General features: G+C 38.4%; 1 protein-coding gene across 3 annotated transcripts; it reads right to left on the reverse strand.

Annotated features, from left to right (window-relative positions):
• Positions 1 to 12965: 12965 nt before the first annotated feature.
• EFNA5 (ephrin A5) lies at positions 12966 to 230355 on the reverse strand. Of its 3 annotated transcripts, XM_082075422.1 has the most exons (5): positions 229322 to 230355; positions 52355 to 52647; positions 22367 to 22432; positions 21877 to 21957; positions 12966 to 17168 (listed from the first exon to the last, which is right to left on the reverse strand). In XM_082075422.1, the coding sequence occupies exons 1-5, from the start codon at positions 229444 to 229446 to the stop codon at positions 17047 to 17049; spliced, it is 687 nt and encodes a 228-aa protein (XP_081931548.1). In that variant the 5' UTR covers positions 229447 to 230355; the 3' UTR covers positions 12966 to 17046. The 3 variants fall into 3 exon arrangements, with proteins under 3 accessions (XP_081931548.1, XP_081931550.1, XP_081931549.1); XM_082075424.1 differs by lacking the exon at positions 21877 to 21957 and having other exon boundaries at positions 12966 to 14176; XM_082075423.1 differs by lacking the exon at positions 21877 to 21957.
• Between the last annotated feature and the right edge of the window lie 3765 nt (positions 230356 to 234120).

The following is a 234120-nucleotide window of genomic DNA, read 5'->3' on the forward strand; positions in this document are numbered from 1 at the left end:
GATCTGGACAGACTGGAAAAATGGGCTGATTCCAATGGGATGAAGTTCAATAAGGCCAAGTGCCGGGTGCTGCACTTTGGTCACAACAACCCCCTGCAGCGCTACAGTGGGCGCAGAGTGGCTGGAGAGCAGTCAGACAGAAAGGGACCTGGGGGTACTAATTGACAGGAAGCTCAACATGAGCAATCAGTGTGCCCAGGTGGCCAAAAAAGCCAATGGTATCCTGTCCTGTATCAGAAATAGTGTGGTCAGCAGGACAAGGGAAGTGATCCTTCCCCTGTACTCTGCATTGGTGAGGCCACACCTGGAGTATTGTGTTCAGTTCTGGGCCCCTCAGTTCAGGAAAGACATTGAAGTGCTGGAGCGAGTCCAGAGAAGAGCAACAAGACTGGTGAAGGGACTTGAGCATAAGACCTATGGGGAGAGGCTGAGGAAGCTGGGGTTGTTTAGTCTAGAGAAGAGGAGGCTTAGAGGTGACCTCATCACTCTCTATAACTACCTAAAGGGAAGTTATAGCCAGGTGGGGATTGGTCTCTTCTCCCAGGCAGTTAGCAATAGGACAAGGGGGCATGGGCTTAAACTCTGCCAGGGGAAATTTAGGCTGGATATTAGAAAGAAATTCTTTACAGAGGGAGTGGTCAGGCATTGGAATGGCCTGCCCAGGGAGGTGGTGGACTCGCCGTCCCTGGAGGTTTTTAAACTGAGATTGGACATGGCACTTAGTGCCATGATCTAACAGACGGACTAGAGTTGGACCAAGGGTTGGACTCGATGATCTCTGAGGTCTTTTCCAACCCAGTCGATTCTGTGATTCTGTGATTCTGTGATATGCTATTCTGTTCTTTCCAAGCGTAAGTGCCAGCCATCAAGACGAACTATATCCACTGCTTCACTATCAGCAGAGTCATTGTTATCTGAGATAGAGTGCCCTAAAAATAAAAGCCATTCTGTAAGTGCAGCTTCATCAAGTCAGGTCATGTCAGCCCTGCAGGGTAGGCAGCACTGTACTAATTTTATTATTCTATTTTTAAACATGGCCTCCTTAGATCTTTTAGTGTGCCCTACATAACAATGCAGAATTGACAAATTGTACTAAGGTTCCTACTCCCAACCACCCCCAATTTCTGAACATCCCACACAGTCAGTATGTTTGCTGTCCAAAACAATGACAAAGTGGTCACATTTGGCTTAATGTCACCTGTTATGCATTGCTTGGCTGTTCAGGGGTCATGAGATTGAATCAAAATCAGTATCTGCAAGACTGATCAGAGCTAACAATTTAGTGCACCAGGCACTATATTTCACAGAGGGTTCCATCCCCAAAAGCTGAATGGAATTTTACAAGCCCATGAACACAGTTGCAGTGTCATCCTGAATTACCTCAGATACATTAATGGCTGGAAGCCACCCTATGATGGTCTCTCAGAGATAAAACAAAAATTCTCATATATTTTTGGTACATGTGAGGAATTTAGTTCCCAATAGCTGTCTTCACAAAACACCAGGGTCACTCAAGGTATCCGAGAGTTTCAATGCTAGCCCAAACCACAGAAATAGAGGAAGAATTGACTATATTTTTCAAAGTGAATTGAAGGAACTGCAGTGGCTCACAGATTTACACCAGGCTGTGGTTCTTAGGTTACCTTTCATATATCAATTTTTTACACCAGTTAACACTGGACAGGTAAATACATTGTAGGGCAGCCTTTTAAAACCAATAGTCAAACAAGAAAGTACTTTTCCTTCCCTTACACCTACTCCTTACAGCAATAAAAATAAAAAACTTATTTTAGTCACACTGAAACTTATAAAAATTCCTACCCTACACCTGCAATTTGGGAATTAGCACTTAGCCTGGTGTTGACTAGAAGCCTGAAGCAGTTTCAAACCAAGACATTGCAGTTGATGACATGGTGGTAGTTTTAGAAGATAACAAGAATCCATTCAGTGTTCAGTATGTACACAATAACAAATTACAAAGTCATATGCAAGCGGAAGATAAGGAAGAGGAACTATGATGTTTGGTTTAGCAAGTTCCTTAGATATTCAAATTGTCATTTTTATCATTATCAATTTATTATTCCCAAAGGTCAGATAGGCACATCTTTTAGGAGCTTTAGACTGAATCTGTGGACAGCAAACAGCTCTCAATACTCCGTCACATTATGCTACGAAATAGTGATACACTTCCCTTGCAACGTTGGCTGGTAATATCATCCTGAAAATGTTCCGCACAAGATAATGAGATCATAGTATTTACCAGGTTCTTAGAAAGTTCTGATGTCTGCTGCACTGTATTACATTGGCTAATGCCCAGGTTTCTTCAAAATTGGTAGGGTGCTGCATGGCTTTTTTCTTTCTTCTTTTCTTTTCTTCTTTTCTTTCTTTTCTTTTCTTTTCTTTTCTTTTCTTTTCTTTTCTTTTCTTTTCTTTTCTTTTCTTTTCTTTTCTTTTCTTTTCTTTTCTTTTCTTTTCTTTTCTTTTCTTTTCTTTTCTTTTCTTTTCTTTTCTTTTCTTTTCTTTTCTTTTCTTTTCTTTTCTTTTCTTTTCTTTTCTTTTCTTTTCTTTTCTTTTCTTTTCTTTTCTTTTCTTTTCTTTTCTTTTCTTTTCTTTTCTTTTCTTTTCTTTTCTTTTCTTTTCTTTTCTTTTCTTTTCTTTTCTTTTCTTTTCTTTTCTTTTCTTTTCTTTTCTTTTCTTTTCTTTTCTTTTCTTTTCTTCTTCTCTTCTCTTCTCTTCTCTTCTCTTCTCTTCTCTTCTCTTCTCTTCTCTTCTCTTCTCTTCTCTTCTCTTCTCTTCTCTTCTCTTCTCTTCTCTTCTCTTCTCTTCTCTTCTCTTCTCTTCTCTTCTCTTCTCTTCTCTTCTCTTCTCTTCTCTTCTCTTCTCTTCTCTTCTCTTCTCTTCTCTTCTCCTCTCCTCTCCTCTCCTCTCCTCTCCTCTCCTCTCCTCTCCTCTCCTCTCCTCTCCTCTCCTCTCCTCTCCTCTCCTCTCCTCTCCTCTCCTCTCCTCTCCTCTCCTCTCCTCTCCTCTCCTCTCCTCTCCTCTCCTCTCCTCTCCTCTCCTCTCCTCTCCTCTCCTCTCCTCTCCTCTCCTCTCCTCTCCTCTCTCTTCTTCTCTCATTTTTTTTTTTATAATTTTTTTTTTTATTTATTTTATGCACCTATCTCTTGGTATGTAAGGGTCCAGAGACTGGGGGTTTTTGTTTCTTTGATTTTTGTGTGTCTCAGCCAGGAAGGACTGAACATTGGCCCAATATTTGAACTGCACATTGCACATCTCTCCACACATACCTCATAAGCTAAGAAAATAGTACTGAAACAGAACTTAGAGGTGGTTCTCATCTCATCTGCTTGACTACTTTGACAAAAATGTATATACCTTAGTACATGTAAATGATCATCTAACACAGCAGGATGTGACCTGAAAGCAGCCTTGTTCATATGGTTTAGAAAAGCTTTTCTAATAGAATAAAACTGGCTTATTCCAATAACAGTGGACTGTAAAGAACAAAGATCATGTCATTGTAGAAATACAATGTTGTGAAAAATCACCAAATCTAACTGCGTCCAGAACAGTTTTAAGCACTAGTATGTCTGTGTTAATACAGCATCCTGTCTGACACACTTGGCTCCCAAGACATCACAAAGGTTTTCTCAGGTGATATTTTTGCTACCCTAGCACAGCTATGCTGTTGCCACTATCCCAGTCAGCCAGATAGTGCAGAGGCCAGTGTCATACCGCTCAAATACATCCAAGGAGCCAGCGTTAACTGGTCAGATACAGAAATCCAAACCTGACAAAATATGTATGACCTACCCATTTATCTCAGTTGGTTGTTCTGTCTGTTTTTATTTTGTATTTTCTATCTGTCCCTTGAATGATAAAGGCGACAGTGAACAAAGGAGGATGAGAGACCCAGGTCTATGTTTATCAGAGGCAGTGTGAAAGACATACAGCCTACCAAATGTTTCTCTCCATAGGAGGCAACCCTGATGTGTACTCTTGCCATTGGGCAGATGAACATGCCAGCTTCACACTTGTTTCACTAAAATTTTCTTAACTTCTCAGAAAAATGAAGAAGAGACACACCAAAATCTTCTCAGAAACACTTTCACAACTTCTCTTTTTAATGCATTTTGTAGGTGGGAAGAAGAAGGCTGAAGAACAGCAAGCTATGGAGATGATAATAAATGTCTTTTTTTTTTTAAATCTATATTAAAAGCTGAGCTCATGCAGAACATGTGAAACAGTGGAAGTTCCACACAAATCAAACTGATGAAAAAATATTTTTATCTGTCTCACCAATGTATGCTTATCCTTCATGTCCTGACAGGCTGAGATGCTTTCCCGACACAGTTTTTGGAGTTTGAAGCCTTCACACATGGTCTCTGAAAATTCTCTTCCAGCAATCCCTGTCAAGACGTCTTTGCAGATGTAAGCTTTGAAAGTACTGGTAACAGGTAATTCTACTGGAAAGCAGTGAGAGCTTAAATCCCCCCAAAATACAAGATGTAGTGTAATAATCTTTTCTTCTGTTTGTTCTGTTGTAGTGGTGTGTTAATACAATGATTTTCAGGCCTTGTAGCTTACTATTTCTGCAGGACGTTGGTATTCAGTGCCTTCTTTGTTTCTTAATGAATATGTAAAAAGAAAAGTGTGATGTTGTTTGAACAGATTTCTGGCCAGGCTTAATTTAGAACTGGAATGTGTTCACATAGTTGGCTATTTCAAACTATTAGTCACTCCAAAAGGTTTGCTTTGTTTAGTTAAGAGTCAAAAAACAGAGGCTGAGTGAGGCTAATTCTTGACGGGTGGAATTATCATGTGAAGTAGTGCTCTAAACTTGCAACAATGCAATGTCTCTTGATCTGGCTTGCACTTTTGGAACAAACAGCGCATGACTTAGTTTTCATATGCATCATATACTGCAGCCAAAGGGAAAAATAAAAGGAGACCCCTAGTTTGTTATGACATGGCTATAAATGCAGACAGTGAATTAGAACAGTAAAACATTATGCAATTACAGCTAATTTTAAAACATCCCAATCTGACTGCTTAGAGAGTCAAGAATTATATAGGATTGCTCAAACTATTAGTTCATTTTTTACCCCTTTGAACCATTCCTATTCCTCCAAGTTTTTAGTTTTAAAAGCAAATGCAAAAGGATTTATATTGCCACATAAAAATAGCAGTGGGCAGAACTGTAAAGCACTCAGTTAAAATTTTTTTCTAATTAACTTTTCTGATTTGCTTCAGGTTGGAAGCTAGTCATTGTTTCTCCTTGTGGACACAGAGCTTCTGCTGTCTGCTCCTTTCCATGATGTTAGATAGATTTACAAAGATGACATTTGGCAGAACATTTGAGAGACACTTGTTTTAAGATGATTGTTTCTTGAGTGTGAGGCATCACAAGTGGTTTTAGCCTCCCAGCTGTGTTTCCCAGCGAATGGGGCTGGTAAAAGCTGCATGTGATGTGACAGCACAGAATTAAGTTTAAAACAACACTTAAAGAAAAAGTTTGAAGAACAAAATAAGGTTGCTGTCTGATGGAAATCACACTGGATAAACAAATTTAGCAAGAGGTCAATGAATTCTGGTTAAGAAAACAAACCAAAATAAAACTGGTCTTCGGACTGGAAAGAGACAGTGCCTAGGAACCATTTAAAGAGACTGCACTACTTGTCACTGTCCTTTTCTAGCTCTGTCTGTCCTCTACTTCAGGTAACATATTACAAGGAGAGCATCTTGATTTGGGGAATATCTACTTGCCAGACAAAATGTTCCATCCTTCCCTTCACCCTCACAAAAGCCTGGCCAAGGCAGAATTAATGACTATGTATAAAGAGTTTCAGAGAAACAGGCCTGGGTGAGGGGAGGGTAAAGAACAGAAAAATTGTAGATTAAAAAAACTTCTTGGGAACCAGACAGGGAGCAATGCCAACCTCTGATCTTAAAGCTAAAATATGTTTGTCTTCAGGGGCTTTCCTCTCTCCCTGTTTCTGTGTGGAGGGCCAAATAGCATTCATAGGTGAAAATCTCAGGTTGGGATAAACTGGAAACTCAGCAGCCTCTGGAGTGCCTGTTGCCTCTGCCCTCACCATGTCAGCATGTCCCAAGTAGATCCACAGCCTATTGGAGTTTACACTGCTGGGCAAAATTGAACTCTGTTCCCTCTGCTCAATAGCAAATCTCATCACAGTCTGACAATCTGTTTACAATATTCCTTAGGGTCTGGAGCATTCTTACTCATGAATATGTAGTTTATCATAGTCATGGTCACTTTCCTCTGTTAAAAATAGTATGTCATGTGAGTTTTTTCCAGTGCAAAGGCTTTTCAACCACATATATGTACCCACACCTAGGAGTCTGCCCAAACAAGTTTGTTGCAGTATCTCTCCTGGCTACCTACCCTACAGTACTAGGTAATGAAGGGAATGCTTTCAAATTTATTTACTAAGAAATGACTGTCTACTGGGCTTGGGCAAAATGGAGAGAGTACACTCTCTCACAAGGAAGGACCAATGTATTTCCTTAATTCTATTGTAGTTTCTTACCCATTCTTTCCCCCTGTCCATTCAACAACTGTGTTTCAAGAGATTCAACTTCTGCCCCAAGGTTTTAATTTTAATGCCTAATGGTGTAGTTACCAACTCCCTGAAAATAAATAAGCAAATTACATACAGCACAGTAGTGTGTATATTCGGTAGTAGCTGGACTAGGAGGACTCAGTACAAGATGCTTTTTGTGTGATAATACCGAGTTTTAATTCCATTCTTTCCAGCTTGTCCTACAGACTGCTATTAGATATGCTACTTTCTCTTCTAATTTAATTGGAGATAGACTAGAAATTAAAAGGCAGGGATCACAGCACATCACCAGGTGCCCAATTCATAAAGTTCCTCTCTATTGCTAGATGTCAAACACTTGCATTGTTTCTCACTTGCCCTTTTCAACTAAGAGTGGATACTCTGGGGTTAGATGAGAAATGTTGGTTTCCAGGCTTGGTATCACTCACTCTGTATATGCAATAAGCAGTGTACTGTGTTGATGTAAACAGCTCCCAAATCCAGCATGTTAATATTTATTACATATTTTTTCCAAATGGAAACTGCTTGCCCAGTGAGTCACTGCATGTTTACTCTGTTCTTCAGAAGACTCTTCTTTGGAGTCTCCATGCCCTGCCGCTTTACCACAAGAATGGCTTTATTTTTTCATTACTCTGTAACATGCCCAATTAGGACATTTTTTTGCTTCATTGTGGTGTGTGTGTGTTGTGTTTTTTGTTGGTGTTTTTTGTTGTTGTTGTTTGTTTGCTTGTTTGTTTTCCCTATCAAACTATATTGCAAGACTGCATGTATTTTCTTTTCTCCATTTCTGAAAACATCATCTTTTTCAGTTCCTCAATGCCAGATTAAGTGTCTGGGATACATATTTTGAGGACTTGTCCTGGGTTACATCTGACCCTGCTCCTGCAGATGCAACAGCTGCTTCACATGGCTGAGGTGTGTGTTTTCATTGTAGTGTCTTTCACAGCAACTTCTTCAGACTTGACAATTTGTTGAGGAGAGGAAGAGGGAAATGCAGAGTTCTTGTACTCAGTCTCCTGAAGCACAAGCTGCTAGCAAGCCGCATTACTCTCTAAATAGAAGAGTTTTATTATTCTTCAGTGTATTAAAACACACATTTAAAACAGTTATCTGTTGCCTGAGAGACATGAAACTATGATAGTGGTATGATATTTAGTTTATTCCTTTGTGATTTTCTTGTTTTAATTATGTTTGAAACAAAGTAAACAGCATTCATAGTTGCTTCTGGGACAAGTTTTCACTGGAAGTATGCAAAACAAGCAAACACTTGAACAGTAGCAAGGCACCCAGATAATACTGTCAGGGATGACTTGCTCCATGATACTGGTTGTGTGTCATGTATAAACACACAGAAAAGGATCTATCTGTTTCATAGTAAGATCATTACCCCTTGATGAAAGTTTAAAAAAAAAAGTTAAAACTCTGAGTTTTTCTTCTGATCTCTTTAACAATGATAGATATAACACCAAATAAATTTCCATACAGAGAAGACGGCAAGAAAGTAACATAAGATCTATGTTGATTTATTTTAGGCTGTACTGAAGATCAAAATCTTATTTCCCTGAGTATGCATCCATGCAAATTAAATACATCTTCTATAAGCACTCAACTGTGACTTCTTTCAAGCCACTGTTTTATTTATTTTCTTTTTTAAGAAAAGTAGTTTTACTATAACAAATTCGTATCTTCTGCCTCAAATGCATGTGATATCTGTCTCTGTGACTCACATAGACCTTCAGTGCCTAGCCCTGGGCAGCTTTTCCAATCCAGTTCTTACATGAAGCATCTTTTAGCTCCTACTTTGAGAGCTAGGCTGCTACCAATATCCCAGTTTGAGGCCTGATCTTCATCAGATGTGTAGTGAACTGTGACAGGCAACCTCAGCAACGAGCAGTGGGGCAGAGCCCTGAACATCAGCCTTGAGGGACAGGTTTGTCCAAAGGTCAAAATTCAGGCAAATGGGTTTTGGTATCTCCAACTGGAAAAAAAATACAGAATTGGTAACAGTTGCCCAGCATCCAAACCAATCCCTGAACTGAGCATTTTTGCTGAAAGAGTGGCATCAGAGATGGCAATGAAACAGTCTGACAACACTGTAGGGAGGTGCTGGCTAAGAGTGAAAGGGTGAGCACACATGCCTTTTAAGTGGGTGTTTGTTTGCTTGTTTGACATCCGTTATCTACACGTAGTTTGCCTGACACCTGCTCCCACAGGTCCAGCACATGTAATTAACACGTGCTCTAAAATTCATCAGAGAGTAAAAGGCTCAGTATCCCTCCTGAGCATACCCATATCGTGACCTTACAGCATCTCACTTGGACACTAAAGAGATCAGGCTTTTAGGAGTTGTGACTATAGACAAAGAGGGCTGTGGTCTTTAGGACCTTACAGCTTCCCTGTACCTCACCAAAGATGAAACCCTAAAACAATCTCCCTTCAGTATCAAGCAGCTGGAGGAAGGAGGAGAAGGGATCGCCCTTTCCTACCTTAGTTCAAGAAAACTGTGCTGCTTTGACTTATGGCCCCCTGTACCTTGTAAACACTTGTCAGTCACTTGCTCCCAACCTGACAAAGCAAAGAGGCAGCTTCAGACTCAAATGCAAACACTGCTGGAGAACATCTGAAATAAATATAGTGTTTAAAAGTGGAAGGTCCTTTTTTAGTTAAAAACCTTGAGCTTTCTCAAATGAAGCATGTAAGAGGTGGCTGTGGCACAAAGCATAGATAAAACACCTGCTTTCTGGAAAGCTATCTGGAAGATCTGTGTGTCCCATCAGGTTAATTTTGGTGCTAGAGGAAGGGGAGGGAGGCATGCACTGCCTGCTGCTCTCAATGGAGTCCCCATTGCTGTATTAACCACTTCACAGTTTTGTGCCAATCTCGTTACCTGTTTTTGTTAAAATCTTTGTTATGCATGGATGCAAAAATCTCATCATTAAAACAGCATGAATATTCATACTGTGTGCATTTAATTTAGCCACTTGGCAAAACTTCTCTGGAGTACAAGAGTTTTGAGGAAATCTTGCTAATGAGACCAGAGCACAGGAAGCGTGCACAGTTTTCCTTTCTTTTTACCTGTAAATAAATGCAGAATAACCAATTAAATAAACAACAACAAAAGGGGCTTGTCTTCACTAACAAGGGTTATATGCACACTTGTTTTGGCTTCTGTGTCAAGAAGTATACAAGGTCTTTTGTAATGCAAATATGTGTGAGAACAGGATATTGTAAAACTAATGTGCAAACCTGATAAACATCACTGCATGGGTTCATCCAGCTTTGCCTCACATTTCATGTCTAACCATTAACATCGTGCAAGATCCATGCTCTTGTTTAATTCCTTTCAAGGCAGAGCAGCCATTCTTCTGTTCGCAATCACCCTAAACCAAAATACAGCTGTATTCTGGTCCCTGAAAGTCAATTTATCTGTGCTCTGCACTCCTGATTCAGCTTCAGGATCTTTTTGATGGCAAATATAAAACAGCAACAACAAAAATTTACTCCCAAGGCCAAGTTTAAAAACCATCACTAAAGTATTCACTACAAAGAGTGCTCAGCAATGGAGGGAGACCTCTCACAAAGGCCTGATCCTTCAAAATCCTGAGCTGCCGGCTCCGTGTTGAACAGCTCCAGAGACAGTCTCCAGATTTCAAGTTTTTCCTGTTGTAGAATGGCAAGATGAGGTGTATGTTTTTAAACACTAGTGGGATTTCAAAACTGATGAATGGTAGCTATTTCCTTCCTCAGCTCAAAATCTGCTGTACACTTCCTGCTGCTGCTTACCCCTTTGTGACTGAATGAGCTCTCTCTTCTCCACCCCTTCTGCAATCCATTGTAGCAAACAGTAGTATGGGGATACATACATGCCGTGCTATGTAATGCACAGCATGCCAAGGTTTCCACTGAAGCTTTCACACCAGGTCATGGGCCTAATTCTTCTGATCCTCCTCAGGTAAGGGCAGCTGCTGCAGGAACACAGCTGGTCATTTGCACTATGTAGCACTCCATTTATTCCCAAAACCCAAGTATAAAAGGATCAGAACTTCTGTATCACATCAGGGTTGTGACTTCAGGCCTAAAGATGCTTTGCTTTTGTTGCAGTGTCTAGACTGTTTATGCCTTTGTTTTGCAATAGGTAAAGTGACAGTGAAATTAAACAAAACAAAACAAAACAAAACTTGACCCTTCCTTCTACAAAGGAAAAAATCTTCCATTACTTCAGAATAAAAGGTAGAGAAGCATCTAAAAATCACTCTACGCTGATCATGAATAGAGTGTATGTTTTAATAAAGTCGGAGGCAAAAGAGAAAATTCTTTCCCTCCAGGTAGACATTTAGCTTGCTGTGCTGTTATTTCTTGTATTTGTATTCCTCCTTATACAACTAAATGACCTGAGAACTTGCTTAAAGAACCATCATAGGAAAGAGAAGTGTTCCAAGATGTGCTGGTGGCTGCAAGAGTTGTGTTGTATTTTAAATTCTTCCAAATTAACTATTAACTATGACTGACAGTCTAAGTCAGCTAACAGATTTACCTGCAGGAGGGAGCCACCAAAATACCTTCTTAGCTCTTCAACATTTTTGCAATATCACTTCCATTTTGGTATTTCTTTAAAGGATATTTTTGCATCTAACAAATTCTTTTCTAAAAAAGCTTCTATGCAGTCTAAGAGAAAATTTTAACAAAATTTTAAATTTGTGGTACTTCAGCTTGCTTTTATTTCTTGCAGCAAATCAAAATGCTAGTGAAAGCAAACAGTCATAAACAGCCATCTCATACAAGAGCTGCCTGTACTGCAGCTGTTACAGCAAAGACTAAGTCTTGATCTGGACTCTTATGCATACACCTGTGATACAAATTTAAATCATGTTTTAAACTAAACTTCCTAGAAAGGGCAAATGCTAACAAAGAGTTACCATGAAGGAGGCACTCTTCAATCCTGTGATGTTAATGGCTGAAAAAAAAATTAAATTTCCTAGTTGGCTACCACATATATAACCTATACAAATCAAAGCTTTGTTTTGAATGAATAAACCACTTCAGCATATAACTATATCATAGTGTTATGATGCATGCCTGAATATTCCTAAGAATGCTCTCAGAGGTACTCTGTGAACAGAATTATTCTGCAGAAGGAAAGATGAAGGAGCATAAAGGCCCATTGTGCACACTAATGCAGAAAAATGAAATCAAATACCACTCTCAGCAAAAGCAGAGTGTCTTCTGAGCAAAGGCTATTAAGTGTGTCAGACTGCAGGATATTTTCTGGACATGGCTATTATGTTAAGACATACTGAACATGTGCCACCCTGTCCTGGTTGTAACATCACAGTTCCAAAGGAAAAATGTCTGGTGCATCAATTCTTTGTATCACATACTCACACAAACACTTCTCACCAAGCTGTCACTTCTCATTTGTAAAGAAGGTTAGACTAAGTTATAATTAGGACTTGCTGCCCTGTCAACTAATTAAATGTAATAAAAAGCTTTCAGTGAGTTTAATGCTAACATGGTATAATTACAGCTGAGCTCTGAATGCACAGTGCCTGTATTATAGGTTTTGGTATGTGTCCTCCACCTTTAATGACCTAAATTCTCAGGTTAAACCTATCATATGATTAGTGCATGGGCACTGCCAAAGACAGCCACTTCAGATCTAAACACAAGTTGACTTCAATCCAGTCCTGTGCATTTTTAGAGGCACTACATCAGCTTCTCAGGGCAGGGCTGAAAGGAAGGAGGAAAACAGCCAGCCAGTTGCTTGCTTCCCTTCAGGAGGCACCCTTGCCCAAATACTTCCATCCATGAGGCTTCCACTGCTCTCAGCCCTTCTCCTCCCTTTTGTAAAGAAAAACATGACTGAGACTTCAAAACCAATCCCAGGTCACTGTCAGTCAGAGTAGCACCCTGGGTACAGGGGCACAGTGTGCAGCTGCCCTGTTTGCACACCTCTGGGGCTGGCTCTATTCCTCAAGAAGCAAGAGTTATACTATACAACCACCTGTTAGCCAGGGGAGTAAGGAAAACTGTTTAGTAGGCCCAAAGCAGGTCAAAGGTGATGATGCAAACCATGTAATGCTCCAGCACTTGACTGACATAGTTCCTTAATCTCCTAAGTATTTGGAAGAGCTATGAACACATTAAAACAAGGTGAAAAGTGAAAAGCCAGGCTTTAGACCAACCAGGATGTTGGTAATTACAGCTCTAGTCAGTCAGTCATTGTTCCCACTGCATTCTTCACACTTTCCCATTCACATTCCTCATTGGTTTCTGTTCCACAAAAATATGTAAGGTGGGTACAAAACACCCCCAAGATAAAGACGCAATTCATTGAACAAAAATGAAGTCTAAGAGAACCAATTAAAATGATGAAAATCTTTAATTTTATTTAGGTATAATTGTACAGACACGTGTATATACAAATACAGACCTCATGGGGCAGGGATTTCGTGGGGTTTTTTTTGGACATTTTCTTTTAGGTTCATATAATGTAAGCATTTCAAAAACAGCACTCAATGAATAAGTGCAAAGAAACTGCAAAGCAGGGCAGTACAAGCACAGGACCACACTGAGCTGGACTTTCATACCCAGATGCATACACAATGAGTGTCTTCAATGGGGTGTCAAGAGTAAGCATGGAAAGCGGATTTCGCAGACTCATGGGTAACCTCCGACATGCCAGCATCTATTAAACTGTACAGACAATGGCAGCAAGCCTATTGTAGGGAGATTTGTCTCACATCCGAGAAGCTCGAGGGTGAATACATGGGAAAAACTCAGTGATGCCAGACCAGAAACAGATCTGCCCATTCACAGCTCCAAATTAAAAAGGGAGAGGGGTGAGAGAGGAGGAAGGGCAGGAAGAGGGAAGAGAAGTGTGGAGAGTTGTACATTAAAACTGGAGATTACAAAATCCAAGTGTAATGAAAGGAGGGGAAGAGGTAACACTCTAAGCCTCTGAAAGTGACTGAGCCATTGCTTGCAGAACGCAATGGATCAAGTTCAGTTTTGAGAGTTAGGGGCAGGAATAAACAGGTACAAATACAAACATTTTCCTTCCACAATTATGTAGGAAAGGAAACGATCTACTCATCTGCTCTCAGTACCTTCCAAATTTGTTTCTAGTTCTTTTGGAATCAATACATACATATATCGCACATGACACTGGCAAGATCCTTTCCGGAAAAAAACTATTAATGGAAACAAAACCAGAAGGAAAACAGGAGGAAAACCAAAATGACACAAGGAAAAACAAACAAAATAACAGAAGAATTGTCATATCCCCAAAGCATTTTTAGAAACAAACATGATAAAAAAACTCAAAAAACAAAACTAACACAGAAATCACAGGGCTCCAACATCAGACCTTTAAACACTGAGGACAAAACATTGATCATTAAAAGTCATGTTGTTCCAGGTTTTGACATTGTGAAGTCTTGCAACAGATGAACGATTTTCAAAGACGAGTCCTGTATGATGCAGTGTCATGGCCACTTGTCTCTCAGTTCTCAGCCATGATCACACTTGATGCTTCAAAGCTCTGTCTTGTAATTGACGTGTGACTTTAATATCCTGAAAGTCTATTGTTCTCACTTACAAAAAGACATAAGAATCAAATTAATACTTTATTATCAAACACTATATACAACAGAGGTTGCTAATAATACAGAATTTAAAGAACATAGCTTTAAAGTTTTACTTGTCTTTCTTTTGCCATCCAAGTAAGTATAGTACAAAACAATATTCTAAACTAACACGAAATGTTACCTTGTCTATTAAAGGATACACAGTATCCACTAAACTGACTGATCCCTATTTTCCTTGCTTCACGTTGCAATACCCTCGGCAGACAGGAGTGTAGCTCATGGGGGTGAGCCACCTAAGCTGAGGGAGAATCAGTCCCTCAGACTTGAGCTGGAGCAGACGAAGGGGAAGGGACCAGAAATCTCCTCAATTTGCACCGACAGCTGCATTGAAAGCATCCAGAGATTTGCAATGCAACACAAAGCCCATCAGCGTTTATCCGCTTGGTATGACTGGGATTGCCTGATTCCATAAAGTATCAAGCTGACAGCATCTGGTATGCTCCCAGCCACCCAGGCAGTGCAGGGACCTGCCTTGCAGGTGCCTCACTCGTGTCATTCTTTGTCCACCCAGTAGGGGTCTGTAATAAAATGAAGGGCTGAATTTCACCAGGAGTAACACCAGTGAAAAAAAATTGCTGTGGAAAAACATACATCTTGAACTCTGACATCATTCAGAGACAAAGGATGAAAAATGAAGTCACCATTTCTACCTGAAATTGGCGCTACTGGTATGACTGCTTGCAACCGCTATGAGTCATTTTACTATGGTTACCTATCATGCAATACTAGCTGTAGTCTGGTTAATAATCCATTTGATAAGGTGCATTCTGATTAAGCTCACCTCACCCAAAGCTTTTTAATTCCCACCTACAGGAAGTATTAGTGTGTACCAAGCACATCCACATTAAAGAGAGAAAAGTACCAGATAGCCTGTAATGAGATGACGACTTCTTTTCACCATTTGAACTGTGTATCTTTACTGTGTCCACTTCACACTAGAGGAAATTTCCCACATTCCTCCTATAAGCACAGGCCCTGCATTAATGATCATGTTGTATGATATCAGGCAAGCCCAGATCATAGTATAGCATGCATAAAACCTCCCTTTACATCTTAAATTTATTTCCCCCTTTCGTCCTTTTTCTGAACAGTGGGCTGCTTCAACTTCTGGAAAACTTTTTTTCATTAAAGCAATGCCCACAAAGTGCTGTCCATTAACAGTATTACCCAATTCTGTTGCGGCAGAAGTTTTCTTCAGAATTAATACAGAAAAGCCTTGTTTCATTTAAATGCGCTCTTATATTTTGTTTCACATTTAACATAATTATCACAGTTTTTGTTAGAAAAGCTCTGTTTCAGTCTTTGTCTGGTATTTCCCTGATTATACTTAGTAGGTCAAATCTCATGGTAGCCTAGTCAAAAAATACCCCAAAGCTTGGACTTCCTGGCAAATGACGTTCTAAAGTTCTATGTTAGACAAGGTTCATATTCCTTCAACAGGGTCACTCCTAATTCCATCAAACAAGACAGCCCTATTTCCTAATCGCATCAAGGGTTACCATTTCTCTCACATGTTTAAATAGGACAAGCATATATACTCACTTTCAGCATAAAGTATATCTAAATAATGTATTTTCTATTCTAGTGGATTCTTAAAAAAATAGTTTGTTAAGTCTTTGGGAGCCCATCTAGTTTACCTCTGGCTGATAAACATGTTTCCTCTACTCTACAAACTGTGCTGGAAGGGGAAAAGATAAAAAAATTCAACACTTGAATTTGTGTTCCACACTTCTTTTCTTTCCCCTCACCACACAATGCTACTAGACTGTCCTGGCTTCTTCTACATGTGGTTTATTCCCATGATTGAGGAACTTGCAGGAGAGACAAATCAAGAGCACACTGGAAAACCCATGTTCCTAAAACTTTTCCTCTGGCCACTGATGTAATCTCTTTGCATGTTTTAACACTCAGAGCAGCATCCAAGGCTATCAGCTACTAAGTCAGTGTGGGGGAAGGTCACTTTGTTCTCGAAAGTGCCTCTGCATTTCAAGAAAAAAATTGTAGCACCACGGTGATTTGTTTTAAAATAAAATAATCCGGTGTGCATTATCCCCTTAAAACGAAATAACAGAGGCACTCACTACCCCAGTGAAGTTTCCTAAATTTGACTTCGCCTGCTGTGTGCTAACATTCCTAAATACTAACTTCTTCCTCTCACCAAAGACAGTGTTTCTACTTGTGAGCACAAATTTTACTGTCATAGATGCTTCAAGACAGTCCTGTAAGAAACAATGTCTTTCACTTTCAGAAATCTGTTCATCAGAAACTCCGGGAGGAAATGGTGTTATATCTATTCTTACTATTTCCCCTTCAGTCCTGACATGGTGATACGATGCCTTGCATGATCATCTTACAGTGCTGAATGAAAAGGCATAAATATTGTATTGGAGAGAAAAACTCTCTCAGGCTTTCCTCACTTTATCCTTCACTGACTGCATCTGTCACTATTCTTCCTTGTCCACATATGGATGACACAGTGAGCTAACAGAGGTGACTTCTTAAAGGAGAATGCAGAGGAAAATAAGAATCACTAGTGTCACTGTTACAGTTTGGCATTTTCATTTGGAGTCCTTTTATTTATATGGAGGGGTTTAGAAAGTCAAAGGGTAGGTAGGGATGGGTGCTGAAGCTAATTATCCCCTTCAAATTTTTGCTGAGTTCAGACTCAAAGGGAGAAGAAAAGGGAAAAAGGAAAAAATAACAATTTGACATCTGCAAAAACAATAAAGTCCCTTTCCTGGGATGAGCAGTTAGGTGGATCTTTGATGTTCCAAGACCCTGATATTTTCTGCGACAGGTTGCCGGAGCATACTGTGCTATAATATCAAAAGCATTGCCAGGAGGAACAATAGAGTTGCCAAAAGCCAACTGGGTATCCTTGGTGTCTGTGCAGCATTCTCACCACGGGATGGCTCGGCTGACTCATGTACGGTATCATCTGTTCAAACAGAAAGCATACATTCCAATGAGATTTTGCATCCTTAATAAACTCTCAATGAGCCTACAACTCTAAGTAGATTTCGGTGTCTTTATGAAATAGGGCAATGAACCTTGCACTGTCATTGACTTTCACAAGCGTGTCATACGTAATTATATAACCAACTTGGGCCCAAGTCCTGCATTTCTTACTGGCAAAACTCCCACTGAAGACCAGAGAGCAGAAACTAAGCCTGCTATCAGCAGATTGAGGAATGAAAGATTCTTCCTACAATAAAACCATGTAGTTCTAGCTTTGGATGGCTCATTAGATAGCAATGGTAATAGTGAGGCAGCTAAATAAAAACATTTTATTTTTGAAAGGGCTTGAAGTTGCACATGCTCAGAATTAATTTTGCAGTTAATCCCCTTAGTGAGTTACAGATTTTGACTCCTGAATTTGAAACAACAGCCTGTAAGCCAAATCATATACTCCGCTTCCATACATAAAATTTCCACTGAAGTATACTGCATTTGGGGATATGCAGGGGATTTATGACCTGTCTCCCTTTCCTGAAACAGAATTTTAAATGCTAACATATGACAATCTCTAGTTTTGTGGAATACATACTCAACCTGGAAAACCTCATAGGTAACAGACTACCTTTCATGGCACACAAATTACAGATTTACATATACACTGCTAAAACTAATGAAAAAAAACACTGCTGAGTCGGGAAAACATGCTTATGAATTAGTGGCAGAAGAGAAAACAGTAGAAAACACTGAATTTATGATACCGAATAAAACTCTTGTTAGATTTTGTAAACTAAAGATCAGCCTTAAAGCCACAGCTTGCACCATAAATAAAAAGGGCAGCTAAAGTCAAACTTGACTTCAGTGTTGTTATCGGTGTTACATTTTTCTCTGCAGAGCCTTCCATATCCACAGCTATCCAATTCGGCTACTATAAAAGTAATCTGTCTGATGCTTGCCATAAAAAGGCAAAATTGGGTTTGAATATTCTTAGTAGTAAGTGAATGCTAAAACTTTTTAGAAAGAGTGAAGTGGCCTCAAAATGTATTAGTAACTTCTTTTAGAGTGCCTAAGTCTCCAGGAAAATTAACAGTAACTCACCACTTAGTGTAATAAGCTCCCCCATTTTATAAGAGGTGTCAACATATCTATGATGAATCTGTCTCATAGTTCCCATCTCAACAAATTGCACTGCCAGGATTACACTGGGTGTGTGCTGTGCGATTCCAATTAAAGGCACTAAAGGAAGCAGGAGTCAGGACACTGGGATCACCGTGACATATCGGCATGGAGTCTTTCACGTTACTTAGCTTTAGCTAGAAAGAAGCTCCCTCCCCTTCATATCTTTGACAGCACATAAGCAGGTAGAGCACTTAGCATAATTTAATAGGCTCTTCATCCCCAGTTCAGTTACACAGCAAGATGCACAGTAAACTGGTTTAGCAATCTATCATGTTTTTTTCCAACACTAATTGATGCTAGAGTTGCATAAAGCCTATCAACAGTTTTTCAGTGCTGCTCAAGGTAAAAGTATCAAAAATAAGCACTGATCAACTGTAAATATCTTCACATCTGTATAAAAGGGACATCATCAGATGAAAGTCCCACTGATGTCAGTGGGAAAGATGGACTGGAATGACTTCATTTACAACTTCTCACCATGTATAGCAGGAAGACCCTCCCAGGTCCTAATATTTTTCATCTAGAATTATTCCAAAGGAATATAAGAATTTCAGTGAATGCAGAGTGATGTGCATTACCTTCTACCTCTTGCATCATCAATAGAATTGCAAATAAGCCTGAAATTGCAGTATTTCAAGTTAACAGTTTTGTCTTAATTACATCCATGAGTCAACGTTAAAATACAATAGGGCAGAACTACTGTAGAGCAGTAATAAATCCCCATTCTCTTTGACTATCAGCTACTGCCACAACTGGAACATTTGCTACTGCTAAGAAAACTTGACAAAAAAGCCCCAAACTAAGAAGATTATTTCTCTAACATGAAAAACATGGAGATCTTCTATGATGTCATTTTTATAGTCATTCTTCACAGGAGAATTAATTTTCATGTAACATTAAAGGGTTCCTTTCAAGAAATCATCTGGGTTTTCTGTCAAAGCAGTCCCAAGGACTCTGTACTTATATAATACAGCATACAATTCATCTGCAGTTCTCAAAATCAGTTTACAAATATGATTTTCCTTAGAGGTGCAGTTACGACACTGCACAATCTTTAATGCTTAGGAAAAAGGTTTTGCTATATTTTAAACACTGAAGGCAAGCGATGAAGAGGACATAATTTCTGAGCACAATCTGGAAGGTCACTGCTAAAGACTGAAGAGCAGTACTTAGAAAAAAATTATTTTGTCAGTCATGTGTTTTCCAGATCACATAGCTTTACATCATATGCTTCAGGTATAATTTTTCCAGATATGCACAGCTACAATTCTTGTTTGGGGACTTTTTAATTTTATTAATAATGACGAAGAGAAGGGAGGACAAGAATAGGACCAGTCAGCTTCTTCAATTCTGAAACAAGTGTGATTTCTATAGACCGTTTCCTACAAATTCTTGAACAAAACCAGTGAAATTACAAGGGTTCAAGAATGACACAAATGGTGATTTTTAAAAGAAAGGTGACAGTAAGCAATCTGCTGAACATGACCCTCCTGCCTCCCAGTTCTCCTGTCTACTGCGGAAGAAGACAGTGGCAGGTTACGGGAGAGCATAGAAGCAGCAGATGCACACTAGGGGCAGGTAAATTAGTACATGACACAAATCACATGCAGCAAGCTGTCTAACGGCCTAATGACAGAAAAGTGTGACAGCAGTTGGCAGATCTGGGAATGGCTGGGTGACTGGTGACTGGTCCAAATAATGCAAATATACACAGATGCTGGGAGTGGAAACTTTTTAGTACCAAACATTCTCATTAAAGCTATTATTTCCTCTCAGTAATACATATAGCATTTCCTCTCAGACTGCAGGATGCCCTTTGTACGAATTTGGTTCCCTGTTTTGCATGCTGCTTTCTGATGATATGTTTCTGTGATGATTCTAGTTAGGTACAGCCATTGAATGGGAAGTGAGCAGCATGGCTGAAAAAGAAGTTCTCAGTGAGTTCACTAAAATCAGGCGTTTATTACTCAGATGATCTCTTTTGCAAACCAATAACAGGAGAAATATAAATTAAATAGTTTGTGTTCACCAAACCACAAAACATAAAAAAGTGCAATGAGTTTCTAGATTCATAGGTTTCTAGAGACATGGAAAGATCATCCTAATGCTTTCTGTAGAAGCATACTGTTAATAAATATATAAATATATTTACTGTAAATGCACTCTCCTTGCATCTAGATCTCCTTAGAGAACATCTTTGATTCTCAAGACCAAAATTTTTAGGAGAGTCCTGAAAATCCTCTTAAAGAACAATAATAAAAACTATCATGTATCCACACGTAAATAATTCAAACTGCATAACTTGTGAAAGCCTTATTTATGGTTCTGTAAAAATAGTGACTTTTAGTTAAAGAAACTGCAAATAACACGGAACAAAACATTGTATGTTGCTTCATAGGATAAGGGAAGTCTCTTTCAAATAGCATAACGAAGACAAAAAAAGAGATCTTGGTAATCTGTTGTTCAGGGTATGTACTGAATGATATGTGTGTAATTTTTTTCTGGTATAATTTGTTGATTTAACAGTCTATTTTAATTATTAAGGCTTGAATAGAACAATGTATGAGCAGTGTGTAGGTACGTATAAAAAAAGCAGGTAATACTAGCATTGCAAATACTTTTCCTACATACCCACCTAATCTTAATGTCATGAGCCATCCCACTGAAGTTGGTGGGATTACTCACACACCTAGAACTAAACATGATTCTATCTGTCATAAACGTGAGCTGTACAAACAATACACATGTACTTTCCATATAAAGAAATATCAGTTTGATTGATGGTAGAGGTTAATGCAACTTTGCCGTGGGCAGATAAAGGGCTTATCACAGCAAGCATTATTCTTATTCTCAAGGCAGTGTTTGCGGGGGGGGAAGCTGTCGGGGAACACAGAAAATCCCCACCCGCAACTTAAATCTGCTTCAATAAAAATGGGATAGGAATTCATATACATATGTGTGTGCGTGTATGTTCATCCATAAAAATATTTTGCCTAAACAAATATAAATACAACTGTATATCATTTCAAAGGACTAACTTCTTATTTAAACAATAGGTCTGTCAGTTGCATGCCTGTGTCATGCACTAGCATTAAACAAGCAGTGATTCTGTTTTTCTGGAAGTCTTTTAAAACCGCATAATAAATGAAGTGTGCCCATTTACTTTGGGCCCACTTAGTAAACAGAGTGTCTTGCCAACATGTTGGGTGTTTGGCTTGGTTGGGCAAGTGACTTCAGGATATTGGTGAAAATTTTATACTGGCACACACTGTAATTTATTAAACTATGTCACCCCAAAAAAAAAAAAAAAAAAAGTACTATTGGTAATATTTTTCCTCTCCTGCATTAAACAAGGATACAGAAAATATACCAGAAGAGATATTAGCACTGCTAGGAATGTGTAAAAGCAGAGCAGTTGTACCATGCAAAGCATGCAGAGAGAAAAGGAGAAAAAGTATTGAAACGCCAGAGATAGACGGATTTGTTAAAAGAGATTCTCTAAGCATACTAACCTGCTGGTTCTAATGAATTTTCTACTTTGTCGTTAACATCGAAAACACGATCATGAACACCTATAGTTTTCATACAGCTGTCTATAACAAAAATAGAGATAACAGCCAAATACGTTAGTGAGACACCCTTAAACTCCCCACTTTCCTTTGTTTCTCTCTTTTTTCTCTCTATTTACTATATGTAATTAAGCATATTCATATTTTAAAGCCTGTGGCACTTGTCCAAATGACAGTCCATTTTGTACAACAAATGTTGTCCATTTGTACAACAGTTTAAGAAACAAGTTAGCAACTGCCATGTAATTAGAACAAAGCTTTATGAAAAATGATAAGAAAATATGATGAAAATCATAACACAAATGTTGCTGTACAACAGTTGCAAAAGATTTAACAGTAAAAAAATATATATATATTTATGGCTGTTTACTAGACCACACATTAAAGCATGCGCTACAAAGCCACCCTCAAAAGCTTGATCTGAAGAACTTACTTGCTGGTCGCACAAAGACCTTGAGCTTTAGACAGGATCTCCTTCCATTATCTGAGATTGCAGAAGCTATAAATGGAGAAGAAAGACAAGTGTAAGAGAATGAAAATGCAAATCATCTTTTGTGCTTAAATAAAATATCATGTATCTTCCCTTCATCTGAAGGGCTGGACATGTTTCAGCCTCTGCATGTAAGGACTTCAAGTGCACAAAGGACCTTGACTACACAAAAGCATGGAAAGAACTGTGGATTTTATTCTGATCTTTTTTTTTATTACTTTACATGAAAGAAATGAAACACATGGTATGTTCAATGTTTCACTGTCGTCTTCCACCTTTCCACACCTTTTTCCTCAAGAGATTGTTGCATATGACTTCTGCTGTAATGCAGGTGTCTATCCTGAAAAACTACACTTCAGAATAACTAGTGAAAAGCTAGTCTTGAAACACTAGTTCATAGAATTCAGCAACTGAAAAAGGAATGAAAAAAACAAAACAACACTGAAGGTGACAATGCCAAAAATAGGACTATGTATCTACTCCCACAAAATCAGAAATACATACCATTAAATTCTACCGCAAAAGCACCCTCCATATGCTCCAATACATCTGCTTTTATTGAAAAAATACTTATCTTGCTTCAGTCAAATAATGATTTCCCTGTGTTATAAAACTAACAAACAAAAAACAGTTTATCCCATTCATGATTTCCCATTCAAAATATTACATTTTAAGCGTACTTACATATTAGCAAAAAAGAATAAGTAGAAACATCTAGAACTAATGCAAATGATCATACATATAAGACCATTGTCAGCACCTACTTATTTCCCAGGAACAAGTAGTGTTGTGAAAACTTCCTCTTTAGAACTGCAGTTGCCCCAAAATACACGATCATAGGGAAATACACCTGCCTGTCACCACTGACTGGACTCCCTACTGTATTATCTGCCAATTTGAATGCATTGGTAACTGTTCTCAACATCTGCAATTTTGAAATTGTACGCTGGCCTGCAGTTCAACATGCATACTGGCAACCAAGCAAATTGACTCGGGCATCCAGATTTTCACCTGTAAAATACCATTTGCAGATACATATTTTTGGCCTTGCAAAAACCCTCAAAGGCTATAGCTGAAAACCATTGCCTGAAGAATTTCAAAGTAATTTTTATTTAATTGCCCAGTCTCCTCCATCATTCAAAAAGCTGTGTGCTAGAGCAGGACAAGCTGCCTTATGCAGAAAATGGCAACTATTGGAAACCGTCTTGATTTACAAAAGAAGACTGGGCTGACAAAATATTAGTTTGTTCTATTTATCACTGTTTCATCCACTTTTATTAATTCTGTCCATGTTTGTGACAAATAACTAAAATGATTTATACAGAGACATATGAATGCAGACTGTTTATCTTCATGCTAAGCTCACACTTGAAGGCCTCCTCAGCTAACTTGAAATTAATTCTGTTTGTCTTTGATGATGTTTTTCCAAGGCAAGTGTCAGATTTTTCCTAGAAGAACTTAACAAGAAGAGCTAGCAAATTCAGTACAAACACACAAAAAAGCAGAAAAGAGTCCAATACAGCTAATACTGTGAATCTGCACCTGTTGGGAAGTGCTTGAAAAATTGTTTATCTCTTTAAACCAAAAGACAAAAGTGTGCAGAAATGATGCTCTCCCCTTCACAATAACAAGCAGTTAAGAAGTGTTAACAGCTGGCTTTGCTGTAGGTTCTTACTAAATCAAAGTCAGAAAAACTCCCTCTACTGACATTTACTGTAACTGGTGTGTTATTTAGGGCACAATATTTGCACTCTGTGGTTATATTCAGGAAAATGTGTCCCTTCTGTGGCCCTCACTGAATATATGCAAGTGACTAAATGCTTTGCTCAGACTGAACAGGCAGTTGTAGATTTCTCGAAATATAAGAATCCTATAGTCATTACCACATTGGAAATAACATTTCCAAATTAGCCAAAACGGAGTCCATACAGTAATTTTATCACTAACAGATTTTTCCTCCTCAGAAATTATTTCAGAAGTGCATCACGACGCACATTTATGTAAAGGAAAGTTTTAGCTTTGATGCTCACACACTGCTGTTGATGTCTTAACCTAAGCACATTTGGGCTTACTGCTGTTTATTAGAATACTCTTAGTAATGACTAAGTAGGATACCATTAACTACCTAGGATAGCTAGGAGCTAACAAAATACTATCTGGAAAAAACAGCAAATTAATGCTTTGTACATAAAAAAATTATATGCGTACATAATATTTGCACACACTTCAGAGCAAACAACAGCTAGTGACTGACCATGTTTTTTAGGAGAAAAATATCAAAATCTGTTCCCCGCTTAAATGTTTTTCCACCAGTCCTCACACAGGTTTGCATATTATAGACTAGATCATGAAATGCAGTCCTATTTTGACAATAGCAGTTGTATTTAACTCATAATCCCAGAAACGAAGGGCAACGAAGATGATTAAGGGAGTGGAGCACCTCCCTTACGAAGAAAGGCTGAGGGAGCTGGGTCTCCTTAGTTTGGAGAAGAGGAGACTGAGGGGTGACCTTATTAATGTTTATAAATATATAAAGGGTGAGTGCCATGAGGATGGAGCCAGGCTCTTCTCGGTGGCAAACAATGATAGGACAAGGGGTAATGGGATCAAGCTGGAACACAAGAGGTTCCACCTAAATTTGAGAAAAAACTTCTTCTCAGTGAGGGTGACGGAGCACTGGAACAGGCTGCCCAGGGAGGTTGTGGAGTCTCCTTCTCTGCAGACATTCAAAACCCACCTGGACACGTTCCTGTGCGACCTCACCTAGGCGTTCCTGCTCCAGCAGGGGGATTGGACTAGGTGGTCTTTTGAGGTCCCTTCCAACCCCAAACATACTGTGAAACTCTGAAACTGATGCAGTCTTAGTGATAAGTATGAAAAGGTGCTTTTTTCGTTTAAAGGGAAATAGTGTACTGTCAATGTTCTCAGTAAACCCAGGAAGATTCCCCTTTTATCAGTGTTTTACTCATTCAGAAAGAATAATAATTAAAAAAAAAAAATCCAGTGAGATATTGTTCTGCTCTCACATCTGCCTCAACAACAAAGAACAGGGTGGTAAAGTGATATACTGCAACATCTTTGGCCTTCCTGAGAAATTAAGAACTCTTTGCCAAACTGGGTGACTGAAATAATTTTTTTTTCCTTTTCTTCTTCTCCCTCCCTCTCCTTTCTCCTTGTCATCTTAAAAGAAGAAACAGAGATCAGTTGCACTATTTGCCTTAAGACCAGGTGTATAACCCACAGGTAAGAGTCAGGTTGACTTATATCATCTGTCCTCCTCTCACACACACTACAGTAGGTTTATCAGTATTGTTCTGTTCTCTTTATTGTCTTATTTATTCTGCAATATTTTCACCAGTATCCCATCAAAACACTGCCTGCTGGATTAAGATGTCCAGCATATGATGGCAACAGCTGGCATGTTATTTTTTCCCCTCTTTCAGCAACAAGCTCAACGAATTTTTTCCCTGAATGTTAGGCAGATCACACTTGCTGTCTATTACGGAAAGCCAAGAGTCTTCATTAAATCTGTTTGGTTTTGGTTTGTAAGCTAATGCCTCAAAGTCTGAACTAAAGTTGAAGTTTCAAGTCCAAGTGTTCTACATGAAAGTAATTTTAATGGCAAACTCTTGCTGAAGAGGATGAAACTACAAATCAGGGTGACTTATCAACCAACTTTTTGACTAACAGCTACAAACACCACATGACCAAAGCAACACAGTAGAAATTACAAACAGCGCATACTAACATTTACTAAGAATAAATGCTAAACATGCTTTTTCTGGAGCAGAGGTAATGCTGCAGCTAGGACCTACCAAAAGCTTAGGCTTACAGATAAAATTCTGGGATACATTTGAAACAAATACCTCCTATCAAACTGCCTGTAACTGGAAAAATTTAAGTCTGACTTCAGGATCTCAGGGTAGGAAAGAGCAAAGTGTTAGCAGAAACTTGGGTGGTTTTAAGGTTTTTTACTGTCCAGGAGAGGTGGACTTCCAGTGCAGCAGAATCTTGCTAACACCCTGACACTGTTGCATGCTTGCAAGAGAGAAACATTGCTGAAGTCTGAAAAGGAGAAGGAACTGCTCTTTGTCAGGTGGGTTCTGTTAAAGTTGCTTCCCAGGTAAACTATGGCTATTGTTGCTACATTCTACTGAAATTAGCTATAGTATAAGAATATAAGTCCTTTCTACATGGTACAAAGAGAAATTTAATTCTCCTTTCTGCACAAAATCACATTAGTTCCTAAGGCTTTGGTATAAGGCTTTTATATTCACCTGTTTTAGAAGTGATATTAGCCATAAAACAGAGGCCAGTTCTGAGAGCAGGAAGCCTCTGATGCTAATGGAACCTGTGCCAAGCAACATTTTCCATTTAAAAAGCAAAAATTCCAAAAGAAAATAAAGGCAACTGAAAACTTGCTGCACAACAAAAAGAAACATTTGGGAAAATGATCCCTTGTAAGGAACACAAGAGATTATATCCTCTTTTTGCCATGAATTATCTTAGAACAGAAAGGTCTGACTGGTTTAGTTTGCGTCAGTAAGAATCAAAATGAAAAGCAGAAGTTGTTAGTTCCTATATTCTATTGCAATTCCTATGATACTCCACTCCTCCCCTGCCCTCTCTCACCTTTATCAACAACTTCATGACAATCTCCTGGGTCTCTCTTTTAAAGAACATGTTTTAGACCTCACAGTTACATAAAGACTTGGGGTTAGAAGGAAGTGCACACTAAAATCCCTCTGAAATCATAAGATATATGAAAACACTTCAATGATTCTAGAAGTAACTCGTTTGGTCTCTTTAAAAAAAAAAAAAATAGAAAAATTCCATGAATCAAAAGAAATTCAAGTAATGATCTCTGTATTCTTGAGATGAAAATACCATCTCTAACAGTCAAACTAGTAAAAAATCAAAACAAAACATGCCACGAACTACTGCACAAGCTGGATTCAAAAACAGCCCACAAACACAAATTAGATGAGAAAACTTCTCTTATTTGAACCACTTCTGGCTACCATTTTTATGCTCTGTAAGGAAAGGAAAGACAGTGAAGAAAATTATTTTCTCCTGCTCTAGAGCTAAACCATAAATATCTTAGTATTTGCTAGATATATTTAAATATGGGGGAAAAATAAACATGGCTCCCTATATCCTACTCCTAAGCAGCTCTCTGCTAGAAAACACATGGTACATTATTAATATATTAGATATAAAAATAACAGGTTAGGTCCTCCTCAGCCTGGTAAAGCTTAGAAGAGCTACACAATGATTGCAGGAAGTCACAGATAGAGAACAAAAAGTAACATACACAGAAAATACTGTGACTTTTTTCCTCAACAGTTTTGCAGTTGAATTTACTATGTTAAATCCCTAAAACTCCTTAAAGGAGTCATCAAGGTATGGTCCAATAAACCTAAAAAATAAGCTAATTAAACAGTGTATGAAAAAAATGTATTAAAATTTCAAAAGTAACTTGGTTATCAGGACCTGCTAGTCATGTGACAAAAGCTGTAATTAAGTACTTTCTTTCCTGAAACATGCAGGAGTTTGGCTGGCAACTATCTGAGGCTCAGTTTCTAACCTAAGAGCGAGTTACTAGGATGGTGCATACAAAAAGTGTTTCAACCATTTTATTTCCTGATATTCACATGTAATCAGTGGTTTCCTCTGCTTGTCTTTTCACTCATTCTTAGCTTTCTAATTACAGCATTGCACCTTTTCCTAAAATGCAAGTCCTGATACAAACAAACAAACAAAACCCCAAACCAAACAAACAAAAAAAACCCACCACACAACATAAATGCAATTCAAATCCTCATTTAGCACCACAAATACATTTAATATTCAAAGCACAATCCACTATGGACCCTGTTAGCAAAACTGGAATTGCTCAGTGTACAAATAGCACTCCATTTCTCTAAGTCAGTCAGATGTCACCTTTGTTTTAGAATGAGGGAACACCGGTAAAAGAGCACCCTTTCCTTATGCAGGAACCCAATACTCCCCACTGTGTCTCTTCACAGCCCTGATATGCTGCAGATAATTCTCTTGCCATTTTGCATTTCAGGTTTCTATGATCATTCTCTTGGAGTAGTCTCTGATTATAAAGGTTTGTGAAACACTGTGGATGTAAGTCTGTTCTCACTATATTTTTGAAAACTGTGATGAATGTTTTCTTCTGCTCTCTGCTAAGATGTCCAGCAAACATGATCTCCTTATAGAGAAGATCTGAGAAATCTCACCAGCATCTCACCTCAGTTTCTTGCAGATATACTACGGCCAGCACCCTCTATGTGTCACACAAATTCTGGCACTGCTAAGCGCTTTCCAACAAGAAGCACTGAACAGAAGTATCGGTTCAGACTGGGAAGCCAATAGAGAATTTCAAACTTCTCCCCAGCATACTAAATACAGATGCCACCTGCATATAACTGGAGTAAACACTTAACACTGCTCAGTCAAAATGGGTGAAATTGTAACTTCTGTAATCACCTGGAGAAACATCACAAAGAGAGAACCTACAGCAACCCCATACACGGGGTGCTGCATGTTCTAAATCAGAAATTCATGTTTATGCAGTCCTTCCACTCTCTTTAGGCGTCTTAGTTACAGACAATCTCTTCAGGAGAAAATATTTATAGCTGGGATTTCCCTTTAGCTCTTTCAGGCACAATACCACTCCCATTAGTAAAATCCAATATCCAGGTAACGTTATACAACCTGCAAATCACAATTCCACCAACCTGAAGTGTTTTAGCATCTAATATCCTGTAACAGCTACAGAGCTTTAAAAAGTTTTCTTTTTAAGAACAGTCATCTGCTTCCTTCTTTGTAAAGAAATGAGTATGTGTGAGAGCATTAAAAATGCAGTTTTCTATTATGTTTGCCACAGGCAATATTTCTCAATTTGTGCAAGTCAAAAGAAAAAATAGCCTATTAGTTGTTAGAAGAACTGAGCCTTTCCCCTGTAGGTTTTCATGTGATTTACCATACAAAAATGTAGGCAAATTAGCCAGGTAAATGCAGAATTAGTTATTAATATTCTTCTCACAGTTTAGATTGAAAAAAGTTACAAATTTGCATAAATGGTACAACTGAAAAAGTCAGCTAGAATTTAATGAATCAATCAAGCACTTCTTTGTCTGCATACATGAAGCAAGGCCCATACCTACAGACAATGAAGGGGTCTTAAAAACTACTAATCAAAAAAGAAGCTAATACTGTCTATGGCTAAATACAGGCAAAAGTACTACACATACTAGTAGTTCCAAATGAAGTTTTAAAATCCACAGTATTAAAAGGGCACTTAATATAAATGCATATTTCACTTTACTCTGGCATGCTCAACTAGATCTGTATAGGTGAATGTAAAAACAATAATATCATATTTCTGTACGATCACCATGTACATACATGCCTACACATATATAGACTTATATTCTGCACTTCATGCAAAATATAAATAACAAAGTGCACAGCAACAGAGAAAAAGACTTCATAAAAGCTGTGTGCACAACATCAAGCGGATTGTAAAATACTACTTTTATTTCCTAATGTCTTATACCTAATTTGCACAGCCTTGGCACTGTGTAAAAACACTGGATTATTATGGCCTATCTCACAAGTAACTAAAAATAGCCTAGTAAATGGAAAAGACTTGACGACAAATGCTATTTTAGTGAGAGTTCTTGGAATAATGTAATACATAGTTACTGTTTCTGCATTAGCACTTAATGGTGAATTAAGTGTCCTATTGCAACTGCTTGGCCAGGAAAAATATAATTTTTCTTGCAGTTTCTGATCTATTGCAGCTAATATATCTGGTTGAAGGCTGCATGGAGGCTGCATAGATTCAAAGTAGGTTTCATATCAAAGTCGTACAAAACAAAATTAAATCCTGTATGGTACAATAAGTTAACCATGGACTTCCAGTTTTATTAAGCCATTTGTCCATTACTTCCTCTGTAAGGGGACTTAATATTGTCTAGCCCTGTATCTCTCTCAGATAGGCCCCTTATCTGCTCTAGAGGGTGATTTAACGACAAGACTTCTCTGTTGTTGGCCTGGCTGGTATACTGGAGTCAAGACTTTTTTAGTGCAGAGCATCCCAAAGCCCAGACCCTCACAGTGCTGGGCACCTCCAGGTGAGCAGTAGCTGAGGCCTCATATGAGGCAGACAGCATCACTCTGGATCCAGTCCAGTTCACTACAGCCATACTGTTATCATCTGTCCTCCCAAGTTGTCATATCCAGTTGAGTTCAGCTGAACACAAAATCACCTCAGTGCAGAGCAGCTTCTACCCTTCACACCTTCAGGAGGACAACAAAGCAGACATTTCGGCTACAGAGAAACCCAGTCCTGTCTGAGCAGTTCCTCTGAACCAAGTCCTGAACCAATACGAGAACTAAGCTCAGCTGTTCTTTGCAGAGACTTTTATTTTTCACAAAAGCAAGAACAATTATGTTTGTTTAAGGACCAGGGCAAAGGTATCATCTAACTGCAGCCTGAGTTTCCCAGATAATCCATCTTGTGTCTATGGTGTTAGTTCTCATTAAAAAACAAACAAAGCTCAGCTGGAAAGAAATGAAAGGCATATCCTACTTTGAATGGACTTTCAGTTGCACATAAGCTCCTGTGAAATATAAAGAGGTATAGATGAAGAATAGATCATATAGTTGCTCCCATATGAAATATTTGCAGGCCTTTCCTTCATATGAGATGGTTTCCCTGACATAAATTCAAACTGTATGACATATCACTAAATATGGGCTAACTTTTCTGCACTAGAGCAATATAAATGACTGATGTCATACTTTTGTATTGCAACAAAACAACACTTATTAACTAAAATGAAATAAAAACATCAGATCTCATTAAAGTTTTCAATGGCATTAACAAAACCAAATACAGTTATTGTACAACATTAAGATCGTATTCGAGTAAATTGCTAATAAAAGAAGTTAATACTATCAAATAGAGCACTCAGAGAAAAAGATATCTTCCTCATACTCTTCATAAGCACTTCTATTCTTTGATTTTCCCTTGGTATCACTAGAAATAAAATGTTTTTCTTCAAGCAGGCTATTCATTTTGCTAATTTCCATCTCTAAGAACTAGATATAAGTAAATCCTTTGAAGAGACGTTATAGTCTTGTTAGTAATGACCTTCTCTTTTTGATCTTTAAAGCAACATGTTCACCCACATGGAATTTGTGGATATTGTATCATTCTACTAAACCTCATATACTTTAATGGACTTCATATTATCCATATCTAGCTTTACCACTGCTGACATTATTATATAAAGCACAGACAAACATTCCATTCTACTCAATTTTCATGGTCTGGCCACTATCTTTAAAATATTTAGAGACATTTCTAGCTTCCTACGCCATGCTTATAAATTCAGTCAGCTTACAAAAATACGTAAGTAATTATAAATGTTTTATTGTGCTAGGAGTGTGACATGTCATAGACATGAAAAGTTACTTCTGCTGACTCACCTAAGCAAAGCAATTAAATATCTTTTTCATGTCTTGTGGAGGAGGGAAAAGACATAAAGACAGGAAGAGATCTTCAAGAAGCTGCCTTAGAATCAGGAGAAATTTAGTAAAAAGCACAGAATGCAGACTGTATATTGTTGTTATTTAAAATTAAGGCAAACAGTGAGAATAATGCAAGTTTGAATGTGTTTGAGTTCACATGCATGCCCAGAAGTCTGCAAATGCACTGCTTAAAGAGAATACTATTGCTCAAAAGATTCCTGAAGGACATTTTCTCCTGTCAAAGCTCTAACAGCACCCTGACACAGTGTTTACAAAAAATGCCTGTATGCACAGTCAGCTCTTACACAGATAAATCCAAACTTGAGCAGGATGGAAACCAGATATGGTAAAATAGATATGGTAGAAAAGGTAAAGTTTGTAAAACACATCATAGTCTACTGTAACTCAAGCTCTGATACTGAGAAGATTCTCAGGGCAGAGACCTTCTGTTTCATTACACCTACTATGATAAGGTCTGAGGCCATGACTGAGCAGAGTACTAACACAGTAACAGATGCCAACACTATATTAATAACAGTACCTCTTTATCAGATGAATTCCCAGTTTGCTCAAGTCCTGTAAAAGCACTACTGAACCTTCAATCACTCCACCATACAAGCCAGAAATTTTTATCCAGTCCTTAGAAGGATTTTCTTAGCCCTTCAATTTGTCACCTTTATCATGAAAAATTCTGGAACATATCAAGCTGTGGTTTTCTCTTGAAGCAAAACTTGCCCAGTGTGTCAGGTGTAGCAGTTTTATTTAAAATTCTAGATGACTGCTTTTTTTCTTTCACTTGTCTAGCTTGTGTTCAGCGTTGCACGTTGCATTTATGCTTTGAAATCCATATTTGAAGAAAGTCAACATATGTGAGAATAGCTGCAGCATCATCAAGGAGAACTGTTGCCTTGTCAGGAATTTGACACGTCTCACCTATGTCAGAAAAGGACTGTAGATTGTCATGACTGTAACTGTGGGAAAGTCCAAAAGATCCACAGGATAGCTAACTTCATTTTACTCTGCCACAAATTATTTCCTTCTGTGCTTTCCCCCCCGCCCCCCCAGATTAATGTATGCCACAGGATGTTTAGCCCTCTTTCCAGTGATCATTCCCAGACGAACTCAAAATTAGACAAATATGTGTACACTTTTCCATAACTAGGAGTCAAAAACTCTCGCGGTATGGAAACCATTTCTTAAAAGCAATGAATACCACATCGGACTGTTGCAACACACAGGTACCTCTAGAGCTTTTCTCTTCCTGAATGCTGTAACAATTATTCTCTCAAAACTGAAGCATTTCTCCCCACTCTTCTAGAAAAGTCCCTGTTTCATACTAACAATCTTCCCAAGCAGGCTGGGAAAATCTCATCTCTATTTTCTATCTGGTACTTTCTGATCTAAGCAAGCACCTGCCCAGTGCAAGTTTACTGCTCTATTCTGTACACATCAACCAGTTAAGGAACTCGTGTAGCCAAGTTGTAAGCAGCTTCCAGTGGTTCTTCCCATGCATATCTAAGATCATACATATGGAAAATAATATGAGATAAAACAAAACCACTTACTTGAAACCTCCTTGCTGATGCATATTTCACTTCAAGAGAGATGGACAAAAATGCTGTCAAATTAACTTATCTCAACCACACAGTACCCATCACTACTTGATTTGAGTGCCTCTAACCAAATGTGCTGTCTCCACTCAACCATTAGAGACCCCAAGCCTAGTCACACTAACTTTGCCACTGAAGTGCACAATCTCTATTCTGTAATCATGAAGATCTACTTACATTTGTGTCTACGTTCCTGGCTAGTTCATATCATGAACATCTGCATTGGATATAGTTTTGGTAGCTGTATAGAACTGCATGACAGTGTGCATCAAATGCTTCTTTCCCCTCACATTTAAAAGCTGTTTCAGTGTACTGAGTTTCTTCAAAGAGGCCCAAATACACTCTGATTTACCTTAGCTAGGAAAAGAATCACCTGAAATGCATGTATTTTCTCCTTGAGTTACTGCAGCAAAACATGTGGGACTCAAAAAAACCTCCCAACCAAACAAGAAAAAATCCAGCCTGAGATCAAATAATTCACTTTGTGGTGGTGGGAAGCATCAGTTCTGCAAATAAGTGTGTACTGTTTGATCTGGAGTCTCAAACAAGAGTCAAGGGTGCTTTCATACATATCTATGAATTATATGATACGGTATTGCTAGCTGGAAGGCAAAAAAGACCCAGAGTATCTCCGTATGGATGCTGCAGAAGCAGCTAAGGCAGGCTATACATGCCTGCTGCTTGCTGATCCCACTCTCACAGCTGCCTACAGCACCAGCTATCCTGCAGTATGGATACACATGGGGTCCAGCGCACCCCTACAGGACTTCCAGCTGGGACAGCCATAAACCTGGGTCTGACTTGTGGTCTCTTTCAGCGACTGCATAGGCAGAACCAGTGACACAGAAGCATCCTTCTTGTTCTTTGTTTCTAGTTAATTTTTAACATCTCTATATACTTTCAGTTCACCTTTTAGGAATCACTGAATAATTTGTTCTTTAGCCAAGTAAAAGTGCTTGTGGTATACTTCTGCATTTTTCTGTTCTCCTGCAGAGACAATTTTTTTTTTCTTCAATTAGGCTGGGGGTTGGTTTGTTTGTTTGTTTTGAAGCCCACAAGGTGTGTAATCAAAGCCGGCACCAGAGCATCCTAATTACAAAACCCAGCAAGGAACTTTTTGCACACGTTTTTTGGACTTCACATTTCCTGTTCACAGAATCTTCTTGCTGGGAAAGTAGAGATCACTAGAAAAGTTCAGGAGACAGAACCCAGACTGGCAATAAATAATTTTTCACTTCTTCCTTTAATACCAAGATCAAATAAAGAAAAATTGACCCTGTATTTGTAACATGTCATTCCATTTTTGTTTGAGAAAACATCCTGAGGAGGATGGTGGGGAGGAGATCAAGGTTTATGGTTTGGGGCTTTTTTTATTTTGGAAAAAAAAAAAAAGGCATCTTGAAATAGAGCTGAAGAAAAATAGCAGGTCTGAAGTGCTATCAAGTGCTAGCTGCTTTCTGCTGAGCTGAAGTGACCATTTTCAGATCCTTTCAATCTGTGGTGAAAAGATCATTACCATGCTACTCCCGGGAAGTCAGTCCTCCTGCAAGTGAGCTCCTTTGTTATGAATATGGAACAGATGGAACCAAATCTATCTGCTCCATAGGAACAAAAACACTTACAACTTAGTTCTCTCTATTAAAGACTCTACTTAGCTCCTTTATAGCACTGGCTTTCTGTGCACTGCTGTGAGGTTTTGACTTTATAGAAAAAGGCACTTCATAAAAGCAATAGTTCTTACTCCTAAACCAAAAGCAGCCTAAGAACTGGAGAAGATGAATGCAGAGTTTAACCTGCATGGCTCCTTGGAGATATGCAAATTTTCAATTACTTTTTTTCTTCTTTTTCTTTTTTTTAAGCTAGAGAAAGGATTATTTTTCTGAGGAGGAAATATAGCCATATGTTGCACTGTCTGTGCATCAATAGCAGTAAAGTACATAGATGGTAATAGACGGCTCACTCTAATAAGGGTGGATCTAACTATGTTACTGCAAGAAGGAACATAGATTTTATTTGTCCATATGTAAGTGTGGGTCAGGATAACACCTGGCGATAACTATAGCAGTCTTTCAAAAATTGACTTTTTTGGTAGGAACCCTCACCATGAACAACAAAAAAATATTTAATGCATCAATTTATCTCCAAATATTGCATCTTGTTGGGCCTATTTCATAAGACTTTAACAGAAGCTACATTAATATTACACCAATTGACTTTGCAAATTGAAAAGATGCATAAGCTGCAGCTGAAACTAACAGATGTACTTACTGACTGCTCATTTTCAGCAGAGTTAAGCAGGTATGGGCAGAGTATCTTTCACTTCTGCTACTACTAGAAAAATAACAAATGTTTATTCCTAGCCACACATACACACAGATATGGTTTATATCAGCTTCTCACAAAAACTCATACAACAGAAGTCAGCAACCTGCTTTACTCACTGTTTAATATGTTAATACATTTACCGTCTGGCTGCTTTTTCAGAAGTAATTGAAAAAAGGATTTTTGTGGCAGGATGCTTTGATTCTGACTAAATCAAGTCTTTAGGCAATTTCCCCCTGCCAGCAAAGGCACAGCTTGCCTGAAGTTGTAACCTTTGTTAGCGGAAGAGAACTGGCCTTGAAACAGATCATGAAGCAGATGTTTTATGCCAAATCAGAGTCTAGGGATACACAGGCTACTGCAAATAAAACTCTTCTCCTGTCTGTTCAATCATTTCAATTCCCTGCAGTGTGAAATACGAACTTGCCAACAAATGGCCAGTGTGCTAGGCAACACAGCAGGGACAGCAAGTGCCACAGATGAACCAAGGGCTGGAAAACTCCTTCATTAGGTCTGATTTTCAGCCCAAGCCTCAGCAGTGACATGTGGGAGACACCTTCAAAAGAAGGTAATGGCATTTGTAAAGGCAAATTTCCATCAGCTTCAATTATAGAAAGTGCATGCACTTGGCTAGTAGAAAATGAGGTTCATATGGCTGTATCCACAGTTCATAGTCATTAGTGGCTCATGACAAAGACGGTGGTTTTTTAAATTATTTTTCTTTAAAATTTTGCCACCTGAGACATGACTGCTGATAAAAAAAATCCCATCAGCTTAATATCAGAGCTCTGCTACACAACAATGTGTAGCACAACTCCCATTGTTTGGTGGTGGAGCAGCTTCATACCAGGAGAGGGTAAAAGCCCCACTCCTACCACCTCTGAGGAGCATGGCAGGACTCTGGAGGCACCTGCGCGAAAGGGCAAGACAGTCCAATGCTACACTTCCATCTTTTATTGGTCTCCGCATCTAGATGTTTCCATCTGACTAAAGTATTACCCGTTTAGAGACTCACATTTGCTCTTGAAAGCTGTCTAAAACACCAGTTAAAGGTAAAAGAAACCCTGTACTTTCAAGTCACTTTCCATCCATGTCAACACTACAGTGACTCTCTCGTGTGTTTCTAAGCTAACAGTTGCACTTTGTGTTAAAAGTAAAAGCTGACAATACCAGACTATTTTAGCCCTTGATTATGGGAGAGCAGAATTATGGGAGAGAGATTATTGGGCTCAAGTTGTTAAGAATATTGTATTTGCACTTAAAAAACAACAACAACAAAACCTGGTAAAACATAAACATACCATTTAAAATAACACACTGACAAGCTTTCAAGATGTTTACAATCTGAAACAGAGATCACATTTTCAAAAGATGTCAGTGTTTCATGTGCAAAGCATTTTAGAAATCTGGCCAACTATTTGGATAGCTAAGTGACAGCTAAGCACTTCTAAAATTATGACTCTAATTGGGAATGCTAAGCACTTCTGACATATAGCCTGTAATATGCAATCTATTTATTTCACCTACTTTTGGACTGAGATTAAGGAAGAACAAGATTGAAGAAGCATATGTGCAATTTACATAGAGTAAATTAGATAGATTGTATCTGCTCCAGGTTTAGGGGGACTGTGTTTTGGTTTGTTTTTTCTTTTTTATTTTTAAATTTGTGTGTTAGGTGCATTTCAGATCAGTCCTGTAAAACCTAAATAAAGATTATACTCAAATGTAGATGCATCACAATCAGTGCCAGTTTCACTGCTGTTCCAAATCAAAAAAGGCCACAATGACAAACTAATTGTGTGTTTCTCAGATTTTTTTTTCAGAAGTCTAGTTAATCAAATTAATAATTTTTAGTATTGAATGTATATACGCAATCTCTACTTACTTTTCAAATCTGATGTAAAACCATCCATGGGAAATTTATGTCTATAAATTAAAATATATTTTTCTCTATGAAATGGCACAGAAAAAAAATTACTGCTACTTTTATTCTTTTCCCCCTGCCTCCCCTCACAGAAAGTTATTATTTGAGGGTCTTCTTTCTTCAGCCTAAAATACAGTTGCTGAAGATCTAGGGAAATGTCATGGGTCCTCCTCTGGCTGCTTTATTTGTGTGGGGCTTTTTGCTGACTTCATTGTAGAATGTACATGTGCTTGTAAATTTACTTTGTATTTATATGTATGCAGTGCAGATTTACATGCACATAATAGCACACAGAATAGCATATGTTGTTCACAAGCATTCTGTGGAATGGCTTACATCCTCTCATGAAAACAGATGTACTCACACAGGTAGCAAAAGTGTAATTTTCATTTACTTTTCTAAAGCAAAATGTTCCTGATCCTCATAGTTGATACAGTTCCGAAGATTTTCTCTTCCTTTTCTATTTACAACTTGGATGTGCCATTAGGTTCCCCAAGAGATTTATTTTTGGCATAAGACTATTATTCACTAAAATGAAAAAAATTCTGGGCAGAAATATCTCTTCTCAAGCAGGCTAGAATATTAAGAAATATTCTCCCTAGACAGTCCTTCATAAGGGTTTTTCCAAAGCTAACTCTTGAGGCACATCTTTTAGACCTCTGTAAAATCTAGAACAGATTATTGAATCTCCAAATTATCCCACAGTTTGCTTAGAAGCAATGCAATTGTTTCTGATGAGAACAAGTAGCTGGGTGTGGCTTAGTAGAGAGTGGTTCAAGGGTCTGAGTGTGCACAGCGCGTTCAACTCATTCCCTCACAGCAAACAGTGACTACTACAAAGAATTAGGTGCCAGGCAACTGCAAAGCTACTGGAAAAGGCAGTTTCCCCCTCAACTAAGAAGTCAACAATAGCATGGTATGACATATAGCTTGGAGTACTCCAATGAAATGGAACATTTTATGGTTTGCATACCAAAGATTTTGGTGGCAAATCAAAATGCTTATTTTCTGAAGAGTGGACGGATTTTCTTATGGAACCTGCAGCACATTTATAGTGAATCGCTCCTTCGGCCATCTTCTGCAACAGGAGAGGTTTCAGTGGTAATGTTTCTCCTCTAATTTACATCCATTACCACAGTGGTTACCAGGAAGAAGGGGAAGGGAACTAAGCACAGCAGAGAAGTAAATTTAACACCTCACATAGTCACACTTCTACCCTGAGAAGTATTGCAAGCAGTCCCTTGTCTAAAATAGGGCTGAATTTACCTTTAACCTCATTTTCACTTACAAAAGCATAAGCGATGTGTCGTGGTAATAGCATGGTTATGCCACATTGAGGACAAGAAAGAACACCTGGTCAGCTTAGCCCATAGAGGAAAATGATTATGTAGTGAAAGTACAATACAATGCACAGAAGGCCCTTCACTGGGATTTTATATTACAAATATTTTATCTTCCAGTAGAGTTAAAATTATATTTACATTGACAAAATTAGCTTTTTTATAACCACAAAAGCTAAAGCCTTTAAAACAAATTTTTTTACAAAAAATTTAATCAATAAGTGACTTTTTCATACTGTTATTTTACATACATTACGTGTGTGTATGTGCACATATAAGAGCATATAATCCATATACATATAAGTGCTAAATAAATACATGATAAGTACAAGAAAAAAAGGTCACTGAGAAGAGAAGCAAACGTTGTTACAAACACTTTGTCATTTTTGAAAGAACAGTACTCTAACCCAACACTTGGCCTCAGGAAAAAGAAAACAAACCCACAAACAAAATCCAACCAAACCAAACAGTAATAGATTCTTCACTAAACAGTTTCACTGCAAATTTCACATATGCTTGTATTAAGCCATGGATATTATCAAGTTCTCAGACTTCACTGAATTAATCAGCTACCCTGTACTGATTTTGGGGAAGGAGGGGTACATTAACTCTGTGCCACGGGACTTCCAAAACCTCCATGAAACAGAATCACCGCCGCAGGTATCTCAGAAGTTTGATGCTGAACAAAAGCCTTCCCTGTTATAGTTTGAGTACTAGCCATAGTAAGTTTCTCAGGGGAATAACACTACCCCTACTGATTTTATCATGTCCCTTTCTTGTGAAATATTTAACTGAAAATAATTGGAACCTAATGACACTTCAGAGGAGTCTCCATATGACAGAATGATATAATAGGAAATGTTATGTTTGAGACTATACTTTCTTTTCACAGGATCCTTAGACATCCAATGGGAACTGTCAGAGCCACCAATCAATTAATTTTCTAATCTCTCTGTAATGAGTTTTTTTCTCCTTCGACCCTTGTTTGTCTCTTTTGTAGCAAACAGTTGACTTTTCACTTGTGTTTCGATTTCCTTTATTTTATACCATCCTAAAATACAAAGTGGAAGAAAAAAAGGGAGCTAGCCATAATGGAACAAAATATAGCATGTTCTGTTCTTTAATTCCTTGGAACATGATAAGCTCAAAAAGAGGTATGCTAGGAAATTGATTTAGTCTGGTCAAAACATGTGAAAGTGTGAAGCGCATGCTGGCAGTTTGCCTTTGCCTTGCATTGCTGTTAAACTGTGCAATATTTGTTTTGACCCCTTTCTCATAATTCTAGTCTTTTTCTTCACATACTGTACTGGGTTCATGGACTGCTGCTACAGTACTCCATAGAAGTACTTGCAGATGCACAGAACATGAAGTGGTCACCTGTACTACTTTTTCACAGAGATGTAAATAGGGCACATGAAGCTGTCTTGAGGAAAAAAAAAAAAAAAAGGAATGATGCGGGCAAAGAAAGAAGAAAGCATGAAGACAAAATGAAACAAAATGTGCTAAAACAGCAGTTATGTGGGCATCTAACTTCTCCTATTGGAAATATGGACCCACCAAAAAATTAAGAAATGTGTGTCTGGTTTGCTTTTTAACCCCATTTTGCTTTGTTGATTAACCTGTTTCTGTTCTTAAAATGAATTACACCATCTTGTACCTCCACTGTATAATTTTATCAAGGAGGCAACAAATCATGCTGGTGGTGACGGTCTGCATTGAAGTGAAATGTATAGTAAAATTCAGTTTTCCTCAAATGAATTCTTGAAACCGTTAATCTTTATCTAAATGCCCACAATAACTGTTTTATTCTCTGTGGCAGCTGGGAGAAAAAAATGTCTTCCAGGAAGAATTTTGGCAGCCAATATGCTCATTAATAAAACCTGAAGAACATTTGTGATTAATATAAACTACTAATTCCACTCTTAATGCCTAAATGTGACAGTGACTAATTTACACAGTTTCACTTGAGCTGCCACTGAGTATTTCAAATGGGACTACAACCAAAAAGTGCTGTTGCATTGGTGTACGTTTCTAAGCAAACCTACCACAAGTGCGGTGCTACAGATGAGGAACCCTATCTCCGATAACAATTTCTAACCATACTGGCTAATAATTCTGCTTGAGCTGGGGGGGGAAATGGTCAGCACTGAAAGCTACCTAACACCCTCTTATTATAAGGTAGAAGCAGCACATTTTGTACAGATGTTACAACAAACTGTGAGGTTGTAAGGCAGCTGTTGATTCTGCTACCTAGTTGGCAACATTTTTTTCGTGCTACGATGGGAGACAGCTAAAATCTTCACAGTTTAAGTTCAAAACTCAGTACTGCAGCAAAGCACGTAGGCTGCAATGTCGGTGCTTCGCAGCACACTGCCAAGCAGCAGTCAAGCAGATGCTTGATTCCTCAGAAGTGATCTTGTGATTGCATAGATTACTACAGTGAGACCCAGATAAAGAGATACAGCACTATCAATGGTGAAAAATAAATAGCATCCATATTTCAAGGCTTCAGACAATTGGTTTGACAACTAATACCTTTGTCATGTTATAAACATGCTTTACATGTATTCTTACACATGATAATTTGAAACTCCAGTAGAGTTATAATTTGCTTGCTTATATTCAATGGCTAATAAAATAATTTTAGAAGTCTTGTGTAATGTAAGAAAATTTGAAAAAATAAATTGCTAAACAATAACCTATCTGTATCAGTTGCTTATGTCTGTGCAACACTGTCAACAGCCTCACTGTAACATACCTTTACTTCTGAACAAACACATACTTTCCTTTTGCAGAATGTCTTCTGCAAAACCTTAAAATACTACAGAGTAGTAGTCCACATGCAGTTTTTAATGCTACAGACATCGAGATCTGGGAAGATGACCCAGTATTATTAAAAGTAGATGTGTCCAAAAAACACATAAGAAATCCAAGCTCACATCTGCGCAATACCCCCACCTCTAACTATTAAAACATAATGTACATTAAACCACTCTGGTGTAGTTTTCCCTGAATACATTTTAAATGCCACTACAGCTGAATTGTCAGTGTTTTTTAAATTGATTAATATACTGCGATTCTGATTATCTTTCAAAAATTAACATCATTTCTCCCCCAGAAGATCAGCAACAGCAACCGTATTCCCCGTATCCATCATCAGGAGCCTGGTTACTTTTGTGCATAGAATGAGATTCTGATACACCTTCAAGCCATTTCTAATTCACTAAAGTAGTGCTGTATCTAGCTGGCTGTATCACTTGCTACTTTAAATATTAAATATCCATGATGTAAAATGGAAGCCAGAGAGATTGTAGAGGCAGTAAAAATCTCATTTGGCCAATAATGTAGACCTAAGGATGACCTACTGCTTTCCTGAGGGAAAGTGGAAGCATTTGCAAGTCCAAAAAGATTTTTCTGTAATTTTTCAGAATAAAGAACTTCTGTGCATTTCTGAATACTCTGTAAAAATCTTATTCTATATGATTTATATTGACTTGTCAAGAATCTTGGAGATAGGAGTATTAACTGCATGTGCCATTTTGAGCCCAGAGTCTTGGCCACCTTGTCTGAATAGTAGGTACTGAGGAATAAAAAGTCATTGAGAATTCCACAGCATTCTCCTATTTTACAGCCTCCTCTAATATCATAGGGTTATAAAACTTAGAAACTATTTGTATCTTTTAAATCCAACTACTTATGAGACTACGGAGTTGAATATTGAGTATTAATTTATGAGGCAAGATCATCAGCCAATTGCTTAGCATGTGGAAGCATTTTTTCATGAACAGAGTTTCGTTTTGGTCTATTGGTTGCAGGCATGCATATGTACACTGTGTATCATGACACTATCAGCAGAGAAAGTACTGCCTTCATGAGTTACTCTGAAGAACAGGGAGACTTAACATGCTGATGACACAGAGGCAATGAAGTACAACACTGTTATTCCAAATGTCACTGCTACATTATTTCCACTTCTGTTGGCATCTGCTCCATGTTACAAAACACATACTTCCAATACAACAGCTCATTAAACAGGTTTCAGTTTGCTCAGAAATGAAATTAAGACAGTGTTACAGAGTTATAAGTCTTCAGATAATAATGAATGCTCTCCACTTCTATGAGTTTTTTCATCGAAGGAATCTACATGCTTCACCTTATTAATCTCATACCATCCCAGTGAAGTACCACTGCAAAGACCCTCACCCGCCACTGAAGTGCAGCCGCCTCTGACACGTTAAGTTGTAGCTGTTGAACATCAAAACTGATTTAAAGCAAGGAAGATGAATGGTCTATCAGGATTTAACGGGCTGTACGCAACTCATTCAATTGTATTTCCAGCAGAACAGTAAAATTTAAATACTTCTAAGAAAGTTGCAATGGGATTTTTACAAGAATCACAGATGATAAAAATTACAGTAAGCAATAGCCACCAGTATGAAACATTTAATCACCATTTCCTTTAAAGCAGCTATGTCACATACAGCCTTATAAAATTCCTAATGCTCCTTGGAGGTCTTCTATGCAAGGTATAACCAACCTATCTTTTTAATGTTTCTGATTTAATGATTACATAGCAACATTAAATACATCCTATAAAATGAACCGGCCTTTGTTGAGCATGTCAGAAGGAGAAAAAAGGTAGAGGAAAGAAAATCCCATCCCTTATCCTTCTGTCTGTGGGCACTCCCTCATTTTTCTAAAGTCCAAAATCAGTACTTCAGTTGAAAGCAACACAAGGCACTGGTCTTCCCTACAGGGGTGAAGACATTATACAATATGCTCATGAGACAGTTTTCAAAGTTGCAGATACATAGCATATCCTCGCCCTTTTTATATTTCTGTTGCTATCAGGATCTTAATGGTACTTGAAACTTGAATTTTTCAAGCATATGAATCCAAAACATCTTCTTTCAACTTGTTATCTGAAAGACATTCATTCCCTTTGAAAAGTTCAAACAATACAGACCAGCACTTCCGTGTGTTCTCTCTTCATCTTCTTACACGAATTTCTCCTGAGTCCCAAATATTCAACAGCTTTTAACAGTCCCTTTGAGGATTCTAAAAACACTACCAATGTCAAAATCTATTAGACACTGTTTCTGCTTTCTTTTTAGCAGCACCAGCACTTAATTCTTCTGATGCTTTCTAACAGAAACAGTCTTTTAATCTACACACTAGGCTGAGCATGAATTCCCTTTTAAAGGTCACTTTCCTTGTCTGTCTAATGTTATCAGATTTTTTTTTTTTTTAAGTACACATTTATCAAACCCTTTCAATTGCTTTGATTTCATTCAGAACAGCTGGAGTGGTTCTGGTAAACCAGTTATCAAAGCAGGATTTGTAGTAGAGTGGCATGTCTGAGTCCTCTGCTGTCAGGGTAGCATCAGTGTTTACGTTGATCAGATCTTGACTGAAAGGTTAACAGGGGACCTGGTAATAAATAATGTTTCCCCAAAAGAAAAGGGCAATTAACAGACTAAAATGTTTGTAATTCCCTCAGCATCCTTTAATAATGTTCTTTAGTTAACCTTCATTTTTCAGCTTCTGGTATGAACCAGGATGTCTGGAGAGAGAGTTCCAAAAGGGATCTTCTGACCTCATGTCTGCAAAAAGCAGTGAGAAAACACGAACACCGGCAGTACCTGCATTAACTAAAAGCTGCTGAATTGAACACAGACAGCCTTTTTTCACTTGCTGGAAGTCAAAATCAAACCTTCACTTTCAGAGCACAATATCTGCTATTAAGTCAACCATTTCCATAAGTAGAAACAATTTTTTTAAAAGTTTAGCTTATGGAGAACACACAGTGCCTTCACTGCCCCCAGTAGTAAGCTGAATATGGCATGACCATCAACCTGCTCAACTCATTTCTCTAGAGCTTGCAGAACTCTCTAAACCTAAAGTTCAAACTTTGCCCCAAGCCAAATCTTTGACTTTCAGTCCCAGTATTGACAGATTCAAGGGGGGAATATATCCAAAACAGGCTTTCCATAGCATCAAAATTATCGATATGAGGGAAAAAACACAGCCAAATAGGGGTTTTGCTGAAAGAACTTTTCATACAATTGCAGACTGTACTCAGTGGAAAAAGCAAAACAATCTGTTTTCATGTATGGATAGTCTTATTTTTTCCTACAGAAAAATTACCATGGGCATTGGTCAAGAAGCCAAACAGAGATTTAACCAAGGACTCTGTGAGACAAGTAGCACTAGAATTGTTCAAAATGACCAACTCCCTGAACAAGCAGATAGACAAGGTACACAATAGGGGGTTGGAAAAGATATCCAGTCTTTATTGTAACTACAAATGGGAGAACAGAAACTCCCAGAAATACAGAGTATTACTATTAAAATGGAAATTAATTTCTTCCCCCAAAACTGTGAGGATGCTCTGAAGAAGAATCAGTATTAGGTGCACTGGTGAACTGGTGAAATAATTCTCTTTTACATAAAGGCAACTTTAAAATCAGGCTGACAGTGTCTTTAGAGTTGCATTGGTAAATGCATAGATAGAACACCCACTGTGCTTACGTCCACTGTGCTTTCTTTACATTTCCAAGATGGTATAATTTGCCACTTACGTCACGGTCAGTTTTCTTGTTAAGAGACTAGTCTTTACCAGCATGACTGCTTAGAGAGAAACCAAATAAATATTTTAAGTGTTGGATGACCAAATATTACTGTGCTATCCCAGCTGTGATACAATAACAGAAGTAGCTGACTTCCTCAAAAAAAAGTAAGTAACCTAAACATTAGCCAAACTGTCTACAGTAACCCTTGATTGATTCTAATACTCCTCAGGATGCAACTGACTAGGTCACACTGGTTTCTTTACATTATCTCCTTTTCCAGCAGGAATTTCTTCAGACTCAAAACCTGAGAAATACTCTATTATGCCCTCAGATGGCACCTCCTACCAGCAGACCTACAGTCAGTGGTATAAACTGCTACGGTAACAACACCAACTGGTTCTGAAAAAAGCAGAATTTCCAGGTCTATAACAGGATGGAAAAGAGAGATCATTGTGTAGTTTTTTTAAGGTCTCACATTGACCTTTCCTGATAGGTCAAGACTACAGTTCACAGTCTTTCTGTTTTGTGCTCCCATTACATCAAACTAAAACCCTGGCAAACACGCAGAGATCCCTAAATCAAATAATCATCATATAGTGAATTGTGCCTGTTCATGAAAAACAGTAATATGCACTAATATTAAGCTGGTGCTTGAGCAACAGTCATGAGCTCTATGCAGCTGTTTAATACCATTCTTTGAGCACATGAAAAATACCAAGTAACTATTAAGAAAAAACAGTGGAAAGATTTCTCAGAATTTTTCTCCCATATAATATCACAGGCTAATCAATCTTGTCTCTGTGAAGTCCCCTTCCTTAATTTTTGCTATACCAAACCAAATCCTAAAAGAGCAGAAGCCAAGCTGGCATTCTCAGAAGCTATTCCAGGCTCTTAGTCATGGAAAGCTTTTGTTAGGTCTGTGTTAATTTCCATTAAAAATGGACAGTGCTCTTCCTATGCTAACTGCCGATTTGTACAGTTTGTACAGGATATGTACAGTTCCTCCCTGTGAGTTAGACTTCTAAACTCTGTCAATAATTTTTCATTAATAACCAAAAAACCTTAGAATGACCATCACCACCAAAGAGTGCTGGTTTTGTGTCCTTACCCATCTCCAGGAATTCAGTGTCACTTGGAGAAAGTATTTCAGTACAGGTTCTAGGGAAGCATCCCAGTTGGAAAGGAGGGAACAGGAACAAAGCAACTTGATAATTTTAAAACATGCTTACAGCTTTGTCGCAAAAAAATAGTAGCCCTCCCAAAAATTAATCTGGTCATGAAACAAGGAATTGCACTGGACACAGAAACTGCTAGAGGATTGTAGGAGAGACTGAAGAAAAATAATCACACAGACAAATACTTAACACCTATACACGCACTCACAAAACATGGCAGAAAGGAGAAGAGAAAATAAATTCAGCTCAACTGTCATCAGAGACTGTTACTGCCTTAGCTAGAGATCTTATTCATAATCTAACTACCTAAGTAACAGGCAGAAGTAAGACAAAAACAAGTGGACATACTATAAACACTTTTTTTCTACTACTGTTTTTTCCTTAAGATCTTTTGACTCAAAGAAGCCTCCAGAGGTATGCAGATGGTTGCAGAGAGATGGTCCAACTACCTGGCAGCTGTTAGGAAAAAATGACAGCAGGATTCAAACAGTCACACAGTTTTTGGAACACGCTGAGGATAACCTCCTGTCAGAGATAGAACAAAATAAATGAAGAGAGACAATTTTATATTTGAAATCATGAAAACCACCATTTCTCCTATAGAAGCAGCAGCTAAGACCATCAGGGTGGAATGTCATCTGAATAAAAGCCCTCAGGAGCTAAGAGTCAGAAATTTCAGAAAAATAAGGAATTAGTACAGACAAACAAGAATGATGAGGGACAAAGGCAAACATTAAGAAAATAAAGGGAAGAGGTAACAGCATGTTCCCTGGGAATATATTCTAAGAGAAAAAGCTGTGCAGGAGAGCTGGATGTTATTAAGAAGTGTATGTACCACTGTAAGTACAACTTTACAAACTCAGTTCCTTAATTTAATCCCAAATTTAAGAACAATTAAAAATACTATTTATAACCACAATTAAATTCTCATGACAAAAGCATATTATCCTGGTGTGCTCAGGGGCAATATGGTTACAATGAAAGCTTCCTAAAATAGACAATCACAAGCTTCATGCAAATAAATGGTGACAACAAAGATACAGTGACAATGACACATCATTAAAGGTGATATAAAGAAACAGCATAAGCATGTTGAAATAAAATCAGAAAGACTCACACAAGAGAAGACTAGAAAAAAAACAGTAACACAAAAAGGTTACAGAAATAAGCCACAGGTAAAACAAGAGGAATTTTAGAAGATGAAAGGAGCTCTTTTCTCAATAAGAATGGAAAAAAGCCAATTAAGCTTTTTTCAGAGAAATTCGATGTAAAGCCTGCTAACTGCTAGCAAGCGCCTTCAAGATCTTGCAGAGAACAGCAAGAGGACTGTAAAGAAGAGCAAATCTATCTGGTCTCTCTAGGACAAATGTTGTAAGCATATATAACTGACAATATTCACAGTGATCAAACAACTAAATAGATAATGCATATGAAAATCTCAGACAATAACATCATAAAACCAGCACAGATTTCTTAAGGAGAAATAATGTCAAATACCAAATTATTTGATGGAATAACAGGACTGATCACTCAGAGACAAACATATGCTACAGCTCAATATTAGTACAACTTCTAACACTACACGTTCATTGATTTCAAGAAAAGAGCAATATGGTCTAGCCTAGCCTACACAGGAGCTTGGTTCAGAAACTGCAGTCAGGATTCTGCAGTAATCTGTACCAGTCTCATTCCAGTAATGTCTTCATAGTTTTATTTCAGCACCTGTGATGTTTATTTGCCAGTTGTTACTATTATTTTATTCAATACTTAGCACATTAACAAAAATAAAACACCACTAAGTAAGGAAAATGATACCCTCATTTTGATTTATATCATTATGTAACATCATACATTTTAGGAGGTTTTTTTTACCCCCTTCCTTGCTTTTGTGTTCATCTATACTTGCACAATACCCCTTCTTTAACTTGCATATCCCAACTTATTTTCCCTTCCATATGACATTAAAATGTCATACCACTAAGAATTTTGATCTTGCTTTCTCTATATTTCATTTGCTTTTGTTCCAGTAGTAACACTATTTTGTCTGGTTTTAGGTTAACATACACTAACCTGAGGTGAACACCTGCTAAAAAGTAAGTAAAAACTGAGACTTCAGGTCATGATCTGTTACTTACTTTCCCTAGCCTACCACTTTGTACTCCCTAATTAAAAAGAAGTTAATTTCCTGTAACTATTTAATAACTTTTTCTTTTTTCAAAACTAAACTCAATCAGTACTTGCTGATTATGTCTGCAATGTTGAATTGCTTCTTCAATATGAATTTTGTATCAGAAGGACAGATTTTTTTTTCCTTGTATTTTTCTAGAATGAACATGAAAAGAAGGGAGATCCAAGTTCATCTGAGCAATATAAGGTGGCAATGGCATAACAAAGGAAAGTGGCATTTTCAAAACCAACAGTTCAGAAAAAAAGAGACAATGAGTGTTCTAAAATGATTGCATTCTCAGAAAATAATGGAAGCAAGAGAGGCAAGTCACATCCTTTAAAGGTAAAAGGAAGATTTTCAAAAAAGCACCAAACAAGGCAGTAATTGCATTAAAGACTAAACCAACCACTTAAATTTCTGTCTTTCCAGACACACAGTTGAGTATCATAAAGCTCAACTATTCTGAAGGAAGGCCTTGATGGTTAAATGACTCAGTTAAATGAATTTATAGAAGATACATAATGATTTTTAGTGAAATACTGAATTTAACCACAAATGGGCAAGTCAGGCAGAAGCAACCTGGTGTACTTGAACAATAACGTCTTGCTTGAGAGTTCAATAGATTTTGTATGTTCTAACAATGAAACTATTAGGTGGACAGACCTAGGTGACATTTTTTTTTTTTAAATTCACTTTTCGTTTGGTTTTCACCTTAAATATTTCTTTATTTTTTAATATTTATAAAGCTTTTGTTATTTTTTTTAATGCTTGCAGCTACTGATGCCATCCCCTGCGCTACATTTTATTGTGATGGTGCAATGGTAAAGACCACATTCCTTAGCTTAAGTACTGCTGCTTGGTTTAGTGATGATGCTCAGGACCTGAACAAAAACCCAACCCAAACAACAACAACAACAACAACAATGAAAAACAAAACAAAAAAACCCCAAACAAACCCAACAACAACAACAACAAAAAAGTGAAACCCCCAAAACAAAACAAAATTTTTCCATTGTTCCCAGGAAGCTTGATATCAGAGTTTTGAATGACACAAAACTCCTCTTGAAGTTAATAGCAAGTTTTTGTGAGTGATGCGAGTAGGACTGGGCCTACACAGTACAGATTTATTTATCCAAGAACATCATCCACTTAACTCTGATATCTTTATGTGATTTCTTATGACCATATTAAAAAGTTTTAAGTAACATCACTGCTTGCTTTTTAAATAATATCATTATTATTATTATTACTATGCTTCAGCACAAGAATAAACCTCTGTTATTCTGATGCTGAGCAACCAGTCATTAGAGGTTTTTATTTGCTGGAATAAAAATAAATGAATAGAACTAACCACTAGGAATCTATTTCCCTACAGATTTAGAAAGGGAAAAAAAAATATCTCAATGCTGAAGAAATGAGGCTGAAAAACAGGGATCATGCACACTCAGTTTCTCTGGTGAAATGAGGTGGAATGACTGTTTCACAGTAAAAAGGCCAGCTAAACATATGAAGGCAATATCTACAGCCTGTTGAAAGATTTCAACTCTCTAGTCTAAAACTAAAAACAGAAAAAAAAAAATTGCTGGAGAAGCCAAAACTTGTTAGGAACAGAAGATTCAGGTACAAAACCAATTGATGAAATAAGATCTTTGTTGCAAGATTAAACAAATGAGTCAGCTGAAGCAGTATCAACTCTACAGTGTGGCCAGGGAACCAGTTAGCTCAACCCACTGAATCACAGAATCACAGAATGTTAGGGATTGGAAGGGACCTCAAAAGGTTATCTAGTCCAATACCCCTGCCGGAGCAGGAACATCTAGATGAGGCTACACAGGAATGTGTCCAGGCGGGTTTTGAATGTCTCCAGAGAAGGAGACTCCACAACACCCCTAGGCAGCCTGTTCCAGTGCTCTGTTAATCTTACTGAGAAGAAGTTTCTTCTCAAATTTAAGTGGAACCTCTTGTGTTCCAGTTTGAACCCATTACCCCTTATCCTACCATTGGTTGTCACTGAGAAGAGCCTGGCTGCATCGTCATGACACTTACCCTTTATATATTTGCAAACATTAATAAGGTCACCCTTCAGTCTCCTCTTCTCCAAGCTAAGGAGACCCAGCTCCCTCAGCCTTTCCTCATAAGGGAGATGCTCCAATCCCTTAATCATCTTTGTTGCCCCGCGCTGGACTCTCTCCAGCAGTTCCCTGTCCTTCTTGAACTGAGGGGCCCAGAACTGGACACAATATTCCAGATGCGTCTCACCAGGGCAGAGTAGAGGGGAAAGAGAACTTGTCTCGACCTACTGACCACACCCCTTCTAATATACCCCAGGATGCCATTGGCCTTCTTGGCCACAAGGGCACAGTGCTGGCTCATGGTCATCCTGCTGTCCACCGGGACCCCCAGGTCCCTTTCCCCTATGCTGCCCTCTAATAAGTCATTCCCCATTCACTGGTTTTTAACCTCCTGATGTTATTACTTCCGTAGCCCCAGATGTTATCCTACGTCTCCTCTGGGTGCCCAGGCCAGCTCCAGTGCAGGCCTCCGTGAAGGAGAGTGCAGAGCCTGAGGAGGTGCCCCCCACTGCTTCAGGGAGTGGGCGTGAAGGTGTGTGAGGCCATTCATGCTCCCCTGCACGCGACCTGCTCCCATGGCACCCCATATCACCCACACTGACAGAAACAGCTCATCTGAGAAAGAAGGAGAAAAAAAAAAAAGGAAGGAATCAAAAAGGACCCACTTAGCTTGACATTAGGAGTATTTATCCTAAGAAATTAAAACTGTAAATTCTGCTGGACTACTTGACATCGGGACCCATACCACTTACAAACTACACAGACCTCACTTTCCTTAGGTGATAAAATATTACAGAGACAAGATTATTTCATCTAAGCAAATAAGAAAACCCAAGAATTTCACATCCAAAGGATTAATTATTTTTCCTCATATTTGGGCACAGTTTCTATCCTACCCTTCTTTCTCTCTCCTCCTCCACCTCAGAGTGCTGGAATAAACATAATAGTGTGCTTTGCTTTAAAAGTCAGCCATAGTTCAGTGAACTGGCTGACAGGCTATTTCATGTGAGAAAAAAAGCTGTGATTTAATCTCATTTTCACTAGCTAGATTCCTAGCTAATGTTGTATCTGGGGGTAGTTAAGCCTGCATTCATTGTAAGACATCTGTATCATATACCATTTGGTCCTCTGTATTTCCACAGAGCGTAGGTGAAAAATCTGTGCTGTGCAACAGTGGTAAAATCTCTATATACTCACAGATGTAGAAATATTCCCGGCCTGGCCTGAACTCAAATCCTAGTGAGAAGGGCGTGAAGAGCTGGAACTTTTCTGAGAACTTCAATGGTCCATTTGGGGAATGCGGCCTATTACACTCCCACCTCTTGAACCCTTTGGAGGTGTGATCGCAGGAGCTGTAGCCATCAAAGTTCACCATATATAGAACATAGCGTTCAGTCTTCTCTTCCGGCACTGAGTCTTCATAGTGAGGGCAGAACACATCCAGGTAGTCATTGATGCAGACATCGATGTGATAGTCACCTCGCTGGAATCTGAAATCACAGGAAAAGTTCAAATGTTAGCACAGTTAACTCAAGGTGACCTTATTGCAGAGTAACATTCTCATAAAAGGAGCATCACTAATGACACTTCAGGTTGTTGCAGTTTTGCACATTCAGTCTCAAAAATAACTCCTACAATTCAACAGAACTATCAGAGCCTGCTTATGCAGTACTATGATCCAACAGCCTTCTGGATAAAGGTATTGCTTTCTTCTCTTACAAAATGAGTCTCTTGCTAATGCACACCAAGTTACGGGCTATCCTTCCCTATGGTTTGTTGAATAAACAAAGAAAGTATCTGCTTTATTTGTGGTAATTTTTCTTCAACTGGAGAAGGAAGCAAGACGCAAAGCCAAAACTGCATCAGCCTCCCCAAATCAGTGTCTATACAAACATCTTAATATGCATGCAAATAAACAACCCAAGCACATCCTTTTCTCTGAATCACGCAGTAAACACCCCTGTGCTAAAAGCTGATTTGACTGCAAGTACTTATAGTTACTACAAGAGCATGAACAGCTTTACTCTTTCTTTTTGATTAGCAGCAGTTTGTCAAGATGCAAAGAAAAGCCTATATTGCTTTTTCTATATAAATTTGAAAAGCAGTGCATCTCCTTTCCAAATATACATGGTGCAGACATTGCTCTGTTCAGATAAAAGATTCTGGGATACGAATTATCAGCATTCAGGCTAACGTGATAGTCCTGAATGAGTGCCAGCTGAGAACTGCAGCGCAAGGTTATCAGCCCAGATGCACCGTATTATTACTATTATTATTACTGAGGAGTCCTTAGAGATGTGAGATTCTTGTTTTGTTGGGACTGGGAAGGTTGTCAGGTTTTTTTCCTCTCCATGCTTCACTTACATTACTTCTCTAATGCCTACCACAGTATCTGGAAGAAACCATGGAGACAAATTCAGTGATGGCCTCCATGGGAGCTTATACTATGATGGATTTAATGATTACATATACCAGGTCTGTACATCTATCAAACTCCTTGGGGCAGCCAAAGAAACCAACCACTGACCTACTCCACTTCAGGCTGACAGGGCTACTTGTAGCTTCTCTCTTTCACGGCTGCAGTTGTCAAGTGTACCACAGAGCAATAAAAAGGCCATGACAGATTTAACTATAATACTTCTTTTTAGCTGAGGGGCATATTTTAAACACCTGATGGGCTTGAAATCTGCCATCTGGATCCTTCTATCTAATTTCAGAGAAAAAGCAATGATCTGCTGGCCCTCTAAGGATAAATTCAGAGCAAGCTACACCTTTCCATATCCCTACAATAATTTAACTTCAATAAAATAGCTTTTTAAAGGAGAAAAACCGAATACGCATCAAAGCATGATATATCTGTATAATTTCAGCCAGTGCACAGACTCATGGTTCCATTCTGTAACACAGAAAATCCTCTCTGAGCCATAGGTCTTCCAGGAGAATTCACATTTATCTAAATCTTTAGTTAAAATAAATTTTTGTACTCCAGTGGCTTCAAAACCGGTCACCTGAACAGACATCACAATAAATTTTCAAAAATGTATTGTTTTCAAATTGGGGTCTGTTCTCTGTAACAGTTAACAGTATGCCATTTCTTACAGGTAATTAAAAAGAGTATCTTATAAGGTATGAATAGGAAAGCCACATTCTGGCAATGATAGCTCTGTTTTTTTCAATTACAGTTTTAGGAAGTAAAAATGAATATATATTTATTTATGTGTGTGTGTGTGTGTGTGTTTCTGCCTGCACACACTTTTTAAGCATGCAAGTGACAGACAATGCAGTTTTATCAAGGGAATCTCAAAGTTACCTCTTATATCAGCCTATGCCTTCATAATAGTGTCAAATTATGTTTCTGTGACAGAAGCTATATGCTTTCAGAACTACACTTAGGCAACGGTAGACATTCAGGATCAGAGTAGTCTCTTTAACCTTACTCTTGTAACAGCACCTTATGTGAACTGCTCCTCCATATTCTCTTTAGGACAGAGATAAATAGGAACTTCCCTAGTCCATTCATCAGGCCTGCTTAGGCACAAGGTACACTACACAGCTATTTCTCTCCTTTAACCAAAAGGAGAGTCTAGACAGACATCTCCCAGACAACAGAGATTGCTTCTTCCACGCTCAGGATCAGAGCATCCCCACACGTAGGACGTCAAGGAAGGGAGCCAGGAGGCCTGCATGGTTGAATAGGGATCTGTTGGGTATGCTCAAGCAGAAGAGGAGAGTTTACAGGTCATGGAAGCAGGGGCTGGCCACTTGGGAAGAATATAAGGCTGCTGTTAGAGGATGTAGGAAGGCAGCTAGGATAGCCAAGGCCTCCTTAGAATTACAGCTGGCGAGAGGGGTCAAGGACAGCAAAAAGAGCTTTTTCAAATACATAGCAGATAAAACTAATACCAGAGACAATGTAGGCCCACTGATGAATGGGATGGGTGCCCTGATGGCAGAAGATAGAGAGGGCAGAATTACTGAATGCCTTTTTTGTCTCTGTCTACTCTGCTGGAGGCTGTCCTGGGGAGCCCTGTACCCCTGAGACCCCGGATGAAGCCAGGTCAATGGAGGAGTTTGCTTCAGTTGATGAGGACTGGGTTAGGGAGCAATTAAATAGTCTGGACATCCATAAATCCATGGGTCCAGATGGGATGCATCCGTGGGTGCTGAGGGAGCTGGCTGAAGTCATTGCTGGACCGCTCTCCATCATCTTTGCCAAGTCTTGGGAAACGGGAGAGGTGCCCGAGGACTGGAGGAAAGCAAATGTCACTCCAGTCTTCAAAAAGGGCAAGAAGGAGGACCCGGGTAATTATAGACCGGTCAGCCTCACCTCTGTCCCTGGGAAAGTAATGGAACAGCTTATCCTTGCTGCCATCTCAAGGCATATAAAGGATAAGAGGGTTATTAGGGGCAGTCAGCATGGCTTTACCAAGGGTAAGTCATGCTTGACCAACCTCATAGCCTCTTATGATAATGTAACAAGGTGGATGGATGATGGCAGAGCGGTGGATGTGGTCTACCTTGACTTCAGTAAAGCCTTTGACACAGTCTCCCACAGCATCCTCACAGCTAAGTTGAGGAGGTGTGGTCTAGACAATAGCGTAGTGAGGTGGGTTGCAAACTGGCTTAAGGAGAGAAGCCAGAGAGTGGTAGTCAATGGTGCGGAGTCTAGTTGGAGGCCAGTATCTGGTGGAGTGCTGAGGGGTGACCTTATTAATGTTTATAAACATGTAAAGGGTGAGTGCCATGAGGATGGAGCCAGGCTCTTCTCGGTAGCAAACAATGATAGGACAAGGGGTAATGGGATCAAGCTGGAACACAAGAGGTTCCACTTAAATTTGAGAAAAAACTTCTTCTCAGTAAGGGTGACAGAACACTGGAACAGGCTGCCCAGGGAGGTTGTGGAGTCTCCTTCTCTGCAGACATTCAAAACCCGCCTGGACATGTTCCTGTGTGACCTCACCTAGGCCTTCCTGCTCCAGCAGGGGGATTGGACTAGATGATCTTTTGAGGTCCCTTCAAATCCCAAACATACTGTGACACTGTGATACATGGAAAGTAAGAAGGAATGGCTGCATGCAAAGCAGGTCTGAGGGCGAAATACACATCCAAGTCTTTTTTAATCCCAAACCCCTCAAAGCTATTGAAAGAAACACTTCAGAAACACATATCCAAGGATTTTAAACCACATCCAGGAGGAAAACACTTAACATTTACAAGCTGAAAATCTCTTGGTAGTAGTGTCATGTCAGGTACTAGACTGAAACAGAAGTTCCACTTCAAATGGAAGCACTGATCAATGTTTAGCCACTTACATATGTTGAGGAGCACAATATGTAGAGAGAAGGTGGAATCTGTTAGTAGATATATTTGTAGAAATAACAGGAATAGCAAATCTTCTGTTGACTGTATTTAAGGTTTAACAAGTCTGTCCTTTTTCCAGTCCCATTTGGAATAAAAAGCATGCTTTCCTACACTCTCTGGTAATGCTACAGATGCTCATTTCTCAGTTAGGTCTTCAACCTGTTCTCTCATACCGTCATCTGGACTCCCATGCAGTAAACAAGAACCATGCAGTGATCAGGATTCTTTATCTAAATCTCACTACTACAACCAGTCCTATCTAGATTTTATCTAACAGAACATTGTGGTGCTATAGAAAACAACCAAAAAGGCTTCTCTGAAACTGACAGGATCTACAAACCTTCTTGCAAATTATGTTATTTGTCTCCATGCTCTCTGGCTTACACACAGCAAAGCAGTGCTATTCTTCAAACATAATTAAGCTATGTTTTGTGTTAGGTGGCATTGAAACCATGTCTTGGAAACCCGCATACTACGTAGCTATTAGTAGTAGGCTATAAAAGCCATTTTGAAGACAGAGATAAATTGTAAAGTACCTTCTAAATCTAAACATTTCCATAACCAACAAACATCGGTTTGCTACACAAAACTTGCTTACTTCTTCCAGCAAAGACAGTCATATGAATGTTTCTGTGCTCGAGTGCCACTAATGAAACATTCAGGTATTCAGGATGCAGAGAAAGAACTCCATGATAAGTTTAACCACATAAACACAAGACAAGCAAAACATTTTCGAAGTAATTAATGCTTTCTGTATCCTGTTTCTCCATTAACACAAGTGAAAGTACACAGTCTATGGGCATATTTCTCTTCACAATTTTGAGTTCTGAAGCATTTGTGGCTCATCTAGAATTTAATAACTTTGCTGGTTACTGAAACAAGTAACAACTTATTTAAACAGATATTTTAAATGCAACAACAGTTTTGTTTGGTTTTGTTTGTTTCTTCCTTTCTTTCTTGGAATAAACACTATAAAAATCCAGTTTAAGAACAGCACAAATAACACTAATTGCCCATTATAATTTAGAAAGATAAAAAAATTCAATAGCTTCTGCTCGTTGCTTCCCATACAAATCTTACTAGTTATATTTTATCACTCTTCCTGTAAAATCAACACACTAGATGCTCTACTTCAAGGTAAGTGTACTGGAAAATTTTTGCTTTACTAGGTCAGCCTTCCTTTATTTGGAGACTGATCTGTCAAATGCATGTGGCAAGCCTTTGCTATGAAACAGAAGAGACTTCAATTTGCTGCTCTAACAATTAATTATGAAATTGTGGTCTTCAGTTTGGTGTCAGAAGGGACCAAATACAAACGGCCCCAATTCTGCCACGTGGAGCCTGCACAGACAGTTACACAAATGTGCAGAGGACACTGCCACTGCTGAATGCATTACACCACTTGCCTTCCTCTCAAGTGATAATCTGAAATGCAAAGCAACATCAACAAAATTCACTGAATAAATACAAACCATTATTACCCATAGTGCTTCAGAAACAGCACAGGAAGAAGTTACTTGTGTTTCCTATGGAAAAAAATACTTCTGCAAGCATCAGATGGAATACTGCTATAACTGCTGGTGGCTCAGCTCCTCCTTTTTACTTTTCTTGCCACTAAGCCAGTTTTGACTAAATTTAATGGAGACAAAGAGGTCTCAGAGAAAAGTCCATTCCTACAAGTATAATGAAAAAGGCAGCCAGGTGAGAAGATTCCATAAGTATCCCAACAAAGGCTGAACCACCAGTAGATTAGTTGTTATCAGTCAACAGAAACAACTCTTACAAATGCTCTAGACACAGGAAAATCTTCAACTGGAAAAATAAAGGAATGGGTTGAAAAAGTAAGTTTATTTCTGTTAGCTAGTTATGAAACTATCTGCTTAAATTATTAATAGCAGAGAAATGAGTATGAAGTAGGTATTTATATATGCAATAACACACAAATCCCAATAATTTTCTGGAAAACATTAGCATCTTTTGAAAAGACAACATTTTAATTGCTCTTAGGATATGATGATATCATTGCACACTACTGAGCTTGCCTCTGTTTAGGTGGCAAGTGTAGTGCATTAGACCATCGCAAGCTCCACTCACATGCTGTGACTGTAACACAGCAGGCTAATCTGTGCCTCATTATTCTTTTGGACAGTCCAAGCCTCCTCATTTCAACTAACTTAAAGATGTTATGTGTGATGTGGGAAATCTTGTGGTTGTTAATTATCTGGAGGGTTGTGGGATTAAGTTTACCATTTTACTGCAGATAATTTTAAAGATGCTATTTCTGTGCTATGTGAAAATAACCTCTTGAATACTTCTCTGCTCTTTTTACTGGCTTTGTCACAACATTTAATAAACTCTGTTCCCATAGCTCTGCTGACATCGACAATGATTCTGATGCACAAACAATTAAGTAATCAAAGAGCTATTTTAATTTTAGCTCTATTCAAACCAAAAGAAAATTCAACATTTTCCAGATGCTAAGAGAAGTGGGTTTGCTAACAGTCACAAGCCAGTGACATTTTAGATCTCTAGCAGAATATTGCTACCCTGAGCAAGAAAACAAAATCCCAAAACCCACTGTAATATAAAGGAGCTGTCTATGACCTTTTTAGTCCTTAGGCTGCAATTTCACAAGTAAAGACAAGTTCAAAACACCACGAGAAAGCATTATGTAGGAAGCAAAATACTGACAAAACAAAGAGAAACAACTAATCAAGGCTGTTGTTCAAAAACACTGTATTCAAAATTTATGCCTAGAGAAGACTGTATGTTAAGTACACAATGCAGAAAGAAACTTATTCTCTTGTCATTAAGTCCTCTATTCAATTACCATTTATTGGAGTAATTAAACACTGGGAAAGGATGCCAGGCTAATTGTTAGATTATGATAATTACACAGCTTTGCTGTGCTACGGCTGATCAAAATAAGATGTGGTCACACACACTCAGCTAAAGCTTCTCTGCAATCATTTGGCTTCCTTGGGAAACTTATTACTATAATAAGGCTACTTATTACTAGTTCATTATCAATCAGGCAGAGAAATTTATTATTTGTAACTTTTGTTTTACTTTCCCACCCACTCTGCCAAAACCAGCCTCCCAAAAGGTTGTGTCCAGGTCTCTGCCTTCAGCTGTCTCCCTTCCATCACAATTACACAGCTGAGCAGAATCAGATTCCTGCACTTGAAAGGGTTCATCAGACTTCAGATTACTGTTTCACAACCGGCTACAAGAGCCTATCACATTTCTTGAAAGAGTTGCATGATCTCCCTGCATTTCACTTCACATGTATCTGCCAGAGATCTACCTTCGCCTTTTATTCCTGCTCTGTCCGTCCCATCTGGGAGATTCTTCACACTGCTTGGATGGGTCCAAAAGCAAAACTTCAAACAAATGAAAATCAGAAAGAACAGAACTGTATTAAGCTGGACTTCATGACAAAAAGCATCAGATTTACATGGCTTGTCTCCCTGCAAAATCTTATGCCTCTACCCCTTAATAGCCAATGGTACAAGAGAGACATTGTGCCTTCCTATTTGGAGGGCTGGGCTTTTCTTCTTGTCAACAGGATTCTGCTCAGTTACCATTGTATCTGGTACATCATACTGCTTATTTAAATGAGATAAACAAGTGATCTACCACAGGGACTGGAACATGTGAAGAAACATAAATCAGTTTGAGCTAGCATTTAGGCTTTTAATTAAAAGAACACATTAAGCACTCAGTAATTCTGAAGAGTCAGAGAATGTTTGGGCAGAATAAAAGAAATTAACCCAAAAATACCACACTACTGATAATTGTTTTTATTCTGTGCTGATACAAATCTTTGACCTTTTGAAATGTCAGAAGCACCTACCTCTGCATAGGCAATTGATCTGGAAACTGTCCTTAGATAGGACAAGCCGAGGTTTACAGCACTACTGAAGTAACTGCTGAAGTATCACTTTATTCAACTTAATTTCTGCCATGCTATTAAGTTTACAGGTATCTTGCAGGTGACCACTTGCAAACTTTTAATTATCTTAACTTCCTGAACCAAGAAACCTCCTCAAAACCAGTCTGGTAAAAGCCTTTAACTTTCTGGAAAAAACAAAATCCAACCAATCAAAAACAAAACCCAAACCCCGGACTTTGTTTGTGTTTTTGTTGTTGTTCTTTTATTTTGGTAGGTGTTTTGTGGTTTTGCTTGGTTGTTGTTTTTACTGTTGTTAATAAAACCTGATTGTTGAAGACTTCCTAATGTGCCTTGAATGAAACACATCCTTTGCAAAACAAAGCAAACCTACATCCAAAAGGAGGCGGCTTCTATTAGCAGAATCATGACAAAAAGACTGCAAAAAACAAGGGGAACAGAGTATGTTTGAAGTGGGAATGGGATACATAATTTTTAAAATGTAAGAGTTCTTTGAATGGCATGTGTAGATTCCACTAATGTGAGAGACAGGAAATGCCCTTTTTTCCTGATTCTATTGCTGAACAAAAATTTCAGTTGCATCATAACAGTTAGCAATGACATTGAATTTAAATATAGACACATCTTTTATTTATTTTCATGTTTTAAAAGCTCTTTGAGAAACACATTGTGTAAAAATGTGTTTACTCCACTTAATGTTAATAATTTCCCACTTACACTTATAACTGTGTTTATTTGTACAGCTGGGTCCTGTATTGACTGTTATAGCTAGCACTGCAAAAAGATACATGCACCAAGATAAAGCAAACTTTAAAAACCAGAAACTAATTGCTCTTCCCTGAGAAGATATGAGAGAGGGAAGGAATAAACAAATCAAAATTTATTTCTTACCTACTGCAACACTGTCACGCACTTAACTTGCCATCATTCTGCACTTCCTATCTGATGAGGTGGACATTTTTCATTCTGTTTATTAAAACTGTATCCTCAGACCCTGCATTTGCAAAATTTGTTCAAAGCTGGCACACATGGCATTCACCTAATCTCTCAGAATTTCTCCTTTGCTGCAACTTCTGAAGCACTCATTGCATCTTGAAGTCTTCAGTGACACAGTCATGATGTGGATGATAAGGGTGATAAAAGGGTACAACATGTCTCAACATTGATCCCGAAGAGGTCAGGCTCACATTCTCAGCTGTTGCAGCTCCAACAGCTTTAATCCTCATGACTACAGATTTTACTTGGCTACTGACTTTCCATTGCTGTGGGCATTTAACGTGCAGAGATGGATGAAGAGAGGAGGGAGAAGAAAATAAAGGTAGACCTACTGTTCTGTGAAAGATATCACTTAGACATACAGGACAAATTTCAGTGTTGAAGACACTAGTAGTATAATCTGAAAGGTACCACACCCAACCAGACACTAAAGGCAGCCTGAGATTTGTGTTTGAAGCCTCTAAACACACTATGAATCCAAAATGTCTGGTCTGAAGCCAGTCGCTTTGTTAAGTTGATTTATGGACACAAATTCATTACTTGTGTTCACATTAGTACTACTCTGGAGTTCACCAGCAACATTTATCCCACTTTATCTGAGGTGGAAATAGGAGATCTGGTAATTACTACTCACATACTTTTAAATGGGGTCATCAATACCATCCATGCATGACTCTCCATTTGTCTACTTCAGACATTAACACCACACAAGATGTCAGCTTCATCGTTTATTCCATGCTTTTCCTTGAAACTGCAAAACCTACCTCAGTCACCTCTGGCCTATACCAGAAAAAAACTGCAGTTTGCTGATGTATGAGCTTATGTATGTTTCTTAAAAAAAGAAGAAAGTCTTACCTGATTCTCTGTTGTATTAACACACACCTTGCAATCAGACACAATTAGGATAAAATAACCTAGTCAGGATTTAAATTCTTAAAAACTCAAACCAAAATAAAAATTAAAAAAACCCCACAGGTAGAAGTAGTACTAAAGAGTCTGAGCTGGACTCCAAAAACATGTGTTGACCATGTGCCTAACCCAGAAGACAGTCTATCAGCCTTGATGGACTCAATGATCCTGAGGGTTTCTTCCAACCAAAATTATTCTATGATTCTGTGAATGTGATTCTGTGACTGGTATTTGCTAACTCTGCCCTGGGTATGTGCTGACATCTGTAAATGGATAGGGAGAACAATGCCCTTCCTGCAGAAACATCTTGCTTCGCACACTCATGAAAGAATGCTCATCCAACGAGCATGTTGACCTGCACACTGAATAACAAGGAGAAACTGCAGCCTGTTTCCAGGAGGAAGTGTACGTAATGAAAGTCAGTTTCAGCAAATCTATTATGCTACTGATAAATGAAAAGCAGAGTGATGGCTAACTTGAATAAACTGAAATCTCCATCTCTTCAGTACTTCTACAGAAAAACCACTGCATCAATTTATATCACTAAATATATGGGCTATATTAGAAAAGAAACACAAATTTTGATAAATGTGAGTATCTGTTGCATATATAATGACACTTGCTGTTGCATTACAAATGTGACTCTCTGACATTAAGCTATAGCTTTTTATTATTAATCTCTCAACCTGTCAACAAACTTAATTTGAAATATTTTGTGATCAAATTAGAATTTGGAGACTCAGGCACCTAATAACTTGTAACTGGTAAAATCTAACCCTGAATTTCCCAATATTTAAGTGTATAAAATGAAACTAATCCTTAAGATGTTTCACAGTATTTTTATGTTTAATAAATTGCGTATGTTTTAATAAGCTATGGTCATCATCCACATCCTCCTGCTAAAAGGAATTAATCCAGATGTAATATAAAATAGCCTGAGCAAAATGTAGAGGAAATAATAATCACAGACCCATACAAACAGAACCAGAAACATAACAAGATACTCCAATATCAAACCATGTCTTGCTATTAATGTGAATGACCTGCACATTCGAATCCATTCTCAAAAGCTATTTGAACTTGTTCACATAAAAACAAAGTTAGAATAGCTAACAAGAGCACAAATATATTTGCAGATATTTTGCTATCAGGAAAACAAGCTTCAACCAATAAATTTATTTCTTGCTACACAATTGCCTTGCGTTTATTTAAAAGACACAGAGGAAAAACATTTCCTACCCTGACACAGACACAGCATATTAGAGGTCCTATGGAGAAACATAACAACTTAACCTTCTTCCTATTGCCCTTCTATACCAGTCTCTCTCTTATGCTAGACAAACCAGTAAAAGAAGAACAACCAGAGTTTCAGCCTAAATACTGCAGCAGCACCTAGTAACACAGTTATTTTTAAAGTCAGAAATTTTTCATTTCATTTCATTCCTGTCATTTATTCTAAAGATTTATAGCACATAGACTACAGAATCATTAAACAGGTTTAATCTTAATAAACCTGGTCTCTGAACAACAGGACTTAAAATGTTTTTTCACCTAGAGAAATCTGAGGTAAGACAGGGCCTGATCCAGGTCAATTTCTCTCTTTACAAATAAGATCTGAAAAGCTTTGCACTATAGGCTGCCCATTAGCCTGTAAAATACCAAAGACATTACAAAGATTGTGATCTGATGGGCAACACTATTTGTGTGTTGTTTTTTGGTTGTGTTTTTTGTTTGGTTGGTTTTGGGTTTTTTTGGATTTTGTTTTCGTTTTTCACTGAATGAGATTGACAAATGGTGGAATTCAATGTAGCCTTTATATTATTCCACTCCCATTCCTTTTCAATTTATGAAGCTCCCATAATGTGGCTCCTATTGTGGGGAATTCTTATGTCTTAGAGAGTAACAGGAACAGCTCTTCAATATGTGTAAATAAAGCTTGAATTAGTAAAAGGTGCAAAACCTGGTCATCTACTTTTATATGCACATGAAAAGTACTCATATAGGAGAAAAATAGGGAGGAAAAAAATGCATTGCTCTCAGATCAAACAGAAATTTCAGAGAAGTAAAAATGAAGCTATTCTTTTAATTTTCCTCTTGCATTTTTCCTAAAAGTGTTTCTAAATAAATATTAAATCAAGAAAGCCAATGGCATCCTGGGGTGTATAAGAACAGGGGTGGTTAGTAGGTTGAGAGAGGTTCTCCTCCCCCTCTACTCTGCCTTGGTGAGACCATATCTGGAATATTGTGTCCAGTTCTGGGCCCCTCAGTTCAAGGACAGGGAACTGCTGGAAGGAGTCCAGCACATGGCAATGAAGATTATTAAGGCAGTGGAGTATCTCCCGTATAAGGAAAGACTGAGGGAGCTGGGTCTCCTTAGCTTGGAGGAGACTGGGGGGGGACACCTCACGAATGTTTATAAATATGTAAAGTGTGAGTGTCATGAGGATGGAGCCAGGCTCTTCTCGGTGACAACCAATGGTAGGACAAGGGGCAATGAATCACAGAATCACAGAATGTTAGGGATTGGAAGGGACCTCGAAAGATCATCTACTCCAATCTCCTTGCCGGAGCAGGAACACCTAGGTGAGGTTACACAGGAAGGCGTCCAGGCAGCTCTTGAATGTCTCCAGAGTAGGAAACTCCACCACCTCCCTGGGCAGCCTGTTCCAGTGTTCTGTCATCCTCAATGGGTACAAACTGGAACACAGGTGGTTCTACTTCAATATGAGAAGAAATTTATTCACAGTGAGGGTAACAGAACAGTGGAACAGGCTGCCCAGGGGGGTTGTGGAGTCTCCTTCTCTGGAGAAATTCAAAACCCGCCTGGACACATTCCTGTGTAACCTCATCTAGGTGTTTCTGCTCTGGCGGCAGGATTGGACTAGATGATCTTTTGAGGTCCATTCCAATCCAAAACATCCTGTGATTCTGTAATTCTAACCTTCAAACTCTACTGAAATCACTTCATTTACAATTGAACAATGACCTTGTCTGCATAAAACATAGTAACTATTTTTAAAAGTACAGACAGTAAGATAAGAAGATAATATCACAGACAAATTAAAACACTGGTTTCTTCCCCTGCCCTCCCTTTTTCTTCGCATTTATTAGAAATACACCTGAAGGCAGGTGTGAGGAAGGGACTGCACAGGTCTGGCATGAATTATTATTGTCTATTGGGAAGACTTTGCATTGTATCTTAAACATTAAAAAGAATTATTGAGCATACAAACTATTTCTTCCTTTCATTCTTACTCTTAAGTAATAGTTTAGCAATAAAGAAACAAACAACAAAAAATCCTAAAACTCAAGAGTGAAGTGTTCATAGTTAAGCACATAGTTGGGTCACAAACACGTAAACTCAGGCTAAAGAGAAAGCACATACAACTCAGACCACTTGTGTAGGCAAAATCCCAGTTACAGCTATGAAAAGCAATGGAAGCAGTCATCTTGACTCAGAGCAAATTCCCATCAAGGCTGAACAAGATACTCCCAATACTGGAAGATGTCTAGACTATACTAAATACCTATACAGTCATACTTCTCCAGCCTATTCTCATAATGGCCACCAAGCTTTTGCATAGCCAAAGGTTCAGATTCTTTGTGTTTAACGGAGAATGATGAATTTTTCTTCACCCATTGGTCTGACCATTTTTTTGAACCCCTGGAAACTTTTGGAATTTGGTGTGCTATGGTCTGTAGACACTGAGTTGTACAGCTTGGGTGCCAAATGGAAAAGTAGCTGCTTCTCTGCATTTCTGAGCCTGACACTTGACAATTTCTACCAGAGACACAATTTGTACCATGAATTTTATACATAAGAAATAAATTTATAATGATGCTACACTGTTTAGAAAAAGAGTGATGAGAAATTATACAGCTGATTACAAGTGTCTAAGCAAGTGAAGCAGTCCTCAAATGCTTATCAATTGAACATTTTCACCTTTCCTACCTCTAAGAGTCAGAGGCAAGAGTGCTCCTCGTCAACCCCTCAGAGACAAGACTCTGTGTTTGGAGACAAATTTACTTATTGGAGAAAAAGTAAATCTTGATTTCTGCTATACCAGTTTGTAATTTTATTCACAACAAACGCTTATATAAAAGAATATATCAAAATCTCTGTTTAAATGCACCTCACCAGCTCTCCAAGGAGGCTGCCACATAAAAAAGTCCAGTCAAATGAAGGCTGCCTAGTTTTCTACCATTTGCAATACAAGTTTAGCTAAGGATTGACTGAAACAGAATAAAGATCTCAAGATTTGTCCTTTCACTTTGTGCATTCCGACTCAAAACAAACCCAGTGCAACTGAAAAGTCTTTTATTGCACTTCAAAGATTCTTAGACTTCTATATTGTTCTGCCTGTTTCCTGATTTAGGGATGCACACTTCATAATCAGATGGTCATTTCTTCAGGAACACTCTTCTATTGCTCAAGCTTGTTCTCCAAGATTGTTGAGAGGTTATCTATGCCCCAAAGACACGTTACAAGAATTTTTACAATGAAACAAATGTAATAAAAGTTGTTTTACACCTGCTTTTTCCTACCACATGGCAAGAAACATCTGTAGAGACCTCTACTACTTTCCCTCGAATGAAAAATCTTCTGAAGTATGCCTTCCAAGCTTCAGGAGCAAAAAGCAATTTAAGGCTTTGGTGTTCACCAGACTTGCAGACAACATACTGAACAGCTGGAGGTCATTTGCTTTGTTTCCCTAACTTTTCCCTTCATCAAGTGGAAAAATATCTTAACTGTTTTGTACATTAAATATGTCAAATGAAAGACAAATAATGGTTTTAAATATATCATCAATAAGTTTTGTTTTATTTTGATGTTAACTTAAGTATGGTGTTGTATCTATTTTAGCTCTTACATCAAAGAAAGCAAGCATCCTGAACCTTCCAAATCCTTTAAAGAAGGTTAACAGTTCCTTGGATTACAGGAAGAAACAAACTGACAGAAAACTGCTGCCTTTTGCTAAACTATTAGACTGGTTTTGCTGAGTTGCTCAATCAAGCTGTTTAACTGTTTGTGTAATTTTTTTTTCCATTTCATCAGTTATTTTGCTTTTGGTTATGAAATAGTTCTGTTAATGAGCAGCTTCTTCAGCTTTTCAGTGCATTTTCCCCCTTACTCACACCTTAGCATGTTTTAACTCAGGCATTTAAATGCACTTAAACATAAGTTAAGAGATCTTCTGTTAGGTTACAGAATGGTCTGAGTAACAGTGCATGAATATTTATTCTCTATTTAAATCATAGCTATGAGTGATGTTAAAAATACTTCCTGACACAGTAGCTCCCAAGTTCCCAAAAGGTTACAGATATGTGACTATTAAGGTCCTCTGTTCTAATAAGCAGCTCTGTTCAAGGGCAATTAAGATGATGCTTTAGAATTAAGTGCATACTAAGCCAAAGGATTTAGGTAAATGGTTAAGTGCTTTCCTGAGCTGAGGCCTAACTATGCAGAAAGCATCCAACAAAGCAGTGAACCTGCATGGACTACACAGTGATGCAAAGTTATTGTTATGTTGATGTCAGAGGAAAACTACCTCAGCCAAAGAAGAACATGTGCGCACAGCATTTTATGATATGAAACATGATAATGAATAACAATAACTTCATACTGAGAATCATTCATTACCAATATTATTATTACAGTAATTCCTCTTATGACTTTCATTTAATTATTCTGTCTCCAGGAAATTGAACTACAGAAATCTTAGCAGTCAATATTTGACTCTTAATCCACCAAGGGAGAGAGTTAAAAAGCTTTTACTTTAATGACCAGGCCCCTTTTATGGCATAAAAGAAAAAATTCTTACCAGGATTAGCATTTTAAATATGGTCCTTTGGTCCATTAAAAGGTCATGACATTACCACCACTATCTCCACACTAAGCAAGATAAAAAAGGATCTGAGACTTTATCAATATGCTACCATTGATTTTACCAGTAATCTGAACATAGGTGGCAGCACGTAATTCTTATATGTTCAAACATTAAAGCCTAATTCATTTCACCCATGTAATTTTCCAGCTTTTATGTGCTGAGATGATGCTCTTGATTAAACACCCAGACAGCAAAAGCCTAAATCAACTCCACTGGTTAGTATTAGTTATGTATGTGTGTGTTGCACAGAAACACAGAGTCTGTTCAAATGTGTGTGCTAATAACACATGGGGTATGGAATATTTACTCTTGTTAATGCATTAGAAATTAGTAAACTTGCATTAAGGCTAATTGAAACCTGTTATTCCTTTCAAAATAAATTATTTTAAGCTTCTCAACCTGAAACACAGAGATAATTTTCCAGTGAAGTACAATAGAGAATACGACTTCTTAACATGTTGGGGTTGATTGGCTAAACATTGTTTCACTCACTTCTATACCCTTAAAATTACTATCGATTTTTATCTGCTGAACATTATTATTTAAATTCCTCAAAGTAGACAAAACTCAAGAATCTCCATACTGCTGTCTAACACTACAAAAAACAGCTCCTGTTCCCAAAATTTTGTTCAGTCACAGTGACAGCAAGATAACATAGCTGAAAAACAGCCACTTAGTGAGCTGAGTTCTTCCATCAACAAATACATAAGAACCAGGTTGACATGACTAATTACTTTTAAGAATGGATTAAATTTGGTGTAAAACTCCCAGTTTTTACCAAGAAGCAATTCTTCTATTCAATAATAAATGAAGGAATCCATATTGTGAAAAAACAAACAAACAAACAAACTTACAAATTTTTCATCACTCCATACTGATTTGTATGCTAGAAAAATGTTATGAAATTTATATTAATAGTACCAATAAGCTTCAGAGAGTCATGGCAGGTGTTGAGGGGAATACCACTTCCATCACTTTTCATGCTCTGCTTTGCCTATGTAAGGTATAAGATAAACATGCTTTTTCTATTTTAAATACACTGGGCTTATTTCATTTTTTTTAACAATGGTAAATCACACACTATTAAAAAAGGAGACCAGAAGCTAAAGAGAGGCATTATTGAATAATTAGGGGTTTTTAAGAATACAGCAGAGAAAGAGGACAACTCAGTTAATCTGACAGCTTGCAATTTACTTCAGTTATACACAATCTGTAGAGAAAAATGTCCACCCCACAAGAGCTACTGGATCAAGTTTCACCAGTTGCAGAGGGGCAAAATAGGGAGCCTGGTTTCAGCATGTAAATGCATGGGATGAAAAGAACAAAATCAGGCCTATTAATTATAATATTTAGTTCATTTAGATATCAGGTAGACCATTTAGGTACATAAACTCCAGCGAAGCAGAATAGCATCAGCTGTGTGCAAAAATAAGAGGGAAAAATCAGAATTAATGACTGAAGCAGACTGCTGGCAGAAGGGGCATGCTGCCATTTAAAAACACAAAGGTTCATCACATGGCATGCCCAAGTTGTGTATTTGATTACATAGCCAACTGTTTAAATACATGTGTTTATGTATGAAAATAAATGTTACTGATAAAATACAGAATTAGGTACATACTCGCTAACATACACAGAGTATATCAAAATAATGTCTACAATTCTACACTACACACTAGAAACTTAAACTTCGTATCTCTTGTCTAGGCTAGTAAGCTTTTTCTTTTGAAAGACAGCTAATGCCTTCCAGTATCATTGTAATATAAATAAACATGCACACAATCAAGCACTTTAATAGAAGAAAAGAGGGTCTTAATGACAACAGGTGGAGCAAAACAGGTATTTCTCAAACACTTGTTGATAGGATTCAAGAGTGCTCAAGGCCATCTGATGCTTAGGGCCACAGGAGAAATCAGCAGAGACCTAACCTAGCTAATTGTCTCCCTTGATTGTGATGGTTCTGATTAGAAGAATAATCAGCTCTCAGCAGCCCTTAGGCAAAAATGCCAACTGAGGGCGATTTTTTGTTTGTTTATTTGTTTGATGATGATGCATTGCAGAATGAATGCCAGGTCACATCATTAAACTACTCTTCCAAATATTAAAGGGGTTTCTATATGAACAAAGCAAATAATTCCCTTCGTAATTAGCCTGAACATTCTCCTTCTGTCATTTTGAGATGGCTTTGATATAGACTAAAAAAACATTGATCTCCAATTCTCCTTGGATATGGAGAACCAGTCACACTTTGTGACTGAAAAACAAGAATTGTGAAATTCCAGCAGTCTCTGGGTCAGCAAAAGGTTATCTAATGTCAAGTTAAATTATTAAGAGCTGGCTGTATGCAACACAAACTAATTTGAATTCCTTTTAGCAGTTTCTTGACTGGTATTATCTAAATATGTCCATCCACAATAAAACTTCCATTTTCCTTTCTGTAATTGACTACATCATCTCATTTTTTTTCCAGTACATTATTTATGTTCCCTGTTACCAGTCAAGCCAGACACATTAAAAACATACTACGTTTTCTCCATACTGCTCTCTTCCGTATTGAGACTTTTGGTTTCTGACTACAATAATTTCATCCTTCCATTAATTATTTGTTGCTGTGAAAAACTGAGTATTCATTCGAATGCAGAGTAAAATGTATTGACAGTAACATTCCCAGGCTAGTAATTTTAAGAAGCACATCTTGTCACGATTTTTGCACCATGGTAGATTAGCTCATTTAATAACTTCCAAAACTGTTACACATATCATACACAAAAAAGCTCAACAGCAAAGGAACGAAGAAGCTCAAAACAGTTACTCTTTTCATAATGTTCTAGCTATCACACACATGGAAGGAAAGGCTTAAGAGCAGCTTTCACTGCTTAAGTTATGCAAGGAGATCTAGGCATCCCTCCACATGGTCAACTGAGAAAGCAGACCACAAGCATGTCTTCAAAAGAATTATCCACAATGTGATACCGGCCATTTCATAAGGGAAAGTGAAGTCTGAAACAAAAAACAATCTTTCACGTTGTGCCTTTAAGAATGTCCACATTAATAAAAATTAAATACCTCACTGAAAGCGAGGTATAAAATCTGAACAGAAAAAAAAAAAATTAAATCAACAGTCACTAAGTACATTTGACACTTGAAGGTAATTACATGTATGGGAATCCTGACAGGAGTGATTTCTTCTGTGTCCATTTTGAGCTATTTGTCTTCCAGAAAGTTCACCAAAAGAATGTGTCAAACCATCTATTACAGGGACAACCAAAAAAATGCAGTAAACACATCCATATTTTAGCCTCTGACCCTTGAAAGCTGGCACATTTTTTACATTCTTCTTGTCAGGATAAGCAAGAATCAGCTAGCTATGCATATCTGTGCCCAGACCCGCTCACATTGCTAACAGGTCCTGTCTGGGGAGAGATGTAAGGGACCCTTACATTTACAGCTGTCAAGTGTGTTGCCAGAAATCATTTAACCAAAGAAGGAATGAGTAAATGTGTGAAAGAGCTTACTGCAGACCTAGTTTATAGAACCTCTCTGTGTCAAGAGACCATACGTCTTTGCTAAATAGAAATTTTCTTGAAACAATAACCATCTCATGATTTCAGAATGCTGTGCAAGTACTGAAAAACACTTTTTTTCCCCAAACTCCCTCCATTCAGGCAAATGTGGACTGACATAAGATCAGCTGTCTCTCCTCAACAGAGTTGTAGTTCATGTCAGAGTGTTCTAGAAATAGAAACTTTTTCAGATGGCTCAGTGTGAACTGCTTATTTCACCAAGACTGCTAATGAACTCTAAACCCAATGTTTTTGTTCAGTTAACATTGGCATCCCAGCTCCCATAATAGAAGACCACATCGACTTACTGAAGCAGAACCTTCTGTTTTAGGTCTTCAGCAGGTAGATTTCACCTGTATATTTTCAGTCAATTTTTAATGGTTATATACACATGCACCTCCTATACTTTACCTTGGTAAACATATATATATATACACATACATCCAACTACTCTTCAGATATGAAATCCAGCAAGGCACTCAACAACACTAATTAAAACAAATGGCTAATTAGACCATCTTTTGATTGCACTGGTTTTTTAAAATTTATTAACTTTGTTGATGCTTGCTGTTTTACATTGATGTGGTTGATAGCAGCAGTCAAGGGCTCCTACAAAGCTTGGCCACTGCCAGGATCTCAGCCACCCCACAATCTTATTCCTCTGCCTATCACCCCACTCCCAGCCTCCACAGAGATGCTGGTAGACCTCTTCCAAAAAAGTGTTTGTAGCCCTCAACTCCAAAAATGGGTCTCTGGATTTAAGTCTTCCCCTACCCCTCAAAAGCAGTGTACAGTAGCAGGAGTAAAAAGACATACTACAGGCAGCAGAAAGCCAACTACTCTCAGAACTGGCGTGTAGCTAAGAAGGGTTTGTTTGAATAAGTAGAGCATGAATTTTCACTACTTTGAAGGTTTGTAACAGTAGCAGAATGTAATCAATGTCCACTTCAGCTAAAAGACACATCCCAGACCTTTCAGTACCCATTAAGACTGCAAAAAATTTAAACAGCCTCTTGGAACTAATAGTAAAAATCTCAGTGTAAACAGGTGTTCCTGTGAGCTTAACCAAACCCCTGATGACCCAAAAGCAGTCTCATACAAGGGTCAGTGCAAAAGATTTGCCTTCATCATTGACTTATTACACCTTCCGGAAATAACTTTGATTTTTGCACTGTAAATCCCCCTGTCAGTAAGCCTTAGATTTACATCACTGATAAACATTCTGCAGAGATGGTTTGGATTGGGCTGGCAGAGTTACATCTAGCATCTATAAAACTGCTCTCATTTTTGTTTCTAGCCTACTCTTAAGGATTTTGTAGATCAGCATTAAACATTTTCATTGACACTAAATCAGCAGAATATCTGTGTAGAGTTCTACTACTTCATTATTTACAGCTAGGAGCTTTGAAAACACTGTGTACAAATCTTAAGATGGAGAAGATAGTTCTATACTCTTTTCTGTTCTGGTCTAAGGCTTCAGCAACTCAAGCCTGTGTTGTTTTCCATCCAGATGGCATTTGGAGGGCAGATCTCATTTGACTTTGTAAAGAGAGTTCCCACACCAGGAAAGGTAAACAGCAGAAGACAGCTTTTAATGCTCAGCCCCTCTAACTTACCAACTGACAAAGTGCAAAGACAATGTTTCCCCACACCTACAGACTTATCAGGAACTTGAATGCACTGAAGACTGCAGCTCCCAGCCATTTAACACCTGACTACTTATTACTCTGAGAGCCATCAGCTGATGAGCACAGAGTGTCACAGAACCATGAGGAGATCGTTACAATAGGGGTTTCCTGTTACCTTTTCTCCTGTGAAGAAACAAATTTCTGCAGGATTTTAACATAAAGAAGGAGCTCATCAAAGCATTCTGAAACTCTGGAAAGCGGGATGCATTAATAAATACATAAAGTTAGACCCTACTATGACTATCCACATTATCTCCTTAATATTAATCATTCTTGTTCATTATGGCTGCAACAAAAAGAAGGGTAGATAGCCTCCATGAGAGAAAACAAGGCATGGAGCAGTAGATTAGGGACATGAGCAACTTGGTCCAGTGTTGGTCCAATAACAGATTTCCTGTATTCTGTATCCTACCTCAGGTTTTCCTTGGTAAAAACAGCAGTATTTCACTGCTGTAGGAAAATAACCACTGACAACCAAGTCATTTGGATACTGAGGCCACAGGAAGATGAGATGAGTGGTGCATCCAACTTTCAGATTTATCTGCTATTCCTGCAATTTCAACACCCAGCTCTGTTTTCTGCAATGAATTTCGAGCAGCTGTACAGGCAGATCTGCCAACACCAGGAGTAGCTTCTGCCACCTGAACTTCACCCAAATCTCTTCATACAGTCATAAGATATAGGGGCTTTTAGAAGATCATTTCCTCTCTGAAGCAGCCACCACAGGAATCAGCTGGAAGGGACTAGCTGTAGTGTGTAGGATGAATAAAAATGTAACCATTACTGCTGTGCAAGTAACTTTTGGTTCTGGGATATGGGAAAGCCTCAACTCTTATAATTTAATTAACACTTTTTAAAAATTATATTTTCTTTTTAAATGCCAAGTGACCATTTCACCTTTTGCAAATATTTTCTGTAAAACCACTCAATTAATTGAATGTGAGTTTTTGAATAGCATTAGTCCACCTGAATCTGATTTTTTAATAATTATTTTCTTGCAAAGAAAAACAGCTGAAAAATAGACCTCAATGAAACAGACCATTTGATTTTCTTTCTCTCTCTCAGTAAACCTTAAACAGACACTTCAGGAGCCAAACACAAAAGAAGTCAGCTCCTTTCATAACAGGCAGAACTCCCTTCATACAAGTTGAGAATACAGGTGAGAATTTAATATGAGAAATAACAAAACATATTAAAGATCCATCTTACTGGATCATAATACATAAAAGGAGCAATGAGAAGCTGGAACAAAGGATTATTTTAATAAAGGACTAGAACTTGCTGTGACAGATACAAGTTTCAGCTGAGCAAGCGCTCAAAGGCCAAAAGGAGTCCAAAGCAACCTCCTTAAAACTGGAAGGAGCTGCTGACAACCTCAAGGGCAGAGAAGCCCTGCAGAGGGATCTGGACAAATTGGAGAACTGGGCAATCACCAACCACATGAAGTTCAACAAGAGCAAGTGCCAGATTTTGCACCTGGGACACGGCAACACAGCTGTACATATAGACTGGGGAATGAGATGCTGGAAAGCAGTTCTCTCTGCAGAGAGAGGTCTGGGGGTTCTCGTCGATGGCAAGTTGAACATGGGGAGCCAACAGTGTGCCCTGGCAGCCAAGAGGGCAACCGTGTCCTGTGTGCATCCAGCACAGCATTGCCAGCCGGGCGAGGGAGGTGATGGTCCCGCTCTGCTCTGCACTGGTGCGGCCTCACCTGGAGCACTGTGTGCAGGTCTGGGCAACACAGGATAAAAAGGATATAAAGCTACTGGAGAGTGTCCAGAAGAGGGCTACAAAGTTGGTGAAGGCTTTGGAGAGGAAGCTGTACATGGAGCATCTAAAATCACTTGTTTTGTTCAGCCTGGAGGAGACTGAGAAGAGACCTCATTGCGGTCTACAGCTTCCTCACAAGGGGAGGAGGAGGGGCAGGTGCTGATCTCTTCTCTCTGGTGACCAATGACAGAACCCAAGGGAATGGCAGGAGCATGTGCCAGGGGAGGTTTAGGTTGGACATTAGGAAAAGGTTCTTCCCCCAGAGGGTGGTGGAGCACTGGAACAGGCTCCCCAGAGAGGTGTCACGGCCCCAAGCCTGACAGTGTTCAAGAAGAGACTGGACAACACCCTCAGACATATGGTGTGAACTATGGGGCTGTCATATGCAGGGACAGGAGTTGGACTCGATGATACTTGTGGGTCCATTACAACTCAGGACACTGTATGGTTCTACTATTCTATGATTTCTCCTCCTCTTTCTCAACACCTGCTTCTGTACTGTGTTTCACCTCAGAAGTGATGCCTGGGGCTAGCCTCTACTACAGCTGTCTTGCTGCTGCATAGCAAGGGACCCCTCTATAGAGCAGTGGCGTATGTCTCTCTGCTGCTCTCTCCGCACTCCCCGCTTTAGCACCATGGCTGAATTCAGCAAGAGGAACAGCACTGTTTGGTGGTCAGGATGAATCACAGGAGAATACTTGCTGCTTCCAGGCAGATTGCATCAGAACTCCAGGACGTGCTTGCCAAAATGATGCCCCATCCCTGGAGACATTCAAGGCCAGGCTGGATGAGACTCTGAGCAACCTGATCTAGCTGAAGATGTCCCTGCTCATTGCAGGGGGGTTGGACTAGATGACCTTTGAAGGTCCCTTCCTACCCAAACTATTCTATGGTTCTGTGATTCTATGATGAATGCCTATCACCAGGAATATGTTGCATTTGCCACTTCTGCCTAGAAACTTGGCTGGAAGAGTTAGCTCTATTTTAACCTGTTTTTTTGCTATTATTTTATTTTGATTTTATTAACTGCATGTTTTCCTCAGTCACTTCACAGCCCTGCTGCAACACTGTAAAGCCTCAAGTGCGCACAATGAGGTAATGTGTCAGGGAGCAGAACAGAGGTAACACTGGCTTTATAATTTAATTTTCAGTGCATTTAGCACAGCTGAGAATTATAAATAATATCTAAGTTTTGGAAAGCAAGTTTCATCAGGCAGTGAGGGAAGAAAATAAAAACACCTTTTGTCTTTTAAATACGGGATAGTGAAGCCCACTCCAAAGAAGGAAGGCATTAGCTCCAAGCATCAGAGAGGTGAGTGACAACTGACAGTGAAGGACTACACTGGAATTTGCACTCAGTGGATACAATTACAGCATCAGCTGCCAAAAGTCCATGACTGCACCTGTGTACTTTACAAGGAAAGCAAACAAGGAACATGCCAGAGAGAAACAGGAACTGCACTGCATCTACCTGCACTCACGCAACTGCAGAAGTCATTCAGACTTCCTTTTCTGATTTGATTTAATATTCTGGCCTTTCATGTTTCTGTCTTACTTCCAGCGAGACAAAAAAATGTTTTTGAGATAAAACAGGGAACAGAACTGGGCTGTAAGAATATGAAATTACCATAGAGTAAGCATTGCTCACTTCCTAAACATGTGCAACACACCACCAACTGACACCTTCTAGATTTCTTTTTCTTCTTATTTACTAAAGCTTGTAGCAACATGTTGCTCCTTGATTCATTCTATTAACTGCATCTCAGCAACACAAGAAATACTCTCTGTTTTGTTTTACACCAGTGTGGGCTCTGGCAAGACTGGCCTGCCAAGTCAATGCCTTTGAACAGAATTACATCCAATAAGCAATTACAGCTAGGTATAGCCCTTTTCTGCCAATTGGACAAGATAGTGACCTTTCCCTACCCTCATTTAACTTTCTGCCTGTTACAATGTAAAAGGATTGATTTATAAATAACTAGGAGTGCATCTGCTTTTTGAGTTAGCATCTGCTTTGTACATGTTGATAAGATGGGAAAAAATGAAAGTGGATGAAAGAAGGATCTACTGCCACAAAAAAAGAGGCTGTGGACTCCATGCATTTTTTCCTGTCTCCTACTATTGCCAGCTAACTATTATTGCTCATAAGGGAAGGCAAACTATCCATATGTGCAAAATGGATACTGCACAAATTGATTTGGTAACATCAGAGACATATTGTATGAAGAATGAGGTTCAGTTGTAGCCTGTCACACACAAAGCAAATCAGTGTAAATAATTTTCTGAAAAGTTGAGTAGGTTACATTTAATTCACCAAAGGAAAAATAATTTAAAAAAAAATTACATCTGCTCTTGATAGAACTTTCCTTTGCACTTCGAAGGGATTATTTGCTCGTGTCGTGGTTTAACCGAAGCTAGCAATACAGCGACAATAGCTGCTCATTCACACTCTCCCCCAGGCCCCCAAAAGGGGAGAGAATCAAAAGAGAAGGAAGAAACTTGGACTGAGATAAACAAAATTTAATAAGATAAGAAAATACTAATATACTAGTAGTTAAATATACTAGTTAAATTCAAGTTCCTCTGAAAGAAGTTTTTCCCTGGTCTGAAACACTCCAGAAAATGCAGCGCTTCCATCTGAATATCTTCAGTCTTTGATTTCTGGTTATCTAGATCCTTTAAAGCTCCTTCTAAATGTAGACAAGGTCATTACTCAAAATGAGAATGGCAAGCAACATTACTTCCTTCTGACAAATTCACAGGCTATGCTCACTGGACACCAATTTAATCTCAATCAAGGATACAGTCCTTTTACATCCTCATGGTAGGTATTTTCCTCTGACTAACCATTCAAGCTCTTCACTACAATTGGTCAAATATTGTCCTCTCTGAATTAACTAAGGTAAGAGGCAAGCAAGTACTATGAGTAATACAAAAGCCTGGGTAACATAGGATATTTTACTTTAATATATCACTTGGGTTCATAAAATTGCACTAGGTATGCATTAGCATGGTTCTGTCAGCCCTGCACTGACTCCAGAGGCACTTTAGCAGACACTTTATCAATCCCCTACATCTTAGTCACATTAGATAGACTTGAATGTAGAACAAGAGTCTTTACACTAGCTTTCTTCCTCAGAAACACTGTTCACTTGAGAGCTCATGTTTGGAAGTACTCCCTAGCCCCTCTCCACTCCAGAAGGCAACCCGCAACCCAGTGGGGTGACAATGGCCCAGGGTAGCACAGTTCCTGATCAGCTTCCCTGTCCTGCAGTGCAGCACAGCTCTGCTGCTATCATGAACAGCTCATGGCACTGCACCATGAAACTAGCTTGACTGTGACCCACTAAGCTGCAACACCAAGAGAGCAGCTTCTCTCATTCAACCCCTGCACCAGTTGGAACCTCCCAGAAAGGACCTCCCAGGAGCACGACAGCTACTTGCTGCTCAGCTAGGTGTCCATGCCAGCATGCAGGAAATTTGCACTGACTTGCTCATCATCCCATTGTATTAGCTGTCTCTGTAGCTAAGAAATGTAGTACCACTCAAAAGTGTACTTACTGCTGATAGATTCAAGGCTGCCTTCTTATACAGAAGACCAGAGTAATCATCAATATAAGGCACAATAGAAATTAAACAAATACAGCAATGATCTGATTAACTGATTTAATAAAGGTGATTTGTTAAAAAATTAATTATCTAATATAGGCAGTACGTATAAATAACCATCTGTAACTTATGCAGTGGCTTCTTCAATACTACAGACTCAAAGAAAGCTAAAATGAGTTCTGAATTCCTCACCAAATACTTTCAGAGTTGTGCCAAAAGGCTTGAAAGGAAAAAGGTACATTCTCCTTCAAGCTACATGAATTCCAATGTGTCCCACATACTGCAACCTCTCAGGAATTATTTCCCGCAACTTTTGAAAATGTTATTTTTTAGTTTTGCCTTGATATGCCTTGTATGTATCAGGTGATCATTGAAACTACAGTAGTTGTACCACATGCTGAAGATCTTAATTGCATGCAGTTACCTAACAGACTAAGACACAAGCATTTTAGATGCATGCAATGAGCTTTGGGCTGAAGCAGCAAGGCTTGTACTGAAAAATACAGCAAATAAACAGATAATAAAACATCTACTCCACTGTTGAGTTGGCGTTAGTACTGTAAATTCAATTACAAACATACTTCCAAGCAAGCCACCCACAATGCTGTATAAGTGACAACAATTTAATTGTTTCCATTAATGTCATTACGAATTCTATCACTATCTTAAATAAGATTCCACAAAATCTGTTTTGTGGCTACACGTTAAAAAAAAAAAATCAGCAAAAGTGGCTTAAATTTTAGTCTGTTTTTTTGTTGTTTGTTTTTTTTAATTATTTTCTGATTTGTCTCGTGTGCTTTTAAAACTCTTTTTTTTCTTGCATACTTAGAGTAGCCTCTGGTCACTTCACAGAATAGAAAACTTTTCTCTTTCCACTAAGACTGCTTGAAGAAAAGGAAAACAGAAAACCAACATAACACAAGGAGTTCATTCAAAACAGCTGGACATTAACACTGTGACTACAAAAAACAGTTTTGGTTTTGTTTGGTTTTCATTACAAATACAAGGAAGTATTCACATTGAATTGCTTCCATTAAGGAGCGATCCCCTTTCTGTATCTTTGAGACCTTATCACAGATTTTAATTCTATGACCTTTCTCTGAACAATCCCAAAAGCCTCTTCCCAGCCAAAAATTAGAAAAATGGATTGAATACCTCTTAAATCACTATGTAGAAAGGAGATAGATTAAGCTAAAAATATGTTCTCTAAAAAAGCATCCAGAAATAAAATCACTTGTGCTTAATAATGCAGACAGTGCAAGAATGTAATAAAGATATAACACAAACTGTAACCAATGGAATGACTCGATCTAGAGCATATGGTTGAGAAAACTCCTGCCAGAATTGATCTATGAATGATATATCTGGATATGTGTCCCCACACAACAGCTGAATATTTCATTTTATACAGTTTTAAATAAATCCACAAAACTCCCCACATCCTATTTTCTCTTTCCTGTTGAGGAAGGGCGAGCGAAGCAACATTGAGAGAGTAAAGGGACCAAGAGGCTTTTAATCTGAAAATGCTACAACTGTACATGACTCGTGATCTGTTCTAAAGGTATAAGGATACAGTTATTGAGCTATATATCTGCGAATGAAGTGTTTAGCTGGCAAATCTCTTATAGGCACAGCAGTTATTTCCTATACAGGATCCACTTTCAGTAAGGCTGGAAGCAGGAGGGGGTTTAAATGTGAAGGAAAGTTACTCAAAGCAATACATAAAATTTAAAGAGCACTGAAGAACTTAGAAGTATGAAAAGCTTTTAAGATACTGTAAAAGCAATTACTTGCTGATACAGCATCAGTATGAAATGTACTACATGCAGTTTCACTGAGAGACAAATAAGAGGCACTTTCGCACTGGAGCAAGTTATCACAAAGTATTTTGGTTCTGGCATTGCCACTAAAATGTTGTAGCTTTCCATTCACTGCCTGGCACATAATTCCACTTCTTGACTGAGACACTAGAGCAAACCAATACAACTTGGGCTTCTACCACATTTTCAGCTGTCCTAAATTTGGAAAGAAAGCTGCTGCAGGTTTCGTCTTCTCAACCAAACTGAAACAAACTTCAGCTGAAATAAACTTCCTTCTTCAATTATTACTTGTTTCAGCAGAACCTGGGATTAAATCAAATACTGTACAGGGCAGGTAATTATCTCACACACAAAAGAAAGAATGTAAACCCAAGAAACAAACATCTGGAGAACAGTTTACTGCTTCTCATTTCAAGCTCTTTTATTTAACAGGGATGGGATGGCCTTTCATGGAGGCCTCTGCCCCCTGACTGAGGGACAATATCTGTCGGGAGTGTAAACCTCTTTTGTTTTGTCCTTGGTGTCAACTCATGGAATTGTGGGCAAAACAGTACCAAAAGGTTTTTACTTTTAACCCAAACATAGCTAACCCATGTTTTCTTCAACGAAAGTTTTATAATACACATTTTTGCTTTCCATCAGGCAGGCATTTTCACAGGATAAACAGGTGAGTATGTGTCCCCTAAAGAGAAACACAGCTGTCATCTACTGATTGCATTGCTTCTATAGGCTTCTCACACTCTTTCATTGGCTTAAGAACTACACAGAAATGAACCAGAATTTCCCTCTACCCCTGCCTCTAGTCCCTTGGAAACTTCTTCAGCTTCTTTCTCCTTTTTTAAAAAGAGAGAGGGAAATGCAACGTATTTAAGATTCTTCTATGATAGCCAACTAAAACTGAAAACAAAACCTCTGGCTGAGAAAAATCATTGATATATTCTTTTTGCAAATAAGCTAGCCAAGCCAGACTGCTAACTGTCATGTCATAGTAACTATAGAAAGAATTCAGACCATTCTGGCTGAAAGAATCGAAGCAGATAATAAAAATACTTAGTAGACTGTGTTCCTAAGTAAATTCATCTTAGGTTGCAGAAAAAATTCACTGAACAGTTAATCATGTAGAGTTCCCATAAATTTATATTCTTAGTTTTCTAAGGGGATTTCCACTTAACAAAATGAGTTTGTCCAAACACATCAGCCTCACAGCTCAGGGACAGCAAAGAATGCAGAGAAAAAACAGACCAAGGTCATGGCAAAACAGTCCTCCCAGATTCCTAGGGAGGGAATGCGTAGCCATGCTCTTTACATCCCTTGCCTCCTACACCATCCTCTGGAGAAAGTCACACAGATAATATCACGTGTCTTATGACTATAATAACACTTATGAAACTGTAACAGGGGCCCAAAAAAGGAATTTGAGAGAGAGTGAATGAGCAACTATATGTATACGCATACATGCTATGCTAGAAAATCTCAGGTTGGACTCCCTATAGTTGTTGAAGAGTTCATACATACCTTGTCAGGGGCTGTGAACTAGCCTAAGCACAGCCAAAGTGCTCAACATCCCACTTAGATCTGTTAATCCAAATATGGAAAGCCAAAATGTGCTTGTACTGATCTTTATTTTTGAATATTTCTCAGTGGGGTTTACTTCTTTTTTATGCTGCTTAGGATCTACTGCACTCACATGGGCAGATACACAGCATATTCAACTAGTACTTGCTGTGACAATCACCTGCACAATCTTGAAGCCAGCACAAATTATAATTTGCATGGATGTTAGCACAGAGTGTTCCAGCAGATGCAATAGTACAGCACAAATCATAGAGAATCAGGACAAAAAGAAATAAACACTTGTTTTACAGCAAGAGATTTGATTTTTTCCATACTGCAAATACTAGAGTAGAAGAGCACATATTACTAAAGCACTGAAGCTGGAAAAATGTACGGTGCCTGCTACTTAGATTCTAATTCCATATCTCATGTGGTTAGCATCTACTATTCAACTTCTTATACACATATTTTGTAAGAAATAGGTTTGCTGGGTTGTTGGTATGGGAATATTTGCCTTGCCTGGCTTGAGAAGGATCTGTTTCACTATTTCTCTTTTGGTCTCTGCAGAATTTCAGTTGTGTTTGTCTTGAAACAGAAAATTAATATGCATGTCAGGTGCACAGATAGTAGAGTAGATGGAACAAATATATCTAAATAAAATCTGTCTCGAATGATGTTTAAAGGAGCATTAAAACACAGATGCTTATTTATTTAAGAAGGAGAATTCCTGAAAATATTTTTTCTTCCAAAGCCTGAAAGTTGAAAACCAGCTTATCATTATGTAAAATGGGATTATAACACAGATTTAAACCGGCAAGACCTGTATCATCAAAAAAACAAAGAATTCATTTTAAACAATCTTCCTTTAGCAGAGAAGAAAAAATTTGCATTTAATGGCAACATTTTTAGCATGTACTTTCAAGAAAAGGGGGGAGAAGGGGAGAAGTTGTTTATTAAAAATAAAATAATGATTGTATTACTATGAGAAAAGAAGAAAATTAATTTTATAGTTTCTAACCTGTCAGCAAACTACTTCATAAGATATCAGCTCCTGCTAGAAGTGATCCTTTCACAGACATTCCCGAACCATAATTGTGCCAATCAACATTATTTAGAAAAGTGGGCTCACTTTCCAAAGGTGTTTATGAAATACTCCAGTATTTAGTTACCACACTCCTACAATACAAGAAGTTCCCTGAGGTCCTACATAAATCCTCTCCTTCTACTCCCTTTTACACACACATGTATTTTGTTTTTAGGAACCAAGTTTGAATCAGCAGCTCTGACAGATCTAAGAACTGAAATTACATACTAAAATTCACATGACTGAAGATTAACCTTTTGTACTCCAACAAAGGTGAACACAGCTTCAATGTGCTTTAGTGATTTAGTTAAAATGGACCTAACGTGAATTGCAGAAATACAACTGAATGCTAGAGATCTGCTCTTTTCGCAGTTTTTCCATCTTGGACAATTATGGGAAAACCTCCTAGAGAAGGAAGTTTGAAGAAGCAACACAACAGAAGGGCACCACCTTCAGAGAACCTCTACAGCCAGTAGATAGGGCAATTCAAAGGGGAAGGAAGGAGTTTTTCCAGCCAAGAAATCTCCTAACAATCTCTCTTTCCACTTACCTTTCTAGTCTTCTACAGCCCTCTCTCATGCTAGAGACAGACTCAAACTATATTCTTGACAAATTTTCTTTTAAAACATCAAATAGAAAAGGGAAACACCTGGTAAGCTGTGCTTCCTGCTAGTTTGGCACTAATCTTCCACCCTAGTTGTTCTAAATGACAGCAATGCACAGTCTACAGACTGGCACAAAAGCATGAGGAATATACTGCTCCACTGCCACCTTCATAAATACTTTCTCTACTGTATTTAGGAAGTGGACTGTGTTAAATGTATGTTGCTTTGGTGTATACCTACTTATACTTGCAGACTTTCACACTTTTTTTTTTTTCTTAGCTCAGTCTCACCAGACAAAATGGCACTTGAACCATGCAGCCATCACGAAGTCAACGATAAGATAATGTTACTACTTTGAACTTCTTTAATGACTGAAGACAACAATCTTTCAATGCTTTGAAGGAAAGTATTTGCTTGTTATGACAAAGTGAAGAGACATTTTGACCATCCCCCATTTTTCTACAGCACATCTGAATACATTGGTGCTCAGTGGACAGTCAAATCCATGCCTAAGGGTTGTTTTCATAAGTAACTTGAGTCTGGTACAATGGAAAAAGTTGCAGTCATCTGGAAGGGGAAAATGGCAGACCACAACTGTCAGCTTGACCTAACCACAGTGTAATTTTTCTGTCCTTACTAATATGTCTTCTGGCACAAGACAGAAAGTACAAACGAGATAAAGAAAGCCACCGCCCTTCTCTGCCAGCGGACACCATTACAGTATTTATACCACTCTGGAGTTCCTCTTTCTGTACAACAAAAAACTTTGTCTGTGCAATTTAGCCTCTAAAAGAAGTTTGACTACCCAAAAGACAACAGAAACAAATTTCAATAAAATAAAAATATACTTCTAAATTATACTTTCCCAGCTAATGATATGTTGGTGATTCCAATTGCTCTTCCAATGTAAGAATGTTCTCTGGTGATGAAATATGAAGAAGTGATGATTTCCTCAAACTAGGAGGACGTTAACAATTAAGTGTTAATGTGAACATTGTTACAGTAAGGCAATTATAACTGTATTCCATGAAGAGCAATAGGAAATAATTACTCTTATTCTCAAGTGACAGATCTAAGAGAATGAGATTCCCAATCTTAAATTCATTAGACGGGCAGCTCTCATTTCCTAATCTAAGAATCAGTCTGTCTTTATTGGAAAAGTATCTCCTATCTTTCACTACTGAAGTGTGCATGCACCTTCACTTCTGTTTGATAACATCAAGCAGCGAGCTAAAGATGTTTTCAAGATATATAGGCCTGTCAGCACCTGAAGGGGGCCTACAAGAACAGTGGAGATGGACTTTTTACAAGGTCCTGTAGTGACAGAACAAGGGTTAATGACTTTAAACTGAAAGAGGGTTGATCTAGATTAGATACAGGGAAGAAATTCTTCACCATGAAGGTGGTGAGGCACTGGAACAGGTTGCCCAGAGAGGTTATGGATGCATCGTCCCTAGAAGTGTTCAAGACCAGGTTGGATGGGGCTTTGAGCAACTTGGTCTAGTGGATGGTGTCCCTGCCCATGGCACAGGTGGTTCCAACTAGATGATCCTTAATGTCCCTTCCAAGCCAAACCATCCTCTCATTCTATGATTCTATATCCATCTATCTTCAGGTGCAGGTGCAATGTCCTCCTCATCTCCAACACCTCTTCAGGATATCTCTAAATGCAAAGCTCACCCAGAACCAAGAACTCATGCTCGTTTAGCACAAGAGTCTCCTCGTGTATATGCAAGTACTCTGCAACTGACAGTTGTCTGACCCAGTCTGAGGGAAAACCTTACGCAGGAACAGGTGAAAATGCACCACATATCATAATCACCACTTAGAATCAGCAATGCAAAGAAGTTGGCCTGTAGCAACTTGCATGCCAATGCTTGGCTGTCAATGATCTTTACAATCTAAACGTCCCAAAAAAGCAAGAATATCATAGTCCTTCCCATTGGTTATTAAGCTTTGATAAATTACTAGGGCAATGTGTGTGTCTGTAATCTTATTTGTAATTTTAAACAGCAAAGGAAGCCCAAGTGCATTTTTGGTGCAAAGCAAAACAGAATGCAGAAAAAAAAATGAAATCAGCCATAATGGTAGTACCAATGACTCTGACCACAAAACAGATACAGAAACCCTTCAGTCCTCAGAAGTCTGCACTCTTTGCTGACTTTTAGACGCTATCACTCCACACTCTCCATATTAAACACAGAGGTACTGCTTGGCTGTAATAATTAAGAAAGCTTGACAAAAATATGTTAGCACAAGGAATGCATCAGGTGACAGAACAGTCCTCCAAGGACTCTGAGACCTGTCAACCTCTGTAACTATATCCTCCCGGCCTGTCACAGTAGAGTTAATTAGAAACATCTGTAGTATAGAGATCAAGCAGAGGCAGTGGCAGCAGCTTATTTGCACAAGAAAGGTACAACTCATGTGGGAGGTAAAGAGGGCAGAATCACAAACAGATACAGATCAGTTACATGAACCTGATCACTTATCTAAGTTATATGCACTTCTGAAATGAAAATACCTAAGTAAATGCAAGACTGATAAAAGCCTTAATTGTAACACTGGCAAATGGACTTACTGGAGTCTTCACAGTGAGAACAAATCTCTGATGACATGCAAAACACCATTCATCTGTTCAGACATTATGGCATAGGCTGCTCCACACATTCCTTTGAAAAGGAAACTATGTTGCCTTCACCTAATATTTTTGCTAAAGACATTAGGACAAGCTAAAAATACTAATTTGTTTAATCACAGTTCCTGCTGCTGAAGTTCATGCCAAGCAGATACTTTTAAATGTGAATTCCTTCCTCCCTCCCAAAACGAGATGTACTTTAGGAAAAGTCCCTGTTACAGGTCAAATTAGAATTACGATTTCTCCCATTCCCAAAGCACTGATCTTTCAGGCTATCCAATACGCGACAATTTGGGGCTGGATGATTGAGTATTATACACCAAACAGAATTCAAGAAATTCAAATGATAAAATTAGTTTATCACTGGAAAATATGTTGGTGGTAGAGTTGTGCACTTGCATAAATAAAACTCCTCCTACATCCCCATTAGAAACCAAGAGCTTTCAATAAATCAGTACGAGATAGCTGCAGACTTTTAGGCTTATCTCTTATCTTTCCAACCATACATAGAACTTCCATGCCTGAGTACATTAAAACTTGCCAGAGAAGAAAACCAAAGTGAAAAAAAAAAAAAAAAAGAATAATCGATTTTGTTTAATCTGTAAGATACATGATTTTAAAAAACAGGATGCAGAGTCCTCAAAGCGAGCATGAAGAATTGCATAAGGAAATCACGATTGAAACATAAATCTGTAAACAATTTTTGACAGGCATGTTCTGAAGCACTTATTATCTACCTGATTTTAATGTGATATGTTGCTGACCCGTGGGGTTCCAGCTCATGCTCCCCAGAGAAATGGCTGCAGCTGTTTACATGATTGTTGCCCCAGCACAAGCTGCCTGTTACCATGAAAGTAGTGGCATACAGAAACACTTGCCCACAAATCAGTAGGTCCACGCTTTGGGCATGCCTGTCCATAATCTTAGCACAAGCAGATTTCATGGTCTGCCTAAAGGATAAGCCAGAGTTCCAGCGCATGGGTAGCTTCTCCCACCTCCACTGCTGCGCCAGGGTTGGCAGCAAAGTATGACGGCCAGTTGTATCAGCAAGACCTCAAATGATCAAAGCTACATTTGTTGAAGGTAATTTCTTAGAAATAGTAATTTCTCTGAGGACTTTGTGAAAAAAAAGATCACCCCTGAACTTCCAGAGGAAAGCCTCTTTGCTGACTGGAGTCCTCCTCCCTTAGTCTGGTGTCCAGCAGTGTCACTTCAGAGAGTCTTCACTTTCGAAGCTCCAGATGTCCCAGCTCGTTTTTAGTCTACTTGTACCTACTCCTCACACTGCTCTTTTTTTCTTTCAATCCCAATTTCTTCCACTCAACATCTTGGAAATGTAGAAAGGTTTGTATTACCACATAGCACATTGCCAAGGAACGATTTGTAGTCATGGTATTTAAACAACTAATTACCAGATTTTGACACATATACACTCTTAAAAAAAGAGACAATTTATTTATTTATTAAGATATTAAAAAAGCTTTCAGCACTTAAGAGCAATACACAGAGCTGCATGAAACAACAGCTGGAAGTAACCACATGAGTGCTCAATAAAGCTGGGGAGCTAATAAGCCAAGACTACAAAGATTTACACACTTTGGTTACTGATAACTCCAAGTGTGAACATTACTGAATTCTGTAGCACAGCCTGCAGCAATGCAAAACTGCAGAATGGTTGAGCAGAACGCAAAGATTATGATTTTCACTCTTTCATTTTCACCCACAAAAAGTCATCAGCAGTTTTGTATGGGTAAAATCTCGCTAGTTTATTAAAATTTGGAGTCTGTGGCCCTAAAATTCCTGGCAAGGAGTCAAGAAGGGCCTCAGTATTCAGACACTCCTTAAAATTCTATTACATGCAAGGTAAATCCTGGAAGAAATCAAATAACCTGTGCTAAAATGGAATAATACTTTATTTTTCCAGATCACTTTTGCTGATCTGAAATGCCTGCAACATACACCACTACAGAAATACTTAAATCAACAAGGATATCAATGTGTGACTTAATAAGGTATCTAAACAAGACACTTGCCAATACACAGGCTACTTAAAGCAAATACATGCAAGAGAAGCAATAGATTTTTCAGGTTTTTTTGGTTGATTGGTTGGTTTGGTTTGGTCTGGTTTAGGCTTTTTTGGTATCTCCTTTCAGCAAAAAAAAAGTGTTTCTTATGGAAGGAAAATCTCTTTTCTTTCAAACCACTGGAGACTGCTGGCTGTTTCAGCTGCTTTCAAAACCACACATGTGCAATTACAGAAAAAAGAACTGTTGTTAATGTCTTCTTTAACAGTCATGAGAAAGTAGGCATATATAAATCATCTTCAAAACATGCAGGTACAGGATGAATTCCTGACCAAAAGAAGAATTAAAAATTTGTCAAGTATTCAATTACACAGATTTCTAATTACAAGAAAGTTATCTAGACATAGCCATGGTGCCTAAACCTTTCCAAATCCATCCTCTCTGTGTCAAGTTACAGCTGTGTCCACACAGTGTAGGCTGAGCTCCCCGTGGCTTCCTAATTCAGTTTAACAAGCCATCAATTAAAGGCAGATATTTAGAGGAAGCAAAACTGATTGGTTGCAGAGGGATTTCTGGACATTTTAACTGATACCCACTGAAAATACATGAGAAGGATTTCAAACTCAGAAAAAAATGACTGCCAAAAGCCCTTACAGATATATAATGCCATGATAGAAATACTACACATTATGTCATATATAATAAACCACTTGTGTCACATTACACAGCTGGTTTTGTTACACTGCAGTGTCAAATACAAAGTCTATTCTCTTTCCATCTTCCTCATTCAAAATTAACAAAGAACAAAATTAAATGAGCAGTTTTGTGGACACCACCTCTATGCAGAGCACAAGTTTTATCCTAATGTGAAGTCACAAATATGAGGTCAGTAATCTTCCTGAAATGCAATTTTATTTGCTTTCCCAAACTCATTAATCAAGGGCCAGATTCCCACAGGTTTACCCAGAGTAATTATCAGCAACAAACACTAGTAGGATTTGAGTGTGCAGGTCAGCCTATGGGATTAGTCGCAAAGGTTTTGTAAATTTCAGAAGATATCTACAGAGATGTCTAGGGAAAAACAAACAAACAAACAAACAAAAAACCCAAACTGTAACACTACATAATGGGTGCAGCCAGAACCATAAAGTAGTTTACAATTTCTAAGACTCACACAACCAATAAATTTTATGGAAAAAGTCATGAAAGTCAGATGGTAAAAAAATATATACCATAAAAGTTGCAAACTTCTAGACAGCTTTTTAAACAGTGGTAATGCAAGAGGGAAATGGTAAACACACTAACAGGAGTTCATCAGTCTTAATAAATAGGACACAGTCACACATGCTCACTTCTGGAACCTATAAAGGTCCCTAAGTATCTAATTATTTCTGAAAAAAAGTCTGAGGTTTTATTCCTTCTGTTCCTCAACAGATTAGCTCATACCTCATCAGATACCATTTTAAACTGAAATATAGTCCTTTTAGGAAGCTAAGGTTTGTTTCTTACTGACCTAATAGAATACTATGTACAGTATGTTCTTCCAAGGGAGTATTACTAACCAGTATGAAACACTACATCCTAATGGAAGTAACACAAAATGTGTTTCGTAGGAGAAATACATAACAAAATTGGTCATGGCATCAGGCCATACAGTAGTTCCAGATTCTGAAGAAAATGTCGGATTAAGATCAACTGCTTTCACTTCTAAATTCCTACTTTACTGCAGACTACAAAATTGTCTTTTCTATCACCTTTCCAGAGGAAAAACAGGGCTATATTGTCACCTTTACAAGGAGGTAATCATCCTCCTCACTAGGCAGATCATTAGTTCGTTGGACCTGACACATAATTGTCAACTGCTGCTTGTTCATCTTTTTGTGAACAGTGATTTTATAGTGTTGCTTAGATTGGTAACTTCAGAAATCATACGTAACAAATGTTACCTTTGTGACCAACAAAAACAAATAATGAATAATGCATCTGTAACTGCAAGGTGTATATGTAAGCAAATGTAGTGCAATGGGTAATAAAAATAGTACTTTGTTCTTACTGTGGTTCTAATTAGAATCTAATCTGCCTGTTTAAAAGCCATAATTGAGCAGAACCCATGCTACCAAGACTCCCACGCTGGTTTCACTTTTTAGGAGGTAATGTACCGACCCAACAGCTGAAAAACAAAAGAGCGAGTGGGAGTAAGAGCTCTGTAAATGTACCACTGCTCTACGTTTCTTTGGCCAAATGATGATTCATGTCCAAGTGAGGTGCTTTTTTGCTGAAGATGTCACTGCAGAACTGGCTAGGTACTCCTGCTGCCAAACAGGGCATTACCAGAGAGCTTTAGAAAGTAGGACATGACACACTAATTGATTTAGAGAATGTCTTTCCCTCCTGCCTTCCTTTCCCTGGTTACTTTTTTCCCTTTCCAAACTCATCACTTTGTTTTTTGAGCTCTAAATCTGTATTTCATAGTAGCATAATTAAGAAATTAAACCTCAAATACAGCAGATAATTACTACCTAAGACATACAATTTGCAAAAATACTTGTGTTCAATAAAATGTAACAAAAAACCCCTTTAGAAATACAGACTTATTTTCAAAAATAATAGTGTAATTATCAACAATTCCCAAGTTTTGCACTGGCTACATACAACAGAATGCCACATGTATCCCATGGATAAAAAAATTCATTACGAAACCCAGAGGAAAAATCAAATCTCCTCCTACCCTCACCTTCAGAAAACAACTGATGAGGCCTTAGCTAAATGATGTATCCACTATGTCCTTATTACGTTATTCCAGCTACATATTCAGTGCCCCTCAGATATTACTTAAAACCCCTTGGGCTATTGTCTAAATTGAAATGTTCACTATCCTCAGTATTTCAGTACTATTAAAAATACAACCTGAAGTCATAATGAGATTTCTCCCTCTTTATTTTCTCTAAGCAAATTTTTTCTTATACTTGTGCAGGAACCCCAAGCACTACTCCCTGACATTCTCATCTGATCTGAAAGTTTATCTAGGGTTCCATATGATCATGTCCTACATACTGCTATATATATTTTTTTTAAGTCAAAAAAGAGGAATCTATATTGCTGTATTTCTGTAGAGTGGCAAAATCCTGGGTATTCTGTCCAATATCAAGAAACAGGAATTTTTTACAAACCTGACAATAGTGGACATCTGATCAAGTTTTTAGGTATACTGCAGAACAAAAATAATAATTTATCAAACTAAATATAATTTATCAAGTTATATTTATAAAATTATAATGAAAAATTGTTACATTTATTAAAGCTACTGGCCTCATAAAGGAAAGCCACTTCAGTACATAGACAAATGTGTGTTCTAGAGAGTATCTGGAACATTTGCATGGCTTAGCATGTTACCAAAGACAAAAACCCAGAACTGCTGAAACACTTACCATGCCTAACACCTGTCATTACTATTCCCTCACCCAGCCACCCTCCTGCAACGCACTCCATCAAAGCCCGTGCAGCATCCCTGTTTGCCTGCCTTCCCCCCCAATCACCTCAATCCTGTGTGAGCTAATTAGCAACTTGTCAGCTCACTTGTGCACAGCTTAGCATGGAGTTGGGCACAGGACAACAACAGAGACATCATTTGCGCAGTGTAGCCTGTGATAGCAGAAAATGAAGCTGGTATTTAAACACAGGCATTAGAAGGGGGCCCTCCTGTATCAGGCTTAAGATGACAAAATGTCAGCTTCAATCATCTGAAAGGCTTTGGTCTCCCTCTGTAACCTCTTTCTTTTTGTCTGCTCTTTTTTTATATACACATATGACACTAACAGAAAAATAAATTGAAAAGAGCACTGAGGCAGAGTGTATTTCACGCACTGGTGCCAATGTTTCATATCTCATGAACCTCGGGAAAACAATTCATCGAACTAATTAGTTTACAGTGTTTAAGCAGCTTGTTTCCCATCTTTAATCTTCTTTATGTAATACTGCAAACAAAGCCATATTATCTTCTGATTTTTTTCTTATACAGTTTAACAAATATAATCTTTTTTCTCCTACAGATTATTTCATTTAGACATCAAACTACCCTACTCCCCTTTACTATTTTTATTCTTGGGGAGAACAATATAAACAGCACTGATTCATTTGTTTTTCAAAGATCTTCAAGATTATGCTATGCTTTTTCTTCTTTTTTTTCCTTTTTTTTTTTTTTTTTAAATCGTATCCCATTCATTTAATTTCTCACTTTTAGCTATCCTTCTGAAAGCAAATGTGTTTGCCCCTTTCTGAAAATAAAACAGCTGCTCTTCTCCCTCAGGGCTCCTAGTAATCAAAGAGTGTTCCTAGCTTACAATCTTCATTCATTTTCCTGGTGAGGCTGAATCTGGAGCACTGTGTCCAGCTCTGGGCTCCCCACTTCATGAAGAACAAGGAATTACTGGAGGGAGTCCATCAGAGGACAACAAAAATGATTAGGGGTCTGGAGCATCTTTCTTATGAGGAAAATCTAAGAGAACTGGGTCTGTTCAGCCTGGAGAAGAGAAGGCTGAGAGGGGACCTCATCAATGCTTATAAATAACATAAGGGTGGGTGTCAAGAGGATGGGACCAGAGTCCTTTCAGTGATGCCCAACAACAGGATGAGGGCAACAGGCACAGACTGAAGCACAGGAGGTTCCATCTGAATAGGAGGAGAAACTTCTTTACTTTGAGGGTGCCAGAACACTGGCACAGGCTGCCCAGAGAGGCTGTGGAGTCTGCTTCTCTGGAGACATTCAAAACACACCTGGACACATTCCTGTGTGATCTGCTCTGGGTGAACCTGCTTAAGCAAGTGTGTTGGACTAGATGATCTCCAGAGGTCCCTTCCAACCCCAATCATTGTGTGATTCTATGCTTCATTCAAGTACTGGAAAAGCTAATAATAACTAGTTAAAAATAAACCAAGTAAACCTTTAAATCTGAAACAGGTTAATCTATTCATTTTTATAAGCGATTATTTACTTGAATTAGAATAAAAACTATATATAAACAACCAAACCAAGTAACTCCTATTCAGGAGCCTGGAAGCATGTTTATTTCCTAATTTCCTTAGAAGTGGCTTTGATGATGTCCAGGGCTGTGAGCATGTCTGGAGCTGGCTCAATCCCAGCAGTTGACTACCACTCTTCCTATTTCACACCAGGGTCCAAAAACATGAGCAAGTCCTTTGAAAGGCATGACCCAGCAGGGACACAGTACGAAACCTGCAGGAGGCCAAGACATTATTGTCCCTACCTGGGAACCTGTTTGTTGTCATTACCATGTGATCAGCAAATTCAGCATAAAACAGCCAGGTGCATCAAGGCAGTCAGGCTAACTTCAAACAATGTTGAAGATGGGTTAAATAAACCCATACTGAAAGGTTAGATTTTGTCAGAGAGTTAGTTAGATTTTCAAGTCAAAACATATGCTATGCTCAAGCATATTAATGGACAGCTGGAGATAGCAGCTTTTAAAGTGACTCCAACCCAGATCATGGGAGGATTGTCATTTATGCCCAACACATACAGCTAGGATGGGATTTTTTGCAACACACAGTCATTGCCACTGTTTTTTGAAGTATGGAAAGGGAGATTATAGTTCCATAGTTCAGTGGCATGTTAATGGAATTAATGGAATAACTCCTGGTTTTATGCAAAGGCTGCTTGATGCAAAATGCACAAATCACCCTGGAAACACGAAACTAATACTGTAGCCACAAGGTGAGAGAGAAAAAATATTCTTCTGGACTTCTTAATCGTCTTTATCTCTATGCAAGATGCCAGATATCTCAGTGTTTACTTGGTAAGTGCCTAAACATTTTCTTTGATATCACTCTCTCACAAGGAGGAGTCATGTGTGAACAGTGAACAAGTCCTCTACTTGGACACTTACCTCATGAAGATTGTCGAAGCCCACATGGTCAACATTATTTTCCTTTCTGATTCTTTGTTTGCTTTAGAACTGTTTACTGTCCCCACATTCTTATCTACATTAAAGTTCATGCTGTTCTTAGTTGTCAGATTTCCTCTTAATTAGTGCAGAGAAGTGACACAGTTGTGGCTTCAGGAGCACAAAAACACCAGCAAGAGCTCCGTCCTGCTCTGCTCAAGGGACTTCTCCTTTCTCCCCCAAGGTTAATGCCTGTAACTCCTCTGGAAGCTGAAGGCTGCTTAACTGAAGATACCTGAAATCTCCCAGCCACTTGGGGATTTAGCAGTGACTGCAGACAGCTTGCGCTACTACTCAGTGTCTGAAAAGCTACAGGAACAAACACTGTAAATGAGTAAAAAGAATGGAAAATATTAATGCTGTTTTAACATTCATTAACCTTCAATTTACAACCTAAACTGCCAGATTAAAACTTTATGGGTTTAATTTTTTCTTAAAAATTTTCTCTTTAGGAATACATGCAATCCCATTAAATAAATGCAAGCTTTTCTACTGAACACAGACTGGTACCAGTAAATAAGCTGGGAGGAATGAAAGATGAGAAATGGCAAAGCCTTATAAACACATAAATCTTTAACCATTTTAGTCACAGAATGATTTTGCAAGCCTCTTAATTTGTCTCCTTATTTCATGGTTTAGTTTTGGATTAATTTAATGAGGATCAGAGAGGGACGAAAGATATCTGATTATTCCCACTTACTTTCATTTAAAGCAAAAAGCATGTATTTTTTCAACTTATATCTAATACTTGGCAACATACAAACCAAACCTGTTATGAATCTTAATATAATCCAGCAATGTTGCCCAACATTCTATAGAAAGTTTTAACTTATTTCACAAGGGAAGAGTTTTCTTACTAGAAAACACAGTGTGACTCATGGGAGCTGATGAAACAGGCCAAGTTTTTATGTTTGCCGTACTTTTTAAGAGAATTAGCTGCATAAGTTAAGACTGGATAAGGCCAGTTTGGCAAGAATTTATTTTCTGGTCAGCAGGAAAATTCATTCTACAGCAGAGAAGTCAAGTCTCTGTAGGCTCATCTTCACAGATGAGTCTTTTAACTTGTTTTTTTCAGATTTTTCTGAACCTATTATTGTGACTGACAAAAGATGACAAAGTGTCACACTAAATGTATTCAAGTGCATGAAATAGTCTTATACAATATTTTATATTTTATTTCTCATTTTCATCACGTCATATTCCTGATTTTTTTTAATGTAAAAGTAAATACCTACATGATTTACCATGGCTAGAAAACATCTACGCATATCCAGAATAGTTCACATGTTCTTCCTTTTCTTCAGTTAAAGTCTATAAATGAGACTTCTCATTAAATAACCCTGTGACAGAAATCCATCCAACTAAATGCAACCCCTTGACCTACCTACTTTGTCATCAACCAACAATACCACTCAATCAATATCTGTCTCACTTGCATTATTTTTTTTTAAATCACTAGCCAAAAACTGACAAGACTCCACACATGTGATGTATGAGGTCCCCCTTTTCTCTGAGTATTTTTCTACACATGGGATTTTTGCTGGTTTTTGTTTGTATGGGGTTCTTGTGGTTTTTTGTTTGTTTGTTTGTTTGTTTTTTAAATGCACAATTTGTGTTTTGTTTCTGATGACTGCTTACTCTGACTGCATCTGCTATCACAATTTGAATCATAGTGCATGCACTATATCTGGAACTCTCATAGGCCAGCAGTATCCACTGCTAAGACCTCCTCACTTGACTGACGGTGGGCTGCTTTAAGACTGACCCCAGTAAGAATTGCTAACAAAGACCTACAAATACAGGTGAAGCCCAGAATTTATATTCCAAAGACAGTTGTTATTATAAAAATGTATCCACCCACAACTACTTTACCTACTCTTGTTCAATGCACAAATTCAGGAAATACAACATAAATTGAATAATGGAGAAAACAATTACCAAAAGGAAGGATTTCAGCCCTGATTACACTTGAAAAAACTCCACCAGGTTTTTTTCCCTAAGAAATTCTTAGGACGCCTCTGTGTTACAGATGTTGTGTTATAGTTGCTCTTTCCCAAAGGAATTCTCACTTTATCTTCATGCACTGACATACGGACATCTCTGCCTGAAAGTGCAAATGCGACAAGCTCTGTCTGCCCTTCACTGGAGAAAATCTGCCCCCAGCACTGCAGGACTGTTGCACTATGCACATCAGCAGGTGAGCCTCCTGCTGCCAATTTCAGCTCTGAAGGGTTTCTTATGCAAGTTTTATGCACACATCAATAAATCCCTAAGGATTTAAGGAACTGTTGTCCTCTCCTACTGCAGTTTTATCATAAAGCAACACCACTGGGGTTTGCACCCTGTGTTTATGGGCATCAGGTTGTTAATTGCTAATCAAGCTGGTTCACAATTATTAGTCAAAGGTGCTCGTTGAATACTAATAAATATTGGACAGTCTAACAGTCTTCAGCTTATTACAGTTTTACTTACAAGAAAAAATAGATGCCACACACTTTCCCCAAAGGACTACAAAAGTAAAAAGTGTTGCAAGATGTTTTAAAATCAGCTTATTTAATTTGAACACTCAACTTAAACTTTCTATCTACTGCCGTTTGTTACCTACCTATGCAGCCTCATTTCAGCATTTCACTTTGTGTTTGAAAACTTTTTGCTTTTTACCAAGAGAAGAGTACTCCTACAGTAAAGCTTGCATCTCAAAGCTCTATTTTGATCTTTAAAAACATTACCAAATTCATCCCACCTGCATTTTCAGTAAAATACTGGGTTTTTTTTCTTTTCCGTAAAGTCTCTGTTGAAAAATGTTACCACGAAGAAAAAGTGCAGGACTGTATTCAGATGTGTCCACATTCTCTCCAAAGCTGAGAGACCAAAAGATAATGAATTAGACTGAAGTTGCTGCTGTAAGTTGTCTTTCTGGCTGAGTTTATGCTCTGAGATTTTTCAGACTATTCCAAATAAGTGATGGCTGGTACGCTTCCTACCTTGGTAAGAAGAAAACTGCTAGGTCATAACACCAGTGGTGGCTGATGTAGGATATAATGCATGAAACTGATTGCTTTTAACAGCTCATGTAGTAATTACTGTAGCTAAAAAAGATACTGTAGGTCTCAGGAATAAAGGGAACATAACCTAAAAATGCAAAGAGAAATAAAGAAGGTTTATCTAAAAAAAACACTAAGCAATTATATGTCAAACACCCTCACATTTGTATTCATGTGAATAAGAACAGTCTTAAAAAGGTTTAAGAACTATATGAATGGAAATACAGAAGAAATAAGCACTTTCTTTACTTGATATGCTTGACAGGATAAATTTAATCAGACTAATGGAGTTACAATATAGTATTATTCCTTATTTTCCCAATGAGTAAGTCACAAGAACAATTATATCCCTACTAGTAGTTATCTATGGATTTGGTCAGTGATAACCATGATCAGAAATAATAATTTTACCTTAACAACCTATGAGGTATAACACATAATAATCCAATACTTATTTAAATATGGATACACTTCTAGTGTTTTCTTATACTAAAACCTCTATTGTACATAAAAAAGGTTAAAAAAAAAGTAAAATATATTTTGTCAATCAGATTAGGATATTGTGAATTTTTTTATAACAGCACCACGCTGTGAGTTGCTAATTCGGTGTAAAATATTTGATCAGAAAAATTCTGAGGTAGTAATTCTGTAAACTTATTTTCTAACACATAGACTGTATCAACTACAGTTTTTTCTCCAGTATTTCCCCTTCTTGTCTGAGAGCAATCAAAAAAAAAGTATCAGTATATGAACATGCTCTTTCCTTGTTATTACAGATCCTTTTGACTTAATGGCATATTCTAATCTTTCACCTTCTTTATGTCACAATATGAATTTGAAAGATTCAGCTTGACTTCAATATTCTGTCTCTCTCTTAGTATTTCATGTGATTGAATCTGAACCATATCTCATACATACAACAGACAGCTGAGAAAGAATTTCATCTTTTGAAAGCACCCAATAAGCATCCTCTCCTTAGAATAAATTAGAACACTCACAACACAATTTAATTTTCAAGTTAACTTTCCAATTATCTGGACTATCTCACTCAAAGGCACTCTAATGATACAGAAAAAATATTTTGGCTCAGCATGTGAATCAGCTTTAAGGTAGTTTTGAAAAATTCCAATTTTATCTTTTCGTACGTGTTTCAATGCCTTTCACAGAAAACTTGAACAGCCAGTCCTGCACTTAGAAGGGAAGAGGTGATCCTTATACTTCAGCCATCATCAGTAGGAAGAAACCGCTGTATGAATGAAAATTTAGCCACAGAAACATTTGTGCATTTTTACTGTGAATGCATAGGTTCTTTTGACAGCAGAAACTTTGAAATAAATGTTAAAACCTTGTTACCTTTGATAAATGCCAGAAAATATATTCAGCTCTTCTCTGATCCTGCCTGTGTTTGCAAAACTGAAGGCTGGGAGAGCAGATGCACTTAAGTGGACTGCAATACCAAAGAAGATGTCCTTTTCTTTCTAAGTGCAGCTGCACTTCTTAAATAAGCACAACTTACAAAACTACACAAAGAGGAAACAAGAGACATGAAAAAAGGTAAAGAAGCAGTCACCACATGCAAAATGGTGGGTGAAAAGGGCCAGCTGAGTGACTTACACTTACTAACCTGTATTGTCTTTCTAGAACCTAAGTACTCCAAGAGCCCTGCAAAAGAAAAAGTATCTCAACTCTCCAAGAGATGTACAGAGAGAGTTCTCTATGTGGTAAATTAATAAATTACCTAACTGCTTGTTAATTACATCCTTCCACCACTCATCACCCCAAGTACCCCTACACTACCACAACCATCATCTCATCATGTAAAAAACGAAGATTACATGATCACTATAATCACTATTTTCCAACAACAATGACAAAAAAGCTAGGTAAGTACTCTTATTTGAAGCCATCAATGTGCAGAGAATCATTTAATCTTTATGTAGCATTCCAATTTCTCCTCTACTACTTAAGTATCATCATAATTGCAGGTCCAAAACAGGAACCTCTTGGCTTTGCTTAATGATTCTCCATACGCTCTTCTCCCAAGACAAGGCTCTGATCTGAAAACAGAGTTGTGGAACAAAATGAATACGAATGAGAGCGAGAGCAGAGCATGTCCTAACGTCCTGTCCGGAGTGGAAAGGACAATAAAACCTCTGGTGTCGTTCCCCTCTCCCCCGTTCTTCTCCTTGAGGATTTACTTTATCTACAGAATTGTTATCTTAAATAAATAACTGAGAAGAAAAATAAAAGGGCTCAGCAGTAGAATGGATTAAGTAATTGGACCCTAGCTCCCACACCTCTTTGTCTCTCTGCTAAATCTCCTCTGTCTGTCTCTCTGCTAAAGCAATCCACTCTGAATATCAGCCACAGCTGAGGTTGGAAATCACTGTAGGAAAAAATAAATAATAACAGTATTAAAAAAAAACCACAAACAAACAAACAAAAAACCACACACCAAAAAAACCCACAACCAACCAAAAACCAACCAACCAACCAAAAACAAACAAACAAACAAACAAACAAAAAGAAACATAGCCTCCCAATAAAACCTACACCACATTTCCAAAGGCACAATTTTCTCTGGTTTCAACTACTAATTCATTCCTTCATAGATCTATTAAAACCTTCTGATGTACAGCAAATTTGCTTTGCATCAACTCAGAGGTAAGCACTTACAAATATCCTCTCAAAAATCATCTCTCTAGCAAGACAGCCTACTGATACAAAAGGACTTATTTATCCAGAGAGATTATTATATTCACATTCATATATCTAAGGAAATCAAATCATATTGCTACACAGAACCATCACAGCACTATGGCTGCATCACAAGAAATTCCTGTACAAAAAGTTTTAGAATCAAAGAGCATAAATATTTGGGGGTTCATTTTTCTGGCATGATTTAAACTGCTTCCAGAACAACATGAACTAAAAAGAGCAATGAAATTAATCTGTTTTATTCTGAAGAAAGAATACACACTGGTGAGCCAAAACCCTGTAGTCACTCTCACAGCTGAGCCAACAGAGTGGAAAGTATGAGTCCTCCTCCTGCAAAGTCAGCTAAGTTTTCTTGAATGGTCTAAATTCAGGGTTTTTTATATCAGTAAAATTTATTGCGCAAACAAACCCTAGAAATGTCAATTATCTTCTTCTAAATCCTGTATGTCAAGCTGATATGCATTCTGAATAAGGAAGTCTCATCTCACCACTACTCTGAATCCCCTAGAACACTTCCGCTAAAATTATGTATCAGCTGCTTAAGAGCCTGCAAGAAACACAAAATTGGTCAACTATAAAACTGTTAATATTTAGCAGGATATACTATTGATCTCAGATATTATTTTTTTTTTTTAAAGGAACCCAAAGCAAGTTTCCACAATATGGAAGACTTTTCCAGTTACGCAAACCAGAACTCCAGAAACCTACTCCATAATCTTTAGATAGAATTCTCACTGAATTTCTCCATAAAGAATTGGGTACATCTTACCTATCCCAGCTTGTTAAATAAGGGAGAGATCTGGCAGGAAAAAAGAGAACCCCATGGCTCATAAAAAGCTCTGTTTCAGATGATTACGTTTGGAGCTTACGAGTTCTTCTCTGGTCTGTGCTTAGATCAATACTTATAAAGTATCTGTCCTGCATGAAGTATTCTGCAAAGAAATATCTTCCTAATCGCATGGCTAAACTGAGCAGCTGCTTCTATCTTCCTTGGGTCTTGTCTACATGGAAAAATTATTCCCAAATACAACAGGCTATGAATTTGAAGTACAATAGCTGTTCCAAAATAGCCACCCACAGAACACAGTTACTGCAGACAAAGACCATGTGGCAGGGGGGCTTTTTTTTTTTTTTTTTTTTTTTTTTGGTAGGGGGCCTTTATTTTTTTTTTGCCCTCCTTTGCACGAGAAGGGGAAGGAAAAGGTAAATTAAAACAACCTTTATACTGTAAAGATTGTTCATGTTTACTTCTGAGTGCCCCCTGTAAGAAGCTTTCTCAAGAAAAAAAAGGGTTGCAATATTTCTTTTTCTGAAATCCAGGTCCACTCAACTAGACTGTCATAATCAAGTGTTATAAAGTAAGGTAGCCCTTCCAATGGGATATACTTTCAAATATATACCAAAAAAGACTAATTGCATATTCTTTGCCCCTATGTTCTTCAGGGTTTGGAGGAGAAAAACTCTTCTGTCCTTTTCTGCTGGAATATGTGAATTGTTTTACCAGAAAAATCATGCATAACACTTAATGTTCAGGCTTTCCAGTTGCTCCACAAAAAAATATTAGAACAGCCATTCCAGTTCTGTAACATTTTATCCAGGTAATGACTTCACCCTGCAGGCTCTTCAGTAACAGTTTAATGCCTAGACCTACTGTAAATAAATAATCATACAGGTTATACTTCAGAATACCTGCTGACTGAAAATAGTATAGAGTCAGTCCTACTCTAAATCCCACGACAAAAATCACATGCTGTTAGTGTTGAAAAACTTTTTTCTCACCCACAACCTACCATTCACTTACAGGGTCAAGGAGGATGCTGTTAGGGAGCACTCAGCAGCATCCAGATTGATTCATATTAAAAAGATACAGTATATCTGCAACCAGTAGTTAATATTTAGCAAGCAAACATAAACCTCTTTGCTTATTTTCTATCAGTACTTGTTTGTACTTCTCTTATTCAGAGGCATTTTCTCCACATGTTCATATCATCCTTGCTTTATGCCTTTTGTGCCATAAAAATCCTGACATGTTTTCACCCCGAAGCTGTGATCATCATCTTTTGAAACTAACAGACACAGACAATGACAAAAAATCCCATAAACCCTAACACTTGAAGTAAATGCCTGGCAAGAGTTTTAGCCCAGATGTATGCTAAATATAGCAGTATCAACTAATGACTACACCAGAATAAAATATTTTTTTCTGTTTTTAATTAAAGCTGCCATAACAGTGAGCTTGTTTCTTTCACACTCACTCCTTCCCTGCCAGTGTTAGCCATTTTACTGTAATGCTTTATTTCAACATGGGAGGAAAGATATGAATGCCCTAAGGTAGAAGTATTACCAACACAGATGGTTCAATCTTCCAAGCGCTGAATGACCCAGAGATTGCAAAGCAGGTAAACCAAACAGAGTATCTGGAGAAAGCTAAGTAAATAAAATCAGGTCAGTGACTCAGTTCTGTGGTGCTCTACAGCCACTCTGGTAGAGATAATTCGTCCGGTACTGATCAACAGCTCCAAGGCAGCTGTGACTTGGCTCTATTGACTAGAGCCTTTTTTTTTCTCTTAATCCAAGTGCCATACTTCTGCAGTCTGACCCAGGCTGCAAGGTCCCATCAGCAGATGTTGACATTATCTCCTCCTGATTGTAACAGCTCATCAAAAACAACTAGTTTGCTTTTTGAGCTTTGTTTTGGTTGGGTTCTTTGAAAAAAAGACCACATAGGGGAATAGGGTAGGGGAAAGAGAAATTATAATTTGTAATTTGGTATGAAATGTATGTTGGCACTTCTGTCATGTGTTTCCATTATGATGAAAATAACAGGATGTCAATAAACTTGTATTTTCCTACCCGACCAAGTGTCGTTATGCCCTATTGTATTAATATATTGCCATTTCATTTAACAGACCACCTAAGAAATGTAAAAAAAAAAAAAAAAGGGCTTGTGCTGCTGTTGTCTAGTTACATTTCTGAAAGTATCTCTCTTTTCTTTTTTGTATCATACTGCCAGGCATAAAAGCTGAACTCAAATATGTAGATCTTCACCCATGCTTAAGGTCAATGACACATGCATTGTTTCACTGCTTTGCACTGTTGAACAGTTGAGAATTTGAGAAGTGGTCCTGTGTTCCAATCACAATCTTTAAATATGTCAAGGTAAGGGCCTTGCTGCACCATGTAACCTTGACACTAGCATATCAGAAAAGAAGACTTAACTGTTCCTCATGGATCACCAAACCAGATGCAGCAGCAGCAGAACAGAGTACCACTGAAACTCTCTCATGAACAGCCAGCTGCCATGACCTGGAAAAAACAATTCCTTTTGATTCAGCTAAGAGACTTTTCAAGCATGGGTTGGTGCACAAATTTATTCAAATGGTTTTATGATTCAGGCTCTTGAGCTACTGAGCGCCATTTCATGAGGATCATTAGCTAGAACTGACCTGAAATACCAAAGTTAAATCTACAAAGAGCTCAAGACCAGCTTCATCCAAAAATCAGGGGGATTTTTTATATTGATGTCAATGAAACCAAAGTGGGATTAGTGGGGAAATACAAACCCAGCTAACAGTCACGTACAAATGCCTTGTTTTGGAGTCAGTGAGCAGTTGCACTGTCAGAATCTGGTACCCAGAATTAAGATGAAAAGCCCTACTAGAGGCATTTTGATTATTCATCTAGCTGCTTGAGGTGCAATCTGATAGGAAAGGCACATAATCTGGCAAACTGGCCACTAGATTCAATGTAGTCATCTATCTCCAAAGCCCAGCTTGATGGGTAACATTCTGTATGACCCTGGATAAGCCGCTCCTTTACATCTCTGTTTCCTCACATTTTTTGGTGCTTCTCCTGCACATTGCCCACTTCTTAGTTCAATGCAGCACACTCACCACAAATGAATCCTACTTATGATTCCAAAGGATACTGTTACACATATAATTGCTATGATTTGTAGAAACAGTTTCAGTTTGACATTTGTTTTTAGAATCACTGGCTAACATAACTAAATGTAAGATTTGACTACATTTAGAAAAAAATGAAATAGCTATTGAAGAATGAGCTCCAACTCACACATTTAACTTTTGTCTCACTTCTCTTGTGCACTCTACACACTGGTGCAGTTTCTGCATGGAATTATACCTCGTACTGTGGTGCTATGTCAGCAACTGTGGTCATTTTCTGGACTAGAGCAATCATCACTGAAGATTAAACCTTGCATTTGTTAAATTCCAGCATCATTAATGTCTCAGGCTATTCAGAAACCTCAAGTACTTTCACTTCTTATTCTCCTTCAAGAAGGCAAAACACTCAATACTGAGCTAGTGGCAGATGAATACATATCAGCAATCTTCACTCCTTAGTCACCCATTTTACATCAAATATGAAGTCACAGCATTTTGTCATAAAACTAAATAAAATACACATTCATTAAATCATTAATTCAGGATTCCAGGAACTTCAGGTAGCAGAAAAGACTTAGTGACTCTCACTACTTTGCTTTTGATTGAACCAGGATACATGGATGTTAAATGTATGCAGTGAGTATGATACAAGAAGATTTTGAGGGATGCACGATTTCTTTCTTGTATCTTTCCCTTGCCTTTCATGGTTCACAGAAGTCAAGAGCTAATGAAGTGCCCAGATTGTATGGTTCACCAATAGAAACACAGATCAAGTGGAGCCTCCACAGCAGACCCTGCTATCTGAGCAGGACTAACAACACTATCTGGACTGGTAAATTCTCTCTCTACCCTTGCTGACTCAGAAAGAAAATTTAAATGAAGCTGTTTTCTGAGTCTCCTTGCAAAAGAAAGCTGCTGCTCACAGTGAACTGAAGGGAAAAAAACCCTCCAAAACAAACAATCAAGACAAAAACAAAAAAACCCCACCACACCAGCAGCAGGCTTAGTGACAGCACTCTTAACAGTCAGCAACAAGCAGCTACAAATTCTCCAGCATGTCAAGGATGGACTTCCTAAACATGACTCCCTAAAATGGTAAAATGGCATATTTCATCTGGCATCTTTTTCATCCAAAGTAAATTAACTAGCAGGAACCTCAATAGTGGAAATGGAATTAAAATAACCTAATCCTGACACTTTGGAGTTTACTCATTTTGTTACGAATTGCAATGAATAGCAGCTGTATCCTGTTATTTGTGATGGGGGTCTTTTGACAGCCCACTGCGGGAAAGCACACCCATGGTCATGCACAGGTTGGGGAAGAGCACAGAAAAAAAAATCAGCCTTTTTTTTCTGTTCGCATACAAAACTGTGCCTTCAGAAATCCTCTCCATCAAACCCCAGCAGAAATACTTGATGAATGGGCCCTGAGAGAGCACTTCTTGCCTTCAGCTGCAATGGCTTGCAGGCATAGAGACACTCCATCAATACCGAGAACTGGCAGCTTGAAAGGCGGGAAGCATGCATCTGCTTACTAACAGCATTGGTGCTCCACTCCTTTTCCCATTCATTGCCTGCAGGAATGACTCCATTGAGAGGCTCACTATCAACAGATGGTCCCAGGCTAAGGTGTAATCAGGAGCAGCTTGCTAAATTTAACCCAAACAAATAGAATTACAGGCTTTTGCTGAATCCGAACTGAACTGAGAACTTGGGTGGCACAGAGAGTGTTAACACAAATACATCCCAAACGGATGATCTAAAGTTGTCAGCGAAAATCAGCTCTGCCCTGAAGTTGCATATTTATACTCATGCTGCTTATTGTCTCAGCTCACACAATAGATGCTTATTTTGAGAGAATTTTTAGCTGCCTCCTAATTAAGTAATTTACCTCCTACAGTCCTCTTTTCCCCTCAGGATTTACTCTGCTAAAAAAATGTTTTCATGCAAAATCTACACTTTCATCACCTTCAACTTCTGAGTATTTCAATATGTTGACTTTTTACTCCATTAAGAAAATAAAAACTACTACTAAAACTGAAAAAGCATTTACCAAGACAGAAAACCATTTTGTAACATAGGATTGGATGTGTATATGCCTTGAAAGCATCATTACCTTGAAGTTATTTGCAGTTTTGTTGAATGCAACGTTTAAGTTTGGAATCATGCTCTGTTACAATTTACTAATAGCATTTCCAAGCAGAAGCAAAAGAAAGAAAAGTTTGAAATGCAAGTTCTGTATCAAGATTTAATATTTGAATTTACATTCACTGGGCAGAAAACAAATGTTTTCTTTTTAAACAAAAGTTTATACAACATCACCTTATTGGACAACATATCTTATTGCCAGAGTTGTTAAGACCTATCTTCTGACTCTAATGACAAAAATAAGATTTTAAATATGCTAATCTCTTGTAGTCATATAAACTGATTTAATAAAAATAACAGCCTCTATCTGCTTCAAGAGAATCCTTTAGAAATTGTACCAGAGAAAAATCAGTTCTCTTAGATAGACTGGCATACACACATAAAATAATACCTAGCGTGCAAGTCTGCTGAACTAGTATAACTGCAGATCTAACTTCATCAATGAATTTCATACAGTAATTGTATGCAAAATAATGTGCATTTCTGTGTCAGTGATTAAAAAAATTTTATTTGTAGCAAAACGAACCACTGTCTTACGTACTAATTTGATCACTTGAAGGGCAAGTTTCCAGGTGACAAAAAAACATGGAATACCAAAGCCATGAGTGTCACTGCTGAAGGTGACATGCCAGTGCTGCTCTGTCATTAAGAACTATATACATGAAATGTAGCATTACCCCATTTTATGTGATACTACCACATTCAGACAGCAAAACCTGGCTTAACAGTGAAAGCTAAATAAAAGCTAATTTCTTTAAACTAACTTCGAAATAATTCAGTACCTTTGTTTACCATGTAAAATTTAGGCCATTTACAGTACCGATGAAAACAGCCTCTTGAGGCTGCAGTTCTTCAGCAACACAAGGTTTCCGGCACTGTTATTCAACTAAAGGAGTCCCTAAACTTCTGTCTCAGGGCAATGTACTGCCCTCTAACTGTGTCAAGCAACTGCTTTTGGTGCTAGCTACTGAGGTGGACCCTGATATGTGAAGTGATTTGGTTAAAATAACAACAGGAGGCCCATAGTTATTTTTTATCTTTATCAATTCCTTGATCAATTTCATAGTGTGCAAGCTGTCAGCACAACTGAGAATGATGAATGCAAAACTACAGGGATATCTCAGCAGTCAGCCGAAGAGCAAGAAATGAGACCTAAAACCAGCTGATCTGCCAAAATCCTTCACACCATGGAGCTGTGCCTTAGAAAAGAACATTCAGGGCTGGGTCGTACATGACAGTATCAGCCTTGAAGTTCATACCACCATTTGAGCAGTCACCTACTCAGCTCCTTTTTAGCACTGAATGCTAAACATCAAGAACTCCTTCACAGTTACTATTTCTACCATGGTCAGAGCTTACTGCCCGTATGGACCAGAAATTCTCCTGTGTAATTACAATCTACTACATCGAGTTGATACACGTAACCACACTGCAGATGATTACAACTATGGATTTTTTTTTTAAGCAACCAGAGGTCATTTTTAATCCTCGCCAAGATCACAGTTACATTCTTTTTCAGTTTAGTTATATAACAAAGACTGGCTTTGCTCTAAATATTTGTCAATGACAGAAATATTTTTTTAAATCAAATCAGAAGTGGCACCCAGTGCAAGACTTCTTTTTATCTCATAAGTTTTTGTTTTGTTTTGTTTTAAAAAAGGTAGTGATAGATACTCATCCTTAAAAACCCACCAAGGTCTAAGTGCTATGATTTAGCCGAGAATTAATGCTTATCAGTTTATAATGGAAAGTCTGGCAAACGCTTAAGTACTGTGACAGAAAAGGAGAGCTGCATGCCAAATCCTTCACACAGCCTGTGGTCCTTCATGAATATTAGTGGCATACCCAATATCTTCTAGTGAGCTATGGAAAAAGAGATGCTTCCAGGAGTAGTCTCCCGACGGGCAACAACTGCCATCTCCAGTTACCCCAGTAGCTTCACCAAGAGCTAAAGCTGAGTTGCTCTGGATTGAAAGCTACACTTGAACCATTCAAGAGGTGCAGATGAGTTGTCAACTAAGTACAACACATGGCCAAATACAACTGAAGATCTGGGTAATATAATACAAGCCTCTGTGTAAAAGCAAAAAGTTTTCTACTAATTTCAGTAGCATTATTACGTTACCACGATGCTAATAGCCAGTGACAAAGGCAGACCAAGTGAATGAAAAAGAACCAGAAAAGAGATACTGTAGGAATATTACAGCAACGCTTTTCAAAATAGAACACATATATTCCAGAATAATAGAAAATAAGGCTGAGAAGTACCTCTTCCCTGCAAGATATCTGTTTCAGATCTATATTCATTACTGTATAAATTTTCGTGCATTTATCATATATACTTTGTAACTAGAATTAATGTTCTGTTTTTAGAGCAAAATTCATTTTGTATTAAGAGAACTGGTGAATACTTAAGACTTGGAGAAGACTCAGCAAGCTGATGTCTGCCTCCAAAACACCAGCATTATCATATAAATTTAATGGAGCAGAGTAAAAAGACTAAGCTATAAGTCTTACCACTTACACGGAAAAAAGGTGATAAAATAATAACTTCAAGACTGCTTAGAGCAGCCTGAGATGTATTCTGTGTAAATTGCAGATCATGTACAAAATCCACCTAAGGAATGTGTAATTTGTAAATGCAAAACCTACCATCCATCTATCTGATCACAAAATCTAGATGATAAAGGTGTTTTATAAATGAGTCCTAGGTGGCTTTTTCTGTAACTTGTACTTTTTTCCCGTTCCTAAGTCAAAAGAGGAAATGAAAGTGTCCTTTGTGGTATTTACTAAATTTGGCAGTGAATAATTTTCTCTCTTTTAACTTTGTAAATCTCTAAGGTTACCAAGACTATGTAAGCACTTTACTGTTTGACTGAAGTGTGTGCCAACATATAGAAGCCAGAAAAATCACATGAAGTCACCTACTCAAAAGCTTTCTATTTGAAGAACTTATTAAGGAAGCAGGTTTCTTTTCTGGGAACTATGGCTTGGATTTGTAGCCTTGGATAAGGAGACTCCTCAACTTAAGGTGCTCTGCTATGCTGCTGATGATAGACAATCTGCCCATCTGAAGTAAATTGAGAATTATCCTGGTAGGTGGATCTGCCAGCAACACACACAGCCTCTGGCAAGTTCAAAAGGACACTTCCAGTTTTAAGGGTGCAGAGGTTTTCCTTTGCCCATTCTTAAGTCCCTGATAGCTGGTATTTAGGAAGATAAGGAATTGCCTAATGAGAGTCCAATCTTCGTTCCTTTAGTTGTGGGATCAGTTAAGAATTTTTCAGATGATCTCTCCCTGTTTGCATTCCCTGACGTCTCACATATAACTGTACCCACCAAAAGGCATGCAGGACCACAGCAGAGGTGCTTCTTTCTATCACTCTCTGCGATCTCTCCTCGGTCCCCCAGCTTGGCCCCGTTCTTTTGCATGCCAAAAAGCCAGGCTGCTTTGTAACAGTGCACTAAATGAAGTGCCTCTGCGGGTCCTTAGAAGGTACCTCTGGCTATGTCAGTAGTGCTTTGCAGAGTAGGCAAGAGGACGCTGCCATCTGGGAGGAGATGTCCTCCCTGGAGCCCTCTGCCGCAGGAGGCTCACCTCTGTGGCCACCTGCTGAGGCTTGGAAGCCTCCCAGCCACAAAGCACTGCGCAGCAGCCATTTTGCTTCAGCAAGCAACAAGCAGAGGCTTTACTTTGTGTTCTTTATTATCCTGACGTCAATGTGAAATAGAGGTAATTTAGGCTCAGGTTATAAGCAATATAAAAACAGAAGGAGGAAGCTGGCAGCAGCAGCCTGACTTCAGGCTTCAGAAAGTCTGAGAGAGCCTGCCAAAACATAATCTTAGCAAAAAGCATTAGCACATCTGAGACCCCCCTCCCGAGATGCCTAAAAACAAAAGCAAAACAAAGCTGAAAATGCTCTCTAGCAATGCCACCATCTCCACCTCCTGGTAAGGGGAGAAGCAGAGCCTATACAAGGGTTTTGGCTGAGAATCCAGAAGAGACGAGTAACTACTTTCCCTGATGAAACTATGTATGACAAGTTCTGCCTGCAGCAAGTTTGTGCAGCCAAGTTATAAATCCCTCAAATAGAGTCTCATAATGAAAATGTGAACACTGTCTTACTAGATGGCACCTTGACCTGACAGAAATTTGGCCTCCATTCCTCTGCCAAAGAAGCCTTCAGAGACAGAAGTGAGCAGTCCCTCCCCCACCTAGGATGTGTGGGGAGGGAGAAGGGGGTTGATGGATGTTTTTGTAGACAAAAGAGAGAGGGATGAGGAATAAACTGCAAATTGATATGTGCAGCAGAATAAAAGCAGGATGTGGCAAGGTAGACCCAGGTCAGTGTCACACAGGTGCAAGCCTTGGAATGAGTTTCCTGAACATCTGCAGCAAACATAAAAAACAATTGCCAATACCAAGGAGGCAGAAAAAAATAACACATCTCACATTTCATGGAGCAAACCAAACAACAAAACAAAACAAAGGAGGGAAAAAAAAAAAGTTGTTTGTTTGTTTTCTATGACCATCGCATTCAGCGGCCATTCTGTTCCTAATTTCCTGGTTTAAGCTGTGTGTTTTGCCACATCATTAAAGAAAATAATAATCCTTCTGCTTTCCCTGAAACTGTCTGGAAACATCCCCCTGTTGAGACTTTAACAGAGCCAGTGTTCCAGACCTAAACAAAGGAGGACCATTGCACAGGGCTTCTAGCATGCCCCTCCTCAGTTCCCCACGATGCCAAGTACTTCAGACTAAAAACAACTGGAGTCTCGTCCTAGGAATCCACAAAGATCCATCTTAACAAAATGTCCAAGTACCTGATAGGCAAGGAGTCATTTGTGTGTTTTTCTTTGCCTAAGAGAACGTCTGGAAGAAGAAGAAAAGGTTACTGCATTGCCCATAATTATTTCCCCTCCCCCTTTCATCTTTTTTTTTTCCCCAGGCTAAGCAGACAAAACGTCATACCAGCACCCCAATCTGAATTCATGTACAAACCTTCAATTTTTTACTTAGCTGTGTACAAGGCAAAGGTACTGAGGAATGACTGTTCACACGTGAAGGACTAAATTAATTTGCCCAAGAATGTGAGTGCCTTCAGCACTTAGAAAAACAACCTAAACGAGAGGTTCTCTAACCTTGTCAGGAAAACAAACTTCTTGCTCAAAAAAAATGAAACAAATAAGTATATACCCTAAAGATTCTTCAAACCTGTTTATAGAACCTGTTGTTTTCTAAGTGATTGATTGCTTATTAATGGGTCAGAACATTTTTTTTACTACTCAGACTTAAAAAAAATTTTTATTGACTTCCCACTCATATGGCTGCTATTGCCTTCCTTAATCTTTTGTGATAAGTGAAAAAAACTACCTCAGCTAGGGACATCACAAAATCCATTAATAAGCATTTATTAAAATTACATATTTTGAAAAACAAAACTCCTCCCAAAAGGCTCTATTTTGACAAAAGGAAAGGATTCCCACAAAGTCACATTTTCAAAACATTAATCTGGCTTAGCTTTCTAACAGAAACTGTGAGAAAAAGATGTGTACATTACTTACTATAAAACAAACAAACAAAAAAACAAACAAAGATGAAAGAAGGAAGCACTAGGAATAAAATAACTATATTGTGGGAGGAGACCGAGAGGAAGAGTTATACAAGTGACCTAGTGGTTTGGGGACCTGGTATCTTTTCTCCCTCAAGATAAAATCCTGGGCACAAAACAACTTGCAATAGTTCACAGTTGCCCCTGAACACAAGCAATTTTTTGAGCAATACGGAAGATGTCAGGGAAAGAGCATAAAAAATTAACAAATCCTGCTCCATTTATCTCTTGATAGATGACCTGAAAGATACAACAAGGGCTACTTTTTTTCTACAGGCACATCACCTCCACAAACAATAGCATACTTTGTGGGGTTCATCTCCCTGGCTTGGTGCAAGTCTCTTCCCCACCATCTGCCTGCCCACAGCCTATAACTGCAGCACTCCTGAAATGTGAGGGAAGTTCTTCAAACAGCTGTCCTCTTCCTATGGCAGCTGTAAACTTTTATACACTTGCAAAAATACGTGTGCTAGAGGCAGACACAGGTTAACACACTAGCTAATTTGATGGACACCACAGCATATTTGCACAATTTTGCCAAGGACCAGAGAGTCCTTTGACTCTCCTTTCATGTTCATTATTCAAGCCAACTGAAATTAAAATGATAAGAAGGCAGCATAGGCGTTACTGATGCTGTAAGAAATCCAGCACTGCTAACATACTGCAGTTAATGAGTCTTCTGTCTCCTCTGCAACTGACAATGTGACACTGGTACTACTGCTGACAAAGTGTCACTTAGAGAAATCTGCACTAGCTTGAACAGTGCAGTATGTCTGAGCAGACCAGTTCAGGTAGACAAGTATCTCCTCCTTCCTGCAGCCCAAACTGGCTCAGACATCTTACTGCATCACACAGAGCAAGCAAACGAGGAAGAGGGGTCACTTTGGAAAGAGAGGCAACAGAAGCTTCACTTCTTCACACCCTGTTGTGCCTCCTGCTTCCCAGGTTTATCCCTTTCTAACAATCTCTCTTGTATGAAAGACATTTATCTAGGAACAATAACAGGGCTGTGGAAAGGTTTGTAGTAGCAGTCTGGAGGAAGGATAGAAGGAAGACTGGAGATGGTGGGGAACTTTAGCATCCTACCTCTTAGTAAGTAAAGCCAGGGGATACTTCATGCTGAATCCAAACCTGGGAGTCATCTACTGCTAGGATTTGTCTTCATTTGCTCTGTGTCTGCATTTGTTTTGTTTTATTTCGGGGGCAGAAAGTGACTAGATGGGTGCTTTTATTTAATAAAATTTAACTAACCAGAATGCAAAAAATGAGTACAATCTGGATAAAGGACTTTTTAATGAAGGTGCTGCAAATGACATTTTCCCTCTACTTTAGAATGCTGCAAATAGCAAAGTAGCATACTTTGGAGTGGAATTTCTGCTGCAGGAGAGATGAAAGGTTAACTGTCTAAAGAGTAAAGAATATGTTTGACATCTATTTAGAAAAGAAAGAGTCTTCTAATAAAAGCAGAGGCCCCACTTGATGCCCCTAATTCTCCTTCAGTGTTTGCATACACTTTCAAATAATTAGAGAAACCCACTCCAAAAAGCCTGACTGAAAAACAAAAAAACAAAACAAAAAAAAAACCAAAAACCAAAAAACAAAAAACCAAAAACTACTGCAGACCTGAATGCCTTGTTTGCTGGGCTTGTTAGAGGGCTCTGGAGGTCACAGTGATTGACAAGCCTTTGGTGCCTGTAGGAGGGCTGCTAATGCATACACATCACTTGAGAGGCAAGCTCTGAGTACTGACCATGCCTAATGAGCAAAGGTCAGCCAGGAGGCTGAACAAAGCAGCAAGCAAACCCTCATGAACTAAGGGTGGCTGAAACACTGCAAATTGTATTCTCCATCAATTAGTACCAATTAGAAAGCAGGATGGTATGGTATATCATGCAAATAAAGATCTCCCCCCACCCCAAGGCATTTTCATAAAGCTACCTTTGTTGCCATTTCTTAGCATGCACCTTACTGCTGCGTACACATGCCTGGGCTCCCACAAGGGAATTTGCTGTAGGTGTTACTAGAGCAGTAAAGTTGTTTAGAAAAGCTATTTGAGCCAGGGCACACAAGCTTGAGTTTCTCCATCCTACTACAACCTAAGTGCTAAGACTGGGGTTTCGTAAGGTGTGAGAGAGACAGGAAACCATGGCCTCAAGCCAGACAAGGCTCCTTCCAAATGGATTCCCCCCAGAGCGGGCACTGCAGCCTCGCACAAAAACCGCCCAGCACATCGCCAGATGGGCAGCAGTTCTCAGTGGCTCCCTGTTCAGTCTCTAGTTTTCACTCAGGCAGCATCAAGGAGGAAAAACACAACCAGGGAAATGGATGATGACTCTCCCTTTTTCTAACTCCTTCTAAACCAGGACTTGTGAAGTTCATGTGTTTGTTCTATGCATGGTTAAAGATAGCAAACTGCTTCCACAGGTGTGGTTGTAATGGTAGTTTATGATGTGACTCCACAAGTTTGTCCTCCTGTGTATGTGCTTGACTACTTCTGCAGCTGTTTTAACTTTTCGTTGCTGTTTTGAAGGCATAGTGTAACTCATTAGGTTACACCTCAAACCACATCTAACTTCAGCTAGCATTTTAACGACAGCTGTGTCTGTTTAGCAAAGGAAAAACAGCCCTATTATGTGTTTAAATGTATACCTTCAATGAACAGAACTATTGACTGATAATATTGACTATGTTTTTCAAGCTTTACTGAATCTCTGCATAGGCTAGAGGAATAATAATATAAATGTGATTAAACTTTCAACAACAGTAGGTGGCAAGAAAAAATCACTGTGATTTTACTTCACTGAAGTCACCTTAGGCACCACACTTGTAATAAGAGTAATGCTTTGATCTTAGCACTTTTCACTACTAAAACTCAATAGTATTTTACAAAGGAAGTCGGCATCGCCATTTACATATAGGATACCATTAATGCACAAAGAACTACTACTGTTCATTTCTTGGCTCATGCACTTTTTCCAATGATATGATGATAAACTGGAAAAAAAAAATCTAGTAAAAATCACAGAGCCTTGGCTCAGTTATCTTTCAAAGACCTGCTGGGCCTTCATCTTTTTCCCATTCACAAACAGCTGGTGTTTTCTATCCAGAAAGGATCTGAGGCTTGGTCCAGTACTGGATACAATGGGAGCACTGCTGTTGTGCAACTGAGTGCAGTGGGTAGGGTTGGGCTTTTGATGTATTTAATTTCACCTTTTGTTGTGAAAGCCTAGTGTGCAGTTCAAGTATGATATGGAAACAAGACAGAGATAAGTGCAGCAATGAAGTTCCCTGGAAAAAAATAGTACATTCAACACTATAACAAAATTTATGCCAGAGCCAGCAAAGTCCATTCTTTTTTATACCTTTTTTTTTTAAGATATTGTTAGAAAGCTTGGCTGAGTAATTATTTTTGGCAAAACACAGGCATTCCTGGAAAGGCATGTAACACAAAAAAATAATTTAATATGGGTGTACATCTTAAATGTGAAATTAAGATCTTAAATAAGAGCCACAGTTATTTCACAGACTTGCTAAAAATGCTTGGGCTTAAAGAAAAATGGAGTCTTGGTTCAACAATTTCATTTGGATATTTTCTTTGAAAGCAAAAACAAACAAAAAAAGGCCATGCACACATTTGAGATAAGTTTTACTATTTCAGCAGCTCTGGAACTGAAACTAAATGATACCAGAGTAAGGACCGTTTTTCTCCTTTGAACCGTAAATGCTGCACAGCTTGTGTCAGGTGTGATAAAATGACTGCAACCGTGACAAAACACAGTGACTCACTTTGCCACTCTCTTGCAATTTCTCATTCATAGCTTGGTTTATCCTGCTTGGAAAGAAAGAGGGGCCTTCCATTCATTTCCAACAGGGGCAGAGTAGTATTTCAGGAGGTAGAGGGACAGGATATCGCCAGAACAACACAAGCACAGAAGACAGATACAAAGAACAGACTTCTTCAGTGGCATGTTTCTTGGATGTTTCATAAATCACAGTGTCACTCTATTACAACAATAACCACTCTCTTGTAATGTACTCTGGTTTATCCCTCTCTGTATGGGTTAGTTGATACAGTTTGCAAATACCACAGCTGGCTTGTCACTAACTACTATAAATGGAACAAACCAAGAGATTGTTCCTCAGTTCTTGATATGCTGTGTTACAGACAGCTTTCACAAAGACCACATGAGGTATTACTAGCCCAGATTACCAGGTTCAAGATAACAGCTCAAATGACACGACCCTCAAGAGGGCACAAACGCCTGTTTCGTCAGTGTGCTTCATACCATAGCAACTGTGCCGTGGCACCACCATGAGCGCTCCCTGCCAAGGTCACCACTCAGTCTGTTCATTTTCAAGTGTTTTAATACACTTTCTTTTGCTACATAATTTCATCCAATTTAATGTAGTTTGACAGTGATGAAGGATGGGTGCGGTCTTTGTGGTACTTCTGAAAATTCACTTATTCCAGCTCCGTGGCACAAGTAATTATCAGCTGTCGCAGGCTATTTATACAGTCACACCTAGAGCCTTAAAGTTTGTGAGTAGGGCCTTCGTTTCCCCTCTTCCAAAGTCTCTGGCCTACACCATGGAATACAATCCAAAATATTTGACTATATTTAACTGGTAAGCCAGTTGGAAAATGACAGTCTGAAGGAGAGCTTACCTAAACATATTGACACAGTGCAGGAGAAGAAATGAGGTAATAAAAGAAACCCTCTCTAAAATCCTTCCCATATTGCAGCAACAAATGATGCAGCCACTTTGGGGCAAGTTTATGAAAAACAAAGAACCTCCACCTATTTCTGCAAATTGCATTTTCTAGTCTATTTTTTATTTCTACTACACCTGTGCTTTTCTCCAAGTCTTGGTTGTTTATTTATTCACATGCACACATACAAGGTGATCATATGTGCGCACCAAATTGGATTCACCATTCATTTCTGAATACTTAATTTTTGGCCTGCCCATTAATCCCCGCTGTTTCCCAAAATTTCCCAAAATTTCAAGTCTTTGAGTACCTTCAAACTACCAGAGAAATTTGTCCTTATTTCCAAATATGAAAAAGATCCATTCCAAATTACTCAAGTGCTGAGCCAGCATGACTTTGTCCTGCAAATGTGACAGATTTAAAGATCTGATTTCTTGTAACTCTTTGCAGCTAGAAATTTCTATGGCATAGGAAAAACATAACTTTCTAATCCCTGGATATTTTAAAGATGAGAGGCCTTCCCCCCCTTTTCAATGTAGAGACCTCATTTTTTATACATATATATATATATATATATAATTTTCAGGTATCACAGGTCCAATTATGGTAAGCTCATGAGAAAGCATAAAAACCTCTAAAATTAGGTAAAATTTCTTTAATGCAACTAAAAGCTACATGACTTTGTCCATTATCTGAAGCTTCCCCATGGCCACAACATTATTTAATTCTGGTATAAGTGTAGCTAGCAGACATGACAAAAATATTTATAGAACATACCTATCCTTAAGCATACCTGTTTAAAATTAAATAAAGATACACTAAAGAACAAATGAAGTAGTCAAACTGAATTAGATATCAATGTTTCAAATTGTTCTGACATTACCAAATGACTTGTACCTTACTGTACACAGTATATTCAGATACTGTTTTATCTGATATCTACATTTACTAACATTTGCACATGTATTTTATCAGGTATTTAAAGAAGGTGGACCAGCTGAAGTAGAATACAAACATCATCTATGAAGATGATTCATCATTGCTCTTCTGAAAAATAAAGACTGCAAAGCCACATACTAATCTGCTCAGATCACTTAACAGATGTTAGTCTGAGAACCTAAAAATAACAGCAACTGACAGCCTGTCACCATTTTCAAACTGAACAAATACTCGTAACACAACAGGAGGTATGCATGTATATTTTTAGGGTATGTGTTAAATGTCTAAATTAACTTTGAAATAGCTCTAAACTTTTGTGATGCACTTCCATTGAACATCTTTGACAGTCCTTCCTTTTCTTAGACCCTCTGGCTATGCACCAACATTTTTAATAATAGGTCCTGTACAGCCGTTACCCAAGCACATCCCCTCATAAGACACCATCCATTTTGAAAACACAAAATGTTAAAGGCAGGTCACCCCTTCACAAATGCAACATTGCATTTTTCTCCTTCCACAACCGGAAATAAAAAATAACTTTCTATGCAAGGATGTGAAAAGGCAAGGAAGATGGATTATCAAAAAATTTTTGAGCTTGAAATTTAGATTTTTGGAGCTATGCTCATCCTACCATAACCGAGTTAGTTATAGGGAAGAAGTAGTTAGGGGAAAGGCTCCTTGCATGAGCCAATTGCAGCATATCTGGTTTTGGCAAGTTAGAGGAGGTGACTTACGTTAGCTCAGATAGTGCATTTCTAAGACTACAACACAGTCAAAAGGCAGTCGCATGACTTTCCATTTTTTGTAAAGATCAAGACGTCAGACGTTTTATCAGTTGCTTAAATCTGCCTACCACATAGAGAGCTCTGCAATGAAGAAATCTCTTCCAAGGCCCAAACTGAGATGCAACATAAAAATTCAAATAAGTAAGTAAATAAGTAAATAAATAAATAAATAAATAAATAAATAAAACCCACCAAAAAACCCAAACACACACACACACACACACAAAAACTGAAAGTGTTCACGTGTATGTGTGAATGTGAAACATGCGCCATGGATTATGTCACATGAAGCAGCATGTCATTGTTTTTGAAGGTAAGCAGAAGTAAATCTCAGTGGTGCACCTGCAGACCAGGGTTTCTGCAAGGATCGATCTTCCAGAGAAGCATGAAAGGAGAGCACAGGCCAGGCCACATCACATTTTCTCAGCAAAGCGCTATCACTGACAAAGAAGGCAAAGCTTATCATGCTTGGTGCCCATATTCTACAAGCTTGCTGTAATGCTCAAAGAGCTTAAGTGCCCTTATCTGCCAAACCCCTGTTTCATTTCTTCATTGAAATAAATCCTTTGTAATAACAAACGAGACTTGCTACTTAGACTGTATGCAGATGAGGAGGGACAGAGCTGCTTTTACATCTGGCTGGCAAAAGACAATCCATAGAGGTAGCGTGAACTGTTTAGGGATTACAGACAAAATTAACTAAACTAAATGGATCTCTGTTTCCGCCCTCCCCCACTAAGTTCTTTAACCTTTCTTATTATAATAGAGTAATACCAATGCACAGTGCCTTAAAGCTACAGCTTTCTACATAATTTTGGCGACTGTAGTTTTATTTAGATTATTTTTAAATTAGTGATTTTTAATAACACATTCCCAGACTTGGAGTGGGCAGAAACAAGGAACAAGGGGAGTGGTTTCAGATCATTTATACAGTGTCAGTTCCTATAGTCCCGTCACAGACTTTCAAAGGCATAAGTCACTTACAGAGTTCAGGATATCCTACAGCTCAACAGCTTAGGAATGCTTTTAAAAATTGGCTATAAAGAGGAATACAGATGTACATTGTAGTTATTAGAAATAAAAGGAAGAGGGGGGTGACCAAAAGGTTATTATAGAAAAAGGATTTCCTGAATGTATTTACATATTCCTTAGATGGCAATTTATACATTACCTGTTTTTCAGTAAGCATAGAAATTAGAAAGTTACAAAAAAAATATTGGACTAATTTTAAAATATATTTAAAGTTACAGAAATAGCCTGAGATTTCATTCGGCAAGGGCACAGAGGTCTTGACTGCATCTGTGATTTCTATCATGTGGGGCTGAAGACAAAGAGGACATTCACATGAGTAAAGATGATAAAGGATTCGTTCCAAAATGCTGAATTGTCCATTATAAAACAAATTACACAAGTTTCCTATGCAAATTAAAAGCCTTAATGTTTTACACACCAACAACTCAAAATCAGTAAGTCACTCTACACAATCTACGCATGCTCAGAACTAAATAAACTCAAAAGCACCATAACGAATAAAAAAATAAACTGAAGAGATAAATATGGCTTTACCTTCCTTCTCTTGAGCATTTAGTAAGTATTTATATGAAGACTTAAAATCTGAAACATAGATCCATACACAGAAACAATAAAGGGGTCAGTAAAGGCTCCAGGCCATAAGTACCTTTGGAATTTTCTAAAAACAGAAACAAAACTCCCCACCCTGTATGTTGATTCTAATACCCTAATGTTATTCTTACAATATAAATATACTCTGCCTACAGAATTTAAAAATAAATGAGGTCTTCATGTAGTTTATCAACACAAGTTTGCATTTTGGAATTTCTTTCCATTCCTTTCTTCTCCTACAACAGCACTCTTATTTATTACCGTATTTATGTGAAATAAAAACATAAAATTTTTAGTTTATTGTTCCTGCTTTCTTAGTAGAGTTCCTACCCTGTCCTTCAGTGCATTGACAGTGTAACAACCTTCCTCCCTGCAGGAGATCATAAGCACTAAAAATATTTAAAGCATTTTCTTTTTCTTCTTCTGTGCCACAATTGGAAGAAACTTCACTTTCTATGTAATTTCAGGCTTTTTTATTTCTACTTGCTAGGCTACTGAGTTGTGATTGCAGAGACTCATGCAAACACCCTGTAATCAAGAGACGTCCAATTTCTGGAGAACAGAACTGGACAGGTGGAGAAGCGGGATGCAGAACTAATTTCTGGAAGAAACTGCTGTTCCTTTTACACATACCAGTATCACTGAAATCAATACTTACCTATCTATGAAAAAATAAGCACATTAATTGAGCTTTAAGATACCATTTTATGTATTCTACCAGGACATGGATGCAAAAGAAGTTTAATTCTCAAAACAACTTTTTTTTTTTTTAATTGGGTAAGGGACTATGTAATCAAATTGGATTTTGTCAAGCTTCACATGGATACTCTTAAAATGAAAAATACAATATCGTTCAATAATGGGCTACAATGTTTATACATTTTCTTTCAGTTAAAATAGCATATCAAATCTTATGAACACAGTTTACAAACCCAACTAGCATACAGAAACACACTGATAGCAAGGCAGACAGCATATAAGTCACCTTTATATTTCCTTGACCATCTCTAACACCTTTGAAGGAATTTTAGGGATCTCAAGTGAAGAACAACTAAACAAAGTAATAGTCAATTTAAAAGTTCCTGAACTGTGTTTTTCCAGTGCCTTGAACTCACAGAGATTTGCTGCATATGACAGATATACACTGCTCTTAGTTTTTAAACATGCTACGAACAAGATATACAGAAAAGTTTTATTTCTCTCTCCAAACACTGGAAGTTTTGGGTTTTTTTAATTTTATAAAAGGAAAAGAAAGCATATGCAAGCTGTTGTGGTGAACAGACCACATAAATGATGAGAAGTTCAAGCTGAGACATATGAAGACACTTCATGCAGTCTCTGCTTCTAGCTCTCTGCCACAGAAGACCTTCCCCTCCAGCATTCTAGCATAAACATATGTGTAGCCAGCCATTAATTCCTCAGTATCATCTGGGTTACTTTATACACTTAGTAGCATTTTAAAAAATAAACAGACAGGACCAGGTTGGAGTGTAGCCACACATGCAGACATGTCAGCAGCACAATTAGAAGCAATAAGCCCTTTAAGCTCAATCAGGTGCAGATGGAACAGCACACCTAACCTACCTTCCATCCATGCTATCTAGAGCTGAATGCATTAATGTATTTCCTTCCTTCCGTACACCTGTGATTCCTGAAAAAATTCTGGTCAATCACATTTTATATTCTCCAGTTTGACATCTGCACCTACAGATACAGCTGGACAGTTTGAATATTGAGCACACTGCACCTGGAAAGAGTTTAGAGAATTACATTGGTGATCCCTTCCCTCTATGATCAGCTTAAATTATAGTTTGATGAAAATACTCATCTGCATAATTATCTAACACCCAGCACAGCCTACAAGCTTTCCAAAAAATGCAAACATTTTTCCGAGCATACAGATCGTTGTCAGAAAGAAATTCCAGGGTCATATTCTGACATCAAGACTTGGGAGTATGCAAGTAATGTACGATTGCCGTTAGCATAGGTATTTTGATAGATGCATACAACAAGTGCCCTCTTCTCTACATCCACTTCTTCATCTTGCAAGAAACATAAAAAAACATTATCTCTAGAATGAAATGGTTGATATATACAGACTAACTGCAAAAATATTCCCAGTCATTCTTCACCAGAAGAAAATACTGTTCCATGCCAGTAACATTTATCTCTCAAAAATAAACCAAACTCTGTGGACTAAAATACCAGTGAATCTGCTTTAGGAGTTAATGTTGCTAACATTACTCAAATAAGATATATTGGGGCATTGCATTTTTTCCTAATGATATTTTTAGTAAATCTGCTTACCTGTTCAGCATTTACAGTCTATAGAGCAGTATCTATGTAAGAAAGGCGTATTACTGTGAATCATCTCAATTACAGTATTCTAATGCACAGATTTAGTAACAGGTCTGAGAATTTCACTCATTGTCTTCAGCCAAACTCAGACTGTTCATGTTGTAAGAACTCATATGTTTACAGAGTAGGTGAATTAGGCCCATAGCCATTAGTCTAAAAGTAACAGACAGATCATTTTTTATACTAAAGAGTGCATTTTAAAAAGCTATTATATGTTTCTAGACTGGAAACATCTCGTTAGAATGTGATGTTTGGGGCTGTCCCAGAATTTTAGTTTGTAAGAGCTCAGACATGAAAGCAATCAAGCCTGTGCTGCTGTATAATAGGTTTCCACTGTGAATATTAACAGACTCTGAACTGTGACACAAATTGGTAATGTGTATTTTAAATCTGTACTCTGATGAAATTTCTCAGTACAGCAAACTTTCTGTTGGGCTGAAGGATGTGACTGAAGCTGTAAAACCAGTGCAGCCTGGACTCCCTGCCTCCTAGTAGGGGTGGTGGAAGGCCACTAGGGGTACTTCTGCTCAAGGAACTCTTTCTGGCCCCCTGAAATATCACCAGCATCCAGCTCGTCCTCAAAGTAGCACATACTTGGGAGCCTCTTTCTCCTTTAAAAGGCAAAGGTTCGTTGTGTGTGTTGCAGAGACTGGAGAAAATAATATTTTGAATTAACAGCCATGCCTTTCTCAGGTGTCTTCTTTACACAGGAGGTCTTACAATTTAATTGTACCATCACTGAGACAAATGAGTTAGTTCATAACTCAGGTGACAGACTTCAGCAAACACTACTGCATTGAGAGTACCACTCAGGCAAGATGAGCTTTTTCACTGTCATGAGGAGCAAATGTAAACATAGGATGCCAGAAACTGGGACCCTCAGAATACATCTGCTGTGCTTATGCCTTAGTCTAGCCTAAAATAAACCTCCTGAGATTAAGAAAAGGATGTTAGCCGATTTATTGAAAAAAAAAAAAATCAAATCAGAAAATCCAGCCGTCCTACCCCTCAAAAAATTTCCATGAGCTCAGTATGTACTGGCAAAATCAATATCTAATCTGCATTTGGTGCTAGGGGCACAGGTGGCAATAGCCAGGCTGTTCTGACAGACCTGCAGACATCTAAAAGTCTTAGACACTTTTTTGCTCAGTTTATGACCCTTTACTATACAAATAGCAAGTCTAAAATCCTCTGGACATTTTTTTGTCCTCCTGTAGCTAGCTGTGTTCTCAGAGTTTTTGTCACCTCCCTTTACGGAACACTGCTTTAAGCTATAGCATAGCTATTGTTAAAGATTTCCTTCTGCTTTTACTTTTTCCCAAAGTGGTGTGCTATGCACCCAGAAGATAAAAAATCAGTAGCACATGACATAGAAGTTAAACCCTGGAGTTAGCACATGCAACTGGTAGGTCAGATATGTTGAACTGGAACTCCTAAGAACTCCACCTGGAAAAGTCATTAATCATTAAGCATATCCTGCACAAAACAGAGAGAGTAAACACTTGTCACATTCTGGAGGAAAACTTGCTCACCTCCATCAGCATGAGTATCATCTTTCCAACAACAGCAAAAATCTTATATTCCAGCAAGTGACCTCCCACATTATCAGAACAGCCTAGGCTTCACAGTCACCAGCAGGATTAAGTTCCCTAAAATGTACCCAATGTTGACACTGATGACACCTGCAGTATGATTTTTTGAGTCATCTTTCCCACATTTTTCTTATTCTTCCTCTGCCAAAGTTAAACTCCATAAAACAGCCCATATTATGCTAAATATTTATGGACAGTCCAATTTTTTTTCTTTTAAAACTAAGAACAACAATTAAAAGTCAAAATAAGATAAATGGAACAGCATTATTTCTCAGGAGAACATAACCAAATGAGGAAAGCTTGAACAGAACAAAAATACTGGAATCAAAACAGGAGTTCTTAAAAGTTAACCTGTGAAATGTGTATGTTCTGAAGGATCATGATCAGAGCTACTTTATTCTATTTTAGAAAATATTCTTATAAGCCAATAAAACTGTATGACCCAAAGTGGCTGCTGTCACCCAATAAAATGTCAAGTCCTCACTACAGAGAGACTGCTTTGAAAAGGGATAACACAAGGTCTCTCACAGTAAAGTCCTGAATTTTAAGTAGAGTCTTTACTTGCTATGGGAAGCTACAGATAAACAGGAACATCGATAACTGCAGCATTCCATAAATTACAAAATGTATTGAACAGTGTGGCAAGGCAAAAATACTGACATGTAATAATTTTCATACTATATGCTGCATGGAGCAAGTGTGCTCTGCAAGGTAAACAAAAAACTTTGGTTTTTTTTTCTCAATTTGCACTGCAGTCATCACTAAGTGAATTTATCTGCAGCCTGTTCTAAGTGCACTTCCAGAATCACACAAATGCTAGGAAAGCTCGCATCGAAAATGCTTAGCTGTAATAAAACTATAATAATGGTTTTATTTTGCAGCTGAGCTAAGGAAAGTTGGAATGCAGGCATATAAATCTAAATTGAATTTTTAAATACTTGTATTCTTTTGGAAATTCACAATGAAAAAATAAGTCTGAATTCCCAATATGGAGATTTTATGCTTTTATTAGTCATATTTTTATTTCCTCTTCTGACATAAATTTGATTTTACCTATATAAATAGATTCTTATAATACAAGTGGGGTTTCATTTAAACTTGTTAATTGTCTTTTAGAAAATACATTCTGTAGTACATACAAGGATCAGTAATAGTTCCCATGGAAATATAAAAACCAGAAGTTTAATATTTGCCATAAATATTATTATTGTAAGAAACACTTTGCCTGTATGCTTAAAATAGCACACAAGACAGTATTAGACACAATCATTTAAACATACATATATATACTGCTGACATGTAAAATCCTAGTTTTATATATATAATATGGTCCACATATATAATACGGATTTATTACTTGTATGCTTCTTTATTTTCTAGCTGACAATGTATTTGCATGCTGAAGCCTTTTTCTAGTGTACAAATTCTACAAGGCATATTTATAAGGGCAGTACTGCAGAAGTAGGTGTATATTAACTGGAAAACAGCAATGTACTCAGCTGAAAAATATACTGTAGTTCAGCTGAAAAACAGGCCAAAAACACATACCCAAGTATCACTTTTATTACTCTTTCTTTATCCTCCACTGAATCCACATGCTTAACCATAAGGAAAAGCAGTTTTTACTGGATATCACATGCTTTTAATGAAGAAAGTCAATGTAAGGATTCATAGAATCACAGAATCATTTTGTTTGGAAGACACCCGCAAGATCATTGAGTCCAACTATAACCTAACTCTGGCACTAAACCATTTCCCTAAGAAGCTCACCTCCACATCTTTTGAACACCTCCAGGGATGGTGACTCCACCACTTCCCTGGGCAGCCTGTTCCAATGCCTGACAACCCCTTCCATGAATAAATTTTCCTGCTACCCAGTCTAAACCTCCCCTGGCACATATTCGAGTATGACCTTAGCACCATTTCTTCTTTTATTAAGAAATCATGGCAGGAGCTCAAACTCCAAGACAAGTTTAGCCTAAAATTTATTTTTCTTCATTTTTTTTAGCAAGAATAATTGTTTGGATTTTACTAGCCCAATTTAAGATACCTGGGTGGGTGAGGGAGAGAGTTGGCGGGGATTGCTTGTTTGTTATGTTTTAAATCAAGACGATTCGTATTTTAAAATTTACAGGCTCTGGTTCAGAACTGCAGTGTAGAGCTTACTGCTGTGGGAAAAGAGATGCAGTTTTGCTGGGACTGTCTCTTCAGGATCTCAGTATTTAAGGTCGTCTGGGTATCTAGATATCTCCAGTGCCATATTTAGTGTTCAACTATCACAAGCATCTATAAACTGTCCCACCCTACTGGTGGAAACGAGAATTAAAATCACTTCTGTTTTACCAGACAGAGAACTGAGGAACAGAAAACCTGACTTATCCAAGGTTACACAGCAAGTCTGCTACAGAATACAAAGCAAAATAAATTATTTTCAACACTGTCCTAGCCACAGGACCCACACCACCATCCTTCTGTTCCCTTTGAATGTAAACAGTTTTGAAAATGAGAGTTCAATATGCACCGTTCATATCAAGTGTACACAACTGCATGCCTAAGCAGAAGTCAGCAAGAGAAAAATTACAAGAAGGTTGTCTTTCCAGAGTGTACTTTGACATAATTCCTGACTTCAAGGGCACACCAGAGGAAAGATCTCCCAGAGTTCTGTAAGGTCTCAAAAATCCATACAAAACCTAAATCTGTTATGCTAGGAAGCCTATTTTGTTCATACGATTATTTTCCTCTTTTTTTTTTTTTTTTTCCTTATGGTGTCAGTCCTAAATAAATGTCAACCAAATGGGCAAGGGAACAGCACATTTGTATAAGGTGAGTAACACTGGGCAGTGATGCTCCTCAATCTAAGGGACAGGTAAGAAATACACTGATTGCAAACAGGCAACCCTTAGAAAAGTATGTACACCAATTAGGCTCAGGACATGGAGCTTAATGGAGTATGGGGAGAGCTTTGTTTTATGGATCCTGCTGAAGATAAATCGTTGTAGAGAGTAGCATAAGGAATTCTCTACTCTTTAGAACATAAGCTTAAAAGACAAAGCAACAGACTGTGAACACTACATGGGCCAATTACAGGTGAAGATCCCTATCTGAAAGTAACCAGCCTATTGGGATACATAGGACACTGGATAGGTAAAATCACTCTTGCTATTTGGGTCAGGATCACATTAACAGTCAAACAGCAGTGCTGAAAATTAATGACCTGCATCTGACTGCCCAGTGAAAATCCACTTTTCACAACAATATTTACATTTGAGAATGGGTTTAGAAGGTAGCAGTTACTGTAGACTATTTGAGAATTAATAAATTTTAACTAAAAAGCATTAAAGTGGAAGAAATAAAAATTACATTCTGTGTACTTCATAATTTGCAAGGCAGAAAGTGGAAGGATTTAGACAGAGATGGAAGCATAAAGCTCATGAAAGCCCTTAGACGCAGCTTCTCAGTGCAGAACACAGAAAATCATGTACCATGTTCAATGCCTTATACACTGATGAGTACCAGCTAATCTGTAAACAACTATGTGGAGGCCTTTACAGCACATCAGTGATAAAGTACACAGCAAACTGGATGCTTTACATCAAAATGTACCAGAAAGCATGAGGGAAACGTGAACAACATATTACATTAAACACAAAAACACTAACCACATCCCTTTGGCATTATGCTGACAGCAAACTATTTAAACTGCTCACAGTTCAAGGGTACCATATAATTATTCACCTACAGGTAAGCATTTTCCAATGTAATCATAAAGTTAATTCATTCAGATAAAGTACAATTCAAAGTGAAGAAATAAACCAATAGTCAGTATAGCAGAATTATTTTCCAATAACCATATCCTGTGTTCTCAGACTAACCTACCTTTGCTTCAGCTGATCCCTCTAACATGGATTTTACAGCTAATGAACAGCAGCAGAAATGTCCTCAAACAAAAAGTCTCTAGTAGAATGCGCTGATGCAGAAAAATTAGAGAAATGGGAAAACAGAGGTAGCAAAAAACTTGATAAAGTAAATCTAATTTTTCAACTATTTTCTCTGACTCAAACTAAATCTTTATCCCATTGAATTCAATTAGGGAAACAAAAAAGTTTAGCCTCTAGTTCCACAGAGGAGTAGGAACATCTCAGTCCTTATCCTTGATCCTTTTCCCTCCCTTTTTTCCTAATTTGTATCAACGTCATACTTGCAATGTTATGAGAGCGTCATCTCTGCCTCTGGGGTTATTTCTGAAATGGTTTCTTATATATGAACACAGTAGTATGGGGCTAACTGTGGCTGTATCAGACAAAGATGGCACGATAACATGAAGGATGATAGATGAAAAGAACTATGAAATAAAGAAAGCGAGAAGTAAAGAAAGTACAATAAACGTTCTAGTTGAAGTGCAGTTTTGATTCTTCGCTGTTACACAGCTGATTTTATTCCACTTCCTTCTCAATTTATCATCTGAAGATTAAACACCACCACCCTAAAAATAAGGTTTACCCCAATAGCTAAGTAATAACCTCCTAACAAAACCCTACCATTTTGGCCTTGGAGCTTACTTCAGAGAAAGATTTGAACTCGAGACAATAATCAGCAGAGGAGCAGTTACCACATGCAACAAGAAGTCTCTCCAAAATGGCAAGAAAACATGTAGTGACAGTAATCCAAATCCACTCCCACTTAAATATTAAAAATATTTCCTTTCTAAATGTAAATATATTTAAACTTTTACCTACATATTTTAGCTCCCTTTGCTTCCAGATTTTCTTAAAACTTCTTTTTCTCACATCCTACAGGATCTTCTGGACTGTTGCAGATTTGCCACCCAATTTAGACAAAACAGACCACACCCTCGTGTTCTAATTTCTGAAATGGGAGGGCATTCTTCCATTTGCTCTGCTTAATAAGATCTGGAAAGTGGAATATTCCCGGTTCTTGCCTTCCCTATAGTAGGAGAGCAACTACAAGAAAGCCATTTATGGAATATATTGATCCGAGAAATTAACAGTGACACAGGAGAGCAGCAGTAGCATGTTGAATGGAAACATAGGGGACATAGAGGAAAGGATCAAGATTGAAAGTAGTATTGCACTCTGAAGGGGAAGGGGAGTAAAAGAAAGTAAATTACAGGAGTGGTCCTATTACGTATGAAAGCAGAAATAAAGGCACATGTGAATGACTAAAAAGCCTGTAAAAAGGAGCAGACAATGAGACAATCCCACCATACAAAACTACAAAAAAGTGACCCAGGATGGAGAGATACGGAGATGTTTTCTCATTTCAAAAGCCCTCAGTTGTCTGCCAGGCAAATCTTTGGCCTGTGAGATCTTGATGACCTAACTGTATAGAAGCATGGGCTTTTGGAAGATCTCCCAGAGACAGGGAGTGTCAGCCCAGAAGACCTCTGTTATTCAGTCTTCTGCTTGGAGCTTGTGTGCAGTCCAAAGGGGCCATGAAGAGTGCAGCTCCAGAAAACCTGGCCATTCACAGACAGGGAACGATTTATGTGATCATCAGAAAAGATTAATTATAGAGGCAATCTCAATGTCATTGACTTATATACTTCACAAAAGTGATAATGAAAGCCCAACAGGCAAAACTTGGCAGGAACTAGCCACCGTTGAACACAATGGAACTTCTGATCAATCATTAGAATCTGTCGTACTAGTTACTCACAACTGCTTTGAGAGGATAAAGCTATTTATTAGTCTTCTTAAAGAAAACAGTTCTTTCTTCAGCCACAAGGGAAATGGAGAGCCATTGCTCTTATTGAACAAAATAAGCATGATGATCTTCCTAACATGTATGTGAACACATCCTTATTTCAAGAAAAGAATGCTGTTTCCAAGTAAAGGACAGTTTAAACAAACAAACCATCAAAAAAAAAAAAAATCACAACAGAAACAAACAAACAAACAAAAACAAACCAAAAAACTCTAATAAATTTAGCAAATGTGAGCTTCCACCATCTCAAAGACAGAGCTCCTGAGATTTACCTCTATATATCAGGGGTATAGAGCAACGGTTCTTGTATGGTTTGTATGGTCCTTCATGGTTTGTAGATCTATGGGGACACTTCTCAACTGAATTCTTTAGCAGCTGATATGACAGAGATGTCCATTACCCAAATGGACAGCACTCTTCATTGATCAGTACTCCACTTAGCAATCCCATTTGTCACTCTCCTGTCTCTGGCCTCATCTGCACTAGATAAAAAGAAGGAAATTAATCAGGCTCTAAAATAGTTAATCCACCTATAAGGCACAATGAGCAATTAAAACACCTACAGCACAGACCTCTTAGAACATCTACCTCAAAACCAGACATACTGAGTTTCTTTGTGCCTTTCCATATGGCAGGCAGGGAGAACTGAGAAACAGCCTCGGTATCAAAAAGAGGCTAAAGAAATGCTGCAGTCGCTACAAACTCTAGTTAGGTAAAGTACCATGTTCCCTTCACAGCTTCTTTATGAAATGTTTGTTTCTCCCAACATATAGTAGGGAAAAAAAAAAAAAACAATGCCAAAACCCGAAGGAAATAAGACTAACTACCTAATCAAGCAGTCAATCACCTGGGGAGATGCAACTGCAATTAACTGGATTTATGCAGTTAGACTGCAGTCATCCCGTATTCCCATTCACATAGTGTGTTTCTTACATAGTTCTCTTATGATGGATTAAATTAGCACGAGAAAAGCAATACTGAAACATTTCGTGTTCTCCCTCTTAGTTCACATAAACTCTCATGTCACGGAGACAGAATCTTTTTTATTCCTTCATCAAATGCAATAACAGAAATAATTAAACACCTTGCAGACCTGCACTGCATAGTCATTAGCCAACAGTCAATGACTTGAACCACCACTAGGGCTCAAATTGCATTTTGCCCAGGCTTTTCAACCCATTTCCATTCGGAAAGCCTCCCATATCCAATTTCCCCTGAGAAATGTTTTATGATTCTATAAAGACTGTCAAGCAGAGACGAGAGCTCCTCGGCACCTGAGCCACAGACAGAACTATCAAATAGCACTTAATTGCTGGATGACACTAGGTGGCTGGGCTTGAATTCTGATCTACAAATATTATCCATGCAACTGTCTGCAGAGATAAGACTGTTATGATAGCAGCAGATAAAACCCATTAAAATGGGGAACAGTGAGCATAACAACACCCCGAATTTCACCATAAATACAGTTTAACACACATGTACTTGTGCTCTCTGCTACTTCAAGAACACAGCCTAGGACCTAACTCTTCTGCACTGGAAGGAGGTATATGCATAGCTGAGGGAATAGCACAGTGTGAGTGAAGGAGAACACTGCATATTCAGGACTAAACACAGTAGCTGTTAAAGACTTTTATAAACACTGCTGGAGTGCAAATGCTGATACCAATAGTAGAGATAGGTTCATTTTAAACTTAGGAAGATGTTTACAGCTTCAGCACCCAGCATGAATATTCCAAGGGAACTACAGGCCATTTCTTGTTTGTTTTTTTCCTCACATCTGAGCAAATTCTGCTTTCCAGTTCATGCAATTCCATTACCATCTCTGATATCATTCATACCCTCATTTACTTCATAATTTATCTCTCAGTGTTGCGGCCAAAACCCTCCAGTAAGGCCATAAGATTCACTCAACAACTAAGTAATACAGCAAAGATGTTGAACATAAAAGAGATAGCAAATACGAATTCCTTAGTAAGTGGATAAAATTCTGTTCATTTGGCAGCGAAAGGCAGGACCACAGGAAGAGAGCAAAATGGGAGGGTTGATATCAAAGCTAACTAATGGATCCCACAGTGCAAAACCACAGCTGACTGCTGGGAACCACTGTTAATAAGAAGAATGTGGTTAAATGAATCACAGACATTAAGAAATAATATTTCAACTTTAACAAAAAAAAATTAAAACAACAGCATGCAACAGTGTTGCTTAGAACACCTTCCCCTCCCCCCTAATTTATACAAACATTCAGTTAGACATTTAGAATTGATAAGTCATTAGAAAAGGTGTTCATCTCATCTTAGTTCACCAGTGGGGGAAAAAAAAAAATTATCCATACAATATTTTATTAGTGTTACAAATCTCTAACTGTGACCTCTCCATATAAAAATGTATTAACAATACCAGAACTAAAAGTAGAATGAAGTCATGACTCTCTGATTTTTCCCCCTTTTTAATGCTGCCTTGCTGTGGTGTTATTTAAACCTTGCAAAGGGAATACTCCAAGTGATATTATGTAGACAATCTTTTGCATACTGTTTCAGTCAATTTCAGATGAGGTCTGCTCACATTAGAAAGCAACCTCACAACCACCCTTGCAAATAACCTAAACAAAAACAAAAAAAAAATCCCAACCCCCCACAAATAACTTATTTTTTTTTCTACAGCTAAAGATTTTGTTTGTCCAAGCCTGGCCACAAGGACATCTGCTGCATCCTTCATATTCTGCCTCGCTGTCTCTCACCTCATAAGTGTAACTCAGAGAACAGAAAGGGGAAGAAACCGTGATTAAGCATGTTATAAGTGGCCACAAAAATACAAATGAGAATGTTTTTAAAACTGATTATATTGCTTAAAGAGTGTTCCTGAAATCCCAGTCATGTCTTCCTACAACTTCTTTTTAGCCTTTGATGAGTACCGTGTTTTAACTTTCATTATCTGCATTCTCATTGAGCCCACAGAAATCAAAACACAGATAAGAAACAAACAAAAGATTAACAGAACTACAATCTATTTGCAAATGTATCTCACATTTGGGCTACGATTCTACTATTTAGTAAAGTTGATTTATAATGTTTTCAGGCATTTTTAGGCCATTTATAAAAATCCGATTTTCCTTAAGCATGTGCTTTTATCTTAATCAAAATAATAGCATGATATCTGTCTTTATTGATATAATTTCTGTATCACCATGCTTTGCTTTTTTAGTTTGTTTGGATCCTCTGTTCTTCTTCATTTGAATCAGTAAGTAATTCTTAGATTACTACCCCTTTTCCAAACATATGGCCCGCAGAAAGGCATAGTGTCCTGTTGCAACTACTTATTTTATTATTGCAGTTTTGCTCATTTAACTACAAAAATACACCTGGTGCTAGATATATGTAGTGCAATCTTGTGAGCAACACGCTATTTCAGATATGTATACTGCATCTCTTCAGCATTCAAACCATTTCTCTGCATCTTACTGAGATCAACGGCTTGCTGTTCTTCACCTCTTCAGAAAGAATTAAACACTCCCTTCAGAGCAAGATATGTTTCAGGAATGAAGATAGTTTTCCTGCTAATGCTTCCATATTACTCTCTTATGGGGCAAGGCGGGGGAGACACAACTCAGTTTGTCTGTACAGAGTTTTACTTCTCTATAACGTAATTGCAGTTTTTGCACCTTTTCTGTTTACATTCACTTTGAAGTTTTCTCCCTTCAGGCTTCTCCCCTCCCTGCCCTCTTCTCACTTGTTTTGATATGGCTTGCACATTTCCTGCTATTACAATTAACAATGCATGTACAGAAACAATAGCCACTGTCATAACATTCACAGCTTCAAAGCTTGCTCCAGCTTGCAAGACATAATACACAGAGAGGACACTAATGAAAAGGCTGAATTTAAAATCCCATTTATCCTGAAAAGGTCATGCCACATTGAGATGTCCTTGGAAGATTGCTGGGAGACACTGGGCTCTTTGAATGTTGTCGTGATCATTTTCTCAGCAAGATAACTATGCTTTACACGTCTGGACTGTTTAAGGGCACAACACATGCTAATTTAATTTATGTTTTTAGGGGAGCTGGAGCTTTTACGGAGAAAATGCAAGGGGCTGTAGTTTGCACTGCACACACACGGGATTATGCCCGTCTTTCAAGAGCTAATGGCAGAGCTGCAAGAGGCAGCAATGAACATCAGTTCAGTTTCCTGGGAGTGTTCTTAATTCATGATGACTGTCTTGCAAAGAAGCTACACTCATACACAAAAGGGATTTAAGAAAAATCCTCCTGGGCTTTATAAAGATTTTGAGAAGATTTGGACCATTCATATTCTAAATAATTAGGCAAACCCATACTGAGTGCAGTTATATTACAACAGGCAATGGCTGTGCTACTGCTGGTTTGCTATTTGAACAGCTTCATGCCATGAGCATTCAAAACAACCTCTAAAAAAATTAGTCTGCAGCTTTAGTCACTTAGTACACTTAGAGCAGGTACTAACCACAGCTATTACATGGCATTTCACACTAAAAGACTCATTAGCTGTCTTACGGTCATGACTATTTGTCCCAGACTATTTTAGGAAGGCTAGGAAATTCTGTGCATTGAGACAGATGGCCTGACAGACTGAGATAAAACAGAAACAAGATAATTTCTAGCCACTTCTTATACTACGAAATATTGCCTGTGTTGAAATATGATTCCTATGTGTGTGAATACAAGCAGAACTACAATTACACACTATCAATGAACTACTCTTTTCAATTACAATCCTGAAAATCACAGGTGTAATAATCAAATGAGGATAATAAATCCTTCCAAGCTACATCTTCAAACAGAAGACTGATTTGACAAATTGAGTATATTCTTGAAGTTTCATTATTTTATTTTTATTGCCTTCCTAGGTTTGAATAAAACAATTTTGTATAACCCAGTTTACAGCTAAATCTCAGGGTTATTATCATCTAGGTTTTCATTACACAAATCTCAGTACAATGTTAGGCATGTGAAGACTGGTGTAAATGATGTCCAGTAATGAGGACTATGAGTTAATGTGACTTCACCATACTTAATGTTACATTTTCCACTTTTGTTAACAATCCTCTTTGGTCTACACTATTTTATCAGTTATCTTCACAGGTTATTGCCTCAACTAGATATTAGTCAGAGGCCCTGGACAATTCATTACTGAAAGTATGAAAGAAAAAAGAAACACAGTAGGAGTGTATATTTTATATCTTAATTCTTCTATTTTCTTAACTCTTTTCTTCTGAAAGAGCAGTTTTGTCTATATTTTTGCTTTATGACTGGAGGACACTTGTGAGAAGCAATGACAAAGGGCCTCAGGAAGTAAGTAAAAAATACTTTGACAAAATACTATCACGGTACTGACAAAGATTACTGAATGTAAAATATTGGTTTTTTAAGTAGCCCTTTAGGCACATCAGGAGTTTGCTGTGCAGACGTCTCTGTACCCACAGGAGGTTTTAAAAAAAAAAAAGGATGCAGATTTGCAGATTTCAGCACCTGGTCTAGTGAAGACAGGAATGCTAAACTCAATATGTAAAAAGCCCACAGCATGCAAGCAGATAGAAAAAGGCATGCCTTCTCTACTTTTATCAAACAGTGTTTATGAACGCTTGACCAAGGAAACAGAATCTAAGTCTGTGTTCTTGCGACTACCAGACAGCATGATTCAAAAACACTTGACATATTAATGCAGCAAGACTAAGAAACTCCATGTAGCACTTTAGAAAATATTTAAGATATCTCAGTTTCATGTCATTAACATGCACTTTTGATCCAATTCAAATACGTATCATTTCCCCCTAAGAGAAGAAAGATAGCATTCTGTACTGTTGGTATTCAGGACTAAAGGGCTGAATTCAAATTGTCTTCCCTGCTCCCTTCACTCTTTCTCCCTCAGTCAGATCCCACAAACACAAAGGCTCCTGAGTTTGTCCACGTAAGAACTCATATAGAAAATGAAGTCAGTTAAGCTGACACATAAACATTGGAGGAACTGAGGCTTAAGAAAATTTGAAGGGATACTAGTGGGCAAATTTAGTTGTTCATTGCTGTACCTCATACCAAATTAACAAAAAAAAAAAAAAGCTTAAAGCACGCTGACATCTGGCAGTTTCTTCTCAGGAGAGGTACAAGATGAAAATAGCTGGGGCTCTGCAGAATCAGTGTGCACTGGCAAAGATGCAAAGGTGTTTTTCAACACAGGTGTTCTCCGTCTCTCACTTTCACAAGTACAAAACTAACTTGCACATATGGAAATAGAACACAGGAAAGAAAAAAAAAAACACAACAATTTGTCTTACACTGGAATCGCTTGCAAGTAGCATCAGCAACTCTGTGATTAATGTATCTGCTTTCTACTAAAAAAAAAAAAAAGTGCTATTCTTCACTTTTATCTTTGCATGTACATGGTGATGGGGAGGTGGAAGAATGAGATTTTAAACAGCTTTGCCAAGAATTTTGTTTGGAAAATGTACATGGTTTTCTGGTATATTAAGTGCTATGCATTCTGCCTATTTTTTTCAAATTTAGGACCATATACATTTGAGCATAGTCTTTCTCAGTAATTTAAGTCCAAAAACAACTAGCTAAATAACATGGGAAACACATCTGCTTCGATAATGGGAGGTCAGATACTATTCTGCAGATGGGAGCACGACATCTGGGATTTCTGTTGATTTCTTTATTCATTTTTTTCCTTATTATTAATACAGTCCTGGTACCAGGACTGAGCAACAGCATATAGAACAAACTACTGCAACTGAGAAATACATTGGGTCTTTCAGCAGAGACATTTACATTGAAAATAACACTGGAAGCAACATCAATGAAGATAATCCAGTGTTTCCCATTTATAAAATCTAATTTTTCATATCATTTTTATTTTGCTCAACTTTCCACTACTGGAGCATTTCTGCTGGGTATTTTAAATGGGAAAAAAAGACTGACACAGGGCAATATAAATGAGAAGGCAGAAGGAAGGACAGTACCATCTGTTTCCATTAGAAAATGGTTTCCTATAGAACCTGGCATGGAGATTCCCAGCTCCCACCACTAGCCTGCTGTCAGAAGACATCAAAGCCCATCAGCAAATCCCTCCCTGCTGCTATTAACTTTTCTTCAGGTAACTCAAATAGCAGAGAACTATGGGGTGAATTACAAATTCCAGCATTCCAAATGATCTCTGACAGTTTGATTTGTTATGAAAAAGGGTTCACTTGCTCACTTAGGAAGTGTTAAAAACACTCTAGTTTTTCCAATTAGGAAATGCTAAAAAGTTGGCGTTTTATCTCAGTCTCAGTTTGCATCTACTACAATACAGTTTGTAAGTACATGATCATAGTACTATTTGTTCTATAGCATCCCTGCCTCATTCAGTGAGAGTGAGAAGAGTATTCAAGGAACAGTTAACTTTTTTTCAGTACACAGCATTTCAATTAACAGAACTGAGCTATTTTTTTCCGTATTTAACAAACAGTCTTGCACAAAAAAAAAAAAAAAAAAAGTCAGAATCTTATAATTGCCTCTTACTCCAGTATTTACTTAGGTTGCAAATATTGACAAACCTTACATTTTAACACTTCTGTCAGCTGAAGGGTATTATTAACTGTACTGTACAAGAGATGGAATTGAGGCAGAAAAAGGTTAATGCCAAGAGTGACCAACAATTTGGGCCCCCTGATATGCAGTGGTTCAGGGTGCTTAGCACTTTGTCACTCATGTTCAAAGTATAGTTTCTACTGACTACAAGTGCACCTGTGATAGTTCAGCACTTTTGCAGATCAGATCCCCCAGTTTCAACTCAAGTCACCCAGAAAATGAGGAACATGCAGTTAGTAATCATCTGTGAAAAGTCTAGGTTAAGCCATTTGCCTAAAACCAGACAGAAACTCTTCTTAAAAAGTATACTTCATTCAATAAATCATATTCTTCCTGTGCCCTGTTAATTCCAACCACTAGGTAAGAATTAGATCCTAGAGATAAAGTAGCTTATTACCATAAGATAAACTGTAACACTTTCTGTCCAAGAAGATGCCATTGCAACTAATTCTACTTTGTAAAGGAAATCAATAAAATAATAAACCACTCAACAACAAAATTTCTAATCAATGCAGCATTTTTACTTTGAAGAGAAGGACCCAAGAATCCTTCAGATAACCCCAAGCACTTAGCTATGACTATTAATCCTCCATGAAAAGTCCTTATATAGTAAGGTGAAGAAGAACAATTAAAAAAAAGACATAAGATAGCTAAGACATACAGTAAGGAATACACAGAGATAATTTGGTTGGATGACTAATTTATTTTCTCTTTAAACAGGTCAACCTAACTAATGAAAGGTAAGAGGCGGAAGGGAAAAAAACAGCAAGAACTCCTATCAGCATTTATATGGCACTTCACACGTGTAAATTACTTTTAAAAATTAACTAATTAATCCTCACAACCCCATATTCCCATCTGATGCAGTCAAGTATTATAAACCTGCATTTTAAAAGAGGAAAGTAGGACACAGAGATTAAGAGCTGTATTTCCAAAGTGTCCATTAATTCTGTGCATCAGTCTGGGGTGCTCAACTTGAGATACTGATAAAGAGGCCATAAAATATTCTTAAGACCCTCAGCTCTTGAGAAAGCCAGCACCAGTCATAAAAAAGTCATCTGAGAAAAATATCTGAAGTTTGGCACTGTGATAAAAACATAAAAGCATTAGAATTTAGAAACATTTTTTGAAGGAATTGCTATTGGTATACATGAGTCAGAGACAGAGCTGGGCCTGATATTAATTTCAAGTTGAATACAAGACACTGAGTTTAATATTCTTTCATTTAAGGAATGACAGCTAGCACTGAAAGAAACCTCTGAATGAAGCCTCTGTGCTAGACAACTAAAATAATTTAGGGAACAGAGGAAGAGATCCATGGGGAAATGGAGAGCACTAAGTCATGGCCAGTCAGTACAGTTCAGCCAGTGCAGACTGAATCTGGTATTTATTGAGTTAGAAAGGCAAGCAAGGGAGAAAACCGCAGTGCTTGTACATACAAGAGGCCTTTCTGCCTCTAAAGAGCATAGCAACAAGCAGCATCCAGCTCCTGAAATCTTGCGTCCACGGCAGCCTCCCAGAGCCCCTGCTGCTGGTCAGACCACAGATGAGCTTCTTTCCCTGCGACCTGAGTGCCAAACCACATCCCACCTTCTCGCCATGTGAAAAAGTCTGTTCCTCAAAGACTGCTGTGATTGCTTGCAGAACTCCAGGTTTTAAAGCACAAGAAGTGCTTGGAAAAACACCAAATATTGGATTTTTGTGAACTTCAAAAGTAATTCTTTTTTCTGAAAACTGGACTGCAGATCAAGACAGCATGAAGACTTTTTGAAGGACCCTATTTTACTGTGGACAGACACAATTCTTAAAAGTCGCACCTAAAAAGTGATAATCTACTCTTAAACTTTTGCTTCACATAAGCCTACCTATGATGTTTACTATTTGCAATGAATGCACTTCAATACAGTGGTAACAAAGGTAGCAGACAGCGTGCAGCAACTCAGAGCTGAACGACAGGCTTGGAACATCTGTTCTTCCCTGCTGTCTAAACCCTTTCCTCACTTCCCAGTAAATGAGGAAATAAAAACTATGTATTGAACCTCTCATGTTTCTTAACACATCAAATACACATATTTCACAAACACTACCTGTCTGTCAAGACATCAGGTCTTGGCAGGCCAGACAGTGCATGCATTTTGTGATCTCAGCTGCTAGCCATATATATTTATACCATCAGCTGCTGTATCAAAAGCCTAATGTTTGTGCATCTTCAGTAGAACATAAAACGTTACTAGTACGAAAGAGGTTAAGCAGTTCACCTCCCCTTTTTAGCATAAATGAAGAAAACCATAATGAAATAAAAACCCCATGCTGCAGAAAATATTCAGACCTGTATTAAATACAGAACTATGTACAGGATTTTCAGTTTCTAAAGGAAAAATATCCAATTTTTTTCTACGCACATTTCTTATACTAGCCTTGTTTGTAGGGCACTAAACACAATGTGCTCCCTCATCCACCATTCTTACCAGGACATTTCACAGTAACCCCACTCCTCCCCCCACCCTCACTCCATTTACAAAGGTTACAGAGAACTCCATTTCTGCTCTCAGTTCTAAATAAAAAAGAATGTCTGCTTCCAAACCTTTCCATTTTTTGAACAAGGACAGGTATTTTTTCCCACCAGTTCTCAGTGAGTACTGCATCATTCCAGAGGCTATTGTTAATTACTTAAGGCTAGGGTCAGAAACCTGTGGTTTGAAAGCCACATGTAGCTCTTCAGCAGCATGTGTTTAGCTCTTCAATCCTCTGGCACCAGCCCACAATTTTCAACAGCACACAAGCACAAAAGCAGGGTTATTTTGGTGAGAAAGGTCCTTAATAACTGTGTAATCAACACAGCTCCAGCAGTTATTTTCTCTATCTGCTCAGAGCAAATCAAACTTTTGAAAGTCAGTTTTGACAAGTAACATGTTATCTCTTGCTTCCCATCAGCTCCGCTGAAACACTGATAAGCAGAAAAAGACAAACAACTGAAGTAAATTACTAAAGCAACAGCTTTATAAAACAGCAAACAATACTTCCTAAACTGTCATAATTGAGTATTTTGCATGCTAGGGATTTTGTTTTGTTTTGTTAAAGAAGACCAGCAATACTAAATGTTGCTTTCCCTGATAGCACTAAAGATTGGTTTGCATCAGAGACATTTCAGTACAGACTCAGTCTTTGCCTTCTTTTTATCTTGCACTGGAGAGTGTTTAACCAAATAAAAACAAACTTGTACACACACACATGAATGAGGTTTTTCTTTACTCCTGTAACTTTCTGCAGGACACTTAATGACTGAAAATAAGAGGAAGATGGAAGGGCCAGAACAGGACAGAGATATAGTTTGTAAAGGCTGCCGTCCAACATTGGTACTGCTGTTCAGTTCATCCTTTTGATCAATTCGGTTGTCTCCAGAACATCTGCTCACAAGCTGACAAATGATGAATCCCATCTCAGAATCCATAAGCCGAGAAACAGCAGTCTGATAAACAGCTAACAGAAGAAATATATGCACCTTTCATAAGGAAGACAAATCACACATTCTCCCTAAGTGCTTCCAACAGGAACACTAATTTTGTATTTATTTGCAGAGCATATGTACTGTGTCCGAAGCAGTGCATTAAAAAAGATCTCTGGCAGCCAATTGGTTTGATTACATTACTTTTTCTCAGTGTAACAACAGCTCTGAAACAATAAAAGAGCCTCTACAGAAAGAAAACCCTTCAGCAATATTTTGTGGGGGTTTTTTTGGTTCTTGTTTTGGGCGCGTGTGTGAGAGGAATATTATTTTGAACACTTGTCTGCTAGATATTTCCATGAAATACAAAGTTCCCCCCCAGAAAGGCTTTCATGCACCTTCCCTTCAACATGGCAGTTATAGTTATTAATAACTCCAAGAATTATTGCAGGATTCTCTTTGGTTTAGATCTGGTCATGTGATTTTCCTGATACTAGGAGACACAGGGTAAATTGTAATGCTCTTCCAAGCATAAGAATGGTCTATTTTAAAGCTAGGTTGTTGATGAATTGTTATTTGCCAAGGCCTAAGCAAGCACAGAACACTGTATCTGTTCCTCCTTCTGTGCTCTCAGAAATCATGAATGGAAAAAGGCGTCAGGAAAAGAGTTGGAGACCAGTCTGAGCTGACAACCTAGTAGATATAAGCAGGATTGTTTTAATCAAACTGTGAGAAAAAGCAGCTCTCTGTATTATTCCTCTAGTCTTGTGCTATTATTACAAAGAGAAGGCATGGGAAACACTGCACCAATTTCTCTGTCTGACAGCTGTAACACACTGAAAATAACACAAATGGTCACCCCCAAACCCTGAGACACAAGAAAGATTCTTTCAACAAAGCTAGCTTCATGTAAATCCTGACTTATGAGTTATGACCTGCTTACAATGCCAACAGAAATGCTGGGGTCCACATGGATTCATTACATTGTAAGTGAAAAGTAATATTTTCCTCTCCTAGAGTAGCTGGATGACTTATTTCCTACCATCTTGTGCCTGCATCATACATATTCCACACCATAATAATATTTACTCACAGATCATGGATAACAGAAAGCAGTTATCAGATATGCAAGTTTTAATGAATTTAACAGGAATATCTAATAAGATCCAGTTAGCTGTCTCCCCAGACATGGATTGCACTCTCCACTAAACATATGCACCCCTCTGATTCTAATGGGGATTCAGATAGGCTTGGAGATGAGTTTGGAATGCCATTCAGAGGGACTTGGACAAGAACAAGAAGTGGGCCCATGTGAACCTCATGGGGGGTTGCCCTGGGTCAGGGCAACCCCCAGTATCAAAACAGGCTGGGGGGTGAACGGGTGGAGAGCAGCCCTGCGGAAAAGGACTTGGGAGTACTGGTGGATGAGAAACTGGACATGAGGCAGCAATGTGCACTTGCAGCTGAGAAGGCCAATTTTATCTTGGGCTGCATCAAAAGGAGCGTGGCCAGCAAGTCAAGGGAGGTGATTCTGCCCCCTCTACTCCACACTGGTGAGACCCCACCTAGAGTCCTCCATCCACCTCTGGAGCCCTCAGTACAGAAAAGACATGGATCTGTTGGAGGTGGTCCAGAGGAAGCCACAAAAATGATCGGAGGGCTGGAACAGTTCTGCTGTGAGGACAGACTGAGAGAGCTGGGGTTGTTCAGCCTGGAGAAGAGAAGGCTCTGGGCGTATCTTGTTGCAGCCTTTCAATACTTAAATAGGGCTTATAAGAAAGACAGGGACAGACTTCTTAGTGGGGCCTGTAGCAATAGTACAAGGGGTAATGGTATTAAACTAAAACAGAGAAGATTCAGACTAGATGTAAGGAAGAAATTTTTTACAGTGAGGGTGGTAAAACACTGGAACAGGTTGCTCCATCCCTGGAGACATTCCAGGCCGGGCTGGAATGCCCCTGCTCATTGCAGGTGGGGTGGGACCAGATGAATTTTAAACATCCCTTTCAACCCAGACTACTCTGAGGGAGGAGGAAGATCCCAAAAAGAGGGTCAGACCTGGAGAAGGGAAGCTGTTTTAGCTGCCATGGAGGCAATTCTGTGATATTTAGCCTTTAGCTTCTTGCATTCACTGAAACTTGCAGTCAGTGCAATCCAAGCATATCTAGCCAAAATTTTCTTTGACAGTGAGACAAATCCACCATGTTCCTGAGAAGAGGTGGAACATACAGAGTAAAAACACAGTTAATGGGATGCAGGAGGGCTCAGAGATGGAGTAATCTCTAGGCACTGGATCTGCTAACTAAATGAAGTATGGCTAGAAATATAGGCTACTGACCCATACAAAACTCATCAGGAATTTCAATCTTATTCTGACTCACAGGGAACTGAACACATGGCACAGAAAGAAACCAATCCGCCAGGCACAGAAAAATAAAAAATCAAGAAGTAGCATTAATTGTTATCTTTATAAGACAACTTTGCCAAGCAACAGAAGACAGCTACAGGCTGAGCTTTCTTCACTGGCTGCATAACCTGTACTTCTAGCAAGCTGTGCTGCACAGTGAGCCTGGGATGACATCCTGCAAGATCAACTGCAGACCATGGACTGGAGTGAGTGCTGCAGCAGCATGCACTGCACAAACCAGGCAGAGAGCCACCACAAATACAATAAGGCATAATCTCCAGGGCTATTCTGTGTTATTCTTGTCTACTGCACGTGCTTGTAAATATATATAATATACATAAATATATATGAAAGAGAAGAAATAAATAAAATTAATGAATTCTTCATTCCGAGATTCTTCTTAGGCAAAAGGACTTAACACTGGTAATGCCCAGAAATGCTATAGGTACATACTTCCCATAAAGGTATTACAAGGGTATTTTTAGCCTTGAAGTTTCCTGAAACATGGGACTAAGGAAAAAATAAACTTCTTAGGTGCTATAACAGCTCAGAAGTGATACAGAAGTGCTTAGATGGAACATACAATTACTTCAAGGAGTTCCTCAAGTATGGTGACAAGACTCTTAAGATCTCCTATCAGCTGGTGTACTTCAGTAACTATAGGAATTAAGTTGGTGGTCTTCATCCATGCAGACAGGTACCAATGCACAGGAGCTACCATTACTTTTAAAATAGTTTTAAGTGTTGCTAATAGTATCCTGCAAAGAACTCAAGACATGAATAAACTGATCTCCCACTTCCCGCATTAAAATAAGTGTTTTAAAACAGACGGGAAAGCTGTGCAGTGAGCTGAACCTTTTGTTTCAGTATTTGAGATAAACATGGTCTGTGGCTAAAAGGTAGAATTCAAGAATGTCTCTTGCAGTTTCATCTAAACCCATCAGTGCACTTGAGAGGGACTTCTAGAAACATGCCAACCGTTAACATACTTGACTGTACACACAATCTACAGACAAAAATAGTAAACAATTTTTTCCTGTCCTGACAGAAGTCCTGGCTGCAAGTTGGGCATACAATTTTATGTAAGGGACCTCCAAAATCCTAGCAGAGAAGTGAGGTTTAGATGGCAGAGCAATTAGATGCATTTAAAAAGACAGCTCAGCAGACAAGGAAACCATTAAATTCTTTACAGTCTGCCTGTGCATTTTAGCATTGACCACTATCAACCACATAGTTCAGTGTTCTTCCGTATCAATTCAAATGTGACATACTGAAATAAGTTAATTCAAAGTCATTAAAAGAGAAGGGATACATTCTCTTTATTTAGTGAGGATGTATCAAGCTGTAGCCCTATATCTAGTAGTAAGTTCTGCGTAGTTAGAGTTTTCTCCAATTACAATTACAACTGGAATTTCCATTACATAGATGATGCTTTCTTAAAATGGCATTTATACTTTGTTTTTCTTTCCACCCTAACCTTCTGCCTATTTTTTAGTCCTCAAATAAAATGTTTTCAGGTTTGGTTTGGTTTGGTTGGTTGTCTTTTTCTTACCATTAACATAATATCGGTTTTCCTCAGAGAATTTCTTGCTGTCCTGGTTTTGTTAAAAACAAGACAAGTTTCTATTTCAGTGAATTTTTCTTTCAGTTATGTCATTCTTAGTAACTGCACTTTTCTGAAGCTGGATACATGTTTTGGTAGACATAGCAAAGCAATGCAAGGTTGCTGATAAGGATGCACGTCCCGTGAGAGGGGCAAGGAGGAGCAAACTGATCAAGTGACTAAAACTGACCAACTAAGTATTCCATCCCATTCATGTGATATTTCATATAAAAGCGGGCTACCACAAGGGTCTCATCCCTTTTTCCCTTCGGCTATGGCCGACATCTGGGAAAGACCCTGCCTGCCGTCCTTGCAAATCTGAGGCCTAGTGACAGACCCTGCATCCTTGAATCCAGTTCCGGTTTGCTGCAGAGCCCAACCCAGGACTTCTGGTGTGTCTGCCCTGCTGCCGCCAGGGTTCCCAGGACTTTCAAGATTGGTTTTGTATATTTTGTATTATTTTCTCTATTAGTAGCATTAGTAAAACATTTTTAACTTTTTACAACTCTCTCTCTCTTTGTCTCTCTTTGCTCTTCTATCACCTGTACTTGGTGGGGGGGGGAGGAGTACCTACGGGAGGCGGGGGTGGAGAGGGGCTTAACAAAGCATCTGCCATGGTTTATTGTCGCCCTGCAATCAAACCTTGACACTTGCACACAAATTTCTCAAAATTTTAAAAATTACTGTGGAGGGAAAACAGGACTTTTACAGAACCGCTCAGAGGTTTGAGAATCCCTGGAAAAATCTTAAACTGTTTTTCTTTCTTTTCTAAAACACGGAAGTTCAAGGGTTTATTTTAAAAGGCAGATTTAAGGAATCACTATTCATTTTAGTGAAGAACAAAAGAAGGACAGAGATATTATCTGGGCTTTGGCTGTGGTTAAAATACAAACAAAATGCACAGCAGACATTATTTTGGCTTTCTCCTACCTCACTACATTTATCACATTTCACTATGGTGGGATTCTGTTCCCGTGATCACTGTGCCACAAAGGCACCTGAAGTCATTACTCACTCTGTTAATCACTAATATGTATGGGGAAGAAGGGCCAGAACATTTTTACATTATAGTCTTATATTGCTCAGGGGAAAATAAACAATGCAAGTGTTGAAAGAACATGATATATAAAAAGCCCTCCTTATAAACTTAACTTAAATGTAAAGCTGCCGCTTTTTTCTAAACTTTAGCTACCCTTGAAGGCTACATTATCTGTGGTCTGTTATACTTGCATAGTACACATTACTAAATATTTCCATTGTTTTCCAAAGCCTGTAGATATGATAAAGTTCTTAAATACCATTCTAAGAGTCAAATTTAAGCACTGTGGCTTCCCTGAGCTTAGCATCATTGTTCATGCAAGTCAGAGGAGTAAAATTTGACCTTAAGAAAGCAATTCAGTTTAAGTACAGCATCTATTTATTTTCTACAAGGTGCAGCAATGCAAAGAGCTTCTTCCTATTTACTTCCTATTCTTCCAAATAAACAAGGTAAAGGAAAACAATGCAATGGTAAAAACATTAAAGTAAAAATACTTGCATCTGTGCTCCATATGCTTACAGCACAGTTCTTGCGTTTGTTGCAGCCCAGGAATTCTGGTTTCATCTCTTCTACTGGGCAATGTAAAAAACATTGTGCAGTTCGATAACCCTGTTTCAGTGACAAAATTTTCACAGCTGTCCAGGAGGCAAAAAACTGACATTTCTTCCACAATTAAGGAAGATAATACATTGCATCAATTTCATTCAGGGAGAACTGATAATATAATAGACCCCTATGTTCTTGCAGGACAAGACTAAGACCCATGCCCACCAGTTTCAGAATAACCATACCAAACTGATCTATAAAACTACAGCTTAAAGCATGCTGTTCGCACATGCAGAGTCTCAAGTTTGTGCCAGACATACTGCCGTCACTTTTCACTACAACTAACAGGAACCATTATTCTTACTAGCAATGTTTCTCTCTTTCTATTGTGTAGCCAAAAGTTGCTCCCTCAGTACAAATTAATAGCACACTTGGGATAGGAAGGTCTTTAGGAGACCATTACAGGATTTTGACGCTATTTGTGTCATCACTGTGTGGCGCCTCTTTTACAAAAGGGTAGGGCAGCAGGTTGTGCAGTGTGCTTGCAAGACCATAATGCTGGAGATTTTGTTTGTATATCCAGATAGAGGAAACATTTGCTTTTACTGGCTTTGAAAAGGTCAGTGTTTGATTTAATAAATTCCCTGCCAAAAAAGCAGACTCTATTCTCAAAGGTTTAATACTAGCACTCGCTGGGTGGCTGGGTGTCTCAGGGCATTGCCAGCAAGCTACAAAGACTTCCGTATCTGTGGATTTCCTCAGTTTGAAACCAGACCAGTTCAGTCGTTTCTGTACTTAGTCTTACTAAATACATAAGAGATGAGTTTGGAAAGCCTCTGTGCCAGCTCTGCATTACAAACACATCACAACATCCTGTAAATTCAGTGGTTAAAAAAATCTATGGGGAAATGTACATTTTAAATTAAATAAACCTGTCTTCCTTGTGTCTGTAAAGCACATGGCAGTTCTGCTGCTTAAGTTAGGCATGCCCAAACCTTTGCCCCTACAAGCAGTCCTATTGACTCATTTCAAATAAATGGCTCATATGAGTTCAGCTATACATGTGCTTATGCATTTGCATGATTGGACCAAAATGAGTAAATGTGAAGCAGACTGTCAAAATAACTTAAAACTTAAGTGCATAAACGCTGCATGCAACTGAATATAAAGTTGAAGGGAAAACCTTATGCTGTCAAGGAAAATTGATTTAATAAATACTACAGCAATAATAACAATGACAATAGCTACACTAGTATACTACTTTCTAACTTCAGAATATCACTGTAACAACAAATCATAGTGATCAGAGACAGCATCTATGTAGGGTAGATATTTGTTCCTAAGTCAGCTCAATGGAAGTGTCATAGTCTCTTTTTTTCGCCAACTTTTCTGGGCAGAGAAATTAAAGGAGATTATGGCCCTTAATCATGTATTCAAATTATGCACAGATGGTAGCCTTTTGTCACTGTCCCATGAATTCTGAAAAAGAAATAATTAGTAAATAATGCAAACAATGCATGCACTACATTTGCAGTGTTTCATTCAGTCAGATCTATCTAAAGACTGCCACAAAATTTAGATTCAAATTTGTGTGCTGGCTCTATTTTCATGAACTTATTTTCAAATGTTATTTCCTCAGTGATACTTTGTGTCCTAAGGATGCCTCATGCAAAAAGGAAAAATCAAGACAGATTTTACCTATGAAAAGTAACAACACTCTGCATGTACTCAGATATCACTGCACTGATGTAATATTTTAACACTGCTCTCTGCGTCACATCTGTTAAGAGACCTGTCTCCTGGTTGTCCTACCAGTCAGGCTATCACCAGCATGCAAGATGAGGAACATGACAGAATTTGTGCTCCCTCTGTTGGCTACCTTGCTCTTTGGTAGGAAAAACAGCAGGCATTTCACATAAAAGGAAAAAAAAATCTTACTGGGAGGGAACACTTTTAATTTTTTTGATAGCACATGAAAAATTATTTCCTATGAAACAGAGAATGAATTTAGAAAGACAGCAAACACACAAGCTGTTAAACGTCCGAACTCCGACTGGGACTTGACCGGACCTTGAATTTTGCAGCATAAATATCTTTTCTCCAGAGTCTTCTGGCTGTAACAAATCAGTGACACGTATTACTGAAATCATCAGGCTTAGGCATGTGAACAAGTATTTAGATTTTAAATTATGGGCATATCAAAGCACAGAAAGTGCTATGAAAAGCTGTGCAGCTGCTTGTAAATGCCAAAGTTTAGCCACAAAAGTAGATTTGCAAAATACCGGACTATATGTGCATATTCATAGTATGTCATACCAAAAAACGTAAATCAAAGTTTCAAATTTGGATGGTACGAAATCTCCTTTTAAAAGGCTTTAAAAGAATTCCTACTTTACAGAAATGAATGCCAACAGCTATTTGGTTCAGTAACACAAATCAAGCTATGATATAGCCGTAGTAATTATAAAGTCTCAAAGTGGTGATACTGGTCATAATATTGCCTCTACTTTCTAGATAGGTAATTAACTCTTATGATGTCAACAGTTCAGACCTCCTTACTCAGTAACACCATCAAACAAGTGTATCGCAAGCACATAAGAAATTCACACGCATCTCCTTCCCAGAGCCTTCACTTGCAAGCTTGTGAACCCAGGAGAGCTCTGAGGCAGGTGAAAAAGAATAAAACAGGGAGAGACTCCAATGTAAACAGGGATCTCCTTTGAGGCCCCAAGTTGTTAAACAAAAAACATATTAGGTAACAACAAGGTATTAGTCAACACATGGGTGCGTAGCTGGCTGGAATTCCCAAATCATATTGTCTGCCAGGTAGTCAGTTCCATTACTCTGCTTCGATAAAACCTACAAAACCTTCAGACAGCTATCCTCCCCCATCATCTGGCAGGACATCCAGAAAGCAGATCTCTGTGGTCCCAGGAGAAGGGGTCTATTCTCTCTGAGCTTTCTAGCTGACTTATTTCTTTGTCTTTCCCACCCACGATAAACTAAACTTCAGCCAGCAGAGCTGCTGCGGTGGTTTACTGGTTGACATCCTTGCCACAAAAACAAAACAAAGGTGCTGCTTGGAGCATTATTGTGACAGTGTATTTAAAGTGAGTATCAACAGCTTAAAGCCTTTCTACTTCATCTTACCAGGTTCAGTCATTTTAACATATTTTGTCTACTAAGCATTGTACAAATTGTAAAGAAACTGAGCTATAGATTTTGCCTGCTGAGGAACTGGTGTATACAGAGCACTGCTGAGGAGTGGATGTGAAATATGAACATGTATAGATACTACGTATTTTTCTCTTGAGACCTGAGAAGTGAAGATACCCTGGTCTCTACATAGCAGACAAAATGTTACTAGATCCCAGCTAAGACTAATGGTTAGAAAAAAGCTTGTCCTCATTCTGTAACCTGCAGAGATGAAGATCATGCATGTCCTAGACACTAATCAGGTTAACACATTCCCTCATCTTCCCTTTTCTTTAAGGAAATAAGAAAAAAAACCCCACCATATTCTATTATAACCTGATTATTCCTATATGAATATTCCTCTGCCTTCAGCAAGACTCAGAAAACAATAGCTGCATCATTTCTGTTCTGTGGAGCATACGCCTTGGATTTCTAAGCTAAAATCCTCATAGCCACTCACAATCTTGAGATGCCAAAAGGGATGAGAGTTGCCTTAAGTAGACCTTGCAGTATGTATTACTCTGGCAGAGTACCTCAAGAGCAGCAGAAAGCAGCACAGTAACTTCTCTTTGAAAAGTGTTCTGCCTGTGGGACTAAGCAACCTTACAGGAATCCAGGCTGAGAGCTGGAAGTGGACATCAGTCCCATGTGAAAATATTTCAGGGAATTATGGAAGAAGGCTAGGAAAATCTCCAGAAGCCCAGGATTAGTATGACAAATAGCTTGTAGCTTACTCCTTATTTCTAATGACTCCTCAGCTCTGAGTTTTGAATTTACAAGCTTCTTGAAGAAATACAAGCACAGCATTTTAGACAACAGGTACAGAAAGAAACTCAAGGCCATCTACCTGTCCACCCATGCTATTTCCCATATGGAGTAGGTCTTTTCTGCAAAAGTTCTTGAAGAGTTAGCCAGCTAAGACAGTTGTCCGTCAAATATGCAGAAACCTGGCATAAAAATACCATGTATGACAGTCATTTTGAATCTGGGAAGCCATTATATTAGACAGTGAATATCCCTACACACTCCCTTCTTTTATTAAAGAAATGAAATAATATAGTAACATTGTTTTCAAAATGGAAAAAAATAGGGCATTTAGAGGAAATGAGAAGGTCAAATGTAGTTGTGTGGGTTCTGCTCCATAGAGTTTTAATAAGGAGAATCAATGTTTCTGAAGATTTATGAAATGAAATGTGACTAAGTACTTTTCCTATACAACCATTGGTTAAAGGATATTTAAAAACAAAGGTAGAAAGACGGTTCCAGTGCTATCTGTCCTTTTCAGAAAACACATGTACAGTGAATTCTTCAACTCCTTAGTGCAAAACCTAGTAATAATCTGTGGTGCTGCTGATCTATCTGTGACTAAACGAAGAGTGACTGTCTCTCAAGGATTTCATCAGCACGTACATTGAGTCAAAGAACATACAGAGTAGAAAGAATATTTTCTTTCAAAGCAGGCAAAATAAATTATTGAAAATAATTTTTTTTTAAAAAAACATCTCTCTGTCTCACTGAAAAGGGAGGGTTCTGTAGAGATCTCTGCAGTATAATGAGTGGAATTACTAAGAGAGAATGTCAGTCACATTATAACTCAAACATAAAGAGCAAAGATAGTTGCTGATACATCTGGAAAGCCCATTATCCTTTAGAAAATAAACTTATATAGAATTGCAGCTTCAAAATAGAAAAATCCAAAATGCTTTAAACTGAACTGCATATATATATAACTTACTACAACATACATACTGAAATTTACAAGATAAGTAGACTAGCTTTTGATATAATGTATGCAGTTTGGTTCTAGCCACGAACCAGTCATTGGGAAGTACAATGAGATACAAAAAAATCTAAAAGACACCATATACAGTTTACTTTAAATTCCTTAGATTCCTACCACTGAGGTTTTAAGTTCCTTGCACTTAACTTTGAGGTTTTTTAAAGATTTTTCTTAAATTATAAAATTAATTACAGTACAAATCTATTCATAATCCAGCACTGACATAAGAAATATTTGAATAATGGACAACAGGAGAGAATCATGTATTCAGTTTACATGCTGTGTAAGTCCCTATTATACAGACCTGGTTTAATACAGCAGCATAGAGAAGTCTTACTGATGAACAGAGTTCTGATGAGTTTGAGAGCACACTTCTGAAGATCTGTACTACCTCCAGATCTATGTAATCTACAAGACCTAAATACACTTTTATAAAAGCTAGAATCATTGACAGTTAACAAAAATATATCAATAAATATAACTATACAAATGCAAGTTGTTGCGAAACAACATTTCAGTTTTAACTAAATTTCAAAAATACAAACACAGCAATAAAACACCTGTCAGGATATAAAAAATTACTGTTCACTGACAGTAATTATATATTTGATACATTTTTCCTAACTATACTTAAACAGACAAACAAAACCAAACCAAAAAGAATGCAACAACAATTAAAAAAACACTAAACAAGTGTTTCAGCGTGTACCAAATTCTGAAGTTTAAACAAGGGGGTGTTGAAGTAACAAACATTTTTCTTTTCCTGCCTTTGAGATCATGCTGGACTATTTTGGTAGCTATTATATTTACACCTTTGCTACACAGACAGCTTGACTTACGATATAGGTTCACAATCCCTTTGAACTGGCATAGATCCACACTGCTGCAAACAGATGTTTCTGCTGACACAAAGGAAGAGATAATGAGAAGGGAGAAGAAGGGGGAAGAGAGGGTAGTTTTTTGCATGCCAAAACCACTTTATAGTGAACATTTTACTACAGAATTACTTTATCATGTACTTTGTTGGACTACACCATATTATTAATAAGATACTGCGTGAACTATTTAGTGAGTGGCAGATCTTCCAGAATCTTCCAGATTCTTCTTTTCACAGGTGTCCAAAAAGACGAGACACTGGATACTGCTCGGACACATCAACAACATTTTTGACCTGTCAAGGATTCTTTCAGGACGGAAAGCCGTAACAGTTTCCATGTTTGTTTATTAGTCTTAAGGAGCAGTAATTACAGTTCATCAGTGACCAGTATTTCATCCCATTAGAGTAGAATCAGGGTTTCCACATAGTTTTCTGAATACTATGATTTCCTGACAAGAAGTGATAAGGAGACTAATAAGAGCTTGTGATAATATGAGTGGTCGAAAATCAGTTATGAATAGAAAGCAAGCATCAGCTCTCAACAGCTCTGAAGATGTATGCAGTGAAGAACTTGTTCTGGTGACAGAGGCATCTAATAGTAGTTGTTATCGTACTGCTAACTCCATCTCAGTCAGTAACAAAATCATCCTTTCCCCACTTTGACTCTTATACGCCTCCTTGAAATGATACTGCATTTGAATTTGGGCTTAAAATTATGTACCTACAAAAGTGGTGGTTCAGAGCTGACCTGGTTTCAGAAATCTTTCAGTTAGTTCTGGAGTACCTGCAAGGCATGCTTTTCTAGCATTTTCATGTTTCAGACAACAGTGCTGCTCACTTTGTTATACAGGAGTTTCTACAAGCTATTTTCAGACAGAGAGGAAAAAAAAAACATAGACAAATTTCTAAATAACATCCATGAGTAACAAGCCACCAAGCCTCTGCAATTCTTTTATTTCCTTCTTTTTTTGCAACTTCCTACAGGGTGCTTCTTGAATATCAAGTTATGAATATAGTAGGGACAACAAGTAATGTGAGCCAGCTATTTGTTTAACAGGGCTAAGCCCAAGCCACTAGTGCTTGCACAAGCTGTTAAGCTCTGTCATTATATCAGAGCTTCCCAGAGGCCAAGTGCAGAAGGGTCACCTCTTTGAGAAACTGTATACCCTTTACTTCGTGTTTTACTCTCTGGGGTTAGCTGTAATGTGACCTTCAGAGTGACTCGAAGCTTGAAGCTGGAAAAGTACAGATGCTGCAGCAGATCTGAAGGGCGGCAATGGTGTGAGAGTAGTTCCAAGGCTAAGCCATGAAGGAAGTCCGTGATGGAACTAAATGACGCTGCATAGGAGACACGTGGGCCCCCCATGTCTCGCTGCAGGCTCTGTCTGCTTTCCATGCACAGAAAAGGAAAGAAGGAAGAGAAGTACATGATGCAAAAAACAAGCCTTATGAAGATTTAACGAAGAAAACAATACAAAGCCCGCAGCCCAAGAACTGAGGCTGCACACTAGAAATTATTTGCAATTTAGCTAGTATGTTCAGGTGATCAGAAAAGATAGAAGAAGTGTGCATGCTTGATGCTTTGTATTTATTATAATCTTTATGTAAATGTCACAGTCTCTTTTATTTTTTTTCCTAATAAGATTTCTGGCCTTCCACAGTTAAGTTTGTGTTTGTCAAAAGTACACTTTCTGTTAGACAAAATTCTTTAGCATCTCAGGGTAAATGTTTAAACAAAAGACTAGGGAAAACAGCATTCAAATGCAGTTTTTTGATAAGACAAGCACCACACTTTTAACACAACATTTAAAAAGTTGTCCTTTAGCTACCATTTCAGTTCATGTTCAGCCCTGTTATCATAAACTATAAATATATTAATTACGTGTATGTTCTGACAGTGGCTGGTATGTGTCTGCTTTCATGCATGCACCTAAATAGAAACCATTTCTGATCCAAAGAAGCTGTGCTCCAAGAATCCGGTGAAACAAAGGGGCTCAAAATTTTTCCATCTATCATGCTTTTATGTCCATGGGATTTGAGGAGAAGGGAGGGAAAAGACATCAATACCCTTCGCTTCAGGCTCAGCATTACAAGCACGCCCCAAAGAAATATAGTAATTATTTTTGCCTGTACTCTTGACTTGGTTATTGGGTGTTTTTGGTTTTCTTGCCCTCTCCTAAATTACAAGAGGAGAATGAGTCAAAATCACCTCAGTTTTCAGATAGAAAACACAAAAGAGAAAAAGAAAGACAAGACCAGAATGCATAATGCTGGCCATTCATGGATACCTTTTAAGGAATTCTTATGCACAAATGAGTATGGAGAAAAAAGGTTAATTATAAATGACACTGTATAATTCCTATCTAAGAATCCTGAGTTTTGCAAAAGGAAAGGTTATCCCAAAGTCTAATAAAACATTATGCCTGAATGTCCCTTTCTCACACAGCAAAGGGCACTGCTATTGTTCCCCAGCAAGGCAGACAGCTGGCACTGCGCTCTGAGCGCCAACCCAGCCACAGCCAGCAGCTCATTTACGACCCCAGCATCAGTCAGTGAAAGCAGATCATTTAGCAGAAAACCTCCCAGGCTGGTCGTCTTTCCATCCCTCACTCCCCCCACATGGTAGCAGGCAGGTCCAGTCAGGCTGCACAATTCCCTGGCCTTCAAAAGCCCAACATTTTTCACGTTCATTTGAGAGGTTCTTTCCCTTGGATTCAAAGCTGCTTTCACAAATGTGTTAGTGGGTGAGAGCCTTCTATTCTCGTGCTAGATGTGATTAATTTGTGGCATTCATGTCGCTAGTTCTGCTCAGACAATGGGAATGGACTGGCTCACACCCCATCTACAAGCAATTTATGCCACAGAAGTTCAGGCTTAAAGAAAAAAGGCTTTGACAGTAGCAAGTTTCCTGCTTGTTATGGATGGCGCCGAGTGAACCACAATAAAATATTTCTGTGAAAAGAAGGTAGCACTATTACCATTAACACTGATTATTATTAAGACAGTAGATAGAGACAGAAGAATCTTTTTCTCATAGCTGCACAGATGACAACAAATAATTAAAAAAGCAAAACCTGATTCTTAACTTTTCTTTCATTCATCCAGCAAACAATATGTGCTAAGGAAGTAGTGACATGAAACTCTAACAAAAATATCTGCTTTAACTCAAATATTCAGACCTCTCTCTTCCATTTACAATTACAGTTGCAGAAGAGTTAAGTTAATAAATCACAAGAGGAATATTTGTTGAATTCTATTCTCTTGGTCTATTGCTCTGGCTAAAGACCTAAATGACAGTCCTGTCCAATGCTGCAATCAGTCTTAGCTTACCTTTGACAGACTTGGTAAAAAGTCGAGAGCATCTGCAATCACCTCTGTTAAAGAATGCTCAAACTTTCTTTATTGCAGTCTCCCTTTTGTACAGGTGTTGAACATCACCTCTCAGCCCTCCTGACAAAGTTCATTTGTATCATAAATCAGAAAGACACAGTGACTCAAATTTACACATAGATATGAGAGTACATTAAACTGAGATTTTACTTCCTATATATACGTATTTGCTGGCCTAACAAAATATATAAAGTGCATTATCAGATGCATGTGGTAAACATGCATTCATTCTACCCTCAGTGTTATTCAGAAAACAGGGTTTTGCAATTCTTCTCAATGTCTGACGTAAGCTAATGACATTCTACACAGCATTCTCGGAGCATGCTGCCTATCATTATTTTAAGTATTTGTTTGCTGCCTCTCTGGTAGAGTTTAAGAGAAAATTCAAAGGTACAGTACAGGAGAGCAAAAATCAGACAAACTGTAATGGATGTCTACTTAACCATATACTGGCTTGTGTTTAAAACTAATCGGACCAAACTGCAAAGAAGAAGCCAATGTAGTGTGCTGGTATTCTGAAATGCAATGCCAGTAAATGGAAGGTTCTCTTAATTTCTGTCAATTAACCCACTACCTTAAAGTCAGTAATTACATATAGAAGCATGCCCTGCACTGGCCTTGAATTTGTTTCATAGCCAATGCATATAATTAGTCCTGATTAATGTCCCACATTGCACATCAACAGTATCAGCAAACCCAAATGATCTACACTGCTGCTGCCACAGGAAGTCTTAGCAGTCTGATTGGTGCCTTTATCAAAGCACTCTGCCCAAATGGGATCAGGGGCTGATTTGGCACCCACACTGCCTGATTTATTAAGAAAGAAACTCCACTGCCTTCCACATAATCATCTTAATCCCTTGCATCAACTAATTAAAACACAGGCAAAGCTTTCACTTACGTGTAAGCCATTATAAGTTCCTGGTTGATGTCCAAATGGATTCATGACATTAATTTCTGAACAATAAAACCTCATGTATTAGGGAATTTTAACAGGTGACTTTACATACAGTACACACATTTTCATTGTGAGCACAATAGGGAGCAATAGGTGTAAAGCTTGCCCAGCCTTAATAGTGTTCACAAGACTATTTCCAAAGGCAAAAAAAAAGCAAAATAAATTTGCAACAACAATATACACAAAAACTGAGAAAAAAAACCCACTGCAAGAGTAACTGTCTGCAACACGTAATTTCAACTGCTCCACCAGTATGTACATTTTGTTAACATTACCTTCTTGGATTGGATTTGTCTCTAAGCGAAATTGAGTGACTACTAGTAGAACTGGTAGCAGCTGTTATTGGGGATCATTCCCAGTTAAAGAGAAAGTGGTCTGTGCAAAAAGCTTCATCAAAAGCTGTGCAACCTGCTGCGTGGCTTCTGTTCTTCTGGTTTCCCTCGGTTAGAATGGGAAGCACTCCAGCATCACGGATGTGCATAATCTGACATGGGGGATAGTGTGTGAGAACCCACTGGGTCAGTCATTCAAGCCAAGGCACTCAGTGATAAAGCAACACATTGTGGTTACAAGCTCAAAGCACACAACCAAGTGAACGTTTTACTGTGCAGATGGCTTGCTGTCTTGGTACAGCCTAACACACTTTCTATTTTGACTTTTTAAATTTTATTTCACTTTTTTAAGTGTTACTCACATTTTGAGAGGATAATGCTAAGTTATGCCACTGCAATGTGAGAAATTTACATCTGCCAATTAAAATGTAAAAAGCAAACAGATCTACATGAGCACTTTGCTTTCTGAATTAAAATTGTACCACAACTAATAATCCACATTCCCCTCCAGGCTACAAGAAAAAATTCAGTGGGATTCTCCTGCTAAAACTTCTAGCATGTTTCAAATGCAAGGGCCGTGAATCGTTCTCATACTGACAAGGGAGTGTACATACACCCTTGTATGTGGAGAAATACACAGCAGAGAAACAAGTTCTCCTTACTCCAGAGAAATGAAAGGCTTGACATGTTTTAGCAACCACATAACAAAATTTGGGAATATTACTGTCTGAAAAGTAATGACTGTTCCCTAAAGATGATGTTTATTATTCACACACAGCAAATTCCCTACATCCCAGCAAAATCTCTGTGAGAGCAATATGATAGAGAACCTGCCTATTGAAATGCATTTTGAACAGGCACAGGACACTAAATATTATAAAGAATGCACAATGCCCTGGCTTCTGTCAAGAGCAAAACAGTATCACTGGGTTTTGGGTGGGGGGAGGTGGAAGGAGTGAGAAATATGGAGAAAAAATCTCAAATTGCTTCAGTGCTGACTGATTTAGTGAAAGGGGAGAAGTTTAAATTGATTGTGTGAACTCCTCCTCTCTCTGCTGATCCAGAACCCTTCCCACATCTGCCTTTAATTGCCCAGGGCACCTCCTGCTGTCTTCCTCAACATGGGCTCTTCTTTTTGCCAGAGAGATCCTCAACCTGATTGGCTATATCCTGACCAACAGTGTAATGCAAGATCTTACCAGGGGATAAAAGAAAAGAAATGGCTTAGCAAAATAACAGACCTTAAGCCACAGTACTTTTCCAGACCCAACTCCCTTCAAAGCCATTGCAACCAAAGCTGGCATCAGCAAGTGGCTGGCAGTGCTATGGCTCTGCACCCCAGCAGTGTTGAAACACACACATTTCCTTTGCTGAAAAGTAGGAAGTCAAGCAAATGCTGAAGTTTATTAGCAAATATTTATGAAGCACAGTCATAAAATTTCGTCCTTCTAGTCAACACTAGGGCACATTATTTGGAGTTATTGTAGTGTAACTAAGAGCTCTATATAGCAATTGAATGTAAAGAGCTTTGCATCTCTCACCCTTCTATCAAGGCCCTATTCTTCATCCCACCTTCGCACTTAATTCAACCACCCCTTTTCACTTTGTTTTGTTACTAGAGTTGGACAAAGGTATTTTGTAGTAACAGTTTTTCTGCATCGCTAGAGTGGGGGCCCTTTTGTCAATGACCCTGTAGTACCTCAATGTTTTGACAGAAAATCCTGTATAACACAGGCAGCGAGCTTGTCTGTGAGCACATTCCCATCATCATCAATTGGAAACGCTTACTTAAGAAAATCTGCCAATATGTTCCACTCAGCTCTGTCCACTCCAATGGCAACTTACTGTGAGGGCGACAGCAGCAGCAGCAGCAGCGGCGGCGGCGGCAGCTGCTGCTGCCACCCCTGAAAATTTCCCCTCTTAGCTACCCTACCTCAGATGTGCTATCCCAGGTGTCCTGGGTTTGGCTGGGATGGAGTTAATTTTCACAGGAAGCTGGGAGGGGACACAGCCAGGACAGCTGACCAAAATTAGCCAAAGGTATATTTCACACCAGGTGACATCATGCTCAATATATAACTGGGGGGACCGGCCATGAGAGGGAATTGCTGCTCGTTTTTCTGGGTGGTGAGGGATCGCAATGTGTAATCCTTGCTTTGTATATTTTTTTATTGTTACTGTTGTTCATCTTTTCCTTTGCTGTTCCATTAAACTCTTTTTATCTCAACTCACAAGTTTTATATTTTTTCCTGACTGTCTTCCCCATCCTACCTGGTTGGGGGAAAGGGAGGAGTCAGTGAGCAGCTGTGTGGTCCCAGTTGCTAGTTGGGGCTAAACCATGACCCCAGTATAAAAAACAAACAAACAAACAAACAAAACCACACAACAAAAAAACCACCACCGCACTCACAGAGAAAAAACAACCTCCTATTTGTCACCTGTGGGACAACAACCTGCCCCAGGTTGAGAATGGGTTGGCTGCCCCGAGGACCTCTGCCCTGCACCTGTTTCCATCTCTCTCCTCCAAACTTCCTGAAGAGAAGGGGGGATCTATGAGTGAGCAGAGACATAATAACTAAAAAAAATCAGCAGTTATAACAAACTTTCATTTGTCTGGCCTTGTTTTACTGTTCTGCTTTAGATAAGACACTAATCAAGTGCGAAGGGGGGAAGAAGGAAGTACTAGCAAAAGCAAATATGCTATTGCCTCCCAAACTTCTGGCAAAATATTCTGGGTATGAAGTGTCTGACAATAAAACATTATGGTTTCCTCCTACTGGCCATTAATCTCAGCATGCAACATGAAAGTCTGTTTTCTGCAATAACAAGTCTTAGAGGGTTTCACTGGTGCAATGTTTTAGCCTATCAAAAGGTCTAAAACAGAGCTCATGGTTTCTTTTTTATTTGGGGACAGGAAGGAAGCTGTGAAACATTTCAGAAAATAAAAAAAAAAACAACATATCAACTTTGGTAACAGCAGCTGTTAGCAAGTGTTCCTTCTTTGAATAAAGCTGTCAATATAGCTAAGAGCTTAAGGGCCAATTTCCAGAGAGAGTTACCTTCGAGACTAAAAAATTAATGCTTATAAACATTCTTTATTTGTTTCTGCCCCATCCTCACACTCTTTGTTTTCCTGTGGTAATCAGCAGAGGCAAGCTGTCACTTTTATGTGCATGTTGTGAGCACAAAGAAGGGGAATGTGATGTGATGGCAACCCTACTCCTCCCAGCCTGCCTGCTCATAAAACAAACAAGCAAACAAACAAAAAGGAACAACAAACACCATGCTAAATCCTTCGGGGGAGGGGAGAAAAACCTTTAATTTGATGGATTGTGCTTAAGGCTGTGGAGGAACCATCCATAGATAACTACCAGACTGGATTCTGGCACACATTCAGAAATTAGAAGCACTAGAATTATATATGGTGGCATGTGTCAGGCCATCTCACTGCACCTAACAGTTGTCTCCAGCTTCATTTCAAGCTAATTAGCTGCAAAAGTCACTTGAGAAAATTCTCTCCTTCATGGGGATTTCACATAAAGGGCTCTAAAAAACCATCACCACTTACTAGAGAACTGAGCAACTGGGAAAGACTAGAAAATTCTGTGCTAAACAGAGAGATGACCAACATGTATCAAGAAATCAGTCAATGCTATCAAGTACTAATAGGACTGAATCAAAATTAAAGGGAAAAAAAAAAAAAGAAATCAATAAATTAGCTCTGGCTAATGACAAACCTCATGGGTTTAACTTGATATGCTATTAATAAGAAAAGAATTTGACAGTTTACATAAGGGATGTGACCTAGTGCCAACAACCTCTGGCTTCTACATTTTCCAGATGGCAAGAGATTAGGCTAAAGTCTTTATTCTCATAAGAAGATTTTTTTCCTCCATGGAAAAACTATAAAGGACGATTCTGTTCCAAACTTCAAGTCTCCTTCACAAATGTCTACTCAATTCCAGGCCTTAACTAATGTGTATTAAAAGAAGTATTTGGATGCGAAGCTGTGAAGAAAAAGAAAGAATTAAAAAAAATAATAAAGAAAAGACTAAGGCAAACCCAAGTTTAATGCTTGCCTTTAAAACATATATTGACAAAAGTAGTGAGGAGAGTTTTGGCTATCATTAACTTAAAGGAAAAGGTTGGCAAGTTTCAATTGTGGATGTGAACGTCTGCTTGAGTATAATCTTGACGGACTTAAGACTGGGAAAAAGTTAAGCCTACTTACATACTAAAAATGCAGTTATGTTAAATTCAGTATGTACCATTTTTGTCACTTTGATTTATGCACATCATTGACAAAGACTTTGAAGGACTTTCCTGTTTAATATGGTAAAGAGCCACAGCATACGGCACTGTCTTTACTTTGCAAATGTTAATATGAAAAATTGTCCCTTGACAAAGCGTGGCACTATTTCCCATTAATCCCTGAAACACAGCAAAGAGGGAAACTAGTGTCTTTCATTGCTTCTCATCGAGGGGAAGACATGGATGATTAATCAAAGTGGACCATAACGTGAAAATATACTGTGTGAAATGTAACTCCTGCAGACAGAAATTTGTAACTGATTAATCAGATTAAACATTAAAAAAAAAAACGAAACATATTCTTTAGTGCCCAGGGTATCAAAAAAGTCATCTGTGAGAATTGTTCACTTCTCCCTTCAACCATCACAAAGTATTACCTCATTTCTTGCTTTACTGGCATCACCATAGTAACCTTTCCCCTGCAAGAAATACTCCCTAGGTGCCACCACCCCCTCCAGCACATGCCTTCAACACCTCATATGCTGTGCCGTATAAATTGACTTGTCTCTGAAGACTCACAGTAAATTTACACGTTCAATGCACACCAGACCTCAGCCATTAAAGGATCATCTCAAAATGTAAGCTTAACAAGTGCTCTACACGGACCAGATTTTAAAGTGATCGACATTTTGGCTCAGACCAAGATATGAATCATTTTGGCTCAGACCAAGATATGAAGAAACTATTATAGTGACTATTATATATATATATTTTATATATATATATATATATATGAAGCAACTATTATAGTGACATTGTTTCCTTAACTTCCTCTCCCCACCACATTTGATAAGTCATTTTATACATGATCAGTCATGATAACATTTATAGTCATGATAACATTTATAGTCATGATAACATTTATACATGATAAGTCATTTTATACATGACCATTTTTCATTCTCAAACATATAAACTAGTAAAGGTAAGTTTAAAGTGCTTTCCACATAACAATTGTGTCACTCAGACTCGCATGCTGGAACAATCTTGCAATCATATAACTTTAGCATGTTTTTTAAGGAAGTGAACTAAGAGGATTACATCATAGCACTGTATTTTCCTGGACTGTCCAAAAAGAAAAAAGGAGAAAAAAATCTGGATAATAGACTTCCCTCTGAAAGGAGTAAAATCTGCAGTGTTGTTTGCAAAATATTTTGGGCAACAGTCAAATACTAGCATTAGTTGTAGGGCTCAGGGATGTAAAAATATTTGCCATAAGTGGTCTCTTACAAAAGACAGGAGGTTTGTTTCCAATCAAGGTATTTTACCATTTTTTACCAATTCTGGAACCTTCTGTGACTATCAAATTAGAAAACCAGAGGGGTTTGACACACTCCTAAATGACACTTATTTTCAGTCCCTCCCTTGGCCAGTCTCCCGCTGCATTGATCTCATCCAGCAGGTGGGGACAGTAAATCCTCCCAAACTCCTCTTCCCACCTCCTCGCTAGCAGAAGACTGTTCCTTACCAAGTTAAGAAGGGTAAATAGGCTTCATGATGATTCAGAAACAAAGTCTCTCAAACTCTTTGCCCGCTTTGCCCACACTGCTGCTCTGGGTGACAGCCCCTCTGCTACTGCCACCAACTAACCCACACCAGCTTTGTTGCTTCTGCAACACGGCCTGGTATGGCCCCAGTAACCCAGGGCAGCTTTCCACACCTTTACAGGTAGCACTTGTTTTAAACCTGGACCATTAGAACCACAGCCCTTATATTAGCATTTATTCAAAAAACTCTGCGGCAGCAGTACCTTCTGCGAGAGCACTGAAGTGGCAAAAAGCAACTAGCAGAGCAATCTCTTCAGCTTGTTGAGCTTTAGCTAAAAACAAGCCGTGAAGTTTTCAATATTTCTCAAATGCTCAGAGAGGATTTGATTTGTTTAATGAATAAGGAAAATTTAGAAGAAGGTTAATTTGGCACAGTAGAGGACAGAAGAAAGCCATGTGGATCCAACTGAGTTTTGATGTTCAGTTTACTTATCTGGGTAGCTTTTTTTTTGCTTTCAACAATGTATCAACTGCCCAGTATTTCCCAGTGTCCTTTAAAAAGATAGATTTCTTCAGAGTCTCATGAAAAGTGAGCTTCATCTGTTTAAGTGTACTTTAAGCTCTTCCCCTTTATTTTAGAATATATTCCTCAGTTTCTACACATCCCGTTTTGTTTTTTCTTTAGTTACATTGTACCGCATTTCTACTCTGTTCCCTAATTTATAATTTTTTATTTTATGCCTGCCAGGCATACTCAGCAGAGAAGTGCAAAAATAACAGAAGGAGAGCCTAAATTACTCCATGTCTGTAAGGAATTTTACAGGGAGAAAAGATCTGATATTTGACTGCTGTTGGGGGACCACTAGATTCTAGAAGTGAGTGAGACACCTGCCTTGGATATATTTTGCCTTCCAGTTCCAAAAAGCTAGTCTCTTACAGGATTAAATTAGGTTCTTTCTCGACAGGATGAGCTATAGATTTGTTTGTCAAAAAACCTAAATGAAAACTGAAACTAAAGTTCTACAAAAAACAATAGCAGTATAAGTACAGTCTAAGAAAGGAACCTTGATAACTCAGTTTATCCAATTAACTAATATACAGTCTCATACAAGATTCAAATTCAATTCCTGTGCAGTCCAGACAGCAGTGCACACATTATCAATAACAACTAAAACTAACTAATATTACGAGTAGCAAACCTCAATTTTTCTTTGCTAACTTGTAGTGCTCCTTTTAAAAAAAAAAAAAAAAAAGAAGCTTTGTAAGTATCTAAAACAAGTTTCTGGTTTAGCATTTTTTGGAGGGTGGAAGCTAAGGGTGAGGCAGGGGGAGGCATTTTAAAGTCCTGGTAGTAGATTATAATACGGATATGACTAGTATATCCTTGTATTCTAGTATCCAGTGGCTGGAATAGCTTTGTGTTGTATCTTGCAGATGTACGATTCTAGTCCCTTAATCAAAATGAGACCGAACAGATTCAAAAGCAACAGAAACTCAAGTGCATTTGGACACTGTTCTTGGTTTGTCTACTTCCTCTCTGTGCCAGTAGAAGACATTTTCCCCAGATGGTATGCTAAATTATGTTCACAGATCAAAAAGACTACAGGCCAATCAAACAGGTTTTCACCTTTCATTGCCAGCACTTATTTTCAGGTCACAAAACCTAAGCCAAAATTCTCACTTTCAAAGCAGCAAGCAGTATTCCCATTTCTTGTGTCCTTCAGAGTTCATCTGAAGCCATCATTCATATTTGGTTATTGTTTTCTTGAACAACTGAATCACAAATATATGAACAGCACACCCCTGGGATTCTGGCAAAAGGTTTGTTTTGTATTTTTACATAGATGCTGCTTATACAGCAGTGTTTTCAGTACAGGAAAAAAAGCACATCTGCCTTTGTCTCAAAGATGGTGACCCTATCTGTTAAACCCCCAAGAGATAATGTTGACAGAACCAGAGTTGCAATTTACACTTGGAAACCAGAGCAGCTCTTCACAACAGTGTGCTGTTTCTATGATGCACCTAACATTCCAGATGGACTGCATCCAAAATCCACTTGTCCAACACAGAACGAGAAAGAATATCATTATAAAATATAAAAAGAGATCAGCTTGGCCTCTCCTTACTTAGAAGAAATCTGGGCAGTGTTTTGCCAAGTCTTGGAAAGGCAAAGATGATTTTATTTTAAATCACTGAGCTCCATAAAGAGCTGCTTTCATAGAGACCTAAAAAGAGAGATTAGTTGGGTGATCCTCAAATGTAAAATGTGTCCCTCAGTAGCTTCAGCCACAGACCTCGTCTCTCCTTTCTGAACAAACCCATATATTTTGCCAAAAGCTAAATTATATCATTGGTGGAAATCACAGATCTTATTTACCATCCAAAAACTGAGAAAAAAATGTCAGCATGCTGGAGCTAAAAACGATCTAAAGGCCCCATTTCAAACTTGCAGGCTATGCTTTTCAACTGGGGTTTGGCTGGAGTAGGGGGTGGGGACACCTCCTTATAACTGCAGACTTTAGGTATGCCTTTATTAGAAAAGCGTTGTTTTCTTTGAACATAAAAATACTTCATTTTAAAAGGAAAAAAAAAAAAAAAGACTATTCCATCTTGCTTAGCAGAAATCTGTGCTAAACATGTAATAAAACTTTGGTCAGGCAATAGGCAATCTTCAAACTGGGAAGAAGCAAGGAAATTGATTTTGCACCAGTAAGAACAAACCTGTACACACACTAAGGCAGAGTGCTTAGTTACACCAACTTCACAGCTAATCCAAGGGGAAGCTAAGGTTCTCAATTCAATGGGTGAGCTGTCTGTGAGAGAGTAGCGGGCAGCCCTCCTACCTTCAACAACAACCAAAGCAAAATGTTTTGTTCAAGGTCAGCTCATTTTCAAGCTTTCTCTGTGCTCAAATGGCTCAGCTGCTCCCACGCATATCTTTGAAAGATCCCTGCAGTGAGCTGCAGAAGTCCTTCAAATCCTTACTAGACTAAAACTGGAAACTCAGGATGAAGGTAAATTGAAAAGGAGCAACAGCAAGCGCCAGGAGTCTACTGGAGCACCAACTGCACTCCACCTATCTGTTTTAAAAAACATAGATTGCGATCTCTGACATTACGTGTGAGACTGTATTAAGTCCTAATTTTGTTGTTGCTTTGTTCGATGATTTTGTATGGTGGTTGTTTTCATTCTTCCCTACTTACAGCAACTGTAACTTGTTAGGAAGATAATGTGTTACCAATTAAACAACACAATGCTCATTCTTAAAGTCTTTGTTAATAATCTTTTCATGAGCTTAAAGTATATCATTGACTATATGGAACATAAAAACTGATCTTACATGCTGGGGACAAGAAGTACAGCAATATCTCAGTCCTGTCAAAAAGACAACATATTAGTCAGTTATGTGATCACATTCTCGAAGCTCTGAGAAAGCATATTTAATCCCCACAACAGCTTCTGACAGCCACACAGCAGCCAGAGTGGTGATTACTACTGACGGTCCATAGATTTAAAAACAAAATATTACCCATATAAATACTTTTCAAGTGTATTAATCTCTGGGTCTACTTTATACTGAAGTTCTATGGACCAGCTGTTTTAATCTCACAATGGCATTTATAAAAATAGAATCATAGAATGTTCTGAGTTGGAAGGGATCCACAAGGATCATTGAGTTCAACTCCTGTCGTGCATATGACAACCCCACAGTTCACACCATGCATCTCAGCATGTTGTCCAGTTTCATCTCGAACACTGTCAGGCTTGGGGCTGTGACACCTCCCTGAGGAGCCTGTTCCAGTGCTCCACCACCCTCTGGGGGAAGAACCTTTTCCTAACGTCCAACATAAACCTCCCCTGGCACATCTTCCTGCCATTCCCTTGGGTTCTGTCATTGGTCACCAGAGAGAAGAGATCAGCACCTGCCCCTCCTCTTCCCATTATGAGGAAGCTGTAGACCACGATGAGGTCTCCTCTTAGTCTCCTCCAGGCTGAAAAAACCCAGTGATCTCAGCTGCTCCTTTTACACTTCCCCTCCAAACCCTTCACCAACTTCATGGCCCTGAATAGCATTTTAAATATTTAATCTGCTTTTACTATTTTTCTGTGCTTTTTGAATGGTGTTAAGATCTTTGGTTTCAGAAATTTTATTGCCGCTGAAATATCAGAATCCATCTACTAAAAGGTGTTTTCAAACAGTGTAGCATTTTTTCTGAGACCAAAACATGCTTTGGTGAGGTGAACAATTCATATTCCCACTCCTAAAGAAAACAAGATATATGAAATGATTCATGGAAGACTCTGCATAGACACAACAAAGCACATGGGAAGAGTCAAATTTTTCACTAGAGCTGTGGATGTTTTTTCCGGTTTTTAACTCCTTACAACCTATGAGCAACTAAAAGAATGATTTTGTGCAATTTTAGTCCATCAGTAGTACTCCCAGAAGGAGTATGCAGCACTGTTCCCACTCAAAGAAGAAACACAGTGGCTGTTCAAAATCACAAAAAGTTAAAATGCTTCCAGAACTGATTTTTAACCAACATTTTAACTGAATCTCCATTTCATTTTTTTTCTTATTCTAAGCTGCCAACTGCCAAAAGCCAGGCTAGTACAGCAAAGAAATATATTCATTTATATTTGGAACGTTTTCTAAACTTTCTTAGAAGCCTTCAATATTGTTACTACCAGAATCAAAGACAGAGCCAATACTGCTGCTTTTACAATCCAAACTACTATGTACACACTCAAAAAAAAAAAAAAAAAAAAAAAAAATTTCTCTGTGAAAGCATAAAGCATCAACACCATTTCATCCGTAGTTACAAACAGATGCTTAATGACTCCTTCCTTGCAAGTTTATAAAACTTGCAAAGCAACTGCAGTAATACCAGGTGCGTAAGTACAGACCAAAATTAGCAACAGAAGCAAGCAAGCTGCTGTTACCAATTTTGCATAACACTAGAGTAGCAAGAAAAGACCTAGGCTGCTCTGAGCTCCTTTGAGAGACATCAGTGATATCCATTCCAGTGCAACACTTTCCTACCTTTACAAGAGTCATGCTCAGGACTTAAATTAGACAGCTTGCTCCCCAGCTCAGTTCAAAGAGACTATTTACCACTGAATTGGAAATTTTACTGCTTATGGTGCATACACTCAATTCTAAAATGACAACAAGCTTAACTGCCTGAGAGATTCTGCTCTAAAAAAAAAAACAATTCCTCTAAAATCACTGCTTCTCTGCTTCCGTATTACAACAGAGAATTACTTTGCAGCCACAGTTTGCTGTGTTAAAGAAGTATGAGAGACACAAAACAAAACAAAGCTCATAAACAGCCATCCAGTAGTTTTGAACAACAGACAATGAGAATGTTGGCTTTTTTTGGACAGAGAGCTTAAATAACTTAGAGCCATGATTCCTTCAATGGTTTCAAAGGTGTCCCCCATGCTGTATTTACCCCACCATAGGAAAGTACTTGGGTACTTCCTAAGGTGCAAGGTAGTTACTTCATCTTTTATATACATATTTTATTACTTTATATTTTATATACTTCGGTGGAGGAAAGGAGGTACAGAAAAGAGTTTATCATGCTCTTTTCACAGCTCTTCATTATTTGGGTAAACGTATCACATCACACATCACATCACACCCTAACATTCTGTGATTCTGTGATCTTTAGGAAATAAAATGGAAACAACAGCTGAACCACAACTTTTCAGCTTGCCAAGATCTACAATGTGTGACAGAAGATTAAAATAAAATAGGGTTAGTAAAGCTAGAAGCTTATCTAAAATATTACAGCAGAAATGCCTCATTTCTTGGTTTGCATTCATTGTTATAGAAAAAAAGAATGAAAAATTTGGGACGGTTTACATTTGCAAACAGGAGCAAAATGAAAGCAACAGTTAGAAAGAAGGGCTAAGGAGAATCTCCACACTCTGCTGGATGAGGGGGGAAACATAATGACAGAGGATGAGGGAAAGGCTGAGGTAATTTATGTCCTTTGCTTTAATAGTCAGACCACTTGTGCTACAGGTACACAGGCCACTGATCTGGCAAACATGGACAGGAAGCAAAATGAAGCCCCCATAATCCAAGGGGAAATGGCCAGTGACCTGCTACATCACTTGGACACCCACAAGTCTACGGGGCCAGATGGGATCCATCCAAGGGTGCTTTCACAGCGCTGCAGATTCAAATATGTGGATGCTGTTGGCTGAACCTGCTTAGAAAACATTGCCAATCAACATGCAGTTCCCCAGCAAAAAGAGTCCTTCTTCCAGAAATATTTCATCCCAAGAGAAACACCCTCCATAGTACAGCCCAGAAGAAACTATGTACTAACAATGAGTAGGAAGTGGAATCTGGAAACACACCACTTTGGATAGGAAGGATGACATTAGTTAAGTAATAAATCAACATAAGATCGTACATAATATGAAACACATTTATGCTATCCTAAATTACATAGTTTAAGAGTAAGCTGATCCAGTAACATACTTTACGCTTTTCAGTGAGCTGCTGCAAGTTGAGACAACCACATCATTACCTCAAAACTCCTAGAGAAAGCTTTGCCTCTTGCTGCTCTATTGTCCCTGAAGGCAAAACCCCAGCTATCACTCCCAAGATGGAAATCACAATGAAATTTCTGTGGGTTTCTTTTTCTTCATCAGTTCAGATATGCAAGACCTCAACTTATAGCTTCATTCTCACATAATTTTAGCAGGTCATTTAAAAAAATCCACATCTGAGAGAAGTACTAAGAATGAGTAAGCTGTTTGTAAACCCCATTAAAAAAATATTTCCAAGGTAAATTGTGCTTTTTACTGTTTTCATGGATAAAGATTATTTGCAGGAGGAAAATATTCAGATACACTACATACTTGACAGAATAAAAAGGTCCTATTAAATCAGCATTGGGCTTCAAACCTGCAGCAGAAACCCATTCAACCACACAGCATGTCCTGGATAATATGAGTGTAAAAGGTAAGATAAAGTCAAAAGTTAGTCACATAATGAGCTTCTTGCTGCTCAGCCAGGTTCTCAAGAGTAAATGTGCAATACATATATGTTTCTATAGAAGTCCATTGTGGTTTAAATGGGCGGGCAGCTAAACACCACACAGCTATTCACTCACCCCCACTCCAGTGGGATAGGGGAGAGAATCAGGAAAAAAAAAGGTAAGCCTCATGTGTTAAGAGAAAATTTAATAGGCCAGAAATTAGGAGTTATTATTGGAAATATTATTGGAATTATTATTGGTATTATTATCATCATCATCATCATTATAAACTAGTTATTCACAATGCAATTGCTCATCATCTGTTAACCGATACTCAGCCAGGTCCAAAACACGGGTCAACCCAAACAGCTTCCCCCTAAATATATAGTGAGCATGAAAAATTCCTTTGGTCAGTTAAGGTTAGCCGTTCTAGCTGTGCCCCCTTCCAACTCCTTGTGCACCTGGCACCGTGTGAGAAGCTTAAAAGTCCTTGAATACTTACCAACAACTAAAGCATCGGTGTATTACCAACATTATTCTAGTTCTAAATCCAAAACACAGCACTATACCAGCTACTAGGAAGAAAATTAACTGTATCACAGATGAAACCAGGACAAACTCACTGATACAAGTTGAGTAGCAGCTCCTGGGACCTCTCCCAAGAGCCAAAAAGAACACCCACACCCTAAGCAAAAGGCTAGTTACAGGATGGACTCCTAAGCAAACATGGTCTCTGCAGGTGCCCAGATATCCCAGGCTTAAGGACTCTGCCAGAGTAGCTGGTACAAATCTTCTCAAAACATCTAAGTCCTTTTTTTCTTTAAAATATATCTTCCTCAGCTTGGACACCAAAACACTTAAAGAAAGAAAAATTGGTCAAAATAAGACAGTAAACAGAGGCAGCACCTGGGAATAGCATCAGGAACAGAAACCTGTTGATTTGGACCTGCAGGCTTGCAGATCAAGACGAGAGAGCAGCCAGCATTACGCTCAGTTCGCCTGTGCAGGAGGCCAGCTTTCCCTTTGTTTTTTTGTCTTGTTGTGTTGCCTGACCCTTAAATCACAAAAGGCTCATGAGACAGGACAAGAATATTTTAGAGCTGGGGGGACTGAGGAAGGGAAACGATCCCATACAGATTTCAGATTTTTCCTTTTTCACAAGTGACGCTCAAGTTCTCTCCATATTCATACTTCCCTTATCCTGTTTTCACTGCACTGACACTAATCTGCCTTGAAATTGGCTGATTCTGCCCAAGCCACATTTACACAGAAGCAAGTTTCATCTGGTTGTCCTCATTCAGAGACCAGTTTCTGCTCTGTGGCAGAAGAGATTATTAAAAACCGTATATTAGAAGCACATGCTTTAAAGTGACTGAGCTTAGAAAGATAACTGTATTATATCAGCTTTCCACTCCCTAGGTCACGGAGAGGGAGAGGAAGCAGTAAAAATCTCAAATGAAAATTGCTTCCCAAATATATTATCCTCCATAAAAGCCATTTAGCAACTGCTAGTACCCACAAGACAAAGGAAAAAGATGAAAAGTATATGTCACAGGACAGAATAGGGAGAGGTACGGACGACTCATTTGCATTATCACACTGAACATAATCACAAGAAGGAAAAAAAACAAATGCTCCCTGTTTTGCACAAACATCAATTATATTCAGCAATTTCACTGATCACTCTTGTGGAGCAGGTGCTTTGCCTCTCTGGCAAAGCACAAATACATACGCCATTCTGGCTTTTATGGTGCAGGCAGCACTTCATTGACTGGCTCTGCATCACAATTCCCCTTCCTTGGGGGCAAGGGGGAAAATTTTTATTTTCTCCTACAATCAGCAATACATGCAGTCTCACATGAGGCATTAAGCTATTCATACTACATAAGCCTGTTGGCATATTTTATGCCAGAGAATACATAATGATTTTATATAAGTACATGTTAGTGCAACACAAACACACTTTTCTACCTGGTTTGTGTGTAACGCTTTCTCACCTTACAAGAACTGCAGTGGAAGGAAGGAGGGACACTTCCATTTGTTAGGCCATCAGTTAAGTCCATTTGCTGCTGTTTCCTCATCATTTTTCTAAAATATTCAAAAATGACCAGCCTTTAACCCCTCATTTATTCATTGCTTCAGCAACTGCTATTAATCTCAAGAGAGCAGGATTTCATTCCAAACACCACCAGTCACCTCTGCTGTGGGTCATTCCTACCACCATTCCTCCAGTAAATAAGCCAAAAATTATATTGGTCTTTCGTAGTTGCTAATTCCTAATTCTGTACATCTATGAGCCATGCCACAAAAAAGAAGTGCTACTGGTTTGCTTTCCATCCATTCATCTTACACAAAAATAGGGAAGACAACACCTGCACATGAGGGAGTGTTAATCTACACTCCCTTGTGTGTTACATTTCAAATAAGATCTAAATTGCTATTATTTTCAATACCAAATAAAAGGTATCCAAATTAAAAAAAAAAAAGTATTCCTTTATGAGTTCAACAGTTTTGCAGCCTCCTAAGACACAGAGCTGAAAATTCTATGAAACAAACAAACAAACAAACAAACAAACAAAAAACCACCACCAACAACAAAAAACCTGTAGTTGCTACAGTAGCATGTTGAATTCAAAAAGAAATACAAAGTCATCAGCTGCTTACATACACACGCACTGAACTGCTGTCCAGGTAGAGTTGCTCGGCTCAGTAAAATAACCAAAGCAGCTCCTCACCAAATTCTGGAATAACAACCACAAACTAGAGATGGAAGACACACAGCAAAATCCAAATCGTGAGAATAAATGCAATTAAGGTGACGTAAGGTGGCTGAGGTACTTCCTTTTTATTCCCCACCCACCAAGAGATATTTTATAAAATTATTGCAATTCCAAGAGGTCCGTAAAGACAATAAGAGACAATGGAAGTAAGGATGAATGCAGTCAACTTGCCAAGAGGTCAGCAACAGACACTTTTGATTAATCTGCAAACGGGATCCATATATACTCTGTCTCCTGAGGACAGAAGGACGGACAGATATTACCCACTCACACAAGGCCTTAGGGGAAAAAATATGTTGGACAATAACCACATATTTCATCAAGCTTAAAAAAAAAAAACAGACACAAAGAGTGTTACCAATCCCTAAATATATTCAAGCCTCACAAATGCAAACAGAATTTGACTCTTCTCCTGGGATGAATTTCTTTTCTGAAATCTCAACCTCTAAGGGCAACACTGAGAAGGATGAGATTCTTGAAGTGCTTGAAGAAATACATTCAAATGCCTGTTAGATAAAGGTAATTTATAGCTCAGCGTCAAATATCCATGTCCCAGGGCTCTCTTTGGGAGTACAATTTATGCTACACAAACAAATCTAATGAGGAGATGCCCACAGCTTCTTTACCATTAGCAACAGACTCAAAAAAAAAACCCAGCCACCAAAAGCTGGAATTAAATGTGGTCTCATTTTTAGCTCACATAATATATTGCTACTTCTTAAAATAAATGTCAGTATGTAAATTATGCAGTTGTGCACGCTTTCCCAGCTACCTCAAGAGTTAATTAAATGGCAACACAGCTAAGATTATTTCTCCAGTACCTCAGTATTTGAATGGACTGTCAGTTCTAGCACACAAACTGACCCAGTCTGCACACCATGTGCACACTCTTCATATTGGTTTTCCGTCTGCAGACAGCAATAAGTATATTACTGCCTGTCACTGTCAAGAACATGGCAGGCAGCATGGTAGGGGACCAACCAAGATGTAAGGTAGAGAAGAATCAAGTGTGCACCACTTTCAACTACAAAAAGAGTATTAACAGTGATTAATGAACATTTAACCCATTTTGCTTCAGAGCTCCCTGGCCATTCTCAAATAACATGAAGACAAAACCTCTGAAATAGATCCAAACAAGAACACAGGCAGGGGCTGACCACTGTAATTCACCACTGCAGGCAGGGAAAAAATTACTACCTTTGTAACAAAGGACTGAGGGCACTGACAGATGTCTGTGGCAAACCATGCTGGGACAGCTGAATACCAGCTGCCTGCCCCTCCATCACTGAGTGACCTCTCAGCCATCTTCACCCACAGACCAGTGCACTCACTCTCCTCAGCAGCTCAGACTAATGCACTGACCTGTGAAGGGGGGGGCAGGCACATGCTCCCTTTTAGCACGTAGGTACAAAGCTGGTAACCTCTGGCAGAGGGTTAAGTGAATACATCAAACTGAAGAGGCAGTAATTTTCAGTGAAGGGGTGAAGCAGGTTGCCAGGGGAAGTGAGCTATTAAAATTCACTAGAGAAGAACTGTTGGATCTTAGTTCTCAGACCCCCAAATCTCTGATTTGCAGGAATTGCCTGATACTCATGCCAAAGATAATGTCATGTTGCATGTTCATTCAGATTGATCTAGGAGCACAGTGTATCGCACAGTACTGCAGATTGTGAGGCAAAAGAGAAACCGGGGCAGAAACAAAGACAACCATCCACCAGATGAGGTGAGGAATCACCCACAAGACGAGGAATCGATTTCTAGCAGCTGATTTCAGATAGTGACCATACTAATTAGGTATCAGTGGAATAATGAGGTACTCCATAAAGAAAGGGATTATGTCAAGCAAGCAATCCAGAGATGTCTTTGGTTTTTTTCTTCTTGTAAACATACTATAATTTAAAATATAACAAGTGTAGGCCTAGATCAGAAGGAATGGATGTCTGGGAAGCAGATGAAAAGTAAGCATTACCTACAGGTACTTGCTACAAACTGAGAACACAGGAGAGAAAAGCAGAGAAAGGTAAGAAGAGATGTGTACATGAAGGGTGAGAGAGAAAGAGAATTTAACCTTGTGCCAAACTGCAATATGATCATCTTGTAGCTGCAGGTCTTGTATCTGATGTGACACACACATTAAGATCAAATCCCCAGTGCCCTTTGGCCCTTACGGAAAAATAAATCATCACTCAGCCCTCACATAGTATTCATCTTGATCTATCAGGCTTTCTTTTCCGATTTCTTGAAGCAGAAAGCCAAGGCTGCCTGTTCATGCAGGCAACTAAACAGTCAGTATATATTCTTAAGTGTTCAACTTAAAATAGTGAGCAACAAGATACTGAGCACTATAGATTTAGAGCAAGCCAGAATACTAAGAAGATTTTTATCAAGAGCTATGGATATTTGGCCATTTTGTGCTTGGACGCTCTAGTTTGTATGAGTTTTACTGAAATACAGACACACTTCTCTTGGCAGGGTGGCACGTTTCTGCTAGAAGACAACAGAAAAACATTTGCCGGACTTGCCCCACACGATCAGCTTCCCTACCACTGACAGCAAAACGTACACTGGATGAGGCATAATAGAAGAACTTGGCTTTAAAATTGTTGTTAAAGTTCTCTTACACAGTTGGGCGATTTTATGAATATGGTAATAACTATAACCTTTAGAATTCAAGACAGGAACAGCAGATGGAACCTAATTAAGAGAGAAAAATATTAATTCGTCTTCATAAGGAGTGGGAAAGGCAGCAACTCTTTACAAAGGGAGGTCCTCTGTGTCATTTAATAAATGCAAAAATAACTAGACCAGGGATTTCTTGAGAAATAGATACAGCTCACAGAGGAGGCCGAGATCTACTACTTGCAGCTTAAAACACTGAATAAAGAGGAAACAACAGCAAACAGTGGCAGTTTCTTTCACCATACTTGACTACTGTAGTTTGCATCCTCAGCTTTAGCATACAAAGAAAGAACATGCAGAAAATTATATTTCTTTCAAGCTTTTTTCAGTTACCTTCACTCCAACTTAATGAAAATCTCTGAAGAACTTGCATCACCCTGTTCTTCTAAAAAATACTGCAAGGCAGTAGACATGGACTGACTTCCCCTCATACACCTTAGGGTACAAGACAGAGTAGGAGGCAGAATAAGGCTTTTTAAGAACTTGGGAAGGAGGGGCATTTTTATTCTTTCTGTAGGAGAGAAGGATTTGGGATGGAGTAGAGCATAAATACAATCTGAGAAAAATCTAAATAACAAATCCAAAGAAAAGATCTCAGCAAATATTCTGTTTTCTTCTTAAGCTTCTGACATGTCAAGAATGGAACCCAGAGTATGTTTTATTTGTAAAAATGTTAAGATAGTTCAATTAAAAACAAACAAACAAACAAACCAACAAAAAAAAAGGGGGTGGGGGGGGAGGGGAGACACAAAAACAACAAAAAAACCCACTATCGAGCAAAAGGTCTGATTCACAACTAAGTCTCTCGCATTCACCTTTCCAAAAATCAGCTGCCAGTATCTGTAACTGATCCTCTTCTCTCTTCCCATGCTTTAGCATAGAAATCAGCAAATCTGCAAAGATACAGCTGATTATTCCTCTTATCCAGCAGTGCTGGGTTTACTTCTAAGGCAACTCAAGATAAGGTAGTAATGCAACTGAAGTAAAAGCATGTAAAAACAGGTGAGCGATGACAGCCACATACGGCCCTTCCTCCATTCCAGACAATATTCTTCTAATTGCTGTCTCACAGAGAGACAGAGACAGATAGACTCAAAACAGTGAAGCTAAATACATACACACACACACACACACAAACCACGCAGCTTCTGCTTCTGTTTATATAGTCCTTATCCAGGCCCATTAAACAGCATTAGCTGGAGATGAAAGGAATGTTTTGTAGGAAACAAGCATGTGTTACTACATCCAGTTAGGCAAATAGTGGTGCCAGCATTAAAAATCCCACAAACTGTGCATCGTTGATACTTAGTTCATCAACACCTACCCCTGTCAAAGAAACATAAATATACACCACCCCGTCACAGTAGCATAAACATAAGCATTTGCATACACACACTTTGTGCGCATGTAGTCTGTACGCTGCTTTCTCTTTCTGGCACAAACTACTAATTCACGTCTGCCTCCTTATTTCCACTCCAGCTCCCAGCTACTGCAGAGGATACCTCTCCTTCTTCCTAGTGCTCTCACCAGTCCTGCCCCTTCTAATCACATTTCCTTTAGCTCTTCAGCAAAAACTATAATTAGGGAAATTAACATAGAGTTCACAACACTTAGACATAAACTGCCAACAGAAATACTTTCTCAGCTGAGCCACCTGGTTACTGGAAGCTTTTTCTAACTCCGGTTCTCTGAGGTTTTTTTCCTAGAACTGAACTTTTCTTGGTGTATGTGCTGATAGGGTCTCTGAAACAATATGCCACATCCTCTCTCCAAAGCACAAAACCAAATCAGAGTATACACAGACACTGATTTTTTATAGTAAAACGGCAGACTGAAAAATAGCCCAGCACTTACGTTAAGTAAAAGTGATAAAATGAAACCACAACCTCAGGAAGACCAACTCTGGACCTATTGTTGCTTGTCCACAAGATACACATCAGGCATAATAGGATACATTTCAACAATTGTAAATAAGAAATTTGCTATGGGATAAGGAGACATATATATATATATATATATTTTTTCTATTTTTACAACGGCTAAAGCAGCAGAAAACTGGAGATACCATATTTCTGATAAGGTGTGGACTGAGCTCATGCCTCAACAAAATTTTTAAAATAAGAATAATCAGAATGTGTGTATATACACACTTTTCTCTAGAATGACACTGCATAGGAACTGGTCTTTCATTTACCTAACTTTGGGAAGAAGAATAAAAGCAACTCTACTGCTGTACTCTAGCAAAACTCCCCTTCTGTACTTTATCAAGCACTGAGACAGTTGCAAAATATTTGGAGGGCAGAAATTTGGTGTTATTTTTACTTAGATAAAAATTTACATAGATGTCATGGCAACAGGGTAACTGAAATATATACCATAAATGCTATGAAATAGGCTAACTTTACCAGTCACCCCAAACATAAAAAGCCCAAACTCCTTGTTATGAAAAAAAAAAGAGAGTAAAACTAAAAAATGGTACTGTTAACAGTGAGCATCATACAGATAGCACACCTACTATCTATATTGCACTACAGCCCAACACCTCAGCTGCCTCCACCCTGAAGACAGCTGTATTTCCCCTACGCTGAGCCTCCCACTGGTATCCCGGCAGCAGTCATCACATGCACAGACATCTATGCTTCCCTGACATTCCACTACCCAGCCCTGCAATTTCATGAAAAAACACATATGTGGCACCTAATGCCACCTACAGGTTCTACTGCTTTCTTTCTCTGAAATTCAGTGTTCATTTAAGCTTGCCTCTACCATCTGTTCCCAAGCTTGGCTGAGACCAAGCTCCAAACCTCCCTCCAAGAGTCTTCCCAGAGGTGTCCTGACCCCAGCTTCCCTCTAACCTGCCTCTAACTTGCCTGTTCCCTCTCACAAGGCCTGACTGATCTCAGGGTCCATTTCTGTGACACAGTTCTCACTTTTAGCAGATCTCATTTTTTCTGACAAGCACATCCAAGCCCTCACTACGTTGCTTTTGTACAGGACTACTGCAAGGACTAGAACTTATTTTACCTTTCAGAAGGTAAAATAACACCTCTCTCTCCTTTAGATCCCACTTGTCCCTGAAGTTCAGATCAAGCCAACAGGACTACTTGCTTGAGAAATAATCAGGTGTGCAAAGCCATTTGCATTATTCTTTATCATTAGAGGATGTAACTTCAACATAATAGAAAAAGATGAAAGCAAAATTAAGAAACATAGCTCACTTTCTTCTAATGGTTCACTTTTTTTGAGAAATGGGAGAACCTGCCAAACAACGCACTAAACCCTGAAAGCTGCATTACACAAATGCGCCACATACCATTATAGCAGGAATCATCCTTCTGAAAATCATTCTCACACAAGCTGCACACTAGATGGAAAAAAACGTAACCAGTCCTCCTTCTCATTCTCCACTCAACCCTTATTCTGCACTACCTCACACAAAAGAAAAACAAACAAAAAAATACACAAACATACACACACACACACACACACACACACACACACAAAGGAAAAGACAAACAAACAAAACCCCAAACAAAAGCAACAACAAAACCCACAACCCAGGCCATCAAAGCTTGGAAATGACAGGAAGAGTCTACGTAGACATACCTGCAAATTTCAGCAGAAGCAAAGCTTCAATAATAGAGCTAGGTTTTTGCATACAGACCCAGACAGCTGGCAAGATTGGTGTTACTCCAATACTGTAAAGCAGAGCCAATAGTGACCTGCAGGCAACTAGCTCCAATGGCGTTTATTTTGGAGACCTCAATATAAAGTGCATTATTATGGCATCAATTCTTGGTTTGGGAAGGGTTTTTTTTGGAGGAAACGCCAGGTGAATCCTTTAGATCTTTCCTCAACACAGACTGAAGAAGTTTTCAAGTGACATGATAAATGACTTCACTGAGTTTTACAGGCATGATAAGCAATTTGTACTTCGAAGAGATTAACGTAACTGGACAGGCAGGAGAAAGCTGGCCTGACATGCTCAATACATCTCTAAGAGAAAGGTGGGTTATCTTTCTCTCCTGCTCCTAGAGACTCCTTTATCTAAAAGGAAAAAATAAGCAAACAAAAGCAGCATCACCATATTTGGCAGCTAAAATGTTTGGATACTCCAATAAATCCCTGTGAAAAGGGTCTTGAGATCCCATGAAATACTACTAAAGTGTTGAGATTTTTGCTTTGAGTCATGTACCCTCTGTATTTTTAATCTAAAAGGCTTTTTACATGAAGACATTTGTACACATATTAACGAAATGAAATCAGCAGTCCTAAAATTTATCTCCTGGACAAACTGTGACCACATTGTCTCAAGCAGACTTGACCTGGAAATACTTTTCTGGTCCACAAAGGCATCAGGTTTCAGCCGTATTTTCCTCTCTTAGCTTCAAATAATATGCCCTCTTCCTGTCCAAGACACCTGAAAGGTGATGGTCCATTGACAGCTGCCTGAACTGGTTTATTCTTTGTTAACTGTTTACTTTGGATCAAATGAAAGCAAAAAGGAAATAGAGAACAGCCCCACTGGGAGAAGACTCATGTGGGACAAATTAAGAGCCACTGTAAGATTTAAAAGTCAGGGAAAAACAGGACTAACTGGAGGCAGCTGTAAGGATGTGTTTCTTCTGTTTATATTCTTCTCCTTTTCACCCTTAACCCCTTACAGATATTATGAGAGAAAGTAAGCATGTGTATGTGTGTATGCACAAGCAAGAGAGAGTAAGAAAGTATGTGGCACTGACCCCTCTTCTCCTTACAGAACTCATGAGAATACGATATAATTTGCAGGAGAGAGGCAACCTGGTAATAGAAATAAAAACAACTGGTAGAGTCACTTATTTAAGAAAAAACTATCTTTTCTCCTATCCAAGTATCATGACATGCTGTAAAATTGCAATTTTAGAACATTCATTTTAATTGTTAAGTGAGCTGCACTCCGGAACTAGAGATCTAATGCTCCACTTTGGTTTTGTGAATGGCAGTCCTGTTGCTGGATCAAACTTTCCTTGTACTCCCTCATCCACTTCCTCTTCTAAATACCAAAACACCAACTGTTAACAAGGCACATGACCATGTACAGAAGAAGTGTTCCTTATTCACTAAAAAAAAGAAAAAAAAGGAAAAAGGAACCTCAGTAGTTTGAGTTTTAACTTCAACATACATTAGTAATGCATACACAATGCCAAAAATACAAGGTATAAAAAGAAAATTTCATCCCCTGGAGGAATTCTTCCCTTTCACATCTTCTCGTGAGTGCCTTCCCACTTACTACTGCAATATTCCACATAATGGTCTCAAGGAGAACAAATTCAATAGCTACTGTTAACTAATAGCTAAATCAGTACTCCTGGGGATATCAGTCCCCCACCCCTGACCACAATCTTCACCTTCATGTCATATCAGTTCAGGTCATTTTAGGGTGAGATGAACACCAAAGTCACAGATAAACAGAAGAGGAGACAGAAGGAATGAATGAATGGGACACAGCACAGGCTGCTTGTTCCAAACCACTGAACAGCTGAAAATCCCCAAAGATAGTTCTGCCTCTTCTCATTTTTATTCTCCACCTTTCCCATGCCTCTTGTTTCTCCCTCCTTGCTTATTCCACCTATAAAGCCATAAGGGAAAGGGCAAATATCTGGATTTCAAACCTCCATGCAAATCAGAATTGCACAGAAACCAAATTATACAAGAGTCAAAGAAGTCCCCCTCGTTCTTTTTGTTCTTCTTAAGAAGGAATACATCAAAAAAGCTGATCTGACTCCATGGGTGATCAACATATTTAGAGGCAAAGGAGCATAAAAAGTTTTAAGTGCAATCACAGAAAAACAAAACACAATTGCTTGGTCGAAGCTGACAGATGCAATCAAGAATGATTTTCCTTTAACCATTCAAACGGTTTGACTTTTCCTGCTGGGTGAATGAATCAGAGATAGCTTAGTAGCAGGCATGTGCCTTTCACAGTCCACATTTTCTGTGTAATTATGTGCTTTGGTCCTTGTTTTTCAGTGTGTTATTGCATTAAGTGCCTCAACAGGTGATGCTAACAAAGACAATACTCTAACAATATGCCTTTCTGCAGTATAGCCATCCCCTAAAAGTAGGCTCTCAGTTTGCTATAAACACTTCCACAAGTCATATGAACAAAACAAAAAAAAAACAAAACAAAACAACAACAAAAACAACAACAAGTTTTGTGCTTCAGACACACTAGGATAAAGCTCTAAATCCAATATCGCCACAGGAAGCTAACAGGACCCCAGTCACAGGCTGCACACTGTTTGTTACTGTCTGTGATTAAACATATTCTCATTTCTTTTGAAACAAATGATCATGCCTTTCAGTTCAATCCTGAAAAACAAAATTTTAAAGAAAAAAAAAAAGACTAAACCATTCAGTTTATGAAGGGTGAAAAAGAAAAGTTGGAAAGATTCTTTTCTGAATGTTGTGCTTTCATGACCTTCGCAACAAACAACAGATCTCATGATTGCATTTTATCCTCCCAGCTTCCGATTTCTTGAGAAAGTTAACTCAGGATCCCACCATAACACCCTTAATGACTTTAGGCAGGAAAGGTATTTCTCCTTGCTAAGAACACACGTAACAGAAAAGACTGTTTTCCACATAAGCACCATTCCTACTGTTATTTTTATGACACAGGAGTAATTCTAAAAGATCTAAATGTGTTTTTTGAACTACCACTCTAAAGCAACACTTAATAACCTCTGCGAAAAAAGAGGAGCATTTTCTACATCCTCATGCAGGAAAACACTATGCCTTCTCAGTCTTTTTCACTACATGTATTTATATGAACAGATTCACCATCACAGGGTGCAATGTTCAGCAAAGCACTCTGCCACACATGTAATGAAGACCGAGAGTCCCAAAACACAGGATGAGAGCTATGCCACTGAGTTATGCCTATCACCCTCACAGAAAAAAAAAAAAAGGCAAAAAACCCTCACACAACTAAACAAAAACCTCATAGTTGTTTTGGCATTTTTGTCACATATATTTATTCTCCCATATGTTCACAGGCAGCTAAATAGGCTGAAAGGCAGCTAAATAGGCTGAAACCCGAAAAGACCTTGTCTTCTGACAAAGCAAACTTAATTTTTTCTAGACAGCTGTGCCCATTTGTTGTTAAAGTCATCAATTGTTCCTTGTCTGCATGAGATTAATCAAAAAGAAAGAAATATTAGCTACTCTCACTGAAAGAAGATGCAAGGGAGTGAGAAAAACAAACATTTTTCAGTTGCATATGAATAGCTTTTAAATGGCAGTAACCTAGAGCAGGCTTGACCTACTAAACACGTCCTGCATCATTTCCCATCTCAAAAAGGACCAAAGCAGACCGATTGGGAGGTTCCCACTATCTTTAGTCCTCTATTCCTCAGATTCTGTGCTGGTTGGAAGGGAAGGGAGAAATGGAGGACAGGGAAACAGAAGATGGGCAGGAATAACAGAAAACCTTCTAAATAACTAACTCCAAAAATGGAGCAGGGAAGAGCATCAGAGCAACCAAAGCAGATGTTAGTACCCCTTCTTCATTTAATAAAATATCTGGTACATTTGCCATTGTGATTGGCAAACACTGCTCAATGTCTGACGAGCTACATCTATGTTAGAGATGCAGGGATCAGACACTGAAACAGTTAACACTCTTGTTTTTATTACCAAAGTGTCATTCAGTAAATCTGTCCGTCTGCTCACCAAAAGCTAATCTGGCAAGAGCCCAAGAATCAAAAATGGCTTGCTCCACACAGACCACGTCCAAGCACACTGTCTCCCTCCTGAACAGACTTCTCCTTGCAAGGGATATTTTTGAGCCATGGCCGAGCTGTTCTACGGGCTGCACAGCACCAGGCTGCCCTCCCTCAGCACACACCCCATACCACACGATGCCTTTCAGTCCCATGCTCTGAAATGTGACTCTCAACACCACTCTTACTAGATGGCCTCCCAAATACAGTGCTGATGGCTAAATTCACATCTATATAGTTAATTCAGAGGCATGTTATTTTATTTATAATCCATTTATTTCCATAGTGATTTTATCAGTCAACACAGTGCCACAGTATGGGAGGAGAGTAGCACTCAATGCCTACCCCAGACAAAAACTGCAGGGATGCATCTACTGGCTGCTTACTGTGAGCTGGAAGGAAAAAAAAAAAAAAAGCCAACCCTGCTTGTCAGTGAAATAAAGCTGCAACGTTTTGCTTTACTGCCATACTGTGGAAAACACAGCACAGCATCCAAGCCAGGCGTCTTTTTCCACAGCGTGGCAGTAAAGAGAAGCAGCACGACTGCAACCCACCTTGGGATGCAGAATGACAGAATGGAGACAACTGGACTACTTTTACTAATACTCAAACAACAAAGACACAGTTCAAAAGGAAACTGGTCACTTACTGGAGAGAAGGGAAGATAAGGCCTGCTAATTAAAGGCAAGGATCTCCATCTTCTTCCAAAGAATGCAGCTCTTCCTCCTTGCCATCCACTTCTGGTTTTGGCTCTGACCAAAACGTTCACTACACTGAAAATGTAAACAGCAGACCTATGCACAATAGCATCTGGGACAAATCAGGGCAAAACCAAGTACTTCTCTTTGTTCGATGTTAATCTAAAACAGTTACTAAAATCATTTTGGCTAAAACTTTGCTCCTCCACAGTAGGTCCTTCAAGCGCTTGGTACATACATTACAGAAAGGCCTCCTCTTTGGTATTTTCTGTGGACTCAGCCCTGTGACAACTCATGGTATTCAGCATGGCACCTACTAGCCTGAGTCCTCCTGTTCACCAGGTGGGATGCCAGCAGCCTTGCTCAGGTTGTTTTCAGAACTGGGATAGGGCTCCAAGCCTGCATAAAAAAAACTATTATTCTTAAACCATCATTATTTATCATTGAGAATACTTACTTAACTCACACAATTTCCATTACTAAAGCACTCCTCTAGATTAAAGAAATAATAATCCTAACGATTAAAATTAATAGCTTTTTGTGCCAGTGAGGACTGCCCTACTTCCCTCTTCCTGGGGCTCTGACTCCTTTGATCTGTCCATCTCAGTTACACACATGAGCTGCAGGAGTAGCAGGTTCAAGCAGGAATGAAGCAAATTATTCCTGAGTGGAATGAAGCCGAAACTGGCAAGAAGCCGAGATGCCAGCCTGAACTGTTCAGAAAAATAACAGTAATAACAATAACAGTTTTTGTAGTTACTTCTCCATATAATCCCAACAAAATGTATGGCTGGCAGATTCCGCATCATGCTGAATCACTGGCAAAACAGCTTTCTGTCAGCATACAGTCAACCACAGCTAATCTTGAACAATCACAAGAAACATTATTTTAAAAAAAAAATGTTTTAAAAATTTATTACATTTGTACGTAACCTTCCAGACAATAGAATATTTGTGAGTGAAACTAGCCTATGTTTTACTTTTTCCTTATTTCCACAGTCAACAGCTAATTAAAAAAACATGACTAAGTCGAACATGTCAGAAGATTACAGTAACATATCAAATTCACTATAGTCAAAAGAAAAAAATAAAGTTAAAACATGAATAAGAGCAAAGTAACAAATTTTTTAAAATGAACATTACCACTAAGGACGGTGAGAATAAAGGACAGGTAACAGCCAAAACGATGGCTGGAGAGAAAAAATAACCAAAAACAACAAAACAAAACAAACCCCCACATTTCTTGGTTTAAATAGACAGACTGATAAGGGTTTGAAACACTACACAGCACTGCAATTTTTTGTAGAGGGTAACAACATGCTTAGACAATGTTTGGTTGAGGAAAAAAACAGTATAGTATTTTGTGCCAACTATGAAGAATTTTAGAGGGTTTTTTTTGTTTCATTACAACACTGTGTTATAGGAGTCTCACATTCTTGAACATAAAAAGACAATACAATACAGAGAATTTCTGCTGAGCACAAGTTTTAGGAAGTATAACCTATTTTTTTTCTTTTAGGTTCAGAGGTTACAATACCCATTTCAGACAAGATGGTAAACAGTGCATCGTTGGTATTTCTATATTGCCAAAAAATGCAGCTTTGAAAGCCTCAACAGTGTAAGAAATGCATGAACTGGCTTCAGCGTTCAAAGACAGTCTTTGTAACGAAGTCTTACTAACAAATCCAGGTAGAGAGCAAACAACCCCTCAACAGCTGAGCTTCTACCTTTTACATCTTATCAAGAAAAAATGCTGAACCACTCCCTTTCCTCGTTGCTCCACGGGTGCTTCTTACACAGCGTTTTGGGTTTCACTTTGCTGAGAGTTGCACAGAGGATAAAAACCGCATATGGCTGCCACAGAGCTATGCTGAGTCTTAGTGGAAGTTTCACAAAAAACGGCTGGCTGCCATTTTCAATGCAGCACACAGGTTTCAGGCACCCAATCTAAGACTATTAAAAAACAACTGCAACAAAACACTATTACGTGATGGACTGCTGCCGCCGCCCAGTTTATCACTGTGTTGGTTGGCACTTTTACAGTGACCCTGATGCTGTCACCCAGGGGGTGTTCCCTCTCCCTGGGAGGCAGGAGGGCTGGGTTTTGGAGAGAAATTTCTGGAAGGGCAGATTTGGGCTGGCACTGCCTCTGCGGCACTCCCCAGAGCATTGCGTGCCACGAAGAACAGAGGAGCTGAGGGAGGTGCTGGCGTGGGTGATGCACCAGGCAGTCACAAGTCTGCAGCACCGAGCCCCGCGCCCGCTCCCACTCTGTCTCCAGTCATTTCCATACCCACAGAAGCATGAAAGAGGGGCAGTGACAGACACGAAACCTTGCACAACACACCGTGGAGGAGCTCCTGTCTAGTATTAATTGGAAATTAACTCCTTACTAACTTACATGACATTCCAACAAAGCAGGAAAAAAAAGGGGGAAGGCGGAGGGGCTGATGACAGGGCATGAGCCATAAATCAGACTCAAACCCAGCGTGGGGTGAATGGCAAACACTGGTATTGACCTGCACTCAAAAAAGGTGGAGGAAAAGAAAACATAATCTCTTCTTTGGTTGTAAACTGAAATGAAATTTTCTCCACTCGATGGCTCACTCATCCCAAGCCTTTGTTCAGGATACCGCTTAGCTACCAAAAGACAAAGTGGAAAAAACATCTGCTCATTCAAGAAGTGCCATTCCCCCTCTTCTGCACAAAACGTTCTCTCTGCATTTTGGGTACAACTGAAGTGGAGGATAATCAAAATAAAGATCATTAAACGGTGTGGTGTAAGCTCTTCTACTTCCTCCCTCTGAAATGCGGCCATATAAGCAGCAAAAATTAATTATGTTTTACAAATAATTTGTATATTTATATGCAAATGACATTTATTTAAACTCAATGTCATTGCCATGTTAGAAGAAACAAATTACTTGAATTTGGTTTCATTTCGAAAGAATATATACATATACACACAGATCAGAAGAGAGGCACACACAAACTCGGACAGACGTATATATGTATATATTTATCTGTACAATGTACAGATCATAAAACCGTGTTATTAACCATGAATTCAGGAAAGGAAATAAATTAGTCATACATTTATTTTAAAAACTAAAGAAAATACTTGATCTTATAAAAAACACTAAAATATTTTGTCATGTATTCATATTTTAATATCATTTAAACTTTGCTAGGCTGGTTTGTATGCATTTTTGCTCTGCTCACATTCACGTTGTCTTCTAATTTGATATTTACTGAGATTTAAGTATCACATAGTTAATAACTTTGCCACATAATGAATGCAAATTAAAGTATAACTAAAAAAATTGGAGAAAAAGCCACCTGACATAATGCCAAATATCCTTTCATCAAATGCAGGACTATATATCTTCAAGATCACACTTTACTGAACAATCCTTACATCACATTTCCAAATTATTTGGTCTATTCCAAGACTGTTAGTTGATAATAGGGAAGGTTTCTTTTTGCTAGAAAGGGCGTATTACAGGACAGTGATCCAGATAAGCACAAGAAAGGCACACAGTGAGGTAAAAAAAAGCTTCTTTTGAAGTAAATTGATGTATGATCAACGTACTTTTAAATCAAGCTTCCGTATTTCTACCTGAAGTAAAACCTTTCCCCCTCTTTCGAGGTCCCTTCCAATCCCTAACATTCTGTGATTCTCTGATTCTGTGATTCCTCAGTATACTTCAAGTCTGAAGAGAAAGAGAGAAAAGGAAGACGAAAACAAAACGTTAAAAAAAAAAAGAAGAAAAAATAAAAGAAGTAAAAAAAATTTTAAAAATATAAAAGATAAAGTGAAAAATGAAAAAGGAAAAAGGAAAAAAGAAAAAGGAAAAAGGAAAAAAGAAAAAGTAGGGGAAAGAAGATGGGGCAGAGAAGCAATGATGAAAGAGTAAAAATCTAAAAATTTCTGCAGCTGCACAGAAGAAAAGCTGCCAACCGTACGGCAAAGCACAATGCTGTACAGAACCGACATGCACCTTCAGTGGAACTGCAACTACTGGTGTTTGTATCAATCATGGTATTAATACAATGGAGTAACTGCTAAGTGAAAGGAGCTCCTAAGAAACTTTCTGTTTACTGTCCTTTAAAATCTACACTACGCTGCCAGTATCCTCTTTGAGAGAAAGCTCCTGAAGAAATGAACCTTCAAGCACACACCATCAGGCAAAAGACAATGAGGAACCAAACAATCACCCAGATGAAACCTCTAAAAAGACACATTTTGCTAGTTCACAAGCTGCAAAACAAGCCTCATTTTCTTCATCAAGTCATAAAAGAACATAAAACCAGTAAAGAAAATTTCCATTACTATATAACCTTAACAATTTCTTCTGCAATAAAAAAAAATAAATAGTAATAATGGAAAGGCTTGGGAAATGTAGAGATTTTATTAGTTTTATTAACTCAACAATATAAACTTGAATTATCTCAGTTTGTTTATTTGCTAGTTACTCATTTCAAAGTGCCTCAGTGCTAATGAAAATAAAATCTCAAGTGCTTTATAAAAGAAATGGGGTTGGCTGAAATGACTAGAAATTTTTATTTTATTTATGGTAAGATGTTTTCTCCTCATTTAGTAACTAAATTGTTAATTTAGGAAACAGTATTTACATTTTTATATCTCCTGTATTAGGAATGCCATCAAAATAATCAAAGCCAAACAAACTAAAAAAAAAAAAAAAGCATTAAAGTAAATATTATTTGAGCAATTACTGTTATTTATTGTCACTAGATATTTATTAATACCACAGTGCTAGAAAGGGGTATATTTAATCTTTTTGCCCCATCTCTAAATTCTTTAACTGTATGGCACAGTGTGACTATTTATGCTTAATCTCCTTTTTCCTCCTTCATCTATTTGTTTTCCTGCCAGTTTGTACTCCCAGCCTGAACTAAATTAAAAAACTATTTTCAACTAATTCAGAGCTATTTAAACTTATTACTCCTTCAAGGATATTTTTACTTGAAGCACTTCAGGAGTTAAATTGCAAAGTTAAAATCAAAGTAATGACCCCAAGCAGAGATTACTGAGTTGCAGAGTGAATTCATATAAATAAAATGGGACTGAAAGGCATTTCCCGCTGAATGATAGTGTCTCGATTAAATCTTTTACTGGCACTAAGCATGCCTTGTGGTTCTAACAGCTCATCACTTGCATTAAGCCTATCTCAAAGTGAATGAATACCAAACAAACCCAATCAGAACTTTGCCCTCAAAGCTGTGAAAGCCTCCAATTTCCTAATATTTCCAGACCACTTGAATGACTGCCTCGCAAAACAAAAGGATAATTAAACTGACATGAAACAACTGCCCTGTTTAAATCCTGGGGGCAGTTTGTCTAACCTTCTGATCCCAGGGGAACCTACAGCCACTGAAGCACCTGTCTGTGGTCACTATTTGATAACCTTCACAAAAATACTCGTGCTGGTGTATGGGACCATCTACCACATCCACTAACATGATGCACAGTTTACTCTCATTTATGAGATCCAGCAAATGCAAATCTTACTCTCATCTGAAAAATGTAAAGCAATTTTGTTACGGTTCATCAGCATCCTCTACCTTAAAAAAAACAAAAACAAATACTCCAACCAAGTCACAACATCTGATACTTCTTTATAAATCACCTCACTTTTAAATTATCAAGGCTCACAGAAACAATAATCAGCAAAGCAAAAATTAGGTATGTATGACTTGACTTAAAAAAAAAAAAGAGCTTGGGATTACTAGAGGTTAAATCAATTTTTATTCTCAGAAAGATCATCTTCCTGATTTTTCTTAAAGCAATGACAGCTTTTTCCACTGACTTCAATGAGTTAATGAGTGAGACTTAAAAATTGCAAAATAACGTATCTCATAATTTATTATCCACACTTGCTGCTGGAGTTCTACCTTAGAAAGAAAAAAAATCATTGTTACACGTTCTAAATTATTCACTTTTCTAATTCTGTTCTTAACTGTGGTTACCAATTTCAAATACATTCACATGTTTCATAAAAGGCAATTTCCTTCTGTCATCTTGGTACTCCATAGCATACAGGTTTCTAGGGACAAAAACCATTTTGTTCACCATTCAATTGTAAAAGAAGTTGCTGAATCTAGGAGGACCTCCATCAGTATCTTAAGGACCCCAGTCTCTATCTGCATTATGAGATAAAACAAAAACTACAAAGTCAGCTGTCTGAAGGACAGTGAAAAAAACAACTCAGATACCTTTAAAAAAGAATCTGCAAGTAGCATTACTTTTCCCTTATTAAGAAACAAAACCAAAACAAACCCACCAAAACCAAATGAACAAATAAACACCAAACACTCCCTTTTGCCTCTTTTTCCTGCAAATAAAATAATTTACATTTTGACTATTCCAGCGTCATGATTTCTAATTCCTTTCAATTTAGGACCAACTGAAAAGCTCCTCCTCAGGAGTTTTTCTCGGGAAAAAAAAACATAACCCTTCATCTGTCTAAGATCAACTTGTATGAGAAATGGTTTGGCAAGACTTTAGTGTGCATCTTCCAAACACTGATAAATTTGCATATAGTCCCATTTTATTATAAAAATCAGTTTGTTTATAGGTGTCTTTCTGAAACTTGAAAATGACTTCGCAATCTCAGAAAGGATATCAAAGGGTCAATTGATTTCCCTCTCACAGTACATTTGCAATATTAACCACTCTTAGCATAAGACCATCAAGGGCCTCAGTTTTATTATTTCTGTGTACCCTCCAGGGCTTCCATTTTCATCCTCAGAGCTCAATCACAGTTTTTCAGACACTGCTACTGTCCAAGGATAGAACAGTGCTTACCTTTTTTTTTTCTTGTCTTTTAAGCTATATATTCAGATGAGTGTCAAGTGCTGATTGAGAACACATTCCATGATGATCCCTATTTTCAGTTAAAATACACACTTGCAGTTTTAGATTTAACTCCCTGCCTTTTCAGTCAGAGTCATTAAGCCAGAGTGAATCAAGCGTGTGATTAGAAATAATAACTCACAAGCAATGAATTCAAAAAGATTAGATCTTCACCAAACTGTGTAAGTGTGGCAAACTGCTGCCTCTCCTCTTATACTTGTAAAGAAGATAGTAAAAATATGCTTCAATAGACATATTTCATGGACTTTAAACACTGCCCTTGTGACTTACAACACCTAAAATCTAAATTCTCACCTTCCATAAAGTGCAATCAATATAGGTGTGGCTTCTCTTGGGTGGATACCTCTTATTAGCAACATTGTTGAATAAGACACAACCAGAAACAAAAAATGTGGGGAGATTTCCAGACACTTTAAAAAATTTTCTACAAGGCAGAAAGTGACTTGTTTTCAAGTAAAAATCTACTGCTAGTGATCTAAAATATAAAACTATATGTTAATGGCATTAATGCTATCTTAGTTAATCTTCGATTACCCTCTTTTAGAAACGACTCATCACTGGAAAGTATATTTGTCAAAAATAGCAGATCTTCAAAAAATGGCATCTTTAAGGAGGGGCTCTCTCCCTCCAAAACCAAAGGTCAAAAAATGGTCTTGTATGTTGTTGTTTTACTTAATGAAATGAAGAGCCAAATTCCAGTGTCTAGCATGCAGATTTCAGAATATTCAGACATTACTCCACCTTGTTTGTATTAACAGCCTCCAAAGAATTATTTGCTTTTAGAAAAATCTACTGTGCTCAGATTAACCTTAACAGGTCTCTGCCTTCGCCCATCTCCTTTACTATCTATTTCCCACTCTTTTAACTGATACTACAACACAAATACAGGATTTTAATATGATTATTTGGCAGCAGCTCTCAAGAACTGTATGAAGTCCTGCTTTTGATGTCAGTTTTTATAGTTGAGATTCCTGGCAGAGAGAAGTTCAAGTGACTGGCATTTACATAGCGTCTTCTCATCACAACACCTGGAGGTCCTCACAGTTTAATGACGTTACTAACTTGCTCACAATCCCAATATATTGACCTAGTAATACATTGAAATATTGTCCTTTCTGAGATTTGCTCTAGTACATGTTAAGTGTCCTTTTCAGTTTCCAAAGATGGCAATCATACAATTTGCCATGTAGTCCTGCTCCCCAACTGCTATTCTACATCAGCAATGGCAGTACCTACATGTCTCAAGCCAGCTGCCCGAGCAATCAAAATAAGCTAACATCAGATTGAGTAAGCTTTGAAATATATCTGAAAAACAGCTTACATCTCAATGTCAAAACTTTAGATTAACGTTGGATACAAAGAAGGATTCACCACTACCTACCAATTAATAGAAAACCAGTACTTAAATGAAAAACTGCAGCATTTTACTGCATTTCCCATATAAAGAGAAAAAACTGCTACACAACTGCTCTAAAAAATTACATACTGGCTTCCCAGAACAGCCCTTTAAATCAGAAATGGCACTGAAAACATCCAGTTCAAATAAAGGAGGATGAGCCATATATGGGATATCTTTCAAATCAGCATTTTTTTAGTAAGTTGCTTTGCTGTTTTGCTTTTTGTCCTCTGAGACTGGCCTGAAAACAATAAACAGTATGTTCATGAGAAAATAAGAAGAGAGTCTGTGTTCTTGTTTAGTGTATCATATAAAATGGCTTTAAAAATATTTCTGAGGACAACAGTCAGAAAACACTTTAATTATGAATACATGTAAAGGTAACTACCATGTACTTTAATAACAGAATTCCTGTTGTAAGATCCCACTAATAATTTTGTCATAGAATTTATGACCAGTGAAACATCTGTCTCTCATATGATTTCTTCATAGGAATTTACATTCTGTCTGTAACTTTTTTTGTCTTCACAGGAGGTATAGATAGGATCATGAGCACTGCAATTTTAATATTCATCAAATCAGAAAACAAACAAACAAAAACAACACAAAACCAAACCAAACAAAAAATATAGGCTATTCCTTCAAGTTCCTACTGCCCTACAAAAGGGACAGGGGGACAGGGTGCAGTATTTTTTAAAAGTCCTCTCAGCACACTGGGTCTCCTCAAAAGCACTTAACCACAACAACATTCCCGCTCCACAAAATCGCAGTCATGCAAAACTACAGAGCTATCACTTGCTTTCAGGTATACATGCACAGAAAAATAATCCATTTTTTTAAAAGTACCTTATTTAAAATACTGTTAGCAAAGCATGCTTATTACTTAAGTAAGCTGTTCATACACAATTATCAATCAGTACTATTTTTAGTTGTAATCTATTACCCACAGCTTTTACATTTATAAAAGCAAGTGCAATGAAAGACTATTTTTAGAGGATGAAGGGAGGACAACCTGACATGTTCAAGATAAAAAGTAGTCAAAGCAGCCAGATTTCTTTACCTAAAACTCAACTGAAATCCAAGAATATAAGGAGAACAATTCATTCTAGAGCTTGACAGCTATTTTATGCAAATTTGGAAAATAATCAGGACAAAAGAAATTGGATTATTTCATCTGCCGCCCAATCTGCCCCCTTCACGGATTTAAAAAAGAGAATCTCTTTCAAATAGGTACAAACTGCTTTTCCCCTTCAGTTAAATATACAAAGCAAATGAATTTTAGGCTCAACTGCAAAATCCATAGACTAGTAAAAATAATTATTTTTTCACTTCAAAAACTATCAGTGAAGTCAAAGATTAATGACTACACAGATGATTTTCATGACTAAGCCTTTAAATAAGTTTGGTTGGTATGTTCTATTGTTAGAAGCAACATTGAATAACATTGGAGAATAAAAATAATATCTGAGTTCCTTTTATAGCTAAAAGGTTTTTCTATCCAATTTAATTGTCATGTTATTAATTATAGCAATTACAATATTCCCATTTGTTGTCCATGAGTTAACAAATGTATACACACCCTTCTGCTATTTTCTTATAACAAAAAACAGAAAAACAATAAAAACACCAAAAAGTAGTTAAACCTTAATGTAGAATTAAGAACTATTACAGATGCTGGGCATATCCTGCCACACCATTTGTGGGCCTCTGGTTTGGGGAAAAACAAAGAAAAAAAAGATGAAAAGACTGTGAGATTAAGTAAATCATATGAAATATATGGCAATGCACTCTTTCTATTAGTCTTTATTGGTAATTTATTGCTGCAGGACATTTGTAAATTTAGCAGGCCATCAAAGCATTTGAGAGGACTCAGTCCTAAGTACTCATTAAGTGAAATTAAACATAACTTTCCATAAAGTATTATGCAGTGTGAATGGGTGGGCAAGCTTGTGAGCAGCTACCACTATAATAATTTATAGTTTGTAATCCTGCCTTATTGCTTCCAAAAGCATTTAAAAAAACAGCATTTAGCAGCTACAAAAAATACTTAGTCCATGCTGTAAATTACTCTGGCAGAAAATTCTTCTGTGTCCCTGAAGGATGCACTAATTCTTGCTTCTCCAATAGAAAAAGATAAGCTAAATAGAGAAATACACCCCTTCCTTTCATGTGCAGGACAGTACTCCCTGCATGTTTTTTCTCCCCAGCTGTTTATATTCTCACCACAAGCACAAGTCTGTAAGAATTCAGGTAAACACCATGGAGCTATCCAGACCATCTAGATATGCAGTTGCGTAGAAGCAAGTCTATACACTTCTAAAATGTCTTCCCCTTGAAGACACCTCTCTCCCCAAAAACTCAAGCACAGAATTATATTGTTGGGCACAAGAAGAAAAAAATCACAAGGATCAAGAAAGAAAGAGAGGAAAACTACATGTGACACAAGGTACCCCTTCAAATGCACATCTTAGACCCAAGTTCCTGAGATACCTAGTATCATTTAAAAAGCAGCCAAAAAGGCAACTGGCAGCTTTTGTAATTTTGCCTGCTTCTGGAAATACCTGTCATGACTGTAAAAAAAAAAAAATTGTGAGCTGGCTAATTGTGAGACCAGCAGTGCTGGGTTAATTTCTTCCTTGGGTGCCAGTAGCTCACTCCCTCTGCAGTGATGGCATGCAAGAGGGCAAGCCCTGCACTCACAGAAAGATCTGATGCTTGAATAATTCTGAGACATTGAAATAGCAGTCAGGAGGTGGAGGCATCATCTTAGAAATACAACCCTGGCCTCTCCTGATTCAGAGGAACAGATGAGTCGTTTGGACACCCGGCACAGACCCCTCTGGGCACAGCACTATAAGGTCTTGGGGTTTACATATGTTATATGTAATTCTCTCATGTATTATTGCTCCAGATTAGACTGGAGTGAATTGAGTTGGAGGCCACAGAGTCCACCATGGCTGGAGCACAGGCCCTGTAAAAAGAGAGCTGGGCCTGTCCACTGGGAGCAGGGATGGCTTCAGGGGCAGCTGACAGCACTGGAGACCTCCAGAGGTCTCTTCCAGCCAGGATCGTCCTGTGATCCGAGATCTGACTGTCATCCTTTAGACAGAAAGCTCATAGGTCATCTATCACCATGTCCCAGGCGGGACTCTCACCAGCCACCCCAAAGCACACTTCTCCAACCAAACTAAAAATGGCAGATGTCACAACATTCCCCAGTGTTAACTCTACTCATAAATATCGGCTACTATTTACTAAGTAGTAAACATGATTAACAGTTTAATTTTGGATCTATAAGAAACGTAATTCTACAAAACAGATTAATTATAGTTTAGTGCTAATTAACAATTACAACAAAGTATTAAAGGATCAGAGCCTTCTCTTTACAGTCTAACAAAGAATATGGCTGACAGATTTGAGGAAGCAGAGCCCATGTTTATTTTTGGAGTGGTAGTAAGGAGACTCTTTAATTTCATATCTTTACATATTTATAGCTACTAAATATATAGCTATCTTACAAATATATATTACATATATGCATATATATAATTTTATATTACAAATTATATATATAGCTATCTTACAAAAAGTATCCCAGAAACAGAAGACAGCTCAAAAGTATGACACAAAACCTTGGAATGCTGAAGTCCTGGGACACACATGATGCATTAAGAAACCCACACATATTAGTGGCCCATACCTGAAGACATTTCCTAGATTAATATATTAAATTTTAAGAATTTTTGATTGGGTATGTAACTTCTTAAGTTGCAACTACTTATATTTGCTGACTCACTAAGCTGTATAACACACAAGACACAGTAACGGCACTTTGAGATATATCAAAGCAGACTATATATCTGGATTTTTAAAGTACTGGCATGTGAGAAGTTCCCTGAAACAACCTTTAAAATTCAGCCTGTCACCATTGCCATTACACCTCTGCATCTGGGATATGAATTTCTGCCAGTACTAAATCCTTCACTCACATAGAGCACTACAAATCTTTTTCTTTAAAGTAGTTGTTTTGAATAATAGTGCCATGATCTAGTAAACGGACTAGAGTTGAACCAAGGGTTGGACTCAATGATCCCTGAGGTCTTTTCCAACCCAGTTGATTCTGTGATTCTGTGAAAAGATGGAAGCCAAGAAAGAACAGACTCCAATTCATACCACAAAGTCTTTTCCTCCTCTTCCTCTCCTGAAGCTAAAGCTAGGTTGGAATCTTGATTTAGACACTGATATTCATACATTTCTGGTACAGAATGAGTCTACAAAAATGTTTGTATAGTAATTATATATATACAAACTCATGATAATGTATCTACACAAATAGATATAAACATATAAATGGTATGTACCTATCTGAAAACACTGATTTCTGTATTCTGGAACACAAAAGTTATATCCAGTGTGCAAATCACTTTGACAAAATAAAATTATTCAAAATGTTTTCTAATTGAAAAAATGTGCTTCTTAATATCATATCCTTACAGCTCTTGTTCAACCCAGTGCCAAGCAAAAAGATTGCTTAAAGATTTTTCTTCCTCAGTGTCTAATTACTTTTCTCTCTGTTTTTCCCTCAATATTTCAGCACAGGACTTTGTTATGGTCATTACTTTCAACAGGACATAGGTTCCTTTCTTCACAGCTTATTAGAGTATTTTATAGCACCATAAACAAAGAAGCTCTAAGGATTTGTGTTGCTTCATTAAATGTTACAAGACTGCGTTTTCTATATGAAATATAATTTTGTACATTTTTGTCATTTTTATTGTCATAATAATATTTGCAAGATTTCCTTCATGTATCTTCTTTCTTTTGCTGTTTGTTTGTTTGGGTCTTTTTAGCAGAATTAATAGAGGAAATATTAATGAGACCAGCTTATTAAAGCATAGGGATGAAATTATTTGGGATCTCTGCATTATTCTTAACAATGAACGGGGATGAAACATGCATTTTCTCTGCTCAGAAAGAATAATAAAAGTTATTAGCCACTTTATCACCTGAAGAATCATCACAGAGTGAGCATTTAGCATGCAAATGCCAGCATTAGCACTACCTCTTTGTATGAAGGTAATATAAGCAGGGGTTTAGTTAAACAGTGCATGGTCATTTACAACAGGCACACAAGAAAGTGTGTTACTTATTATGAAAAGTTCAAGTGCATTAAAACACTGTGTTTGTGCCAAGGGCTCCAACAACCAGAAGCACATAGATTTCTATCAAAATAAAAGCAAGGAGCACAAACGTTTCATTATTTCAGCCATGCATCCCTTGTCACAATATGTCAATTTCAGCTATAAAGGTGGTGTTTACAGAAGCTGCAGCCCTTGTTTTACAGGAATGGAGAAAGTCCTGCTCATTAGCATTATTCATTGCCAGTTACACAAGAGGTCTACTTGAAACTACATGTGGCTTAAGACTATTATAGTTGCCTCAAAGAAAAATACTGCTACCAAAAAAAAAAAAAAAAAAAAAAAAAAAAAAAAAAAAATCAGTGTACCTAGAGACCAATAATACAAACCACAACAACTTCCTGACTAACTTATTTTGTTACTCTGACCATCTTCCTTGCTTCCGTAGTAAAATACCATTTTTATCCTGATGGTAACAACCAAAGAATGCTGGGGGTTTTGGTGATCAGGACATTCATCTAGAAAAACTAGCAACAAAGGAATTGCTCCTGTTCCAAAATAATTTACTACTAAACTTTTACATACTTAACAGTACAGGCCAAAACTCAAAACAATAATCATTAGTATTCAATAAAAAGCATATTTCTTTTATATTAGAGAAGCAAACATTCCTCCTCTGTCATAAAACGGGATGAGATGCATTACCACAAAAGACACACGTGTAACATACCGGAGAGACAGAAAAATAAAACTGCTGACTTAAAACTTTAAAAAAGGCCAACAAAGGAAAGGGAAGGCAGAGTTGAACATTTAAATTGAGCTCATATTTGTGAATCACATACTTTCTTTACAAAATATTTCAACATTCATGTCAGAATTGAAATATTAAGGCACTTTCTAAATTAGCAGAAGCTTCTGGAAATAACATAACTGATATTTTCAAATAATTGGGTGTATTCTATATTGTACTAGTTTGCATCCAAGACAGCTAGAATATTACAGAAGTCATTCCAAAATAGGGCAGGCAGTCTTTGGCTTATTTTTGTGTGAGAAACTCCTGTGTATGATAAAATTGTAGAGTTTCTGAAGGTTAGTAGCCTTTATAAAATATTCTTAGTTATACAATTATTACTAGAATGACTAGGGCATTTCAACCCTTTCAGCATCCATTGATACTTGTCATCCCAACATTCAAAATCTTGCAGGATTCACTGTAAACTACCCCTTTTTGAGAAAACAGACTTCTAATTCATCTGAAAACTTTACAGAAGTGGTTTACAACAACCTACTAACAATTTCAGGTCCTTGCTAGTCACATGGCTCAGCTGAAGAAATCCTTTCCCCCTCAAATGCCAAATCAAGCCCCTGACACGATGCCTGGTCCTGGCCCGTTACTGTGCCTTCTCCAGCAGGAGCTGCCTCACTCAACTTTCACATCACATTACTTCCGCTTTTCTAACTTTTCCACTACTGAGCACCATCAATTATGCACTAGAATAACAGAGGGTTGGCTCAGCGATGTAACATAAAGGCCGATTATGAGTGTAAATAATTTAAACACCTGCGTGCCATGTTTCTTTTAGCAGTGATATGCAGCCAGCGGATGCAATGCAGTCACAGGGAAGTCTCAGCCTTTTAATGTACTGACAACTCCCCTGTTCAGATGATGGGAGGGCCTGCTGCAATGCTGCTGTTGTTCTAACAACAGAGAGGGTTAAAAACAGTTTCTTAATTAGAAAAGAGAATCATTGAGAGTCACCTGTGAGAAGATGCAACTTTCAAAGTCTATGGTCCAGAGGAGCTGGCAGACTGCTTACGTCATTAGTACATAGACACCCTCACCTCTAACTCATTCAAAGGAAAGGTTAAAAATGGTTTTCAGACAGGGAATGCAATGTTAGAGTTATAAAAGACATCTATAAAACAACCTTAGGCTACTTTAGAATGGAGGAGAAACCTACCTTTTTTAACAGCATATTAGGTAAATTGATTCTGTTCTATTAACTATAGGAAGTCTCTTCTTCTGCTAGGCCTTTCAGTACATTGGTGCTGCTGATACCAAATTTTCCAACTTCTATTTCGGAAAGTTTAATTTTACCCCAAGTATGTGACTCAGAGCTATCTCACAAACAGACAAAGATCAAGCACCTGATATTTCCTTCAGAATACATAAAGGTCAAAATGGTGGCCTGCTTAGACAAAAACAGCTAAGGAACAAGTTTGCAGTATCTGGATTAGGTTAAGTATGCTCAGAGTTTTGTATAATATCTTTTGCATGATTCAGCATTTCTGTCACCAGTCTTCACAGTAATAAAATGTGGGACAGCTCTACATATGCTATTTTAAAACAACCAGAGGAGTGTTCAAAAAACCTGCAGTTGAGAGAGATGGCTTTAAATTACATTTTTTGTTTGCTTTGAAAATCCACTAATAATTTTGACATTGTAATGTAGGATACATGGAATATTTCCACTTGAAAAAGAGTCCACACTCCAGTTAAATGAGTTTTGAACCAAAAGCACACGTACAATAACACACTTCATGGTTTCACATCTGAACTGAGGGTCATGCTACACAGAAGAACTCTAAAATACAAAGGGTGGGAATGGCCAAGGGGACAGAATTAAGAAACATGAAACCATTACATGTATAACTGAAATACACAGTCTTTCAAACTGTGATTTCAAAACTGTGTTGGGATTTGATCATGTCAATTGAAAGAAAGGGGTGAAAGGGGGCAGTGGGTGTTGTTGCTTAAAACAGCAAACCTTAATAGCATCCATATGATTTAGCAAATCAATGTGGCCAAAGTCAATAAACAATCATGCAGTTATTTTCTGAAACAATTTCATTACTTGCTTTGAGCTAACCATTGGTAATTGAGGAAAAGTGTTTTCATATTTCCTCCTGTTAGATGCATCTTTGCTAAGTTCCCTTAAAATAAAGAGAAGGATTTGCACCTTTATTGTTGTATGAATATTTCAAAGCAACTTCTTTGGAAGGTTACTAGGTTGTTACTGCATACTTTTTCCAGTATTGATCGACAGTAAATAGTCTTGCTTAACTCCTTCTGCGCCATTTTCTCCCAGGGCCAGCACATTTATTTGTAACACACTAGTAAATCCCACCAGACTGTAGGAGTGCCATTAAGTTGCTCTGTGGTAAAGACTGCGTATGTTAAATTGGTGCTGTACCACAGCCAGACAACTTGGAAATCCCCATCAAAAAATGTGCAAATGAAACCAAGTATAATGTCTATTCATTTATTTTTTACCCAGGAGTTTTATTTTATGCTGACTGGTATGCAGCACACTATCTTCACACAGCAGTTCTTTGCAGCCAAGCACTTTATGTGCCATAATGAGGGGCATTTTATAGACACAGTTAATTATAATGGATTTTAGGGCTTAGATAGGTGACAGCCTCATAGTGGGAGATTTCCCTACAGTTAAGACAAAGTTTCTCGTTAAGTAATATAGATACATTTCAGTTGGTTCCACAAAGGAAGGCTGACAGATAAGGCCAAACTTGTAAAACCAACCATCCATGGGCTGAAAGGTCTCAGCAGTAAGCCAACATGTAAAGTAATTTTAATAAAGAAAAATAGCCATGGACAACATCTCTCTATAGGACAATTACCATTCATGTAGTATTATACAGTATTAAGAACATCAGTCAACGCTATAGAAAGCCTCCTCTGACCGTCTCAGTATATATGTAATGACAGTATGCTATTATGTAAGCACGTATACAAAATACACATATCTACAAAAAATGAGAAATGAAGATAGATTATATGCTCAACCCTTTACATTTTAGCAACCCCATAGTATCCCAAAGTATTTTACTTTCCCAAGTGGACTCTATCATTTACTACTCTCCTTCCCAACTGTAATTAATCTGTTCTACTGATGAAAACGAGAGCAGTATATCCACACCCTCTCATTTTCAGGGGCACGTCTTGCAGGTTCCACAGTCTCAGGAATGCTAGATTGGGAGAGCTCATTACAATTAGTGATGTTTACTGTGTTTATGAAATTGTTTAAGTAGCCACAGTCAATGGAAGGATAAGCAAGTACTTATGGTCCAGAGACACTTACAAAAATAATTAAAAGAATTAATTCAAAACCATGTGGATGGAGTGTCCTTGTACATGGGAGGGAAATATTACCAGCAACCATGAATAAATCTCCTGAATTCAGGAAATCTATTGATGCCTCTACCTCAGTCAGCCCTCCACGTCCATGTGCGTGCGAAAGTTTGCCTGCCCTGCTCATCTGTGAGATCGCAAACAGCCTTTAATATTTCATTCGGCCCAAAGCACAGAGCGTGCTGAAATTCAATACAAGGAAATGCTTTATCTCTTTCTTCACAGACTAATAATCCGACAAAACCAGAAGCGACAGGGAGTCATGGCAAGTTGTGAGGAAATGACGTGCAGACACTTCTGAACACTTTTATTGCTGTTTACTGTTTGGGATACTTGGAGTGAATAAACACCAATTAAGAGACTTTTGTTCACTGATGCATAAAAACAGACCCAATATGAAGGGCCCAACTGGTTACCAGAGTACTTTGACTAATTCTCTGAAACATTTCCACCTTCTAGCTTTGTAGATGTTATTAAAAATTATTTTCCTCATATTTTTCAAGAAGAAACAGGTTTAGTTCATTAAATGGAAAAAAACCTGCTAATTCAACAATCAACCCTAACATACAAATGGGAAAATATTACATATCCGTAGAATGCTTTGAAAAATATTGCTATTAAGAGCTAAATTTCACTGTATTTTTAGGATTGCCTTGATTTTCCCACATGCTGAGACTAACACTATCATCTCATTTCACTAAAGGACACCTAAAAATATCAGTCATTTACAGTGTATCAGACTGTGTTGCAGGGCAGTACTTTGAACAGTGTGCTCTGGACCTGCTCATGGAGACATTTAGATAGCAACACCCTTCTCCGTTAACAGAGATCTGAAAACAAAGACCTCATTAAAGACATGAGACAGAGTCCAAAATTGGGGAAGTTCTGAAGCAAATTACTTAATATTTTACTACTTACAGAATGTAACTCTGTAGTTAACAATAGTTGAAGGAAATACATGTCAATAAAATAATTTATTTTTGAATGTTAAATATTACTTCCACTAGATGGAGATTCAAAATTGCTGGTTAAGTTTATAAATAGTATCTACAGATTATGGTAATGGCCTATCAACCAGCTTTTAACTGTTTTTATTTTATCCAGCTGATCTAAGCGTATTAGAAGTATTGAGGAATATTCCAACTATAGAGGAATAAAAACAGAGAAGGATGGTCAACGTTGCTGATAAAATAAAGGAAAACATTTTTTTAGATACCTGCCTTATGATACTAGGATCCAATAATTGTTTCATGGCACGTATTATTAACTGGGAAAAATGTACAAATCCTAATCAATGTTTGTACCTTTTTTAAAACAAAAACTGGAAATAATCCATTCAGACTGTAGGAGTCCTTAGCTAAACACCCATGACATTTAGAATGACAAGCACTATAATGCTGTTCCATGATTTCATCAGGCTTCTAGACCTGGCAGCAGTAGACACTGTCAGGTAAATTACTGCACATACACTGTCTGCTGACACTGAAATAAAAAAATTGTGAAAAGCCTAAAATCAGACACATCATGCTGGAAGATGCAGGAAAGGTAATAAAAATATTCCATCGCTATATGCTTTTACATGTTACAAATAGGTCTTCAGAGATGGTATGTTTTTCAAGTCCCGTCTTTGCATGTATCTCTAGCATTCTTTGCTATTAACAAAGAATCCTGATAGAAGACAGTGAGTGAGAAATTAATTTCTTAATTGTATTAAAAATCAGGCATATCTTAGTTTAGGGAAAAAATAGAAGACAAAAAAAATTTGGCAAATCCTTCAACATTGAAAAGAAGCCTAGATCGTGAACATGGTCTGAGGAAACATACATCTTCCATACAAAATACCACACAGCAGCTTAAATATTTATTTTGATCAATATTGGACATTGCCGCAATGCTCAGATGTGAGGGGATGCATATAGCACTAACTTAAAGACCAGAAGTCCTTCAGAAAACACACCATTCCTGACACAAATCACACATATCAGAAACCACAAATATCTTGAAATTATCCAAAATTATGATCAAAACCAAGAGTCCATAAAGCAACTTTAATGTTACATTGACACACAGAAGCACTGTACCTTTACTCTAAATAGTTGTGCACATCGTAGCTGAAGTTTTAAGTTGTTTTATCATGACACTCTTAGTCCAGTCTTACATTCACCCAATTCTACAACAATCAGCGAATCTCATTATTCCTGCAGAGCACAATTGCTACTATATGTAATATATAATGTATGGTTGGACTCCGTCTTAAAGGCCTTTTCCAAGCAAAACCACTCTATGATTACATTTGTATCTGTTATCAAAATAAAAGCCTAGATGTTCCAGCATGAAACTATGTATCCTACAACTCATAGCTGATATGCAGCAGTACATACAGTAGATGTTCTCAGAAGTGTTAGGCCATAGTCCAGACTGTTGGAAGTACTGTTTATTATATTTACACAAGAAATCTCTAGCTGAAGTTTTCCAGTCTCACCCATTCAAATTGAACAGAAGACTCAAGTTTCAATATTAAATACATTTTTCTAATTTAGAATGCTGTCTCTCATGCAAGTAGAAGTTGAGGATGCAAAAGATAATAACTAAAATGGCATTATTTCTTAAACTGCCCATATTTTACTCACTTTATCCACTTTAATGATTATCCCAAGTATTTCAATGAGTCTACTCATCAAAGTATGGCAAGCAGAATTTGTTTCAATACCTTTAACACTCTGAAACTGCTGCAAGCATTGCACTGTCTAGCTGACTTGGCCATTGATACCAGATGTGTTAACATGTCAGCACCCTGCATCCATTACTAAAGTCAAGCCCTCTCTGATTTATGAATGTTTTATTTCTTTCTTTTTATTATCCTAGTAACACTTCAATGCAAGGGAAAAAAGGGTCTGATGGTACTGCAGGAGAGAAACAGAGCTTGTAATTCAGTTTCATTTTGGGAGTATATCCAAGCAACAATGCTTACCAGTTTGAAAGGAGCTAATGAAACATCACCCTCCTGTGAGCTGTATTCCTGTATCACTTTTGTGTTACAAATGATTTCTTAAGAACAGAGGTGTCCCTCAACACAGCTACTCTACTTGAGAAGTCTGAATGTTCAGAGGATAGAGGAAGAGGACCTATTTCTGTGCCCTAGCTATCACCATACATTCTAGAGTAAGAACTTATCCTACTTTAATTTGGTGTATTTCTTCGATATCAACCATTTATGAAGCAGAGCTGTTTATATACACATTATCAGAATGCAAAATTCTACCAGCAATTTGTATCTATTATTTTTCTTGGAGAGCAATCAAATAACTGTTTTTAAAGTTCGAATTGGAGTTTCAGCCATTCCACAAATTAACTTGCTACAGCTTCCTGGGATATGGGAGAAGAAACCTCAAGATCAATAACTACAGAATTAGTCCCATTCATCCAAACTATTCAGCCGTAAAACAGTCCAGCTGTATGCTTTTTATTTAAGGCAATTCCTCTCTTTTATGACATGATGCATTTTATTTTCTTATTAAATATGATTTAAAAGAATGAAGTGTTCATTGTAGAAATAAAAAGCAAATGGGCAGCAACTCAGCTCTGTATCACAAATATTAACTTTAATGTGAAGAGGCACAAATTGGCTTTTCTGCCATCAGGGGGTCCAAGGATTAAAAAATTAATGTCTGTCCATCCAGAGAACAGCTGTTCAGAAAATAAGCCACATTTGCCACTTTTTGCACAGGATTGCAAGACCAAAAAGCTGTCTGTACTAAAATGAGTTTTGCAAGCACTTAAGTCACTAAGGAGTGCTCCTTGCAAAAGCAACTCCAACATTTCCCTCCTAAGCCCTGTACTTCCTGTATTTCAGTGGATAAGATTTAATCCAAGGAAAATGTCTTTTCAGAAGGCCACCACTTCATTTCCCTGTGCTTCATCTGGAAGCCATGCCATACTGCAGGTAAAGGCAAACCTATATGAGCAGTTCCTTCTAGCTAAACATTTGCCCACTGTTAACCAGCTGTTTTTTCCAGACTTTCAAGACTGGCCCAGATATCCACAGCTACCAATCAGTTCTGCCTGCAATTTTTGCCGTTCCCGGCACTAAAGTAAGAAGAGATCTCATTCTAGCCCTTTGCAGGTTATTTCTTCTGTGGTGTCAGCTAAGAAATGCTCCTCATAATCAGGGGTATTGTATTTTTAAATTACAAAGTGCAGCTGCCTTACAGTGAATGGGGATCTGTAACCTCAAACTGCAGTTCTTAAAGAGGTCACAGTTTAAATCTCGTTATGTATAGGAGGATGAGCAAACTTAGCTTTGATTAGTTGTAAAGTGATAGAACCACCTTATTCACCTCCTTTCCTCCCTCTCTCCACTCCTCACCCTAACCAAAGACAAAAGAAAAAAAAAAAAAAACACCACTCTCTCTTTGCTCCAGTGATCTGTTGTTTGGAGAATGCGATCTGCCCATGCGCACAGTCCCTTGGCCATCTGGGCCATGAAGGGCCCTCAATCCCAGCCCTGAATGGTAATTGTCTCAGAGAGCACCCTCACAGGCATTTCAGGCAGTGGGGCTTATTAAAATCCTGAAGGGCAGTAATCCCTGAATGCCACTAAAAAGATCTCCAGCTGCTACCATTTATGAAGTGGGCTTGACAAGAGAGAGGAGAGGGAGCTGGGGGGGCAGGGAAGGGAAAAGAAGAATTTAGAAGAGGCAAGTTATCCAAACAGGGCCTCCATCAGAAGAGTCACGTTTTATCAGCTTAGGCTTTCTTGTCTCAATTCTCAAAGGTATCTCCACCCCAAACCTGCATTAAGTCTTCCTTGTTCCTGAAGGGGGTAGGGAAGGGGAGGAATACCTCGTGAACAAATGCTTACAGAAGACCTAAAATTAGACAGGAAAGTGAAATGAGGAAGGCAGGTGAGGGAGCCAGAAGCACAACTGAGGTCTGCCTTTTCCCAGCGGGTATGAAGAAAATTTCTTAATGTGAAAGCATTCAAAACCAGTTTTCTCTGTATGTGCATGTCTCTCCCCCTGTAATTCTGAAAAGGTCTTTTCATCTCATTAGGTTAAGCTGATTAATAAAAATTCAGCAGTTTGCCCATTGCTTCTTCAGAAGTGGTGAAGCAAGTTGAAAGATGCAGGCGGAAGGTTTTTGTGTTGGAGACAATAAATGGGATGACTTCTTAAATCCTTCATTGTCATCCTCCATTAGAGATAAATAGACACCTTGGCTCAAATTCTTCAAACAAACACTACTTTGCTACACTTCTTTATTTTCTATCAACCTTCATGAAAAGCTTTAACCCTTCCAAAGTGCAGGGATTTGTGTGTGTGTTTTCTAATTCACCAAGTAAGTGAAAACTTTCATTTCAGTAATTATTTAGAAACGCTGTCGAAAAGGCATTATTAAACACTTATCTGGAAAACAGAGGCCGTGGAAAATGAAGAATATGAGCTGATCAATTCCTCTATTTTAGTACTAAAACACACTCAAAACTGAAGTTGTATGTGTAATTTCCATATCTCCAGAACCTGCTATAACTTCAACATGGTTTTAAAGAATATTCTAGAGAACAGTACTTAAAAATTCTGCATTAACAATGTTGAAAGCCATTACATGTATTTTTTTAAAATACTATGAATGAATGTAATTAATCTTCTAAGGCCCTAAGGATAAAATGATGTATCTGTTCTCTAGCTGAAAATTATAAATTGGGTATTTTGAGGTGTTATATTTGCAAAATCCGTTTCTAAAAATATTTTTTTTCTCAATATATCAGAACTTGACTGCTCAAATGAAAGATCAGGTTGAAAAATCAAATAACTTCTACCTGTTTCCTCACAATTTATGAGCCCATTATAAGTTTCTTTAAACTGTTTTATGCACAAACATCACAGTATCTTAATTAATACAAATAAAACCAGCTTTCCACAATGTCATACTTTTCTAAAATGCTACAATGTCCCTGTATTTTAGAGAGGTGTTTGATCAGACAGGCACTTATATGACATGCTGAAAGTGTTTTTACTGATATTAGACCAGAATTTCAGGATATATTTTTTAAAAGTGACCAGTAAGAGTAGCTCTCCTGTATAAATGAACATATATGAGTCTGTATAATTTCTTTATTCTACATTAAGTCAGAGTACCAGACTGGATATAATGAATCTTATCTGCTGATACTTGCACAGATCATTGTAAAACATGTGCCAATGTTGATATTCCATAGGCAGAGTTACTGCAGCTTTCAGCAAGCATCCTTGTGTCAAACCAGTGAGTATCCTCTCCAGGCATTTGCTTTTTAAGGGCAATTTGGGCTTGTATCTAACATCCCCCAAGATTAAATGAGCATTTTCATGTTCTGTTTAAAAAATGACATGTTGTTCTGAACTTTTAGTTCAGATAGGAGTATAAACTACAATGGACCTTCAGGAACCTGCTGGGTTCATACTTCGTTATGCCCTGTTTGGTACAACCACTCCTATACTTTATGATAAGTAATTATACAAAAGAAAATGTCCATGCATGTTGTGGACTCTGTACTCTAAATAAGCAAATTTTAATGCTGAAGAAAGAACTTTCATTGATGCATCTTGAATTTTCCTGGTTGTAGAATGCCAATCATACTACTAAAAACTATTATGTCAGAAGAGAAATAAGGAAGCAAGACATACACATATATGTGAAGAATACAGAAAACCAGAAGGAAATTGCCTTTGACATAACAGTTTGGTAAGAACAGTTTTTATTTAATTGGTGTAATTATCAACTGTTTTTTTTCATAGACATATTAACTATATGCAGGATATATACGTATATCCTCAGTGTGGGCAAAAGCAGCAATTGCAGTAATCCTTCCCAAGAATAACTGAAATGTGTCATAATAAAAATATACACCTGTATATTGTCCTGAATTTCATGTCCTAAATTATCCTCTCATTACAACTAAAATATAGCAATGAAAACTAGTATTGGATTGTCAAGAAATAAAATTATGTTGCCCAGTTACGGTACCATTGTTTGGTATTGTTTCTGACCAATCAAGCCATATTAAATTTAGTTCTGCTAAACCTCAACTTTTACATTTCTTCTTAGTAATAAATGAACTCGTGGATGCAGAATCTGGCTAACAGACAAATACAGAAGAACATAAAATTTAACTCCTTCCTGACCCAAAACACAGAAGCAAAGACATAAACTGTGTTCAGTTAGCAGGTTATGTACATCCCTGATTAATCCACCTAGAGCAACAGACTGGGTGTGCGCAAACCCCATTTTCTAGGAGAACAGCTTTTATCATGTTTTATGACTTCAATTAATTAATTGAAAGGCCACAGTGCCATAGGAAATGATCTGTACCAATCAAACCAGGACACTAATTACAGTACCTGCACAGATGATGATGGTTTTCCTTCCCTTTGTTCTCATGCAGATCTTTTTCAATGTGAAAGGTATAAAAGCTTAGCAGTGCACTAGGCACTGTAACTCTACATTGCCACCTCCCCTGCATCCATTGCTTCAGTCTTCATGGAAACATGCCTAACAGGTCTTCATACAATTTTGTTTTGTTCTTTGCAGACTCCTAGTGTAAGATAAAACACTCCTCTTGAGAAGAGTGTTGAAGAAATTCCACTCATGTTGGCCATTGCGACATTTTGGTTCTTTAACTTATTTTAAGAAAACACTGGTAGAATTAGATTTAAATTAAAAAAAAAAAAAAAAGGCAATAAACCCATTCAGTTGTGTGATAATATTTGTCCATCATAAAATTTTGTTATTAGAAAATAACAAAGATAAATTTAGAACTTCTAAGAGAAACAGTGGGCATGACTGCATATGGGGGAGAGTATTTTGCATTAATACCGTACAATTATTGTACTCATTTGATATCTGCATAAATATTTACAGAATAAAAGAATGAAAAAATTTGAAGAAAACAGATGCAACGCAGTGTGCAGTTGTAAATACCAAAAACTACCTGCTTTTCAAACGGACTTCTGTTAAAATGAAAATAGCTGGTTAGGATGTTATCCTACAAAATAAAACTGCATGATGGAGCTGTCAGGCAAACACAACATTACAGAGATGAAAACAAACAAACAAACAAAAAGGTAAGACCATATTTCTAACGAGGCTTATAAGCTTTTTAAAAAACCCATGGTTACAGTTGAAATATCAGCTACAGTAGTGAAGAAAAACAATTTTTTTTTTTTTTTAGCATGCAACTGAAGAAAAAGAGCACGTAAATACATTACAATTTAGGTTGGCATTTTTTTAAAATAAAGGCCAGTCAATTCACAGCTAAGTGTCATTTAAAACAGTTGATGTTGCAAGTACAAAGAAGGGACAAAGGAAAGAATGCAAGACAAGAATCTGGTTACTTGTTGCCTTACACTGACTTTATTGAAAGTCACTTTGCATTTGAGGCATACACAAAAATTTTCTAATGATGTTTAACTTTTTCAAACTGATGTTTTTGATGCAGTGGTTTTCAGTAAAATGTATTTTCCAGCTGTTGTTTTAAACTCCAAGACAGAAGTAAATACAAGTAATAGTTAAATTTGGAAAACTGATAAGGTGTAAACCTGTTATGTGTTTAAAATACTAGTTCAAAGGAAAAAGATTCACCACAGGAAAAAAAGCTCATAAACCTTCTTTTTCTGTATGACAACTACAAATGCCACACTCTGCATTTCTGTCTTCAGAGCAGATAAAGGAACTTGAATAGGATCTGGTGATCAGCACACAATGTTTATATAGAATATTCTTCTTATTAGGAGCAGAAAAAAAAGAAAAGAAAAAATGGGGGGGGGGGGGGGGTGGAATTTACTTCAACATAACAGATTTTACATTCTAAAGTATTCCACACACAAAACCAGCTGATCTCAAGCAAAATGGAAATCCTGGTTAACTAAAATTCAATCACATTGCTCCATAGCAATTTATAATAATGTGTTACCTACTTATCAAAAGTTTTTTTTTTTTGGCTTTGAAATAGTACTGCTTTCTATAAGCTTGAAAACCAATGCTTTTGCTAGCTTTAATCCACTGTACTTGAAATTTTTTATCTGCAGTATGTTCATATTTCAGGTAATTCTCATCCTTGTTTCAACTTCTCCCTTGAAGCCTCGGTTTCTTCTCACTGTAAGTGCTGCTAAGGGGTGCATGCAAAGCACAGTGCAAACTCATTGTTATTAGCATGATGTCAAGCACTTCTTTCTAGATAAAGGACCAGTGCAGTAACAAGACAATCCTATTCCCAACTGAGGAGAGTAAACAGAATTTGCTTTTATACAGCTCCTTTCATATTCAGAATATCCCAATATGCTTTACAATAATGAGATAGATACACTGTCATTTCTGTAATCTTAAACGCAGAGGGCAAGGTTCTGTCTTATGAGTACGAAGAAAAGGAGGTCATGGATCCTTTGAAGTTTCCTTATATCATTTAGACTAAAGGACAGGAGGGAATGGAGAACATAGCTGAGACAAAATAGAAAGGTATGAGGACAGCTGACCATTGTGAAATGTGTGAGACACATCTCTTTCATCACATTCAAGGAGCACCTATCTCAAAGCAAAAATGAATCAGCAGGAAAGAATTTTTTTTTTAAGACTGGCAGCGGGTACAATGCTAATCATATTTTTCTTTGAAGGCTTTTCTTGTATGGGAAGCGAGGGAGGGAGCTAGGAAGCCTGGTGATACGAATTTCACTTTCATCACAGCAAGTCAGGGATCTATACATACACAGAGACGCAGTTCAGGTGAATGTAATGTAGTAGGCTGTGTTACCCACCCAGTCAACACAAGGAGTCATCCTATAAAGAGGTGAAATATCCTGGTGAACAAGAGTTTGAAAAGAACTTAGGAAAAAACACTCCCAAGGAAAACAGAAAGGGGACAGAAGGGTACAAACAGATGAGACCACTGGCTGGTAGAAGCTTCTCAAACAAGGATGTACTGGCCAAGGAAAGCACAACAGTCTGCAGCTTGTTTTATTGCTAAGCTGTGTTCCCACATGAATTAATAAAAAGTGGTGGCCTAATTAAACTACATACCCTGCATCTTGTCTTCCTTCTGCACAGCAAATATAACAGCTAAATGGAACAGAGCAGCAGTCGTTGAACTCTCCAAAATACTTCATCCATCGCTGCTCTGATTAGAGCCTCAACCAGTGAAGGAGAGAGAGTTGCCCAAGAATCCAGCTTCATTGCCTAGCTGTTCACAAAGGAATGCAAAATCCTTTGCAGGAAACATCCCCTGAAGGAAAAAGTTGCTAACCCTTCTCCACACCTTACCTAAATGATTCTAAGGCTATGCTCATCTGGCACCTCACACAGAAAGAGGATGGATGGTCACAGGCACTTCACTTCTGCGAAGTTTTATGCAACCCAGAGTGAGTCCTTGCCCCTTTTTTGTTGGAGGCTTCCTTTTCCTCTGCACTGAGCAGTTATGCCTTCAGCCGTGTTCACTGTTTAATTTCCCCAACTCCCTTTCTTCTTCTTCTAAAACATGCATACTTCAGCCTTGGCTATGGCGTGCTGACTGAGAAGAAACAATAGGAGCCTTTCAAGTCTTCAGAGTGAGCTTTGAGCAAGGCTCAACCCAGAGACCCAGTCAATATTTACTACAGTTTGAAGCCACTGTTTCATGGCTCCTTCCAAGCAGAACACACAAGTCAAGAACCCCAAGACCTTACACCATTTTCTTTCAACAAGGTAAAAAGAAGGGGGTAAACAGGTTACAACCAAAACCACCTTTTATTGGAAATACTCATGGTCACAGAACAAAAAGAATAAAGGGAAGGGGGACAGGAAGGGTATAGAAGAAACTGAACAATACCAGAACCTATGTTTGAAGAGTAATCAGCAACTTATAATTAAGAAAGTATTTTTTTCCCCTGAAGCTGATTAGCAAAATTTTAAAATCACACACCAGACAGCTACTAGATGCAAATCCATTTAAAGTTACCCAAGCAAGTGAACTTTGCAAAGAAACCAACCTCATCAACTATTTAAAGCTCTCATTCTCTTTGCAACACCTAGGGCAAAGCATGACCACAGACTGTAGCATGACCATAGATTATAGCAATGCACCTTTTTGCACAGATAAAACCGTCTGATGTTTAAAAACCATAAGTAACACACTTTCAGCTTATTGAGAGAAAAAAAGTATAGGAAAATGGTTAAGAAATGACATTTTTCACTTTAAAGAACTAGGTCATGGGCAAGATGTAATTATGCCCATGGTCTACTTCTAGAACCTTGCAGAATTGCAGCAAAACCAACAAAATCAAAAGAAGTGTCCTGGAAGACAACTGAGGTTGTCATTTGTAGAAACTCCTCCCCTTCTTCTTCAGCGTCTTCCCTTGCTCCCCATAACCATCCACATTATTAAAAAAAAAAAAAAAGCCTTCCCAAAACCACATTTCTGACAGTGAAGTACAACTGGATTGACAATCATTATTTACCTGTTAAAACTGAAAGGCAGCTGCATGGGTTTTTTTGTTTAGAGTGGTTGGACTCCTGTCTGAATATGCTTTCTCATATTAGACTCCACTGAAAGTTTTGAGTCAAAGAGTCTGACAAAACACAGTTAAAACAGGAAATATTACGGCTTTACTTTCAGATGTGTCAGGATCTTTTGAAAAACACATTTTTTGTCAGCCCTGGTGTTAAAGGGCATGCAACAGCAGAACAGATGCACCTTTCCACCTCACATGTTCAATTTTCAGATGCATGGAGTTTTGATTATTTGAGTAGCTTTATTTGAGAATGTTGGATTATTGTCATGGCATTTGTTTGATCTTTAAAATTTGGTAACATCAGATGGGATTCCCAGCTACTTTCCATTCCACTCCTCTCACTTTAAGGGAACACAGGAGAGCTGATAAGCATCAAAAGATAGGTAGAAAGAACCAGTATCATTAAAGACACAAATACATCTGCAACAGAGGCAAGACTCCCAAGTACCTGAGAAATGCTTGTTTCCAAAGAGTTCAAAAGAATAAAGTTGAGTTTGCCCAGTCCTAAGGAAATAAGTACAGGCTGCTTCACACCAAGATCAGTTTGTAAGATATTTCTTTTACCCATCTTCGGTCATTTTTTAAGTATTACCTCCTAAAAGCACAGGAGGAAGCAATTCCAAAATGCCAAAAATCTAGCAGAGGAGGGAAAAAGCCAGCTTGGTTGAGCAGGGATCTTCTTCTTGTAATATGGGAAAAAGAGAAATTACACGGTCAGCGGAAGCAAGGTCAGGCAACATGAGAGAACTACAGAGATGCTGCTCGCCGCTGTAGGGAGGAAATTCGCACTGTCAAAGCTCAATTAGAGTTGAAGCTGGCCAGTACTGTGCAGGACTAAAAAGGCTTTTTAAAATATATTAATGACAAAACACAAACTAGAAATAACATTGGCCCACTACTCAATGAGCATGATTGCCTTATTAACAGGGACATAGACAAAGCTGAGATGTTTAATGCCTTCTTCACCTTGGTCTTCAACACAGAAGATGGACATGGGTGCCCCCATAGCCCTGGGTTAGAAAACCATAGCTGCGTGAACAATAAACCTCAACCAATCTGGAGCCTGTACGGGATTTGCTGCTCCAGCTAGATCCCTACAAGTTGATGCAGCCTGATGGGATTCATCCAAAGGTGCCTAAAGAGCTGGCTAATGTCATAGCAAGACCTCTCTCTGTGATTTTTCAACACCCCTGGGAATCTGGAAGCTGGCTAACTGGAAGCTGGCAAATGTTGTCCCACTCTACACAAAGGGCAACAGGGATGACCCTGGCAACTACAGGTCTGTCAATCTCACTTCTGTGCCTGTCAAAATCACAGAGAAGATTATTCTGGGAGTTATCGAAAAACATCTGAACGACAATGCAAGCCAGCACATGTTCATGAGGGGAAAGTCCTGATTAACAAACTTAATTTCTTTCTACAACAAGGTTACCTACCCAGTTGATCAAGGGAAGCCTGTCAATGTGATCTTTTTGGATTTCAGTAAAGCCTTTGATACTGTCTCTCCCAGTATCCTCCTGGACAAGATGTCCAGCACACAGCTGGGTAAACACACAATACAGTACGTAAGCAATTGGCTGAAGTGCCAGGCTCAAAGGGTTCTAGTAAATGGGGTTATGCTGGCCTGGGGAGCAGTCACTAGCGGGTTCCACAGGGATCCATCTTAGGGCCAGCACTCTTCAATGTCTTTCTAAATAACTTAGACACAGGACTTGATGCAATACTAAGTTCACTGATGACATAAAATTGGGAAGAGATGTTGACACTCTCGAGGGCAGAGAGGCCCTGCAGAGGGATCTGGACAAATTGGGGAACTGGGCAATCACCAACCGCATGAACTTCAACAAGGGCAAGTGCCAGATTTTGTACCTGAGACACGGTAACCCTGGCTGTACATACAGACTGGCATATGAGATGCTAGAGAGCAGCTCTGCGGAGAGGGATCTGGGGGTTCTGGTTGACAGCAAGTTGAGCATGAGCCAACAGTGCCCTGGCAGCCAAGAGGGCCACCCAGGTTCTGTGTGCATCCAGCATGGCATTGCCAGCTGGGTGAGGGAGATGATTGTCCTGCTCTGCTCTGACTGGTGCGGCCTCACCTGGAGCACTGTGTGCAGGTCTGGGCAACACAGGATAAAAAGGATATTAAGCTACTGGAGAGTGTACAGAAAAGGGCTACGAAGTTGTTGAAGGATTTGGACGGGAAGCCATATGAGGAGCAGCTAAAGTCACTTGGTTTGTTCAGCTTGCAGAAAAGGAGACTGAGAGGAGACCTCATTGTGGTCTACAGCTTCCTCACAAGGGGAGGAGGAGGGGCAGGCGCTGATGTCTTCTCTCTGGTGACCAATGACAGAACCCGAGGGAATGGCAGGAAGATGCGCCAGGGGAGGTTTAGGTTGGACATTAGGAAAAGGTTATTCAGCCAGAGGGTGGTGGAGCACAGGAACAGGCTCCCCAGGGAGGCAGTCATGGCCCCAAGCCTGGTGGTATTCAAGAAAAGACTGGACAATACTCTCAGATGCATGGTGTGAACTGTGGGGTTGTCATATGCATGGATAGGAGCTGAACTCGATGATCCTTATGGATACCTTCCAACTCAGGATATTCAATGATTCTATGATCTTTCATATTACCTTCTCCTAACTCCATGTGCAGGGTGAGAATGTTAATAGATGGATAAATAAGCTGAAGCACCTAAAAAATAAATATGTAACAATGCCTGAAACAATATCTAAGATGGAACCAAAGTTTTTTAGAGGAAAAAGCAATCAGTAAACAACAACCAAAATAAAATGTAAAATGGGCTTTCCAGAACTGGTATTTGTTAAATATATTTTTAGAGAGATTTAATAGTGTTCTGTTTTTTTAAATAGCTTAGCATTACTAATAATGTTTTTGAAATGTAGAGAGGAGCAAAAGGGAATGTAGAGAGGAGCACAGTGAAGTACTGTTGACTGAACAGGCAGTACTTGCTTCATTCTCTTCTAGTACTGCAACTTAGTAAATAGAATAATATCGCAATGATTCAGTAAAGTGAATGGGAATTTCATGCAAACATAGCACAGCATCTGGTCAGTGTGTGTTAACACACTATTTTCCTTCACTCTTGGTTAAATAAATATTGCAGAATACTTCTTACAATCTATTCTTGATCACTTATTATGGAACACTGCAGAAAAGGTATCTAGTAATCCCACACTATCATAAATCAGGATATTCTGTGTTACTCAGGTAATTTCTCAACTGACAACCCATATTTGTGTAAGCACTACTCTTGCTTCTGACATATTATTTAAATAAGAATATTTCTGCAGTGATGTGGACCACTATAAGTAGAGTGAAGGAAAAGTTCTCTCTATAACTTACGAATTTATTTTTAAAAATATAATTATTTCTTTTCTGTCTCAAAGCTGGGAATGTTTCTCAGATCAAACCCATGAGGAACATCATCATTAACAGTAACCACAGATAACAATACTATCTCTAGCACGTTTAACTGAAAACCACAGAACTTTTTCACCCATGTACATCACCATACTTCTAGGCCTAAGACACCACCAAGACTTGGTTTGTCTCTGACGTGTTCATTACAGTGTGGAAAGTAGAGGATATTTTGTCTTAAGGGTAGGGCTGAATATGAAAGAAAACAGATAATTCAAGAACATTGGGTTAAAACCACCTGATACTAATTCTGATCTAAAAATCAAGTCTAGGCATCCACTATACTATTTTTATAAGGAAAATAACCACACAAATACAAAGAAGATGCAATCATTCCTTTGTCGTACATAAGAAAATAACAGTACAGAAATCCTAACTGGGCACTGCAACAGTCTGATTTACTCACATAAGTTACAAAGGCAGAATTGCTTTCATCAGTAATAATATATTAGCTCCAAACTCTACACCTAAAATAAAGTGCTTATGAAACGCTTCCAAATGCTTTGTTCTGAAGAAGGCCATTATATCAGCACTAAATCAAGAGAGCTAATATGAAAAATGGAAAACGGAGATTTCTTTTTACAGTAAGCTATAAAATGTAGTTCAATCAGAGACATGGTCTAAAAAAGTAACATTAAAGTGATGCTGTAAATCACTAAGAAAACTTATTTTTTTAGAAAAAAAAGAAAAAGAGCCAACTATTGTGCTTCAGACTAGAAACAGAGAATATGGAGGTTTTTTTCATAGAGTGTTATCCACACATGAGTTTTATATAATTGAGATACAGAGAAAGGATTTGCTCAGAATTTGGATGCAATGAATAGCCAAGATACAATGAGAAACAAGTATGATCTACCTCTCTAATTAATTTTGCTTCTTCACCCACACTGTCACTTGTTATGATAATGTGAATCTTAACCTTAATGAGGATTTTTATAACACCTTGATTACAGATACTGCAAATGACAACACTCTTTTTATTTTGTTTTTATTTTAATGAAGAACCTCTTTATACTCTTGGAACACTTAACAAATGTATGGAATTTCTGCTAGTGAAGTTTCAATCTACAATACAACTTTTGTACTAATTGTTAAGAGACTGATGTATATTTCAGTTTTTAAGTGAGGATTATGCTAATAAGCCTGTTACAAAATGATCATATTCTCTGCAGTAAGTGTTCCTAGTATTTTTGTAGACTTAGTTTGTTCTGAGGACTGTTTAAGACCCACATTCTACGCAAAATTGTGGACTCATTCCTTTACAGCATTTGTGAACTCTATATTAAAAGCTATTAAACATTTACAGGACATTTTTGAAATATATTTTTAAAATTAACTTCACAGAAGATTTCAAAAATTTCAGGAACCTTGCAGGCAACTCTCTACAAATACATACAATTAACATGAAACTGGGCTCAGTATCATACAACTGGATATACCAACACAGAGACTACAAAACGTGATCAAATTTCAAATGTATGCACAATGGATATAATTAAAGAATTAGAACTTGATTTTTTTTGTGAGACTCAATTTAAAGAAAAAGAGGTTTATTTCACCACCATCTGTCTTCTCAATATGTGCCATATTTCCTGAAAGATGTGTCTTCCTCTCATTATATTGTACCTCATAGCCACTAGATATTATCAAGTCCACTAAAATAAAGAAAAATTTAATACTGGGTACTCCAGTAAAAAAAAGATGCTTCAAGAAAAATTGCTTTCTCATACTCCCAGCAACCTCAAAATACACTGACACACCACACAACAAGAATTTCTGCTCACCATTTTGGTGAAAAGGTAAAATTACATGGTATATCTATTAAATAGTTCACCTTTGCAAAGAGAAGCAGCATTTTACAGCAAAGTAGGAACTTCTTTTTTGAAGACTATTTCTCTATCTTCTAGAAAACAAAGACTTATTTCCTGAATACAGTGTTTCAATTATGTCAGTGAGGAAACAATTCTATCCTAGGATCACAGGATCCATCTTGTCTTTAATAGGTATCTTATCTAGAAGAGCACAGTATATTGCATATAATGCTTTGGAAAATACATAACCTGTGTCCCAGTGGTATACTACTATATCTGATTAATTTTACCTTCATGATCTTAAATAATTGACTTTTTTTTGGCACATATCAAATTGTTCTCCACTGTATAAGGCATCCAACACCTCAGAGTTTCACCAATGCCTATCTGCTAATCATGAACGGTAAGCAATTCTCACTTTTGAAACTGCTGACAGCAAAGCAACTACTACTTAAACTTTGGCACCCCTCAGCCCCCAAAAGGTGAAGGTTGAAACTTTGCAAAAACTGTTAAAAAAATCTTAGTATAGGACTTATTTGGACCCAATCAGACAAGCACCCACGGGGATATATAATCCCATGCTGCTGTGACCTCTCACTAGATGCGATGCATGCAGATTGCGTGGCCTCACAAAAACCAGCAAGACTAACTACTGAAACTCTTATTCATTAACTACACCATAAAGTCATCAATCCAAGACCTAAATCAACTCCCATCCAAAGCACTGGGAGAATCTTTTCAAGAAAGTTGGATCTGAACACTGCCAAAAATACTCCAAAAAAAGCATCAAAAGATGGTATATTAAAAAAAAAAGAAAAAAATAAGAAAAAAATACTAAAATTAGATCCTGTAGTATCAATTGAGGCATATAATTCAAATAAATAGACAGACTTCCATTCCTCATTAGTACACATGAACTCTTACTGACATCAGCAACTTTTAAAAACTAGGATATTTATTCAAACTACGTTCCTTAATCAGCTTTAGGGACTATTTTTTGAAAGGTGTTTGAGTACCTAAGGGTATAAAAAAACAAAATTTTTTTTTTTTTTTTTAAATCAGTGGACTAAAAAAAAATGCTTAAAGAAATTTTACAGGCTACAAAAAAAATCAGTAAATACTGCTGTGAAGGTACAACTTCACTCCTTCAATGTCTTTAAGGAGAGCATTCACAATCATTCACTCTGCAATTATGCACTTATGCTTGCATTTGGAAATATATGTGCACTGATAAATAGAACTGGCACACATTTCACCAAAGCTGCTATTTCAGTACTCAAAAATCTTAACCTGATGTCACTGAAGATGACCTGCACACCATGGGCTGAGAACAGAAAAAAGGTGAACATGGAACCTAGATGCTTTCATTCAGCTTTTTTTTAACCCAGTTTACTATGCAGGACACAAGCAAAAGCATACAAAGGATAAGATGATTTGCACCCACTTAATAAATGCCGGCAAATACCAGCTTTGATCCCAGCAATTTTATTGGAAGACTCAGTTCACCAGAAAGTGTGTAAGACAAAAAGAAAGGCAAAAGTGACTGAAATGCAAAGGGAAAAGTGTATGGAACTTAGGCATAAGTGAATGGAAAAATACAATCCTAGAATTAAGATCTTTTGAAAGCAGGAATAATAAACTTCCAAGTAAATGTCACTTCACTACGACTGAGTTTCCCCAATTGGGTATTGTATATATGTAATTTTATATATATAATTATTAGGCACACACTTTCCATGTTCTTTCCCCCCAAAAGCAGAGCTGACAATGGTGACAGCAGAGTGTGTAATTAGTTTTTATTGTTCCCCTGACAGCCATAGCTCTGCAAGGACCCCTTGCCTTTTCCATTGTAAATGTTATGGAAAAATACACTAATGACAGGCATTTAATTATGGGCACAGCGACCATGATGGGAGCTGTGCCAAAAGTGATTGGCAGCTTTGGATACCAGATATTCACAGCAATGGTTCTTTATCTCCTATACCTTGTAACCCAGATAACTAAAGGTGTGAGTTTTTAAAACTATCTTTTCTAAAGTTTTGCCTGTTGACTATAGATATTATTTATTATTAATGAGCACCACCTTGAAACCAGACAGAAAAAAATAAATAGACAAAATGGTAATTTTTTTTGTTCAAGAGTAGCATGAGGTTTTTTGAAAGATGTCTATCCACTGACAATATCATCAACATAAAAAAAAATCCCCACCAACTCTGGCACATAGTTGCCTTTTATTTTAATACATAGCTAAAATAAAAAAATACTATGCTCCCTTAACATGTCTTTATTCCATATTTACATTAAACTGTCCCACATTCTACTGTAGTTGCTGAGGTGCTTTTTCGCCTGATTAATTAGCAATTGGGAGACACACTTTTTGGCAGCTTTTACATCCCTATTATTTCTTCTGGTTTGGCACAAAACCTCCCTTTTGGAGCACAAGTATTTGTACTGTACCCTGCTTAGTGATGGATCACTAATTTTTAATAAACTAAGCCCCAAGAGAACTGCAAAAAGATGTGTAAGTGTATTGGAACAATAACTGTAAACAAATTTAAAAAAAAAAAAGGCAGGGAAAAGTGGGCAGAGCACTTGCAGTACATAAAATATTAAGTCTTCTCCAGACTACGCATACAGAGCCTATCCAGGAGGTCAGATGTAGTCTCAAGGCACAGGTCTGAATTGGCTTTTAACTATTTGATCTGAATCTCCGCCTTTATCTTTAAAATTCTTTAAAAACCTGACTAGCTAATGTGGATGCACATTTTCCTTGAAGAATGCTATATGTGAATGTCCCTTTACTGTTTCTCATCCCTCCCCCACCACCAGATGAATGAAATTACTCTGTGAAGCAGATCTCTGTGAAGAATGACCATACAATTCTGGACCAAACGGTTCTAAGTCTATGTAGCAGTCACAAATCCCTGGCTAGGCTGAACAAAGCAACATTATTCCTAAATGGTAAGTTTGGGAATATAAAAGTGAAGTTGTCTGGCTCTAAAGTAGTAACTTGCAAATAGCTGCAGAATCAATGTTGACTCTCCATCCCCCATCCAGCTGGCTCTCATATCAGTAACTTCAAAAATGCAGTTTGCCATTATGGTGGCTTAAGGCACTTTATGTGACCATGCTGTGTGTGCATGTCAGAAGGTCAATACTTTCAAATTCCAGAGTCTCTCTTTATTTCGTTCTTTTCTGGAAACAATAGGAAAGAGAGCAGGATTGATAGCTCCTACTTTGTTAACTTCTGCTCACCAAATGCCTTGTCTGTATGAATAAATAACTATTTTTTTTAAAATCTGATTAGACATCAACTAAAGTAAGAAAAAAAAAAGTCAGCTGGTTTTTCTGCTCATTAACAACCTTAATTAGCAACTTTCCTTGCAACAACTTCTAACAATTCCAGAGGACTCAACATCATTAAAGCTGCAAGCAGTCTTTACCTAACGCAGATAAACTAGCGTTGCAGACTGATAACTGCACTACAAAGATCATTATCAAATCTACCAGTAAGTAAAGTAAAATACTTACTTCTTCTGACTCCTCACAAAAAAATACGTCTGTATTTTATTTACACAGCACTACCAAAACAATAAAATATTAGACATTGAGAAAATTGGTAATTTTTGTTTAGTTTTGATTAAAATATTTAGAGTGTATCCAGCTCCAGTTTCAAAGGTACAGACTGAGATAAGATACTCAATTTTATTTACTAAATCAAAACAAATGTAAAAATGAAAATTAAAAAACATGTGTGCAGTATTAGTATAATAATAAAAATAATATATATATTTATTAGCAATTCCCTGTGTGGAAAGATAATGTGATTTCAATATCTGTAGAGAGAAGGAATTCCTCCTGAACTGTAATATGAATATGAAAAATACTATTTTAAAGTTACAAAAGAAAAAAAAAAAGTAGTGCTTTATTGCTACCCACTAGGGAAAGGCCATAGCGCTCAGGTACTACTGGTGAAGAACTCACACAATGTGTATATGCTTGTCACTGGCCAACCTCCAAGCAAAAAAATAAAATAATTTTGGAGAGGAAAATCTGTACTATTTCAACAAATAAAGAATGTTAGGGCTACACAGCTAACATTAATTATGGAAAAAAAATAAATTATGTTAAAATTTGCAAGGCCAAATTCGTCTTCAAGAATGGAATAAAGATACTTCAGCAGAGGATGATCAAAGTGAACGTATCTCCTACTCTTTTTTTTTGCCTCACTGGATGATTCACAAGCAAATCACTCCTTCCTTCTCTACGCTCCAGAACCATTTAATTATTGTCATCAAAAACTAAAAATGGTGTCTATCAAATAAGATGGTCCTTCAAGAGTTCAGAGAACACAAACAAAAAATACAAAGTTATCCAGTGACGAACATGAACTAAAATTTTATATTGCAGGTATTACTGTAGAATAGTTCTTCCTTAGATTAATATGCTGATTTAATGATGGACAAGAAAATTAACAAAGTAAAAATTACTAATACTCTACCTACAGGTTTTGTCAGCCTGAGATCCCTTTTTCCACACCACACATTAGCCTGGATAGGTAAATTCTTCCACCAGATTACAATGCAAGTGAAAATATGAATTGTTATTTTCAAGGTTTTTCAAGTAAAAAGTGTCGAACCTGAAGAATTTGCTATAAATTGGTAGTAGCAATTCAAGCAGATCTTGCTAATTAACAGGGCTCTTGTGTATCTTGTTAGCTGATTTTTCTTTTGACAGCATTTTAGTGGTCATGCATCTAATAAGAAAAATGGCCATAAAATGCATAGCATACCAGCTAAGAGAACATGGGCATCAAGCAATTTCTCTACATTTTGCAGCAGTCAAAAATAAACAAATTTTTTTTTTCCCTCCATAAAACTAGGACCTAACAATGTATTTTCATCAACCTGTCAACAGTAAAATATGAAGGATGTTTCCTCAGATGAAGAAATAGAGGAAGAAAAGAAAAGTGGGGGATGTATTTTATTGGAAACCTTGGCATTCTACAGGAGTGAAATACAATCTCAGTCCTCACAAAACAGCATCCTTTTAAATATATTTTCAAATACTTTATTTTAACAAAAATTATTTTTTTTAAAAAAGTGTAGGACTGGGAATTTCTGGTTTTGTAATGTAAGAATCTCTGCTCGGTTTCTTAAAAAAAAAAGAGGATTTCAGACATCTATACATGTTTGCATACTATAAAATAATACCCACCATTTAACATGAGCTCAACTATAATCTAGCCTGTAGAGACTACAACGAACAGGGAGAATGTAAAAATGCAGGGAAGACTTAACACATGAAGGATTCTGTTCCTCCATTCAGCTACACTGAAGTACACTACAGTAGGGCTTACTCACAATAACTGTAATACCACCAGAAAGCAATTTCAGTAACGTGTCTGTTTATTTTAAACCAAACGTTTTCATTTCATTACGTTGGTGTGCTGCTGACTAAATTTTAAGCACAAGTCAACAAAAACTTAACTAAAACAGGGCCCTTTATTCTCAACAGTGAATTACACCATTCAGAAACACTGGAAGATTAGATTACTCATGAGACTAAAGACATTTTTTTCAAAGACAATGCTCAGAACTGGATAGCTGAGCAAGAAGTGTTATTGGAAGAAAATCCCAGTTCCAAAATACTTCTAATTTCATTTTAAAAAATTGGAAAAGAAAAACAAAACAAACAACACGCTAAAACAAAAACAAAAAACCACCAGTTAACCAAAGCAAGTGAGGTGTATCTTACAGCTATGGATAAACTGCTCATGTTTTTCCAGGAAAGGTTGCGTCTTTGCATCTTCTCTAAGTCAATCCAAAGTACCAGCTTTCTTTAGGCACATTCTTAGTGTCTAATATTTCAACAATGCACTACTCCACCCAGCAACAGTCTGGTTTATGAAGAAGCAGTAACAAGGTACTCTAATAAGCTCAGAGAGTTCTCAAAGCATATCCCTGTAATTTTCTCTGTTGCATTATACATTTGTGTGCCTGAATACTTGCTTATCAACCTGCTTACCTACTGATACAGGTACTACAAGCGTGCAAAGAAACAGCACAATGTGAAGATGGCCAAGAACTAAACCATAGATTCTAATTTTTTTTTTTTTAATTTTAATTTCAATTTTAAAACAAAATATCTTAGCTGGAAGATGTGACCCAAGAATTAGTGTGTAAAGCTAATCATTCTCTAAGCAGTTAATAGTTCAGCAATTACAAAATTTCATTTTCAGAGATTTTTTTTTTCTCACACAAGCTTCACAATTTATTGTGTATCACGTCACCTTCTAATGACACACTTCAATGCATACATATATATGTATATATGTGCATATATATACATAAGTCTACATACACATACATCGAAACGCATACATATTTGCATACCAATGTATATATATTACATATCCCTCCCTATATGACCACAAAAACCATGACTCCTGAAGGACTAATTGCATTCATTCATTTTCTTTGCCCAGCATGAAGCTGGTAGATTGCTGGGATCGTAGCAACAGGGGAGAGAAAGGAAGGCTCATCTTTATCTGTCCCTCTCTAAAGGGATATAGGGCTAGCAGAAAGAATGCAGTTAAGTGTCGTCACTATGCGCATTTAGGAACGATTTAATAAGGAGCATTTCGTGAAGACCATGTACCACTTAACAAGGTGCCTTTCATACTGGAGAGGACACCAGTGAAACTATTGTTCTTTGTGTAGTTTTTCCATAGCATGTCTCAAACTGTTTCAAACCCCATCCACTTTTAAAATAAACACCAATATTGTTTTGGAGACACAAGGTGTTAGTGAAATAATTAAAAGCACAGAAAATAGATGTAAGAAATTGAAGGCTCTACTACTGATCTTTTAATTACAAGAGATCAGTCAGAGATTTCTTCGGCTTTCAGAGCAGTGTGTAACTGCCTTCTTCCTATTACAACCATTTCTGCATGTTTTCCTTCATCACTATACACAGGCAGAACTATTTCTGGGTGGGGGAAAAAAAAAAAAAAAAAAAGAGAAAAGCCAAACCAAACAAAAAACAGCCACATGACTTCAACATATATAACCAACATGCCCTGGTGAAATCTGCAAACCCATATAAACGAATGGTTGGACACTCAGACACCCAGCCAGCCAGTGTACTCCTGAGAAGTGCCAGGCGTGCACAAGCAGCCACTGTCAGAGCTTCGCAAAACTAAGTCTATGCATTTGTCTGGTTCAGGGAGGCACTTAAGTACACGTCCATTCATCCACACATCTGTAACAGAACTTAAGTGTGTCAGTATGCACTTTAGGGAAGTCAGATGCTTCTCTGAATCAGTGCCTAAATACTCAGCTACAAAATTCACCTACATCTAAGACATCCAGATTGTGAAAATCTCGTCTACGCACAGAATTTTCAGAAGCATCTATTCATTTTTCAGTTCACTGCTCCCAAGTGTCTATCTTAAAAAAAAAAACCTCTAGCAATATTGATCAAATTGTGGTATCCAGCTTAATTATGGGAACTCATCAGTTGAAGTTGAAATTATTTTTCAGTATCTAAATTCTCTATCATCTGATTTCTTTATTGTATTATCCACATAAATACACAAACAGAAAAAATATCAGCATCCTGTGTTTTTATAACAATTCTCTTGTAGATGTAACCTTATACAAAATTTTCTTGTATAAGATACAGCCAAATCCAATAATACTCCTAGTAAAAAAATTTGCTTTCATGAGACTACAGGGTTTGGCCTCTATATATGAACAGAAACTAGACTTGAAATGCAAGTATTTTTAACCACCTTGAAACTAGTAACAATTTATGAAGCTACACAACCTGCCACTGAAAAACTTACAGAGAAATATTAATACCTATATATAAACCACAATCTTGAAGCACAATCTTGTAAGCAGAAAAATGTAGCAATTATTACCTCAAGCAGCTCAGCTTGAACTGACAAGATTAAAAGCAGTAGCAAGCACTAAGCAAGTAGACTGCTTCAAAATTTGGCCCAGGTACATGACATTTTGGCTGAATTCTAATTACAAGTACGCTAGTAATCAGGATTTAACGAATATACTCCATTACAAAACAACCTCCCCAAACTACTTTAAGTGTTGGATTCAGAATATTATTCTTTGACAATAATGCGTTTCTGTCCATATAAGAACACATATGCAAAAAGTGCTGAAAGACTAATGCACTTTAAGGTGATAATTAGAATGTATGTAGAATTAATTCTAAGTGTACATAAATAACGAAAATATTAGAACACATTTCATGCTTACTTGAACATAAAAAAAGGAACAGAAAACCTTATTTTGTTATCCTTCAGAATCCTAATACTTAAACATATTCTCATGTAGAATTAGACTACAGCATTTATGGTATTTCATGTATGCTGATAATTAAATACAAAACAAAAATAAGGTACATGAATACTTAAAAAAATTCTAAGAACAGACTTAGGCTCTGTAAGAATGTACAACTTTGTTACTCATACATACTAATAATAATGATCATAGAACATTTTTAATTGTTCTAGCAGAACTTTGGCAACTAACCAAGAAATGTAATACGAACTCGTAGGATTTTTTATTTACCAAAATATTGTTCACCCTAGGAGCACTTATCAATTGGAACACCCATCTATTTACTAATGAGTCTTTTAATACAGATGACACCTTTATGTATTTCAATAAATTGCTGGAGTTTTATACTAAAAATATAAACACCACCATATCTGAGAGTACAATCTTTATCGAATTCTTCAATTTTTTTAATGAAACCTTAGAATGCCTTTAGTCACTATCAAAATTATTAACATTTCATTTTTAAAGTTAATTAATTAGTTCTACAACAGTTTGTTAATTCTGAATCAATACAATAAAGGCATAAACAAAAGCACAATGGTGTCGTTTGTGTTTGAATAATTATATTTTGTCTTCTAATTTCAAATGGTTATCACCAAGTAAGAATCCCTACTTACTTTTACGTGTATGAAAAACAGATTGTTCATCTCCTAAGTCTATCTCTGGAAGCATATAAATCACTGCAAAGTTACTCCTGAAACGTTGTTAACTGCTGTAAAAATTTTGACAACCAAAGTGAATTTCGCCTTTAGCTTAGATTCTGACAAAACAAATCCAAAACAGAAGTGTTTTCTTTTCTTTGGGTCTCTTACACCTACCATTCAGGTGTTTGCCAGTTTTACTGTAATGATTGTGTAACTTGGAAAGCACACAAAAACTGGCACACTGTATAAAACAAAGGAGAAATACATCTGCACCCTGCTCTTTCTCATATTTTTAACTCACAGATAAATATCACATGTCCAAATAGACACTTTCATTGTGAGAACACAGTGAATATTTTAAGAAAAGAAGTAATGTTTGTTTTTAAATGCGAAGGTTTAGAAACATGTCACGATTAACTCCTCCTGTAGTGTGTGCAAAAATAACAAAAATAAGTTTTCTTTGCAGTCTGCTGATGTTTAATGTTGGACTATGAAGAGATTTCATTAACAGTAATAAAATAAAATTAAATTTCCTAGAATTCTTACAAATCCATTCAATGTGCAATATCTACTGACTAGGTAAGTGTTGCTTGTACCTGCAACTGTCTTTACCCATGTGCAGCTATTGTGTTAGCTTACCACACACAAGAGAACAGAAGTGAAAAATCTTGAATGTAAGGTTATTTTTTAAGTATTTTAGCTGTTATGCCAGCAACATGCACATTTAGTTAAACCTATTTATTTCAACAATCCTCCTTCTGCCCAGTGGGATTTGCGAATATCACTTTATATTTTTTTTTCCTAGCAGTTAGATTTCATTTTGCCTAACAAAAAAGAGAAAAAACTCTGGTTTTGAGAGACAAGCAAATTTTTGGGACATGCGTTCTTTGATGTGTGACGTGAGATGCAACTTTTCTTCTTATTTATGGTGAGCAGTTTTTTTCAAGTTACACATGTAGGAAGAAGAAAATGTAGAGATAGGCATTTAAAAATTACAGATGTTCTAATTCCCAAGCATGATTGTTACTTTGTATAAATCCTCTTTGTCTCATAGTTTTTGTGCCAACTCTTTATTGCTGAGGCATTGTTACCAGAAACACAGTATTAAAGTGCTGGACAGACTAGCTAACTCTGGGCACTTGAAAATTCTGCCCGTTAACTTCTGCATCACCTATTTTGAAGCCGCTCTGGAATACCGAGTAGAGGAGTTTTCTGCAGGCAAAACAGATCTATTAAAAAACATGACCTGTGACAAAAATCAATGTGCTAATCTCAGACCAAACAGCAGTATCAGAAGCATAAAAAAGAGATAACCTAAGATAAAATGTCCCCAAATTTACTTAGACCAGCTTGACAGGGTTTTTTTAAAAAAGTAAGTCTGCTCAAACGCACTTTAACAAGGCAAAAAATTTAATACCAGATGACTTTTTATCCAAACACATGGATACCATTTGGAACAAGGCTGAAATGTGCTGATGTTAAACACGATGGAAAACTCCAGAAAAATTAAATGAAACCTTCCCTTCCAGTGGAAGGTTCGTTCAAGTGCATGCAAAGCCTACTGTCAGAAACCCTCTGGCGCGCCTCGGCGCGGGGGAAGCGGGGAGGCTGTGTCCCCGCTCAGCCTCGACGGGGACACGGGCAACTTGCCGTCCTGTCCCCACTGGCACCCGCATGCCCTCCGCCCGGGACGGCGTACCTACCTCGCCTCGTCAAGGCTGCCCCTGGCCTGCCCGGGAGAGCCCCCCGCCGGGCGGGCATTGCAGGGCAAGGCAAGGTAGGGTACGGCAAGGGGAAAGGCACCCCTCCACCGCGGCTACCGCCCGACAACGATCCCGCCTAGGGCTGCCGCGAATCCGGGACCGGCCTCCCCGCTCCATCCCGCCGGGGAATGAGACCCCCGCCTTTCTGCCCAGGCCCGGATCCCCGCTACCGGCGGGCGGCTAGGCGCCGCGCCCGCCTGCCGCAGGAGCCTGCCGGGGCACAGCCGGGGGCCGCTACCTGTGGCCCCTCATCCCACCCAAACTCCTGGAGCAGGCTCGGCCGTGGGTCGCCACACTGCGAGGAGAGCCCACGCCGCACCGAGGGTGCATCCGCCCGGCGCCCACGGACGGCGGTGGCCGAGCCCGGGGAAGCGGCTAGCCTGGTGCAGCGCTGGGCTGGGGAGGGCGAGAAAATTACCATCAGCACCCGCCACGCCGTCGCTCCCTATAGCCCTAACCCTCCAAAAAATGAACTTTTCCACCCCACCTTGCAGCCGGGGGAGTTTCTACAGGCGCTAGGCAAGAGACGCCAGCGCTAGGGCACTGCTCCCCGCCCGCCGAGCCCCCAGCCCGCCGCCGGTGCGCACCCGCGGCCGCCCCGCGTACCTGGGGTTGGTGCTGTTCCAGTAGACGGCGTAGCGGTCGGCCACCGCCTTGGCGCCGGGCTCCTGCCCGCGCACGCACACCCACAGCGCCGCGACCGCCAGCAGCAGCATCTCCACGTGCAGCATCGCGCCCGGCCGGCGGCGAGACGGGATGCGGAAAAAATTAAGAAAGGTGGAAGAAAAAAAAAAGGCGGGGAGCAGTCGGGACCGAGCCGCGGCGCGGGAGGTGTGGGTATAAATAAATAGCGAGGCGCAGAGGCGGGTGGGCTCCGCGGCGTGCCGCGCTGCAGCGAGCGGAGGGCGCCTGCCGCCGCAGACGGGCAGCCGGCAGGGAGGCGCGATCCGCGGTCCCTCAGAGAGCCTCACCCCGGCAGGGGTGGGTGGGGGCCGAGGCGGGCAGCGGCGGCAAACGGCGGGCGGTGCGCATTCACTGGGAGTCCCGTGCGGAGCCCACGGCAAGACATACACCGGCCCGCCGGCGCGGCGGGCGAAGGGCGCCGCTCCTCCGCCCCCTGCAAGCGGCCGCGGCGGCGCTGGCTGCGCGGCCCCGCGGCTCAGTGGCGGCCGGGATACGCGGCGATGTAAGAAGAGAGGGGGAGAAAAGCAAGGAGGAAGGGAAGGAGATCTTCCCCCTGGCAACCCACGGGGGGTCCTGGTAGTATATTAAAGGCCGCCGGTTGGAAGAGGGGCGAGAAGTACCAGCAGATCTTAAAGTACAAAGTTTGCGTCTTCCTTCCTGGCCCTCCTCCCCCTGCAAATGAAAAACAAAACACACACACACACACACAAAAAAAAAAAAAAAGGAAAAGAAAAAAAAGATAAAAATATGAATAAAAAGTGGGGGAGAAGCAAAAGCCCTGAGGAGTTTGTTTGCTGCGCTGATGGAGTTGGGGAGCCTGTCCTGCAGCACAGAGAGTGTGTTGAAGGAGACTTTCTGAAGTGGTTTTCTTGTCCTTCCTGTTCCTGGGCGGTGGATGCACCAAGGACTGAGCAACAGCAAAGGCGGAAAGAAAAAAAAAAAAGGTGCGGGCAGAAAAAAAAAAAAAAAAAAAAAAAAAAAACAACGGCCAATCCAAGAAATATTGCGGCGTGGAAACCAAGGAGATGGAAATAAAAAATTGTTTTATGAGAGGGCGTGGAAAAAAGCAAAACCTCTGAGAAGTGGTAAATCAAGCTTGCGAACTCCGCTGATGATGCTGGTCTTGGCTGGCCTCTCCAGCTTGGGAGACGAACGGCGCGGTACGACGAGGTGCAGAAGTCTCCAGCTTCAGCCTCCCGGAGCCTCTCTGTGGTAAACAGGGCCCAGTCCCGGGAACATCAACTTCTGCGGAAGGACAAAACAGTTTGAACGAGCAGGAACGCCTGAGAGAAAAAAGAATCCACCCCTTAGATGACTACAGAAGGTGACTGAAGAAAAAAGCCCTCAGTTCTTCTCTCGGTCTTCCCCAACAGCTGCTCCCCTTTTGCCTCTGAAGCAGCAGCAAGAGCAGTAAGGAAAAATATACTAGGCCAGCAGGCAAAATAAATAAACTTGAATGCAGCGGCAGGCAGGGAGGGATTGTAAAGAGCGACGAGGATTGGAGGGGCAAAAGTCAGTTTCGAAAAAAAAAAGCTTTATGGGAGGAAAAAAAAAATCTTTAAGCAGTCACGCCCCCTTTTGCAATGACCGGTCCCTTCACTGCGTGTAAATCCGACATCAGCAGCCTGGAAAAGCTAGGAGCCTGGCGTGCTGGGTTGTCTCTGTGCATGCGTGAGTGCGACAAGCAGCCGCAGAGATACATACGCGGTATATAGAGGTACACACGCATACATACATGTACATGCGTGTGTCCGAGGCGGGATCTGGCACCGGTGTGTGTGAGGGATGAAGGCGAGGAGGAGGTGCAGGCAGCCAGTTCGCAGCACGGCCGTGGCTGCTTGATCATGTGGGATTTTTGCATGCAGTTTACTTGGGAAAGGCGGGGGGGGAGAGATTTGCCAGCGCAGCCAGTCAGGGGACAGCCTGCTGTTTGCTTATAGATTGCTTTTTTTTTTTTTTTTTACACCTCGACCTGATTGGCCTGCAAGACGAGAAAGGAGGTGTCGTCCCAGGCTTCTCCTCCTCCATGCCAAAAAAATACCCAACCCCACCTTCTGGAAACCTGACTAATTGAATTACTGAGACATCGGAGTGTTTTCTGCGCAGCCTTACTGCTACACGTAACCATTTCGGCGCCGGATGCTACGATAGTGTTTACGCGGGCTGTGTACGGATGAGTTTCCGTCTGCCACGGAAAACAATATGACGAGTAATTTAAACGTAAAATAAAAACTCCTTTCCCACTTTCCCGCGCGGTGGGGCTCGGCTCGCATGCCCCGAGGCATGCCCGGCACCGGCTGCGCGGGGGACCGGCCGCATCGCTTTGCAGACCGCAACCGTACGCTCAAGCGTTGCATGAGCCAGCGAAACGCGGGCGGCTGTTCCGCAGACGGGAAGGAGACTCCGCTCTGCTCTGCTTCGCCGTTCAACCCCTCTGCCGGAACCGCTCTGGCGGCGGCCGCGCCGGGTCCGCCAGTGCCTGGCGGCGCTGCCGCGGCGGGCAGGGGCGCGCGGCGGGCGGGCACGGGCCCCGCGCTTCGCCACCAGGAAGCGGCAGCTCCGCGGAGGAGGCGCCGCCCAGGCGCCGGTCGCCGCCACCCACGCGCCGCCAGCAGCCGCGGCGCCCCGCAGCGCGCGCAGGTGAGCGCTCCCGCGGGAGGGGCGGGGCGCGCGCGTGGCCGGGGCCTCCTCCGGGAGGAGGGCGCTCCCGCCGCCCCCGCCCCGCCGGCGTTGCCGGGGCGACAGCGGCCTGACGGGCGCCCCGCCGCCCGGGCCTCGGGGCCGGGCCCGCATCGCGCCGTTCGGAAGCGCCCCGACTCCCCCCGGCGGCGGAGGCTCGCGGCGCAGGGGCGGGGGCGCTTGCAGCCCCCGCGGGCAGAGCGGGCTGGGCACCCGCGGCCCTCGCCTCGGGGCGTCGTTCGTGTGGGGCCGTGGGACTCTTCCATTCTCTTTTCCTTCTTACGGCGTGGTTTTTCCCAGCGTGGAGAGAGGTTCCAGGTTAATCTTCGCCGGCCGCATCACCTAATTTGTCCGGCCATTAGCGGGAGGACAGTGGGATTTCTGCTCCTTGCCTTTACCTCGAAAGCGATTGAAGCGAGGGGGCACAGACTGAAGTTAAAAATAAACACTCAAATCCCTTGATTTTTTTTTTTTAATTTCGCTAAGGATCTGCACGATTTTCGAATCTTAATTATCAAAGGCCTAGAAACTTCCCTAAATTTTGTCTCCCTGTGGTTTCGGGCATCCTTGGTTTTATTATGTTTAAGTCTGTAAATTAGTCTTCGTAGGATATGAAGTACATCAGCTGAATACCCCAGGTATAACAGGCACCATAAACACAAACTTTTTTCATTCGTTGTCATTAAAAAAACCTCAGCATTTCCCATTTTTTGCTGTCTTTGAATGGGGTTCTTTGAATAGGAATGGGCATATCCAATGTTTCCTTTCTTTTTTTTTTTCCTTTTTTTTTTTTTTTTCCCTTCAGCACAGACAGATACATGGAAATCACTGCCATTACAGGAATCAGAATCAATAACACTTTGGGGCTTTTTTTTCAAAAATCTCCTCACCCACGTTTGTAAGGAAAGCTGCATGATTTTTTTTCTCTTTGTTCATGCCTCGTGAGAAGCATCACAGAGAAAGAGTGAGGGGTTGGTTTGTATAACTTATAACACCTTTTAACAGCAGAGTCAGAGCTCAACCTAGCGTATTAAATGCCCTTGCAGGACCATAGTACTTGGGTTTTTCTTTAGCGCACACACAAAATTGTGAAAAGAAGTCAAAGTATTAATAACTGGAAAAAAATACTAACTATAGCGGTAAGCTATCTCTTTTTCTTTGCTTTACTTAGCAAGCAAGTTGTAGGTGACTGTATCTTATTAGTTTATAAACAATACAAAGACGTAAATCCTTTGGACTCAGCGTAAGAAGTAATTATCTAAGTAGAAAAAATAATAGTTTAATGAACAGAAAGTGAGCCTTTTGTTACATCATAACCAATTCCTATGAACTCATCAAATACCTAATAACCATAAGCATGCCAGCTTCTAGTCCAGTCTCCATTTTGGTGATTACATTATTAAATAATTATTGATATCGTAGTTGTAATCTTCCTCTGTATACCAGTGGCCTCTGGCCTTCATTTGGTAGAAAGGTAGAGACTTAAGAAGTGATTCAACATCAGTTAAACTGTTTTGAATACAGTGTTCAGAATAAATAGTATGTATGCACAGTAAGCATCTGAAACTGCCTCTGACAAGCCTCTTTAGCAGGCCCTGGATCTCCAGGTTTACAGCATAAATGAGTCTTCAAAATACACTGTACGACATGTGCTTTCTTCGTAGTTGCACAGAATTTCAGTGTATTGATATGCTGTGCTGCAGTTACTACACTCATTGATCATGTACCTCAAAATAAACTAAGCAGAGCTTAAGACTCATTTGAAGGGAAAAGTGATGTATCTGTAGATTTTTTTTATTTTGTTTATTTCCCTCCAAACACAGAGTATTTCTGTGGTTTTTCAGCAATACTTAGTATCTTAAACAGATACAAATTACTTCTAGCATTACAATGTAAGTAGAACTGTTAAGGTAATTTAAATAGTTTGCTTTGCGATTCACAGATACTTTAGCACCCATGAAACAAAACAGCAGAGATATCTCTATACATTTTCCTATAGCTTGTGTGTGATATTTTTATCTTTTATAAATTTGAGTAGTGCT

This window comes from Streptopelia decaocto (assembly GCF_964273445.1).
Source record: "Streptopelia decaocto genome assembly, chromosome: Z".
In the NCBI taxonomy this organism is placed as follows: Eukaryota; Metazoa; Chordata; class Aves; order Columbiformes; family Columbidae; genus Streptopelia; species Streptopelia decaocto.

Excerpts from the sequence above, each read along its gene's own strand:
- EFNA5 (XM_082075422.1), bottom strand. The coding sequence starts at position 229,446 with ATGCTGCACGTGGAGATGCTGCTGCTGGCGGTCGCGGCGCTGTGGGTG. Across the intron at positions 21,958-22,366 it reads GGTCTTTGTGCGACCAGCAA|ACAGCTGTATGAAAACTATA; the intron begins GTAAGTTCTTCA and ends TTTTTGTTATAG. Across the intron at positions 17,169-21,876 it reads AAATTCATTAGAACCAGCAG|ATGATACCGTACATGAGTCA; the intron begins GTTAGTATGCTT and ends CTGTTTGAACAG.